Raw genomic sequence first — 288358 nt, 5'->3', positions numbered from 1 at the left:
TACTCAGCTGCAGCTCTGGGAAAAATGTTTCTGGCCATGCCAGTAGTATGAAACTTTCATGTAAGCCTTGTTGGGACAGTGTCCTTCAAAAGCAGGGGCTTGGTTGTATCAAAGTAAAGCCAGTCTGCATTTGTTTATAGTGGCATATTCCTTGAGATTTGCTGTCTTATGGCACCTTGCCTTTGCTGCTATTGGACTTCAGAACGGGTGGCAAAGTCTCGTATGCCGCAGAGTAAGCCTGGATTTCTTTCAATTCCTTCTCTCAGAACAGATAAAGAATAAAGCATTCACTTGCAGAACGAGGCTGCTTTTTTTATGAAGCAGGTGAAGGGATTTTGGAAGGAGGAGGGCTGTTGTAGCTCCCCATGTGATGATTTGCATGACTTACATTTTGCAGCTGTCAAAATTACCTCTCAAAAGTCAACATATTTGCAATAACTGTACACACCATTTGCCTCTCACTTCAGCTAAAGGTCACTGCCTCTTGCCACTGTACAATGAAGCTGGGGCAAGGGCAGTGAGGTTTGCAGCTGTGGCCAGGCTTCCCTCCCTCCCTCCCTCCCTCCCTTCCTCCTTTCCTCCCTTCCTCCTTTCCTCCCTTCCTCCCTTCCTTCCTTCCTTCCTTCCTTCCTTCCTTCCTTCCTTCCTTCCTTCCTTCCTTCCTTCCTCCCTCCCTCCCTTCCTTCCTTCCTCCCTCCCTTCCTTGCTTCCTCCCTCCCTTCCTTTTTGTCTTTCTCTCTCTCTCTTTCTTAAAAGGATGCAAAGATTCCTAGGTAGTAAGCCAGTTGCAGCAGTCAAGGCCTTGAGAAAGAAACGCCAACTGTCACTGTGAGTGCAATAAAAACCGAGAACCTTGAAAACCTTGACATTTGCTGGTCATTCTTCCCATTCAGCGGAGGGAAAAGCACTCCCTCTGAGCTGCCTGGGGTTGTGAGAGGCAGTGTGTCAGTCTCAGTGTCCTGTAAGATGAGCAAGATTTAGAGGTTGGAAAGGGACACTGATATATGCATTCTCCTTCTTGTGGGACCTATATCACCATTGCCATTAGTCCAACAGAAGGAGAGGAGAAGGAATGGAAAAAGGAGAGTCAAGAGTTTTCCAGTGTTCTCCAACTCTTTTTTTCCCCCCTAAGCCTGGGATTTTATAAAACTCTAAGTCCAAAACATATTAAGAGCCGGAGCTGCTTACTAAACCTCTAGCTCCACAGGGTTTGCTTATCCCTAGTAATTATCACTTAATATTTGGCCCAGCACAGCTATCTTTCAGTTTTATAAGGATAAATGTATTTGTTTCTCTGCTATCTGAGCTCTTTTTCACCATCAGACTGAAAACTATAGTTTATTATTCCTGGACCAAGGCCTACACACACTATGTGTTACTTCTGTAGTTCCCTCGGTCAGTGGGAAATGTTTTAGTATTATTATCATTAAATATTTTGCCAGACGCTGTGGTTTTCCAGCTTTCACATAGATAGGGAGGGAAGGGATGTGTGGCTGAAGTGTAAGCTTAAGGGATGGGAGACAGGGTTATTTTTTTCCTTATCTGTGCCAAACTGCTTAGAGAGAAAATTCCTCTGGTAACACAAAAGGTTGTAAGACCCTTAACTAGCTACTATCTCCTCATACTCAGATTTCTCAACCCATCAAATTAAATGAAACATTTCATGACCACAGGTGCATTTAGCAGTAAAGTTCAGACTTACATAACCTGTGCAATACTTATTTGCATCATTGTTTTTTTGGTGTTCATAGTACAGCATAGGCTTAGTTCATATTTTTAAAGAAGAAATTAAATGATCCTCATTCTATAGTTCATTATTTCAGTGGGTATAGTACTTTCTCAATCATTGTATTTTTATGTTGTTGCTTTTAGGTATTTAATCTAAAGAGTTAATATGGGAGTATAGATAATGGAGTTCAAATGCATAAGAGACCAATGCCAACTTATTTAGCAATGCTGCAAAGATACAAACTAACAAATCAACTTTAAGTGCACATCTTTCCAGGTTATCTAGTTTAGAGTGGAAATAATAAGCACTAAGTGTTTTAATACCTACAAAACTTTTAATTTATGCAACATTTACGGGTTTATAGAAATATTTTGTATCATAGAATCATAGAATAGTTTGGGTTGGAAGGTATCTTAAAGATCATCTAGTTCCAACCTCCCTGACATGGGCAGGGACGTCCCACTATCACAGCACATTACTCTAGGAGAGAAATGTCAGAGCTGGGTGAAGCACAATATCATGACAAAGTGTATTTGCAGTAGGAAATATACGAATTTCAGACTTCTGAATCCTCTTGTGCCATCATACTGCTCTCCTAATTTGTCATTCCTGGACAAAGACCCTGAAGGTTGCAATACTATTTAGGAGAGTTTCCTTAACCACTGCACAAAAACAGGGCATGCCAGTCATCTCATTTGGGCTGATTGTAGTGTCACCAAATATTCCCCACTGTTCAAAAAGGGAGGCTTACAGTCAGCACCAGTGACATAGGCAAAAGAGCAAGAGGAAACACTGGCAAAGAGCTGATTCCACGGAGAATCAAGGATCCCTAACTCCCATAGCAGTAGTCCTGCCGTGAAAGGTGATGGGTTGAACTTGCACATTTCACTCAGAGGTTCACATCTCAAACTTTCTGTTGGACTCACTTTCAGTGCCCTGACCTCGTCCAGTGTTGCTCAGCTTTGAAAATCAAGCCCCTTTAGGTATGATTGGTGTATATTAATTTCAGAGCTGAACTTGAGGAAATTCCAGTCTACTATATTACTCATCCACCTGCACTTTGGGAGATGTAACGGGACCAGGAAAAAAATAGGGTTTGTAGTTTGGCAGAAAAACTGGATGCAGGTGTATGTGGAAGAGCCATATTGCCAAATGCAATAGAACACTGATCCCTTCCACCTACCCCAGGAGCCGCTTGCTTTTTCCCCAGCAGCTGAGGCCATAAGGACCAGAAACTCATGTGGTGGTGAGCAAGTTAATAGTTCTCTTAATGGCCTACATGCGCTACATGCATCAAATGAAATGGGTATGAAAATGGTTCATTACCTGCGTGAGATCCAAGGTCAGGTTTTTCAAAGGAATTTAGGTATATAAAGTTGCAGATGGACAGCTAGTAATGTATACAAAAGCACTCATGTGCCAGATTCCCATGGATTTGAGTATGAGTTAGACACGTGGAGACAGAGTGTCTTTAGGCATCCAAGTCCTTTGAGAGGTGAAGTATTTTGCATTTACTGCAGTGTCCTGCAGGGTGCATAAGGATTATTACTATAGAGCAGCTTGTGTGCTGTGAATCCAACATACTGGCTTACCCTGCAATTGCTTGTTCATCTTCCCATACCCAGTGGAACAAAATCTGTTGTGTACATCCCACATATCTACCATCCAGGGAACAATGCCTATTTGTGTTCTGGAACCTTCTCTTGAGTTTACTTTTCTTATTACGAAGGGAAAAAGATGGGGAGAATGAGGGAGAAAGAGCAGCATCGGTGTCCAGCACACAGCACATCACCAGCTACACTGCCAACTAACGTGCCAGGATTCCCTCGCTCGCACATGTTATGTTGTTTTGATGTAACTCAATGACAGTTGCATTCAGCTGCTTCTTTCTATGGAAAAAACATCTTCAAAAGAGCAGATGAGCGTGACCCCATTTCTCATTTTGTTTCCTATTACTTTAATTGTATATATATTGAATGTATCATCTATCGTGGAAAATTGCTTTCGTCTCTGTAACATCTGCAGGACACTGCTATGGCAAAGACTAGTACATCTGCTGACGCAGCTTTTGCTCTCCCTATTTGTTATTCCATTTCATATTCATGAATTTCAAACCTGTGCTTCTAAAGTCAGCCTGCTAAACCCACTGATTTCACCGGGAAACGCAGGTGCTCAATGACACAGCAGATCAGCCATTTTTGTTTAGGTGTGTAAGTATATCTTTACTGACTTAGATACTTGGACTCAATATTTTTGCTCTGGGAGCATTAACGTTGCATCTCAAGTGTACACTAAATTCAAATTTGCTTCCTCTCTCTTAGTCTGTTAAAAATTTGTTTCCATGCTTTTATTAATACCATTCAGCAGTTTTTTCTTTCAACTGTATTGTCAACCCACTGCTTGCTCATTGGCGATCCCAAAGTGATCTACAAGCAATGTCCTGTGTACGCACGCATTTATTGCTAGAACACGAATGTAACCTTGATGGTGAGGCCAATATGTATAATTTCTTTGCATGCCATCCTCTATTTATAATCCTTATAAATCAGAAGAGACTCTGGTGTGACAGCACATTATTTTGTGCGACTAATACTGAGGCTAATTTATTCTGTGAGTGGCTCTGTTTAATCCCGTGACTGTCTGTGTGCAGCGCATGCATATCATCCCTGAATGCCTTGGTACACATGTTAACAATGGCAAAAGTTCTTGGTGGAAGAATGTAACTTTTTAACTCAGCTGCTGCAGTTGGCAGAGGCTGTTCCTCCCTTAGTCCACAATTTGTCTTACTTGATCTTGTGACTGCCTGTGGAAATGTCCCAGAATGTTTTTCTTGCATTCTCACCTGCAGGATTTTAAAGACAGGAAACGCATTTCATCAGTATTGAAATACATGTTTTTCTAATTGCTTGCTTTACTTTTTTAAACTGAATTTTTCAAAGCATTTGTTTAAAGATTAAAATATGCTAGCTGGGAAAAAAAGAAGGAAGTAGGAAATTGCAGATTTCCACATGCTGAGTTCTTTTTAATCCTATTTTTAGGGAAGTAAAGACAGTTTGCTTCCCTTCAAATGAGCTGTCAGTTTACTCTTTAAAGTGAGTATGAGTCTTTCGGAGAGCCATAGAGATCCTGGGATATCTGCCAGGGACAAAAACATTCACAACAACGCTGAGTACCTGGTCTTTGCTTCTTGCCTATTTTCTTATGCTCGGGAACACCACCACACTGCAAGAGGTCTGTGTATCTTCTGAAGTAATATCCAAGATTAATATTTGGCAATTAGGCCTGCAAGCCATTTTTACCAACTCCACCAAGTGCAAGCAGTTACTCTTAGGCTCCATTAGTAACAGAACCTGTCCAGTGACAAAGCACTGCAAAATAATGCTTTAGAAACATAGAATAGTTTGCATTGGAAGGGATCTTAAAGATCATCCCATTCTAACCCTCCTGCCATGGGCAGGGACACCTCCCACCAGATCAGGCTGCTCAAGGCCCCACCCAACTTGGCCTTGAGCACCTCCAGGGATGGGGCATCCACAACTTCTCTGGGCAACCTGTTCCAGTGCCTCACCACTTTCATGGTGAAGAAATTCTTCCTAATGTCCAGTTTAAATCTGCCTCTCTCCAGTTGGTACTCTTTGTTTCTAGTCCTATCACTACAAGCCTCTATAAACAGTCCCTCTCCAGCTTTCCTGTAGCCCCTTCAGGTACCTGAAGGTCGCTCTAAGGTCTCCTCGGAGCCTTCTCTTCTTCAAGCTGGACAAGCCCAACTTTCTCAGCCTGTCCTCATATGGGACACACTCCAGCCTTCTGATCATCTTTGTAGCCCTCCTCTAGACCCGTTCCAACAGTTCCGTATCTTCTTATGTTGAGGATTCCAGAACTGGACACAGTACTCCAGATGAGGTCTCACAAGAAAGGAGTAGAGGGGCAGAATCACCTCCCTCGACCTGCTGGCCACGCTTCTTTTGATACAGCCTGGGATACAGTTGGTCTTCTGGGCTGCAAGTGCACATTGCCGGCTCATGTCAAGCTTTTCATCAATCATCATCCCCAAGTCCTTCTCCGCAGGGCAGCGCTCAATCACATCATCCCCCATCCTGTATTGAAATTGGGGGTTGCCCCAACCCAGGTATAGGACTTTGCACTTGGCCTTGTTGAACCTCATGATGTTCTCACAACATCCAGAATTTACGTGTGTGTGTCTGTATATGCTTGTGTACATGTCCTGGGCAAAGCATAGAGAGAGTTTTGGTTTTTTGCTTCTCCAATTCTGCCAATGCAGAAGGGACACCGGCTGTCTGTAAGTGCTTTTGGACCAGTTTATGTTGGTTTAATAACTTGCGATAGTAAAAATTTACATATATATATAAAACACAATGTATATATTCTTATAAAATTAAACATGATCCACTCGGTTTGCTTAAGTCACAGAACTCCCTGAGCAAAACAGACTCAGCAAAACAGGTTAGAGATAGTGAGAACGTTTCCAGAAGCACTGAGCCCTGTCTTGCAGCTCCCATCTGAAAGATGAACTTGCATCCAGCTTCTGAGGCACCATTTCTGACAGTGCATGTCTGTAAATCATAGTATCATCATAGTATCATAGTATATTAAGGATTGGAAGGGACCTTAAAGATCATCTAGTTCCAACCTTCCTGCCATGGGCACAGACATCCCACTAAATCAGGCTGCCCAAGGCCCCATCCAGCCTGGCCTTGAGCACCTCCAGGGATGGGACATCCACAACTTCCCTTGGCAACCTGTTCCAGTGTCTCACCACTCTCATGGTGGAGAAATTCTTCCTAATGTCCAGTCTAAATCTGCCCCTCTCCAGTTTATACCCATTCCCCCGGTCCTATCCCCACAAGCCTTTACAAAGAGCCCCTCTCCAGCTTTACTATAGGCCCGTTTCAGATACTGGAAGGTCACTATTAATCCTTACAGTGTTTTGAATCTCTCCTGTATCGTACCTTGCATCAGATAAATTGAGTTCCTTGAAAAAATGAATGCCTTTAATTTTTTAATTTCTTGGGCAAGTAATAATTATCAGGGAGTCTACTGAGGAATAAATCAAGGTCTGAAAAGGAGTGAAGCTGGATCATAGGTAAAGCCCATAGTTCATCTTTTTTAAAAAAAAATCCAATAGGTAATTTAGTTCAAAAGTCTAAGTGTTCACATGTAACACATTCAGAAGACTCTAAGTCCTTTTCTAAGAGGCCTGCAAGTTCCTGGGACTTTCCATGGGAATTAGGCTTGCTAGATATTTTAAGAACAACAAAAAAAAAACAACCAGAAATTGATGCTTCTAAATCACTTTTGGTGCTTTGCAAATGTTACATTCCAATCAGCTTAGTCCTTATTTTAAGCATGAAAACTTACATTTTAACCTGAAAAAACCTTTTGGGGAGGGGTTAATAGATCTGATAGTCTCTCCTTCACTTGACAGAACTGGCTTTGTTTTCCTTTTTTAAATCACAAACAGAGTAGCCTTACAGTGGCCAGTAACCTACTTCTTGGCAAAATGAATACACAAGTATTGTATTTTCATGGCAAGCCACAAATAAGAGGGAAGAAGTCTACATTAGTGCAAATGTAAACATGGATTTAGTAGTTTAGTGTTTAGTTTACGCATTTAAGTTATTTACACATTTGCACCTCTTTCGTCTGTGCAAGCTAGGAGAATGACAAAATGTGCTGAAAGCTGTGGAAATTGAATTGGAAGAGTCCTTGCAGATTTATTTTTTAAAAATACCACCTCTCTAAGTTTTTCCGTCCCTGGCTCTAACAGATCTGTCAGGTCAATACTCTCTTGAAGTCTGTGAGAGTTTGCCACTGATTTCAATGGAAATAGATTTTAGTTATTCTGCTGTAAATCCCCTGTTAAGAGAATCCTACGGGTCAGTAATGACTCATTCAGAAGCAGAACTTGTGAGCTGTTTGAAAAAGCCCTTTTCTATAGTTAGCACTGCTTAAAATGCATTATTTTAAAAAATCATAGAACCAATTAGCTCAGGAAACACAGCTGAAAAGTTCCTTTTTTTCCCTTAAACCCAGCCTCTTCCTCTCTCTACCTAGCTCCTCCCCATTCAAAAAATGTGAAGGATACAATAATGCCAGTAATTATGTGTTATGTGATTTTTATTGCTTTGCAATTTATTGTAAATGTTTTTGTGGGTGGTACAAAGTGTTTGAACAGGTTTTCAAACTAGTCAGAAATTTATTAAATATTGGTGATTGTTATTACAGGTTGTGGTTTATGATCTAACATCGATTTATATATACAAAATCCAAAAGGCAATGCAGCATAACTCCTTCAGCATTCTTTTTGTGGTAATCCTCCACAATGCACAGCGAGCCTCTCCAAGCTGAAAAGGCTGCACATAAGCTGAAGAACAGTTTAGGACACTCAGGGAGTGTAGTGATAGGAAAAAGGGTGATGGTTTTAAGCTGAAAAAGGGTAGATGTAGATTAGATATTAGGAAGAATTTGTTTACTGTGAGGGTGGTGAGGCACTTGAACACGTTATCCAGAGAAGTCATGGAGAACAGGTTTTCCGGAGTTGTCCCTTCCCACGGCAGGAGGGTTGGACATGGATGATCTTCAGGGTCCCTTCCAACCCAAACCATTCTATGATTCTATGAATCTGTAAAAAATTGAACATTACTGAAGCAGAAACAAAAGCAAAAATATTCTGTATGCCCTGCTGCTTCCACTAACTCAGGTAGGGTTTGTAGATAGATAGCATTTTCACAGTTTTTTGCAAACTTCAGGAAACCTGAACTTTAGATGTTGGATTCTGAAGGTTCTGATAAGCTAAATGTTGAATATCACTTGAAATGCACACGTAGAAATATCTTGTTATGATGTATGTCTGATTAAAAATGTATATGATAGATTTCAAGGAAAGGCGCAGGGCACATCCATGTATAACATCTAGAACATAGGGTTACACAGATTATTTTATGACACACACATTTTAAACTGAGCAATAATAAGAAGAGGACACATGGATGCATTTGCCCTGCAGATGTCCTGCAGATCCCAGGCTCCCTAGCTGAATTTCTCAGAAGTGCTGGTAGACCCTCCATAACCTATCCAATTTCAAATACAGATCATAACATCAACCATACCATGCAAGGATTCCCCATACATCTTCTCTCCCCATTTGTTTTATTTTCCCTATTGGTCACCCAACAGCAACTGTTCCCATCCTAACTGGTTTGAGAATGGATAATAATGAACATCAACTAACCACAGAAAATCTTAAATGTGAACCGGATGTTTTCAGATAAATAAGAAACTTGCTTCTGCCTGGAGGACAAAAAAAAAAAAAAAAAAAGGAAATTCAAATACAATAGTTGTTTATGTATGTAAAGGTCTTCCTGACCCTTCTTTCCCCTCAGCTGGCAGAAACTGTAGATTGCTGATAAATTTATAATTGAACATTCATTCCACCCTATTTCATGATGGAACATCTTGACATCTTGAGGGAAAAGGTCATGGCTGTTTCATGCACTGAGGTGGTTTCACCGTTCCTGCACAAGCCTGGTACAGCTAAGCTTATAGACAGCTAACTTACTGGTCCAGAGACTGGACACTAGTCTGTCTTCAGCTGCCAGAGGTAGTGGTGATTGGGAAATGAGTCACATCTCTGCTTCAACAGAAGCAGAGGGATTACCAAACTAATGAGCTGCAAGTCTGTCTAGGTTTCTCAAATTCTAAGGCCCCAAACTAAAAAAATGCATTGCTTGGGCTTTGGGCCATCTTGATGTACTTGCGTTGCAGCCAGCAGCAAAAGTTTTCTGCTTCATTTCAGCCTTCAAAACCCATGGGATCTTTTTTCTTACATCCTCAAAAGCAATGCAAAAAGATTGGTATTCTTAAGCATAGAAGGAAGTGGTCAAAGTGACCCTCTGGACTGACAGGAAAGGGAAAAAATCCCAGCAAGACATATATTCAAATCCACAGTGCTGAAGAGTAGTCTAAATTTTGGTCTGAGTTTCATTCTGGCCTTGAAAGCAATTCCTGTCTAAACCAAGCAAAGATCCGCAAGGACTTTTTCACTTCAGCCCTTTCCCTCCGCCATGCTGTGCCTGTCAGCATAATCCCAAGCCTTGCCTGCATTAAAACATGACACTGCACACACAGCTCTCCCCTAGGTAGCAGATGAGAGAAATGTCCTGTAGTTTAAGCCAGTTTTGGAAAGCCTTAAAGTGTTATACTGATGGAAAAAAAGAAGTATCATCCTGAATGACAATAGAGGCTTTTATTTATTCATTGCTTGTTGGAGATTTTGGTTGAGAAATTCTGTAAGCTCTAAGTCTTTGGCGCAAGTTTTAACTATCTGCTCAATCCATTAGAACACAAAGCTGTAGCAAAGAGGGACATCATTCCTTCTTTAGGCATTTAACTCCCATTTACATCAATGGAAATTAGATAATTCACACATCTGGTCCTCCGTCTAACTTTTTGAACTGCATGCTTGAGGTACTGATCTCCAGAAACGAAAAGGGCCTATTTTTAATGCTAAGCAGGTCACCTTCAAATGTTAGGTACTGTTACAGTGAATAAAATTTGGCATTCCAACGCAGAGGCAGCTAAAGTCCCTAATTATTCTTAATCCATTTTGTATCTTAATTTCCTTTTCTGTAAATACAAGCAAAAATATCTACAGCTTCTCTAGCTATATTTATATCTTCTGTTTTTGATTGCAGGCTTAGAATACATTGATAAAGATTCCTTTATTAACTTTGAGGGAGGTTTTATTTCCTCCACTATTCCCTAATCCATCCTAAATGTCCCTCTTCATATTTGTTATTTTAATTTATCAAATTTATTAGTAAACATATATATACATGCACATATGCCTATACACATACACATGCCCCCATAATTATTGCTCAGGTGATTACACACAAATGCTGTGCATTTTCCTTGGTATAGTAAAAACACATATTAAATTGCAGTTTTATTAAGTAATATTCATAATGGCTGTTTCAGCATCATTCTCATTATATAATTTAAGAAGCATGTTTAAATTCAACACAGCTTAAAACGCAGACAATTGCTTTTCTCTAAAGAACATATTCTTCTGTAGGTAGGTGAGACATGCTTTTAATTTTTCATCACAAATCATTCTTTCAAGTCTCTTGGTAGTTTCATTGGATTTTTTGTCTGGAATACTTCCAGACAGTTACCTGTTTTCAGCAATTAATATAGTAATTCAGATTATGTCAAAATCAGCATGAAGATCTCTATGCTGATCTTACAAGGGACTATGAGTGCAACCCAGAAAGTACATTTAATCTGTTACACATTCTTTTATCATTTGTAGCTCATGACTGAAACTCTGAATCCAGCAAAATTGAAGTCAGATCTTCCTTTGAGATCTGTAATGCTGGGGATTCACCCTGCCAATTGTTAATCAATGCATTTTGGACATGTTGCTGTATGGCTAGGAAGAGGGATCCTTATCTACAGTGACTTCCTGCTCTGTGACATTACACCCCATGGCAGTGCTCCAGCAGGGAACCTTCTTCTAGAGCGCTAAGTATGTATTTGGGTTGGATAGCATGGCTTTATTTTGTATCTTCCTGGACAGATATCTAGTCATCATCTAAGCAACTTGCTTGGTTGTCTCCACCTCAGAAATATGCTTAGTGGCCTTTCTAGGCAGTAACTGTAAGAAGCCACCATGATGCTAAATTACAACTAACTATGCTGATCATCTTTCCCAGGCCATTTTTTTTTTTTTTACATAGAAATGTAGAGAGAAAAGGGCCAAGAGTTTCTGGTGGGGACACTGCAAAGGACAGCAGCTGAACATGGGTGACTTCTGGATGACAGTGTGTGGAAAACAAGGATGGGCTCATTCCAGCCCTTGCATTTAGAGAAGGGATGACTAAGCCAGGGTTTTTACCTTTTACAGAAGTCTATGATTTTCAATTCATTTTAAGAGTACTATGTCTGTGGTACAGGTGTTCTGCTGCCTAAACTTTTCTCCTTCCTTTACCATCGAGTTCGTCCTGTTGGAGGGGATTAAACTGGAAGTGTGGAAATGCTCCCCTGAAGCCCTAGATGAGTTTCCCAGAAGTTTGTGTGAGTCACGGGCAACACCAGGAGGATCCCTGCAGTTCCATCTCTCTGGAAAGGAGTCAGAGGAGCTCCAGGGACACAAAGAGAGCAAGAAGAGGACATTTGCCTCAGAAATGGCTGAGTTTGAAGTAGGTGGCACCCCATAGATTGAGCCCACTCACAGCAGACTGGTGACCTTACACAATGGGACTGAGCCAGGTTGTGACAGATGGTATCCCTGGATCTGAGACTGGGTCCTGGCTCTTGCTGTTTAGTTAATTAATTGAGAGGAACATACAAATTATCTTGGTAAATTGTGAATACAGTATAAAACCCACTGATTTTGTAGGTAGCTTGAGTCATATGCTGGAGTAAAATGACAAGTATAATCTAAGTTACTGGTAGATTCTAGAGTTTTTCACCTGGACCTTGTCATTTGATTCACAGAAATAATTCTGGAAGGAAACTGCTAAAAGACCTGTGAGATTATGAGGTTTATTCAATAGGCAGGACTGATGAGATAGAGACATTCTTGGTACTGATATATATCTCAGTAGGGTTTATCTCTAGCAAGTCTTCACAGTAAAACTGGCCCAGAGGAGTGTATTTTTCCATAGCAAACACTAAGGAATCACTGAAGGACATATCTTATATCAGGTAGGCTGGAAATATGTTTTCTGAGGCTGCTGCCCAAATTTGTTTACAAAGTTAAGAGAGAAAGAAAAAGAGACAGAAATACCCACCCTCTGCTAACACTGGCAGACATCCTTACACCATTGGGGAAATGGGTGAATTTGGTTTGTTGCTGTGCTTTGGGGTGCAGGCTGCCGTTTGGGGGAGGACTGTGCCTGTTGGATGCAAACCAGTGTTTTGTGGATCCACAGTAGTGTAGGGAACAAGGGACAGCAGGGCAAGCATTGGCCATGAAGCCTTTTCTTGCAGGCACACCCTCCATGCCAGCTGCTCAAGGGGACTCAATTGTCCCAGCTAAACCTCCAGAAGAATGTCCTCCTCTTTGGTGAGTCTCCAGATAATACACACACTTTAAAGCATTTTTCTATTCCAGCAGTGCAACAAAAGGAGCTGCCAGTCTCAGGGTAAGAGTCTCATGCTCTTCAGTCAATTATTTTGAGATGTGGGTGATGCCTCTGTGCCAAGATAGTCCATTTACCTCCACAGTGGCTTTTTCCAGCAGGTTTCCAGGAATGAGAAATACAGCTGGAGAAACTGAATCTTATGCTTCATTGGTGGGGGGAATTCTCTGTACTGCAATATTAGTACTCACTGCCTGTTGTGGTCACCAAGTGCTGTCATCAAGAAGGTTTCAAGGGGCTGGTAAGGAAGTGGGATGTACTGAAGCTCTCATGCTTGAGCAATACAAGTCCAGAAGGGTAATGCAGGGAGTATGTTTATCATGTAAACAGTGAACTGTCTGTAAAAAGGGAAGTTTTATGCAGTGATGGGAATGTGGGAAATGAGAAACCACAAATTAATGATAAACCCTACCAAGGTTAAGTAATTTACTGATTAATTTTAATTTCACTTCATTTGGTCAAAATGGAAAAGGGAGAAGACATAGCATTGCATGATAAACTCTTTGTTGGCACGAGTTTGAGATTATTCATGAAAGAGACTAACCCACATCAGTACCAATACCTTGTGCTGTGGCATTCTACTAGGTATATTGAATGTACCACTTGAGCAACTGTTTTAAACACATTTTTCAGAAGCTTTTTGGAAATCATCTTTTCTGTTTACCTGTAAAGTTCCAGTAGTATTTTCTGGCATTTAATCTTTAGGGGATTTTGGAGAAATAAGTAAGTCACTAAAAATAACACCGTAGTAATATTGAGACTAGAAGAAACCCAACTTTCCAGCCAGATTTCTTGGGACCTTCCAAGTATAGCTACAGAGTTGTGTAGAAAACCAGGAATCTCCCCTTTCTATTCTGCCTCCAACGAGCCATCAAGGTCATGAAGAAAATTACTTCCCTCCAATATCAGGATTTAATCTTGTTGTTCCTTTTTGCGAATGCAATATTTTTGGGGAACTATTTCTCCAATTTGGGGAAAGGCTGAGAATGGTGGCATGGTAGAGAATAGCTTCATTTTAAGGAGCAGAGATGAGGCACAATTCTTAAAGACAGGATTTTTTAGTGAACCTTCTGGAAATGCACAATTTATGCAATTCATGACAAAGTGCCCATCACCAATTATATAGATATCAGAGTAGCAACTTGTAGCGCAGAACAGTGGCATTTGAGATGAGGGAGAGGGTTTTTTACCAGAACTGGGACAAAGGTAGAATCTTATTTTGCAGCTGAGTTCTCCATCATTTGTTAAAACTTTTCGTGGCTGGTAAGTGCTCGGAAGGTTAGCTGTGGCACTGCTAGTGGCAGAGAGATCAAGGCTCAGGTCAGCGTCTCAAAAGCACAAAGGTATATTCTTTGTCCTCTATTGTATCATATCCACACATGTGGGAGCATTTCCCACATTACAGAGCTGGCAGCAGTTTTCACATTTTTAAAAAAATAAAAAGACAGACAAGAAAAACCAAACCTGTCACAAAATTGTCTCCTTACTTTCCAAATGTGAAATTTTCAAATTAAACTGGTGTGTACTGCAACAAAAGCTATGTTAAATGGTGCATTAGTTACAGAATGAAGGTCCATTGTCTCATGAATTATTTATCAAGAAATGGGTGCTTTATACCAAGGAAGAGAAACTAGGAACTTCGCCATTGCAGTTTCCAATCAGAAGCAGAATTGCACTCCTAGTTTGGGCAGATGGCAAGACGCCAGACCGTCACTGTACCAATGTTTTTTTGACACTGTTTTGGCCTTATAAACTAGAAGACTGGGTTTCATTCATGGTTTTTGATTATGACGTGGTTTGTAACATTACAAGTTTCACTCCTGGATTTGCCAAGAGAAACTGCTATTTTTTGCTACATACCCCAAGATATTCATATAAACTATTTCAAATATTAGGGACTAGAATGGCATGAAGTGCTGGGTGTTGCAACTGTATTTGGTACACAATTTCATATAAGCCTCCTTCCATCTGCTTTGCCTGTCATGTTTTCTCTTTTTATTCTCATCTTGGCCCCTTTTTTTCCTGACTATAAGAGTAGATTCTTTAAATAAAAGCTTTCTGGTATGTAATCTATATAATTCCATTAGCATACAATATTGAGCACTGTGGTGCTGAAGCATGACTTGCATGGTCATGGCAGACTTCTGAAAAGATGACTTCGAAAAATTATCTGACAACTTGATGCAATAATGGAAATTTAAACAGAAGAGAAACTTCTGGCTATAGAGGATCTTGATGACCTCCAGGACGAAGGATAATTGGCACAGATTTTTTTAGAAACACCTGCCTTATCCTACCTTGCAGAGAGGTAGGAATGTTTTCGTATGGAGAACAGGAAAACCAGGAAAGTGCAAAAAACACCATCAATCTCAATTCTTCCAGTCTTCTGTAGATGAAGAGAACAACCACCACACTACTATGTAAGAAGTGTAGAGTCGTAACGACAGAGCACAATTTGACACAAGATTTGGCATATCACAGGTCATTTTAGGACCTTCTGAATGCTTGGCTCTCAAGCTGAAAGGGAAGCTAAATCTTCATACATCCAGGCACATTTATTTGCTCTTTTTATTCTAAAGCTGGCTGACCATGAAGAAATTAGTATGTATTTATCTCTCACATAACTGCCACAAATCCATTGCTTTTAGTTTGCAACTGGCTTGTGTTTGACCAGCTCAACACATGGGAAAAAGAAAACTTGTTTGTTGCATCTGTCCTTTTGAATTTAGCTTAGTTGCTTTTGCTTGTTGCAATGTAAGGTAATTTATGCGGTTTTAGTGTAGAAGCAAAGTTGAAAGAGGTAAGAAAACTTGGTGTTTCTTCAGGAATGTTGTTCTTATAGCGTGGTAATGTTGCACTTGCACTTTATGAATAAATTATTAATTCCTTGAAGTTACGATATCTCTGTGATCTGAATGTATGATGTTAATTTATTAACAAGGTAAAGCATGCAAGAAACAGACAATATTCCCCTCCAGATTTCATCACGTGAGAAAAAAAATTGACATTTAGGAGTAGCCATCTAGTCACAAGCAGTATCAGAGGGGAATTTTAAAAATGAAGCGTCTGCATACATTGGAAGCAAAATTTTTTAAACTGTTCAGAACTCTAACAGATGCCTACACTATTGACAACTTCTTTCAATCTCTACTTCCAAATATTTTTAACTTTCCAGGTGATACAGATGCGTGGCTCTATTTCATAGCATCAGAGTTCAGAGTGTTTCATATCTAGCAGTACAGTTCTGACTTTGTGTGTATAAGCCAAGAGAATAATTTCTGGATGTAAATCCAGTTTAGGTCAAGGTCAGGTCTGAGTTCAAATAAGTTTCAGTTCAGATCTGTTTACTGTGAAATCTTGCCAGACTTCTATTGTCCGTTAGGTCATCTCTGTCTTTTAACACAACAGTTCAGTGATGGTGATTAATTCACAGGCACCCCAAAGGAGCCTCTTGATCATGTTTTACCACCTAATTGAAAATAAAGTTGAAAAACTTCTTTTCTTTTCATGATACTGAGAAGAGAAGTGGTATCCTTGGGACTCATAAAAATGTTCCTATCTCTACCATATTTTATAACAATAAAAAATTCTGATGGAGAAAATCCATCTCCATGTTACAGCTCCTCCCTGTTAATGATGCCTGTTGTGCAATGCTGTCATTGTAGTTACTGGGTCTTATTAAAACTAAAAGCTCTGATAATCCCTGTACCTAGACTGAGAAGGAGCTAGATACTTCTTGAGATTTCTGAAAAGAAAATCAGAAGATCTAATGAAACGTTTGGATCTGTGAAAATACATAACCATTTTTTTCATAAGGCAGGTCTTTTGTAGGCCCCTTGATAAATGGCTGACAAGTCAACAATGACATGGCTATAATACTAAAGCCATGCTTCTAGTGATATTTCTAACATCATGTCAAGCATTTTGATATTTCACTTAATACCAAACTAGAAGCAGACTCTGTTTCCATTAAGGTCTGCCTCAGAACTGAAAATTCACAGTGCCTGAATCCAACGAACCCACTCACCTTCAGCATTTTGTGTGTGATTCCCTCACTAGAGAGTACTCATGGGTTTTGATTCAATTATTCTCTTGAGGGTCACCATGCAAAAGTACTCTGAATGTGGCTGTATGGGTGAATGTGTCTTCAATAGTGCCATTCATACAGTAGTTCTCAGCCTGAGTAATCTGTCAGAATAAGGGCCTTTTACTCTAGTTCAAATGTTCTTAAAATCCAGAGTGGGTCTGATTTTACAGGTCTAGTAGAGGTTTCTCACAAAAATGGAGGTATTTTCAAGATATCCAGAACAACCAGCCTCCACTGTATTTCAGTTTCTCTTACAGGTCATTATTGTTTTCATCACTTTATGGTAGTACTGGCCAAAATAAATCTTTTACAACTCCATTTCCTACTCATACTAAAAGAAAAAGGTTGGAGCATTTAATTAGAGCTATTTATATTTTCAAAATGAGGAAGACATTCTGAAAAAGAAATTGTTTTTGCAGCCAATTCAGGGACCTTCTGTCTACAAAATCTGCTCTAGACACTTTCCCACCACAACTTTCTTTCCATTATTAGGAACTTACACCACGTTGTATTTAGCTTGGTATTTTGCCAAAGAAACGTTCTTAAAGTCTCTATAGTACAAAATCTGACAGAAAGCATAACACAAGGAAAAAAAAGGTATTTTTAAGTCCCTACTTTTTTCCATTTTCCCATCAGAAAAATTTTTACAAAAATATTAGTAATATAAATCCATCTCTGTTCCAGCTTTTGCTCCGGTTATTTATACCATTTAAATATGATCCATGTAGAGAAGTCCAAAGTTATTAAATCCATTCAGATAGTCCTTCAGTCAATTCAGGAGCTGAGTGTACCTGGCACAGGCACTGAGTATTTCCTTTTGGTTTCTGAGCTAGAAATAAGCCTTGAAGTAAATGATTTTCTGTTATGATAATGATGATACTACCAGACGTCCTGAGTGGAAAAGGCCAGGGAGGTTCTGATCCTGACTTACGCTCTGATATTGTCTCTTTCTGTTTTACCCTAGGAAAACTCAGCTCAGATGCCATCTGTGGTTTTCAGTAAGAATACTGCTTTTTCCCTTCTTTCCGCATAATTTTCCAGCCAGATTGACTGAACTACAGAAAGGTCAAATGACTTACTTGGAGGGTAAGCCATGAGTCAGTAGCACAGCTAGCATTGAATCAAATCCTTTCCTGTCTTCTAGTCCAAACACTAGACAACACATAGTTGTTTTAATTGACCAGAGAGTTTAATGAGATCAGAATTATCTGTTGTATATGCTAAGAAGAGCCTCTGAACAGTGTTAGTAACCATTAGTATGAGTCTGTGAAAATCAGTCACCTCCTACCAGCAGTTCATTTGATATGTGCAGACAGCAGAACTTGGGTCCCTTTCTTTGCATGCCTTGTGTCCTGTCTGTGCATATTGCTATTTGCACACTTAAGTCGTGCAGCTGTGCTCCCATCTGCACTGGGAGTTGATGCGTATAGTTCTATTTAGGGGCTCAACTACAGCCTTAGTTCTCAATCTTCAGGTCCTGGGACCTGCAACAGGATTTCATCCAGCCTTCCTTTGCAGTCAAGAGGAGGGAAAAGGTCCTATTATTCTGTTCTTTGGTAATATGAGATCACGATTTGGAAAATGTTCAGAAATGCTGGACAAGATAAATTCAACAATCTATTTTGACCTTAGACTCTACTGATGTTTGAATTTAGCTGACCTATATGCATCTACACGAGTTTTGGCAGATAGATGTCTGGAAATTTTGCAGAGAGACAGTGGAAGATACTGTAAAAAACAAAAGATAAGGCTGAAAAGGAGTTTGAGCAGGCATCTAAACTATCCTCCTCTAAAGCTGGATGGGCTTTATCTACATCATTTCTAGCAGGCGACTCAACATCTGTCCTCTGCCTCCCCAGTTAATCTGTGCTATCACTTCACAACTCAAATTATTAGGTTAGACATTAAGGGAGTCTTTATTGCCCTTCCTCATTGAAATGAGAGTGTGTCACTCATGTACGGGATGCAGAGCAGTGAAAAAATAGAGCTCATGCACTATGGAATGGTACATATTACAGACTCAAAAGTATAAAAGTAAATATGCCTTCAGTAAGAATTCTTTTTCTCTTATGGTACCTTTTGCAGTACAAAGAGCCTTTTCCCTCCCTTCTTTTTACTGAATAATGCCTGGTTCTGCCTTTCTCCTAATAAGGCTCTATTTACAAAGATTTTCCAAATGCTATTCTACATAACTGCCTATGTATGTGAAGTAAAGTTAATAGGAAAAAGAAATAGTTTTTAAATGACACCGGAGCTTTAACTTTTCAACTTTTCAAAGCCAGGAAATTAATATTGAATCATCTGACTGAATTTACTGTGCTGTGCTCTGATGTTTTAGCTCATGAGGCACAAAAGATAACCACTGTTCAGAGACCCTGCAGTAACTCAGCAAAATAGGATGAATGGAGGATGGCGTTTCTGCTATAAATCATCAGGTCTATCGTGTATATGTGTAATAGACAGGACCTGAGAAGCAGGGAAATATGGTGCTGCCATGGAATACCAGAAAGAACTTTTTAGCTTGTTTCTTTTACTGATGACCAGTTGGCAGCTCAAAAAAACCCCAACTCTCTAACATAAAGTCAACGTATAAATTAGAAATGGAAAGAGCTACTATTAGATCATCTTTTCCATCCTCCTGTCACTGTGGAATTTTTCCCTACAGTGTGTTCTTGAGTGTTTTGTCCAGTCTTCTCTGAAATAACTTAAGCAACAGGATTTCTGTTGCTTCTCATTGGAATCCTAACCCCCACTGTAGAAGATCTCGTTAATAGGAAATGTTACTCTAAAGCATTAATTTTCCTGCTCTCGGTTTCATCTCGTTAATTCCACTTATACTCCCTGCTCTGGTCCTAATCAATTCCTTTGCCTCTTAAGTGTTTATATCCTCCTAAGACTTATGGGGAATTATCATACCCCAATTAGATATCATTCAGCCAAGATATGTGCAAAGCCCATTCCCTTCATTTTCCTTCAGCCCACATCTAAGCCTTGAATCATTTTTTTCCCCTCTCTGAAGTCTCTTCAGTTTGTCATCGAGTCGCCCTCAATTTAACTTGAAGAGAGGTCTGGTCCCTATGCTGCAGTTGGAGACACAGTGATCAGGTTTCCAGAACACCAGCAATCCCCAACTCACCACAAAGTCAGATGGAGAAGAGTGGCCACGGAGACCACTCAGGAAGAAGAAAATAGAGTGGCGGTTCACAGGGAAAGAGGAACACAAAATGCCAGCAATAGAGCATAACCAGTGACCTTGGGTGGAGAAGAGGTACAAAAAATCCTTGCAGGACTGCTGGGAGTTGTGCTTCCTCACGGTGTTGGGGTATGGCACCAATGGCTTACAGCCTGGGTGGTAGCCCTAAGTAGTGCCAGTAGGGTAGAAATGCCCACAAATCATTCTGCACCCACCCTGTGCCTGTCACACCAGTAAGGACCCTGGTGTCACCACTTTGTCGGCATTGCTAACCATTTCACAGTGTCCCAAGCCATGACCTCATGATATGCAGCAACCTGGGAGACCGTGTATTTCACAAATGGACAAAGCCCACTCTGTGTACAGTTTTTTTCCTTATGGCTGTAAAATTAAGGAGTGGGAGAGAAACCGGGGCTGTATCATAGTCTCCCGGTGGTCCTAGCCCTGCAGACCATCCAAAACATTGCCATTTTACCCCAGAAGGCAAGCAGGCCTGGGGTAGATCCAGAACGGATTACAACATAATCGAGTTCACAGGGAGGGGTATTTTTGAAAGAAGATTACTTTTTTTTTTCTGGCTGGCTGCCAAAAATAAATAAATGCTGTAAGTATAATGTAATGTTTTTAGAGGGCATGGTGATGGAAAGAGAAGGCTCGTTTCCATATCCACATTAGAGAGTGGGAAGGGGTAATTTGGATTTTGCAGCAGTGTGCAAAGAAGTCTGAGAGTATGTAAGGTATAAAGGCTGATATTTCACACTGGAATTTCAAACACAGTATTAATCTGAAGAAAGCAGTGCTTCATTTCTAATCAGAGCAATGTATTATGGGTGTTTGGTCTACATTTCAGCATCAAAAAGCCTCCACCTGAACCTTTTGTGACCTTCAGAGAGTTTTGCATAATTAGCTTGATTAAAGACACAACACAATTTTAGCACCAGGGACCAAAACCCACAAATTACCAAGGATCGCATGTTTTGCAAAATAATACCATTCATGTGATTATTTGTTTTGCTCTAATCATTTTTGAAATATTTCTCCATTGCTTTGACTTGAATAGCTGGCTGTAACAGATAGCCAGTTCCCAAACAGAATGTAAGTAAGTCTCTACTAAAATGTTTCCATTGCATGAGAAACTATTACTGTATTCCTTTAATATCACAGGGCTGAGTTTGATGTTTGTATGCGGTATATGACTGAAAAAGACCTACAGAACAAATACTTCGGAGCTATGTATGGTATAATTTCACTGGGCCTTCTTCAGACTTTGCTTTTCCCATTTTGATTTTGGTGTGTTAATCTCAAATTTTCAGTGTGGCAAATCCAACTAAAACCAGACCCAGAACGTACGATAATACATAGTTGGACTCTCGCATCCAGGGTGCATCAGTTCATCTTACAGAGAGCAGTTTGGGGACAGATTTCATCCAGGAATCTACAAGATAAATGTGGGGACTTGTAACAGAGGGAAATACTGCCCTTCGACAATTCAAGTTAGCAGTTGAGTACACAGCACATCCCCAGAGCATTGCCAGAATGGAGGTACCTGTCCAGTGAGATAAACAAAAGGCACGCCTTTGGCAAGGCAACCCAACTACCTCCTGCGTGCTAAAATGGAGACGGCCTAGTTGTTTTCTCTTCACTCACACAAGAGGTAGTAATTTCCCACTGCCTGAGGGTGGTGGAAAGAAAAATGCTCAGAATGTCCCAAGTGTCCCAGGCCCAGACGGAGTGCTCTTTTATAGGATCCTCATCCTCTGCCAAACTCCATTTTTCCACACTGCTTTGGTACGGAGTGTCTATGGATCCCTGCCCATCTGCTTGCCTTTCCCAACAGGTTTCCTTACACACTCCCTGTCCCTCAAATAATAAGAAAAGAGGTCAGGCAAGTACCGTTGTGTTCACACAACCTGTGTTCATATGCCTATGTAGGTGTGTAATGCCCAGCTTACATCCAGCTCCTCTGTCCAGTTTCCAGTAGCTTCCAGACTGAAGAAAATTCTCAGCTACCTTACAGAGCTTGCAAGATTTTTAAAGTAACCCTGCCCTTGTCCACACTGTACCTGCAGCCCTCACTGTCTGCTGGGCTGCTGCACAGATTTATGCAACCCTCTGCTGTTAGCACACCCTCATTGCTGCAAAAGATCTCAGCTCAAGACCTTCATGTGTTAAAAGAAATTAAGGAAGTTGCAAAATCTGTTGGTACAATAATAACAGTGGGTGTTCTTACAGAAACCAGTATAAACTGGTTGAATGGCACATCTGGGATGGTTTTAAGAAGAAACTTCATTAATACCACAGATGATTGCTATTTAAAGCCACTCATTTTGAGGTTCAGTTTACCCCTAAGGAAAAAGCAGGAGTTAATACAGACAGTGAGCATACGTGCTCCACTGGATGGTATTGATCACTGGCAATTTAGATTTGATTATTTTAAAAGTGCAGAACTTGTTTAGAATAAATATGAGGAAATTCCAGTGGAGAAAAGAGTGCAAGGAAAACAGCAGCCAATCTCTCTCTCCTTAGATCAGAGATTTGACCTGAAGAAATGGTGAGATGATATGGAAAGTAAAGTGAAGGAGAAATAAAAGGTCAGTTATGATATACGGTTTAAGAGGAATCAGCTGCAGTTCATTCTATAAGACTAACAAACAAGCAAACTACTACACCCAAGGAAGATGAGGTTTAAATCAGAGATGAACTGGGCCATGACTGTAGATAGTATAGAGGATATGATGATAGGTACACAATGATAAATGCTGCTTCTTGGATACCATGTATGGCAGTTGAACACCAGTGAAAGAGGATTTTGGGACAAACACATTTGTGTGTTGGTCCATTGCTGTTCAAAGATTCTCATCTCCAGCAGTCCGCTTGCAGGGATGTAAGGTATGATGAGGTTTGAAGACTCTCAGGTTGGAGGAACTTGATAGCAACTCATATTCAGTAAAGTAATGGGATATCAGAGTACCCATCTAAAGGAAATGAAGTGTGAAATAATAGGTGCGATACTGGCACATATATATTTTCTAAGTAGTTAGGTATATCTGTTATTAACCAGCACTAGGAAGTCCACATAGTGACTATTTGTAATAGATCAGAGGAAGAAGACGGAAATCTTTTACTTCAAAGGAGTAAGCTTCACATGGATCTTTAAGAAAGCGAGGAGGGAGTTGGCAATAGAGTGAAGTATCATGTTCGTAGTGTACAGTTTACAAAGAGCTGAGGGCACATGGACTCTGCTAAGGAAACTCAGCTCTGCTCTTTGCCAGGGAGCCTGATCTGAGTATCTGAGCTCAGGAGTAGGTGAGGATGAGTGGTGAATCATACATAATGCGTTGGAACTTTTAAGCAAACCTGTGACAATGTCTGTGTCCTTGTGGGCCAGGGAGGGGGAGACTAAGATCAATGCAGCTTTTGGGATGAACGTATTTTAGGCAGCACTGAGTTCAGCATACGGACTAGTTGTGGCACCATATGGAAGGTGATGGTATTATAGCAATAGATGTAATGGATTTGATTGTGATCTGGCTTGTGCAATTTCTAGGCAGATGCAATTCCTTCAGCTTTAATGGACTTAACCCAGCTTCACATTAAATGAAGTGAAATGAGTTTTGAGTACAATATATCTACATTAAGCAATGAAAGACTTGTGTTTTGTGTGGTACTTTTTTAAATGTCTTTCCCCCCTGCCCCTTTAACTAAAGCGCTAGCATGTTGTGTGGGGAGACATTTTTTATTCTTATTAACAGTTGCCATTCTGTTTGTTGTAAGCTGTGTGTGGGTTCCTGTGCAAGACAAAGGCATGGCAATGCTCTGGCTTGGGAGCTTTGTGCCAGCTCTTCACTGAGGAACTTCACAGCAGTTTTGGACACATTTTTCTTCATTAGGAGTGGAGAGAAGAAAATAGAGTATGTGTGTGCAGCAAAGGCTGCTTAATCTCACCGTACCCTTGGTGTGTAAATCCCGGCTGCTGTAAATGAAATGGGCCAGGGGGAAGCAAAATCACAAGGCATATAAAAAAAAAAAATAAAAGAAAAAAAAGGAGAGAAGTAATTGAGAAGATGGGGAGGTAACAAGCTGAGGAAAGAAAATCACCAAGCAGCAGGCAGGTTGTGATAGGAACTCTGTCCTTAGAAAAGAAGAAAATAGACCAAAACATTTAATAGAATCATAGAATCATAGAATCATAGAATAGTTAGGGTTGGAAGGGACCTTAAAGATCATCTAGTTCCAACCCCTCTGCCATGGGCAGGGACATCCCACTAGATCAGGTTGCCCAAGGCCCCATCCAACCTGGCCTTGAACACCTCCAGGGATGGGGCAGCCACAGCTTCTCTTGGCAACCTGTGCCAGTGTCTCACTACTCTCATGGTGAAGAAATTCTTCCTAATATCTCGTCAAAATCTGCCCCTTTCCTTTATACCCATCTATTTCTTTGCAGATAAAAAAGTGCTAGGGATTCAGAGATGTGATTCCTTTCCTCTGTGTGAGAATTTGCTTCCTGACAATCCATTTCCCACCAGTAATCATCTGCTTTTCCTGAGAACAGGTGGCAGGAGTCAATGAGCAAATGCTCTTCTAGAAGAAGAGCTCCCAGCTTGGTTAAACATGTATATGCAATTTGCCCTCAGCTCCTAATCAGCACTTAGCTTTTCCCATAGCTGCATAAATTGAAATTGAGCAGCAAGTTTCTTGCCCCATGAGCAGCCCTGCATTTGGAAGAACAGGGACGAAAATGGGGGAATGCGACCAGGGTAGGGAAGATGGGAAGCAGCAGAAAAGGTCAGGGCTGAAGAAAACAGCAAGAAACTCATTCCATGGCCCTCCTCCTTTTCTAGCCTCCTGCTTGGCTGTGGCTGGAGCACATCTGATGTGCAGGCAGCACTTGGGGCCCAGGAATTTGTATGGCCTTGACATTCACAGGAATATGCCTTCTACATTTGTTAAGAGATTCTTTTGTCTTGTCAGCATAGGAAATTGCCTGGTTAAGTCCAGGCCTGGAAGGCAGTTGCAGATTAGGGAAATCATCTTTGGAGTTGTCTTTATGGGCCAATGTAAATTTGAAAAGGACAGTATGCTATCGTTTTACTTTTTTTGGCCACAGCTAAATAAAGAAAATATGTTGCGAATATAAGAGGTATCTACTTTCAGCTTTGCAGGCTTAAAAAGACTGATGATCTGGATAATAATCAAAGTTTGGGATTTCATTTTCCTATAGTCTGCTTTGATGAAACATGAAGAAAAATTGCCTTTTAAATACTGTCGCTTGTGTAGAAAGACACCTCAGATTGCTTCAGCTGATTTGCTGCCTTTGCAATTGCTATCTGGCTGTCAAGTAGAAGTTAAAAAAATGCTGGTCTGTGACAGCATGGTGGAGGAGCCGGAAAGGCAGCCTGCAGGGCGACAGCATGTGTTACCTGCCTACCTCCACAACAACTCTCCATGTCACACTAGTGGTACAGAGCATGACTGACTCCACTAGTGTAAGAACAGGGCTTCAGCTGTACAGACAAGAAGTTTTAGGAGAGATGTGACGTGCCCACAAACAACAGAGCAAGATGCACAGTGAGAGCAACTCCTCTGCCACTTTGTCTCTTCCTCTTTGCATGCACATTCATTCCCTTCAAATCCACTGAGTCCAACTCAGGCCAGCCAAAAGAAATGGTTCTGCGTAACTTCTCTGATGTGCATCTGTTGGGCCACATGACTTATCAGAAAAGGCAGAAAAAGAGAAACTCATTTACAGTGCATGAAAAGGGGAAAGTGATTGTTGAACCAATGAAGTCCTTGTGGGGCTTGAGGAACAAATGAGGTGGAATTGCCATGCAACGAGCATCATGTGAGTGCCTTAGCCACACTTGCAGTCATTTTGGTTGCCACAGCAGCTGTGAAATGTCAAAGGCCAGGTCACACCTCTGCAGGGCTGCAAAAAGGAAAATACAGCATTTGTTCTGCTTTTAACTACGGTTGATGTCAATAGAGTCGCTATCAACTCATGAAAGGAAAAGCCTTTCTGTGTTGGTTTTTGAATGTTTTAATCTATTCCATAGTTCTGTCACCAATAACCTGCCTTTGAATGTAGCAACAATCTGCATTACACTTACCCCAGAGCAACCCTTAATTATATTATTTTTTCTAATATGTCAAATGTTGCTGGGAAGCTACTCCTCATTGAGGACTAGCTGTATGGAAGCTTTCAGCTCTTGGAGTTCAGCTGTTTTTAATTACCCACACAGATAAGTGTAGCCATTTATTTTCTTTGAACTGGAAAAGGTTGCTTTTCTACTTTTAACCCCAGAAGACAGCCGAGTAATTGAAATTAAACTCCTCAGTCCAGAAATAACCTTTTTTTCTTTTCACCCTATGAGGACCCAGCCCAGTTTCTCATGAGCCAAGCTTTAACCCATACTTACTTAGTTCAGTTTGATTATATTCAGGTCAGTAGTAACCATAGCTTGGTAATAACCATAGTATCTGAGACTCGTCTAGCAGGGCATTGAGCAACACGGTTTGCATTTGTCTTTTTAGAGAGAGTTCTTCTGCAGCAATGCTTGCATAGAGAATCCTGCTTAATAGGATTCTTCACTGAGTAAGATGCTACTCAAATTGTATAACGGTGACAAGATCTGGTCCAAAACAAACATTTATGACCAATTTTCCGAAAGAGCTCAGCATGTTGCCATTAATGTCACAATGGGAGAGACTGCGTGCTAAGCACTTAGAAAAATCTGGCCCTTGTTTGGATGTGAATGGGGGCTTGAGCTCTTTAGAAAATCTGGCTGCAATTGTGGGTGCTGAGTACTTGGGAAGCAGTGGTGGTCTTGAACCAAGGCTGCCATTACTCCTTGATTTACACCCATGTCAGCCATTGATTTTCAGCAGTTACACCCTTCTGGATGTGGAGCAGCACAGTCAGGCTGCCATCATTTATGAATCAGAGCTCATATAGATATTTTATTTTATTTTATTTTATTTTATTTTATTTTATTTTATTTTATTTTATTTTATTTTATTTTATTTTATTTTATGTTATTTTATTTTAATTTTTTTTTAAGAAAATGTTTTTGAAATATTACCCTGTTGCCTGTATCCAGGCTGCTCCTGACTGCCTGCCAGGTCCTAGATTAAATGCAAGTCATTACGGAATGTTTTCCTCACATGGGAAAGACTGGAGTGGCTTGGTGTTAGTTTTGCCCTCCAACATTAATTCTAATTACCTCAAAATGCAAACATGTTTGAGTTTCCAGCAGATGACATTATTTTCTCTTTGACATCAGACATCAAAGAAAGAAAAATAAACATGGGACAGTGACAGCATTAGGCCTCTAGTCATTTTTCAGAAGGTTTTTCATGTTCTGTTCCAGGCTGGTGGTTCTTTAAGTCTTGTCTCGGATATTAGGGAGGGGAAAGGTTTACAGACTCAGAGACTGATGGAGTCTTTTCCCTTCCAGTTCTCTTTAAATAAGTGGGGGGTAGGAGAAAGGAGAGAAACAGTCTGGTTTAGATCAGGGTTGGAGTCTTGGTTTTTAGAGACGTACACATACTCCAATACTTGGGTTATTTTCTTAAATCTATTTTTAGCTGTTCTTCTAAATATTCATAGATGTTACTGTTGCACTTAAAACTTGCAATAATTCAAAGAGAGCAGAAATATGACAAATGTGGAATATTTTGCCCGTGTCTACAAAATACAAGAGCAGAATCTTAGAATTTTGCAGATGCTTAGTGCTTTTGAGACATCATTGCTCCATCAGATATCACTGCTATAAGGTGGTGTTGCCAGGTATACCCTGTACAGAGCATTGACCTTTCAGATAATCCAAGACCACAGGTTTTGAAAATGGACCAACCAAATGCCATTTCTACCTCCAAGGTCCATGTCTCCTTCTCTTTGTCAGAGTTTGGAATGAGCTAGTTTAGAAACTCAAAGCTTTCATGAAACCATGGTGTTGGCAGTTCCAGTTCAACCTTCATACATCCTGACACAGTGCTAGGACCCTCTCACCTGCACCCAGAGCCCACTTCTTCCCAGTGGGAAGAAGTTTTTGTCCTGCTTCTAGGGTGACTCTGGAGCTTGTGCTCTCTCTTCATCTGAAAAATGGAAAATATATCACTGCTCAGTCTGACAGACACCATGGAGAGCAGTAGAGACTCAATGTTTAGAGATTCTGACCACACTTTGGTGAACAGGTTATAGAAAAGGCTATACAAGAAATCAAATCATGGGAAAATTACAAAAGTCTCTTCCCATGGACTAGGATAGAAAGGTTATTGCAGGACGTAGCTAAGATACACTGTGCTGACAGAGCTGTGCAGGGAAGCTTGGACAACACATCTGTGCTACTTGCTCCTCACTTTGTTGAGCACTAAAACTGACTCACGAGTTTTAAAAAAGGTCAGCTTCTGATGGACACAGCCTACAGGAGCTGGTGCTGTTGCTGCGCAGTGCCCCTGTTCAGCACACTCTTTTCTTCCCCAGATGGAAAAAACAGCATCTTCCACTGCATGGGGTAAGGACTAGTTCTTTATAACACACACACACGCACTGTTCCCATTTAAAAAGTGTAGAAACAGATTCATTTTCAGTTCATAAATAAAACAAATAAATAAATAAAAAAGCACTGCACTCTGCAGTTGTTGCCTGCGATGTGAGCTCTAGCATTTTGAAGTGTTCTCATTGGGATGCCACAAATGTTTTTAATAAACCTGACTGACAAAAGCTCCGGCCAGAGCCTCTGGGCTGCTCAGCCAGCTTCACAACCACCCTCCTAAGTCATTTTCCCTTGCAGCATGTCCAGGGCAGGCAGAAAATCCCCAGGGTCCTGTGGGGGCTGTGAGCTGATGTGGCTGAGGCAGTGGGCATCAGCCAGATCACTGTGGTCTTCCTGAAGAACCTTTATCCTTATGCTGAGGCAGCCGAGGATGGTGGAAGGGTAGTAAGGTGGAAAGAGGCACTTGGAATACTTTTTGCATGTCCCCTCTGTTCTTGCAGTGTACACAGCTGTAGTCTAGAACCTCAGACTGAAATTTTTCAAATACATTTTATTTAGTCACTCTGTTCAACATCTGGAAGCTTCACTGTGACACTTCTTCTGCCAGGAAGAACTGAAGAAGGACCAGGAATCCCTTCACAAAAGGTAGAGGGAAAATACTTGTTTGAGGAACAAGATTTACCTTTCCAAAACCACCTACAGTTAATCTGAGATAGGTCTAGCAGGGGGCATCCTGAAGGGCTCTCTTGAAAAAGAGAGTACTGAAAACTTGCCCTGCAAAAGTTAGTGTTTCCATTTCAGTATTCAGAAATGAATGCACTTAAATTTTGTATGAAAAGTTGAACCAGCCTGAATACTAATATTGGCAAGAGGTCTGCATCTTGGTAGAACACAGCAATCCTCTTCGGGCACAGCATATCATTTAGGGATATGTTTTCAAAATTAGATAACCAAAATATTCATACAAATGGATTTGATTACTTTCTGCCTGTACAAGACCAGGTTTTCGTAAGGGGATGGCCTGAGGAGAAATAGCAGTAGATTACGTGAGTATCCATTTTTGCACACATCAGTACATATTTTGTAAATGAGGTGGTGCCTTCATGCTTTTCCTTTCACTGTTCAGGCAGGCAGATTTTAAAATGTGGCCTGTGGTGTTCCTGTCTCTTTGATGTTTTTGAATGAGATCTAGTTATTTTAACATGACCATTGTATCTACTTCTCTGCTAAGGCCATCCCAAGGTTTCAGAGGAAATCTGGATCAGTTTTTATTTTGTCCAACCTGTTTCACCTATCTCTAATTTACAAGAAAAGGGAGTTGTATCCTCTGGTAAAATGGCATTCACAGCTTCGTGTTTACGATGTGAGAGATCCTCTTGCTTCAGAAATGCAGTCCTTCCTTTCCAGCTAGCAGAGAGTCTGTTATCTACTAGAAACATCAGGCCAATGAAGAGTGGGTGAGTTGCTCTCACTTCTTTTGGATGTTGAGTGATGGCTAGTTGCATGTACACATTCAGAGTCAATCCAGTGCTTCACCCAAGGTCACAAAATGAGACCAATAATACTGGATCAGGATTACCAGTGAAGTCTAAACCAGACATTGCTGGGACTCCACCATGGGAACAAGCCTTACCCAAATCAGTTTGCACTCCAGTTGTCGCTATAAATCGTCTGCACTGTTGAAGGATGTATGACTACTGTTTAAAACACAGGCTTGCTTGTGAGAGGTACTGGACACCTCCAGCCTTTTGCTGAGATGATTGCATGTACAGAGATTGCTCAATCATTCCTCAGGTCAAGTCCACCTAAATTCTACTCCAAACGACTACATAAATGTACAAATCTGTAAAAAAAAAAAATGTATATGTAGCAATGCATCCATTAATATTGTGACTTGGTGGAAGTGAGGTTTTTCTAGTGCAACTCCAGAAGTGCTTAGGACAACAAGATATTCTCTGTGGGAGCCGACTACTTTCCACGTGGAAAATGCATGATGGGGTTTTGGGTAGGACTGGATATATTTTGCTGCTTTGAATTACTGTCTGGATGAGTCAAGTTATTTTTTGACATGTCTGATCTCTGCGGTGCTGGCGAATAGTTATTTCTGCATGGACGGTGCATTAAAGTTCCCATTAACAGTTATGTTCTCTTCAGCTGCAGATATTAATTTTTTTTAAATAAAATAAGTATTTTAAAATTATTTCTCTTTTATCAATGCCTGTTTGGCAGTTTCACTCCTTGAGAAGCATATGTCTGGATAGGAGTCAGACCTACTTTTGGAGGAGATGGCCTATTGCCATACCTCCTTGCTCTTTCTTTAAAATCTGTCTGTAGAACATTTTGTGGAGATTTGTGGTGGTATTTTTTCCTCTCTCTGTTTTGTGCCTTGCGGTGATGCTCTATACCTTCACTGAGAATGTTTAGAAATAAAAATAAAGAATTTGGGAAATGCCCTTATTTCTGTTGCTGGTGTAGGTAGAATGAATACCTGGGAGAAAAATATTGTTTTGTATGAGGTAACAGCTGTTGTTGCTGTAGGTACTGAGTGAGGCTGTGCTGCAGTCATTAATCTTGTACTCCTCCTGTAGCCTTTCACTAATGAGAAATAAAGGCAAGAACATCACTGTTTGGGGTTTAGAAATGGAGACTGTGCCATTCAGGAGGAAAAACACAAATCCACTTCTAGGATTTGGGCATCTTTTCAGATGAAGTTTGGTCTTCTGAGCTAACACCATCTAAATACTAGTATCTCTTGCAAATAGTGTCTAGGTTCTTCAAGTAGTTGCTGTGTTTTGGACAGGAGGTGACTTTCACATACACATTCGTGTTAACTGGGAAGGGGTTTATACAAAATAACCATCCTTTGCTGAACCTACCAGCAACCAGAGCCTGATTATAATTGTATGCCAGATGAGAGCTCCCATCAGAAGCTGGTTTATTATCCTGCCCATTATGACTATGCAGCTAGTACACCAAGGAATGATTGCAATGTAAAAACTAGATAGTTTTAGATATTTACAGACATGAATTTTTATACTTGCTTGAAATTTTAAGATCTACTGGAAAGAAAAGCATACCTTCCAAACCCAAAAATATACTAGAAACATGAACAATATCCTCTGTTCTGCCCTTACTACTGGACTGTTTGGATAGCAGTAACTTGTTCCTCTCTGCCAAAGATTAAGCTGGCAGTATAAGTACAGGGACATTGACAGAAGTTCTTCAGTTCAAGATCAGCTATTTGAGAAATGCCACATAAGAAAGGAAACAGGCAGTCAGGATATTCTAGTGATTTGCCATGTGCTCTGTGGGAGGAAAATAAGTGCCCTGGATGTCTAGCAAGTCTATTGTGTGTACAATGGTGATACACCATGCAAACGGGACAGCTGCTTTAGCTTGAGGTCCTGAGGAGAAACTGGTTAAAGTAGGTTCTGATTCCTAGCCACTGCACCATGTCATATGTCCTGTAACATGCATAGTGCTCCAGTTGTCCTATGTGGCCTCTTGACAGACCCACTTCAAAAGATACCTTTTCTACATGCCTTTCTCACCACATCTGTGAACTCTTGAATGTGATATAAGAAACAGAGACCAACCTAGCAGTCTTCTGTGATGAAGTGACTACATAGCAGATAAGGGAAGAGCTATGGATGTATTCCATCTGGACTTCTGTAAGGCTTTTGACATGCTCCCCCATAACATCCTTCTCTCTAAACTGAAGAGAGATGGATTTGATGTATGGACTATTCAGTGTATAAGGAATTGGCTGGATAGTTGCATGGCTGGTAGTAATGGAGATCAGTGACAAATGAGTGTCCCTCAGGGTCCATATTATGTCCAGTAATATTTAAACTCTTCATCAATGACATAGTGGGATTGAGCGTCCCTTCAACAAATTTGCAGAGGACACCGAGCTGAGTTGTACAGTTGATGTGCCTGATGCATGGAATATCATTCAGAGGGACCTGCTCAAGTTTGAGATGTGGGCCCATTTGAACCATGTGAGGTTCAACACAGCCAAATGTAAAGTCCTGAATCGGACTGGAGGCAACCCTTATTATCAATACAGGAACCGAGAGCAGCCCTGCCAAGAAGGAGTTGAGGGTACTGGTAGACAAAGAGATGGACATGAGCCAGCAACATGCACTCACAGCCCAGAGGGCCAAACATATACCAGGCTGTATAAAAAGAAAAGTGCCCAGCAGACCAAGGGAGATGATTCTGTCCCTCTACTCTGCTCTGGTGAGACCTCACCTGGAGTACTGTGTCCAGCTCTGCAGTTCTCAGAAGAGGAAACACATGGACCTGTTGTAGCAGGTCCAGAGGAAGACCATGAATATGATCATAAGCATGGAACACCTCTCCTATGAGGAAAAGCTGAGACAGTTGGGATTGTTCAGCCTGGAGAAGAGATGGCTCCAGGAAGAGCTTCTACCAGCCTTTCGATACTTAAAGGGGGCTTATAAGAAAGGAGAGGGCAGACTTTACTAGGAACTGTTGCAGTGGGGCAAGGGGTGATAGTTTTAAAAGAAAATAGATTTAGACTAGACATAAAAAAGAATTTTTTTTAATGTGAGGGTGGTGAAACACTGAAAGATGTTGCCTAGGGAGGGTGTAGATGCCCCATCCCCGGAAACATTCAAGTAATTTGCTGTGAGAAGAAGACCTCTCACTGCCCACATCCAAGTGATCAAATCCTCCTGGATAAGATACTTGAGATACTGAAAAGGGATGCATTAGTTGTGCTTTCTCCTGCCTGAAAGGAGCCCCTGCAGGATATGCTACTGTTTGGTAAGCCAAATGCAGTAGTTGTCTAATGTTATCTAGTAGTTGTCTAATGCCATTTGACATCAAATGCTTGTGGAAATCAAGGCCTCCTTTCAGTGTGGCACCAAAGAAGTCCGTTTTTCAGATGCGATGAGCACTGAATAGCCCAGTTGAAACTGAGACCTGTCCATCAAGCTGTTTGTATTTGTTATCAATAAAAATCTTCCTTGGTATGTGTAAGGTTCCTGTTTATATGTAGCTCCAGTCTTCCCTGTAGTGTTTTCAAGGCACACGTATTCCATGTGAATCACAGTTTGAAGTGTATGCATGGAGTGTTTCCAGTGATGTCCATCACCCATAGCTTGAGACAGTATATATCTTTCAATATGTCATTTAGTAAGAAAATAGAAGACAGACAAATTATCCTCTCACTATTACTGAGTTCCATCTTGAGCCATGGTAAGAAACCTTTCTATATGAAAACAGAGGAACTGGGGTTGAGCCTGAGCAGACAGGATGGAAGAGAAAGAAGGACCCATCTCTATTTCTGAGATTATAAAATGGTACCAGTAGGAAGCAAAATGTACTGACTACCTGGTTGTTGGGAAAGGGGCAGCATTTCGTGGCGGAGGCATGTTATAATAAGGAGTTCAGGGAATCCACTGTGATTCAACAGCTGGTTCAATCAAACCAGCTGAAACTGCCTTCAGTACCATCCTGGACCAGATTTTTCAGAAGAATTCAGCAGCTTGGTAGCAAAGTCCTTTTGCGAAACATCTTGCCACTTATTGTCACAATAGAAGCTGCTGGATGCTGACCACTTCAGAGGAGCTGGACCAAATGCGAGATGCCAAGCACTTGAAACTCTGGCATTGAGTTCTGTGGAGAATTTGAACCATTATGTGCTGCTCCACTTCAAAGTGGGTAGCAGTTTGTGACAACCGTACAGCATCACAGCAAATGTCACTTTTTGTGCAAACATTTAACCAACAGAAAGCGGTTCTTTAGAGTGGTAGTAAATTTCACCCAAATTTCAATTTGCGTTTATTTTTTTTTTTTTTTTTTTTTTTTTTTAGAATTTTTACTGAATGGAAAAGAAATACTGGGTTTGGGCCTTTCCGATGAAAATATTTACAAAATTTTTCAGGGTAGCTTGGGGTGCAGGACTGACAGAAGAAAGTAGTGTTTTTTCACCGAGTCTTGTTTACTGTTTTCTGATACAACAAAAAGAGCATTATTAGGACAAGTTTAAAACCAGAAAGAGGGACCCAGCCTATTACTCTGAGATTTTCTGCATAGATTTATCTTTTCATTTTGTGAGAAGAGGAAGAACACACACCTTCTCAAATGAAAGAGGCATACAGTTTAGCACAGACTAAGAGCTGCAGTTCAACTCTGCAATCTGGGTTCAGACCCATCTCCAGCCTTCAGCATAATCTTTCTTTGGATATTCTTTTTTTTTTTAAATCAAAACCAGGAATTATACAGCTGTTGAGATAAGAGTAATTAAGAACAATGCATTTCCTTTTAAAGCTCCTTAAAGGATAACCTCTAATAAGACGAATTGAGCGTCTCATTCAGGCCACACACAAATGATGGCTCATATTTAGTAACAACATTTTTTGGGGCAAAGATAAGCCAATTTTGCTCAAGAACAGAGGGTGGTCTTTAAGCCTTGCATTTGTCAAAGAAACAAGCACTTTTTTATCTATTGTGTATAATCTTCCACAGCTCAAGAGGAATAATGTCGGGGGAGGACAATTCAGGCAATGTATTTATGTTGGAGCACAGGCCTGAGCATTTGAACAGAGAATAAAGTTAAAGAGACAATCAGCTATATTGTGGAAACCTCACTTGCACTCTTAGACTTATGTGTGCTGATGCCGTTGCTTCTGTAGGTACTCAGCCTCGCTAATAAGTGGTGAGTGATCTGTGATATGGGTGTCACGGAGCTCATCTCATGCCTAACATCTCTGATGCTTTTCTTGATGCCCTTTTCTTTCTGTGGAAAAGATTCACTACTGATTTACACCGAGCGTCAGCAACATCATCACAGTGGAAATGATCCTGCAGGATGCTAGTGGATCCCTTTGATCCTCTGAACGTGCTGGGATCTATGCCCCATGGGTTGCTCAGCACTGGATGGTCCTGCTTTTACAGGATGCAGAAAGGCACAGTCAAACAAGGAATTAGGACCCATGTCTGGTACATGGCCCCTCTTGTACTCAACACTCACAGAGAATCACTAACCATTTGCTCTCATGTATACCAGTGTGAATCCAGAGAAGCACAGGGAGGCTGGCCCTTAGTGGCATTTGTGCAGAGCACTGGAGAGCAGAGCACAATCTAGTGCCATTTCTCCACGCTCATGAAACGCCTCATTTGGAAGACTTCATGGAGAAAAACCTTAGTACGGAGAAAAGGCAAGACAGTGCAAAACATGCCAATGACAGGTTCTCCTCCTCCCCTCAAGACACTTCACCTGAAAAATGAGAAGTACCAGCTGGAGTTATAAATTATTCCAGCTCCTAATTGCCAAATGTTTCCCCTCTCCCCTTTGTATCTGTTACAGATGCATCATCTGCATATGAATGTTTCCTGGAACTTAGTTACAGAGATTTGAGCCTGTGAAGTTTTTGGGCCAGACTTACTCAAATGGAACTCCCAGGGAGCAGGAGTTTCTTCTATGTTTAAATCAAGAGGCTTATCAGGGAACATTAAATGAATTTTTTACAGCTAAAAGTCAAAAGATCTGACCAGTCTTCTCCTTGCTATTTGCTGCATAGCTTTCAAATTAAAAAAACCCCAACAATTAAAAAAGGCAAAACAAACTCAAACCTCCTTCCAGTCCCCCTATTTCTCCAGACAGCCAAGTTTGTTCCTGTCACCACCCTTCTAGTTACTGGAAAGACCCCACTTGGCTGGAGAGATCAATGCAGGATTGGTTTACACTAGCCGAGATATTTAGCCTGCTTAAGCAGAGTAAAGGAGAATCTAAGAGTAATAAGAATGATCCATTAGACAATCAAAGAGCATTCAATCTAGCAATGCTCTGCATTTACCCAGCATTTTTCATCAGCAGCAATTAAGCATTCATTGATTACAAGAATTAATTAGGTCTAATCACATGCCTGCAAATGAGGTGTTATGAAAACATGGAAATGAATGCTGGGTTTTAAAATGGATTTTGGTGGTGAATAAGATGACAGACATCTCATGGGTTCTCAGGAGCCCCTCATGCACAAAACTCATGAAGACAAGGTACTCATCATCCCCCAAGACTCAGACCCCACTGAGCCATCCCAGGCAGGGCTGTCAAACATTAAAGCTTCTGATTTTATTTTATTTTTTTTTTCTGTAATATATATTAGCCTGATATAACAAAAAAGAGCTTAACATGGGAGAACAGGCAAGTGATATGGAGGCCTGGCAGCGCTCAGATCACTGGTACAGCCATCTCAGCCTAGGACCACCCACTGAATGGGGAACTGACAGGGTCAGGAGTAACTCAAAGCAGTTGTGGAGTTTGCCAGACTATGTAGTATTACCTGATGTGATTTTGCTGTCATTTTTAATATTAGGGTTGCTCTTTTCTTTTTCCCTTTTTTTCTTTTTAAATTCAATTCAATGTAAATGTAGTCCTAAATGTATTTAATAGATTTTAGCTAAAGGCAAGGTCTCTTGGTTTGTGCCTTAGGCTGAATAGTAGTTTAAAAAAGCTGTTAGCAACTCCATACCTGTCTGTGCTTTGTGTACCTACTGGGGTCATATTTGATGCATACATAGCACAGGTATAAGACACTGTCTAAATACATAAAAGGACTGTTGTCTTCCAAGGCTCGTCCTGGTTTTGACAACCTCAACCTTCTTGTTTTTCACGCTTCTCCATTCCACTCTAATTTCCATTGTTTTATCTCATCCAGCTCTTTCTGCCCCTCCCCTCAGCAGGACACAAAAGAAACAACAGGCAAAGCTTTCATTTTGCAGTGTTGCAAAACTGGGTGGGTTCATAGGAAAATATAAAAAACCAAAAAGGAAATCCAATCCTTTCTCCCAGCACCCATGGCTTGATTCCAGGGCCAAGAGAAGAAAGGACTGCAAGGCTGCGTTCGCAAGGGCTGGCATGGACACCTGGCTGCATGGCATTGGGGCTGCCAAATTGCTCCAAGGGAACAGTATGAGTCATGAGTGAAGCCTGGATCTCCACACAGCACATGCATCCTTAGCTTTATGCACTTGGACAGTGTCATTCACATCCCTACAACAACTATTCCACTAAAAGTTAACCAAGGGTGAGGAGGTGGGGAGACCTGACGTGGTTGCATGAGTAAAACCAGCAGGCATGTAAATCCGACGGCAGCATGATACAGATCGCATTCCCATCCCAGTCTAGCCTGCTCCACCCTTCCTCCATGGATGGGGGCGGAAAGTAGATGGTCAGACAGACACTTGCTTAAAGGTTGTTCCTGGTGTTCAACATGGTTTGCATGATGCAGCAATCCTTTTAGCATGCAGATGGGAAGGTTCGCAGCCATAATGTCACTGGTTCCTGCCTATTCAGAAAAGACCACTTAAAATCATGTTTCTTTGGCCTTGTCTTTTCTCTTGCCAGTGAAAATGAGGGGGAAGGTCAGAGGGCATAGCACCACTGTAAACTAGAACATACAGCAGACTATGTGTCGGAAAGGCAGTCTTTCAATGAGGTGGATAATTATTACAATGGGGTATATTGCAACTAGGATACCAGAAACAGAGCCTTTCAGCAGAGATGGTGTTGCATTAGCTCCAGCACTAAAGTGGTTGCAGTATACAACAGTAATTTAAGAGGGAAGGGAAATCTGGAAACCAAATGGTATGACAAAGGATCCTTTAAAGCCTGTGACCTGTGATGATGTGCAAGTTGCAGAATGCAGTTGCTGGCATCCTTGTAGTACTGCAGGGAGACCCAAGCCAGAATAGGTCTGGATAAACTGCTGTTCTTTTGCTCCTGGGGCTTGTCCCCTCTGGGCTCACTGGAGAGGCAATGAGTGAAGCAGGTCACAGAAGACTTCACTAGTGTTGCTGCTATTACCCAGTGGATGAAGTGTTAGGCAAATGCCTGCTGTTTCTTGGCTTGGTAAGTAGGGTGGCAGCATCTGAGTCTCCAGTTTCCTCTGTCAGTTTGTAATGACCCCACAGGTCTCAGTGGATTTGCCTCCATGTTAAACTGGCACATCAGCCAGACAAATCAGGCCTCAACATCTGTAAAGCTGGATAGTTTCACAAGGATTTAGTTCCCTCTTAAGGATGTACAAATCACATGGGATGACACTGCCTAATTCCCTGCATTTCTACATAGCACAGTACTGTCACTATTCACTGGGAAAGAATTTCATATTTGCATTTTCCCAAATGCGGTAATACTGACATTGCTCATCGCCTCCTAGCACCCAGTAGCAATAACTTTTGTCCCTGTCTCTGGAGAAAAAGGCCCAGATTTTCCACACTGCATTGCACTGTCTGTAAGGGGACTCATCCTGATTCTGTCACCTCTGCAGTGAAGTGGAAACTAAGCACATCTAACTGTATGTACTTAAAAATCAGAAAGAAAAGTAAGCATAGGTTTTTGCTTACTCATAAAGCTGCGGACCAAGATGAAGTTCTGCCTGCAGTGGTCTAGTGGTAGATGTCACCAAGGAAAATAGGCATTGGAGAGCAGACCAACATTGTGCAATGCATGCCTCAGTTCCTGAGTGCACCGCCAGCTCCATAGCTGGAAGCACTACAAAGCCATCTGGGGCCAACTTCTTGTCATGGGTGCAGTACTAATAATGTGGCTTTTCTTTCAAGAGTCACAATAGTGTCTGCATGTGGATCCATGCTGATCCATGCACCAGCTCAGTAGTCTGCACCATTTGCCACCAAGGGTTTTCACGTTGAAGAGACATAATAAGATTTTAGTTTTTCACTTAGAAGGATATATTCAAGGCAGCCTCAGAAAAGAAGATGGCGTGCATAGAAGGGTGATAGATTTTGTTCTTTACTTAGATGACTGTTTAGCTCAAATGCAAGAATACAGTCACATTTTAAATGCCCTAGATTGTCATTCCAAGTGCCAGTAGAGGCCATGGCCCAGCACCAAGCTGATGCTTGTGGTCCTGCTAGGTATTGTAGAAATGCCACATGCCCATGCTAAGGCAGCTGGATCTACATACATGGATTTCACACTGCAAAGGCATTGCCTCAGCCTTGAAGAAACAAGTGGTTTACAAGTGGTCAAATTAGATCATTTTAGGGCAGGTACACCTGTGATTTAAGGACCTGGTCCTGCTCCATTAATTTATGTCAGTGCAAGAAAGAGTCTTAAAGGACAGAATCTGACATTTGTCAATGAAGGGGTGACACTGTGACCCAGAAGAAAGTGTTGTGTCACTAGAGAGTGAACAGGAGCTGCACAGGCATTATCCATTCACCTGCACTCAAGCTTTCCCCAACCCCTAACCGGGCTTCTCACACCTGCAAGGGCAGATCTCAGCACTTAACCTAAAGTTGAACTAAAAGTTTCTTAACAGCACAGAGACCTCAATTTGTCAGTGCAGGCAGCAGAAGTCTAATTTCTTCCTGTTTGGAAACCTGGTGGTGGGGGCATAGTTCCTCATGGAGGCAGAGGTGCATCACGGGGGGGTGATGTGATGCTATCAAACCTGTATAAAGGCTGCACTGCACCTATGGCACAAATTGCTGTACAAACTTGTTTGTATAAGAAATCACATCTCTGGCCCGTGTGTGCCACAGCCTGCTGGGGCTGTGTCTCATTTCACTCAGAAGTAAAAGGCTTTGCTGGCCTGGAGCTGGGTCATTCCCAGCCATGAAGAGCAGTAGAGGAGGGAAAGTTGGCTGTGGTTTTTGCTCTGGGTCCAGCTCCCAGAGGCTGTGCAGATCCTGTACCATTAAACAAAGCTAAGCTCATGAGCTACACTTGTGTTGCTATTGTCTTTGCTGCTGTTTTTGTTGTTAATACCTTGGCTGCTGCTATTATGTCTGGTGTTTTTAGCTTGGGAGCCAAGAAAACGGCATTAACAGAACAGCCTCAAGACAGCAGAGGTTGCCAGGTTGAGAAGCCCTCTGATGCTGGGAAACAAAGTGAGCATCTCTCCCCACTTCAAGTCTGTGACCTGTGTTGGCTTTTGACCATAAAAACACACACAGCCCCGTGGCTGAGTGACAACTGTGGTAAATACAAATGTTAAGAGTGGGTGCTTGAGTCTGATTGCATTGCTTTCATAAACCAAAGCTGCTGAAGGTGAAAGCATAGGTGTTGAACAAACAGACTACTTGAAAATATATAGTTGCTAGAACAGGGGAAAAACAGTTGGAGTATTGGAGATTTTTTTAATTGCTCTCAACTATTTGCAATATCAGTGGTTTCCTGTGACATCAAGCTTCTGAATACTGCCCGATTGCCATAAAATGCGGTCCATCCAATTTTCCATTTCTGGCTACGCCCAAGCCACAGCTCATCTGAAAAGCTGCTTCTGCAGAAGATGTGTACCAGCTGGCAGCTGAATAACTGATAGACGGGGGTGACACAGAAGCAGCTGGTATGGGGAACTCAGCACTGGTATGGATAGATCCATGTGATTTCTTCCAATGAATTTCCAGGAAAATAATGGTAAAGCAGCTAATGAGTCAAAGGGAGGAAGTGAGAGCAGAGGCTAACAAAGAGTGTGTGAAAGAGAGAGCTCTGAGGACTGCTCTGCCTGTGCCAAGAGTTGAGGAGAGTTTCTGTCAGCTGGTTGGGAAAGTCGAGCAGCTGGAGAGTAAACTACTGTCTTGCCTGTGTATCTGTGTGTCTGCAAGCACCACTGCCCTCTTTTGGGTGGAATTAGACCTGTGGGTCTGCTTTCTCCACCAACACAGGCTCCTGAGTGGCCTGGGGACAAGGAAGGGGACCTGTGATGCTGACAGTGATCCTCCTCCAGGGAGAGTTGAACTGTGAGATGCCCATGCAAGGAGGCTCTCCTCAGCAAGGGATTGACAGCACTGTGGCTGTGGCATTACAGATATGGCACATCAGTCTGCAGGCAGACTGAGCCGGCTGTGGCAGGCTCCACAGACAGGCTCCAGCTCTTTGGGTAAGACATGCCACCAAAGTCTTCCGTGCAGTCCTTTTCCCCATCTCCAGTGCTACTCTCTTCTGTCATCTGCTGTGCCAGAGACACAGAAGAGTATCTGAGCAGTTTGGGGCTCCAGCTGCCCCACAGTGGTGCCAAGTTCTGATTAAAACAGTATGTCGGGGACCTTCACCATGGAGGCATCGAAATGCGGGACAAGGCATACCTTGAGACAAGCTGTCCTCCTTTGTCCTATCACTTTTCAGGAGGGGTCCTCTGCAGCTGCAAGGGCTGTTGTGAGCAGAGGCATAGATTCAGGATACAGGTTGACCTACTAGTTTAACGTATTTGGTGGCCTGTGTCCAGCACCATTCAGATTTTGGAGGAACAGTGTAGTGGTGCTATTTATCTCAGACAACACATCCCTTTGAGAGCCTGCTCATGCCCCCAGAAGTATCTGATTACACTTAATTCAGCTTCCACAGCTACAACATTTTATCATGCCCAGTGACAATCTGACAAAATCCTCACGATGACCTTGCCATAAAAGTTGACTTGATGAGTGACACTTTTTATAAGACCAACTGTTTCATTATGAAACTTTTGAGGTTGGAAGAAAAAAATCCCAAACAAATAAGAACATGCCACTATTAATAAGGCGGTCAGTGCATTTTTACGTATCTTCCATGTAGCAATTGTGGCTGCGTGTAAAAGGCAAACATGCCTTGTGATCGTGAGAGAGTGGCTAAAAAGCATGAGTCACACAGCTGAACCTTGTGACTTGGTAAAACTAAGGAGGTCTCCTTAAAGGCAATTTGTGGAAGAACTGGAGAGAAACACAATTTTTCGAGGTCAGCCAAAGGCTAATGAGCACTCTTTCATAGTGTGATTGTATTGCCTGAATTTCTGTATTTCCAAGCCAGCCTAACTACTTTATTGCTGAAGCACTGTAACTGAAGAGGCTGTAATAATACTGACAAGTAATCCTGCCAGAATCCGAGATGGTATTCCACATAATATGAAACATTTTCTCCTTGCCTGGACAAGTACTGAACAAAGAGTTAAACAAATGTGTGGTTCCCCTGAGTACCACTTATCTTTCTTCCCAAAGGGCATGCGTACAGATGCTTTGTAAGTTGGGTTGTCAACAGCTGAGGCTTGCGGCCAGATTCACATGTTCTCCACCTTTCGGTTGTGAGCTGCAGGAGACTTACCTCCAGAGGGACAGTTTTTCATAACTTAATTAGATTGGCGCCATTTGCACAGCTACAGTTTCAGGTTGGCTCAGCTTTACTTCTGCTCCAGCTCTCTAGTTCAGGGGATTACAGTAGCACTGAAATTGGTTCTGAACTAAATGTTTGGCAACTACCTCAGGTCAAGAAGGCAATTCATGTTACTGCTGTTGCTAAATTAGAAATAAATAAATAATCAACGTGCAGCCCTTAATGAGAGACTAAGAATGAAAGACAAATATTTTTGCAGCTCTCCACTTTGTGTGTATGTAGGAATACGTTATATTTTTTCCCATGAATGAACCACTCTAGTCTAGTAAACCACTTTAGTTAAAGGAGAACAAACTCCAGTTGCATCCTCTTAACATGGATTTGCATCACACCTATTAATCAGCTGGGAATCTGGTTGGACTAACCAAAAATCAGCCAAAGATCAAGTGTTCCCAATGGAGTTTTCAGTGGTTTAACTGAACCAGTTTAGAAATGGATCAGAGTAAAATCACTGAGGTTCCTAGCAGGAAGACCAAGCCGTTAGCCTTAACTAGCTAAACGCTCCATACTATGAAACTGCAACTCAAGAAAAAGGACATTTACAAGCAGTGAATGTAGACTGGAGGAAAGACTGGAGGAAAAGAAAGCGTGGTGCCACCTTTCCAAGTGCTGCATGTAAAATGCACGACTCCTGTTTGCAATGTACTGATCTTCGTTACAGAGAGCAATCTACATATATCTGGGCTCACTTTCACTCCCTGTGAGCCACAGAGGTCCACGGTCCACGCCCCGCCCCACACCTGCTGAGGTTTTCATGTTATACCTGTGCAGCTAGTACCTGGAAAGCTGCATGCTTGTGACTTGTTCGCTTTCTTCGGTGATGGATTGCAACCCATCCCTAACAAGCAGTTTTGAAGAAGTCATCTGATAAATGGCTCATTAACAGAAGCCAGATGGAATAAATTAAAAGGCATCTAGCAAACCCTCTGTAAACGAAGAAATATAGGTGTTTGCAGAAAAATGACCACTCCTGGTAAAGCAATAAGAGCAAATAAAAAGAGTGTATTTTCATATCTTTTCTGAAAGCACAGACAAATCCACAGTCCCAATTTTCTCATCTGGATATGAATAAGTGCAATTTGACACTGCTCTGTCCAATTCAAGATTTTTGGTGCAAAAAATCTTCCTGCTACAGTGCTTACAAGACTGGATTTACCTATTTACTGTGGATACTGATTGTTTTATGACTTACCACTTTCTTTGCCATGTGAGCTATTTATGAGCTGGAAGTAAACTGTGGAAGTCAGTTAGTTAGTTATCTGTAATACTGAACAAATATTTTATAAATTGATTCAAGCCTGTGGGGTTTTTGTGACCTGTCTGTGGCAAGTGCTCTATTCAGGGTCTAAATTTCATAGGTCATTTCTGGGTCTGCATAAATGGCCACATGCATCATTCACATCAGTGCCTGAATCCTGACCGTAAAACAGAGCCTGTTGCACCGATATGTCCGTAGAGGGTAGGTAGGACTTCTGTGCTTGCCTGACACACACCTTGTCTCCCTGAAATCCCTTGGTAATCATGGCAAGGAGAGAGAAATGAGCCCCTCCAGACATAATTCAAAGCAGAGCTTAATTTGGATACATTGAATCATCTCTTGCAGGAGTTTTTATCTTACTCCATTGACCAGGAAGAGGCTAGAGAGACTGGCCATGTGACTTGGCAGACTGCAGTTGGTGGTGTGAAATCTCTCCTTGCTGAAGCCAATGAAAACATCAAGAACCAGAGCCATCCACAACCTCTCCAAGTAATTTATTTATCCTCATTCTTAACACTTTGTGCCAGCTCTCTTATTTGATCTGGTCTGAGTTCTTCTCCTCAAACTGTTGTGATGGCTTTCTCTGCTAGACGGAGAAAGATTTAGTAAGGGACCATTTCTGTCCTTCATGCAGAAATCTAGGTGCCTCTGAATCTTCTTTGTGATGACAGGAGTAAACTCCTCTCTGAAAGTCTCTCATTCAGATGCAGTTTTACCATTTATTGTGTGACTTTTTGGCAGGTTTTTAACACTGCTTTGGCAGTCATGGCTTGCAGCCGCAGCCAGCGCCTTTGGGCCAGAGAGCAAGGCTGCAGTGCCCTGCTTCTCCTCCACCCACTCTTCTCTTCCATCAAACCTCCAGCTCCCAGCCCAGGGCAGAGAGTTATTGCTCTGGGTGTTTTCTGCTTACCTACAGCCCAACTGTCTATTACAGGCTGGTGCGCCTGAAGCAGAGCTCTTTGCAGGATGCCTCTTGAGATCCCTTTGGCACAGCTCTCAGGCAAAAGAAGATGCTGCTGGACTTAAAATTTTGCTAATGGACTAGAGGGTAATTTCTCATATGAAAGAAATTCTTTGTCACTCCTTTCCAATACAGAAGTAATAGGTAACTATTTCAGCCTTTTCTGCGTAAACGTTACCAGTTTTGCAATTGTTATCTATAATTTCTTCTGTTCTAAATGTATTTTTTAAACTCTTTGTTTGTCATATGTTCCCCAACGAAGGACTGCTTCCCTCAAAAGCCACATCTTCCCTCGCTGCATTTCTGCAATTCATAATGTCATCAATGTTTTTTACTTTTTCCTCCTTTGTTAGCTATTTATTTAGTAATTTCCAGTTATTGCTGAATTTGGATGAGTTTTTAGCTTTAGCTCCCAATTTGGTTTTGGAATGAGGGTGCTTGACTAACTGTTAATTTCTATTTTATTTTCATTCTATGTGCACATTTTTCATTCAAATTTCTTCTATTTAGATTTTGCATCCTAACTAATTTGGAATGCAGTTTTCACAAATGTTGGAAAACATCTGTGATACAACAGTTACATATATTGATCACTACTTGCAGACCCCTTCTCTTTGCTCATACAGAATAACAGTCCCCATGCAACCAGCCACCTTCAAGTCAAGAATGCATCAGCTGTTATCTGCTTTAATGAGGTCCACAGTAAAGTCAGCTCTTTCTGTGTGAAATTGCTGTGTAAGTATTATCTGTTAGTTTTAGAAATTCTGAACTGTTTCACTACTAGATCAGTGATACCTCAAAAATATTTTTCTCAAACTAAATTCAACAGTATCAACCAACACACTCTCTTTCTTTCCTATGTAAAAGAGAGTTGCTGGAAGAATACAACAGCCTTTGCTTTTCCTTGTTCAACTGATCTAAAGTGCTCCTCGTATTTCCTCTTGAGTTTTCTCTGTGAAAGCAGTCACTGCACCCAGTGGGTCCCTGGAAGGCAGTGGCAGCCAGGACACATCTGCTTTATTGCTTCTGCCATTCCTAATGTGATTACAATATCATAGTGTTGAAGGTTTTCCAGCCAGGATAATGTCCTTTTTTATTTCATTTCCCCTTGCCATTTAACCCAACTCCCAGAATTAACATACAAGTATCTGAAAAAATATAGTTAATTCTTCAAATTTGTTATCAGGTCAGTTTGATTTTTCTTTTGCCATGCTAAATTTGAGATTCTTTTCTACTTGCCTCTAGTAGCTAATTTAAAATCAACCAGAAAATACTACTGGGAAAATCCAAGCCCCTTGGTCTGAGATGCAAGGCATCCCACTTGGCCATCCTGCTCCAACGTGTTCAGCAACGCAAACACCATCGGAATCATACAGGCCAACACAGCCCCACTAAGTTTTCTAGTGTTATGCTCAAAAGCCCAGAAATCTCTATCACTATTGCTTGGGTATATTTCTTCTTCATTCTCAGTTCTAGTATTCCTGCAGACTTCCACTTGCAGAGGATACTTTTGACACAAATAGTTACAAAAAAAGTAAACACTGTGGATGAGCCATTTTTAAGCTTTTCTCCTGTTATTTTTGTCCCTCTTAAAGAGCTTAAACAGCTTTTATATCAGCTGACAACAGCTAAGTGGTTGATTAAAGTGTGGTTTTGAATTAATAACCTTGTACATCAAGCACCTAAGCTGTTGTGAAAGTCCCAGTAAGCACCACCTTTCAACATTTTAATATCCTTAAAAATCCAGCGCTACAGACTCTGAGTTTCAGACTGGGCTTCTTCCCATCATGGTGATGAATATATTGCTGCAATACATATAATTAAACTAAGCCAGCTGTAGAATAAGATTTTGCCTTGCATTTAGTTTTTAACAAATATCTTTAGCCAAATAAGACTATTACAATATTGCATGAACCTATAAGTAAAAAACACATGCATATTTTATTTAAAATAGCATAGCCAAGTATTTTAATGATTTTTAGATCTACTTGTTTCTATCATTATTTGTACTTTACAATCACGGCTGAAATTGTTGCTGAATGTTTCTTTTACAAGTTAGCAGTTCCCTGCAGTTGTTTCCATGCAAATGATGCTCAATGTGAATAGGATAATCAAACTTCAAAACTGTCTAAAAAGGGAAACAAGAAACTGTGTGTTTCTTATGGAGTCCAGTTCTGTGAAAATTTCACCAGCCATCTCTCAAAACTGCATGTTTCTTGTAGGGGCTGCATTTTTTTGTCATTGCTGGGGTTTTGAGTTTCTGGTTTGGGCGCTCAGATTTGTTTGTTATAAAGAACCTAATTTTCTGAAGGCATTAGCCGTCTAACTTTTTAAACTTGGGTTGCTTTAAAGTATTTCAAGTTGAGTCCCATAGAGCTGAAACAATCAATGACCATGAGTTGCTTCATTGTTTGTTTGAAATCAGACCCCCATTAGAAGCATGTGAATATTTTTGTTTTCCATTCTTGTTTGAAACTAAGCCAGATATCAAAATCTGGAAGTCCTTTGCAAGATAGGACTTCTGCTCTTCATGCAGCTCTCTGGTTTCTTCATCGCAAGTCCTCAAGATGAAGTTGTGAAAAGAAGACAAAAGTACAAATACTAGAAAAATTAATTGTACTTTTCATCATTCTTGCGGTGATTTAGCCATCAGCGAGCTATGCCTGTGGATGGTGGATTTGTGGAGATTTACCTTTAGCCTGGCTTTGGCCTCCCTTACCACAGTACCTGGTGATAGCCTGAGCACCTGGGCTCTCAAATGAATCATCTGCACTGGCTTCGGAAGTAAACCTTCTCAGTGAAATAGCAGCAATATCCGGACTGGCCATCGGTTTCTATTCCGTTCAGCCTCAGCTGATATATTTCATATGTTTTTGTAGCTGAAGCTGGGCCAGGACTTCTCTAACTTTGACAGGAGGGCTAAATGAGAGTGGGGAATTTTATGTGCCTCTTCCCACAGCATTCCAGTAACCATACAGGAAGTCATTGATCAATGGGATTTAGGCAACGTGAACAAGAAAGGTACGTGTGTGGCCCAGTGGCCTTTGCAGCATATGCTATGACGACACCATCCTCTGATTCAATAAATGGAAGGATAAGAGACTAGGTGGTAAGCCACACACACCATGTTTATGATGCATTTCTGTAGCTGAGTGAATGTAGTGTGGTCTATTTTTAAAGCCTGTTCTATAAGGCTGTGCGCTTGTTACGAGCGCTATGGTTTAGATGTGGTCATAGCAGAGTGATTTTCCTGGAAAATTGCTTAATGCCATCACAAACAGAGAGTTCCCTGACCTGGTGGCTCATGCTTCACCGGAAAAAGGAATAGGATCTGGCCTTTGGCAGATCACTTGGGTTTGGTTTATTGTCCCGATTTGTACTGCTCCTCCACGCCATAAGCCAGAAGATCTGAAAAGCTTGATTGCCTCAGGTCATGCAGCAGAAGGAGGGTGAAGGAGCTGGTCCGCCTGCACGCTTAAGATGGAGTTGTTAGCACTAATGATTTCGCAGGTAACACTGCCCCAAATGAAGTCAAACTCATTCAAAAGATGTTTACTGACCTCACTGGAACTGCATGGGAAGAGTATTTATCTTGTGGATAGAGGCAGCAGTCATATAAAAAAGATTCAAATAAATGCATGTAATTCATCTGTAATTGCTTTAGGGCTTTAAAATTGGCACGTAGAGTTCCTCTAGGCCTCTATCTGTCAGAAGCAAAGGAAATCTCACTGCAGCAGGTCGCGTGTGTTAGCACAGAAAATGTTAGCTTGATTTTTTGATTTTCGTCTGCCTCAGTTTCCCCTTTTGGCCACGTTATGTGGCTCAGGGTAGGATGCAGCTGGGGTGGGGCGGATAGGGAAGGGGTTGATGTCAGTTCAGCAGCTCTGTCTTTGCATGACTCGGAGCATAAACTAATGAAGTAAATCTGTTTTCTTTCTCCCTCTCTCTTTCTTATCTGTGATTTTCCACATACAGCGGAAATGGAGAGGGGGAGGCCGGGATTTTATCATGCAGCGATGAGACGGGCTGTGGAGAAAAAGATGCTACTCCTTCAGCAGTCCCAAATCTGCTCTCAAATCTCAGAAGAACCGAATATTTCAGCTGAAAGAGTCAGCTATGAAATTGTCCATTCCCCAGACACCAAAATACTTGTCATTATTGTACGGCGTCAACGGTCCATTGGACTGAATGGGGGCAGCCCATGCAGAGCTAGTATTTCAGTCTGTCCACCTGCAGCCCAGTAAATAATGGCAAGGATGGTTTACTGTTACAGGGGGATCAGAATTGCCTGGCTGAATGGTCACAATCCAAGAAAATGTGTTTTAATTTAGCTAAATGAAAAGTAATACATCTGGGAACAAAGAGTTCAGGCAGTACCTACAAGACGGGAGACTCTGCCTTGGAAAACAGGATTACAGGGTCATTGTGGTAACTACCTCTACAATAGCTGCTGGTTCAATGCAACTAAGAGGGCTCAGCTGACTCTGGGAACCTAGAAGCAAATGATGGGACTCAAGGATGGTAGAAGCATTGGTAGAAGCATCCCTGGATGGTGGTCTTACCATGGTGGTTCTCAGTGAGAACATGGAAACACATGGGGAGGACCACTAACATGGTCTGGTGGTTGGAAAAATAAAAGCGTTTTTTGTCACGTAAGGGTTAAAGTGTGCGATGCAGTCAGCTTTTCTAAAGCAAGGCTTGGTGGGTATTTGGGACACTGGACCACAGCACTGCTGTGAGGGAACACTGAAGTTACTGTAATTCAACTGTGACAGGAGACCTTACTTCCTAACACTGGGTAATGCTGACCAGTCAGGAGATGGTAAAAACACCTTAGGAAGGTTACCTTAACAGACGTGCCTGAGTCCACCTTTGGAGAGAAACTCTGCAGCATGACTTTGTAAAGATTTAGCAGGATTGTCATCTCTGAATTCTTATTTCTGCCCCATCCTGTTGTGGAGTTGGAAAGAAAATGAATAGTCTGCATTGCCCTCAATTTGCTTATTGATGCAGCTCTGCACAGAGACAGTGACAATACCCAACCTTCAACTTCAAGGTTTTTGGGCCACAATGGGCCAGAGATTTCTCTTCTAGGGTACAAAACAGGCAGCATGTTGTAGGGTATTGCTGGCCTTTTTTACCTTCTTCTGAAGCATTGGAAATTGAAGGGGAAAACTCTTTGGAGGGTGTGAGCTGGTGCAGTATTTCTCCCTCGCCTTGGGACCTGCGTGTGGTCCTGCCTGTGACTGCCGTTTCTCTGACAACCGATCAGGGGATGCCTGCATTGCCACACAGTGTGGCCTCTGCCAAAATTACTCAGGTACATTGCACAAACCAGTTCCCTGATTTGTTTTCTTCTGGCCTTTACCTGTGGCACACAGCAGCTTCACTTTTGGAAGACTGTGGTGCCTTAGTCTAGCTGAAGTACTTAGGCTCAGTATCAGCACTGCCTGACCAGCCCTTGCAGCACAGATAGACCAGCAATAGATAGACCTCCTATCTATTGGTCATAGCAGGCTCAACTTCTGCCCTGAGAGCTGGGAGGTCAAAACATCACTTTGAGGAAAGCATCTAATCTCAACAAACAATAGGTCCAAAAATGTAATTTTCACTGTGACTAAAAGAGATGAGATCTTAGAGCATGCAGAAGGGGTTTGAGGCCATAGAGGCAATGTTCTTGGGACCGAGTTCTACATTATTGCCATTAACTTTGATCTCTTTGTCTCATTTACTACTTCTGGAAGGCAAGGCAGCAGCTGGCTTTCCCAGCCTTCCTTAATGACTTTCTTTCCCATCAAGGAGCACAGAATGATATTTCATGCTATGGCAGGAATTAAGCTTTTCACATTGCTTGGTCCCACCACAACTGCAGACTGACCTCAGCTACAGGGTTTGCGACTTATATTTGAACTTTTCCAGCTTTGGACCTTGGATTTTGGATCCACACTTTACTTAGAGAAAGGCCAGCTGAAATGAAGAGGTCTGACTCCTGCTCCAGACCTTCCCCAACCGTGGGAGTGCTCCTTTTGCGCGGCTCTGATCTGGGCCCATCTCTAAATGTAGCCATAACGCAATTAAAGAAAAACAACCCAAGAAATAACGGTAACCTTCCATCCAACAGTGGTTGAGTTATTACTGCAGTTACATCACAGCTGAAACAGGTGCAAGGAAATAAGCCTCCCAAAAGTTTCTATTCAGGAGGGAAATGATTGAAGAAAGCAGAGGGAAAGGAGGAAGGCGGGGGTAAGGATAGGAGCCAGGGGACAGAGCGGAAGTTGTTTCTCTTGGGACGTGGCCAACTTAGTAGCTGTTTGAACCCAGGAGATGTCTTGGATGCTCCTTCTGTTACTGTCTTTGTTTTTCCCATTTTCAGGCTGCCTGCTAGGAGAGAGCCTGATAACACCAACATTGTGTTGCCCTTTGAGTGCCCTATTGCCTGGGACCTCCGCAGCCCACTGAACCGCATTTAGACCTGATACAAGCAGATACACATCCTTCCAAGCAGATTTTGTGCAATTTTCAAGGAAACCTTCAAGGACTCATCAACTCAAGCAATTCTCTCTGCCCCAAAACTATGGAGAAGGGAAGCGATTATGAGAAAGCTCATGTTCCTCCAGCAGCTGCAGTCACTTTGGGTGGGATTCATCTGACTAAACATAGATGCCTCCATCTGAGCTAGTCACTCTAGGCTCCTCTTATGGAGGAGAATATGGGGATATATAGGCACAGCTATGAGTCATCCCTTCCCCACGTCAGGGTCTAAAACAGGTCAGGCGAATCTTGCCCATTTCTCTTCTTTGCTTGTAAAAGGAGCTGCAACAAAGAGGCCAAGTGTAGTTCTGTAAAATAAGATGAAGCCCATACTTTATCTGATGTCCAAACCCCAATGATTTGATCTGGGACCAAACGGCCAAGCTGTCTTGAAGGCAGTGCCAGCAAATGCCGAGTAACCACAGTGGACTGGCTAAATGGGCTCAGAAAAAACTTATTTCACTGTGGGACATGAGGCAAAAAGAGCAATGCTGGAGAGGAAATGGCCGAAGAAAAAGTCCTGTAAAAGTCTCTGTGGGATGTCACCCTAGTGCCAAGACTATGTTTGTTTTGAATCAGGTACCTCTGCTTTTCTGTTTGCAGGCTAGAGTTACTGCCTTCCAGACACCACTGCGACTTGCTGTGTGTCCAGTTACTTCTCCACTCCTGGCCTCTTTCTCCTTCCCACCTCTCCTTTCCAGACCTCAATACAGTAAGCCCATCATCCTCACAGGTCATCGAGGTGCTGCCGATTCCGCACCCCCCCCACAGGCCTGGAGCAGAAGATGTTCATTGCTGATGGCAGAACTATGAGCCTAGAGTACTTCCATGTGCTACAGGCATCTTCCAGTGGGACATTGGCTGTCTGTGTCCTGTGCTATAGCTCCTGATGGCTGAGCTCTGCCCATGTCCTCTGCCTATCTGACTGGCCTAGCACTGAGCCGTGTTTTAAAATAGAGCAGCATTTCCCATGCTACGTGTGTGTCAGGGACGTGTGGGGAAAGGAACTGCAGCAGTTGTCAGAAGCAATAATGATATTACTTTATGTTGTTATCTGACGATAAAAGTAACAAAGCAAAAATGCTTTGAGCATGTCATGAGACAGCTCCTCTGTCGAGGGATTACTGCGAAGGACTCTCAAGACCTTACATGCACCCATTACTACAACCCATGAGTAAGAGCATGAAGCATGCACATAAGGTAAATAAATGGTTAGAGGGAGATGCTCTCCCCTCTTTTTTCTTTTCCTTTCTTGCCACTGAGAGGCAAACAAAAGCTCAAATGATGTCGTGGGACAATGCATCTGGCAAGTTTCCTGCCACTGTGTCCCAGTATGTAACAGACCCATTTACTGACACTGTCCTTGCATTCATCAGAGGTGTCACACACAGAAATTACAACCCTGCAGTACAAAACAGGGCACAGAGAAGAGATGAGGCTTTTCAAATCTATTGCAACTGATTCTGCTCAATGCTAACCCAAAGCGAATGCATGGGCCAAGCACCAATCTTCCAACTCCCTGCTGTAGGTTGTTGACTGACAGAGAGGGGCTGGTGCCATAGAGGCCTTTTATTTCCCTCCCAGAAAAATGATGAAGGTAAATTAATTTGCTTAAAAACAGACAAACCTCTGTGTGTGTGTATATGTTTGCACATGTGCATGATGTGCTTCAGAAAGACCTAATGAGTGAAAGTCTTCAGAATCTGATGTGGGAATTTAGGACCTCTCCTAAGCTCAGGTCTTGGGCTCCTCAGCCTCAGCAGCACACTGATGGGCAATTTTGTGCTGAGACTTTTCATAGATCCCTTTTCTCTAGTTGTTAGGTAGAATTGGAGTTCTGATGCCTTTAAACCCACCAAAGGATTCGGTATCAAGTCAGCTCCTTGTTCTGTGTTTGTATATTTCTGGGAAAGCTGGCTGGGAGGTTAGGAGAGGTATGTTCAGTAAGTGACTTCACTTGGAATTACAGGGACAAATACGCTTCTGCTCTTCCACCCCCCTACAAGAATCTCACTGGGACTAATAAAATGGTTAAATGTGCATGATGAGAAAACAGCCTGGTAATTGCATTACCACTAGGGTAGGGTGGCTGCCAGTCACCGATATCAAGGTACAGACCTGGGTGAGTGCCGGTTCTTGTTCCCTCCCTTCAGCCGCAATCTCCCTCTGGAAAATAACATCTTTGGCTCCTCATTCATTAACACCCTGGCTGTGGGATTTGTGTGTTCCAGCCAAACAGCACAAGCTGACCTGGCCTGTATGATTGAAACAAGCTGTCCGAGATAATTGCCTCCCTCAACAGAGGTGCAAGTGCCTGGGTTGGGATCCCCGGGGACTCCTTGTGGCTGTGCCCTGTGGCTGGATTGATACCAACCTATTAACAGAAACAGAGGAAGGGATTAGGAGGGAAGAAACCACAGCTCTTGCCTGACAGTGCCTACCTCTGCTTGGGTGGAAAGCCCTTCCCAGGCTGCTGGCTCACTGTACAACAACAGTACACCCTATTTGTTTTACATCTTTCTTTACATCATCTTTACCAGAGTATGGGGAGGGTTTGCTGCAGAAAGCTGAGAGTCAACCCCATGCAGCTCAGTCCTCTGTGGCACCAGAGGAGTGTGTCTGCCTTGCACCAAGGTGACCAGCCTGTATGAATTTGCTCCAAGGTGCATCTCTTGTCCCCTGCTTTCAGCAGTTTGGCTAAGATGCTTGACACTTTCCTGCAGAGGATGAGGGGCAACAGCTGAAACTGTGGATCTGCTTTCTCCACTGAGAAATATATCCAGACTGTTTCACTCTTTCAGTCTGCCGAAGAAGACAGATGGACCAGACCCCATGCAGCTCTGGGCTTGCAGTGCTCTGAAAGGCAAGCAGGCATGTAGGCACTCTTGCTTTAAGAGTTGATTTCCTAAGTGAACTGTCAACTCCCGGTGGCTAGAAAAATCTGCAAACAATTTCTAGTCACTGAACAAAGCAAATCTTTGTACTGTGCTGTAATAGTTCCTTATTAAATAAAGGCTTCTTTGTTAAGCTATAAGAAATGGTGTGTACTCCACTGGTTTTCACAATGTGCCTCGGTGTGACTTTGTGATGCATATGAAATGGTATTCCATGTCCCGTGAAAAGATGACACAGTGTGTTATTTTAATTTTCGTAGGAAAAGTGCATGGTGAAGCAGACATCATAGCACAGCTCTGATGATTGAACTTTATTGTCGAGGCATTTCATTCATGATTGTACAGGAGGGCCCAGAGACTGGACTTTCTCTCATTTGCAGCAAGGTAAAAGAGGAACAACATCGGCAAAATTACTGGTGAGGAGAGTGAGGGAAAACTTTAGCAGCTCTAATTTCTACAAGTTGTTTTACTTACTGGACTGTCTTTTTGCAGTTCCAGGCTTAAATGAGTCAAAACAGGAATCAAAGGGCGTCAGTGTTTCCCGATCCAGAAAAGCAAATGTGCTTCCAGCTCCCTCCCTTCTTTCTTTTGCTCTGCACCCAGAGATTTCCCAGTAATCTGCCAGTTTTGGTCCTACAGCTGCAGAGCCCTGTTACCCTTCTCAGTGACTGCTTGTGTTGTGCCTTTGTGCTGCTTTGCGGCACACCCACCACGGCAGAGGCATAGCAGCCTTAAGACCTTTATCTGTGTGAGATGGGCTGGGGCAACAACGGAGAACTCATTTCACACATTTCTCTCCCACATGGCCCCAAATGCTTCTTCTGATCCCAACTTTGAGGCACAGGATCCCCCCTTCCCTGCTGGCACACAGGCCCTTAGGCTTCAGCTCTGTTTAATTCAGTGATTTCCTTTGCTTTTCATTCAAACACATTTTATCAGGATGTGATATTTTAACCAAATCTGTCAGGCCATGTCATATGAGCTTGCATCCCCTGCAGTTTTTGTTCATGCGATGTTTTGCGTAGGATTGGCAGTGTAGGAATAGGGCTGTAATTTTTCTGCTCCTTCCTTGCCTGGTCACGCCATCAGGTCCCTGTGAAACCTCCAGCGCTGCTTCTTCCCACTTAGCTGCAAGAAGTGGCAGTCAGAGCTGAAGCAGACATTGTGCAGATGGTGCCTCTGAGCCCTGCTCACTTTTGGCTCTTGGTTGAGCTGTAAGCAGGTCTTTTCCGATAAGTGTCCAGCCTCTTTCAGGCTCCCATCATAAGCGTGATTCATATGCCATCTAATAATAGCAACTCCTGGCCATGCCAGCACAATTACTGACCATGGAAAACTCCACATAGCTTCAGGCTGCCAGCCCATCAGCTTTCCCAAGCAGAGCTGGTCATGGCCAGTGGTTTGCCTTCGAGTGTAGTGCTGCATGGCTGAGCAAGAGGTTGCAAACCACACTGCGGGCGTTGCTGTGAGTGGTGCCAGTCTGCCAGCCGTGAGCTCTCCATCCCAGTGGCAATGCCACCACCAGGCTGGTTTGGAAGCAGGTGAAAAGCAAGGTGCTCCTCCTGCTACTTTACATACAGCAATCACTATTAATTACCTCCTCTGCTGGCTAGCAGCTAGTTCAAGTAACTACACCAAGCCTATCCACCACCCCTGGTTTTTCCAGGACATAACTGTGCTTTTCCTTACTTGCCATCCCCAAATGCTGTTTAGAGCATCTGCAAGAAGCTGCTACATGGCTGCCAAATTCCTCTTGGCAGTAGAGCTGCTGCTGCCTCTGCTACTGCCAAGCAGCAGGAGGTTTGTTGGGGATGCCTCCTTCACTTGTTCAGATGCTCCTAGGGGGAAGAGGTGATGGCAGGGCAAACTTAACACTCATGTCCCCTGGCCAGACTCCTGTAGCACCTTCTCCTGTGGCCCTGTTTGACCACGTGAAAAGGAAAGCAGGAAGTGTCAGTGGAACCTGGAGAGGTCTCACCGCTGGGAACATGTGGCTGGAGCCTTGCTAGGTGGTTGGTCTATGTCTTGGGTGCAGACCACAAGTGAGGATGCGGAGATGCACACCAGTACCCTGCATTACAGCCCCAGTCAGTTAATGAAGGATCTCACTTTGCATGGGCGCAGTGGTCCTGAGCACAGCCTGCTGGGTGGGAGTGGGATGCCCAGGTTGATCAGGAGTAACCGGTCAGCCATCCGGCTCCACAGCTTGGACAGCACTGCACAATGAGCCAAGACTCCCACATCGTGGCAGCACTGATCTGTGGATACAGTCTGGGGACCTCAGTTTCAAAGACAGCTCTTTTCCCCTCTGGTTCCAATACACGAACACCACTGTGGCCCAGGAACATTCAGGGGAGATGGAGACACTGCTAAACCTCTTGGAGGTGAGTGTCAAATATCGGAAGAGGATGAATTAAAATCCAGAAAGCCAATGTGTTATGGAGTTGAGACATGTATGGAAGATGAGATGCAGCAGCACAGTGTGCAGTACCACAGCACAGACAAGGCATCCGCTCCCCTCCGAGGTGGAAGAACAGAGACAAGGCGAACCCTCCTCCCTCCTATCATCAAACCCTGTGCCTGTGAGTGGGGCTGCTCACACCAAACCTCCCACACCTGTGCCCCAGTCAATCCTCGCTACTTTAACTCATAGGGACAGCAGACAGCTATGCTGGCCGAGCTGTGCAGGATGTGTGTGTTCCTCAGTTGGCACTGCTACCATACCCTTGGCTCCCTGGCTGCCCAGTGGGCCTCTGGATTCCCAGCAGTCATGGGGACAAGGCCATGTTGTCACACCACCCGTGAAACGGCTGGGGGATTTTTCAGGGAGTCAGCTGGCTCATTTTTTTTTCACTTTTGCCATTTGTTTGCCCTTCAGGAAGGTTTGCCTTTCATTCTTGCCCTGACCTAAGCTGGGTCAGGGGTTTTCCAGACGCAGGACTGGGATGGCATGGGGCAACTCCCTGCCCTGGATGCGCTCCCTGGGGAAGGACCTGAAAGCCAAGAGCCAAGGTTCAGCTATGCCATCACCAGCTGTGGTGCTCAACTCCTGTGGGTCTCAGACTTGGTTTTTGGAACCCTGTTGTATTGCAACAAGCATGAAATGGTCCCTGGGTGGAGGAGGAAGAGCTGGCCCTTGAGGCCAGATGCCACAGTCCTGAGGACATCAGATATGGCTGCACCCTCAAAGGACAGCCCTGATTTGAAACAGGGCTGGCCCCATTTTTGCAGAGTGCATCTGGTGACTCTGAAATGACTAAATGCTGTCTTTTTACTTTGTTTTTCTTCCTCTAAATCTGATGTTTTTCTTGCAGTGAACCAGCATTTACCAGCAAAAAGACTGACCAAATACTCATGCTCAGCAAACGCGTCACAGTGGCACCAGCAAATCTAAGCAATGCCACTGTCGAGGGCACACTGGAAACAGCATTGGGGTTCTTGAGGCTCTCCATTTCTAAGTCTAGCATATGGCCAGCCAGGCATGGGCTGACTTTCACACGCCCATATGTGTGTCTCTTAAAGTGAAGAAGTTTGCATCAAAAACCAATGGAAACCCTAAAGTTCTCAGGGTGGTATTGATATAAAACTCATCACCTGGTGTAGGAGCAGGGAGAAGAGAGCCTGTGGCTGTAGCCTGTTCTTCTGAAAGAAAATACTTTGTTTGAGGACATGCACAAAGAAAGGAGGATCGAGTTCAGCAGTGCTCATATTTAACTAGATACATCAAAGCCTTTAGTACTTGCTTCGAGACTGTAAATTTTTTTTTGTGACTGTCAGCTTCTCCACAATAAAAAGTCCAAGGAGATTTTGTAACTTCCCAGGCTTTCTGCAAAATGGGGCTTGGCAAAGAGGATTTGCACACAAGCTGCTGAAACTACAGGAGCTACTAAAGGCAGAGTTGAACCTGCAGCGGATGGCCCCAGCCCCCAGCCATGTTTCAAACAGAAGACACAAAGACTGTGATCGCAGGTCCCCGTCAAAGTGGACATCTCACATCTCAAAAAAGGCTCTGGCTTCAGCATCAGCAGAGAAGTTGCTGGGCACAGGAGGATTCCCTATCACATTTTTCTGGCCAGTGCTCCATCCTTCTCTTTCTCTGCTGATGCTTCAGCTAAACTGGAGCCAGGCACTTTCCAGCTGCCAACGCCAGGCAGAGCTTGAGTGAAGAGCCAATTGAAACCCAAGCAGTTTCAGGGCAGAAAGGTAAGTAAGAAATGCTATACTGGTTCAAGACTGCACTCCACAGAGCTAAGAAAGGCATTGCTGCCTCCCTAACTCTGTGGCCAGCCTTTGCACAGCTTCAAGCATTTTCTGTAAATGGGAGAAAACAGCAGCGATCTCCAAGGGACCAGCCAAGGAGAGGAAAAAATAGCATGTGATATTTTTGTTTTTCCCCATGCCACAGCCCAGCTTTGAGAAGTGGAGGAAAGGACGGGGGAGGCATCCAAGGCAGGGAAAGGACCGGACACAAGGCAAGAGTAGGAGCCGTGCCACTGGGCTTACTTACACTGTAGCACGGCCATGCGGTGGGTATGGCTTGGGGACAGCACACTGCAGACTTCAAAGTGACACAAATTCCTGGAGTTTAGCAATAAAAGAAACAAGCATGGAAAGGCATATTCTTATTAATGATGCCTAAAGGAAAGCACTTGCTGGCTAGGTCAGCACTAGGAGCTTGCCTGCTCCAAGGGTGATACGAAGAAGAGAGTGTATCCCTACACTCTCTTCCTAGCAAGGCTCCAGCCACATGTTCCCAGCGGTGAGACCTCTCCAGGTTCCACTGACACTTCCTGCTTTCCTTTTCACATGGTCAAACAGGGCCACAGGAGAAGGTGCTACAGGAGTCTGGCCAGGGGACACGAGTGTTAAGTTTGCCCTGCCATCACCTCTTCCCCCTAGGAGCATCTGAACAAGCGAAGGAGGCATCCCCAACAAACCTCCTGCTGCTTGGCAGTAGCAGAGGCAGCAGCAGCTCTACTGCCAAGAAGAGAGTGGACCGGCCATGCTGCTCTTCCCTATGTGGCTGCAAAGCAGAGATGAACATTTATTGTTGTTGGAAGGGAACCAACCCTGATCCCCATGCTGCAGCACACTTTGCCACGGACTGCGGCCCTGCAAACCTCTGCTGCTGCCCCAGACCCTGGCCTCACTGGGGGCACTGGGACCTCCTCCTTTTGTAGCTGGGCCACTGGGCAGCCATGAATGTGAGGGACACTGTGCAGGGGACGAGGTTTCCAGCTCAAGCAGGCAAGAACCTGACATGCAGACACATCTTTTGGAGAACTTCTGAGGTGTACCTATATGCCACTGAGCTCCACAACTCCAGGGGTTCAGTGCCTGGTGACTGTTTTCACACAACAGATGAGCTGAGTTTTTTAGCACTCTTTTACCTTTATAACTCTCTGGTGAGAGCTCAAGTTCAGCTTCCGGGATGGCGGTGGGAATACCTCTGACCATCATTTTTTTTCACTTTGAAGCTCCAGTCAAAAAGACACAGTCTGGCAATGCCATAGTGTGGGGTCCCACAGCCAAAGTCAAAGGAGTTTACTGGAAACCATGGAGGAGGATGAGGTGATCAGCAATGCTGGAAATGAAACATATCTGCCCTTTCCTGGCAAAAGCCGTCTGGGCAGACAGGGAATTTGCCCAGTGAAAACACTGTTATGACCCTTTGGCCCTGTAGGATGTGCTGTAGGTCTTCAAAGCAAAACTACCTCAAGGCAAAATAGGCAAATTGAGTTTTTCCTATGGTTTCAGAGGGCTGGTTGCTCATGTTATGGAAATGGGAAGTCTTCCAGCAGCAAAGGTGCAGTGGGAACAATGCTTATGAGCACTAAGCACACAGTTTCTGAGGTCATCCCTTTGGAGATGCTGCCTGGAGAGAACAATCTGTTCTCTGCACAGTCCTATAGGTGACTCTGCTTTGGGGTTTTCAGTAAAGGTTGCTATAGGAACTTAAGTACTTCTGTGCCCCCGAGATCTGAGCAGCCCCTGCTCCCACTCCCCCTTGGTAGTATGGGGCTGGCAGTGTCGGCACTCTGAGGACTGTGGAGGATGCTCAGGTACAGCAGGAGTAGGGTCATTCAGCTCAGCTAATTAGTGCTGCTATTTCTGTCTCTGGCCTTTTCTCGATTTGTATCCATCTGGGCCTCTTTTCAGTCCTTACAGAGCTTTCCACCCTCTTGGGTTTTTATTCTTTTTTTTTCCTCTCTTCTCCTCTGTCTTCCAGATTCTTCCCACTGTTTCATATTGCTGTCCAAGTTATTTGTCTCTTCTGTCTTGCACTGGTTGTGGGAACATTAGTGATGTTTTTCTGCAGAGCAGCGTGGCTTATAGACCGCCTTGCAGACCTGACAGCCATCCTAGCTCTGCTGGCAAAGGCTGGAGCAGCTCAGCCAGCCCCTGGGAAACAATCCTGTTTACAGTTCATCACCATCTGATCTACCCACTGCTTCTCACTCCCACATGGGCCCAACTGTGCTGCCACCGTGCTTGGCCGCACTGAGCCGGCTGGGGAGATGCAGTCCAGCTCGCTTGCTCCCTGCTCTCCTGCCACAACCACCCCGCATGTGGCTGCGAAGGGAAGCGTGATTCAGATGGGCCTCCCACCTATGAGTAACAGTGTTGGTCTATCACGTCTCAGCCAGCCGGGGCAGCTCAGAGGGAAGGCAGCTGCTTCCCTGGCAAGGCATGAAATAGATTACTCTGTCCCCAGGACATGGGTGAAACAGCGAACCAAGACTGCAAGATATGTCAGCTATGAGCCTTGCATCAAATGCAGGGGCTGTAACCTATGAGGGGGGCAGACAAGGAGGTACGTGTGCAGGCAGACATGAGGTGCAGGGATTCCCATTAAACATTGTCAGTTCTTCCTTCTTCATTGCCCAAACCCACTCCTTTTTTCCTGGGAAATGCACAGGGCCAGTCTGAAACCAGCAAGGGAAGACAGGCGGAGATGATGGGAACACAAGGGATGGAAACACAAAGCAGTTATGGGCTTCTCAGCGTGGAAAGAGGCCCAGGTTATTAAATAGCAAGCAATTTTAGCATGGGTTATGAATATTTGTTGTTTGTACTCGGAAGTGGTGCCTAGAGGCTCCCATTGTGTTAATCAAGTAACAAAGCTGTGTTCCTAACACAAATAGCTTGTGTTTCAGCCTGCAGAGAACAAATCATGTCCTTCCCATTGTCCCCTCTTTGGAAAAAACAGTATGAAGATTGCAGAGTTGAGCCCACAAAAGTCAAGCAAGTTAAAAATGGCACTGCCATCGCTTACGCCCAGCCAGCTGGGTAACTCCATTTGTACCTTGGGCCCACACCACCTGCTCTTCCTCCGTGGCTCCCCTGCTTCATTCCCAAGCCTAGCAGGTCTGGCCTCAGCACTATAGGTGAATTTTGAGTTGCCCTTGTGTTTAGTGTTCAGTTGTAGTAACTTTGCATCACTTGCTTAGGATAGGAGGGGTCTGTGCGGTGGTGTTTTCGATTATTGGTGCTGTTTATCTCTTTTGTAGTTCTTCAGGCTTTGAAAACTGCAGTTCTCTTGGGTACATGCTCTTCTGAAGTGAAAAACTAATTTAATGAATTCAATTAATTCTTTACACCCTGGACACTAAAGCACAGACTAAAGCTCAGCAGCATCTGCTAATTTTGGATGGTACAAACCATGAATGCCCTGCTATGTTTTTGTTTTCCTGAGGACTTGGCACTATTTTGGATCTTACCAGGTGGAAAGCCAGGTCCTCCTGCCCCCAGCTGCAGCACTGCACTTGCAGCTCTTCATCAGCCTGATCTTAAGACAGGCTGGAGGACCAGAAATATGCCATGCAGTCCCAGCCCTTCAGCTAGCAGTGCTCACTTCTGCAAATGATGTGGTCTTGGTGCCTGACCTCGCGCTGCCTGGCAACATCTTCACCTGCACCCTTGGCAGTAAACAATCACGGTGACAAACAGGGCAAGGGTCCCCATGACATCTCCTGCCCTCTTGATATTCATCCTGAGGTAGATTCAGCTGGTGGAGGAGGTAAAACTGAAATATGAGCGTGGATGGAGTTGGTTAAAGTTAGTGGTGTGATAGCATGAAGCAAGGAGCATGGAAAGAAGCTGGCAGTTCAGGCACGTGGGCTTCCGAACTGAAGCAAATGTGCAACGCTACTGAAAAATTTTGAGCATGATGCTGTGCGTGCATGCATGTCTTTACTGCATTAGCATTTAAGTGATGGGACTGTGACTCATCTCCCACTACCTTCAGGTGGCTGGTAAGGCTCAGAAACACTGCAGACTCAGATGTGTGATCTAAGCCCCTGACGGGAGGTCTGTAGTTAGCATGGATCCTGCTACTAACACATCTTTATCTGAGTCCTGTGTCATCCCTGCTGCCAACCTTCTGGTTCCACTTGATGGTGGAACCTGGGGGAAAGCCACTGTCACCCCCCACCTCTCCTCTCAAAGTGAGCTGATGCTGGACCACTGTCAAGCTCTGAGAGGATTTGGGGTCGCAGCACATGAGATAAGGCATCATGGCCACCTTCAAGTCCACTGTCTCACTCCAGTGACTCCTTTCCCCCTACCAGACCACTCCCAGGACTCTCCTACTGCCTCACTGGCTTCTCAGATGGGCTTGCTACACCTCTCCCTTCTGCCCTTTGTCCTTCCCAAGCCTTAAACTCTACGGTAAACAACAAAAACTTAATAATGGCTGAAGGGTGATCAAAAAAAAACCACAAACCAAAACAGAAAAGAGTTAAGATGAGCGAATAACAATGCAGGGTTACTTCCCTTGGCTGTGGAAATGGCTCACCTGTTTTGGCTGAGTAAGTACTAAGGCAGAAGCTAAGCACTGGCAACTCAACAGAGTGGTCCAGTTCTTGCCAAAGTACGAGCAATGAAAACAGAAGTTCTTGAAATGAGAACAGCTCAGTGACTTTAAAAATAAGTAGCGCTACAACTTCTTCTACACTGTTTGCCACAAGTACCTAGACATCATCCACAATTGCTATACACAACAGGGACACTCATTAAGTTTGTCCAGCCTTGAAGAAGCCAGCATCTAGTTCTTCTGCAGATTATCCAATAACCTGCCAGAGTAGACACCTACAAACTAACCCAGCCAGAGGAGCTTTTCCTCCGCTTTCCTGTGCTTCTTCATGGGTGGCTGAGCATTTGCAAGAGACCCTTGGTAAGCAAGGGATGAAAATACAACATATACAGCCCATAGTCTAGCACAGCTTGGCTTTGATCTATGAAATGCCTGCTCTTCCAGCAGAGGTAATCAGATCTGTCCCTTTTCTTCTTTCTAACAGTTTATATGTGTGACACTGCATTTTCATTTATTTCTCCACCTGGCACCGCTCAACCATTTTTCTTCAGAAAGAAGGTAAACGTTTTGCTTCCTCCATCATTTCTTTAAAGCCTGAAGTGAAGCAACAAGCTGGGAAGCAGAAACAGAAAAGCAAGAGAGCATTAGTGGAAGCGATACGCTGATTGCATTCAGGCTCTTCAGCCACACCAAAAAATAACTCCCTCCCCCCAAGGAAATATTTTAAAAGCTGAAAGCTAAGAACTTAAGTACAAAGGCTTTTGTGTTTTTATTGACATTGTAAGAAACATTTGTTTTCTTTGTTACAAAAGAGCTAAGTGGTTCTGAAAGCAGAAGTACAGTTTATATGTACACAGTGCTACAGACCCTTCAGATCAACCTAAGGCTCGAGAAACATCAGATCATAACTGCAGGTTTATCAAATGAAGACCACTAAGGCCCATTACAGCTGAACACTACTCCTACCGTATGTAAATGTATTTACATATTTTCTTCTTTTTTTAAAAAAAAAGGATTACAAGCTTTATAAAAAAAACCTAAAAATAAAAAAGAAAAAATGAACACAGTTTTATCTTACACATCTGCAGGACTGACAACAGTAACTGTTCCATAGGAGACATTCCACCAATCCAAGGACAATAACACGTGAATACCAGAGGTTTACAAGACGTTTCAGACACTATTAACAGTGGTATGTGCTATTAGCTGAATGGCGAGTACAGCCTCATCAGGAAAATTTGGCAACACATTTTGGTCCCTCTCTTTTACAGGATCAACACAAAATAAGGCACATACATTGCAAGAACATAAACACTGCTGTTCAGAAGGACGAGCCATTGTGCAGCAGGCATGGGCGAGCCGACTGGCCATTACATCAAGAGGTGAGGGAAAAGCAATGACTGGAAGTGACAGAGCCAGTCAGCACCTTAATGCACGTACCGTTTGGGGCCATTCTCCAAAGAGAGAATAACATCATCTGCCATGTGGATATATGGGGCCTTTGTACTTGCCAGGAAAGCCCCTCTGGAAGCTCACTGACTTCTCTGCAAAACCACCTTTCTTACACCCAGGAGTACCTGACGGATGAACTCTCGCTGGCAAATCCTACTTTGTGGAAAGTAAAACCGATGGGAGAAATATGTGTGCACAGGCAGGTGAGCCCAAGGCCAACAGTAATGAATCCAGAAGACACCCACAGAGCCATTAGAAGAAAAGATGAGTCAGACTCAGGCCGCAATGCTTTAAAAGTAGGAAATTCACAATATTTTCTGCATTTTCTAGTACTCTAGGGTGAGCAGTGGGTTTCCAGCTGCTATGGCGATGGCAACTGATGTGCCAGTTACACAAAAGCAAGTTTTGGCTCTCTAACTGGAAGAGCAAGTGTAGCTGGATGCCAGTAAACATGTGAGTGATGTTGGTGGGACTTGCTGCACACTGCCACACATTTAGAGGGAGGTTAACAACTGAAAGCTGGTGTCCAGTCTAACAATGACACGCTCAGAGAGCCCAGTTTATCCTATCATAACAAAACCAAAACTCAAGATAGCTGGGCTATGATGTATTGCTACCCTCGGAGGTACCAAAACAGGCTTTTAGCATAAACCAGGAAAGCATAAGAAGATACTAAAAGCTGAAAAGTGACACATGAATAGACATGTGGCACATACACTTAATGGTGAAAATGATAAACCATTTGTACAAACTCCCCGGGGATGTGGTGGAGTCTCTGTTCTTCAACTTCGTCAAATCAAAACAGAGTATGTGGTTTTGGCCAAGACACATTGTTGGCCCAAGACAGGGGTAAGTGAGTGACAAAGGTTCGTCAAATCCAGGAAGGCAAATTAGCTACTCAAACAGTCCCTTTTAGCCTTAAGGAATATGAATGGCTCCTTCTAAGCTCTGATGGATCACATCTGTTAATAGCTTCCCAGATTCAATTGGACTAGCAAATACAATTATGAACTGGAAAACTGTGTTTAAAAAAATAGTTTTCGTTGGTTTTCTTTTAATGTATTCGCTCTATAACAATAAAAGGCTTCTCTCCCAAGCCACCTACTCCCAAGCTAGTCATAAGTCTCCCTGTTTAAATTGTTTATAAACAAGTTATTGATGGCTTAATAAACAGCGAGTGATTGGTTACCAAGAACCATCTGAAACGTCTCCAGCACAGCCTTTCCTCATGCATATGCTGCTGTTTCTCAGAACGGGTGTGAGCTGTATTGTAGCGCTGCAATGTACAACACAGCTGCTGAAGCATCCCTCCTTCCCTGGTGATCTGCCTGGGCAGAGGCATCCCTCCTCACTGTGGCAGCAGGACAAGGGCAAGGGCTGAGTACAGTCAGCAGGTCTTGACAGGGTGGCCTCTAGGTGACTAGAGTGCAAAAGGGAGCAGGCTTGCCACCCTGCAAGAGCAAACCAGCCATTTGCCATGGTGAGCTGTGCTGGTGTCCCATGCAGCACAGGGACCACAGTGGAAGAACTGTGAGAGTTGGTTGTGGGTAAGGAGCTAGGGGAACCAACAAAAGACAAAGAGCAGCTCAAGGGAATGTGTGTGTGTGAGGCAGAGGAAGGAAGAAACACTTGCTAAAGACATGGAGGAAGATAGGACCTAGATGATGATAAAAGCTGTAGGATACTCACATTTGTCTTGATTTCTGACTTTTCAGCTCATAGTGCAATCACTTGGTACATGCTGTGCTAAGCCCAAATATGGACCCAGCACTGGACTCCCATGATGTTTTCCTACAGATTTACAGCTTCCTCCTCTGATTCTAACAGCTGTTAACAGATCAGTGCTATCCTACAGCTTCACTGAGGCTGCATTCCTACACATTCCTCAAATGCCAGGTCCTGAATCAGCTAGTATTTCACCTTCTTATACAGCCAAAAAGAGTGCTGCAGCCCTCTAGCCTGTAGAAACCACCTTCACTTTCTGGTGCTGCTCCTAATTTTGACTGGGCTAAAGTTTTTCTGTATTTCAAAACTGACCATACTCCCCCATCTCATTGACTTACAGACGTCAAATCCATGACTCTAAGTGCCTGCACCATTTACACCCATAGCAGCATTTTACTATCGGGATTTAACTGAGGAGCCTGTGAGGGCTGGACGAACACAGCTTCTAGGAGTGGGTAAACTTAAACCTTACTGGTCTTGTAATTGGTCTCCATCCCAACCTGTTTGCCCAGTAGCAATGTGTATTCAGGGGTGCAGACATGAAGCCCAACACAGCAAAATAACAAGGTAGAAAAGCTAGTGCTTATGGAACAAATGCCATTCACCTCTACCAGTGAGTAGCTTCACAAACACAGTGCATTAGCTCCAATTTTTGCTGGTATAACTGAGCCTAGGCATTGACCCACTGCTTTGCTACGGAATGAAATGCTCATTGGTGATACCACGGCAGAGAGGTTGGGTTGGTCTTTTTGAGGTTTGATTAGTTACCAGACATACTTGCTGTTGTGCTTATTTCTTGGCCATTTTTGATGGCAGTGTAAATTTTTGAATTTTGTAAAGCCTGGGTACACTGGGAAAAAAACATTTAAGATTATCAGAGCTGTACTTGCTAAAAGGGGTCCAGAAGACAGTTCTTATGGCAAAGGAATTGTTACTGCAAGAACGAACCAGTGGCTCTGCAAATTAAATCTTAACAATTTGCATTTAAAAAAGAAAAGTCCCCAGTATGAAATACTGAAATTTTATTATTTCACTGTATGAAATACTCCATAAGACCCTGATCATCTCTCCACAAATGTGGTATGCAATGAACGGATTATAGGCTACTCAAATCACCAAACATACTCACAATTTTACTATCCAGTCATTTAAAAAAAGAAGGCTGAAAGAGGTAACATTAAATACTGCAAAATATAAGAGTTGGAATAAGAATAGCTTTCTGGTGCTTTCCTTCCTCTGAAATGGATTAAACATGACACAATCCCAGTATCATTAAGAAGGCAGTGACAGCTATCTCTGTGTGTTTACAAAAACCTTAAACATTTGCTAGGGATCAAAGGGCAGATGGTTTTACATTTCTTATTTGTTTAAACCTCCTAATTTCTTGTGCTCCATGACTTTGAAACTACAGCCTAAGGTTCTGTGGAAGTGCATTTGTAAACTGGTTGTCCACCTCAGTGCAATGTATCCACTGCAGCCAGAGAAGATTTAATGACTGTATGCTCACTTCACATTGTGTCCGGTTATTTTGTGCCTATATGTTCAGGGGGGAAAGTTGTAACAGTTTTATAAGGTCTATTTTCTTTTGAGTAACAGAAAATTGCAAAGTCATTTCATCAGAATTTTCTTTAAAAAAACCCAAAACAAAACAAAAACATGCACTTCACACGTTTACATTGGTTTACAATTAAAAAAAAAAAAGAAGAAGAAGAAAAAGGAAGCATACAGACATTCAAAAAGGGAGAGAGGAGAGAGAGGGGGGGAATGGGTGTAGCAATACTGATTCAAAACTGAAATGGAAGACAGTTTCTCCCTAGAACACTTTAGGGTTTTCAGAGTCCTTATTCCATAAAAGGAATATACTTGAAACGCATCCCATTTAGGTGAGATGAGATTGCTAAAATACATACACAACTAAAAAATATGAGTCTTTTTTTTTTTCATCTGTTATCTCCTAAGGTTTTTTTGTTTTGTTTTGTTTTAAATGTCTATTGCATAACAGCAAGAAACTTGCTTTCTTCTGCAAGTGAGGTCAACAAAGAGCTCATGTCCCCAATAGCCATGTTAGTTGTGCTTACGGGCATAGCTGGGAATGTAAGAGACGCTCGGGGAGTGGTGAGGCGTGAGGAATTGCGGGAGAGATTCTGAATGATACTCGGGCTCAGGGCTCCTGAAATTAAGCTGACGTGATCCCCATCATCTATGATAGCATCGAAATCAATCTGCACACCCTCTAGGCTGTTGCTGTCAATGCTGTCAACAGTGCTCGACACTTGGTTAGCCCCCGGGGACAGAAGTTCAGCAGAGTTTGCAGTTGCGGTCCCCTGCAGCAGGCAGTTAGCTTCCGAACCAAAGAAAGAACTTGTTTTCATAGCTTGGTGGCTAAAGCCTGTAGTTTGGTCATATAACTGACCAGAGTAATTCTGCACATTAGAGCAGAACTGCTGTGATTGACCTTGCATTTCCATCTTAATAGTGTTTACCCTGTATGTCTGGTTGCCATCACTTACGTGTCCTTGCTGTTGTGCCAGGTTGTTTCTCAACACATTTTGACGTCTGTTGCCACTATAATTAGAGCAAGGCTGGTAACTTTTGGCCATCACCAAACTTGAAGGCTGGCTACCAATGGTGTGAGACATTGGTGGACAACTCTGTGGCCCTTGATACAGGCTGTTTTGTGAGGTAGGACTAACCTGCCCTAGCATCATTTGACCGGATTGATTGACTTCCTGGTAGTGAACGCTGTCTCCGACTGGCTGGTTTTGCAAATATTCCTGTTCCATCATATTTCTGTTCTGCATCCCATTTGCCACACTGGTGGCTTGATCGCTGGAGGCCATGGGATGGCTGAAATTTTGCTGGTTCCCACTCACTGGCACATTGCTGCTTCTCAGCTTTTGCCCTTGAACTGCCATGCCACAGGTATTGTCCATTGCCCCAGACATCACTGCTTGCCTGCTGATGGTTTCACTGTAAGGCTTACTGGGCTGCAGGCTGAAAGAATTACGGGCTCCGCTGCCAAGAACCATGTTTTGCTGTAAACTGTAGGAACCATTGTTCTCTACTAGATTGTGACAGCCGTTGTGCTGGGCCACATTGCTTCTCTCCAGGTTTTGCTGCTGAGCCATCATACCGTTATAGAGCCCAAAGGCCCGAGTCTGCTGCACTGCTGAGCGCTGACCACATTTCAGTTTTGAAGGAGATAAGTCAGAACTTCCTGAGCTTACTTCATTCCACTGAATGGGCAAGTCACTCTTGTTCGCCTCGGAACCTGCCTGCTGACTGCTTGGTGGAGGGGCTTGGTCAAAGTTGCTGGGGTTGTTATTTCCTAACACTGAGCTGTGATGCATTTTGTTGCTGTCTAGGACATTATTCAACAAGTGGTCATACATGCCCTGGTTCTGGGAATTCAGATACTGAACCACATCATCTGGCAGGAGATCCTCATCATTCAGACTGCCACTCGCTTCCATCGTAGCAGCCTCCAGGGCAATGTTCTCGCTGATGCTGGGAGGACAGGGGGAGCTGAAGCCATGGAAGACGCCACCCTCAGAACGAGTATAATTCTGAAGAATAAGGTTGCGCTTTTCCATGGATGGAGGCAGTGCAGGAGGGTTAAAGGTATTAAGACTGTTGAAACGCTGGACTCTAGGGACAGAGAGGTTGTCAGAGGCCATTCTTACTGGATCACTGGCTCTTCTTGTCCCATTTCCTAGAGCATCATGAGGCAGAATATGCCTCCTGCTGTAACCATTTGCCCCACCATCACTACATCTTCGAGGGGCATTCACTGGGGGCAGTGGAGATACTCCAGACTCCCTGCAGTCACCCAAAAGTGCCATCCTTGTTTTGAGGCTCATCCTCTCCATATTAGGCAGTGGAGTTGGTGGGGGTCCACCAGTAGCTGCTGCATATTTAGCTTTCAGCCTGTATTGCTGGGCTGGAGTGAGGCTGAGAAGACTTGGCAGGTCATCACACTGGCTCGCTTCACTGGAGCGCCGGGAGGCATCTGTTGAGATGGGGTCATAGGAGTCTGCAACACTCACGTTCTGAGGTCTTCCCTCTGCCTGGGAGGCATTGCTGGACCTCCGGCTGGAGAAGCAAGGCGAGATTCCAGAGGACCTGCGGCTGCTCAAGTAGGCTGAACTGATTGTGCTAGTATTGCTGTCCCTCCTGTTCAGCATGTTCAACACAGTGATGTCCGTACTTGAAAGTTCATTTCTGTTTGGCAGAATAGTCATGGATCCTCCTACGCTGCAGCTGCTGTTTGACTGGGTACCTGGAGGTAAAATTCACAGTTAAACAAATGGGCATCACCCAGAAACCTGTGAAGAAAACACCCAGTAAAGAAATAAGGGAAGTATAGAAGAACAGCCTGCATCATCACAGCAAATCAGATGAGTGATCTTTCTTGAAAGAAGGAGAGGTTAAAAACTGTGTTCTTAGGTTAAAAGCTAATTCAAAGACTGAAGAGTAATATTTCAGTGTGAATCCCAGCACAAAATTTATAGGCCATAGCCACAAACTGTCATCAGCTGGTGTAGCGCTCTAGCCTGCAGTGCAGCTATGCTGACTGATGTGCCAGAAGGACACATTCATAACTGAGCTTTTTATAGGCAAAATATAATTAAATAGGCATTTGCATGGAATGACAAAATATACAAATTGGAGGCTATTCAGGGTCATTTCTGAGATTGCTTGAAATATTCTTGAAATAACTCCTAACAACTGCAAAACATCTTTGCTGGTTTCCTTGTTTTGTTTTGGCTTTAAGCAAACACAATATATTTCTTAATTTTACATAGTTTCTTTCCATTTGAACGGGTTTTGGAAAACCTCAGCTGTCATGCCTGGGTGGAGACAAGAAACCTATGGGCATGCTGTGGGCAATGTAGAGGCAGCAGGGACGCACATTTTGGCAATGAGCAGCTCCATGTACAAAGACAACTACAGATCTTCAGAGTTCAATCTTGCCTTGCTCCCATTCATGGTTATCTACCCTTTGTAGCAGTAGCATCTGTACATATGATCATTTAAGTGCGTGGAAAACAGTTTGATTAAAGGGCAGCCCAATGCATTTATTAAAGTGTGTTTTGTTAGGGCCTCCTCAGAAAGACTTCCATAGAATGAACTGGCAGGTATTTACCTTATCTGCCTTGCCTCAAAACAATACAGGATTGTGATGATTTTGGGTCCAAACCTTTATCTGTAGGGAATATTTAAAATGTGATGTATGCCTATCCTCATGCTCCCTGTTGTGTAAAACATGGGACTATCAGACTTCTCTCAGGGTGGGTAGTAGGACTGCTAAGGGATAAAACAGAGAGGTATGAACCATTCTCACAGCTGCTGAGTTTCATAAGCTGCAGTGCTCTTTTGCAGGCTTTTCAAGATTGAACTAGCAAGCAATGAATTTTAAGATAAAAACTGCTACTACTCCTGTTATGAGTATCTCACCATTTCCTACGAGAGGCGGCAAGGTCGGGGCTTTGGAAGGTGGAACGGGGTTCAGTCTTGGAAGCATTCCATTAACTTGTTTCAACCTTTCTAATTTGACTTGCTCCATCCACTTGGTCCCTGTCATATTCCTCCTGGCCTGTAGGCCAAGTGCTGTGGTGGCTGTGGAAATGGTAGAGTCCATGATTGGGGTTTCATCGATGACACTGAGGTCTCCTACACTACCACCACCAGTCAGAGTAAGCTCGATCCCATTGTTGGAATAGTTGCTGATGGGGGACTGTTCGCTGCTGCATGTAGACTGACCACCAGGGCTTGGCTGAGATGTCTGTTGGAGGGAAGTAAGAAACAAAAGAAAGTGAAGCTTAAGCAAACTATGTTAACAAGAGCGTTTACAGCAAATGTGGGTCTAAATGGAGCCAAAGAAAACCAAACGAAAAGTTTAGCATTAAATGACGACAGTGACCATTCATTAAGAGGTTTTCTTGATATTGATTTTAACTGCAGTGAATGCCATTGCAAAACTCTAGATTACAATCCCTTTCAATATATTGCTGATAGCATACATTATGTCTATGCAAGACATTTATTTCAGTTAATCCCATAACTGCTTCTATCATTTCATGTCCTTTTTGAGCCTGTATGTATGGGTACTCTAGGTATGCTCTGTTCCCAACTGAAACTGCAGCTCAATAAACCAAATCAGAATTTGGCCATGTTATGAGGTCTAATTTACACTGCCAGGCTTGCAGCAAGTAAACAGACAAGACTCCAATAACACTGGAATTTGGATTTTTTTAATTAGACTTGTGGCTAAAGAATGTAAGTATTTTCCAAGCTTAAGGCTCATTGTTACAAGCAGTGGTTGGCCTGAAATGTTGGCGTGAAATAAAACAGGGACAAAACATCAGTGCAAAAAATACTGTATCATATTATCAGTGTTCTGTGACTCTAGCAGCACTAGGGTCTAAGTTACACGTCCTCTTATACCTAACTCATACCACCTCTGCCCTGAATCAAGAAGGCAATGATTTACTCAATCAAATTAGAACTTAAGATTTTAAATTTAAGAATTAAATTTAAGTACATTGTACAGGCTGCTAATCCCACCACAATAGCTGCTTCTTTCTTAACAGACAGTGCTGCCTGCTGCCCTACCAGAATTCTTGCTGTAGGGAAACACGGCCTTGATTTATTTTTTAAACTCACGAAGTTCTCATAAAAGAATGGGAAAGTGTCTCTGACAAACTGAAACACTCAGATGGACTGACAGACAAAGCAGACAGTAAGACAGACAGGAGTCTCTGGATGCAATACCTACTGTAGGTCGTATCAGTGTGATCACAAATCAGTGAGGCATGCATTTTCCTCCCAAGAACAGTGTCATGCAAGTGTTTCACTTTGGGGGCTTCTGTTTTAATTTTTCTTCTTCTGCCAGTCTGTGATATTTTGGTATGTTTTACCGACAAATTATAGCTAGAATTCCTGACACAGCAGTGACAGCTCTCACTTAATATCAGTGAATGAAGACACAGACTCATGGCACTTCTGTAGCTTCATATGCCCCTGAGGAGTCCATTAAGATGCAATAACTATTTTATTACTTCTAACTTGAACGGTGATACTTAGAATTTATGAGGCCACACTGAGCAAGTTCATTTCCAAATCCTGGCCATGGCAGATTTGGCAACAAGACTAGAAATAACAGTTATTATACAGAAGAGAGTTTGTGCTTCTGGACAATAGCTCCGTGCCTTATGGGAGAAGAGTAATAACGGTTAAAAGCCCGTTCTTGTAGCCATGTGTCAAGATCACAGTGAGGCAGGTTACAGAATTAAGAACTGTATTATGGGGAACGTATATTTCTAGATGTGCAATGCATGAAAAAAATGGATGTCTTATCTAGAGGGGAAGGTACAAAGACACTTCTGAAGACATTTCACCAACAGAAGCCAGATTTTTCACATGTCAAGTGTTGCAAAATGCTCACAGCACATTACATTTGGGAATGAGTCTAATGAATTCCACATTACTAAATAAAGGAATGATTGGACAATAGACAGAAGGCTAAAATAAAAAGACATAAATAATGTTGCAATAAGGAAAACAGCAGAAAAGTTAAAATGCCCTCACCTTATTACCCACTGTCCTTAGGAAGTTAGAACAAGACATTTAAGAGCATTAGACAGAAAAGACATTGGATTAGTTGAAAAAAAGGTAACGTATATCTTAATTCAGACAAGCAATGAAAAGCAGGAAATACAGAATTGTTTTTAGAAAATATTTTTCCGTGAGAAATATTTAATACGATGTAAACAATCAGCATTACTAACCCTCTTCTGCAAATGTCATTCATGTTAAAACCACCTATGCTCAACATGCCTCAATAACGCTGCAGATGTACCTAGCTGAGCAAGAGGGGAATGGGGTTTACTCCTTTGTAGCCTAAGGCAGTTATCACCAAAGATGGCCGAGGATGTCCTTTAGGCTTCAGAGGGAGTTATCTCTGGGCCCTTAGAAGTTTCTGTACTCAGGATTAATACCTCACCGTTTGAGGCCTTCAGCACAATATAACACTAACTTGTATTTCAATGAGTAATTACTTTGAAGTGCAGCATGATTAACAATATGCACAGAATTTGGAGGGCTCGCATTTGTAGCCCCCAAGGGCTGGGTCCAAATGACCTCTAGACTCAGATGTGGAAGAGGATAGAGTGACTTCCATTGCTGGTTTTAACCCCTGTGGAGAGGACGGATGGCAAGTGAAATGCAGGCTGATGAAATAAGAACATCTTTATTTAAGATAGCATGTAAAACAATGGGATAAGGCCCTGTTGACATCAGTTCAAGGTTATACTGGTTTAATGTAACACATTAAGGTAAACCAGTGAAACGACCTGCAGAGATTCTTAATTCAGTTCAATTTAGTTAAATTGGAATTAGGTTAACTGGGTCAAGTTAAATTAAATATGAGATTAGCATAAGTGGTCACATCACAATAGAGGTCAAATGTTATCAAAAGATTTCCTCCTGCTGTTTAATAAAATAAATTTATACTGCTTCAGTTTGATCCATGACCTGACAACCTCAAGCCCTGAAATCTGATTGTTTCCCCAATTTCTCCAAATATCACCAAAATCAATATCATGTTCTTAGTCTTTTGGACTTGTTTTTTTTTTCACATTCTGGTTTTGAGCCTGCAGTATTCATGTTCTCTTAACTTTCTTCTGTAAACAGCAGTGTTGAAAAAAAACGGCTTTATAAAAATGAAAACTGTGCTTTTCTCATAATATCCTGATTCCAAAAGATGAAACTTTAAGAAAAACAATTTTTGTTAGAGTTGCCAGCAGTGTACTTACTGCATATTGCAGACTATATGTAATCTTTTTATTTGCTATTTCTTAGGCTTTAAAAACATTTTACAATGTAAATGAAAAAGAAAACCTCACCAAACCTAACCTTGTGACCCATAGTTTAAGGACTTGAGCTTTTCATAAAGGAATTATTAACTGGTTGCAAGAAGAGAAAGGACAAAAGGAGTGGCACGGTGTATTGCATACCATTGGTTTTTCTGACTTGACCGCTTTCACTTGGAGGCATTCTTCACGCTTTGAGGTAGTGTTGCTGAGGTCCTTCTGCTCACCAATTGCACCCTGAGTCTGATGGCCTGGTGATCGGGTCTGAGAGTGGCTGCCTGGGTCTCTCGGTGGTGGAGGCCTCGGGTGGATATCTCCCCGCTGCTTCTTGGTGACATGTGCCTCTGGGCCATGTACAGTCTTCACATGTTTCCGGAGAGAACTGGGGTCTGTGTAGCGCTTTGTGCAGCCCGGTATCTTGCAAACATACGGTTTCTGCCAATACAGGAAAAACATTTAAATTAGATTTAATTCCACGTGGGACTCCTGAAAAGTTCCTTGGCACACAGCTGGTGTTACACTTATACGCTTTCACAGTGAATTTGTTATCTAATTTGTGGTTTCTGCAGGGACTGCGCCTAGTCATACCTATCAATTCCCCTTGGTTTCGAAGGTACCCATTAAGACTGCATAGTTTGCAGAGAGCTGAGTTCATGATATGAACTGGCACAGCTTTGACTTATCCTAGCAGAAGAGTCAACAGAGCTATGGCAATTTATGAAGATTTACCCAATTTTCTATCCTGTCCACTGCCCTGAGCAGTTTGATACCGTTTTTAGCATGCCCAGTACCCACCTCAGAGGCAAACAAACCCTTCAAAACACGTTGGGACATTTGTTCAGGCAGGATTATCCGAAGAAGAATTCTTTTTTTCCTGGCTCCTTCAGATCACCAATATAATGCCATTAGTGCTACTTACATAACTAATTACCCTTTTTTTATAAAGCTTGCTTTCTTTGTCTTTGAATTTCTCTAGTTCACTAAGCAATGCACAATAAAGTAAATCTACTGTCACATAATTTGACAAAGACTATGTTCTTGAGGACTGGAAGGAGGAGTTGAACCCTTCCTAAACACAAAGTCTCATACACTCACTTTTATTACTGAATTGTTTCCAAGAAACCACTCTTTTAAAGTCTTATTTATACTAGCCCTCAAGAAAAGAGAGAGATTCTCATGCAGAGTTCCTCAAAGGCGTTCATTGTCTGCTTACACATGGCACTGTGGACCCTTTGACAAATGTAGATTCTTCATGGCTGTCTAAGGCCTGAGCCTGTTTCCACTGACATGAGTGGAAAAAATTCCCATTGACTTGAATTGGAGAAAAAATGCTTATCATGAGCAATTTAAAGTTGATGCTATCTAGTGAGGTAGCTTTTATCACAGCGAGATTGAGTGCACCCTCAGCAAGTTTGTGGATGACACCAAGTGGAGTGGTATAGTTGCCACACCGGAAGGACAGGATGCCATCCAGAGGGACCTGGAGAGACTGGAGAAATGGGGCTGTACAAACCTCATGAAGTTCAACAAGGCCAAGTGTAAGGTCCTACACCTGGGTTGGGGAAATCCCCATTTTCAGTACATGATGGTGGAAGATGTGATTGAGAGCAGCCCTAAGGAGAAGGACTCGGGGGTGCTGGTCGATAAGAAGCTCAACATGAGCCGGCAATGTGCTCTCGCAGCCCAGAAGGCCAACCGTGTCCTGGGCTGCATCAAAAGAAGTGTGGCCAGCAGGTTGAGGGAGGTGATTCTGCCCCTTTATTCCTCTCTTGTGAGACCTCATCTGGAGTACTGTGCCCAGTTCTGGCATCCTCAACGTAAGAAGGATATGGAGCTGTTGCAATGGGTCCAGAGGAGGGCTGCAAAGATGATCGGAGGGCTGAGGACAGGCTGAGAGAGTTGGGCTTGTTCAGCCTGGAGAAGAGAAGGCTCCAAGGAGATCTCATAGCGACCTTCCAGTACCTGAAGGGGGCTACGAGAAAGCTGGAGAGGGGCTGTTGATAAAGGCTTGTGGTGATAGGACAAGGGAGAATGGGTACAAACTGGAGAGGGGCAGATTTAGACTAGACATTAGGAAGAATTTCTTCACCATGAGAGTGGTGAGACACTGGAAGAGGTTGCCAAGGGAAATTGCAGCTGCCCCATCCCTGGAGGTGTTCAAGGCCAGGCTGGATGGGGCGTTGGGCAGCCTGATCTAGTGGGATGTCCCTGCCCATGGCAGGGGGGTTGGAACTAGATGATTTTTAAGGTCCCTTCCAACCCTAAATATTCTATGATTCTAAGATGCTATGGAAGTACGAGTCTCCCTCAGTTGGCTCTCTTCTACATGTGTAAGGCGTATCTGTATCAAGATACATCAGCTGCTTTTAAACCTGTCTATAGACGATGTACTAACAACCAAAATGGCAATAGGAGAAAGTGCTGACCTGGGTCTGGACTTTCCACAGTATTCAAAGCACTCCATCAATATCTATTGCTTAAGAACTTCTTTTTCATTGTGAAATAATGGTGAAGGACATTTTTCATTTGCCCTTGCTGCTTCATGTACAAGAATTGATGAGTAGCAGAAAATTTTTCTTGGTGACTTACTGTTAAGATATGAAATCCTGATCTTAAAACACAGCCAGTACTGGTCATGTCTTAAAGTTTGAGAGGATCTTACTCCTTAACTAGGAAAAAAACAGATTGGTTCAGCGAGTGAATGACAAAAAGCCCAGCCAGCTAATGGCAAGACTTGGTGACTTTCCTTCCACGGTACTGAAAGTTCCCAAAATTGCCGCAGGGCTTTAGTGCAGCTTTCAGTTGGGCTGATGAGAGCACACACTGCAGAGACAGGGTGAACTCAGAGATGCTGTGGGAACCAGAGGACTAGGAGAAGATGAATATTCTCAGGAGAATCTGCCAGGCCTAGTGAATCCCTGCAACAGACCTGACAGAAAGACAGAGAAGGACACAAGCCTTGTGAAAATGGATATAGCTGCTATGGTTTCCACTATGCTATGTCCCACACTTCCAGTTCTTCCAGGTTTAGGCTACAGGTGAAGGAGTATAAGGACAGGTCAAGGAGGAGAGACTGGGCTCCAAGACTGAGATTATGTGATTTCCTGTGTAACTTGAAATGGGGCAGTACAACAGGGACAAGTCATGGAGATGGTGTGATTCCTGAAAGAGGGGGCAGCAGTAACAGGAAACACACTATAATAAAGAGGTGTTACACTGAGAGTTCAGGAGATGGCTGTGACTGCCAGAGCTGATTTGCTTGAGAAAGATCAAATCCCTTCCACTGCATCCTTACTCCACGAGGTCTGAAAAGGATGAAAATAAAGAGTGAAATACCTCAGCGAGGAAGGAGAAGGCATGACTCAAAGGTCACAGGGCAACCCAAATTTTCCAAACCCTGGAGACGCCTCTACAGCTGTCTCCAGCAGCCCAGAAGGACTCTGGAAGCCGTGTCGGGAGCTGAGCCTCGGCAGCCGCCAGGTGTCCCCACCACCCCAGGCAAGGGATGTGCTCCAGGGGCTGGGCAGCCCCTTCAGCTCCAGAAGGAAAAACGAGCCCAGCTTTTCAAGGAAATCGGGATCTGCCCGGGGTTAACGCCTGTGTTTCCATTATATCGCTCCCTCAAACCTCTCCTACACTTAACAAAACAACTTGCAGCCTCTCTAGGTCCATAAGACACAGGAACGACTGTGCTGGTTAAGAGCCATCTAAAACATAGTCCTTATAGGTCGCTGAGGATTTCTGTGCATGTTCTCTGTAATAAATTGTTATGACCACGTTTTAAGTCTGTTTGATGCTGAATTCTTTTTTTGAGGGTGTGCTTACTCACCTCATTGGAATGAGTCCTGTTCTGGTGCTTGGCCCTGTCGGATGCATTGGAGAAAGCTTTGTTGCAGCCTTCATGTTCACACACATATGGTTTTTCTCCAGTGTGAGATCTCAAATGTGTTTTCAAGTTTTCTAGTCTGGAGTAGGCCTTTGTACAACCTTCAAACTGCAGACAAGAAGTAAGTCTGTATTAATTTTAATCTTTGGACTTGCAGGAAATGGTAAAAGCTGACCTATAAACGTTTAGAGACTTTCCAAGCCTTCATAACCTTACTCAATGTAATTTTGTTTTGATGTGTTGGATTTTAATTTTACCCAGGCAAAGTCCATCACAGCTCAAATTAAAATGCTTCCAGCACTATGTAAAACTTCTCTTACAGTATTTGTGTACTTCATCTAAGACAGAAATCCATTGCAAAGTCATTAGGAGGCTGGGGGCCAGCAATAACACCCTGCTCGTAGAGAAAGTGCTTTTAAATAATGAAGCAAACTAAGCCCAGTTTAATAATGCCTTTTGGGCTTCATTGCACTTTAAACTCGAGGAAGTAGGCCAAACTATCCAGTGAATCCCCTCTCCTAAAGCTCTGTAATCTGGGCGAGCTGGATAACAAAGCAGACATGGTAGCCTCTTCTCCAACAAATGTCTGACAGACAAGAGATCAGGAAAGGCAGCATCTGCACCACTCTCTTCCCTGCAAAGCCCCACCTGCTGCACAGCCTGGAACTCATCCCTCTTTACTCACAGTGCATTTGTGTGGCTTTTCCCCTGTGTGTCTCCTCATGTGGACCACCAGCATATACTGGGCTTTGAATGGTTTCTGCTCCCGGGAACAGTCCAGCCATCGGCACACGAACTCTTTCTTCTCACCATGTATATGGTCATTGTTTATATGCTGTTCGGGTAGAAGAGAGATTATAGTTAACAGAAATGTAACATCATCATCAGCCTTTGTAACTTCACACTGGAACAGCACCTGAGGCTCAGGTACTAACCAGGATCCTGCGGTACTAAGAGTAAGAAGCTTGTCTGTGCTCCAAAGCGATCACAAGGTTCAAATTATAGGTCTTATTGGAAGTCCACTAAGGCCCATGAATTTGTTTCTACTGATGTAAGCAGGCTTTGGATCATACGTCAGGGATAGAGGCTGTTAAATGGACCCCGGACAATCTCATGCACAGCACTACTTGCGTGATTCACATTAAGTAATGCTTTCCCAGATCAGGGAAGCCTTACTGAAGTGCCATTCAACACAAACAAGGTTTGCAAAATCAGGCCCTTAAAAATGTGTCCTCCAACCTGAAAAATCAACAGAACTGCTAAACCAAATTTCCACCAAAACTTTTAACTTTTAAAGAACCACATGATCTTTCAGTAAATGTATTGGATTAGTTTACATATTGTGGCAGCAGAAAGTAACCCCTACAAAATACAGTAACAGAAAACTAAGCACAGAAGCATCCATCAAGTTGGCTTCTGCCATTGTCAAGTACGGTTCCTCCTGAGAGTCTCTGGAAGCAACATCTGCTGCAGGCCTGCACATGTCTTGCTGTGGTCTGTGTCATCTGCGTGAGCGTACGTAGAGACAGGCTGAGGCTGTGCACCTCTAACTCTTCCAGAAAAGTAGCTTGTTTCTTTCACTGACACCCAGTTCAGCAGAACATTATAATATGGATTTAATTCTCACTGACTGTGTTTCTGAAATGGGAAGACAAATCATGGCCAGCCTCAAGACTGGTTTGGTTTTTCAAGGTTTAACTGTTTGAATTTTTTGCACAGCTTCAGAAAACAACAAAAGCACCCTAAACCTGAACTTTCAAAGGTTTCTGGAGGCTGGCTTTTCAGCAGGAGCTAATGACATAACCTCCCAGACTCTTGGAGAAACTCTGCCTCTCTCGGAGACTTCCCCATTGCTTTATTTTCTACCACTGCTTACTAGCTGGGCCACTAGATGGCCACATTCCTCAGCGAATGTGATTATTTCCATTAAGGTACTAGACAAAATCCTTCCAGAGTTTATATTTGATCTCAGCACAGGGATGAAATCTGTATCTACTCCCTAAGTAGCTCACAAAAAAAAAAAAAAAAGCCAGCTGTGCAGAAACTCAGTAGTTCATAGTGGAACACAAAGAAGATAATCCTGATCTTTTCTGAAGTCCTGAAAACAATCAGAAAACCAAGTAAATCACTTAAGTTCACAATTATGTGGCACTGCCATGGCAAACAGATGTGCATTGCCTATAAAAGATGTCTGATCTTTTTCTCTTTCTCAGACTTTATTACCATTTCTTAAAAGCCGTGATGGGGCGCAGAGCAGATGTGCTGGACAAGGTACAACACGTAATCTGCAGGACTTTATGTTTCAAGTGCAGATCTCTAGTCTATTCATACTATACACACCTATACCAAAAGTGTGCAGAAGCCTTGTGCTGTGAAATGGCATTGGAAAGGTACAGTGAATTTAATGTGTACTCTTCTTTCCTGAAAGCAAAAGAAGTAATGGGACAAAATGCAACGCATTAAAGTAATTCTTGGCAGAAACTTCCTGTAAACATTACAGGCCATAAGTTATTTGGTTAAACCTACACAGCCAAGAGGGAAATGAAAATCTGAGCGTATGACACAGGCTTTCCACTTAATACAAAAAACTTCAAGGATGGTTCAATCAGTTCACAATAGCACCTCCTTTTACCTCCCACTGAGTGGGCATTCAGACACCATAGACACTTTTCAGATAAATTCTCCACAGGACGCTTTTTCTCTTTGTCCCAGAAAACAAGCTTGCTCCTTACCCTCCAGACCTCCTGCCTTTATTAGTGTGAGCATCGAATAAAACTGGCCTTTCTCATGGGCATAAAACTCCCTTCTCCACTTCCTCTGCAGCCCAGGCTCACTGCAGCAGCTGACAAAGCTTGCCCAGGATGGTGACTTGATCATTTTTCTCTATGTCACTCCACTCGCTCACTTGTCAAGTATCTTGTGATCACCCTTGGAGCACTGCTGTGTCCCTCCATGCTCATCTGTCCTGCTCTCTTAACCTGTCACTCCTTTCCTACTCCCTCTGCTCTTCCTACAATCAAACCCCTCTTTGCACTGTTTTCTCTCATTGCTCTGATGCTCCAAATGGCCTCTGAGAGCTCACCTGCAAAGGTATCTCGTTCCCATGCAGCCCCCCTAAGAATCCTCATGTTCAGGTAAAGCTTGGGAGAAACAAGCCCGTGATGTCATCTGCTAATCTGTGTAATTTCTTTAGACCCCTGATGAGCTCCTCCACTGCTTTTTTGCTGAGGGGTGATATTTTAACAGACCTATAAATGTGCCCAAACACTGGAAGTCTGATCTGGAAGAAGACACTTGCTAGACATGAAATCAACACAAGTAAGAGGCCAACAGCAAAAACAGGTAATGCTTTCAGGTAAGGAGATTCACAGCATTTGTAAACCTGACCACGTAGGGCCAGATTCAAATGCCCTCACTCGCTCAAGTTACGATTTGAAAACTGATCAGTCATCTGCTATGGACACGTAGGCAGAACTACACAAATACGAAACAGGAACTGAATCTATAATGGATTTTTTTATCATTAGGCAGAAAAGATGTGCTACATTTACAACATGTTTAAAGGAAGAGGGAGGTCTCACTGTGCAAACAACGGCAATTAGAGAAGTTCAGAACTTTGTGAACTCCGGCATTCAGGTTCTTTGACTCAGATAATTACCTTTGGATTTTGCACGGTGGTTTTGGCTCCCTGGTCCCTATTATGAGATGGAATGAATAGTTTTGAGCTTGTAAAACAAAGAACAGTCAGGAATAAGAGTATTATGCAAAGCAGCAGCTTTGGTACAGTACAATAAGGATTTATAGGGTTTCAATTTATAATCTGTTTGTAACCTTATTACACCCATGAAATGTCACATTCCAGGGACTAGATCAGAAGGATTTTTTTTTCCTGGTGAAATTGAATTTTGATGCAGTTTAAGGATGTGAAAAAGCTTTTCTTTTAATTTTGTAGGCCCAAACCTGCAAGTTTTACTTACGTTGGTAATCCTTATTACAGTAAATAGGCGCATGAAAGCAAATGATATTACTCCCTAGTGTCAGGGTTACTAACATCAGGCTCTGAAGCACCAGCTCTTTATTACTAAGAATTTCTGGACTGAAAAAAAAGAGCCCCCATGAAAAGCTGGGATTCTACTAGCTATCTCCCATTGCACACAGCTCCAAAAAGCTGCTAAACAGGGGTCATTTGCAGAATACCAGTCACTTTCATGCCACTTCAATGCTCATTACCAAAGCTCAGTCTGTCCTGGCTCATTTTCTTTTCTTTAAAAAATGTTACTATTACCATTTGGCTCCAAAACACCCCAAAAATGAACAGAGTGAGCTGACCTAAATAGTGATTTCAACCTCAGAATGCCCTGGCTTTGAAGGTGGAAGCTCTGAGATGGATTTCAATTCCAGAGCAAAAGGAAAAAAAAAGCCATCAAATTCACTGAAATAAAGGCTGAAGTTGGCCTGCCATCTCTTCTGAAGAAGCTCAAAAACAGACGTAATGGGAAGCACAAACGCTCACATGGTACTTAATTCTACTTAATACATGTTCTTACACAATCAATGCACACTGTATGTGCAACTCTATATTGTAAGAGATGATATGAGCTGACACTGGAGGTAGGAAACGTTCCATTTCCCTCCTCCAGGAGTATGTAAGTGTATCCTAGCTGACTGCTTGGAACCCATTAGCTATTCAACACATAAACAAAATAAAAATGTGCTCTCACAGTAGTGAAACAGCAGGAGGAAAGTCTCTTCATACTGGTGGAATGATTTTGGAACAACACGAGAAAAGAATGATTGTCACCTGCAACTGAGATTGCATCTGAAAGCGAAGTGTTATTTGGCAGATAAAGCAGAAAATGTTGGGAAAATGTCTTCACATATGCTGGAGAAAACCAGGAATAGACCATGCTGTATTTGGTGTCATGTGGTAAGTTAGTGGTACAGCAGAAGGCACATCACTATTGCCAAAAATTGATTTAATTTTAATCTTACAATGGCAGTTATAGACTTTTATCTTCTCACAGTTATTTCCCTGCATTTTAAAAACTAAAAAAGTAGGTGCTAAATAACTCCTCACTAAACCTCACTACTGACATCAAGCAGAAGTAGCATTTAAATCACCTTCTAGCACAAGCGTTCCCCTGGACTATGCTGCCAGAGAAAGCCCCTCAGAGCCACTGCATTTCCTGCATAGGAAACAACAAGTGAATGGCGAGAAGGCATTGCAGTAAGAACATCCCGCAGCTGCATGAGGGAGTTGTGGAGCCCACGGGGCTGCACAGAGGAAAGTGTGTCCAGCAGTAACAGACTGGGTAGCTCTGAGGCTGGTTTGGAAGAGGATTAGCTGTCCCTGACTGATAAATCCTGCAGGGAGTACTCTTATTTAGTGTTTTGCATAGGGTATGGATTTGTCCTTAAGCCCACATGCAGTTAGAGACAGCAGGGGGCTTCCTGGTCACCAAGCCCATCCCTCACTGTGGCATGTCCCACTACACATAATCTGGTCATGGACAGAGCAAGCTTCGTCTTCTAAGTACATTGGTGATCTGTTCCCTCTGCTCCCAGTGGACAACTCTTCTAGGAACTCACTCCTCTGCTTGTTAGCAACTAATTTCTAGCTTCAATTTATTCACAGCCAAATTTATGCTCATCTGTTCTTGTGCCAGCACTATCCTTTAGCTTCAACAGCTCTGCTTCCCTGCACGGTGTTTATTTCTCTCCTTCCCCCACTTCAACTAACTGAGAGACAACACTCTCCTCTCTGCCTTCATTTGCTGGATTAAATGAGCTGGTTCCTTCTGGTGTTCTCTAGGATGACCAAATCCTCAATCTTCCTCTCACCCTGCTTTGGCCTGAGGTGTGGAAGTCCATGTGTCCTGCCTGTCATTTTGTTCCTATTTTTCTCATTGCCTCATCCAGGACTGCATTAGTCCATTCCTCTTTAGTGGTCCTCTTGTTCCTCCTCTTCACCTGGCCTAGTACAACTTCAACTTCAGAATAGTATGAAGTAAACCAGAGCTCACCAGACTCAGTATAACAGAATTCAAACTTGCCTGTCCTAACTTAGTTTTTAAGTACAGATCTCTCCTCCACTTTGTACTTGAGACCACTACCAAACTGTATGAGTAACTCATAACTTGTGAATGCACCCTTCCTAACAAAAAAACCTTGGGAAATTGTATCTACTACTATGGCCCCAGTAAAGGCAGAGACTTCAGACCCAGGAAAGCTAAAGCCCACATACACAGAGGTATTTAGGTCTTTGATACCCACTGAACACAGTCACTTACTCATGAGTGGTGTGCATACTTTTAAGGTTCTTGACCCGCACAGCTTCTTGAGATATCTGAGTGATTGCAAAAGGAGTATCAGCTTTCAGCAAAGTGACAGGGCAGCACTTGAGCAAATACCCATGCTTGCCTGCTCCCCAGGGATGCAATCCACAGCTCATCACTGCTCTGCGCTACCATTTTAGGTAGTCAGGCAACTAAAAGATGACATCAGGAAGGCCCCTCTACCATCTCATTAACATCTTGATAAAGATTAACTCCATGATCCACGGCAAGATGGACAGAAAAAAGTTTTGTAGACAAGTCAGGATAAAAAGGAGGTCCTAGTGAGGTAGGAAATTTCCTGTGATGACAGAAATCCTATTGTGAGGAGTAAAAAACCTGCATCTCCATGGACTGAAATCCCCAGCAGACTTTTCAGACACTTTTCAGTCACGGCAGTCAAGTCTCTCTCTAAACCCTGTGACTAGCTGTTAAAACAATGCATGCATTTTAATTTCCTTTTATCTGCTAGAAAAAAAAGGTATGGATCCTTTCTGTCCTTTCTCTACTAAAGATCATTTGCGGGCACAACTAGGCTGAACAACCACAGGAGACTGTCCACAATGTCTCCTCCCTGCTGCACAAGTCAAGAGAGTGCTTTTGACCTCACGCCCTTAGGGTGGCATAAGTACTTAAGCCATTTTTAGTTCCTGAGATGGAAGAAGTACTTAAGCTGATTTAAACCTGTATGGTAGCATAACTGCTTAAGCTGCTTGCAGTTCCTGAAGCCAAGTTGAAGCCATAGCTATAAGAACTCTGCATTTCTGCATAGGCACAAGTCCAGATAACTATCTCCACTCATGCTTCCTTTCCTTTGGAGGCATTTATTGTTATTCTATTAGAGTTCTTGAGGCTGTCTGGCATAGTTTATGGAAGATTTAAGAAATGCTGTTGCGACAGATCTCTGCTAACGCTTATTAGCAACATGACAATTTACACCATCTGCTGATCTGGCCCAAAGCAGGTCAGCGCCTCAACAGTCTTGACACCTTGGCTGAAATGGAATACCCACAGTTAAGATCAGCTGGATCTTAAAAACACTGCACAGCAATTTCCTCTGTGTATAATGAATGCACTAAATACTCCGTCTGCACACTGCACTCCTCAGCCTGTAATGTTTGATCTTGTCATTCAACCTCAATACTTAACTTTCTAAGTTTTCCACTATTAAGAAATTAAGCCTCCTACTCCCCCTAGATTTGGTCACGATTGTGCACCTCAATGAGGACTAGTGGCATACCACATTTCAGTAATCAGATATTTTGGGGTTACATGTCTGAGAGAGGAGTGTGACTCTTTTAAATAGTACAAAAATATGTACTGCAAATGCTTCAGTCAAAAAGGTGCTTATTTCAGAAAGGAGTGAAGTATGTGGAAAATAGGATATAATAATTTAGGTTATTTTACAAACAATATACTAACTCTGTGTACATGACTTTTAATACTTAGTTGCAAGAAAAAAATTAGACCTCAGTCAGCATTCCAGCTGAATTCATGCTTGAAGCTCATTTATTTCTGTGCTGTTCTGGATTCCCATCTCTGCCCCTTGAGACCTAGCAATAGCAGTCAATGAAGAAAGGGAGGGATCAAAATTAGAAGTCCAAGTCAACTGAAAAATAATGATGATTTACAACTTGAGACAGCCAACGGAACTAGATGGATGGGGATTGCAGGCACAGGATAAGGGCAGCATGGAAACCGATAGCTGGAACAGAGGATGGAAACAGAAAGAAAGAAAGTGGCAGGAGTTGAGGGAGATCACATTGGGTTCTGCCCCTAACAGTTAATCACCTTTTCTTAGCAAGATGTTGCTGTACTTCCAACATCATGGCCTCAATAGCTCATAAACTGCTTATTCACTTGCCTCAGTCTGAAGGGCTTGGGTTAGTCTGGCTGGTTTCCTGGCATCTGGGAGAGCACTCCCATGTGAAGGGCAGACTGAGGGGAACCCCAGAGAGGTTGCAACAAACAGTTGGGATCAACAGCTGGGCTAGTACAGCTGCCACTGGGAGAAGACTGGGTTTACAGACAGATTTAAAAATGTATTAAAGATCTTGGGTCAGTGCAACACATGGAACGAGACTATTCTTGTCTCATGGGGTGTACAAGTTCAGAAGCAAGAAATGCACAAAGACTGAGAGCAGTCAAAGTGATAATAATGAATGAACATTTGCATTTTGTGGAGTTGACTATAAGCCTGAGCAGGAGTCATCTTTTTACCTCAAAGGCTGTTTAAGCAAGCCACAGCGAATCATATGATTTTTTATGTATGGGCTTGAAGAAGTCTGATTCTCTAAATGTAAAACTGTATATGCTAATTGGAAGGGCACTACACAGAAGGGTTGTTATCTCCTCACCTCCCTGTTTCAGCTGAAAATATAGGTCTGATTATTTTTTGTTCATCCCTCTGCACTAACAACAGGAACAAAAGTTCTCAGTCCCCAAGTCAAAAAAAAAAAAAAAAGCAAGCTTTCTTTCTGCTTTTCCTTTTGTTCTCTTGTGATAAATTCTGTAGTTGTCTTCGTTGCCTATCAATAGGTTAAACATATCCAACTTGTGTGTTTAAATGCTAAAGACAGAGAATTCCCCAAGGATACGTCAATTGTTGGCTCTTGTACAAAGAAAATACTGTATTTTGCTCAGAAGAGCTTTCTGTGGCAATTTAAAAACAGTGAGACAGACACAATATCCTGGAGAGAGGAAAACCTGCCTTATTACATTCCTGACCCAAGAGAAAGGATCTGCCCTTAGGACATAAAGAGAATCAGTAGGGGGAAAAAAAGAGAAAAGTTATCTAATACTAAAAATAAAGACAGTGGTTCATAATACAGCATGACCTTCTTTTAATCTCTGATACAGTAGTTATATGGTATGGATATGATATAATACCAACAGGGCAAACACAGCTTGCTCATCAGGCTGATAATCGACTTCCTCAGCCTGTACCTACGTTTCCAGGTTTTGGACAGCTTTTTGGTAGGCTTTGGGATGTTCTCTAGAGGGAATGGAACTTAAGGGATATTGCAGGGATTCTTTCCCAATAAGAACACATCTTGTTCTTGTTTCGTTTAATATACATACATTCACGTATACAGTACAGTTAAGTCTGCTCGCAGGAAAATGCAGTTCCATCAAGGGCAATGTTTTACAGCTCTCCTTTGATTTCCTGTGTAAGAGCATGCAGCTATAAAGGAATGGGTAGAATTTTCATCTTTGTTTCCGAAACCTGAAAATTTAATAAATGAGATTCTGCCAGAACATCAACATAAATGTTGTGGACATCACTTGTTCCACTTTTACAGTGGAAGGAAACATGCTTTGATGTTTTTCAGCTTTGTTTTTTTCTCTCATGTTCCCCACCATAACTCTGTCTAAAAATCAACTGCCATCTCTTTCTAGAAGGTTGCATTCTTGTATTACTAGCTGGGAAGTAAGTTAATAAGTGAAGCTGGTATGTTACAAGAATTCCAGCTTTCATGACTCTTTTTTTTTTTTCCAAAGGTATTGAAATATTTATTCAATACATGCTGCTGTGGCAATTGGGCTTTACCAGTTCCTCCAGCACTGATGCTCTGTTTTGTATTTGCCTTTGTTTAAGCAAGGTATCCCAGCTTCCATATTTTGTGAAGTTCTACCTCTTTCTTCAACCACCTGAATCTGTCACCTGCCCAAGGAGAGGGCTAATTGCATTTATTATTTAAGGCAGCTGCAGCAGAAAAATGAAGGAACTGAAAGTGGAAACCAAGAACCAAATGCTCAAGTCAGCTGTTCTCAAATGGGGATGTTTTAGTTACATCTCTGCCATCCAAGGATATGCCCTGCTCTCCTGAGAAACGCTGAAGCAGGGAATGATGCAACAAGGTGACAATGAGGATGACTAAGTTCCTAGGGCACTGGGATGAAGAAGCCTGTAGGGAAGAAGTGTCCCCGCACTGTTTCTGAAAGAGTACAAGAGGCCAACTGCAAGATAACCATTCCTGGCATTTCTCCCAACCACCTTCTACTACTTGCCTGACATCTGCATTACTTCCCTGCTCTGGCTGTCCTCCCAGTGTCCTCCGCCACAATGTGCTCCTCTGCGCAACTCCTGCTGCTTGTGTTATGCGCTCCACACCACTTCATCAAAGCTGGTAAACTCTCCTCCAAGTTCCATTCACTCTGCATCTTTCTTGGTACAAACCATGTGTGTTTGGAAGCACAATTTTAGTCCTGCACTGAGCATGAACTATGCTAACAGAAAGAAAGCCTTTTACTACAGGGTAACCCTTTCTTTTCTGAAAGGGTAGAACCCTACTACAACTTTCACCTTCACCGAGACTTCAGCTATGCACAGAAATCACTTTAAGAAAAATAATCTTACATATCCATGTTTGGCTTATTTTTACTTTGTGGGTTTTATTCTCTTCATATTTACACCCAAATTACATTACACCTTCTGTGTAAAGGTCACATGAGAAAAAAATAGGGTAATTTGGTGCCTGCAGTGTAAACTAACAAACCCAAGACAGAGTAGCAAGAAGAAAAGCAGAAGGAGAAAGAAGCCAGGCAAAGTGTACACCAGTGATGGAGAAATCAAACTTGGCTCAAAAGGCCAGGACTGGAAGAAGAGACTGAACAAAGGCTGTCTGCTGACCGGTTTGAGACCTGTTGCTCACCAAGTGACGAAGCTGTGATGTTACAATGCAACAGGAACCAAAGGTGGTCTTCTCCCATATCCTATACCCCAGCCCTGCACTGATGACCTTCAGCCTGTGCTGCCTGCTTTCCTTCCATCTTTCTCCATCGCACATGCATTCAAGCTTTCCCCACAGGATTTCTGAGAGCTGGCTACAGGCAGGAACGCTACAGAGTGAGATGCAGGAAGGATTCCTGTCCTCAGGAAAGAGCTCTACTGCATGACATCCTGCCATAAGCTCACAAAAGAGGAGATTCCCATTACAAAGAGCTCCACATTCCCCCCTCAAACTATTCTAAACAGCATTGCACAGACAAGAGGGAGTTTTTCCCTACAGCTGGATTGGGAAGAGGGTAAAGAATGGCCTGAAACCAGTCATCTGCCCTTCACTAGGTCTGAGAATACCAGTGAATGTTGCCTAGAAAATGCACTACCTGATGCATTCTAGGAGTGACTGAATATGGAAAGAGAGAAAAGCTCAACTTCAACATTTTATGCCTCATGATCTTTGCATTTAGGGATAAAAGTTGATTTTATGTGCAACTGCTATGGAATTTCCAGGAAAACCAAGTTAAAACCCATTAAAAGTCCTTCACAGGCACCACCTAATTCAAGAAGTGGCTGACTTGTTTCTTTACAAATCTGAACTTGCATGCAATCTTTAACAAAAACATACATCAAAAATAGGGCTTACCTTATAAAACAACAAAACTTGAAGAACCCAGCACTTAGCACTGCTACAGATGTCAGCATAACACACTTAAAAGCATATATTCTATTTCTGGATTTTTGTCATGGTAAAAAAGATAGACCACAGAGGACTCCTGCCAGCACACTTGAGAGTCATCAGAAAGAGGCATTATAATAAGGTATTTAATCTTATTTGCAGATAGCATAAAGAATGAAAATACTGTCCTGATTTTGTAAGAAGCACACCAGCACACATGATGCAGAAGAACTAAATACTGTGGACATTTTCCCACATTCATGCAGAAGACAAAAATCTCCTTCCTGACACAATAATTCACCCAACTTCAATGGCAATCAGACTTGCTGTACTTATTAAACCTGAAATTAACTATTCTTCCCCCATCTTGTTTGGCTTTGATTAATTCCAGCTATTGCTCCTAGCTGAGATGCACAGATCCTGCTTTCACGAGCCACTCTGCTCACATGGGCTCTTATGGCAGCCTGGAGCCCATTCAACTTGACTGGGTCCAAACACGCTGAGCTCTCCGCAGAAGCAGGGCTTCAGCAGCTCCTATAGTTAGTTATTGAGCTGTGTGTTCAAGCCATGCTCAAAGTAATAATACTTTCCTTTAAAAAAAGGTATGCTCACAAGAAAATAAAATGGGAAGAGATTTCTAATCTTTACATTCCACAACACAGGAGCCAACAAATAAACGCTCAGCAGTAAAGATGTCAAGAGCAGAAAAAAAATGGAAATAAAGAAGTAGCCAGCAAAATATCCTAACAACTGTGGTGCATCAAATGAATATACAAAGCCAGAGCTGTTTTATAAAAATTGTACGGTTTTAATGACAAAAATATGTTAAAATTTACCCTACCTTTCAGTGCATGCATTCAGAAATAGATGGCAAGCAGGTTAGTACCAACAGGCTCTTTGAATTAAAGTGTAATGGTATATTACAGCAGCTTTATATAATTTTATATTAGCAGAAAGAAACCACTGAATTCCACGAGCCAACTTACTCATCTGTGAAAAACTAGGTAGAACAAGGAAAAAGCTAAAAAGTACTGTTTTAAAAAGATTTCGAAGTCTTCTATACTCCCAGATTGTTACAAAGTACTTGATCCCTTCCAAAAAAGTTAAATCATTGCCTTCCTTTACTGAAAATCCTATGCTCCTAATGGGGTGAAATAGCAAGGTAAATGTCAGACAATTAAACGGGATCTGCTCTTCAGGTTTTATTAAACATATGGACAGTAACACTGAGCATACAGACAGGATGTGCTGAACAATATGCACTTCGTTTAGTTCAACCTTGGGCCAGATTTTGTAAAACCATGTGCTTTCTTCTGCTTTTGGTACTTTGTTAATGATTACAGCATAGCTAACTCTGATCCACTTAAAATGAAAGAAAAGTTATTCCTCTGCAGGATCGTCCTCTGCAACTTAATGAGTAAGTCTTCCAATTTTTTTTTAAAGAGAGTTCTATGCTTGCCACATGGATACATCCAAATTGCCCGATGATAAAAACACCAATGCTTTGTCTGCAGAAAAAGATTTTTTTTCAATATAGCAGGATTTTTTTCAATAAATGCACTTAGTGCCTCCTTATACATAATCCACAAAAGCTGCATTTCAGATTAGGAGACAAAACCTGATCCACTTTTTGCAATGAAATGCATAAAAACCCCAAAGAAAGTCAGAAACATAATGACTTAAAAATACAACAACACTTCTAGCAGAAACTACAAAAAAATGATGGCAGGGATAAGCATTATCAAAATCTTTACCAGACAATATATGTTTTAATGTTTGTTTCATCACAGAAGAGGTCCTGATAGAATTAATACGACACTGGTGGGTGACAGAAGCAATGGTGTGTTAGTAATAACATAATGTGTGAACTGGAGATGATATTTCGGGCACACCCTTTGTAACAACTCTAAGAAACATTTCTAACAAGCTTCAGCACGCGCAACGTCTTATTGCTCCTCGGAGACCTCCCTTGGCTTTTTTGCCCTGGACATGCCTTTAGAATTCATCTTTCACACCTGCATTACACTTGGTCATCCCAACCACATCCTAGCAAAGTCAGGGTTAGCAAAGGTCTGTCACATGTTAGAAATTAGTCACCCTTGATGCTCCAGGGAGCAGCAGCAGAGATATTTTCTTTAATCTCTCTCTTTCCACGGGAGGACATTGTCAGTTGTCTCGTGTATACCACAGACAGTCTTGTGTTGTAGCTAGACTACAGACGTGTGTTTGAGCTGTTGGAATGAAAACTGTACAGAATCCCTTAGTAGAACATGAGGGTATCACCTAACACTCAGAACAGAGCGAAGGCCAATTTTTTTCTGCCCTGCATTCCATGTGCTAACTTTAATTGACTTGCAGCTAACTTAACAAGTGCTTTTGGCAACTAAAAATCAATCCCCTAAATAGTCCGGTTTATCTCAAAGAGTCATCTCTTCTCCTGCATGCTATTGTGGCATCATCTGAATGGGACAGACATCTGCTGGCAGTCAGCCCCAGGAGTCTGCAGGAGTAAACCAAAGGGCAGCCCCATATCTCTGTAACTCTCCTTCATCCAAAAACTATCAGAGCTGGAGTCTGGCGCCTACAGAATGCAATATAAAACACACTTTGTTGTTCAGGCTTTTTTACTAACGGTAAGTGTTGGAATCCCCTTGGCAAATAATTTCCTGGATGGTAATCCCTTGGCTCTGATCCATGTAGAGAAAGTGGCTGCACTGGAGGGAGGTGTGCAAGGCATATGCTCCAGCTTTGTGAAATGAAGTAGTCTCTTCATTAAATATCAGTGGCCAAGCCTGAAAACTTAATATTTGCCCTGTCTATTGAAGTAAGCTAAGCTCACTGCTCAACACTCTTCAAGCCACATGTAATGTTGCAAATAGTCAAATACTGAGGAAAGAGTTTTCTTGATCATCTGTGATAATATGGGAAATGGTTTAGGCACAAGAAAGATATGTGAAAACTACCCCAAACATAGTGAGATACAGAAATATGCACCGTATGATAATTAGTACTGATAACAGTTTAAAGCATAAAGCCTGAATTTTACTAACTTAAAGAAAGATTACACTAAAAAAAAAAAAATCACATACTTTTTTTAAGCTCCTATATTCTCAGGCCTCCTACAGAGGGACAAAAATATCCTAATAATTGAGCCTAGTGCTGCTAACTGGCAAAACGGTCTACAATGCACAGTCCAGAGCTACAGGAATGCCTCTCCATGGCCACCAGACCAGGTGGGCTTGATCAGTTTTGACATATATAAGTTTAAGTTTTCTGAGACAAAGGGAGAGAGAGGCTGTGTGGGCGTAATTCCTGCAAGTCACTGAATTCTGGAAAGCAGTTTGACTAAGTTTCCTTTACTTGTAGACAAAGGCCGTCACAGGAAGAATAAAGCTGGTACCATCCTCACATGTGCCGTGAAGAGAACAGTGAGATACTACTTTTTTAATTAACTCATCCGAAAGTGATGCAGTCTTAACTGAAACACTCTAATCCTTGATTCCTCAAAATAGGAAGCACCAAAGCAAAATAAACACAGGAAACCCACTTGTCCTTTGCACTCCAGAAAGCTAAAAATATCCCATACAATCATATCACTTCTTTCTGGATACACTCCCTTTGCATTTCGTCCTGACATAGAGGGCCTAACCATGTGTGTACTTTGAACAAAGATCATAAATAAAACCAGAGCCAAGGGAATAACAGGAGTTAAAAAAAGGACAGTAGTAATTTTAGGTGCAAATACTTCTGGAGTAAGCTCTTGCTCTCACTGAAAACATTCTGAAAAAGGTCCCTGCATTCAAGGGGTGTTGCCCTCATCTGGCAGAGATCCCTGCTGGGGTAGGTGCTACCTAGAGGCAAAGCTATGCTGTGCTTCTCTCTGAAAATTTAGTTCCTACCTGCCGCTGTGCAGCTCTTTCTTTTAGTGCTTTCTTGACACATGTAGGAGAGGATAAAAGCCTAATGGGTGCAATTGTCAGCACAATATAAATTACTGCAAGGAAAAACTTGATGCATGGCTTGGGATCTGAAAGAGGAATGTCCACCATTGTTTGTGATTATGGATCACATCACAATCTAATAGCAATTTTTATTTAATCAATAATTTCCATGCTGAACAGACAGCCCTGTTACAGAGAATCGACAAGCAGGTACTGATAGCGACAAGGCTTGTTATTAATCTTTACCCTGCCAAGATATCAACCAAACTACTGTAAAAAAGCACCACCAAGATGGATTTAGGTGCTTCTTTTTCTTTTTTCTCTCCTTTCTGCTTCTCTTCCTTTCTTTTTCTTTCTCCTTCTTTCTTTTTCTCTCTCTCTTTCTTCCTTTGCCTTTATTTTCCTCTTAGCTACATAGCCCCATTACCCTTTTCCCTTTCCAGGTATGTAATGTTTCATACACTTTATATTCTAAGTTTATTTGAAAAATCTGGGGCTTGAATTACACAAAAAGGCAATTCATATTAAGCAATTTCACAAATCAGTGGGACCTAGCCCAGTGCTCAGTGTTAGCCATTATAGGCTAATAAATCATACTTTCTCTTTGAGATGTCAATCGCCAAAGTGCTTTGTAAAAATGTTGGCATCTGTAATTCAGCGAAGCCTTTTCATCTTGAAATAAGATGCTCCAGACTGATAACAAGAATAATCCTCTCTTGATCAAAAAAAAAATCTGCATTTTACCAATTAAAGCTGCTGCCAGAAGCCAAACGGAGCAGCACTGAGACTCCACTGTAGTTTATCTCTGCTAAACACAAGGAGGGATACAGTTAGAGCTTTGTTTCATTTTCAGCTTGACTACTTTATCTCATGGAGAACTGCAGCATCTCAGCCCTGCGATACACGCAAGAATGGTATATGCAGACCTCATACCTACAGTGCAAGCCACCAGAAGACCCACTCCTGACAAAACCACCACCCATTCATTTTCTAGATTAGGCAGCCGACACCTTGAAGAAAAGTCATGCTTATACAAAAGTTTAAGCACCGGAAAACACTAAATTCATTTCAACATGATAAAAGGCTGATCTGTTTTATTTTTTCCTTTCTATTAAAAGGTTACACAAACAAAAGAGACTGCAAAAAGGAATCCATGCATCCCAGCCCTCTCAAAAACAAATGCAGAAGTTGCACTCATGCCTGTATTTAGCTAGTCTGTCTCTGCCTCTGTCAAGCGTCCAGTTCTGGAATCCTCAACTTAGGACATCGAGCTGTTGGAACGGGTCCAGAGGAGGGCTACAAAGTTGATCGGAGGGCTGGAGCACCTTCCCTACGAGGACAGGCTGAGACAGTTGGGCTTATTCAGCCTGGAGAAGAGAAGGCTCAGAGGAGACCTTATAGTGACACTCCAGTACCTGAAGGGGGCTACGAGAAAGCTGGAGAGGGGCTGTTGATAAAGTCTTGTGGGAATAGGACCAGGGGGAATGGGTATAAACTGGAGAGGGGCAGATTTAGACTTGGACATCAGGAAGAATTTCTTCACCATGAGAGTGGTGAGACTAGAACAGGTTGCCCAGAGAGGTTGTGGATGCCCCATCCCTGGAGGTGTTCAAGCCAGGTTGGATGGGGCCTTGGGCAGCCTGTTCTAGTGGGAGGTGTCGTCCCTGCCCACGGCAGTGGATTTGGAATTAGATGATCCTTAAGGTCCCTTCCAACCCTAACTATACTATGATACCATGATACTATAATAAGTGCATGCTGATCTGCCTCTTCTGTCTGAGAAAAAGCACTTCCACTTGCAATAGCTGGGCCAGCACTCATAGATTTCTATTCTTCCTGGCTGGAATATGGGCAGCTAAGAGGGAGAACATGGCACTTGTGACAAACACATGGAGATAGGCTGCACTGTGGATAAACTCCTGTTCATTGGTTAGGATGGAAAGGTCAAACTGGAGTCAATACACAAGCCCAACCTTGCATGCAGCTTAGAAGCAGCAATAAAAGCGGCAGGGACTTATCTTTTCTCTCTTCTACATGATATACCTACAAGAGTTAGCTGAAAATCCAACTCACTCTGCAGCTTTACTCTTGCCTATTCGTTTGTCATTCAGTCAGTACAGGCTCTTCTGGGACTTGGCTGGGAGTTTCTTATCCTACACTTCTCCCCCAAACTGGAAGTCACCCATGAAACATCATTAACCTGGAAGCATACACTAGCTGAACTCCAGGCATAATAAACCCTTCAGGTAAGTATGCGTATCCACAAATCACCTAAATATTGCTTTGTGATTACACCACAGTTTAGCCGCACCTGGCTAAATCTCAGCAGCTAAACCCTGCAGCTGAGCTTCCAAAATCCCTTCCCCCACCACCCACCCCACAGGGAAAGAGGAGCGGGAAATGAGAGGAAAAAGACTTGCTGGTTGGAAACTAAAACTATAGCTTTAATGAAATGATAATAATAATAATGATAATGAAAATCATTAGAATGTAATAAAATATATACAAATATATGAGATCGTGCCCCCACCCCTCAGTGACTATATGTCACGACAAATGCGGCAGAGCAGACAAGAGGGAGTGAGTCCATGGCTAGGAGGGAGCTGGACTCAGGAACTGAAATCAGAAACTCAAGGATCTGGGATCACGAACAACCAGATATCCTCTCTGGATGTTGGCCATCACAGAAGAGAGACAGACCCTCGTGATCTCTCAGTTTTATACCGAGCATGACGTATATGGGTTGGAATATTCTGTTGGTCAGTTCAGGGTCACCTGCCCTATTCGCCCTTCCTTCCAGGTGCAGCTCCTTTTCCTCCAGCTTGAGGATGGCCTTGGCTAAGTATAACCTTCGACCCTTTTGCATATCAATGCCCTGTGTTATCAGTTTAGAGAAGAACACTGTCTCAAGAACATGCAGTTAGCTTTCAGAAAAATGAAGCTACTTAGAGCAACTGAGTTAGTCACAAATCTGACTCCTATCTAGCTCAAACCACAACAGATTAAAAGGACTGATAGAGGCCAAATCCTGCTCCCTGCCATACACAGCCCTTTCCACTCAAGTACCCACTTGTTCCAATGGCAATTGAAATGTATAAAGTAACTTCTCAGGGCACAGGAAGAACACTGTTCATCCCTACCCACAACAGTGAAAAAGAAGTGCTATTTAAACAACATGCCACATTTTAACAATCTCTTTCAGGGACACCAATTCAAAGACAATGACTTTGGCAACTTGTATGAACCGTAGCTGAAGCAGCAGCAGACTAACAACAAGTTTTCCTAATGCTGTGAAAGAAATGCTAATTACAGAGGAATTAAAATAAAAAAAATGATTACATTTCTCTCTCTAAATCCCCTCTTAATACTTTACAGATTAGGGTGGATTTATTTTTTTGTAAACCTTTCTCTATTAATAAAAGAAATCCCCACTTTAATTTTTTTTTTTTTTTGGCTTTCTCCTCTGTGATTCATCAAAAGCCAGACTCTAGGTAGGGGACCTGTCGATGCGCTTGTGTAGTGGAGTGCTGAAGAGGACCTGAGCCAAAGCACAGCTGGCCTTTGGGTCAAGCCCGGAGTGAGTAAGATCTCTTCACAAGGCAGCAGTGCTGACTTTTAACACTGCTGGAAGGCACAGGGCATCACTTTGGCTGGCGCGCACAAGCTGGCGCGCACAAGGATATGCTGGGAAGGCAAACAAGGGCCATGTCAGACCCCGAGGGCTACTGAGGCTACAGAGTAGTGAAGTCTGTCTGTGATTATTTAACCTTAAAACCCAACACCACTTACACGGTTGCTTTTGGTGGGGGTTAAAGACATGCTTGATTTAAACAAGTCTGTGTTAGATACCCATGCAGAAGCAAAACAAAAACGAACACACACTTAGGGGCACAGATCTGCTCACTAGCTTTCTCATGCCAGTAATGAATTGCTGGCCTATGAACAATGCTACCCTTCTGACACAGTTGAAAACTATGGGCTCAGCAGCCTATAATCCAACACAGTAAGATGATGCTGTAATTATAACTCAGCTTTTAAACACGCATCAAGAAGGAGATTTCAAAATCTAAAAACTTCTGGAAAGATGTTTCTCATAATTATTTGCTATAATCTCTCCTTCTTTCTCTTCCCCCTTGTTTCGTCACATCTATAAAGATCAAATATACGGAGGGGATGCACAAACTGCGAAGAAACCTTTCCATGGCACTTGCCTGCCTCTGAAACAACTCCCTCCCTTCTCCATGTTGTCCCAAGCCCTGGGCTTGTCTGACTTGAAGAATGATTTCTTTTGTCCGCAGTCTCCAAATATGGATTAGGGTCCAGACACCACTGAGTGAAAAATAAAATAAGATGCAATAGAATAAAACCAACAACAAAACCTTCTTTGGTGTTGTACGCAAAACATTCTCGTTTTGTCAGGAAAAAATGATTACTATAATGGATTTCATGTTCTTATCTATTCCCTACTCTTTTCAATTTAAAGGAAACATTTCTGAACCTTTCAGGGCAGTGGCTGTAACTGCCATGCACAATGATCCTGCGAATGGGCTGAAGCTTCTCTATGTTACTGTGCTAGAACCGAATAAAACTACAATGAAAATGTAGTGCTACAATGTGCTGAAAATTGGCCCTGCGAAGAAGAATTAAAATTTAAATAAATCCCTGCGCAAATCTGGAGATGCATGCAAACCAGGATGTGTAATTACACCCCTTTGGGATGGTGAAGGGCCTTGCCTAGGGTAGCTGGGACTTCACCTGCATTATAAGCAGCTGCAAGAACATCTCCAGTGCTCAGAGAGGAGAAATCACTAATGTGCAATGGATAATCTGCATTTTGGGGCAGCTGTGTGTAATCACCTCCTTTCAGGCACAGTTGCCTACCCACACAGGAGCAAAAAGCACCTTTTAAGCTCTGTCAGCTTGACACCAGTTGCTCATAGAGCAGTTTCTCCTCCTGCAAGCAGAGGGCAAAGTGTAGGTCTCATGGTCGTTCATGGCTCTGCCACTGCAGCTGTTACTCTGAGGAGCCCCTCTAGTCTAGATTATTCCCCTGTTTCAGCGGATATTTTTAGAGAGATGAAGCTCTCTCCAGTCCTTACCTACCACTCTCTTACAGGAGAGGAGCAGAGGAAGAAGCAACAGAACAAGAGCAGGAAGGCAGCAGAGGGAGTGAGACTTTAAAAGCCAATTGGGTGTGTCCTGATTTCTAGGTGTCCAGAATGACCCACTCCAAAGAGGTCTGGTCCTTCACGGAGTAGTGTAAACCACCTTCCAAGGTGCACAGCATTGATTATGGCACCCCACGTCACTACAGAGGCTGCAAAACCTTTTCTGTAGGCGCAGAGGGCAAAACCCTAAGAAACTCAACTCAGGGAACTTCACATAATGATTCTTCTGGGTATCCTCAGTGCACCACAATTACCTTGGGAACATATGGGTACCTGAGAAACACAAGAAACTTTCCTTTTGGTTTGGGTAAGACAAAAGAGCCTGGTGGAGCATTACAGCAGCTGCCCAGGGAACATGCCAGACACCAGGGCTTTGTGAAGTAGCAGGAAGACCTCAGCAAATGAAATTCTGAATGTAAGCCATTGCTGTCAGTTCAGGGCTTTTTGATCTCATCTAATCAACTGTAACAACAATGACAAAATTTTATTGCTGTACAATTAAGGAGAAAACACTAACAAAAAATAGCTCTACAGTTCTTCAAGCATGTTTTTGAATTAAAAATAATTATCATCAAGTCTACACAGCAAGGGGGATGAGAAATAGGCAGCAGTGTGTTTTTCTGATTGCCATTGTATTAATATTTAACAATAACTTCAGTCATTTCCTTGAAGGATAATTTTCATAAACAAACTTTTATCTTTAGCATCTAACCCCTTTGCAATATTTTATTCTTGAACTGATTTCTGGAGGAAAAAAAAGACAAACTGCAACAAAAAGCAGATTTATAAAAATATACAATATCTTATTAGCTTCTGGGCAATCAAGTGCATTTATCACATATTTAAAACAAACTCGAGCTCAGCTAAGCCCAATTATAATATCTCGCTGGGCAGAGAAATTAATTAAACAGCTCAATGATAAAGACCCTAGCAGCAAACTGAGGCTTTAAAATAAATAAGATCCTTCTTTTTTTTCCTTTTAAGAAGAAGGGAAAGAAAGAAACCTATAATACACATGTTCAAACAGCAATGTAAGCAATCTTTTCAGGAGCACAATGCACTGTAAATAACACTACCTGGCAGGGAAATGCAGTGGCGGTTCTAATACGCTCTTCAACTTTGTGATTTGCTAATGTGCAGCACACGCATCCCTTTGCATCAACTTCAAATAACCCTGGGATCCCAGTAGTGCAGCTCGGCGACTGAACCAGAACAAGGGCAGAACTTGTCAGGATTTAGGAGCTTTCAGCAAAACCCTTCAATTGCAGCCGGCACCTTATTCCATAGAAGGATATCAATTATAGATAGTGACTTGCTTTAGCAGAGCAGTCGGTACTGTCAGACGCTAGATAGACAACCATGAAGAATCATGAATCTTTCTATTAACTGTAAGGGGGGCAGGGGGGAAGGATGGATAGGTGCTATAAATAAGGCAGAGCATCTGAATGGTTTAATACCTTGCTTTTTGGTGTATGTATCATGAAAATTTAACCACATTGAATTCTAAGTGCCACATATTGCTTGAAAACAAGAGCTCCCACACCAAAATCACTGCGGTGTCAAACCCTTCTGGGTGGGTCAATAATAATTCTTTTATGTAGCTTTGCAGTTATTTATTCATAGCAGCCCAGGTTCTGTTCATAAATCCAGTCAGAAAGCATCGTCTCTCTGGGCCTAAGCACACTTCAACTAGCACCCACATTTTATGCTAATAAAAGCAGGGTTTTGCTACAGAAAACAATACAGAAAAATGGCATCAAATGCTGACTATTGTGTTCAAGATTGCAATTTCTACTCTAAAGCTATATCATGTATTCAGACACAGATTATCTTTGTATTTAACATTTTACAAATGCTATATTACACACCACATTGTAATGCATATATTGCTGGAATCTGATACACCTGCAGTTGATTTTGAAGTAAATTGGGACCCATCATTCCCAAAAAGGTATTAAAGCCATCCTCATGTGACAAAAAGACCAGAATATACACAAATTCTTATTTATCTCTTTAAAACACATGCATATGTGCTTGTGTATACACCCTATACGTGATGGGAGTAATGACACCTATAACATGAACTGTACGCATTGCGTATTGTAGAAAAGCTCCTGAGCTCTGCTCAACCTGGCGTGACCAGAATTCACGCTGAGGTACCTAACAAGACAAACAGCTAGAAACATACTTCTACCTTTTCCCTAAACACTGCAGTTCCTCTAAAATTCCAGTGCTTTGGGGTGCAAGGCCTCGATAACAGTCTGTTCTGTGCCATGGGATATTTTGGATCTGATATCTTACTATTGTGTACGGCTACAAACAGTATCTTTATTCCCCTGAAAAAAACCCTCACAGTCATTAAAAGACTTACTGCTAGAGTATGTAGACCCTGAAAATTTAGCCTTATCAGGACATACAAGAATGCTTTTCAGGACTTCTTTCTGATACTCTTCATTTTAAAAAAATTTTCTTCCCAGCTGAGCTTCCGAAGTCCACGGTTTAGAGCCTTGTACAGATGAAATACTACTCTAAATAATTCCAAGTCAAATATACAAATGCATTTTCCTTTCTAATGAATATGTGCTACATATCATTTACTCAATGAAGTGAGTGATATGGAAGAGATTTCTTGCACTTTGTGAAGGTTTTCATAGCTCACTTGTGAGTTTCAACTTACAGTTCTTACCCATAGTATGAGGAAGCAGGTGTGTATATACAATATGATGTACTATCACATGTGTAGTGCTGTATCACACCCACCCCACTCCTGAACACATGACTGCATCTCCCTGCCCATGCTAATCATCCTTTCTGACTGCCAGGGAATATAGACAAGCCTGCAGATTTTATCTGGATGAGTCTTGCTAGGGCAATTTAAGCCTTTATTGCCTTTATCTATGACAGTTGCCCCTGCCATTATGATTACTACCCCACAGTACAGTCAATAAAATAGGATGGTTATGCATGCTTTTGATGTCCCAGATGGCAGTCCAGCATCTGACTTCAGATCCAACTTCAAACTCGGGTGGAATAATGGGTGCTCTGCTGAGTCTGCCAGCAGGTTGGGAATCACTTGCAGAGCTGCAGCACGTGCAGCCAGGGGAGGCAACATGGCAGAGCTCTGCTGTAAGGTTTGAAGGTTAATATCCTTTATCCTGCAAAGACTTGACCTTGCTGGGAAGCATAGCATAATCCTAGCTACACACTCTACCCATACGCAAGCTAGCTCGAGTCTCTGCAGACAGCACTGAACAGCCCCATCTACAGGGCTATGGAATTCCAGGGTGAGGACCTCATGCCTAGATCAGGGCCATTCCTTCTCTTGTGTTTGAGCAGTGTCTAGTGCCACGGGACTCTGGGCCTCCAGCTGCTACTGCAACGTAAGTATTACTGAGCTAAAGATATACTCACACCACTGAGACGCATACTCTCGGTGCCTAGTTCAAGTGAACACTTGCACGTGCTAAGTCAGGAACTCATAGAGTGCAAAGACAAAGAGGTAAATATAAACTATGGCAATTTGCATTTAATAGGATTTAACTATGAGTATTTGGGTGGGAAGCATACGTAAGTCACATGAGTGGGAGATTTTCAAGGGCTGAACTCAGGGACTTAATGCTTTCTGCTAGAGTTATACACCTAAACTAAACCAGGACTGCACTCCTGTGGAGACCTACTGAGACCCAGATTTCATCTACCTAGTTGATGCAGGTGTACATCAGTGGGCTGTGGCAATCAAGGGCAGACAAAAAGTGGGAGAGAGAGACCACAGAGAAGAGCCAGACTTTCAGAGTTAGGTGTCTAAAGACCTTTGCAATTCTAGACAGAAATAACTCACTCAGGTGTCCACAGCAGGGCTCCGTTGGAGCAGCAAAAAAAAAAATCACAAACCAGGGCCCCATCACTAGGTCAAGCTGACTCTTAGAGCTTGATTTGTGCTACTTCAGTGTGATGGTTGTGATGATGATGATGATGATTTTATTGTCTTCAGGACATCAAAGACTTGCACTTCATAATCTTAAATGACATCATAACATATCCGAATCCTGAGCTCTCGCAGAAAGAACTCCTTGTTTCATAGAAATGTTTTTATCTTCCTTCTTTATGTCTAGAGAAATCTATTTCTGATGTTGCCATCATGCAGGAACATAAGAAATATACTTTTTTTTCAGGAGTCTTGCTATTAACCCTTATAGAACAGTCAGATTCACTACAAAAATCAATCCAAAACCAACAATTGCATTTAAAATTAATTGCATTTCACAGGCTGCAGAAGTGGGCCTGTGCGAACAAGTTCAACAAGGCCAAGTGCAAGGTCCTGTATCTGGGTCAGGTCAATTCCCCATTTCAATGCAGGATGGGGGATGATGTGGTTGAGAGCAGCCCTAAGGAGAAGGACATGGGGGTACTGGTCAATGGGAAGCTCAACGTGAGCCGGCAATGTGCACTCACAGCCCAGAAGGCCAACCATGTCCTGGGCTGCATCAAAAGAAGTGTGGCCAGCAGGTCAAGGGAGGGGATTCTGCCCCTCTATTCCTCTCTTGCGAGACCCCACCTGGAGTATTGTGTGCAGTTTTGGAATCCCCAACATCAGAAGGATATGGAGCTGTTGGAACGAGTCCAAAGGAGGGCTACAAAGATGATCAGAAGGCTGGAGCACCTTACATCCAGGACAGGCTGCGAGAGTTGGGGTTGTTCAGCCTGGAGAAGAGAAGGCTCCAAAGAGACCTTATAGCGAGGCACTGGCACAAGTTGCCCAGGGAAGCTGTGGGTGCCCCATCCCTGGAGGTGTTCAAGGCCAGGTTGGATGGGGCCTTGGGCAGCCTGATCTAGTGGGAGGTGTCCCTGCCCATGGCAGGGGGGTGGAATTGGATGAAATTTAAAGTCTGTTCCAACCCAACCTATTCTACGATTCTATGAAAAAAAAAAAAAAAAAAGTCAATCAAACTATCAGTCTGTCAATTTAATTTACCTGAAACTGAGAAACATTAGCTATTAGCTAACAGGCACAACGGGATTCAATTGAATTTTAAGCCTGAAACTTCAAAAATCACTCTTCCTCCTTCTCATTACCAAGGGCACCTTTATTCTGAATTTCTCTTTTATTTCATATATTTTGCTGTAAATTATTTATCATCATCACTGGCATCATTTCTGAATACTGAGAAAGATTTGCCAGGCATCACAAAGTTTCAGTCTTACAATTACTAGCAGATATAAAGCCTGTGCCGAGCCCCAGATAATGTCAACTGGTCTGTTTGCATGGACTCACTTGCAAGACTAACACTTGGTCTTTTAAATGTGTCCAGCCTTTGCAGCAGCAGTTTATGGGGCATTTGTGCCCCATACCACATTATGACACTGAAAGAGCATCTCTTTAACACTTCATCTTGGCCTACTAAAACGTTAGGGCACTTTTCATGCAAAATGTGTCCAAAAGATTCTTTTTAGCTTGTGATATTATTTTATTTATTATTATTGTTGTTATTACTACTACTAATATCTAATAATAATATGAAGAACTGAAAATATATCTTGATGAACAAGTGCAACACCAAGAGGCTCTCACACTCACCTGGGATTCCTTAACTAAGATCAGCTGTCCAGTTTACCATTTTGCATAATGTTTGTAAATACATGGTGATTTTTTTGCTTTCTTTTTTCTCGGGTGCAAAATACATTTTCAACAAGCTATTTCAGAACTATTGGCCACGTTATGCTATAGAATTTACATAATCTCCAGGAAGGTATTAACCAGTTTTCTACAATAAACACGATTCTGACACATCGATCATTTGCTGAAAATGTTCCTCTCTAATCTTTATTAGGATTTCTTTTTTCCCAGAGTATTTAGATACGTTCTATGATGCTGGTAATTAAGAGAGGTGCCGATAGCTGAGAAGGCTGGAAATGGCAGGGAGGTCTACCATTTCTTTTCTAGCTTACAATACCACAAAATAGAGAAAATCATTTATTTTGGAGAACTGGTAGAGAGGAAGAAAAAACAGGGCAGATATGAATAATATTTGATATAGAATGAGTAAGGCCATACAGTTCACATTTGCTAAAGACTGAAATAACTCAATCTTCACGTATTTTGCCAAATAATCCACTTCAGTTTACACATAATAGTAAATTGATACCAAAAACTCCCTTAGGGAAGGGGAAGAATTCCCCTTGCCCATTTCTACTGTTACACTTCCTTTTGGCAGAAAAAATCAAACTTGGCTAAAGGTTAATAATAATTCATGTCCAGCTTACTATTACTCAATAACTATCAAAGTCTCTAACTCAAAATAGCGTTTGCTGGCTTACAGGATCAGAGCCATTACAATCTCTATTGAAGACTTTATTGAATTTTACACTAAGCTTTAGCTGACTGAACAGGTCAAGCACTGTGGCTCTGAGTTTTCTTTATTCTCAGAAACTCATAAACCCCTCTCCAGTTTGCTGCGCTCTTAGCTAAGAAACTTGACTCAGCACAGGGTCAGAGAACCCGACCCCCATGAAAAAGGTCACCTAGTTTTAAAACCCAGTTCCTGAATACCATTAACTTACATGCACTAGCTGTTCCTGTGTGTCAAACTCCCGGGAACAGCCTTCCCAGTGGCAGTTTGTCTCATAGACCACTTCAGGCTCCTGTTTGCTTTCATCTTTGTCCCCTTCCTCTTTTACCAGGGTCATTCCTTCTGGCTGTTCCTGGAGAGAGGAAAAAGAGAGGGTGAGGAGAGGAGAGACGAAACCAACAAGGGAGAAAAGTGAATTAAAAGAAAGCATTAAAAAGAAGATTTGGGTGGGTGTGTAGGTTATTTTACGCTCAGTTCACTCTGTTACTCAGTTCCACAAAATACAGAAGCCCAAAACAAGCCTGGTAAGCCAGAAGCCATTTGCAGACTATACGTGTAAAATAATTTTTTCCTCCTGAGAACTACTCACTGCAGATAATTTCTAAAAAAAAAAAAAATCCCTTTACATTTCAATACCAAGCAAATTGTAAAGGTTTGGCTTCCCTCTCCCCATATTTAAGCAGCTCTTTGCAGCTATTTGCGCATTTACTCCTTTTTATTCAGTAGTACCGCTAGTGAAAAGACACAATTCAATATTGTTGAATTAATTGTATTTGACTTTTGTACTATGGTTAGACGCAAAAGGTATCACCGGTAATCCAAAGTGTGGTTTCATTCTTAATCCAGCGACAATTTTGCATGCAAAAACCTTTCTAGAGCAGTTTTGGTAATTTGGTAATTTTCAGTCTACTTGTTAGCCTGTTCTTGTCTGTAATGTGTGCATGAAAGGGGTGAGCAGGAGAATAGAGTATTTAATTTAGGGGTTTGACTTTCCACCTTCAGTTCCTCAAGATGCCTCAATCTGTCCAGGCTATTATTTGCTCAGGATAAGGCTCAGATGTGAGAGTAAACATTTGGTTTACATTATGCACTCACACTCCTTCCATTTCAGACCTGCTGAAGCATTTAGATGGACCTCTGCTTTGTTTTCATGGATTCACTCACGAAACCGAGGCCCGGATTCTCATCTTTCCTGAGTCACTGCAAATCAGGAGTCACTGTACTAAAACCAGTGGCATTAACTTTTATAGAAAGTACAGCAAACGAGATTGGAGCCTTAACACTGAGGCTCCAATGCAGTACAATGCTAAGACCTGGTAAAAGTCAATGCGGTGTAAGTACTCTTGCCGAACAGAAAACCCGTCTTTAATAAACACCTGAATATCTCTCATTCACTTTCCATAGCAAACAGAGAGTTTAGCTCTCTCTGACCGAGCAGAGATCTGCATCATCCTCCATCCTCTCTGCCCTCATTCTGCAACACAGCCCTCTAACCCAGCGGCCCCTCACTGGCCACGTTTAACTCCTGCCACCATGAGCTGAGGCCACCCGTGTGTGCACTAGAGGAGAGGGGCTGTATAAGGGCAGAAAGCCTGAAAACACATGCTATAGGCAAAGTGCATTTTCCCTCTGGCAGTGAGATGAAAGGCTTATCACTGCAACCTGACCGCCGTACCTGCACACTTCCTGCTCCTGGGCTGGGGAGGTCCTCATCGGGCTTTATCTTGGAGCGCTTGTTGTGCATGGGATCTCCAGTGCTGCTCACTGCAGATTCGCTTGTGGGTTTATTCTGCTGTAGGCAGAGTTTGTTTTTTTTCCCAAAAAAGACAAAATTAGACTGTGATAAATATGTATCTCCAAACAGAAATACGCAGCATCTGCTCAGCAACTTTATTTGGAGAAGCTACACTGTTAATTATATTGGATATGCAATTACATTGTGCTTCAATTACATAGCATTAACTTGTGGAAGAGCTGCATCACTCAACCTTGTAATGGAGCAGGGAGGGAACAGGAAGGAGGGCATTTGATTTAATTCATTGCTACAAACCAATGCTGGTTTTACCAGGCCAGGGAGGGGTAGGAAGGACTTAATTTTCCACATAATGATGACTTCAGAAAGGCAGTTTTGAAAAATGAAATCACCGTGGACTAGATTGAATCAATATAAGAAAAAGATATATTTTTTCACACTTGGAGGAAAGGTTTTGCACTTAACATCTGCACAGAAGAATTTTGCTCTTTCACTGTGTTTCCTATTATAAGGTGAATAGGAAGTAGAACTGAACACTCCTGTAAAACCCTCAGCCAAAAAATCCTAGTCCTGGATTCTCCTGTCAATAGCAAAACTAATGCTGACATAAACAGACCAGAATCTTGTTTTTTTTCTTCCTGTGTTAGACTGAACTCCATTATCTACACCTGCAAATGGATCTTGTAGGAATCCAGAGATCTTTTAGAGATATCCGAACTTGCATGGACCCCACAAAAAATCAATACGCTTCCTACAGTGCTATGTTCTGCTTCTATATTTGTAAAAGGTAGCCAGAAGATAAACAGCTCCCAGGCTGATAAATAACCTATCCCAGGTCATCTGGAAGCAAACAGCACTAGTTAATAACAGGCAAACCATGAACTGTGATAAACTCCACATTATGGACCTGATTCACTGCTGCACACCTCCAGCCTTTAAGAATACAATTTGGTTTATTGAAATGATTAATTCAAACTCCTTAAGTCCAATTTTGCACAAATCTGAGAAAAAAAAAATCAAACCTCTGCACTGTCTTTGAATTCCTCTGTTGCTCACAAATTGAGTCATGCACTTTGAGTTACACATTTCTATATCTGGAGGGCAGAATCTGACCCTGTGTATATAATAGTCTGTCTGTTTTGGAGGGGAAGCTGCTAATCTTTAAAATTTTACTGGTTTGATGTGGGTTCCCCCCCTTTTCTTGCTCTCCACCTGTATTATGTTCCTGTATACGATCCAGGAGAGACAGTCTGCAATGAGAAGCTGCTGCAGCACGTTGAAATATTGATGAGGACTAAAAAGTGTGCTACCAATCAGGATATGTGCATACACTCCTGTGATTTATAATAAAGGGACTGCAAATGCTATAGCTGCATGAAAACTGTTATCAGAGGATCTCAGTGACAGTGGTGATTAATTGCCATAAAGACAATGTCATTTGTTTCATTTTTTCATAAATTAATAGGGTGCAAAGGTTTCTTTTGTTGGCTCTCACCTGTGTGGACTCAGAAGGTCCAGAGCTGACCTGGACAGGGTTCAGGACACTGGGGATGCCAGGGATAGGTCTCTGGGTAGGAAAAGTTGGAGCAGGATGGATGAGTGGAGGGCTGTGTCCAAAGGCTGAACCTAGAGTTTGCTGACGACTTATAATTTGCTGATGCATTTGCTGGAGGGATACTGGTGTAGGAGGGTATGTGAAACTCAGAGCAGGGCTGAATTTGGGACAAAAAGGAGGAAAGAAGAAGAAGGAAAAAGATGAGGGTCATTACAGTTTAAACATTTAAAATATATTTTAAAAAATATATTTACATGAAGTCAAGTCCCTCCATCTCCCTCATGTCTTTCTTCATGCTCTGAAGGATGGTATATCCTGCTTTTAAATCCAGAGCTGGCCTGGATTTACTAGTGAGTGCAAAAATGATACCATAACAAAACATAACATTTTTTCCTAACATTTACCAGGAAATCACAGATAGTCAACCCAAGTGGAATTCAGAAAAACTGAAATAAAAGGCAAGCAGTTCAATAACAGCTATTTATTGCAATAACAAACTTTATATAAAGAAAAAGAATGGGTGCCTACATGCTTTATAGAACTTTTATTGATAATGCAGTTCTCCTATGTTCGCGTGTATGAAGCAGTTCCTTTAATCTTGGCTCATGCTACGCTCTTTCATATGTCTCTAGATCTTATTACAAGAGGAGAGAAAATCAATTGGTTAAATGTGTTCTGAACACCATGCTTGTCATATCACTCATTTGTTTGCAAAGATGGAAAGCTCAGTTCTTCCAGAATGTCACCTAAAGAATTTCCATCAGTGCCGTTTGGTTACAGAAACTGATGGATTAACCTTTCCCCTCTGAAATTGGTGATCAATGAGTTTCAACGTAGAAATATTCCAATGGGAAAGCATTTCTCCTTCTTCCAGTTAAACAACATTAAATGTCTATTAAAGCCCATTATGCATGTTAATACCTGTCATCACTTCATTACTTCACCGTATTTCCCAGACTACAGTGACTTCAGAGGAAATTATACTGCCACCTAAGGACCTATTTTGTGGGCAGTGCCAAAGGATTCTTTGTGTCACACAAGAAATAAATGGTGTAGAACTAAATCTTCACACACAGGAATATGAGATTCTCCTGTAAATATTTACCAATAACTTACAATAATAGGAAAGGAAAAAAAAGGAACAAAAAATGTATTTATTTAATATTTTTTTCCTTAAAACCAAAAGACCCACACAAATTTAAAACATTAAGTCTTAAAAGAGAGGGGTACAGACATAACACCTTTTAAGAATGAAGCCTTTTTCTAATGTCAAAAGGGTGGTTTTAATCCAAATTTACAGTCTGGAGTTTTAACTGCTGTTGCTGTTAAGTGCATTAACTGAAAATACTGTGATACAAAAAAGCTAAAATAATTTCAACCATTTTAAGTAATAATTCCACAGAAATTCTGTGTTCATTAATCTGACTATACGTTTTGTCTTTTTGACTACATTCCATGAAGAGACAGCTTCAATGTGATTACATTAGTATTATTCCTGGTGAGAACTCTGCATTACAATAGTTTGCCCATTTAGGACAGAATATCATTAAGAATACCCTGGGAGAATTTTACCAGTCTTTGAGGAACTCTCTTTTCATTTTGCATTGTATTCTTTTTAATAAAGGGAGGCAGAAACATAGTGAAAACAGTAATTGTTCACAGCAAGAGTTAGGGAGAAATCAGTAATAATATTCAGTTATTGCAGCTCTATAGTCCCTGCTAGTGTTCCTGTAAGCAACCATGAATGATTACAGCACGACTTAGCTAAGGTAGCCACTATGGATGATTGATAGGACATTAATCAAAAGATGCATATCAGGCTCAGAGTTTGTTCACAAGCTTTCTTCTAATAGCTGATTTCATGTTCACTGAGCTCTATGCCAGTTTGTTCAATTTATTCTTCAGTGTACAAGCCATTCATCAAAGAACACAATGATTTAACACCCCTTTTCCTTTATAGTGAACAAACATTACTACGTGTAACTACTCTGGTCTGTTCATTAAAAAACATACAATCACAATGTCATACATGAGGCTGAAACAATGCGTCCTTACTATATCCCGTCATTTTTTGCTTCCATATATACACTGTGAGTTCATCTCATACACTTCAAACACTAGACGGCACCATCATGAAGATGCTATCAAATTCACCACAATCAACAAATGCAATACAGGAACAATTTGGATGAAGTATTTCATTCCTCTGTGCATAGTTAAAGCCTAGGATATCTTCACCCTTCAACTGAACCAGAAAAAAAAATAACTGGACTGATTTCATTGGCCACTCTAAGCACACAGCATCCTTGGAAATACAGGATTGGGTTTTTAGGTGTTTAAGTATGCACAACAATACCTAGCTTTGCACGTCCAGGTTCAAAACTTTGGTAACATTCTTCAGATCCTACATGGTAAAAAGACATTCAGCCACAAGATATTACTGACTCTAAACCTAAACTCACGGAGGCAAATCTTGCCCACGACTGCTCTGTGACTCTGGTTACATGAGCACCTGCATCTAACATCAGTTTCTCAGTCTATCCAAAAGCAAGAGCACAGGAGAACCCTTCCAAGCAGTTCAGGAGGGGCATGAAGGAACTGCTGTGATCTGAATACATTTTTATCTTAGTAAAGGGCTGTTAATGTGCCCCTCACTAGAGACTCAGGAACTTGTGTGCTGAAGAGGAACCTTTGGTCCCAAGTAGGGAACCGACTGTAGGAACCCCAAGATGTATATGTACACCTTGCACTGTTAAAAGCAAGCTCATTTATATTTACTGGAATTCAGCAATATTCTCCACTCAGTCCCTCCAAAGAAAAGAAAAGACTGCTGTATAGACAATAGGGTATTTTTGGCCAAGCATGCCTCCTTCACATTCTTTACCCCACGTAGAGCAACACAAAAAGTTGCTCCCCAATGGCAAAATACCTTTCTAACTAAATGACAAAAGCAGCTCTACTTTAACAAATATATAAGTTAATTTCACTTCCCTGCAGTGATGCGCCTTACAGGAGTACACTGCAAGTGCTTAAAAGTTAAGCGTTTGCTATCCCCTCCCCATAGAAATAAAAATTATTTCCATCAAAAGGACAGATTTTACCTCACAGAGATGTCCTTTTTATCCACACACGTTTTGACACTATATGAGCCTCCACAAGGAAAATGCTAAGCCAGACATTGACAACTTCTGTTCGCTATGCAAGCAAGCAAGCTTGTAGGGTACAGCAGAGGAGAGACATCGTCTTAGCTAGTGGCTCTTACTGGGAAACAACGACATCAGCAGCAGATGCATTAAGACACAGCTGGACAGATGCGCTAAGGAAAGGTGGCATCCTTATTTCTTTGCTATCTTTCTCTTGCCTTGTGCTCAGCAGAAAAGGTTGAGTCTGAGGTACTAGGATTTTCCTGCAGAGCCTGGCAACCTGCACTGCATTCCCTCTACCTCCAAACTTCAAACATCTCAGACTGAAATGAGAAGGAGATTGTTAGGGAGCAGAGTAATAGCCGTCACAACCAAGGGGAGTACTCAGAAATGGTGACAGCGGTTCAGCCACCAGGGTGATTTCTTAAATAGTTCAGATAGCTGCCTTCAAATAATTCTCTCCAGCTGTTTCTGGAGAGCTCTTCATAAGGCAAGATGACCTGGCTGGGTTTAACATTACTAGCATGCAAGATGCTGTCACAGGGCAGCCTGGACGGTTTTTCTGATGTGAAAAGATCAGAAAGATGTGAAGAGAACAGAAGGCAGCTGGTCTTTCTCTGCCTTTCAGAAATCATTCAGGCATCTTGATAATAAAGCTGATGTTTTGGGCCAAAAAGAAGAAAAAGAAATCAAAGCTCATAGCATTACTGGCATGTAGTACTCTGTTGGGAAGGGGAGACCTCGATTCCTGCCCTCCTTCCCAAAGTTTTTAATGCACTTTGTTCAAGAACTTTTGAATACAGGAAAGAATCCTTGTAGTCCAGAGTCCCCTCAGAGCACATGGGATCCCTCTGCCTTAACTGGTAGCTGTATAGCCTCTTGCTGGCCTGACCAAACTCACATTGCTTTCCAGCCAGCAGCAGCAGGAACGGTGGGCACTGGCACCACTTGGCCTTGCTCAGCCTATCCAGTCATGCCTGCTTAGAAATGCGCACCAAGATGGCACTAGTGTCATTTAGAAACTCTTGAAAACTCATGCCCAGAGGTGGTAAACAAGACTTGAAAGTAATCACTGTGTGACTCCTGAACTACTAAAACCAACAACCAGGTATTTCAAAAGCAATGAGTAGTTTCAGAGGCCTCAATCCGCATCGCATTTCTTGTAAGGTACCTTAAAGGTCTTGTCTGCATTCCAGACAAGGGATGCTCAATACTGTCTGGATACCAGAAAAAGCTAAGATACCTGCCCCAATCCTTCACATTTTCCAAAACACCAGTCACTTCCAAAAAATCTTGGATTCACAGAAGTGCAAGTGGATTATCAATCTTGTTCTCTCAGCTGCCTACTGAGAAACAAAAATCTACGCTACTGGAGGAAATCTGATTTGTATTTCTGTGACAGACTTTTTTTTTAAAAAACAAAGTAGAAAAAGAAAAAGATGAATGCATGTAAGACCTCTAATAAAGTGCATGCAAGTTGTGGTTTGAGTTGAGTTACGGGAGATAAGGGCTAGAAAAAAATGTGTAATACGTCTGCTTAAGCATTCAATAACTCATATACACTGACAGAAAAGCCCTTCAGTGATATCATTTATTTTTCCATACTGTGGGCTTCTGTGTCTGTCAGTCTGTCTGTCTGTCTGTCTCTCTCTCTCTCCTCTCTTCCTCTGTGATGTTTCAAACTCCCTCCACTGGAGGTAAAACAGGGCAGTGAACTACATTGCAATTACATGAGCACATCAAATTTTAAGGAACAGACTTCAAGAAGAAGAAAAACAGACATTATAATCAAAACCAAATTTTATGGCTACTTTGTGGCTGTCCTACCAACAAAGTCATCCAGTTTCTGGTCACAGCTGCGGAATTTACTGCAAAACAGCTGTGAATTCAAGTCAGGAAAAATTCCTTCTTTCCTATACATTACATAGGTTTGTCTAAGGAGGCACGCCAACACAAAAATGCCAAGAAGATACCAACTTTGTGAATTCTGTGAGGGTCGTTTTGTTATATCATGATAGTTTTCCTTTCTTCACAAAAACGGTGAAGATACTTTCTTGTATCACAAAATACATACAGTTCTGTAAGATCTGATGCACCTAAGTCTGGCAAAAGTAACTGAGTGCTTTCCCCTCTCTGGTTCTGCTTTGCAAGGTTTTAGGGAAACTACTTTTCAAGCATGCAAACTAGGAGGCACTCAATGAAAGCCACAGGTGAATAGCTTAAAAGAGATTAAAAAAAGCATTAGTGGACTTCTGGAACAACTGCCACAAGAAGCAGACATAGCCAGCAGGCTCCTGGGGGGCTAGGCAAGTCCAAAGACAACAGGTCCATAGAGAAATACTAAAAGGAACAAGCAAGGGCATATACTTTGGCATTGCTAATCTAATGATTACTGACATTAGGAGAGCACAGTACAGATATCACTATTCTTACTACATAGGAAAGAGTTACATGAAGCCTGTGGACAAGTGAAACTGAGAAACTAAGGTGCAAAAACCCATCAACAAAGGTTGGACGAATATCTGGACTCTGAATTCAGTGCAGGTTTTATCCTTTCCTTATGCCAAACCAGGATTTCACCTTTAGTTTTTAATTTGGATTTTTAAAGTCCTTGCATTGCTTAGGATCATTATTAAGGGGCAAACAAGCACTGTTACTGTTTCACCAATGTACCCAGCTACTCTTCAAGAAATCACCCTAATAACTCTTAAATACTTCTGAAGAGCAAGCGACTTCAGCAAGTCCTTAAGTGTGGGAGGGAGCACTTAAGCGCTGTCCTAAAACCTGGGCCCTAGAGACATTGCAATCTTAACTGAATTAAATCATAGTACAAGTCATAAGTAAGTTAACAGCGATCAAATACTGCCTTTCACATACTCAGATGCTCCTCTTTTTATAACCAGTAATGTAATAAACAGTTTCATTCATTGTATAGTAAACTGACATGTAGGTTCCACTTTCCGAAATGTGGGGCTTAAGTAAGGGTGGCTGAGAGCTGAGGGCATCTGCATAAGCTGACTTCATGAACAGAAGCTTATGTATCTATTTTGATGGAAATATAAACATGCAGCCAGGAACACTGCATAGTCAGACGTGGGAAGCTGTGGACAGTCAACGAGACAAACTTGTAGGCTGACCACTACAGAGATGTAGAAGAAAGTCAATGACTTTTCCTTGAGCAGGACCTGGAAGAGAAGCAGCAGCCAGGAACATCATGTAAGGAAACTGTCTTCTGTTGCTTGAGTTGGTGGAAACAGGAATATGTGTACATTGTTTATAAACAAACAGGACTGAATATAAAGAAGATTCCAACTCTGTCATCTACTTCTCCTCTCAATGGAAACAACCTGAAAGAGTGACTTGGAAAATTGCTTGGGTCACAGGAGTGACAATACACTCATCAACCTTGCAGCCCTGAACAGATTTGTGAAATTCTTACTGCTTCAAGTATCTTATATGCAAAGTGAAAATGAAATGGTGTTACAGGAAGGGAGACTTCAAAAATGCACTTGGAGCATTTTACCCACAATATTTGTAACATTTTTAGCAATACAAAAGAAGAGTTTTTATTTAAATCCTGTTCCTTTCCCCCTACTTTCTAACTGACAACACTGAGCTTTAAGTAGACAATACAGATGAGTAATCAGTTGCTTTTACAGCTTGTCACTTAAGTACAGGGGAAAACACTATCAAACTGTGACTACAAATTCAGACACGTGGCATGATCTTAAAGGCAGGTATGAGACTTGAAACCCTTTGAAATTATTTTTTAATACTGACTAGGTGTCCCAAATATCCCTCTGCATTTGTAATGTTGACACGTTTCATTAAAAATCACTAACTTGGAGACAAGTCATCTGACTGACTTTGTAAAAAGATGTACCTTTATTAAAGTATAGCAGCTATTATACTACTTTTTTTCCTGTTTTCATCAGATAACAGTAATCAGTTTACAATTGTATTTAACTCACGTACACCGTTGCCTCTTTTTTCACTTTTCTATTTCCAGTTTAAAATTAAGAGAGTCTGTGGTTTGCACTTTCTCTTCAGCTTACTGTATTATCTATTCTTTTTCATCTACTAGGCTAGGTGAAATTTTTCTTCATGAATACATTGCCATGTGCTGGAGTAAAAGGAATAGTTTCACTGAGAGCAACAGAGCCACACTTATTAACCTTATGTACTCAGACAGCATTGACAGCTTTGTCCTTCTCACTGGGATATTCCTGTTCAGGAATCCTTAGTATCCTAACCAGACCTTACATTGATATAGAGTACCTTGTGTAATTCATCTCTGCTCCGTCTATGCAAGCTCATGACATCTCTGCCGAACATAACTTTGAATTAAATTCACGGCTAAGTATTTTGGGTTTTCTAAAACTGGTGTCATTAATTACTTGGAAAGTGCTAATTAATACTTGCTTTTAGGGTCTGAAAATGAAGTAATGAAGTGTTAAACCCCAGCACACTTCTCTTGACTCCAGAACTTCCCTGGAATTAATAAATGTGCTGGGTTCAATGACTTGAAACTCTTCAACTAACACTGAAACAGTTTGCAGCCAATTGTTTCAAATTGACTTTTAATTACAAGATCTGTGACATGCACACTTACAGGCATACATACAAAACCACACTTTCATATATGTGTATCTGTACATGTAAACATGCATGCAACATGTGCTTGCATAGTCTATATTCTTTATGTTGTTTGGCTTCTTACATTATACACTTTCTGAAGGCAGAAATCATACCACTCGTGTATTTGTGGTGAAAAAAATCCACCACTTTTCAATGCAAGATGCAGGTGATCTCCAAAACAATCATAGAATCATAGAATAGCTAGGGTTGGAAGAGACCTTAAAGATCATCTAGTTCCAACCCCCCTGCCATGGGCAGGGACATCCCACTAAATCAAGCTGCCCAAGGCCCCATCCAACCTGGCCTTGAAATCCCCCTGAATGTCATCGTCCTGTAATCTATATGAGTTTTCTATAGGAGGCTAGCTGCAGAATTACATTTCAACAGAGCCTGAATTAGATGCAACTTTCTGTAAAGCTGATGAATTTCATTTTTATGCACTTTGTAGCAGTCCTCTGCTATTCACGCTTCTTGAAAGAGAGTATAAAATGAAGCTATTATGGCCTGATAAAGCATTATATTCCCTTCTTTAGATTAACCATACATAGTACAAGACCACAAAGAATAAAGCCCTGTGCTGTGCATATGTGATGCGTCTAGTTATAATAGAAACTGTTCCAGTGGGTTAGACCCGGTCTAAATTTGAGTCAGTCTGAACTGCAACTAAGCCTTCATTTACAACATGCTACACAAAATTAGCTAGGGATCTTTTTATGTAAGCAAAGCTTTCACTCAAAACTAGCTTTGCATCTCACTTGAGCATACCCAATAAGAGTGATTACAGAACAGCAAAACATCTGCAATGCCCACATGATTAATACACTTTTTATCCCACATGTCATATCACAAGGAGCTTGATGCAAAACACTGCTGAATATATTGTGTTCTACATGTTCTTTCTAAGATTAATTTCATTAAGCAGCATTTGATTGTGTCCTTTTGCATAGATTTAATTAAATAAATATATACACTTAAATCTTATAGTCTAAAATAGATAGCAAAGGTAAGTATTAAGCAGTTGGTTTTTAGTAAAAGTTAGATACAAATTCTCAGATGGAGTCTTCTGGGGTTTAGTGCAATTGTCAGCAATCGGGGCATGGAGTTCAACAATGAAACAATGAAATCTGCATACAGGACAAAATTATTTTGAGCAGAATGGCAAAGAGCTAAGAGTTTATCTTTAGAGCCAAGTATGCTAGATGAACAAACAAGACGTATATTGATACTGAAGGGGAGTCTGAACTACTCATAGGTTGGTTCTAAATCACCTGAGCCAATTCATGAGAATCACCTGCTTGTCTCGATGAAGAATTCAATAGAGGAATGAAAATCTGATCAACATGAAGTTATGGCAAAAACATATTAAGACAAATGGAAGGGGAAACACGGAACACAGAAAATCATGGTGCATTTGACTTGCTCGTCATCTTCTAGAATATTATTGCATGTAGTAGAGAGAGACTGTTTCAGACAGTACTGGGAGAAATGACAATGCAAGAACTGCTTTTTACAGCAGACTGAAAACAACCATTTGCCTCAGAAAGAAGATGAATAAGAAAAGACATAATAAGAATATATAAAATATTGAATAAAGAAGGAAGACTGAGAACACGAGGGCCTCCTGTTTTATAACCATGAGACATTCTGTTAAATTCAAAACCTGGATAATTTAAACCTGATAAAAGCATACTCTTTGCTATTTTTATATAGTCCATAATTAGATTGTAGGGCTCTCTGCTGGAGATACTTCCACTTTTCTTTGTGACAACCTCATCATTTCATTTGTATGTCTTAACTCTGTTTTTATTTTTCTCTTTGCTTTTTTCTCCATGTTTGCCAAAAACCAGAGAAATTAATACATGGTTGCTTGTCCCTAGATATAAAGCAGGTCAGAGAGGGGGGCACCAACTAATTGTACATCAAGCCCTATATTATAAGGAGCTTTTGTAAGATGAGGAAATAACTGCGAATCTAATATCTGCTTGCAGAAACACACTCTTGTTGTCCTCACTGATATTCATCCACTGCCACCTAAGATCATGCTACAAATGTGGCTATCCTTTTCTAAGGCTCTTGGCAAAAGTACCCACATCACTATTACCTGATGCTCAGATTCAGATCAGCCCACAGCAAAGTGACAGAAGCCAGAATAGCCAGGATCTGGCTGTAATTAACTATACTACACGAATTGCTCCTTCCTGTTCTGATGACATCAGAGAAGCAGGGGAAAACCTAGGGTTTAAAAAGTATCCTACAAGTTCTGCTGTGCCTTCTGTTTCTTTCAAACCTTGGAGGAGATCCCGAAGGGCTCCTATGTTCACATGAAATTGAATTATGAGATGGCTAAGGTGTACTCAGTTACATCTGCCTAGACCCAAAGAAAGTCTCTTGCAATATAGGTGGAACTACTCCCGATTTAAACACCAGTAGCTGACAGGGAATTTGGTTCATTTTCTGAAAAGTGACTTTGTAAATTTGGTATCACAGTACTGCTAAGGTACTAGAAAAATACAGAGGTTCTGCATATGAGATCATATAGAACAAGAAGTCCCAGCCTCCTGTGTTTATTAAAGACAAGCTAATCTTTTGTAAAGGTTTTGAATCTGCACTCTCAGTATCCTGGGAAGCGATAATGCCCTCTATACTCTCTCTAGGCCATGCTGCCTCTCAAAAAGAAGTGCTACTGAAGTGCAAAGTCTAATAATTGTCACAGGTAGCAGATATAACATTAAGTACATCCTGACAAAAGATTAATAGCAGGGGTGCTGCACTGCAGGACTAAGGCAGGTAACCAAATGAGTAAATGTCAAATGAAGGATTATCCTCATTTGATGCTATTTCATATGCCTCCTTTCTGCATAATCTCTCCCAGCTGAGACCTAAACCAGGTGTTTTCAAATGCACAAAGTAGAAGCTCTACCTGGTGTGCTAAAGGAGATCCACTATTAGCTGTCAGCAGGAGCGACATCTTCTTTTCAAGTATTCAGCCAGTAGTCAGGATACAGCATTACACTGCCAGCTGACAACGACAAAGCGCTCGCCATGACGAGCCCTATCTGGATTTTGCTAAACTATCATTATTTATTATTTGAACTGCAGTAGTATCCATGCCAAGGACCAGAGCCCCTCTGCGCTCAGCTCTGTATGAACACAGCACAGAATGTGGGTCCTTTAATTTGATTTCACCCTCCACATCCCTCACTGCTCATATAGGGGATCCAATGCTGAAAAGCTGCATGAAGCACAGGATGTGATCTTTTGGCCAGAGGATGTATTTCTTTTTCAGTCAATGCAAAGACCAGTGAAGTCCCAAAGACACTTTCTTAACACAAGAAGCACTTTTGCAAAAACAGGTTAAAAGACCATTGAGGTTGCAAAATCAAAAATATGAAAACTATGCCCGCCCATACCCTCATGTGCTAACTCATCGGCTTTTAGTTATGTGATCATGCACCTCTTTACCCCATTGCAGGATTCATAGCTAGTTCAGTGCATAAGATGCACAACAGCCTTCAGTGACATATTCTCCGGTATTTTTCTTCTCCTTGCCCAGAGTATTGCCCGTAGGCCTTCCTTCTATTGTGTTTAAACCACCAGCGAACACATAATTAATGATACCCTCCTGAGCTTCTCTACTGTGCTCATCACTGTACAATCTAAGTGCTTCACAAAACACTAATGCTTTCGGCCTCCCCCTGAGGTGAAGGGGAAGGACTCAATTTGCACGGGAATGTGAATCAAAGAAAATGAAGGTTAAAAGTGCCCCTTTTTTGTGACTGCCCAATTGCAGACATGGAGACCTGATCTCCTGGGTTAGTTAATATGACACAGGACATAGAAGATCCAAAACAGCTCTCAGTAGCTTCAAGCCATGGCTGTAGTCAATTCAGCTCCTCGGCAGGATTTAGAGTGGTAAGCTAGGCCTTCAGAAGAGAAACTGCATGAGCTTGGTGGTCACTTCTGACTAGTTCAGTTTGCCCAGCATCAGGCTGAGATTATGTTGCAAGAGCAGGGTCCACCCTCCAGGCAGCAAACAACCTGGCAGAAGACTCCCTCCTCTTTTACAGTTGCCTGGGTCAGGTGAGGTGGGGTCCTCTGGCTCTGATCCAGGGAAGATCCTGTGCACGGAAGCCTGCAAGGGCCCTTCAAAAAAAATACTGTGCAACTCTGAAATTAAAGATGGTATCAAAGCATAATCACAAGGGGGCAGTACCTTCATTCACCTTAATGACTGGCTTCTGCATGCTTTATTTTGCAGCTTTTTCTCTCTTCTAGTGAAATCCTATCTAGCGCTATATAAAAGCATTTTGTCCCAGCTTACTTTACCTGGACAGTTCCTGATCTGACTCCTGTCTCCCCTGAAGATCCCTTTCTTTTTCAAAGTCAGGAAAGGCTGTTATGTCTGGCCAGACAGCTTAGCCTCCACAGGCTACCCAAAGAGGTACCAGATTAACTAGAGCTGCAGCTGCACGGAAAGGGCCTCCTTCCTCTCTGTGGGCCCTGGACTGGAACATGCTGATTGCTTAGTTTATTTAACACATGCTAATAGAAACCTCTTAAGGGTTTATCCCTTGGCTGAATGGGACAATTTCTCAAGAACAGCACAGATCACTTCTCTACCCACCTAGGCAACATCCCTGGCAAATTGTAGCTTTTCAGTGAAAACATATCAAGATGTATTTAGTTTGTTCAGAAAAGTCTCTTCATCCTTAACTTCATTCTGAGAAATTAATAACTTTGCTTATGCTTTTTGGAAATACTCAGCATTTGGTAGGTATCTGCCAAGAAAAATGCTGCCAAGTATAAACTATATGGGCTAAGTTTAAAAGTGATTGGAAACAAGACCTAAAAGGAGAAAGATTGTGCAATGTTAAATATAGTTAACGCTACCGATGTTGCCTGTAATACAAATCTGTCCTGTCCAGCAATTCCATCTAGCGGCCTGCTGAACTGTACCTTTTTTCTTGCAGCAACTCCTATGAGATTTACCTGCAAGTTTCCAGAAGCTGGGATTTTACACTAAGAAAAGTTTTTTCTACACTTTGATTGTTGTTGCAGATAGGATATTAAATGGGATGAACCTACAGTTTGACATAGTACAGCAGCCCTTGTGCTGAATGCAATATTTACAAGACAGTGAGTCACAATAAGTTTTACTGATAGTCACATTGCTATTTAGTCTTGGAATTTATCAAAGCAATGAAGTGCAGTCTGGGTTTTACACCTTACACCATTGTTTATTTTGGTGTAACTCTTTTATAGACAGGTGCACATGAGAGAAGTTAAAAGGCATAAACAGAAGTGAGTTGCAACGCTGGAAAAAAGTTAGGTCTCTCCCTTCCCCTCCTTTCCACTGGGAAGAACGGAGAGGTATGTTTCTCACTTTTCATGTTGAACAGGTATCTCTTCTCAAAGAGGGGAAAAAAAAAAAAAAAAAGATTAATTCAAAATGGTGTGAAATTTTGGATCATGCATACCTGGAAAGCATGACCAGGAAGTGCTGAAATCTTTGGTCAACCACAGGCTCGGTCACACAAGCCTTGCTTTCTTCAGTGACTTCAGGTCACAAGACTCAGTGTCCTACTCCTTAGCATACTTACTCAGTCTCTACCTATAATTCACTCCAGCTCCACAACTGTCTTTAAAATGATTTGTTTCGCTCCAGCTTTGCAGGGATGGCCCTTAGGTTTGAGTTTCTACTGTGTTAAAAACATGCACCAAGCATTTTTCAGAAGGAAGAGTGAAAGGGGAGAAGACTTACTCCACCGTGGACACTCTGACAACTTTCATGCACTATTTGCTTTACAAAAGTTAGAAGCAATGGAAAAATAGGTTATTAATTGAAGTGCCATCCCATCTTAACGACAGTTGGGTAGTACACTTCCACAAAGTACATGTATTTAACAGATGTGGTCCAAAACTGCTGTTATAAATCATATTCCACATTATGGAGCTTTATAATTGGGACTGTAGTTACATAGACTGCAGAGTTGTATTGCAGAGGTATGATATCATACCTGTGGAATACTATACAGATATTCAGGTACATCAGAGCTATACTGAAAAGAAATGCTTAAAAAAAACCCAACAGCACTTATGCTAACACCAAGTATTTGCAGTGCTGTCACTTTCAAATTTTGGCAAGCTCACGGTTTCTAACATACCAGTTGCATACCCCATTTTCTCTAGAAATGCAAATTCCCATAGCCAGTTTTTGAAGTTAGTGTGTCATTTTTGCTGGAGAGGTATGTTTGAGACTTGCCAAAAACGGGTCTTTTAGATCTCAAGAAATTGCTGTGGGGACATGCTCCTTTGCCTCATTGCAAATTGAAGGTGGAGGCTGCTTTTAAGCCAAGGACAAGCAGCACTCTTTGTTTGAGTGCCATGAATGCAAATCCAATATTTTCTGAGACTTTGAAGAGGCGGGGGAATTTTTTTTTTTAATACCAAAGAACTTTTCTCAGTTAACATATAGCAATGTCACAAATACAAGAATATTCTGCATTTTCGTCTCGATTTTCCTCCCTATTTTCTTCCACACCTTTTTTTTTTTTGACATTCTTGCTTTTGTTCCCTCTCCCTGTACCCTGTTTTCTTCCTTTTCCTGTACAACCTCTGCCCACCTCTTCCTCTGCTATTCTGCTCTTCAGTCTCCAGAACAACTGTTTTCTTGCACACACAACTGAACTGGATGAGGGAAAATCACAGCACTTCTGATGATACTGTACGAGAATAGTACTTCCATGATAAAAAAAAAAAATTCAAAAAGATAATTTAGCCACAGAAAGTCTAATCTTTCAATATAGGAACTAAAATATGAAAAAAACTTGGAGATGAATACCAAGAATTTCTAGCCAAACATTTTCATTGAATGGTAACACGTCTGTGCTTTGTTTTCTGACTGTAACATAGGAGGATTTCACTGTCCCTTATACAGAAGAACCCAAGTGACTAAAGTCACAAACCCATCCCACAGCTGGAAAACAGATTCCTGGGCACACACACACACATGGTTACTGCTGGTCAGATGGAGTATTATCTGCACTGGACAATAATATGCCTGAAAAGTCCTTCATGGTTACCTTTCTAAGCAATAAAAAAAGGATGTAGTACTTTAAATTAAGCTCCAGTGAACATACACTATAGAAACTGCAAAATACACACACTGACAAAACAAAACGGTTACTTAAAGTTGTGAGTATAAATTCACATTTGCATGTGGGTGTATGACACAAAAAATAAGAATATACAATACAGGTAGAAAATGCTATTCTTACCTTATTGCACTTGCAGATAAGTGGCCATAAGAACCACTGGCTGAGGAACTGCTACGAGAATTATTGAGAATTGTGACCAAGGAATTTGGAGATGTCCGTATCATGGTCTGAAGGTCAAAGCTGTGATCAGATAGGGGGGATATGGATAACGTACGCTTTCGGCTTGGTCTAGCTGACAACCTCGGACTCGGAAACCTGGCGCCTGTTATGTAAACACAAATAATTATCCACCAGGGTACTTAATGGCATTTATTTTTTATCAGTGATGGGTAGAGGGAGTCACAAGACATCAACACGCTGTGACAAGCCCACTCTCTCCACTTGTGATCTACTGGCTATGATTGAGAAAAATTAGGAAGAAAAATCTATCTTCCTGTGGCTTACCTCAGGGGAGCTGTGTTTATTAATGTGCAAGCAAAATGATAAATTGCTAAACAAAAGGAAAAGACTTTTATGAGTTATCCCTCTTATTTCTAGTGATTTATGAATCTGATGGCTCCTTAGACATTCACATCATTAATTCAACCACGAGCAATGAGATGGTGGTTCAGATCTGGGCTACCAGGAAACCCAAACCTGAATTGCTTTAATACATACAGTCAAAGGTAAACTTGCAAAATAGAGGGAATGCTCCCTTTGTTGACCGCAATCCTGCCTGGTCGATATGCAAAACTAATGCAAAACTAAAACTCAGGACTGACAACATGCTACAAAGGCCAGCTCTATCAGCAGAAGTCAAACTGACAGCCACAGCATTAAACTGAGAAACAAAATATATTATTTGAATAAGTCCAAGATCTTATGATATTCTCGTGTTGGGGCAATACAGGGGTCTACAGTTGCCAAATTTCTTTAAAACTATAGAATATGCTTTTCAAAGTAGCAAAGAGAAGGCAACTGTACAGATAATATTTCATAAATATACATCACATTTCTAAATTCTCTGTGCTGCTCTGAGAATCTCTACCTCTTCTGGTCTATTTTACCATGTCATGCTAACTCTCTGCAGTCCTGACAGAAGACACATCACTTCAAATTTCTTCTCTTTATGTAATTAATTTTGATCTCAGTTGAGACTGAGAAGGAGAGAATTACCTTCTCCACCATGTACTGAACTACTTCCTTTAACAGTACTGCTGCTTCTACCTTTTTAATCTCTTTAACCTGTACTAAACAACTGAGTCCTAATGATCCTGACAGCTGAGGTCATGCAGGTCTTGAGTTCAATGCCTACTTCACAGCTATTTCTCCCGGAGTGCCTAACATTCTCTGTGACTTGGCAATAATTCACAGTTGTCCACAAATCTTCATTATGGGTCTGCTTTTCCCACTTCTTGGTCATCTTTTGGTGCCCAGAACCTTTCCTCAATACGGTATTTAAGATTAAATACCTAACGTTAAGCAGGGGAAGACCCAACTGGCTCTGATTAGACTCACCTCAAGGACAGACCTGGATTAGTATCTGCAATTATGTTCTCCTTATGCACCTGAGTGTGCTGCCCTTCTTCTTGGGTGCCTCCTCGATTGTGTGATCGAATTCCTGCCTATAGTCCTTCTCCTAATCTGTGCTTAGTTTTGCCTCAGTTAGCCCAATCTGGTGTCAATTCTCTTTGGCATCTGGCTAACAGAGATTTTTTTTTTCCTTTATGCCTAGTCTTTGCTATAGGCCTCAACCAATACTGCTTCAGTCTTTTAATGACTATTCATAATCTTGATTCATCATTTAAAATTTAGGCATAGCTATGTATTTCTTCCTAAAGCTACTACACGTCATTTTATGTAATCTGCTTTATCTCCTTTTTATGAGCTTGCAATCGTACTGTGTCTGCTTGATATTTTATCAGTGCTGTGCTTCACATCTTTCAAAGGCAGATATCTTTTATTTGTGCTAAAATAAAAACCAACAATGATGAGCAACTTAAGAAGCTACAGTGAATCTAATAATGAAATATAAGACATGTGCCATGGTAAAACAATCACAATAGTAATATCAGTAAGTCCAGTTTTGACTCTCTACAACTACAAAGGGATTGCCACTTATTTGGGAAATTCATTACAAGTCTGCTAAACATGGACTAATAGCTATTGATGCTAAATGCGCATAGGTTTGATCAAAAAAGAGGAACAGTTGTTAAGAATACCTGCACCTGAGCATCTCTCCTTTGAAGCCAGACTGGGTAATAAAAGCAGGAGATGATAGTTATGTTTCGCTACTTCTGTGATCCATTTATTTTCCATGCCACAACTGTCCAAGTGAACTTGTCAGTACTCCAGCCCGCATTTCAGAGAACTAAGTAAGGATTACAAACAACTGTTCAAATCTCTTATGATCTTGGAGAGTAGCACGGTTACCCTCAACAGATCACACAGTTACACCACAGCTCTTGTAAGTGGTCTCTCCCTGCTCAGCCTGTCAGCTGCTGCCAGGTCACCCCTGTCATCATTCTGCAGGGGACACAACAGATCTGCAATCCATGATTGAGAAAGACATTCCTTCTAGCTGCAATGGGCAGAACCTCTGCTTCAGCCACACCATGTAGCAGTTTCGGGCTTCCTTTTCCCTTCCAGGCAGTGCCTGTTTCAGGTCCCAACTAGATGTGGGAACTCAAAAGTCCCCTCCATCTACCTGGGATGAGAACAATCTCCTAAGGGCCAACAGTCTCCTGCAAAAAAGGGAATATTTTTCCTTCACAGCAGGAGCTAACAGATGAGACCAGGCAAGAGCTCTACACAATCTGACCACAGGAGAGGGGGGTCCACTTCAAGGGAGGCCACAACTTTCAAAACTGAAAATACAATTAAATGGAATTACTATTTTTTCAGATCTTTGTGGTCTAATTAGGTTTCACATGCCTAAAAAGTATTAAGCATGAACTGACCACTCATTGCACTGCAGGACATTTGCTAAATCATTCATTTAGCATAACATCAGTCTTAGTTAGCATGTTACTATAAAAAGGAATGGGTCACAATTTGTCAGTGCCTCTAAATACTAAACCAAACTTTTCAGCCTTGCCCAGGCATTTATTTCCAACAGAAACACTTCATATTTACTTAGCAATTTGAGATGTTCATCTGCTCACAGTATTCTCCCACTGAAGCATTACATTCCCCACTGAATAATGTTTAAAAGCCAAAGAATGCAGGAGCATTGATTCACTAAAAATCCATTTACTTTTGTACAAGTGCTGAAAAAAAACCCATCAGCTTTGGCAAAGCATGCAAATGGAAGGTGACAGTAAAGATCTGTTTATGAATGTCCCCATTTTGGAGTAGACATTGTGGTAATAAAAAGTCAGTAGATGACAGTAAAGACTTGAGCGTGCCAACAAAAAATCCAGCAGGTGTCAGAAGAAAAGATCTTATTCCTGAGGTGGAGATCAATTCTAAAATAACAGATATCTATCTCCATCATAAATTTCAAAAATTGAATATGCCATCCAGCAAATTTGCCCATGAATTTGATTTCTGAGTTGAAGTTTTTAGCATTGCTTAATCATTTATAAGGCAATCTTCAGATATGTATCATTTATTCGATCCCTTTAAATCAAACTTCATCAAACCCTTTTTATTCCATTCCTTTAAATCAAACTTGTTTGAACCTGTCTCAGGCACTAGTTTCTGTTGAAGGCTGTGAACATGGGAAGTTTGATTTTTATCTTTTATATATATATATTAAAGCTGTCTTTCTTTCTTTCTCTCTCTCTCTCTCTCCTGGTTTCTGTTCACAGATGTGTAAACTTTCGTTTTCACTTCAGGAAAGTTTGTCATAAATTTTGCCTTAGTTTTCGAAATGGTAAATCTGTTACCAGCATGAGAGGAAAAGGAATGGCTTTGCTACTCCATCCTCATTCTCCAGCTGTGCCTGAAAATCAGAATTCAAACCCAGTCCAAAGCTTCTCATCTTGGCTTAACTCTTCAGGCTGGCCATGTACTTTAAGTCAGTTGGGTTGCTAATGGCCAACGTTGTAGGCCAATGATGAATAACTTTGAAAAAGAAAAACATCCCATGCTGGGTAAGCATAGGCAAAAGTTAATCAGAGTGAGGATATTAATACTCTCACAGGGTGAATCTAGAAACCTCAGGGAAAATGTTTGCTATCCACTCAACACCATTTAAAGGCAGAGTAATAAATATTCCCCAAGTGAAAAAAGCAAGTATCAAACCCAAAAGATTGTGATCTTTTTAAATATTTAAGTGCTTTAAAGCCAGCGTTGGCATACAGTATCGTTACAGCCACAACAAGGAATTTTGGTTGTGGTGCTGTCAATACCTTCCACGCCCATTCCCCTCCTCATTATTTTGATGATATACTTAGGCAGCACATCTGAACCTTTGAGACAAAGGAAGAAGACGGCAAGACCCAGTCAGGAATTCTGGCAACCAAAACAGTATAAAACCAGAAATATCTGGTCCAGTTTTCATGCCATACAGGACAAGATGAGAAAAAATTACAATCAAGCATACACAATCACTTAGATCTTATTTTTCCACAATATATTAGACAGTTCATGGAAAGCGAAGTTCAGAACTTCAAGAAATCTACTGCTTTTTAGGCAAAACTTAACCTCCTGATTCATGCTTCTCCCACTTATATTATCCCCATTTTGAAATCAGTTTTCCAGCATCACAGAGCAAAACAAAAGGCTGGAAACTACACAAACTATATGTAACATGCTTTTGTGCCTGCAACATACTGGTCTTGGAACTATTATTTGTATTGCTGGAGAAGGTAGAGATGCCAAATTACTGTGCTAGATGCTGTATAAACACACAATTAGGAGACAGCCTTGTGCTTCACAGAAGAACAACAATGTATTGCTTGCATCTATTTCATTGTTGTGTGGAATAAATGAGCAGCAGCCTTTGAGTGAGTTGAGTCATCTTGCTCTGAATTTGATAGCAGATAATGAGAGAAAGTTTCTCTTTTCTGTTTCCTTTGACAAAACTGGGCAAAGGCGAAAGAGTGCTTTTAAGATCACCATACAAACCCTCAAGAAGAAAGATCCAAACAAATGGCATTGCTTTGCATTGATCATTGTACTTTGCTATTAAATACAAACATGGCCATTGTTTCTGTAATTTTTTAAAAAAAGTCTTAATATCAGCTTTCTGCTAATTGTTTTGTTCTCATTTCTAATCTAAAATTCTGACAAAGAAGAAAGGGGTTTTCTTGAGCATGATGAATGATAGGACATTCAGATTCCTACTTAATGACAATTAATTTACTGTATACCCATGCAAGTTAAGATAGTTTTAATTAGTTTTTACAAAGTAAAAGGGTAACTTCATATTCTATTTAGATAAAAGCAGCTATTGCCTGACTAAACACATTCTCATCAAATATAGAAGGTGAGATGAGTGACCTTACCAGGATTCACTCTTATTTTAATTCTCTATTTACTGTTTAAAAATAACCCATTTGCATAATACTGCTACACTTTTTTTTGTCTTAAACTCTGAAATAGACCCTAATTGAAAAGTTGCTGCTATAATGAATCTCAAATGTGTGATCTTAATTTTTAAAAACAAACACAAAACAAATTAAAGAGCGTATTTCAAATATATCATGGCTATAGCTGGTGACAGCAAATTCCTTATTAGAGATAGTGTTTAGGTACCTTTTATGAATGGGCTGAAGTTATGGGCAAAGGTCTAAACATTCTCCTTTAAGTAAGAAGTGATAACATTCTTGGAATGCAAAAGCTATAATTCTACATAGATTACAGCATACACAATACCTACGAACTCATGGAGGTCCTTTGTGCAAATGCCATTATTTGTATGAGTGCAGCAATGTCTTCTGTTTTTCTTAAGTTTTCTGGCATAAACCTGGTTATCTATCTTCCTATACACTGAACAGACCCTATCAATGAAGCCTGCATCCAAATACATAGTTTCGTACTCTACCTACGTACATTCAGACACCCTTTCCCAACAGGAACCAAAACCATCGAAACTATAACATAGCTCTGCTTGTTGCAGAAGGTGTTGGACCAGATGACCCTAAAAGGTGTCTTCTGATCCAAACTATTTCATGATTCTATGATCCCTTGACTTCAACCAAATCATGTCCACTCATACACGCTGGGGATTTGTCCTTGAAACTGGAACCCAGCAGCAGATTTACACCACCTGAATGATGCATCATAACAGTTTCCACACTGCAAGGTATTATTAATACGCATCAAATACATCAGCAGCACACCTCACCTCTCTCTATTCCTCTAAAAATCCAAATCAGCAAGTATCATACTTTTAAGCTTTCAAGCACTGAAAACTGCACAATAATTTCTAGTATAAGGCTAGTCTACTTGTGTGGGTTTATTACGTTTCTGAAGTGGGCTCAAGATATACTACGTTACTGTAAAATCACTACGCATGCTACTAGTGCAGTAAGATTGTAGTAAAACAGGAACTGAATTAAAAATCCTTCACTACCAAGGTAACAGAAGGAAAACAGTTTCCTTGTCCAGTTCCACAATTATCTGTCTTGCCTGATTCTTGTAAAACTGTTCGTCATCTACTTCACACTCCCAGCATGTGTTCTGCAGGGGTGACTATCTATGTTCCCATGTGTTGCAGAGGTGAACCTCTCAACTCTCATACCCCTTGAGATCAGCAGCTATGGCATGCAGCCAACAGCAGACAAGAAGAAACTGCATGCTAACAAAGATTTTTAAAAGCTGTGGGAAAACAAGGTGATCTAACATTATTGTATTGCTCTGTACTACCAAGCCAGAGTCAACAGTCATCAACCTTTCTTGCCCAGACCTTTTATTTCCCTTGTTGGAAGGAAATTAGTACATCTCAAAAACGATGTAAGCATCTTACAACTAGAGGGGAGTGCTCTGCATAACCCCTTCTGGCTAATCAAAAGCAGCAGTAGTGAGCAGTTTGGAATGGGGTGCTCTCTTTTCTTCCTTCACCAGAAAAACAAAGACAGATTAGAGGTCTGAAAGATGCTAAAGTTGGTAAATGAGGCTCTTAATAACAGGAAAAACTAAGTTAGGATTCTTGAGAATTCAGCAAACTACTTCACCTTAGAAGCAGTCTCAAAGTCTGTCTATGACACAGAACTTGCAAGCATGGCTACCACTCTCTGAAAAAAAGAGGGGAGCATACTCTCCTAACGGAAAAACAGATGCAAAACTTTTATTAACCTTCCCCTCAAAAGAATACTCAACCTAATGATGAAAGTGAGTTATTGATTTTGAATAGAAAAGGGTATTTTCATAAGCACTCCAGCCCTGCTGCAAATAAAATCTGTAACCTGTTTTCAGAAGCAGTCTTTTTCCTCTCCCTATTTACTTTCAAAGTTTACTTTTAAATTTGCTTTAATCCTTGTACATTTGGCCCTCCAGTCTCATGACAAGGCTAATGTGAATCCCACTTCTCTATGTTTGTGAAGGCCTTTAGGGTCAGACAAGGAACAACCCACGTGGCTCCCTTTGGAGGGCTGTCTATATTTCTAGAAAGCGTCACTTACTATCCATGGCATGAAGATATTCCATATGAAGAGCACTGGCTCCAGCAGTGGCCGCTGAAGGAATGATGTCTGCATACGGGCTGCGCTGGCCTGCAAACAGAGCCATCTGATGGTAATATTCAGCTGGACTGACGCCAGCATGTGGAGCTAAAAACACAACATAAAAAGCACCGTTAATGACGTAAGATAAACGAGAAGGAAAGTTTTATCACATTGCTGGTTTCCCTGGCTATTAAACCAGCTTGTTTATTTTTTAATGTAATGCAACATCTGCACTATGCCACCACAGGTCAGTATATTTCAACCAACGATACTCCAAAGACACCATTCAAAAAACAGCAGGGCATAAAATATTAATGAGTTGGGTGATCTCATTTTTTTTATATTTATTATTAAGTGATTCAAAAAGTGACAGACTCACAGCAGTGGAAACTGGTATGATTCATTTAGTGACATAAAAAAGCAGAAAACCTTTCCTGGAGCTTTATTCCCATTTACCTCATCCCTGGCCCAAAGGACTCAGTCTCTAATGTAACAACATGGCTGAACTTCCATAAGCATTCAAGTTTCTGGAGTCTCTGCTCAGGGCACCAGAAGATTTTCACTCGCGGTGTCAGTTTGTATATAAGTTTAGAAATAAACAAGAACAAAGCATGTTTTCAGGCCAAATACCAATTTTCCGTGAGCACCACAGGAGTGGTATTTTTGGAGGACAGACTGAAGTCAATGACTATGGCCATCCCATCCTTCTAAGTTCGTATGTAAGCTTACTTGACATACAAGTACATTTGCAGAGTCAAAACCACGGACTGCATAGGCTCTAAGTCCTGTCAGTAAGCTTATGAGTGATGTAGTCCTCTGATAATGATGTATAGTAGCCTTTCTCTCCTGCAAAAATAATGTGTGAGCTTTCTCCTCACCTGCAGTTTTCAAGCATGCCATCAAGTAATAGGCAACTCTGGACAAACACAAAAATCCATATAATTTAATATCATCTCATCTGAGCAGGCTTCAGATGCTACAGTAAGTAGATGGTAATTTCATGGTCCTGTGTGAGAAATACTCATAAAATAAGCTAGGCTCCATCTCCTTGATTCTCACACTGACTTGCTTTGTGATCTGAGGCAATCAGACTTCCTTCGTCTCTGCTCTCTACTTGTCCCACTTGCAAAATAGTTTAAATTTCCTTATGCTCTGCTCACCAGAAGAGAGTACATAAGTTTGCCTAAACCACTACAAGTTTTAGGTTAATGGGCTAGGCCCCAACATATTATTTTTATATTCTTTCATATAATTTTAAGAGATATTTCTTCGATCTCAGCAACTGAATCTTGAAAGGAAACAAAATTTTCAGCTCAAATTCTTTTAATTACAACCTTAACATGAATATTGTTACATGGTATTACTAAAAAGAATTTATGTTTACAGATGCTAAGTGCAAAACTTAGAAGCAAAGATTCAACATTTACACTCAAAGGAGGTAAACACGGCATTGGAGTTTGGAGAAAAGTTTATTCCGCAACAGTATTTCTGAAGTGTATTTTTAGCAAAGAAAATGGAAGAATGTGCTTTTGATGTTATAATGTTAAAAGTAACCAATTTCACGAAAGGTTCAGAAAAATAAAAGTACATAAAACAGGAATAGGAAGGGCATGAAATATTAGCTGAGATACATTAAAAAGTTGTTGGTATTTTTTCCAAATGACAAATTGATTTCTCAATTAAACACAATCTATTTCAGCCACCACCACTTTCTCTGAAATGGCAAGAAAAACATTCAGACCAAATTTTAAGAGGAGTAACTCACACTGAATCACTGATTTTAAAGTTTTACAGTAGTCGGCAACCACTATATCTTTCCAGACACACTTAAAATATTTCCCGAGCTTTCTGACATAAGCGTCTGGGTTAACTAACAATAACATTGGCTACAAAGTTTAAAAATAACTGCTGCAGAAAACACAGTGAGCACATAATTGCATTACTAAATGTTCCATACTCTGAGAAACGCCCTGGTGCTCTTTAAAGATCATTCCCTACTACCTTCTTCAAACATAAAAAATTAGCCTACTAAATGATGTATTGCATGAAGGGTAAATGAAGGGTATACGTGAAGTCCGCAGTCCTGAATTTTCTCCTGTTTATTCCTGAGCAGCTGCAGATTTGCCCCTGCATTTCTTAGAACAGGAGGCATTTACTACCACATAGTGGGCACTGCCAAGTTTCTTGTGAGCACTCTGCTCTACACACCCCAACAACTCAGTCCGTACCCCTGCCTCAAACCCTCTGTGCTACTCAGAGAAGTCCTTGGCCACCCCTAGCCCAGCGATTCTGCCAGGTAAGGTGAAATAACATGATAGAAGACAGTCTACCATTACTGCTGCTGGAGCAGTCATTAATTAAAGCTGGCAAGACTTGTAGTGAACATGAAACTGTTCTTCGTTATGTTCCAGATTATTTTGGCTCCTGGCCATCCCCAGATCTGTGAGTCGACAGACTGAGCCCAATAGCACACTGACCTAATTATCTAACTGGCCTAAATCTATTAGGGTAGTAAGAGAAATCTTGCTATGACTTTCAGAAGGACAATAACAACTGACAAGTTTTCACAGTTCAAATGCTATACAACTTAAGCCATGCTGTCTATTATGTTATTACTACATTATGTGCATGTACCCCTTTAAATCAAAGGGGGGATTTATTTACATTCTAGTAGTGCCCCAGCCATGACTTGGACTATCTGATCCCAAGAACCTACCCCTGAAAAAACCATTCCATTGTATGTCTGACTAATCATGCAACAAACAGGATTCCAGAGAACAAATGTAACATCATTTCACTAAGCATGCACTAAGCAGGCCTTCACTGCCTGAAATATCTCAAATGCCTCAATCAAGTTACTGTATATTCACAAGGTGCTGCACAACACCTGGGCTCCAGCAACCGATCACAGATGAGCTGTGAACCTAGAGGAAATATCAATTAACATGTATTTGTTTAAATCCCAAAGCAATAAGTGTAAGCTAGTAAATTTAGCTTGTATTTATGAAAGGCTAAGGTTGCGTATACAGACAGCAATCAAAGCTCGGGGATGAGTGTTATGACATGGCATACTCAACCACGTTTTCCACACCCAAGTGCCTCATGCCATCTCAAAGTCTCTAAGTATTCAAGGCACCTACACGAGGCTGGTCAGTGTGAGACAGGCCTTAGAAGAGAAAACTGCTTTTCTGAGGTGACAGTTGGAGTTGCAGCATGGTATTTCACAGACCTGAACTGACACAAAACACTGTGGACCGATGAATCTTGGCATCATCGTAGTTATGAGGGAGCTCTAGACTCAGCTGGTTACATTCAAGTGTCTATATCTGGGTGAACTGAGTAGCTCTATAAGGCTCCGCTGACTCTGCTTCATAGACCTCACTGGATTCTAATGTCAAAACAGCACAGCAGGATCACAGATTTCTACACTGTACAGATCTAAATTTAGGTGCCAGAACCTGGAACCAAATTCTATCCTGAGACATCGTAGAGTTTCAGAGATATTACCACTGGCCAGGTGAATATGGCAAAGCACCTCTAGGAGATCTCTGCCTTTCTGGAGTGTTGACTGGGTGTTGAGTGAGATACCCGAGAGTATCTCAGATAGCTCTATGTGCTTTCATCTATGCAAGTGAATACAGAATTGCATACCTGAGACCAAGAATGTACACAGGTTCTTTTATTGGTTGGGTGGCAGTTTCCTTCTCTCCTTTCTCTTGTGTTTGCAACTGGATCACACCGTAAACATACAAAATTCTGCAGAAATCTGATCTAAAGTGTTCTGCTTATTAGGTTTTTGTGAAATGCCCAAGCAGACATTGCAAGACTTTTACCAATTTATGCCCTTACATTATAACTTTATCATGTTTATCCAACATCAAAAGCTCCAAAGCTCCCCAAGTCAAAACATGTACTTCTGAGCATCCAATTTGTTCCTTTGATTTTTCTTTTTATATATTTTGGCTAAAATAAAAGAGACTAGAAACAGCAAGGATTCATACAACATCCAAAGCGCTGCTAGGAAAGCCCTGTGTGCATGCCATATACCTTGATTGACAATAGGTCATTAAAATTTATTCTCATAAGGATATGTGCACATAACTGATGGATTAACCATAAAGGTATATGTTCTTATAAACGAGGATTAATTAGTTATCCGTTTGGATAGGGTGCACTGCTCATTTTTCAAATTCAGCTAAAGGCAGTTTAACTCTGTTTGGTAAGTTTCTGTGTACACTGGGAAGATCTTTCCTATAGTTAAAATTATAGTTTAATTGTCTTCACTATATATTTGTTTGGGAGTACATTTTAGTTATCTTTAGCAAATACTACAATTTTGAAATATTCAACTACTTAATCTGTTATTAAAAACCCCACTGCTAAAAAGACTGAGCCTTTTTTGTAACTCTATTCATTGCTCACTTCATTTAAATTTGCATCAAAATGAACAAGGAATGCACCAAAGTAATGAAGAGAGTGATTGCAGGAGTTCACTTCAACACAAATAACCTGGAAAGTAATAGTCATGGTCACATTAAGACCTAGAACATCGATATTTCAAGTGTACTCTCCACCATTTAAACTAAAGGGGCTAGTCTTGATTAACAGCTACTCTTCTACACAAGCATAATTTCATTTGACTATATGGCTAGGGTAAAATGAAGTAATTCTAAATAATTTTAAATAATAATTAATTCTAAATAATTTTAGCAAACCTATTGACCAAATGTAGCAAGTCAGTGCATGCTTTATATGATTGAAAAAATACTTTTTTAATTAATGAGCCTTTCACACCTAAAGAACTAATACACTGATCTACACTTACGAATAACCTGGCTCGATTCAGTGCGGATGCAGTGGATTTCTCAGGAGATCAGAATCGCACTCAGGGTCAGCCCCACAAACAGATATTAAAAGACACACAACACCCTTCACACTTCTAGCTTAAATTTTGAATGAAGCAGGCATTTTTTTTTCTTCTTCCTGAAGTTTCAACATTTGTGAGATGTACAAATGAGCTGTGATCGGATGATGAAGTATTGAAACATTTATGACATAATGAATATGTCTGACAAACCTGCTGAAGCTGTGTTGAACAAGGAGGGGGTGGAAATGTTGACAAGATTAATATAACTTAAGTTGCTATGATGACAGAAAACAGGAAGCCTGTCTTAACCCACCGTCTGTTGGGCTGAGTCCACGGGCTGCCGAGATCATGGAGAGGGATGGACTGCTGTGCAGGGACCTGATGTAGTCCATGTAGGGGTTAATGTACGGGTGAGGCGTGCTGAAGGGGGACTCTGATGTTGCAGCAGGATTTCGGTGTGGGGAAATTCTAAGGAACGGAAGCTCTGAGTACGTTGGGCTACTAGATAAGGCAGAAGGCCTAGAAGAAAAGAAAAATAACAACAAACAGCCAGGTTATCTATATGATAAAGTAAAATACTGTAAAGTAATGCATTCATTTCTTGAAGAGTAACAACTGGGTTGCACATGTAATAACTTCCACTAAAGCCAACTGCCTGGAAAGAAAAAGGATAGGAAACAAATTCTTCTCTGTACCCTGTATTAGCAACATTTTTCTGACCAATTTTAAAGTGAGTTTGTGTTTGGTTTAATCTTTACAACCTCCAGTAACATTTCCCCATTGAGGTTATCAGAAAAACACTTTAACTAGTGTAAAATGTGTACCCTGTATATGACATATTAGTTCTTGCTGCAATATAGAAGACATACTGAGATGCTCAGTCATTTACACCTTCAAAACCACATAGCTATTGGAAAGAAGTTTTGAGACCTAAATCGTGCAGACTCCCTTCATTTGCCAGCTTACTGTCCCTGAAATTGCAAGATTATGTGGTTATGTAAGAAGTCACTTCAGAACAACCGAACTTTGTAAGCCATTAAGACAGCTGTTTCCTTTGAAGGAACCCTTGAATGTTTTGGGGTTTCTTTGTTGATGTTACTTCCCATGAAGGATGCAGAAAACTTAGTAGCAAAGGAAGAAAGATCACTGAGTATGTTTGTTTTTAGCATGGCACCAGAGATCGATGCCTTTAACAAGAACACTTTAATTAAGTACCTCATTCTTGCAATGGGAGAGAAGATGTAACGACCCAAGGCTGCAAGCTGAGTTCCAAAGACCAAAGATAAACAACCTGCCATAACCATCATCCCACCCTGTCAAAAGGACAGCATCTGGGCTCTGTGTGGAGACCCTTGTCTCACAGCATCCTGTCTCCAAAGGCATTAGAAAAAGTCCAAATTTCATCATAAGGGGTTGGAGTGCCTGCCCTTGCCAACCTGCTCTTTGGCAAAAGACAATGATTAAGACTGTCATGCATTTGCTGTAGTCCAACTGGCTGACCCGAACTAAATGCCTTTTTGTCCTCGTTTTTCCAATTAATTTAGCATATGTACAACACAGACACAGGCAGGAGCTGAGAAAGCAGTAAGGGCGTCCTGTTCCTTTGATGCTGATGGCTTACAACGAACAATAAAAAAAGAGATGTGTTTTTTCCTTTAACATACACATACCATGATCAACAGAGATAGTTGTCATCACCTTAAAGGCCAAGAGAATGTAATCATACATACGAGTGAATTCAGCCTTGACATAAGCTTGGAAATGCTAGTGAAGGAGTGGGACAAAGATCAAAGTTATGCATTCTTAACACTGTGCTGGCTTCCCTGCCACAAAATCCATGAGGGCTCATAAAATCCGAGGAATAAAGATTTTTCCTGTTGTGCTTTTCTCCCTTCCCTATATTGCTTTTGTGTGTTTCTTGTCCTCCTAAGGCTTTCTGCAAGGTAAGCCTGTTTAGCCTTCTTGTATGAAATTACCTCCTGGCTCCAAAGTTTTTTAGAGAGTTGCATTCATTGTGGGCTAGCAGCAAGAAACAACAGTGCAATCACCATGTTTAGAAAACCCCAAGGCCTGCAACCAGAAGCAGTTTTCCACCACTGCGCAAAACAGCCATCTTCTTTCCTCAGACCACTTTTTCTCTGCATGATTTTGAAGCACCTTTGTTTTATGGTGGAAACACGGCTTTATTCTTGTTGGTAATGTGAAACTTGACCAGTCATGAAGCATTTGCTGTCTCGCAGTTCTCTGTCAGACCAAGTGCAGAAGGCAGGAGCCTTAAAACTCACAATGATGTAGGAAGCAAAAATAACACAGCTGGATATCACATAAAAGAATGAATTTCCCATCCTGGCAGTAAGGAAAATACAGTACTATAGCAAATTTAATACAAGAGTAACAAAGAAACTAAGTTTGGATGTCATTTTACGAGTCCTTTTTTCTATTGTGATCTCAACTGAGAAAGAGAAACCTAGAGAGCAAGCAAGCAGGAATCTTGGCTTTATCTGGTACATATCGAACAGAAAACTCTTTAAAAGCTCTTGCAAGAAAGCTGAAAGTCTGTATCAGCCTCAGTGATTCACTCTCCAGCTGGCCAACAGCCAAACACTGCTGCAGGAGCAAGATTAAGAGCCAGGCTGTCAGCTTCTCCCTCCAGATCCAATGGGAGCCATTCAAGGACACTGGGACTCAACTACTTCTCCTCCTCCTCAGCCTCTTCCTCCCTCTGCTTTTCTAAGCTCCTCAGTTTTCTGAGGATGCTACAGAAAGGACATCATCCTGGGTAACATTAATCGACAGCAGGCATACAAGCTGCATTACTGGAAGCAGAAATAAGGGGTCAACAGATCCACATGAAATTCCCACCTCTGGACCCTAATGTTTACTGATCTCTCTCCAGTATCTGATTTTAACATGCAGCTAACTTCTCTGCTCACTTCCAGCCTGTACTCTTCTCAGTCCTACCTGTTTTCAGACCCTCCTTTCCCCACGAACCCATTTTCCCTCCTGCCTCCATCTGCTCTCAGGTCCCACTGCCTGAGCCCCCTTGATTAATTCCCATAAGTGTCACATATTCTTCCTATCCTTCACCACCATGATAAACCTCAATGTTCACTCCTTCAAAGTCAAAGGGGACTTTTAGAAAGGGTGCAGCCAAATACACTTACTACTAGCTATTGTTTTACAACCTCTTCGTGTACCAGTAAAAACCAACTTTGGTTCCATGTACATAACAAACATTACAGCCCAGGAGTGGATCTGCAGACATTCATTCAGCAACAAACCAAGCAAATCTCCAGATGTGGGTGGCAGCCCCCCCCACCCCCATCTTCATTTCATGTGTACTTTAACCCTGGCCTTGGCAAATTGTGTTCTGCCCTGGGTCTGAGGTTACTTCGTGGGACACAATGAGGCTCCAGCCTGAGAAAGGCAGGATCATTTTCAGTGATACTGCTTCAAACTTTATGCCACACCTGTAAACCATGGAAAAGCAGATCTAGCTCTGTATCCTCTCCTACACACGGGTTATCCTGTTCACCAACATATTCAGTGTTCTAAGGCTTGCTTCAGAAAGAGGAAGAGAAGCAGACGCATGCTCTTGTCTCAATCAGTGCCTTTGTGCCAACTCCCAGAGATCCTGCAAACTCAACTTTAACACAAAGCCTGTAATACTTTCAATACTTATTTGAAGTTGGAGGTCTCCAGGTTTTGGATTAAAACAGATCCTATGGCTATGTTTTATCACTGCAATTTTTATCCTTGCACATAGGCTGTTTTTTTTTTTTTTCTCATTAACTTTAATTACATCTACACCCGTGACATAAAGAGAAGCAGCAGAGAACAGGGCTGGATGTGAAGGAATCTTCTCCTTTCTGTCCAGAGTGCCTTCCTGCTCACCACTAAGCTGCTGAAATATCACGAATGCCACACAGCTTCCACACTTAACACAGGTCTGCCCATTCCCCACCCATCTCCAACCTGCCAACTTCATGTCCAGACTCCAATGCTTTGGAGAGTCTCAGATACTCAGCAGAAGAACGACACACACGTGCCAAGGCACTGAGATCAGCATAAGGGCAAACAGGTGTAGTTTTTCCTATTAGTCATGATGTTTTCTTTTGATGAATGTTGCAAAGGTGTCTGCACAGCCTTAAAAACTTATATGGTCACACTAGTTCAGCAGCTGCAAACAGCATCAGATATATGGCAAATCACAAAACACATGAAGACACTTTTTTTAATGCTTTTTCGGGCCATTCCTGAACCACAGGTGAGCTGTGTGTAAGATTTCAGTTATTACTCATGAAAACAGTGTGCCATTTTGTTTTGTTGCTTACAGCTGAAACAGACACACTCTGTACGTGAAGATTGCAATGACCTTTTCAGCCTATGCAGTCCTTTTTTTTTTTTTAACTGAGGAAGGAAGATTATGGGAATTTGAGAACTGATGTGGCAAGCACAAGTGAGTTACATGTATTTCAAAATTATCTCCGTGCACAGATCATTACCTAGCATTATCTTGAAAGGATCATCATGCATTTTCCATAAGCAGAGAGAACGGGCGTAGGAGGGCTCATACCACATACTTTAGGTTGGGTTTTGTGTCTAGGTATTAACCAGTTTTTCAATTAAGAAGTTCAGATGCTCCAAATGCAAGTGGAAATCCTATCCCTTTCTTTGGTAGCAACAGAGTTGTTAACTCATGCAGGTGAAATACTGATGTCTGACTATGACTGGAAGTAAAAATCCCCAGGTAAAGTAAGCAAGCACAAAGCCTTTCAACTACGTAGTCCTTCAGCCACACTCTCTCAGTGCCATAATGACAGGATTCAGGAGCATCATTTCCAGTCTCCACGCAAGTCCCTGGTGTGGCAGAGTGAAGTGTGACAGGTGCCAGATTAGCTCCAACTACTAGGCTAAGGAGGACACACAGCATTCCCTTGCCTACCTCATTTTTCCCTTCTAGCTTGCATCTTTCCTTATACCTACATTCCTAAACTGACCCTGTGGGTGAAGGCAGAAGGAAGCCACAGGTGGGAACATACAGCTGTGTTGCATGAATTCTGTATGTTCAAGAAACCTAAAATATTTGCAGATTTTGAGCCTTTAACAACAAACAAACTAGATTAACAAAAGTATTAATGGGTTTTTATTTTCCAAGCCAACAGACCTGTCTTTAACTGTTCTATTAGGCAATTTCTGAACAAGAACACCAAAATCCTTTCCCACCCAATTTCCCATTCTCCTTTTTTAATCCCCTTTCACACATTCTTTTATCATTCCTGTGGACCTAGTGAAAAGCCAGACAGAGGATGAGCCCAAGGTGTCATGAAACCATCTTAAATGGATTTACACTAGCATTTGCATTACAGTGGTTAGCCCAGGAGCTAAAGAAGGATGGAAGGGAATAGGAAGAAAAGAGACTCAGTTCAGGGTTTTATGGAGCAGCAAGGGCCAGCTGCTCTGAAAGCAAAGGCAAGACAGGAGCACAGGTAAACCCCAGCATAGGCAATGCACACCATCACACCAGATCTGAGGTGGATGACCAGAGCTAGCTGCTGGTAACATGGTCCATCAGCCATTTGAGATAAGGGAAAGTGACAAATTAGGTCTAGGGAAACAGTCAAATTCAGAAACAGACATAGTCCAGGAGATCAGCTACACCATACCTCTGTGAAGTCCATCGAGGAGACCAGGTGCCTACAGTGCAGGTCCTAAGCCTGATAGGGAAGGACTAAAGGCCTCAGGCTGAGCTTAAAAAGAGTTCCTGGGTGTACAGGGTGTGGATGGGGGTTCGAGGTGAGGCTGTTCAAGACAACTAAGGTTTATTAGTGGCCTCAGGGCTCTCACGCTGGGTTTCTTTGCTTTGGAGGCCTACAACTGCTCTAAGACATGCTAGAGTATCAATCCAGAGTACCTCGTATCTGGTTTTGCACCTCTTCCAACTGTGAAAAACACAGGAATTTTGGGCATCCTGTGACCTCCATGCTTCTATAGCAACAATTTTCTGAAAGCAGACTTCAAGCCACCCTGGACAGCTACAAAGATCTGTATCATAGGAAAACCTGGATGAAAATTTTGAGGTTTGGTGTTAGAGAAGTGATCTGTCATAAATGGTTTCCAAATTGGTTTAAGCTGTGCTTGGGCAAAAACCTCTTCTAAGCACAACCTATCTTAAAAAAAATAAAAACTAAATAAATCATGTTCCTGATTTTAAAGGAAACTATAACTCTAGGACTGGAAATTTTAATGCCAAGTTTTGTCCTGATAAATTTTTAAATGACTCTTTTATGAATCTGTTGAAAAATACATTTATATTGAAAACAGCAAGTGATCCTTAACTATAACATTGTAAATATGACACTGAGCTGAGGTTACAGATGGAACAATAATCTATCTCACAGAACAAAGCTTGTCAACGAAGTGGGATGAAATATTGTAACATAACCTAATTTATTATTGCCTTTTCATCCATCTTGTTATATTATGAAAGTGTCAAAGTTCAAACCTCGATATTTAATCATTTAACAGTACGTTATTCAATGCTGGAGCAAGCGTTGATGGCATAACTCTCCTGCCAATGACATCCATGCTGTTTCTCTGATACTTGTTCAGTTCACCCCTGCCTGGAGAATCAGAAAATGCTAAACTTATTAAACTGCTATGATCCTTTTCTTTTTTCTTATTTTTTTTCTGGAATAATCTTCTGATGACTGCCCCAAAAATATTGACACTTTTATTTTTAGTAGAACCTGCAAGATGAACAAACAATAAGGACTTCCTTATTAATAAGTGATACCTATTTTAAAGCACATGGCTCAATTCCCTTGGCAATACCTCCCATGTTAAATAAGTATTGTTTGTTTAATGCCATAGTTCCTTGTACAGACTGACCCTTCAGCACTAGAAGTCAAGAACTGGCTAGTAAAAAGCTTTTATATTAAGAAAGCTGAGCTCTAACAAAGTAAGGCTTGAACCTGAAAATACAAGTTAGAACAATTCCAACAGCTGTGATTAGCCTAAACAATCAAGTTACTCCTCACTGCTACAAGAATATACAGAGCTGGAGGTGTCTGATAAATCAGGTTCAGGTAGGTAACTATATGCCTAAAGGACAGGGAAAAATTAAGAGTCAAATAATCATATTGCTTCTCAAAAATTTTAATTGATGTTGTAAAGGTTCAACCCTATATAAACCGCAGTCAATGGGAAACTCTCCCATTTAACTGTTAAATTCCTTAAGCGACCATGGACATGATCTTCATAAGAATAAAGAGCTGACCCAATTCTGCACCCCCAGGAGTCACCAATAAGGTTTCCACTGACTTCCAAGCAACGGAGAGTGAGGCCAGCACTGAGTAACTTTAAAATGCAATTTCATGGTCCCTTTTCTCTTTGACCTGCTAACTGAATTTGTAAACAATCAAACGCATAAATACACACTATGGCAGATCAATAATATAATCTTTCAATACTTAACTTTTTTTTTCAGAAATTGTGTCTTAAAATATGCACTCCATTCCCCTAAAATCATTTGCTGCCTCAAATCTGCTCTACTTCATTCTTGGACTTACGAAAACTAAGCAAATTATTTAGACTATTTAAAGAATTAGAGTTAATTGAATACACAGAAAAGTCAGAGCACACCTCATGTAAAAGACCTCAAGTGCTACAAAAAACGTAAGCACTATTGACTGTTTTTTATCAGTGGTGAAAATGAAACAGGGAAAACAAGAACATGAATAGGTGCTAATGTGAGAAAGAACCTTGATTTCCTATATTCCTTTACATGTTCCAAAACCTAGTCTTTATTTTGCTCACTTTTCCTCCAGGATTCACACTGAAACTGTAGTCAGTAGTGGGACGTGAGCCACAGAACCATAGTTGGCAGCAAAATTCCATTCAGCGTATACATATGTACAAATAAATCATTAATGGGTCAGCACCCATTACACATACGAGGAGCTAGATCAGGATTTAAAGTACACAGTCTCTGGTTTGGTTTCTATCACTTATCTGCTGTGTCACCTTGGACAAGTTTGTTGGCTTCTTGATCCACTGATTCCCCATCTGCAAAACTGCAGTAAAGCAGTCAGAAAGCATTTGGTATCTATAGTGGAAAGGTCAGACCAAGAGATACTGTGTTATTAATATTTTCTCATTGAGGCAAGGACAAACCTTACAGAATGCGTGCACTTCTGGAATGTAAATTCCTAAAATATACAAATAACCTTACTCTAGGTTAGAACAAAATGTTAGTCCTCGTAAAGTTCAAAGGTATCGTGACGGGGGAAAAAAAAAAAAGACACAAGTGAGTGGACAAGAAATATTCATGGTGCTGAAAATCATGGAGAACAGTTAGTCAATGACCCACAGCAAAAGAATATTACTCTGGTTTTCCCCTTTCCTTCTTTGGGAAGGGTTAACATCATGTAGTTACAGTTAAAAATTGGCTACATTAATCAGGGAACTAATTCCTCAGTCAGTGACTGTATTCCTATTTTTCAACTGACGAACTGACTGAATGCAGATCCAGCTTTTTCTCATACACCCTCTGTGTAATAAATAACCCAACCATTATTTTGTGGATTTACTCAAGAATTGTTTACACTGTAAAAAACAATGCATATTCATTCCATTATTTAACATTTTGTTTACATAAGGTCAGCAGTGACACAAGTGACTTTCAGCCCACAGTAACCCCTGTAAAAATTAGAGAGAGCAACTGCTCCTTCAAATGCCACTGAACAAACTTATATTCATTTCATTACACAAGCCTTGACTTGGTGTCCTTATATGTGTTCCTTAGATGTGTAAGCAGACAGAGTTCTGACTGGGTTTTTCTTTTCCTTCCTTCTCCTGCAAAATGCAAATGGACCCATGTACTGTTTCCCAGTATCTCTCCAAGTCATGCCCAGGCTTCTTGTTCTCCTCCTCACATAACAGTAACCTCCCCACAACACCCTCTCTCTCCTTTTCCTCTTCCTTCCATCCTGACATCAACTGCTGTCACTGCTTCCCGGTACTCCTCTGAAACACTGTAAACTTGGCCTTTGCATATAGAACATCCCAGCTTTTCTCTCCTTCCTACAAATCCATCTCAGGACTGCTGCAAGGAAATCGTGACTAAGGGATGATTACATGGGTTTACTTGGTAATGTCTTTGTTTGTACAAAGGGTGCAAACATACAAAAACATGACCAACTATAACTACTCCCTCCAAATGCCACTTGCCTTTTAGGCTTCTAGCGGATATCCTCTTGTAAATTTTGTGGCAGCTTTGTAAGCTTTTACTGTCCCCAACTATCCAGCCAGTCCCCTCTCCCAGTAATCACTACCCTCCATCCAGCAGAGGCAGCACGTCTCAGCCTCTAACCACTTCAGTGAGCCAGAGCAAAGTTGCCAGACTGTAAATGGGGCAAAGGCACACTGTCTGACCCTGCTGAGAGACAAGGGGTAATCTTCAGAGCGAGGAAAACAGCTGGGGCTGATAACTCCAAGGCTGTCAGAGTCGACTCACCAGAGTTCATCTGCCAAAGCAGTCCAGCCTGGAGCTCTTCCTGGCAGAGCTCCTTGTATTTGCACAACACCCAGCAGAGCTCCAAACCTGCATGGAGCTGTTGAACACTGCAGCAATGCAAACAGTAAATAAAAGTAATGCTAACAAGATACACTCTGATTTCCATCACTTGCTTCTGCTAGAGCCTTACCGAGGCATTGCCTTACCTTGCAGAGTTGACACTGACTTCTATGAACTGTATGTAGGGTAAGACCCTATACCTGCGCAGCTCAGCCCAGACTCAGTGCTGGTAAATTTTTCCTCCTCCGTCTTCAGTCAGTTCTAAGTCTATTGACTTATAGTCACTAATACATTGAGGATAATGTATCAATGTTGCATTTGATGCAGAATGCATCATCATGAAACTAAACCAGATGCATAAGACAAGCAAATGTTATTCAAATAACCCTTGGAAAAGTGTTGCTACAGATTAGAGGAGAGACTGCTAGAGACTTCCACGCACCATTCCCTCTTCATACTATGCTATAGCACAAAGAGGAACAGTAAAATCTATAAGGTCTACAGCCTACTCATTATCTGTTGTTATTAATAACAGATCGGACAGTGAAATTACCAACTGCATTCCTACAGCAAACTTCCCTGCTCTGCAATTCTCCTTTGATGCTCTAGAGGTGGTCTCATTTGCTATTCAAATTTTAGCCCCCTCTCGATAACAGGCAGGGCCTGCCATCTCTTGAAGTGTTTAACCACAGTGGCACCATTATATGAATATGTGGGTATGTATAAATCCTGACGGCATTAATCTACCCCTTTCTTCCTTCCCTTTCCCCTTCTCCTCCTCCCGCAAAAGAGCAGGTCAAAGGAGCGTCAGAAGCTTTCTCACACTTAATGCTGTTAAGTCAGCTAATTGAATAAACATTTGTTTAACATTTGCTCCTATTTCACTAATGCACTGTGAGAATGAGAAGAATTTTATTCCCCTTCTCCCCCATCCTCCCCCTTCCTCAGGAGTGCCACTAGCTGTTATCGCAGTGACTAATGTGCTGTATGTGGCCATTATAGTCTTCAACTCTGAAATTACACCCAGGATGAACGATAGGCTCTGCCTGTATGCTGATTGGAGTTGGATGATGATTGATTAGAAGAAAGTCAGACTACGTAGCCATGCAAAAAGAATTGCACTAAGCCACAAGCTTATACACTAAAGAACATTTCACCAGTGGCTTCAGAGCTATTAGATGTTTTCATACGAACAACATTTTCCACATCCAGGTTTGCGCATTTTATCTTTATTCTTTCAAATCCTGAAATTGCTTGGATAAGAGGGTTTTATATATATATTTATACACGTTTCTAAGAGTAGCCTGAACTTTTAGGGGAAATTGAAGAGGCTTTGTGTCAAGTACAGCTAAATCCAGCCTTTCTATATCAAACCCCTGCTAGAAAATTACTGTGCAGATGATAAGGCTGAAAGATATAATAAAAAGTGACTCTACTCAATTTACACTGCAATATTGGTATGACTGAATATTTTTCATTCAGTTGACTGATAAAATCACTAAACTGTATTGCAGATAAATAAAGGAGGCTTCTGTCAAGAATAAACACCATTAATCATGAAGTCTCACCCTCTGAGTGGCTGTGCTATGCAACTGCACAAATGCACCATCACAAGTGGCATGTGACCCAGTGCCTCTTTTCTTCCCTCCGCTCCCTGGTGATGCTGTCTTCTTAGGCAACTTTTTTTTTTTTACTGATTTTACATGTGGAAGCCCTGTAATGTTTTTTCCATTTGAGCTTATGTGCATTTGAAACTGAAATCTAAATTTCAGTGATGATACATTCAGCCAAAAATTGATTCCACTAGATAAAGTGAACCGATGCAGATTGTGGCTGCATTGCTGTAAATCCAGTGTAACAGCGAGAAGTCAGTATTTGAACTGGTGAGGATGAGATCTTTGCAATTCTAAAGCCGAAAAAAAACAGGAAATTTTTTTCAGCTCCCCCAGCCTTCTTCGTCTTTTCACCCAAACCCACATTTTCTTACCAATTTTGTTTCTTAGATTCGCTACCACCAATTAGGTGCTAAGTTTCTTTTTGAACATACAATTACGACATTTTTCAGCATCGCAAGTCTACCTGAGCAGAATCAATGGGTCTCCTTTCAAAAAGCAACTTATAGGCTAGATTAGAGGTGCGCTGAAAGAAACTGTTCTCCAGCAAAAGCACGGTCTTAAAAAAAGAAAACCAGACAAATTAGGTAACCTTTTTGTAACCTGTTTTAGAGCAAGTGATGATTCAATAGTGGCCATGTTATTAAGCTGGAACGAAGCAGCGCCCTACACACTAATGAGGTTAAAAAACGTAGTTAGGTCTTTATGTTAAAGGCACTTAGCAAGCAGTTTGCTTGGCAAAGACCAACTGTGTGTTGGAGCACAGGACTAATCACACAGGCAGGAATCAAATCGACTGGAAGAATTAGGAGACTTGCGGCCCCGAGGAATGTAATTCATGCAGAAAAGCAGTTGTCAGAGTGAGGCCAGGGAACTGTGTGGGAAGAAAGCAAAATAAACAGCTCAACAAAGAAAACAAAGATGCTCAAATAGTGGCTTTTCTAATGCTTGAGTACACTGAAATTTCAGTGGGTGCATATGACAAAAACCTCATCAAAGACGACCTCTATACAAGCAATACACCGGTGAATGATGCACTGGTTCAAAAACACTTGGAAAACGCCTGAAGGCCTTCAAAAAATAACCTTGAAGTCATTATGCACAACAGAAAAAGATCACATACATACATGTATGCATGACTGGGAGAAGAAGAAAAACATCCAAATGGTACAAAGCTAAAAGAGTTGAAATGGTTTCTACAATTACTCCTCGATTCTCCCTCTGCTGTTCACAGATGAGAAAAGGATGCAACCTACATGCAAAGAGCACTCCTGCTTAAGTGCCCCAGTACTCAGGGTGGAAAACCAGCATTACTAATTGGACCCACTCCCTCAGCATCAGGACCAGATTGCTGCATCCACCAGGGGGATTACCTGACCAGAAAGAAGAGCTTGAGGCTGAGACACCTCAACAAAACTCATGTGGTATTCACACAAAGTTCGTTTTTTTGTGTGATGGGTACAACCAGTGACAGTAAAATCAAACCTTGAAATCAACTGACATATGAAATTCACAAACACTGTTCTCTCAGAAAACAGTATTTTCAAAGAATGGGTTTTTACTCCTACAATTTAATGGTTTTAAATTTTTAGAGAAGGAGGCTTTTAGCACTTTTAGTAATTAAGTACCTCTCTCCTCATTTCACTCATTCACTGATGACTTTTCTAAGCCCTCCCGACCTTGCACTGGAGAATACCATATTCACTGTTGTTTCAGCAATTTTCAGCTTCTCTTCTTCCCTTTACTCCTTCCTCCCACTAAAGCAGGCGTTTCTTCTCCTGGCAAAATAACTAAAAAGCCTCTCCTATTACCTCAAATGAACATTCTCCTCAGTCTGTTATGTGATGCCAAGAAACACTCTTTTTCCAAATTCAAAACTAAAGCAAAACAAACCCCTCAGCTCTCATTTCCAGTGCCTATTGTAAGTCATGTCCACAATATTACAAAAATGCTACTTGGGGGAAGAGAAAAAGCTTTTCTTCAATTCTATTTTTATGTGCTAAAGTAAGATCTTACCTGTTTAAAATAAAAGCAAATTGGCAATAGCAAAAACCAAATTCAGTGACTTAATATCTCTCCTATCGCACTTGCTACATATCTTTGGTTGTGGAGGGAACATTTGACTAAATTCTGACTTTAAAGGACTACAACCCTGACAGAAACAATGATGTGAAGTTTCAGCATTAATCATTTCTGTTGAGGCATTGCTGGATTTGTTTCACATCTCTGTACTAACATTAGCAGACAACCCAAAACTGATATTCTCAAGGATTTGTAACCATTACTGAACAGAGAAAGTACCAGCTAGAATTTCTCACCTAACACTACTAGTTGCAACATGAAAAAACACCAAAACAGATGTACAGAAATTTCTGTACAAAAATGTATGTATATACATTTCTACTTAAAATACACAGATTTTTTTTTTAAATGCTTCCACCCACCTCCCCAAACAAATCCACGATTTGAGGGAGAAAAGCCATTTGAAGAGTGCACCTCAGTGACAGTACCAGATGTGCTGTACACTTGTGCCCTCTACCCAGGGCTGCGAGTCAAGGAGTGGCCTTATGAAAACACAAAGGCTTCTGAGCTTCTCCCGTCCTCCAAGCACCACTGCAAATAGTAGGTGAGACATGGATCAGCACCAACATCCATGAGAGCAGTAGGATTCACAGGTATATGACACACAACTTAGATAAAAGGTGAATGCTGATAAGTTAGGAAGAGGGGAAGACAGGTAGTCTACTCATAGTCATATCTCATGATTCTTCTACCAGTATTGAAGGTCCAGGTGCAAGAGCTGGCTGGGGTGCAACCAAATCAGAGTGCGAAAACAGTGAGTTCCCATGTTGGGCTAAGAAGTTCTACTCAGCCAGGTCAGCTTCTTTATTTGATCCTGCAGGCACTGAAAGCCATTGTGGTGCTATGAAATACTACATCAAGCCAGTTTCCACAAATGGTGAATATATAACAGCTAGAACACAAGAGATAAAGGCTTTGCACTGCAGTTCTTGCTCTATTTGTGTGCAAAACAGGAGTTTCAAAAGCATTTCTTGTGCAAAGCTGTAGCCTTAAGCAACCTCACGAACAAGAAATGGGTGAGGACACCACTTCTAACGTGATTGTAAGGGGGAACAGGCCAAAAACAAGTGCTATGTGTAAAGCAAAATAATGTTTTGGCTGCGCATTTTTAGAGAAGCAGTAAATTCTGTTTTGAAATCTTTGAGGTAAATGCCCTATTTATATTCTGGGAATATTATTAGTTCACTAAATATAGTCAGTAGCTAGGTGTGCAGAAGAAAACCGCAAAGAGAACAGACTCGCCAGCTTGGAATACACCTGCACCAGCTGGATGACCTACACGTTTGCTCCCTTAGCACCTCTGCAATTCAATCTAATCACAGAAGTAGAAACACAGTTCCCAGAAAAGGTGTCAGGATTGAAGCCTGATATCTGAAGAACAAGTATGGCAAACCAGGACAGAGGCAGCTATGCAAGCTTTCTTGGTACTGTCTCGATGATGTACACTGATAGTGATCTTCCAGGGCGAAGGAGAGAAAACCTGATTGCCCCTGGTCATTCAGCTTCTGCCCTCCCTGCCAAATCTGTCTACAATTCTGTTAAATGGGGCTATTTGCGTTGGTGGCCTCTATAAACCGGACTAGACTATCAATCTTTTCCTCCGCAGGCCAGTGGAAAAAGGTATGATAAATCTAGGCTGAATTTCAAGAGGAGATACAGGACTGAAAGATGTGTATCTTTAAAGAGATAGCCACTTAAATCTGATATGTTTAAAAATACTCCCTCATAAGAAATACTCCCCAATTTTCTGTTGATCCTTAACACCAATAGTCAGAGCACCTCATAAATAATGCTTTCAAGAAGGAGACAGGTCAGTTCATTCCTACAGAAGCTTTGTATTCCTGGCTCATGAGCTTCAGGATGTTTTGCTTGTGTGTCTAACCCCTGTGGCATCTCCAGAAAATTATCAACCGCCCTGTGAAGCTGACTATAAATGCAGCCACAATCTATTGTATGTTGAGATCTACACATTCAGTGCTGGAAGGGACTACTCAATAAATTCTTGCCTGGTCTTTATTGGCAACTTCATAGGGCCCAGCTTCAATGAAAAGATGCTTCTTAAATAAGGTCCAAAGTCTTTCCTCAGTCACGTAAAACATCCTAAGAGCAAAAATCAAAGGGCATAACATTTTTCTTTAAATCGCTTCCTCTATTAATCGATAACATCAGTAACAAATGTTGGCCCAGCCTACCCTGAGGCACACAGATAAAACACCCATTGAGCACATTCCTTTGGGTGGAATTAGGGTCTTGTCTTTCTTTTTCCTAGCATCATATAATAGAGAATATGCAAGGCACACCTAGTTCATCTCCTGCAACTCAGAGACACAGCTGACACCAGCTCGAGAGCTTGCTTTTTGTTACAAATATGCAAACAAATACAGACATATACATACATATATATAAAAACACTGAGTTGGGTAAGGGGTGACAAAAAAGGCAGCAAGGTGTAACTTAACTTCTGATTTTGCTTCCTTTGGGAAAAAAAGTCTGGACTAAATTCAATCCATACTCCAAGATTACAAGGACATGATGTCTTTGTTGGGGGAGGAGAGAGTCTAAGTCAGGGAAAGATTGTGTGAGAGTATGATGAAGATGCTCTGTACTCCTACACTGCAGATGTACTCATTGCTCACGTTTCTTCCAGTTTATACCTACTCTCACTTTAGGGACTTCTAATTCACAACACAGAAATCTCACCAGTACACTTCAAAAAAAAAGAAAGCAAAAGAAGAGAAAGAAAGAAGGCTAAGACTGTAACATTTCAGTTCTCTTTGAAGCAAGATTTAACATGAGTGGAAGAATTGTACTGAAAAAAAAAGGAGTCTGTCACAGTCCAGTACCTCACAGGCCACTGCAACAAGTTTGACAGCAGCCTCTATAGAGTTGGCTTGCTTCTGGTTCACTGCACGTGAATACCACAGTCAATATCTGCTCACTCGACTAATACTGCTGACTACAGCACAAAGAACACAGGAATTTTGTCCAAGAAACCACAGGCTCACAGCCTCTGAATGTGCACTATATTTAGAGCTTTCATTCTTTGCAGCTGATAACAGAATAAGATAATAGAAATCTCAAGCAGCAGGACTCTAGCACTGCAGCTATATTGTGTATTTTCGGTTAAATGTTAAATTAAGGTAATGATCCATGTGTTTGCAAATTTTTTGCCCACAAATGCTTTTCCATCTTGAAAATGTGTTTTCTAATTTTCCATCTTTCTCAGACTCTGTGTAGTTCCTTCCGTTAGTTTAAACTACAGACATCTAGAATGACTCTGTCCACGATAAATGCAAGCAAAAGTATTCACCCTGTTCTATAAAGAGTATGCATGCACATAAATACGCACACTTGTATACATATCTGCCCAAAGGAGTGCCCCAACATCTTCAAGGTTATGCCTATTTATTCCTCAGTCTACAGAAAAATGTTATATACAACACAGTGTCCTGAGGCATGACTTTGCTGGCCATTCATTTTGCTTCCATCATCTCTTAATTCATGCTGGTTTGAAAGCCTGCCTTAGGGAACCACTTCTCACTGGCAGCTGAGAATTCATCTAAGCACCGTTAACTGCCCAGATGGGGTAAATCAGCTGACTGGTGGGGCTGTCCAGTGCCAACCTTACTGCTAATAAACCAAGGAGCTCTTTCCCTGTAACGACATCACCCATACGAACTTCTTTAAGAATCCCTTTCACTGGATGGGGCCCCACCAAACGAACCTGTGCCACTGCCTCTCAGAGGGGCTCAGGCAACTCATTCCCTTGACACCAGCACAGGAGCATTCCTGAGGACTATCGAGGGCTTTTGCCCCCTTCCTCTTCCCTCCAGGTTGCCCTGAGAAGTTGTTCTGCAAGCTGTGGCTGCTACCGAGCGACTGTATCGTGAGAGGTGGTCAGCCAACGGCCAGTCGGTGGAAGCATGCCTTTCTCATTAAGGCTAGGGGCTCCTGCCTCTTAAGGTCTTTTCTCAACATAAAAAAAAAATGAACAAAAGATCTGGGGGGAAGTTTCTACCAAAGAATTTTCAACAAAACAAGCCACTATATTTTACAAGCTTTTTCTTCTACATTAAAAAAAATCTCACCAAAATTTTCCTCTTTCTTCAACTGCTGTAACTTCCCCAGATATCCTATGATCAAGCTGGCTGTACCAGAAGAACAAAGAAGCTCTGTTAATGCAATATTTATCTGCTGCTATTGTTTCTCCTTTATAAATCTGTAGTTCCTTGGCATTACAATTAGCTACTCCAGAGAAAATTATTATGTCACAAAGTATTATCCGCCACAGAAACAGATGAATGATGTGAACGAAATGTAATCTGGTGCGCTTAGAGGCAATTCTGTTGACTTTCATGTAAATGTGCTTGCTAAAAAAGAGGAAGATTTTTAGCACTGAATCCTTATGTGATCTAGAGTTTATTTGCTCTTTTTTCGACACTGTTTTTTTCTTAGTAGGAAGTGGGGAAATCTGTAAGAAATACAGAACAGTTAAATTCAGTGTGCAGAAACTTCAGACTGCAGCTTACCTAAGCAAATCAACATAACTGAACTTATGTAAAACAGCTACATTCAAAAATAGTTACCTATTTTTACCCGCATTTTTACCCACTGTTTTTTTTTACTTTTAAGTGTCTCTCACAATCAAAACAGAATCACATATCCTTTTTTTTTCTGCAATTCAATATATGCCACCACTACTTTGCTTTCCAAACTTTTCCTAGTTTCAGATGTTTTAAAAAAGTCTCTTTCTGAAGCCACTCTGCAAGCTTGTTTGCAAAGGAGCATTTATGATCTGCAAGTCTTAAGGTAAATATTACTAAACAAGTACCAATAGCTAAACAAACCACTGATTCACTGTTTTAAATGATGCAACACTGTATACTGAGTGAGAGATTGCAGTTCAGGTCTAGACTCAGGCTTCTTCCTCACTTTGCAAAAGGCTGAAAGAAAACTTGCTGCTGAAGCTTGCGTGCAGTCCTCTGGCCCGGCTATTTTACTTCTGTGAATTACCATCGCCGCACTGCTCTGTTGCTAATAAAAGAGGCATACATGTTGCTTGCAAAGCCTGCAACACGCATATCTATGGCATATAACAAACTCTGAATAACCTTAACGAGTCACCAGACCACGCTGCTTCCTTCTCAGAGACTTGCCATAAAAACCCTCCAGGCTATCAGCAGCTGCTTATTCTTGATGCTTCACTTCACTTCCAGGGACAGGTTTCTTGGGGTGCTTCCCATTTAATACAAGATTTCTCACTGCTCACAAAAAATACCTTCATGGATGATTTTTTAAAGCTGTAACTACAGTCATCTTTTCATGTCCCAAGTGCTTCCCAGTCTTTCTTCTTTGATGGCTCCTGGCTAAACCATAAAACCTGTTCCAAGTCTTAAAGTAATTAAAGCCAATTCAACTAGTGATGTTTTTCACACTGGGTGGGGCTCTCCCTTCCCACTGTGAAAGGATCAATGAATGCTGACAAGCTGAGTGACTCCTTGCCAAGTCTCCAATGCAGAGGTACACTGAGGTAAAGCAGCAAGTAAAAGATTTAAATGGTTTATGCATTAAGATTTTTAAAATAAATAAGAGTATTGAAATGAAAGCTCAAAGAAAAAATGAAAATGTCAGTGATGGGGCTGGGAAAATCTAAACATCCTATCAAATGTATGGGAGCAGTTTCTCTCATAATCAAGGATATTTTGCAAAGCCAATGCTTTAATCTTCTCGCATTTGGACATCCTCTACGGTACTACGTGGTCCAAAATCAGAGGCTGATGAAAGCTGAGCATCTGGGCCTGACTTTCCTTTCCTTTTCACCATTGTGTAACTGATGTCTGTATAAATTAGCTATATATCTAAGAATCAGACTCTTTTCATCAACTTGAAGCCAACTGCAAGCAAAACACATGCTTCGCTTTAGTACCAGTGCATTCACACAGTTCAAGATGTCTGTTCAAGGCATTTAAGTTTTGTACATGCACAATTATCTGCATGTGCATCATTTCAGGATGTAAGACTGCCAAGCTCACATGCCGCCAGCCTCAGTCAGCAGTTAATCTTCACTTGGGTTTACCTGCTCATGCTCCCTTACTCACAGCCCAGGACTAACGTAACACGGGATGGCAACAGAAAGAGAAATGAAGACTAAATGGATGAATGCTTGGAACATGCATGGTGTATCTTGTACTACATTCAGCTTGAAACTCTGACTTTCTACTGGCCTCCTACGACACGTCCATTAACCGCTCTGAGGCGTACACAGGCCACCATCCTAGAGACATTCCTGATACTGCTGTCTGGCAGTCGTCCCCTTGCCCGCCTTTGCAGTAAGGTGCTTCCATCACAGCCATGTTAACAGCGCCTGGAAATATCAGGTTAGGTCACCTTCCAAGGCTGTCCAACCCAACTTGAAATGAGGTAGATTGGGAGCAACCTATTAACGCAACTTGGTAAAGGGGAATGAATGAATAACCAAGAATGGTAGCTTCCTCAATTGCTGCGGTTAAATCTGTCTTTCGAAGTTTGCCTCTGCCACAGAAGCTTTTTTAATAAAAATTAATAAGTAAAAAGTCTCATCCTGACAAAGATTTTAAAAGCTGCGGCACTATAAAGTTATTTACACTTTCACTGTCATAAAAATATTCAAGGCACCATTATTCTTCCTCTGCTTACTGCAAACGACTCTCATTAAAACAAAACCAATGTCAACTAAGGCATTAGGCAACTGGAAAAGTTAACTGATAGTAAATGTATGATTTGGCTCTTGCTGAGTAAAAATACTAGCATGCTCAAAATATTAATTTATTCAAATAAATACTCTCATTAGCAGCATGATTTTGAATCACTGCTCACCGACCAGAGGCAGCTTCACACTCTACTGGATAGCCTAGAAAATGTCATGGACCAAAACATCGTTTAGCTTCACTTTCTTCTTTGGTACCTTGCTTTAGAAATCAATTTTGAAACTTAAGAAATAGCTAGACAAAAACAACAACAACAAAAAAAAACAAATTAAGAAGTGGGATTACTAAAGCTGTGCTACATTTGGTATGTTTTAATCATAAGATGTTTAACAAGTAACTTAATTCTGTTAAGTCAATGAAAAGTAGAAAAACCGAACAGTTCAGTTTTAGGTTTACTGGAAAATTTTTTTAAACTAAATTCATGCCTTGAATTTGTAAAAAAAAAAAAAAAAAAAAAAAGGAAACCGGGAAACCACAAGCTCCAGCTCCAATTACATTGCTCACATCCTGCCCCTAAAGAACCACTTAAGTTTCATACATCTTCCAGAAGTATAAACTGAAGGTGTACTGTAGAAATTCCAGGATAACTAAACAATCCTAACAAACAGGTTTTGGTAACACAAAGTGACACATTTCAGTACATATTCATAAGGGTTGGGGGTTATTATCGGGCTGTAATTGCAGTTGTTCTAACACCTAATAAGCCATGGCTAGAAAAACAAAGGCAGGTTAATTTGTGATTTCCTCTACTCATTCAGAGGCAAATTAAGTGTCAAGCAGCTAATACAGAACATATTTCATTTTATGAGATTTTAATTTAATTCTGCACCATATCGTTGATGCCTTAATGTAGGGTGGTTTATCTAAGAGGAAGAGCAATTTATAAACCTCTTTCAATTGAAATCTTTAATGATAGGATACGATAGCATAATTACAGCAATGCCTGCTAGTCCTACTATACATAAGTATCTGTCAGCAATTCCATCATAAACATAAACGGTTTTTTTAGGGGTTTATAATTCAAGTTATAAAATTTGGCTTCAGGCTGAAATTTGGGACACCACAGGTCTGCCCATCAGCAATTAAACCACAAAAAGTATACATATAAATACATATATCTCTTCAGACCTGTAAGTAAGAGCCCTGTAACACCTTAAAAATGCTTCCTTTATTTATTTATTTCACTTGGTCATTGTTCAAAATTTTGCACACACATTATAGATTTCATGTGGACAAGGCCCTGTCCACACTTTTTTTGCACTTATACCTAAAGCAATTCCACTAAAGCTTGACAGGTTCTGGAACACATTTCTAGGGGCTTTGATAACTGGAATGATGCCAATATGTTTCCCTTTTTTCATTTATTCACATGCACACATTTGAGACTATTATGAATCTAGGGAAAAAACACTCATACAATGAAGTTATTGATGAAGCTGTGGGTAAACATTAGTATCCTGACTGGTGTTCTTGCCATTTTATCTCAGAATTCTCAAATAACTTCTCAGAGTCAGTTCTTCTTTCTTTTTTTTTTTTTTTTGGTAAAATAATTCTTAGGACTGCAGTTTAAGTAATGCCTCCGAAAAATCCTAGATCTAACCCTCCTAACTGATACTCACATTAGGCTTTGTAAAACTGCAGAAAAAATGCTGGGTGTCTACTGCATACATGCATTAAACTGGATTCCTGAAAACTGCAAAAAAGTGACAAACCTTAGCATTTACAGAGAAGCTATTGCAATCCACCAGATTTTTTTTCCAAGCTCCTTAATTGCATATTTACGTTTAATTACACCTGCAACAACAGCTACAGAGGTCCGCTACAGCTCACCATTCCAACAGTAACACAAACCAAATGAGAGGAAAAATTGACAAGAAGTTAATGGAAAAATAAACAGCCAGCTTCACGGAAATTTTGAGTTTAAAGCTTGGGCTGATATCAGAGTGTATTTCTAAAGCAGCTGCCTGCAGTCATATCACATCATGCTAAGATCTACTTGTCTCTAACAAGCCTCTGCAGGGACCAGCTGAATCACGGCTGCACCACAGGGTACAGCAGGGATGCGCAGCACCTTTCTGTAGAAGGGGCATCAATTTCAGCATCAGAGAGGACTGCCGCTGAACACCAAACGAGGCACGAAGCAGGCACTCTTAAGATCTTTAGGGGCTCTTACAGAAATACTGGCATTTCCAGCAGTGTAGGCTCCTAGTCATGATCTCCCACTGTCACCTGAAGAAGGGAAAACTGCCCTACCCGCCCAAAATCCCTGGACACAGGCACAAGGTGTCACACTGTGGGCTAGGTTCATGGGACTCTGGCTCAGCACTGCAAGCTGGAGAGGACTCAGCACAGCAAGCAGAGCCAGGAAGGAAGAATCTCACACAGCAGAAGCCTTCACTAAAGTTCATGGATGGTACCCATGTTCTGGATGACGGTCTTCTGCGGATGCAGGTTAAAACACTTTCTGTGCCTCTCTACCTCATCTGCCATGCACCAAAGACAAAGGAAAATTCACCATTAACCTCAAAAGGAGCAAGTTCCCCCCAAAAAATGTCCAGTCAGAGTGTTCACTGCACTGCAAAATCTAGGATGACCATGCAACCACTGTCTGAGCCTGCCACCTTCAGCTTGCAATGTTTTTTAGCAGCAAGTTCAAGCATGTATTTGAGTACATTTTATGATGTGGTTGACTGTGGTGTAAATACCAATGCATCGGAGGAACTCTGAGGAATAAATCACAAGTTTCTGTACTCTCTCCTTCTATAAATACCCACTTTTCCTCTAATGCCCAAGAAGACTACAACACAGATTTATTACTTACCTCCAGGCAAATCTGCTCTGAAATTACAACTCAGTAATAGACGACTGACCCAAAAAACTGTTAGTAGAATAGTGTGTGTGTGTGTACTTCAGCATGTAGTTAGGATTGTTAATATCAATTAATTCTGCTCACAGAGGAGGACTTGTTTTAAAACAACTTCATTTTTCTTCTGCATATATGTAATTACAAGGCTGTAACTAATAGCCATAGCAAAGCAATCTGCCATCTAAACAACTAGCATTATTCTTCAAAGTATTACTTGTCCTTTTCTTCTTGTATTTTCTCAGTATGAGAGGTGATTAGTAGATATGATTAAATATATATATCAAGCCTCTTAGCAAAATACCAAGCCCTGCTTTTCAGCTGCATTTTTAACAGCATATAGCAGTTGTCTGGACACAACAACTGTTTTATTCTGCAATGCTGATATCTGTCTCCCCATATAGAATAAGATAATAGTTACGTCTCCAGGATTTCACCACTACTACCCTTTTCTAATGCACTTTATCACTGGTATTCATTTCTTTTATCTTTCTGTAAACCATGTGCTCTATCACATTTGCCATTTTGTTTGGGTGACATTCCCATCAATCAACCGATTGCCTGTGAGTGCACACAACAGGGACTATGAAAATTTACCAAAAATTTCATTACAGCAGTTACTGGAAAAAAAAACAAACCCCAAACCTTTGGCATGAGAGGAAATTTTAGCTATGAAGAATCCCAAGCCTAATGCAGACAAAATATGTTTTGTCTGGCTGTATTTCACAGGGTTCAGCACTTTTTAATTTAGTATTGATAGAATGACAGCACACAGAATAAATGTCAGCAAAACATATAGGTAACACTTGCTGGCCCCCTATTATAACGGGAATTCCTAAGGTACCAGCCTGGGTTTTGCTTCACAAATACATAACCTCAACACCTTCCAAAAGTAAACCCTGCTCTCTGTCAAGACTGGCAAAGCACTCCAGGTTCATGGCTTTAAGTCCTGCAGACGTTCATATACTTGCCTGTTCTCCCAAACAGCAGAAACAAGAGGAAATACTGAATACTCACACATGCAGAGGAGGAATGGGAGATGGTTCATAATGGTAGCGTCCCTCATGATGTCTCGCATCAATTGGTACAGGAGGGTGGAATGCTGGAAAGAGGTGAGGCGGATCTGAAAAACAAGCAAGGTTCCTGGATCTGAGTATCTTCAAAGACTCTTTAAAAACAACATTCAAAAAACAGAACAGATATTGAAAAGCATGTGTCAACAGCATTGTGACTTGTGGGTCGCCTTCTCCTTCCCTGTTGCAGTCAGTCAGGTCTGTCTGAGAGGAGAGTTTGGCCCACAGTGTTTGCATGAATATGTATTTAGCAATTTTAATATTCTCTTTTTATAGCCTAAATGGAAAGGAACGTAAAAAAGTCTTTAATAAGTAATTATGTGCCCATATGTGAAGTGTCAGATCAAAAGGACCATCAAGCCTTTCATAAACATTCCTGATTTATTTATTTTTTATTAAAACAAGAAAAAAGAAATCACTCCAGGATGAAAAGCCTAAGCAGACAATACAATACAATGAAAAAGTACACACAATCTACAGTGGAAAGTAAAACTGAAGCAACATGCTTAGAAAATACTATCTGGGTAAATAAGGCAACAGCATTAAAAGAGAAATGCAACTGGGAAAGGCCATACTAGAGATGCTTAACCGCATCACAACGACGGGCGATAGCTGCATATAGAGAAATATGCCTGGGAACAGAGGAACTCATTTCATACCCCACTACTAAAAGGGAAGGTTATTTTCTGTGTCCCCGCTGCTGGAGACCCAGGGACTCGTGGCTGCAGCAAGCCCCCCTGACCATTACCTCCAAGGCTTTGACACAACAGAGGGCTTCGCAGCTGCCAGGGTTCCTCTTCCCCACTGTTTCCGGAGAGCCTCAGTGATGATGCTGACAAAAGGGGGAATGCACCCCCACCGCCCCAAAGGCTCTGCTCTGAGTGTCCAAGCACAAACCCTCCCTGCTGCTCCCCACTGCTCCTGCAGCAGGATTGTCTCCCAGCTTTGGAGGCCACAATGCACACAGACCACAGCTCTCCGCACCAGCACACTGGTGTGATTTGTGTGCCTAAACAAGGTTATTGACGACCGTGCCACTCACTGCAGCCTCCCAAATACTCAAAATTCAAATGAGATGCTGAGCATCTCCAGCAGTATGAAAAAAAAAAACTGGTCCTGCTCAATTATTACCCAGTTACCACTTTGGGTGAAGTCATGTATCTATCTGACACAAGAAGCTGAGAAGTACAGATACCAGGTCATGTCATGAATTTACTAAAATGCTTTGAGAAAGCAAAAAACTTTAATTATCCACAAGCAGTAAAACTAAGCCTATTTTGGTTTTGCCTGCTGACTCTTGAAGGTATGTCTCTGTATTTCCGGCCTTTCCTATTCAGCAAAATGTTATCCTCCTCTTAGATTGTGTTATCTGTGAAAGCAGTTCCCTCACACCAACTAGAGATGGTTAATAAAAAAGAAAATTCTTTTTCCCCTTGATGTTGGTCAACAGTTGGGTTGGTTTATTATTATGTTTTGAAGTGGGAGAAAGAACTAGAAGAACAAACCTCATAGCCCTGAGGGAGTAAATGGAGGGGACAAAGGGGAAATCGCATAAATTCTGAGGAAATATTCCCAGTATTTCAGGAAAATTAGGAAACATCTAACACGGCCTGTTCAGTTTCATGACTTGATTTCGTGGAACATCACCAGCATGTGATCAGCCACAGCATATTTCTTCCATTTACTGACTCAGGGCTTAGGCACCATAAATGAAAAATAATTGCGGCTTACAATTGGGAGCTGGGAGCTCAAGTTCACAATAGGTTTAATTCCAGTTCTGCTGCACCAACTGGGCCTTGGCATGCAATCTGTTACAAGCTTCACTTCCCATGCCAAGCACTCCTGAGCTTCAACAAGAGTAAAGGTGGGTCACAAAAGAGCTGGCACCCCTGCTGACATACTGTCCAAGTGAAGGATGCTGGCTGCCACCTCCTGAAACACATTCCTCACCAGCTGCTAAGGTGGAGAAGGGGAAAACGGGTATGAGAAGCGTGTTTTAGTGCATCTCCCTGCCTGTCCTGGTATTTGCCTACAGCACTGTAAGACAAAGCGAAGAGGCTTTAAAACAGATGTCTAGCATTTACCATAAAAATGCCACCATTTTTTTAGCAAAGAAGAAAGTGACTCTCACCCTCACAGGCAAGTCCTGCTCTGCTCTAGATGACTCCAAAGAGTGACGCTGAGAAGCGCAGGTGACACCACAGAGGTTTTGCTACCATTACTCATATCAGATAGGATGGGCTCCACCTGGCCAAGGCAAGCAATCCCACTCAGGATGCCAAGCCTCCTCATTGTCCCACCCTCATTCAGCCTGAGCACCTACCCATTAAAAGCACTCCCAATATTTATGCTGCAGAACACCATTTATCCCTCCTGGATACTATCATCTATATTGACCTATCTGGGAAATTGAAAATTAGTATTAAACAACCCAAAGTATTCCCCTTTGTGGGGCCTATACAGTGCAGAGCACCAACAAGTCATACTTAACACATGGGATATAAATCTTGAAGAACACCTTTTTGAGTCCTCTCACATTAAGCTCCTTTGTATATCCTGGTTGCATCTTGTTTGCAGTTTCCATCTGGGAAACAGCCGTACTCCATCACGGCACAGGGAGCTGTCTCCATCAGCCCTGTGCCGACTGGAGCAGAGCTGCATATCAAAACCCAACATAATTATCCATCTCACAGTTTATTATTTACACATGAGCAATACAGCTGGTGAACATCATAACTCAAGTGTATGTGTAATAAGTTACCACACTGCAGCCATCTCCTCTTGCAAGCCTTAAGAAAAACCACATGATGGCTTTTCCAAAGTCAGGCTAAAACTGCTGAAGCAGAATAAAGTGCCACTAAACCTGGCTACCTCCTATTTATCATATAATTTCCTGACTGATGGTTCCACAAACCAGCTGCTAAGTACTGTGTACTCTACTGTCAGCAGACTAACATGCTAAATGGGAGACAGGGAGAATAATGTGCAGAACTAGTGGAGTCAATTTTACAGACGGAATTCAAATTCTGCTGTGTTTGGGTCAGCCCTCAGCACAGAGGCAGGCAGTAAATTGTATGTGCTTGAGGGTCCGAAACCACTCCACTTTGAAAAGCACTGAATATTTATTTGGAAAGACCCTTAGATCAAACAGAGACCTGCCAAAGCACCCATTGTCCAGGGCTTCGCTTGGAATTCACTTGAAACTCCATAAAAATGTAATTGGTTGACATGTATTTGTATGGAAATACACAGCAAGAAGTTTGCAAAGCAGTAACTTGGGCTGTAGCCAGTTTCACATTGCTTTTTCATATCCCACTCAGTAACTATTTCATTAAAGGCACCATCAGAATACTACAGGTACATTTTGCAGCTATTATGCTTTACCTGAGTAAAGAACAACTGAGTCTACTCACAAGCTACAACTGAATCTGGACATAGCAAACTCCTGGCAGTTGGTAAGAGATGTTCTTCCTATCTAGAAAAACAAGCAGCAACTTAGTATAAAATACAGGATACCTGCTCAGACTATAATGACGTTTTCATGTTTCTCATTTAAAGTATGAGGAACAAAACTCTCTAGCAAAATGGAACTCCACTCACTAAACCAAACTGACAAAATCTAACTTCCTGTTCCCCCAGGGAAAAGATTTATTACCGTTTGCAACTTCTAACAAAACCTGGCTGAGATGCAAACTACCACAACTCATGCCAGGCAGCTTTCTTATAGACATCCAAAAGCAACCATTAATTCCTGGACCAATACTTCAATTACATCCTTGCAGAGACTCCCTGACCTAAGTGTACAGTACAGGAGTTGAAACAGACAGATGTTGTCTGTGTATTTGGAACCTTCAGCTCCAATTCAGCAGAAGTATCTGACCCTATGCTTAAATTTCACTATTTTCAATAACTTGTAAGGACATGCCAAGGCACTGGAAATACACTTAAACACATTCCTCACACATTGCTGAATTTGGTAACTATTACCTTCTGAATTCTCTGCTGCCTACTATTATAAGCTTCCTTCAGATGGTCTCCTGTCTCCTGCATAGCTAACAGGGTCTCCCTAAAACAAAATGGGAGATACCGATGCCTGAAATGCTACAAACTCATCAAATTTAGCACGGTGTGACTTTCTGGAAAATATGTCAATTTATGCTGACTTTTTGTTGTGTAAAACGTGCCTTTTTATTTCTTCTTCAAGAATCTTTATAGCCTTCTTAAAGAAAGTGAATAGGATCATCTTTCTCAAATTACAATCACTTCCATACAGGAAAAAAGAAGAGACCTATGCTTGTTCTCAGAAAGACAGCAACCTAGGGCTCTGCGGCAGCATCAAGGGAAAGAAACTGGGTGAAATGACAGGCACGACCCTTGCTGCCAAACAGCACATCTGCACTGTAGTCTGATGAGATGTAGCAGGCAGCAGCAACTCACTGCAAGGCTTGATGGAAAAGTAGAAGATGCCAGCTGGCTTAAAGATGCTGTACAACACCTTGAAACAATGGCAAAGAGATGAGACTGCCCCAAAGCTCACTGAAGTTAAGGATGACTTTTCTATAGACCCTCTGCTCTCTCAAATACGACTTACTCGGTTAGGAGATCACTACATTTGTAAAGTTTGGCTGTGGTGGTAAAGCTAGTAAAACACCCTGCGCTCAGCTAGCTGACTTGCTCAAGCACTTTGTGAGTCCTGCCAAATCACTGAGGAAGACGGCTGCTGAAATGACAGGCTGCCTTTTTCAGCACATCAAGAAAATATTTGCTACTGTAGAAAATACCTGCAGCAGCTTGAACATGCTCAGTGTGGCCCCGATGCCTGCACCTGTGGCTTGAGATCAGGGCCAAGCAAACAGGAGTCGAGCCCCACACAGGAAGCCTTCATTATGTTTTAGCAGATTTGTCCTCAGGACAATCAGCTCACCAAATTAAATGTCAGAACTGAGAGAGGTGCAAAAGTCTGTCTCAGATATAACCTTATTTGAGATGAAAACTCCTTCCCACTTACAATCATCATGAATTTGGTGGTACCAAGCTTTCACACCAGAGGTAAGAGAAACAATATCAGGCAAAATACAGCCTCTCTGCTAATGTATTTTCAATATGCAGAATAGTTTTGAAGAGGTTGCCAGCAAATTTCTACACTTCCTTTGGTTCATAAGCTGATCACCAGATGGGAATTTCCTAATATTCAGGTTTGCAGAGTCCCTAAGGGCACCACTGTTTCTTATGTACATTTGCTTCAACTGATCTGAACATAACAGTATTGCCTGGTTTTATGGCAAGAATTACGTTCCTTTTTGCCAAGAAAAGATCTTATTTTGGATTTCTGTTTAATTACAGCTTGCATTAGTGCTCAATAAGAGCACATGTTGTCTTTGGGGGGCTTTTTAGTTTTCTTTCAAAAAGGGGTGAATTATGTGCTCTACGTATGCTCATACAGAGGCTTTAATCAGGAAGAAAAATGACTGAACCATAGCCACAGGTTAATGCGTGCACTTAACTTCATGCACTTTGAAGAGTCTCCCTACGGTGACTGGGGTTGCCGTTTCGGCGTGGCTGGTTGCCATCTGAAACACTGCTTATTTGCAGGCTCATCCACAGATGTGCTACAGCCAGTTATCTCAGGAGGCTTTTGTGTGTGTCTGTGCCTGCACATGCACTTCCAATGTGGCAACCACCGTGTTGACATGGACATGACTACTCACTATCTGACTTCACAGAGAAGGAGATTTTAAATAGGAGAAGCAGCAGCCATTGTAAAACTGAAGACAAGAAAAAAAAAAAAAGAAAATTGATAAAGCCAAGAAATGGACAGAAGGAAAGAGAGAAAAAGAATTTTTAATTGGTAAATCCTCTTCATTTCATTAATATGAAATGTTGATTGTGATATCATACAATAGATTTAACATTTTCAGAGAAAAAACAATTCTCAATCAGATTGCATCCCTTTCATGTGATTGTATATATTAATGATAATCAGACTTCCACTCCCTACCTCCTGCTTGAGCTTGTACAACCTATATGCTGAACTTAAAAAATAAACCCCAGGAGTTGCAGGCCAAACCTGACAAACAGCTCCAGCTCTGTGCCTCTTGTTATGGCTGAAAAAAATATCTTCTACTTTTGCAAAACCAAAAATTAAGACTTTGGGGTATCTTAGCTCTCAGCCACCCATTTTACCATTTAGTAGTTAGTAAACTTAAACGCCTTGTGGGAAAAAGTTTTCCTGTTTGTAGTAGTTCCACAACAACCATCATGCCAAACACATGAAGGAGGAGCAGCTATCGGTGTGCTAGGGTGACTGGAAATGATTTCATCATCTGGCACTGAGAGGTCTTTAATAGGCCAAATTTGCTGCAGGTATTGGCTAAATAACTGCTGGATTGATTTCAGTTTGAATGCTCTATTATTCCTCCTAGTCACTGCAACTCTGCTGTCTGAGGAGCAGGACTGCCTTCTGGAATACTAACTAAACTTCCTCAAGTCCATTCAACTGATTCCAGTGCTCCCTGCTGTTTGCCCATCCAAAAAAAAAAGAAAAAAAAAAAAAAACAGTAAGAGACAGACTTGCAGGGTAATAAATATATCGCATGCACACAACACCTTGCACTGAAGTCTCGAATTCTTTAAGAATGTAACTTGTGATTAATCACAGCCCAATGTCCTAGAAATTACTATCTCCACTGGGATGGGCTCACTGCTAAGCAAAGGAAAGACTCTGTGCAGACCCTGATCATGCAGTTGTGGACTTGCCTGGTGAGCGGGATGGGCACAGCACTGCCACCCCATAGCCCACCCCAAGATACACATTTTCAGAGAAATAAGGCCAAGATACTCCACCACCGCAGTCTGTCCAAGACAAAAAAACCAAATTGGTGGAAATGCACCAGGAATATCCCACATCAGTAGTTTCTACCACCCAAGCAATACTGGCTGCTTCATCCTGTAAGGAACCTTAGAAAACCCTGATGAACACAAGCAACAGTTACATATAGCCAGCATCCGTACTGGGCTATGCTATCAGGAGAAGACGATGATGAAGAGATAACTTAACCTCATTACCATGTTTATTCGGAGGAAAAATTATTTCATCTAATGCAGCTGGCTCTTGGTATGGCACAGCTCATCTTTTCATAACCTCTGGATCCCACACAGCATATCTTAACAAACTTAATAATGTGGTCTCCACAAGAAAATGACAAATAGTCCTCTGCCAGGGAACTGACAAAAGAAATCCCTCCCTCCACTACTTCCAATGGACTCCACAGGGAAAAAAATAATTCAGCTTTTGCCTTGCAACACAATTGGTGTTTTGCTGTTGTTGCCCCTAAGGTGATTCCCACTTTTGATTAAGCACGTGTATGAAGGATCGTATCCTCAGTGGTTCCTCCTCTACAAGCAGCAAGTAACTGGATGCATAGCCACAGTACATACACAAATAACTTGTACTTACATACACATGCATACCTATCCAGTGGTTGAAGATGAGCTACAAAGTGGAAATTAAGGAAATGAAAAGATTACACAAGAAATAAGTCTTGATCCACACTGGAGAGAACTAAAGGAGAAATCTCACAGCAAAACTCTCAACTCCAAACTACTACTAAGCAGGGGTTTAACATGGGTATCCTGACCAGTGTGAATAAGTAGCTGCCATACAACAGCTCCATTATTCCCTACAGCTCAAGGAAAGAATTTGAACACCCTGCTATTAGCTGCACCCATTAACTCACCAATAACAAACACCTCTAAGGTGCAAAGGTAAATGTGGCTAAGGAGGGGTAACAGAAAGCTAGAAAGTAGAAAATAATCTAGAAATAACCTTCTGATTTGATGTGGGGGCAAATAAAGACAAGTCAGGTAATTCAACAAGCTTTGGTGACATTCTTAGGAATTTATAAAGCAGCAGTGCCAGTCATTCTGCAAACATTTATTTGTTTGAAAGATACTTTGGAGACTTAATTGCTCTCTGTGTACCAGAATCAAGTTTAAAAGCCTTCTAACAGGCCAAACTTTGAACAGTTGGGTATCAGTATTGCATGATGAAAATCCCTGTAACAAAACAGATCCCCAGCAGCTGAAGGTCTGGACCACAGGGTGAAAGACTTGGAAATAGGTTATACTTAGTAGCTTTGATGAGCAATTTAGGGCATGATAGGAATTAGAGAAGGAAAAGAATAATTAGATCAATTATGTCTATTTTTAGATATTAAACCAGTTCAGATTCTATGGGATGCACAATCAAATGAACACTCGGAGAGATCTTTTTCCTTGCTGTTCAACCTTTTTTTTTTTTTTTTAATTTCATCCAAATATTCCTAATTATTTAGCCTCTCTCTGTACCATCCTTAGCAATTACTCTCCTTCTGTGATGTTTATACTCTTCTAGCTCTTGCAGTTATCACACGTACTGTCAGGCCACTCAATAATATACATTTATTGCATCCTTTAATCTCTGTGTCCATATTCTAAATTAATCACAGCCACTTGTTTTTACTCCCTGGGTTTCTTCCAGCCTGGGAAAGATATGCAGTTCTCACCTCTGCACTCCTGGGCATTGGGTTCTCATATAGCATGACACAACACTGTTTAGGAGCAGGCAGCCTTATAAATTTATAATACAAATACCCTATTTCTGCAAATTTCTCATTCTAACAGGGGTATGTGTTTCTTACACGCGGTCTCAAGTACCATTCATTCTACCACTCTGAGACAGTGCCTTCATCAATGGCAGTGACCCACTCTACCAGTTCTAAGGTATTGCTAGTGAAATGGGCACTGCTCAAGTCAAGTAAAGGACACACAAACTGGTTCTTGGTTATAACTTTTTGACATCTTTAAACACAATTTTAAGCTATTTTCTTCCTCCTTGTTCCCTCATCCTCCTTCAGCTTCTTGGAGAGCTTCTTCCCTATATTTAATTTTTATTCTGGGTACTTTCTGTTTCAGATCATTACTGAAGATGGAAAGTATGGAGAGTTTCCTTAATTTGCCATATTGACATTTATGCTAAGTGCTCATTCAGCCTATTTTTGAGAATGTCATATTGTCGATATTCCAGTCAATCTGAGTTAGTTTTTTCAAGCCAAGCTTTGAGGAAAATATTTTTAATGTAAAGAGCCATAGCCAAGTTATTCCACTTCCCTGTGCCTCACTGTTAACATGGAAACATCCTTTCTGAGACACTCTGACCCTCTTCAGTGAAAAGTCCCCATAAAGAGCTAGAATAACAGTATTTTATCTGCTACACACTATTTCTTTAATTTCTTAGAAAGAGTAGTTCAATTGCCTAAAACTGCTCGCTCTTTATGAACCTCTCTTGGTTTCTGCTCATTATCTCTCTCTAAGTTTATTTTTCTTTACCACTTCTTTGTTGCATATTGTTTAGGCAGAGGGTGTGAGTATCAGCTTTAGATGTAACCACACTTTTTGCTGGGGTTTTAGGATTATTGTTAGGATCCCTTTCACTTCCTCTTCCCCACCAAAGAGCTTTTCTTTCTACAGTGTATGGGAAGTTCCTCACAAAGTCGTATCAAGACTTCATTCCCTTTCTGCAGACACAGTAGCAGGATCTGGCCTACATTTCTCTTTCTTTGGGAACTAAGTGCTGCTTACCAACAGCGCCCGAGTCTTTACATCACCCATTTACACCTAGCATCACCACTGAGAAAAGGGATGAAGGGCAGGTAAGCCTGAGTGCCCCTGTTGAAAAACGCAAATAAAAAAATCAGAGTTAATGGTCATACCCTACAAGGCCATCCCTGAGATAGCAGTGTGATATGTCAAAAGCAGACACTGCATCTAGTCCCATCAGAGCTGCAAAGCAGCAGCACACTGACTGCAGAACCAGCTCCAGCATCTCCAAAGGTTTCCTCCCCGCATTGCATCCTACACGCACACACCTCACTGCTAGCACTCGAGTGCCATGTCCTGCATGGGTAGGTCCAGCCTCATTATGGAAGAAAAACATTTGCATTGATAAGAAAAAAGGAAAAATGGAAAAACAGAGGTGTCAACAGGCAGAAGCATGCACATGTACTAGCAGGCAAAGCAGCCCACGCCATTAGCAAAGATTTTTTCTGCATACAAACAGCACAGAAGCAAACTCTCCAGTGCAGTTTCCATCTGTATATCATCTGTCTGAAGCACTTGCCACCATAGGGCCTCGGATTCTGACTGAGCTTTTTTTGGTATTACTGTAGATAATTACAACAGCATCACTTTCTCCAGCTTCCAGTCCAGGCAGACCAGAGAAAATTACATTACCTGCCTATGCACAGCCATATCCTTCAGGTTGGTCATTAAGGAATAAGATGGGAGAAAATGCAGAATAAGGTGTAGCACAACCCTACAGAGACCAAGAGGAGACCATTACTTTTTATTCCTCTCTTTACATTCTAGAAGAGAAGCCTAAGGTGCTCCCAGAAGACAACAGGAGTCAGAAAAGGGGAAAAATGGCCAAATGAGGATGAGGCACACAGACCACCATTCCCTGCCACGTGGCTAACTGCCACAGGAGGTTTTGGTCACCAACAGTTTAAATGGTCTCAAGGGGAAAGTCACAGAAGAGAAATGCGGTAAGGGTCCAAATATGTAGAAACCACTTACAGACCAGGAAATTTCTGGACTGCAAATTCTGGGAAGTTGAAAGAGTGCCTGAGGTCAAAACAAGAGGAGAATCACCTGCTGTGTTCTTACATTAAGTCCTGGGCATCTGCCTTTGGTGACTGCTTGGAAAAAAACCCTAGGCTACATCCGACTATATTAAAAGATACCAGTATTGCCCCTCACGCTCTGTGCACTCCTGGCATGTTCCCCAAGGCAAGGCTGCAAACTCCTTCCCCTGACCCTCAGCCAGCATCTCACCAAAAGCAGTGTCTGAGCTATGAGACTTCAGCTCATACATCTCAAAAGCACGAGCATGAAAACTTCCCGAGCCCAGAAAAGAACGTCTTTCAGCTGTATGTTTGCACAAGACGATGCACAAAAGCGGGCTTCGGTCTACAAGCTAAACTCAAGCACATGGTGGTGATAAAAATAACTTAAGATGTCTGTCTTAAGATGCCTGCCCACCAAGATGCAATCCTCTCTTCTGCTTTTCTGTGTGGAGTTCAGACACAATCTGGCTATATGAAAATGGGGACTTTGTGGGGGACTTCATTTACTGTCCAGCAGAAGAAAAAGGGACAACTCTCCTCAGTCCCACCCCCTGGCAATCTTGGAGCTTTTCCAATGCATTAAGCATCAATTTCCCGCCAGTGAAGTGTCTGATGCTCTACTAAATGCAGTGGCACTCAGAGAGGTATAGTAAACCTCCATATGGAAAAGCCATTTGACACAAAGGTTGGAGGTCAAAAGTTTAAATGTTTGTGACAGAGATGACAGCAGTCTTTTTCTGGTCAATAACATCAAAGGATCTGCCAGCTCTTAATGCTACTATTGTCGCTTGTTGGGATCCTATTGAAATTCTAGCATATTTATTGCACTCCAGGAGCATAAGGACTTTTTGTTTGTTTTAATCTTTATGCTGAACCCAAGGAGTCTGAAGTGTTGTGACTCCCCTTGCTCCTGATGAGAATGCATGGGGAAACAATGTCAGAGGATGCGGCATTGTAGTCTCCACCAACTTGGCGCTTTTTTCCCCATCAAAAAAAATAAATGATGGATGGAAACATATGGTCTCTATTGGACAGGGCTGGAAATCTCTGCTCCTGAACTCCCCACATAACTGTTTTTAATTGTTTTGTGCTATAGCAGGGAGCGAAAAGCACTCTCCACCATCAAGATCTCTGTTTTGCCAGTCATTGTTGAGAAATGTTGTGCCGCAACCGACTAATGGTCCCACTAGGCACAACTGTGGCAGAGCCGGGAACAGCAGTAAGGTTCTCCAAGACGAACTGTAATGCCATAACCACAAAGAGTACCACTTCTCCCAGCCCTCCCTTGCTCTCTGAACTTTTGCTTGCGGTTAGGCAGAAACTTATTACCGGAGCTTTGCAGTGCATGTTCCAAGCATTGTATCAGCCATCGATAGCTCGTGCCTTGCCAGGAGCAGGATCCAAGTTCATTTGTTACTACCTTCCTCAGATTCCTGTTCCCCTCTCCACAATGAGGATTAACAGTTTAAGTTATGTTGCTGACCTCCATCTGACTAGGCAGAAACAGATGTCTGCGCACTAGGGCACGATCTTATTTCAAAGTGGGGACTCTGGGTTACTAATGACGTTATAAAGGCAATAGCATATGTTGGCTCTCAACAGTCCATTGTCTAATTGGGATGGTTTTAATCAAATATGAATGTACCCAAGTTTTCGCAGCTAATGAATAAATCCCCTTTTTAAATAACAACAGTAATTTTGAGCTCTTCATCCAGGCGGCATCCCAAGGAATGCCTACATGAGCAGCAGTCATCACCTAAGACCTGTAAGAAGCTGCAGCAACATCCGCCGCAGCCTGGTTCCTTACTTAAACAGCTCCAAACTGCCCTTCCCAGAGGTAAGCTGCAGCCAAATTGTTTTCCTTCACTTCACAAACCAGATACGCATGGCTTATTTGAACAGCCCGAAAGTTTACTTTAGTCTCTGTTTAAATACCTTCTACCACATATTTCAAACAAACAGTTCACTTCATTAGAAAGGCAAACAGCGTAGCCGCAGAATACGAGCACTTGAGGAGAACCACATCGGACAGAGGAATCCTCTGCCCCTGTGCAAACACTGCCTGCTCTGCAGCTCCAGGCAGCATCCGCCTGCAACGCCACTTCAAAAGCCCTTCCACAAATACTTCACATCTCTGTTTGTAAGTAAATGATAACCCTGAAGAGATTATCTGCAGGGCTGAGAGCCCCGATGGCTATCGCTATTGCTGCACAGGCAAAGAAAGAAAATCCAAAACGTTCACTGCCAGCCTCTGAGTGAGTTATGGAACTATAATGAACTCGGTGGCAGTTCAGTAACATCAGCTAAACCTGTTAAACTGGAAAAGCAGTGTTGCTTTGGTAGCCTGCTTTGGCATATTTAGCTCCACAAAGGGAAGCAAGTTTTACCTCTAGCAATGGAAAGGTTACTGCACTTCCATCATTATTTAACTGAGTCCTTAAATTGGCACAGAGCAGAGTTGTACAAAAGAGTGAGAAAGCTGCACAGCCAACAAATCACCAGATAAAGCACTAAGCTATTTCTTTCTGGACAAAACACATACAGCGATTCGTCAAATGTCTCAGGAGCACATGACATACTCTCAAGTCCTAGAAATGAGTATGAAAGGAGAAGGAAGAAAAAAGACAACTGGACCCAGAGAGGAAAAGCAATGGAAGGCAGTTAGTGCTGAGGCTCCTGTCCCCTGCCTTCCTTTCTGCATGCCCATGCGGCTCCTGGAGACATTTACTGCTGAGCAGGTGATACACCCTTAAGAGAGCAAAGCAGCTCAGAAACAGTCTGCTGTCACTCCCTGCTGTTCTTACTGCTTTGTGCCAACTGAAAAGTTTTTATCAAAATATTAGCTTTGCATTTTTGAGGGAAAGAGCACAAAGCAGCTTACTACAAATAAGGGCATTCTCACGATGTCCATCAGAACTGTTTTCATCAGAGCAATCATAGCAATCTCTTGGCATCAGTCATAAAGCACAGACCCGTGGTATGCCCAGAACATTAGCATAACCTTAAAAATTAGATTAACAACTATTCATGTGCTCTTAAATACATTCTCAGGCAAAAAGAAACAACTGAAATCTAAAAATCCTTCAGAAAGATTGTAAGCAGGGATTGACTGCACTTGGCTGTAGGGCAAGTGTGCTGAAGTTATTCTAATTATCATATGAAGAGGAGAGGAAAAGGTGACATTTTTATAAGGAGGAATCAAGTATTGTCACATATGCACATGAAAGTTAGGACACCTCAGCAGCTATAACTTTAACTTTGCAGTGATTCAAAACATAATTTTTGGTTATTTTCATTCTTTGGGTGAAACTAAGGCCCACAAAGTCAATGACTGCTTTATCATTAATTTCAATGGAGTCAGTGTAGCCAGCTCTCGGGATTTTACTATGAATCTTATTTTTCTTTTCAGTATTTTTTATTTCCTAAAGCTCCAGTCTTTTCAGTCATGTCACTACGGAAGAAACTCAGCTTTCACTTAAAAAAAAAAACAACCAAAACACCCACACATATGTTTCCAGCTGTTATGGTTGCTGAGAAAAGCTGGACAAATGAGAAACTCAAGATTTTATAACCTGTGAGCAACTAAAAAGTTCCAACAAAACTACAGATGAGCAGGTATGTAGGTACAGAATATTTCAGTAGGTATGTAAGTGTTTTGGATGCTTACACACACAAAGTTATGATTTTGAACACCTACATACTCAGTGGTGGCAGGACACTACATCTGTGTTACTGCAGGTCACACATCAATGATTTTTTTATTTGACTACATAGATGATTCCAGTACAAATGGTAATTTTTGTCATCTCTATTATAGGCAGTTGAGGATTCTTCTGCATCCTCCTTTATGATAATAATCTGGGTTTACGAAGATTGTTTACTAGAAAGATGTGAGGTAGAAAGATCTTTCCTGACCATTTTAGTGGAAAGGCTGAATTTAAAGTGGAAGAAAACCCCTTTAAGTTTCAGCATGGACTAGAGAAAACAACAGCCTTATCCAGCTCTTTCAGGGGCCATGATAATACAAGCAATAAATTTACTATTATTATTACAACTGATAACACAGGCTGAGCTAATGGAACTAAAATATCTTTTAAACCAGTTCTTGGAGAGCTGATAATATTAACCTTTAGGTGCCAGGAGTTGGGGATTTCCCAGCGTACCAGGCTGGTTGACTTACTGATACTAAAAATAGGAATCTAAACCCTGCTGCTCTTGTGGGTTATGTACAAACAATACATTTTTTTTTTCAAGCAACTCTGATCCATTCAGAAGCGTAAAGAAAAAAAAAAAATCCATTTCTTTCAAGATGTTTCTGGCCTGAGGCTTTTCTAATACAAAAAAGGGGAAAACAATTTATTTTTTTATTATGCCATTCCCCAATCTTCAACTTGAAACAGACCACTTCTGTAGAATTTTTTTACAACATTCCAGTGAGTCCTCTGTTGCAGTTCTTTGTTTCCTAGCACATTCAGTTACTAGCTGAAATTTGCCTGGCCATTCTCCTCAAAGCATCTGTTGTAGGAATAATTGTAAGTTGTACAAGACTTAACAACATTGTCTATTCCTTTGTTGCAAGTATTTATTTCATATATTATCAATAGCAAAATAAGAAAAATCTTCATGTACAAGTCTCAATTCTACCTTCTATTTGACCACCCTAATCAATGAGGAGATGCACCAGCCCACCCTGGTGTTTAAAAAACACCTCCCAAATTTAGTTTCTTGGAGTGATCTCACTCAGCTTTTGCAAGAAGCAATACCTACCCAAACAGCACATGGTATGGTTGGGTTGGTGGTCTGAGGTGCCAGAATTAATCTAAGCTCCATCTCAGGCACTAGCCAACAGATTACAGCTTTCTGTCCAAATCCAGTACATCCTCTTGCCACAAACATACAAGATCCTTGGAAGAATCAGTTCAGAGATGAGGAAGTCGTGCATCCTCTGACCCACAAATGCAGAGAAGAGTCCTAGGAACACAGTGTCATTTTGTTTTTCTCTGCAAGTGTTATTTCTGCTCTTTTCTCTACTTGAGCAGTCTGCAGTTATTTTCACTTCACCTACCCCTACTGCAGCAAACACCTCAAAAAAGCTAAACAGAACAACTAATGTAAGCATCTTATGATTGTACTTTAAAGAGTGAAATACATAACAAACATTCACTGAAGAAATCCAGGTCTCTGTTTCAGCTCCACAAGAGATCACCATGGCTTGTCTTTTCCAAGTGTTTAACTTGGGGTGACAAGTCTTTGGAAAAAATGACCTCTCACTTGATGCCCAAGCCCAGGGTCATCCTCGAGAGACTCTCAATCATGCCTGAGTTCAGCCGCCTTCTTGATAGAGGAATATGAACAAGTGGCACCAACAATAGCCTGTGCTCCTAGATTCCTCTTGGTGACATATTCTCATTAGTCAAAACGAGATGGCAACACTTCACTGATGTTTACAATAACGGTGGCACAAGCTGCCTTTCAGTGTAGACAAAGAGCAAACAAGAGGGGCTTGTCCATTTCTCATGCGCAAACACAATCAAGGCTATAAAGCAGCAACACGTATATCTAGCGTTTTCTTCAGCTTACCAAAATAGATCTCCAGAACTTGCTGAACAGTCCCAAATAGTTAAAGCAGGTGAGAGCTGAAAAGTATTAGTCTATCATGGGTAGAACTTGTGGGGGACTCAATGACAAGAGGCAATCACCAATAACAAACCTTAAACTGGGACTCGGTGAACAATCCAATGATGAGGTACAGTAGTAACTGAGACCAACAGAATATGTTTCAAAAGGACTAGCAAATACCACCATCTCCTGCAAACAGAAGGCAGGTCTGTTCTGACAGAAATCTAAGATCCTACTTCCTAAAGCTCTCAGTCTATAAGCTCCATTCCAGGCAGACACGGCATGTAAATCCTCCTCCAGACAAGAGGTATATGCCTTTCCTCCCCTCTCACCAGTAAGATTTTGGGACTGTCAAAGTGAGGGAGCAACAACCAGAACTCAACAGAACTGAGAGTCAACACTTTGTGCACCAGGCAGGCCCTCACGGTTGACTCAGGGAGGGCTGAGCCATCATGCCAGGCACATGTGAAGACTTCTTTGCCAGGTGGGAAAGCAGTTTTCAAGAGGAAAAGTTCCCTTTGGCTATCTTTGCTTCTGGCATTTATTCATATTTGTATCTGATTACAGATCTGGCGCAGAATTTGCTGTTTGAAAGAAAATTCAAGGGAGAGCCTCCTTTTCAGACACAGGCTTAGAGAGAAAACAAGAGCTTCGTGCTCTCTCCTCTTCCCCTCCTGAGTTTCACAAAACAGAGTAGGGGGCGGGGAGGGGGGGCACAAGCTTTCAGTAAGTAATCCCCAATTAAGTTCATTCTTAACTGAAGCACTTGGCTCATGCGTGAATGATGTTTCTCCTGTGCATGTGAGCTCAGCAGAGAGAAATCCCTGGCTAGGAGCTGTGTGCCTTGAGCAGAGGGAAACTCCTTGTTCCCTGGTGCTGAGCTAGTGGTCAAGAAGTGTGACGACCACACCAAAATGTGAGCTATGTTAAGGAAAAGTGCATAACGTCTGATTTGTATACATGATGAGATTGAAATGAATCTGTTTGAGAATCCAGTTCACTCACCTCACTTACATAAACCCAGCAAACCATGCAACAGACTGAACGCAAAGATTTTTTGGGAGCCTGATGGAAGCCTGGCAGAAGAAGGAATTTAACCAACTCAAAGCAGCCTTAAGGAAAGTATTTCTACGAGGACCAGGGACATTTGGTACCCGTATGGAGCAGCCCACTGCTGCTTTGCTTGGAAGCAGGAGATATGCCTGGCACACACAGATATCGGAGAACAGCAAAGCTTTCCTGAGGACTGGGAGCTGTGCCTCCCATGCATGAGCCACACGAAGACCTGGTACACTCCCAGAGCCCTGAAATGACAAGGACAGCTAAGCTGTCTCAGGGACTACCCTCTGCAGCCACAGAAAGAGGCCACAGCCTCTCTCCTCTGCCCTGGCAACCCTCCTCTCCTGTGCCCTCACCACAGCTCCCCGACATTGCTTGTACAGCTAGTACAGTGGAGTGCCATGAGAAGTCTGGAGCCGCTGATCCCAATGAGTGAAGCCATGCCTGCACTGTTATCTGGGTTAATCAGGTTTACAAGGTCCCAGCAAGAGCAGAGCTGTGGTAATATAAATCCTGGCATCACCACTACAGTCCTGGCCTGTTTATTCAGGTAGAGAGCCCACAGGCAGAGTAGCCTGAACAGTTCTCACCGTGTTCAGTGTCGGCGTCTGAGCTGGTGGGATGCTGGTGGGCATAAGCATGAGCACCAGCCTCACCTCTGACTGCAATGGACTTGAAGGGTCCACGCTAACCCCCAGGCCTAGAGGTATGTAAGCAGGAACAAGTTCAGCTGCAGCTGGCAGGATGCTAAACTAATGCTTTAATTATGCCCTCAGGGCAGCAGTGAGCAGAGCCAGCACCTCAAGCAGGGGATGGCTGTACTAGGCACTCTTTGACATATATGGACACATTCACCCTCCTATAGAGGCTCATACCTTAAGAGCCCTTAGCAGTCTGAAGGCTGAAGCAGGCCAGGGAGTTTCCAGCCCATCATTTAAAATAAAGAGGTGTCTTCTGGGAAAAGCTTTTCCTGCCAGTGTTCTCTATTTAATATCCCAGTGCCTCTTCATATGGTGTTAACACCACCATGGAAAAGAGGATAAAAAAAAAAGAAAAAAAAACCCACCAAAACGGACTTTGGACATGATCCAAAACCCACATTCCCAAAGTGGCTGAGAATCACTATGGGGACAATTCAGTACACACTGTTTTTCATTTGAAAGCTTCAGACTGAAACCCTAAGGCACTGGCATGTTGAACTGCATGTTTAAATCCTGCCACACTGCTCCAGCCACAGCATCTGGAGTGGTTGCAGCAGCCACTGCCGCCATAACAGGTATTACTTTTGCTGCCAAACCAGCTGGGGAAGAGGAATTGGCAAAGAGCTGGTGCACGGATGTCTGCAAAGGCTTTTGAACTTTTTCTTTTCCCCCTCGCTTGCTGGCAGTAGCCTATGCTGGTATAGATGCTTTGAAATAACAGACAAGAACACAGAAAAAGTTGAAGGAGAATCAGGAAATAAAGTAACAGCTAAAAAGAAAAAAAAATCCCCAACAAAGCAGGGTCTGGCATAAATACAGGTTTTATGAAGCACAGGGAGGAGGGTCTGTGTGGATAATGAGCAATACTAGGGGACCTCTGTAAGAAGGCCTCACAGAGCTCATTTGTTGCTGAAATAGGTACAATTCTGCCAGGCAGCAACCACAAAGAGGAGTAAGAAAGGAGGAGGGAAATAGAGACAAGAACTTGGCTCAAGGATGAAGAGAGAGAGGGAAACTGGCCCCCTGCCAGGATTTTTGTGAATGGGTGGGTGTGCAGTATCCATTTCCTCCCAGTTCCAGGGCGGGAAAACAACAAGAGAGTAGGGAAATGCTTCAAGTGATATGCTATTTGGTCATGCTTCAAAAATGTGCAACTACTGTCACATAATTTGATATTTTCCTAGTATTATGGGTATTTTCTAGCAGCCTAACTTCTTTCTTAACAGAGGTATTTTTCATTGTATACTGAATGTATTCGACTTCTACACACTGTCTATTCATAAAAAAATGCAAGCCCTTTAAGTGAAAACTTCTGAATTTATGAGTATAAAAGACTTTAATGTACCTTAGCTGTCTTAAATTCTCATGCTGATTTCTGCCATGCTAACATTTTCTTCTTCTTCCAGCATAAAGGGATAGCGAGGAGTCTGAGGAAATTTCACAGGTGTTGCAAAAATTACAGTTTCTTCTAAATATGTTTGAAGCATAAATATTGTACTGTATTGCTAGCAAGATGAAGAAGGAAAGAAGAACATTTGATGATGAAAACAATGAACTAAACACATGAAAATAATTAGAGCTCCAATACAGCGAGGTTTGGGGTGTCGCTGTTTTTTCCCTAGCTGTATCGTCAAGACTTGTCTTTGTCTTTCATTGTTTGGATCTAGTTTCTCAATACAAATGTTTCTCAATTATAAAGCATGTGAATTGTGTGGTGGAGATATTCTAAACTGAAATAATCATGTAACATTGAACAGATTACAGCAATTTGAAAGTTAGCTGCGAAACAAAGCAAGCAAAACTGTTGTGAACACATCACAGAACTTAAAGGCAGGATCGAATCTAAGAGAAAGTAGTATACAATAATTAGAGCCAAGACTGAAAGAGAAGGCCTAAAATCAGGCTCCTCAGGAGAGATTAAAGCACAGCAGTGACAGACTCCCTAAAGTTATAGTTCTCTGAAGTCTACTTGGCCAAAAAGGAAGAGGGGAGGGGAGGGCTGTCTGACATCAAGAGAGGTAAATTTTCACCTCCAATTATATATTATATTCAAATATATTTATTAATACAACACCATTATTGATAGTTAATTTTCCAAATTTTCTAATATAGTGTTTAAAAGCATGCTGTATCTAGAGCTCAGTAAGGTCTATAAATCTTCCAATAAGAGACTGAATAAGAGAAAGGCATTTATGCAGTGTGAACACCAAAAATGAAATACAACTTAGCCCCGCACCCCCAAAATAAAGGAGTTTTAGGTTTCCACCTAACCGTCAGGGAAGTTACAGGACTGCCCTGTGGGGACCTCAGGAACTGTTTGTTTAGTTTGTGTGCAAACAGCTTCATAAAAGACCTAAATGAACAGCCCTCAGTAATCACAAGTAAAGGGGGACTTCTGCTCACCAGTGACAACCCCCAGAGTAAGCCAACATATTTGAGACTTTTTCTGTACCAGAAAGAACGAGCAGGGACCAGTCAAAGCAGAAACTCCATCTGCAACCCCTCCCCGGCTCAGCTCCGCTGCAGAACTTAAGTAAGACCTCAAGGCCTGCCTGTAAAAAGAGGAGCCTGCAGCACTGCAAACTAGTGCGTGCCTGGAAAGTGTTTTTAAGATGTAAAGAAGAGGCTGTCACTTAATAGAACGTAAGTATTAAATAATGATAACCATTTAACATTCCAGCAGAGCCTTTTGAGTCAACAACTTGTCACCTTGGGCTTGGCTGACAGAAGCGTAGAACAGCCATGCAGAGTAAACAAAGTTCTCTTTGCATCTCTTCAATCTCTTTTTCAGGGTTTGAATCTCTTACAAACAATATATTTTTCTTCCAATATCTTACTTTCAGAACAGGTTGTGTATTTTGGTGCTGCCCTGGCACCTTGCATGAATACAATTTTTATTCAAGTACAGACACAGAAAGGAAAAACAAAGAAATTCTCTTTGGCAAGGTTATTAAAAAAGAAATATATATTCAATCCCTGATGGATGCTGATGATTCTTACACATCGTTTTGGGGGGAGGAGGGAAGTGTTTGGGTTTGGGTATAATCTATATATTTATTATCATTACTACAGATGGATCTGGTAAGCTGGGTACACTTAACTAAGTTATGCCATACATATTGTCCACCGTTCACCAGTAAAGAGTCTTATTTTCAGTTCAGCACAAGTTCATTCAACCATCAGGATGTGATCCTCCATGTTGAACAGATGTATCATGGTAACATCAATTAGTCTGAAAGGTGACATCAGTTAGCCTGAGAAGACTCCAAGCTTCTGAAGTTAAATGGATTATTTATTGAAACAAACACGTATAAAGTAGCTGGCACTACAAGTACAACCATCATGTTAGATACGTCCCTACAGCTTGATATCTCAGTGTGTCCACCAAGCTCCTCCTTACCAAACCAAAACCTCCGCTCCCATCTTCAAGTTCAGTGATGGTTCAACAGCTTTAATTAATTAATTAATTAATTAATTCCTATTTCTGTATCTTTTCCAGAACATTTGTTGACTCACTGGGACTGGCATGCAATATGCCTTTTACCACATTCCTATTGCACAGTCTTCCCTCCTCTTTGTCTGTGTTAATACTTTTATTTAATGTTAATACTCTGTCATCATCTTCCCTGCTTTGGGAAAATTTACACTATTTGTGTGTGTTGCTGAGAGATGTAATTTCTTCTCATATTCCTACAACAGGAAGGTCAATTGCAGAACCTTCTGCTTAGCTCTCTTTCTCCTTTGCATCAAGATGTGGCACAGCCTTTTGCAACGCTGATTTCCTCTTTGCCTGTTCATTATTTTGAACGTACAGCTTCTTCATATGAATTTTGTCTTGCTACTGCTTATGTCAGGCCATTTGCTTTCCTACTGTCTTTGTTGCTTACTTGTCTGCTGGACATGGACAAACATCTAGTGACATCAATAAGTCCTTGGGATCCTCAATGTAGAGAATTTTCACACCTGCTTCTTCAGTCTGTCCGGGGTTTCTCCCAACACTGTAGCACTGCAATCCTTGCTGGAAGCAAAGGCCAGATCCTCCAAACTAACCCATGGATTAGTGATTCTCTCTGCTCTCCAGAGTTTATTTGGCAGGCATCAGCCTATTCTGTCTTTGCTGCCAGGTGTTGTTTTTTTCCCCCAAATACCCTTCCTAACAATTCTTGTTGTTTCAAAGGCATCCTGGAGAATATGCATTGTGTTCAAATTCCCAACTGCAAACAAATTTTACCTGAATTCTGCACAATGACAATGGCTTATTTATTAAGAATTGACTGGCGGGCATGCTACAGGCACTGAGACATATTGTTATGACTGAAGTTCACTATAGCTGGTCAAAAGAACTAGGTTTGTTTCATAGTTGACAGTTGCATGAAGAAATGCAAGTACATTACTATAGTAATGTAAAGATTAATGAAACTTAAACTGCTAAGAGATACCACTTGTTAGAAAAGCTTCGTAAGCGGAAAAGCTTTAAATTTCTTACTCTTTTGAGACAGATGAGTGAAACATGCAGGTTTGGAGGGCTTGTGGAATATTTAATTTGAGATCAGATTACAGCAGGGATCAGAAACTCCAAAACCACCCTGTGATTAATACTTACAAAAAACAGTGAGAATTTGCCATCATGTCTACAGACTAGACCAGGCCAGATTTGAATTAAAGTTCTACAGAGAAAACAAAACAATAACAAAGTATCAAGGGTAACAAGCCTCAGATCTGTTGGGGCGAGCAGAAGCAATCTTCCAAGAAGGAGCTTGCAAAATGCCAGCAGCATAAGAGGCAGCAGGAACCATGGCTGTATGTACAGTGGAAGTAAACAGTCATAAGAAGTGTCCATCCTTTGGACAGAAACAACAAGTTTTTTAAAAATTGTGGTAAAAGCTACTGAAAAAGGACTAAAAAGAGTATGTGTCCAAAATACTGTAGAATTGTGACAAGATGGCCATGTGGAGTGCTGACACATTTTCATTCATATGATGGGTATTCTGTTTCTTTAGTGCTGTGTACATCCACTTTTACATGTGTCTTAGACTAGGCACTTGAATGAGTGAGAAGACTGACAGCTAATTTGACCTGTCCATGTATTTAGTGCTCAGTCTCAGATGTTTTTTCTATGGTTACTTCCCCTGTTTCTATCCAGTCTGTAACACAACTCAATTAGACAACATGGTGTAATTGGTAGGAACCCCAAGCATGCTGCAAATCCCAGTTCATATCAGCGTGGTTCTACTATGTTTTCTGGGGGTTTTCTTGATTACTTAAGAATTTCTACACACAGAGTGGTATTTAATGAATTGCTATTAAAACAAATTCTTCCCTCTGACTTCATGGGCACCTGATCCCACTTCCAAAACTATAGATCTAGAGAGCTCATCAAAATAGACCCAGAAGACACAGTGTGGTTAATCCATATAGATTATATATTGAAAGCCAACAACTCCCCTATTGATGACTTGCAGGCCAACACCAGCTTCTGTGGAAGATTGCAGTGGGTTATCAACCCATATGTTGAATCGGGCCATATTTTTTGAGGGGATGACATTTATATTAAAACATATTTTCTTTCTGTTGTAACTAGAATCTTTTCTGTATCAATATACTAATACTTAATGATCTCTTCATCATTAGAAAAACAACAGAATTCATGAAAGATCTACATTTACATATATTAATAGATTTAAAAATAAATATATACATGTATATCTAGGAAAAAAAGAAAGATGAGTAAAAAGGCAGGAATGACTTCTGGGTTATTTTTAGTCGACATAATAGCTTAATTCAGTGCAAGAAAACCTACCAACTAGTGAATGACTACAAAATCACTTACTCAGTGAAGGTGAAAGATCTGTACTGAACACATTCCAATAATAATTTTCTATGCAGATATGATTGCTACCATGGTATTTTTATGTTGAAGTTGAAAGACATTAGATTTATTAGATTTAACTATGAGAACATAAGAAAAAAAAAAATCTTGCTTGAAAATATGCAAATCCAGAGCTTTTCAATGCTTTTACTTATTAGTGGTGCCTATGCAATTAAGCAGAGCAGTTAAACTTTAAGTTTACCCTGTGCCTAACTGTTCTCTTTAGCAGAAACCTTAAGGCTGTATAAATTAAGTGACCAAAGGTGCAGCATGGCAAGTCTCATCTTCCCCACTTCACCCAAAACTGAGTAACAGTCATCTTATTTCCTGCTGACAACGTATGATTGTAAGCAAGTCATTCATCAGCCCAGCCTTAGTGGTGCTTCTGTGATAAATAGTATGTACTTTTCCACGAGGTCAACAGAAACAGTTAATTTATACAAAACCTTTATATTTCTAAGCTTATTTTGGCACCTGGTTTTCATGTCAGCATTACACGTGTATCAATAGGGATGCAAAAGACTAAGACAGAATCATCCAGACGACAGGCAACTGTACATGTTACAGCATCTGTGAACATCAAGCAACTAATGTACCGGTTTCAAGAAGAAAGCTTCCTACTGACAACAAGTCACTCATGCTAATTGAAGTCCCACACTTGGTAACGGTAAATGACAAACATCTCACGATCTTACATGAGAAAGCTTTCCTTTGATACATCTGCAGGCTTGTCATGCTTTTTTGACTTATTGTAAAATAAAGAGACGGGACAGGAGGCTTTTGAGACTCCAAAAACATGAAGAAAAATAATGGAACTCATTACTGAGCACAGTTTTGACTTGTTTGAGGTCTGCTTTTGCTAGTGAATGGAACAAATGATGTTACGGGACGAAAGCTGCCAAGTTTCATTAGAGTACTTCTGTGAAAGTGTATGATCTCAGAGGCTATACATGTTAATTTACAGTAGAGTTTAGATTAAAGTGATGAATGTGTATCTAGTGTACATTTAAACGCAATTTTAAAAGAAAACCAAGCTCAGGCCTTCCTGTTCAACATGCCACTGCAGATTCTCCAGTGTAAAAGCAGAGTACCTCAAGCAGGTTTTACAGTCTGTATTGCCAGAACGACACTGTATTTAATTAAATGTCCACAATAAGTATAAAGTTCATTTCCTAACCCTGGGTTTAGCTATTAGAATACAAGGAGTTTGAACAGTGTTTCGTATCTTCTTGATGGGTAAAAGCTGTCAGAAGGTGCTGTCAAATGACAAGATGAATTTCCTGTTAAATTCTGTTGCGTCTTTTTTCTCTTAGGCTCAAAATGCCAGTTACGATTTCACTGTTTCCCTTCACAGTGAGCAGCCCTAGCACTCATCCTTCCTGAAACCGTTCCAGTATTTTTCTGCTCTTCTTGCACACAAGGTCATACACTGACCCAGGTGTATGAAGTAAAAAAGATGCATGGGTGCAAGCCATTTACATAGAAGTGTGGCAAGTCAGTCCTTCAGTGAGGATGTATTTATATGTTTCTGCTTATCTCCACATTTATAACACACCCCCAAACCACAGCTGAACTTACACAGCTAGAACTCCAATTCTGTCATTGATGTAATAAAGTGCAGGAGGAGGCTTCCTGCTTCCGCCGCACAAATTTCCTTTGAAAGGGAATAGGGGTATCAGCCCAGCTGGGCCACGAAGACTAAAACACCACATGGAGTCTTGAAGTCAAAACCTCGCTGACGGTTAACTTACTGTCAGTGAGAGCAATGGACAGGCGAAGTTCTGGGGGAGAACACCAAGCGTGCCACAGATGCAGCTCAAGCCTTGCAGGAGCAGCTCTCCCGCCTGCACTGACACCCTTGGTCTGAGCGCCAGCTGGTCCAGACAGCAGCTGGCTGTGCCCTACTCACGCTGTGCTGGTTTAGAAAGCAGCAGAACTTTATGGTGAGGAGTTGCATGCATTTTGAGGAAAGTTCATTTCTTTATTTTTTTTTTTAAATCAAGTCTGTTTAAACTGAAGTGGAACATCGTGCTTGTGGAAACAGGACCTACCAGCATCTGCTAACAGCTGTGCTGATACAAGCACAGCTCCTCTTCAATGCGTGACATAGGAAACTGGGGAATGGATTTGGCTTTCTGTTACAGGACTGCAGGTCTACGGGCTTCAGCTCTGGTATCTGGACATAGTAGACTGAGAGCCAGAGATGCAGGCTGACACCAGGCTAAGGAACAGGAACACTGCTTCACACAAAGAACAATCTGGAAATCTCTACCATTCTCCATAAACTGCAGTAATGTATTTGCGCATTTAGGGGAAAGCAAGACTTGGAACTGTCTAATTAGCTGAATGATAAAGTAAAACAGGAGTAAGCTAATGTATAGAAAATAGGTACATATTTTCAGGTGTTGGGGGAGATTTTGGAAGGTAAGAGTATGCGTTGTAGATAAGCAGTAAGGCATCAGAAGGATACTCGAGTGGTGTTTTCTTTTACAATGAAGCCCTTAAGTTAGCAACAAAGACCAGTAAAATAAGAAATTGTGTTTACTGGATCCCTAGACTTGCCATCTAATACAGCTATTCATCAAAATACTGCATGCTTTTTGCATGACACATGTGTCTTGTTCAATCAATGGAAAGCTGCTAAAAATCTCCTAAATATCCTATTCTAAACAATGCTTAGCAGCTACAACCAGAGCCTGATTTTGATTTATTGAATAATTTGACCGGAGAACACCTTAAGTCACAACAACATTAAGCGCAATAACTTTTCATTCCTTTGCTGAACACCATATGAAATTAAACAAAATAACAAGTGACAGCACCAAGTTATCCTGAATCTATTCCAGATGGATTAAGTTCACCATACATATTAAATGGAGATTTTAGCTTGGGTTTGACATTATATTTCACTGACTCCCAAAACCAAATCAAAAATAACCCAGGATGTGTTATCGATTCCATCTTCAATCTAAACATTTCTGATACTAATTATGGAGCAAAGGAAAAATGTTGAAGACATTTCAACTTTAACAGCCCTGCCATTCTGATTAAAAAATATCAGCTTTACATCTGCAAGAAATTTATAAAGTGGACTCTTTACAAATTGTTATGGAGCAATTTGTGCACAGTTAGTTCTTTGTTTAATCGAGAAATCTGCCCAAACCCTGATTGTGTGCTTATTTCCCTGAGGCTGAGAGTGAAGGTTATTTCATTATGCCTTTTGGGAGCAGCAATCTATCTAATACGTTTCTGAATTATTCCAGACTGAGCCGAAGCTGAACATGAGAACAAAGCCCTGCTTCCACAGCAGAAAGACCAGCCTAACTCCCAGCTGGGAAGATTTAGGCAGAGATTTATAAGTACAAACACTGAAGAAATTTGCAAGTAATTGCATGTATTTGGTCTCTGTTGTGGTATGCCGTAAACTAATATTTATTAAAACATATCAGCACAGTACCACTCATTACCTCCTTTACAGTCTCTTCCTGCAAGGTTGTAATGAAGGTTTGTTTGGGTTTTGGTTTCTTTTTTTCCCTTTATTCTTTCAAAGCAAGAGTACTAACAAAAGAGGGAAAAAAAATCAGGATCATTGATTGCTGCCTCCTGTTATGGACACTATAATGTACACAACTCCCATGCCTGTAATTAAATATAATATTGTAATTGCTGACAATGACCAAACAGGAAATACAGTACACGCACCTGCTCTATTTATCAAGAAAACAAATCTCCTGGAGAGAATGCATCTTCACTAACAACCATCTTTGGAAAGTAACTGTGAGATACTCAACCTTACTATTACCTGCATTCAGTCTTTCTTGTTACATACAGAAATGCCCATGTATTTCATTAGTGCCTACACACTCTGCAGGTACATATTTTGCAACAGCAGTCAGTTTAATTACTGCTCTGTTTTGATGTGTTGGTTTAGACAGCACTGGTAAAGTTTTAGTGAGCTGTAGCACTAGTTACTTTAGAGATTACTTCATTTAGTGCCACATTCCCGCACACTGAAGCTCAAGACATTTAATTGTCATGGTGAGACTCTCATTTCACTGCAACACAGGTAAGTTTTTTGGAAGAGCAGGATCTTCTTTCACAGTATTTACTTCTCCAAAAGCTCAAGCATGAGCTGAACTTAAGTCATCGCCTTGGAAGCCACTTGATTCCCAAAGGTTTCCTAACAAAGGGGACGTGTGGAGAAGTCATAGTAATATCTGATTATAGACAATACCAGGGATACTCAGATTTATGACAATCCAAACCTGCCTATTCAAAGTACAGTTTGTTTCAAAAGTTTGTTTAATGTTGCTAGGTGACAGAAGTGATTTAAAAGCAAAGAAGGGAGTGGCTGGGGACATAAATTTGATCTTTATCAGGTAAGGGACCATGCATTGCCCACGCACCTGACCCTACAACATTGCAGCCTATCAAACTGTTTTGCTTTAAGGGGGCACATTCCCCATTTCACAAGTTTATGTGAAAGCAAATATTCCTTGTTAGCACTTACAATGTGCAAAAGAGATTTTCCTGTACAATCTTGTGCAAAGAATTCGAAAGGAAATATTCACAACACAGATTATTGGTAAAAAATTAATGCATAGCTAGTGACTTGTACTTGGGATTTTAAAGAACATATCATTAATAAGTAATCAGTATGCCATACCAGTTTCATTACTCTTTGTGCAACATTTTTGTGCTGTTCTTGGTATTTGGACATTACAGCTACAGAAGCAACACCTGGGATTTTTCGAACCAGTAGTCAGAATCTACCCTGCCTGCTTCTACTCCAAAATGAAAATTTCCACTGGTAATTACTTGGGGTTGAGTTAATGTTATTTAAAGTTGGTAAGAATAACATGCTTATTTACTGTGGGGGTAAAGTGAGATTTATGACAGGCTTAACTATTAATTTTCATGTTTGTAAGTGCTGGGATTGTATAAACTATGAGACAGGTTAACTCCACTGTTGTCACTTAGCAACTGTAACCGGCTATTAAAATGAGTGTATCTTTTGGGAATTTCCCCATGAGGTCCCTGCACTACCTTCTCCATCCAAGTTCCTGTTTCTCCTTCTCCAGATGTACCCAAAGTTTCAGCCTTGTTGCATGAAAGTACTTCATTAGGGACAACAATTAAGCAGATGCTCAAATTCAATACACTTTTTGTAATAATCTGCAGCAATTCATGGCATACAAGGACATGAGTAAATGCTGAAATATGACAAACTTAAGACTATGTGCCATTTTGGGTTTTTAAAAAAAAAAAACAACAAACCAGTCTTTCAGTAAGTAAGAAAAAAAAATGCGACCATCATGTAAAAATTTAGGTGTAAGTAGAGCTGGCCAGGCTCATAATTGCTCCTCTGAGACCTGCTGTATTCACTGCACACCTGACAGCACCTGCACATTAATTATGAAGCAAAATTAACCACATGCATTGCAGTACAACCTATTTTCACCTTGGTTACTGGCAAAATACACACAAAGAGGAGATCCAGATTCAAAACTAGAAGTTAAGATGAAGACTTTCAGAAAACAGAACTCTTAAGCTTTAAGAGTGGGATCTTCCAAAATATGTACCTTACAAGGAATTCAGAGTATAAATCTCATTAATCTAAGACCTAATTAAGAGAAAACACTCCTCATTTTCAAATTAGCAAGCATCCAAAAGCTTCCAAAAAAACCCCTTCTCAATGCTCAGCACTTCTGAAAATCCAGACACTCATTTTACATTGCTGCATCAAGCTGTAGTTCAAATCTGCACGGTTCTTGAAGCAAAGTTTACAGCTTAAGCAATAATTAACTATCAAATTCATGACCCATTCTTAGTTCTTAAGCAGCTTCATTTGAAAAAAAAAAAGTGGTCAATAAAAACACTTTGAAAGAGCGTCTATAAAATGAAGGCTTAAAAAAATTACCCAAATTGAAAACCAGGCTAGAAACAGAGATTTGAATCCACATTGAAAGTCTCTCTAGTTAGTTAATTAGTAAGGCATGGGCTTAGCACATTAGACAAAGATTTTGATTTGTGGCCTTGCCACAAACTTCCTTGGACATCTTTAAGAAATCTCACCCTCTTAGTTGCTACAAGTGGGAAACGGGTCTGTGCATACTGCGTTCAGAAAAAATACCACTTCATACAGAACATCTGACATGGGGCCTCTCTTAATCAACCCCTGGAGTTTTGTTTCATTTTTTGAAAAAATAACACAGGTCAATGATGAAAACATTCTCCACTACTAGCTGCTCTATATTGACTTTATTTATGAGGATTCACATTTAACAACTCCTTTAGTATCTTAGAAAAATGCTTTCTCGTGCAGATGGAAAGATTTAGTTTCCTTTCCCCCCCAAATATTACACCTTGTAAAAAATAGGGTAAGTTACCAAGAAACAACAAAACAGACAATAGACCAAAATATCAAAAAGGAATCACATCTTATTGAGCTATTAGGAGTACTTCATCCATGTTCTTGTTTTTAGAAGATTATAAGATCTAAATCTGAACATGCCTGGAGGACTTCAGCTGGTTTTGCGGGGAGGGCTTTCATTCCTAACTCAAGTTTGCATGCTTTCCAAGATGAGACCCTCATCTTTTCTGAATGAGCTTTGTCTACCTGCAGAGCCAAAGCCAGACCCCACTCTTTCATACTGTACCACCCAAACCAAGGAAAAACCATTTGTCACCTTACATCCAAGACCTGTATGTTCTTCCAAATCCGCAGCCAGTCTCAGATAGATAAAACACCAATTGAGTGAACGAACCCTGTCAGAGCTGCTTGAATGATTATTTTTTCCACCCTGCCACTTGGTATTCAAGTCCTCACTATATCTTATAGGCTATGCTTATACTGCCTTTCCCAAAACAGAAAAGCTTTGCAGCACATGCAAGCTCAGGACAGGATCTAACAGGACAGAGCGCACAGAAAGACCCTAAGTTTTGAAGAGTTTCTCCCGTTACCACATGGATGGACGATCGACAAGCCAATCCCATTCGGCTGTAGCTTTGGGAGGCAAGGGCCAAGAAGAAAGTAAACAGGGAGGAAAGGAAAATGGATGGTCCTGTAGCTATTCAAGCATGGATGAAGCTAAGTCTGGAAGGTAACAGAGTGCACAAAAGATTCCACAAAAAATAGTAAGAAAAGTTTGGATTACCTTGACGGAAAGAAAAAAACCAAAGAAACAGCTGTGCACAAGCAGACAATAAAAGACTCTTAAGGAAGAGAATTTGGAAACTCATCCAGCTTTTTTTTTTTCCTAATCAATCTCTTTGTTAATATGACTTGAATCCACACTGCTCAACACAACTGTTGGCAACTAAAATTCCTTGGCACAATTTAACAGATAGCATTGCATTTAACAGAGGTTTTGAGCATACAGTTTGCAGGGCTAGCTCCTAAAATTGCCATGTACACTCCTAAAATATATTTATATGTGCTAACAACAGCATTCAGCAGCTGTATGGCATGCACATGTATGTAAACACTTAAAAGAAAAACAGACTTCTGTTGTATTGGAGTTTTTTTCATTTTCAGATAGGTAAGTATTTTCTAAATGTAAATAAAGACAACCTGGTGTGACTGTCAGACTTAATTTGAACAACTCCATTCCATGGTTGTTAGCCTGAGATCAGTTTTGATTACAGTTTTGTTCCTTCTGAAGAAAAAAAATAAATTCTACTCCTAATAATACAAAATACAGAGATGTAAACTTAATGAGAGGTATAAAGACTCAAAGCTGCAAAGTGATTTCTAACATATATAATACAATTTATATACACACGCATATATAATCATATACAGAGAGAGAGGTTTGGGTAACACCTACTGTGGTGGATTTATATAAGGACTTAGAAGACCCTATTTTTAGCTGATTGTAACTTTCTCAAAACTTATTTTTCAGGAGTTATGTTTTCCATGCTTCCTCTCCTATTGAACAAAATCAAGTACCATATTTTTGGTTTATGTCACAGCGGGAAAACAACCCAACAGGTTTTCATCTTCGTATATTGTTTTCCTCTCACAATTAAACAATGGCTGAACTTTACTGGTTGAACACTCAGGACGGCTGACCTCCGCTGATTAATAGGTACTTTTGTTATTTAGAAAACACTAGTACTAGTATTAGTAAATGTTACCGTGATATAAACAGTACAAGAGCTGGTCCCTTTCCTTCCCTGTCCCCAAGAGACATTATTTCTCAGAGCCTAGCAAAGACAAGCCCAGGAGCCAGCCCCAGGGCCCAGAAAGCAGCTCTATACATTTCTTGCCTGGCTGCAGACTGCACAGCTGAATCCTTGGACTGCAGCATCACAAGCCCACCAGCCCTCTGAAATCAGCACACCTCCCTGCTTTGTCCCATCCAGCCCCGTTGTGTTTAGGATGAAAAATGAAAGGAGCCAGGGCTGTTTACAGAATAGGTCACAACTTGGCTCCATGTAGCAGAGCACATTTTTCCACCTGAAACACACTTAGCAACCACGTGCTGTATTGTGAACTGTCGTTAAACGGCCGTGTTGACTTTCTGTTTGAAAAGATGCCTCATAATGGCACCTTATATTGAAATTACACAAACAGCCACTAAACTGAATTTAATACTCAGCACTGGAAATTTTAAGGCATTTGTCATAAGTAGAAAAAAAATCTCACATTCCCTGTATTTTATGAAGTCAGAAATGTAACAGCATCGTTCAGAATAGTTCTAGGGAAGTCTAAATTGATGACAACTAGCTCTAACATAAAATTAGAAAAGGGGACATGGATTGAATGTCACATTATTCAAAGTATTTGTATCTTAGAGACAGAAAGTATAGATTATTCTATTTATATACATATTTGATATATGCATCAAGACTATGGCTAAAGCATTTGATTGCATGTGTATATATAAATCAGACAGGTGCGTCTGTTTGTATAAAGTTAGGCTGCCAAGAATTTGCCTGTTTTTCTTCAGAAGACAGGTCTTCTTGAAGGGATCCACAGCACTTCACACTATGACATGTTTTATTACTTTTATTTTAGTTAATCTTTTTTTTCCTTAGTTTCTGTTTCTCTCATCTTCCCACCCTCTCAGAATTAGCTATTAGGGAAAAAATTCATATGGGCAGAATTTAACAATCTTCACAAATGCAGTAAAAATTAAATATGTGCATTACTCTTAAATTATGTGCATTTTGGAAATGTAAGAGCGTATGAAAGTCCCAGGCACATTTATGGAAAGAATGGCACTGCAGAGTTTTATACAGACATCATTAGCTATAGGGCTCCCTATAATAATTTTATAGACAAAAAACCTAATCTGCTGTACATGCATCATGAGCACTTTTCAACACAACACATAACTTTGAAACAGTACACTTGAAAACCAACCCAGAAGCCTTGTGAAGGCACTCATTTGCTTGTTTTTAATTTATAAAGTAAAATCACCACATAACTAATGAACAGGTACTCTGTAGGCAACAACGCGCAACTCATTATTTTACCCCAAAAGGATTCAACTTGCTCTTGCAGAGTAGAAATATGTCAAGTTTAAAATAAAACACACTATCACCTTTCATGATAATTTGAATCAGGGCCATCAAGCTACTTCATGTATGTTCTGAAGAGCTAAACTTAAGGACTTCTACTGCGAGACAGGGATGAGTCCTTTAAGGTATTTATTATCCTCAGAGTTTACTTTTACATGTCAGGGTCACTGATACTGTTTTCCCTTATTCAACATGAACCTTTGCCTTACTTTTACTTCAACCGCTATCTTAAAGCTGTAATATCAGAATGACTTTGTAACACTTTGTTCAATTATGGAAGTAATGAATGACACTGAAGAAAAGAAAATCCAGTTGAGAGTAACGTTCCTTTCTTTGGAATCAAAGCTGCATGGCTTTTTTCCATCTCCAAGATGTAGATCTACAATAGTTACACAGAAACAGTACCAATAACAGAATATATCAGAGCACTGGAAGGTATTTGCATCCCATTGCATCACTAAACCCAGATACGATTCCCGTGTGCGTCATTACTGCGCTCTACTTGCTGCTATTTCACTGACAGCAGGCTTTGACCCTTGGATAAAACAGGAAATGTTTTTCATAAACAAACCCTTAGAAGTGGTGATGCATCTTTTTAATAAATTAATGCTGATAATTTACAACATTCCCACACCCTGAACCCTCTTCCCTGAGCCGAATGGTCTGACTGCAAAATCCACTAGTGCAGGCACAGGAATAAACCAGCATTGGGATGACTTTCTGATTCTGAAGCCAAACATCATCACTCCCCTCCTTCAAAAGTGAGAAAGGGGGGGGGGGGGGTGCAAGAGAAGAAAAGAAACAGAAAGGCTGCCAAAACCAGCAGGCTGTGTAGAGTAACCGGAAGCGTGCAATTTACTGCTAATGGTTCAGTGTCTGCAAAGGACTGCTCAAGCTGTGCTCAACAAAAACCTAGTAATAGCCAAAGAGGAGAGCAAAAAAAGATGAGATGTTTAGTTTTACTTTCTGTCAAATACTGTTAAATATGAGCCACTTAAAAAAAATAGAACGAAAGAATGCAATAATGCTTTGTACAGGTGGTATCGAGGTCCCTGGCTGGGCCTTCAGACAAAACCATTCCCATGTAAACCTTAAAGAGGATTAATCCTCAAGGACCACTGTAATGAGACCTTAAAAGGCTGAACAACAGCAGCCTATCACGGAGGGAAGCAGTAGCCTGCTCCCAGAAGTCTTCTCTAGCAGAGTCACATCAAAGCAAACTGGGACCAGATAGCAGGATTCTGCAAGAATCCCTTATCTCGGCGCTAGCGGATGCTTCTCCTCTGATTGTCTTGAACTGCCACCTGTCCCAGGCATCTTTGAAGGCAACACTAAGCCTGTGATGGATCTGACCTCCTTGAGCTGAGATTCTTTTATGTCTTTCTTCATTTTCTGCTCTGTTACATTCTTTCCCTGCAACGCACACTACATGAAACAAAGGGAGTTCTCACTCCTTGACTTACTGTCCCCAGCTATTTGAAAGCAAAAAAAACAATGTTAAGGATTATACTCCACCCGCAATATGGAGCTGTTCTCAGGAGACAAGCCTCTTATTTTTGAGAGTTATAACTAGATGGCTTTTACACGAAGGGACTTTACAATGAGGTTCAATGTTGCTGGGAGCCAAGATATGAAAGCTGCATATCAGAGATAGCTTAAAAAAACAAAAAGGTTCATAATACAGAAGTATATGAAAAAATCACATTACAAAAATAAGCAGGAAAATAACCAAGGAAGCAACAAGCCACAGAGAAAATGCCAAATTAATGTAGTATATGCATGCTTCACATATTGCACACAAATATTCTATAGTATCAGTGTCCAGCATACTGTAACAGTGCCGAATTCATCCTAGATTAAAACAAAAAGTTGGCCAGCTTGAATAAAATAGCAGTTTTTCTACCTGAGACTCATGCGTACACTGACATGAAGTATAGACCCAGATCATACACAGGGATATGGCTTCACCATGAATGTCACACTTCAGGGTTTCAGTTTGTAAACAACCATACACTGGCAACCATGCTCCCACCATCCTGGTGACACATATTTCCAGTAGGTATCAGCCTAAATTGCAGAAAGCAGAAGATGGGTTCAGGGGCTTGTCATCAGATATTATCCTGATAGCTGCAAGCTACGATCCTAAATGGGCTGATCTGAGGAAGAATGCTCCTATAGCTCCCAACTCTGGTCTCCCACTCTTACACTCACTCATTTCTGGACCAGTTTTTAAGTCCTTTTCTTCTAATTGCATGGCACTGTCAGAAGAATAAGAAGCAAAGTATAGCTAGGCTGAAGAGGATGTTGCCTGCTAACAGCACCTCTCGGTTCCCTGCACTGGCTAATAAAGGAGTGTCATTAGTTGCAATCAGGTAGGGCTCATGAAACTCTTACACAGCAGGATGGAAGCGAGAATGCACCTTCTGCTTTTGAAGCTTAATGGGAAATCACAGCTAGGAGAATTCAACCAACCATGTAAATGGTAAGATTCTGCATCAAACATCTGAGATGGACACTTGATCTCTTATTGTTACATAGAGATGAGCAAAGACTGGCACAAACAGCAGATATATAGGGTCTGAATGCTAATTAAAAAAAAAGCCTTACATGGAAAACACTGAGCGGTCCATAGCATTTTCTGGAGCCAAGACCTATTGGCATGTGTTGCCAAAATGATCTGGCCTAGAGGAGTGCTCAGAAGGAACTTGAAGTTGAAGATTACTTCTTCCCATCCATATGACAATCCCCACAAGAAGGTATTGTGCTTCAGGACCACAGAGCAGTGTAAGGCTGGTACCAGGCTCCCGTAAGAAAATATGGAAGTCACTTCTCAACAACCGGCAGAGCATACCATTTCAGATGGCAGTCTTCCTCAAAGAGCTGTGTCAATATCTCGCGTAGCCTTAACAAGCAGTATCTGTGCCTACACCATTTCATAAAGGCAGCGCAGAGGCTTCCATTAAGATACAGCATGTCATCCCTGCGCTTTGCCAGCCTTCAAGCACAGCCTCAGCAGTAACTGGCCCAGAATTCTTCTGGTCCAGCAGCACCCTGTATGCCCAGGAAAGCCTCATGTGTCAGCACAACATAGGCAATGCTCCCACAGGCTGTCTACTGAAAAATCCCAGAAGAGGGAGGCTGATCAGGATGCAGAGGGGCAGCACGCTTTAACCTTCCTGTACAGACCACCTTTTCAGAGCGGTATGTACACAAAACTAACACCTATGGGAGGAACCATTACAGCAGCCAATATTCTCAACCTGCTTTTCTGGTTTATAGTGCACAGAGGGCAGAAGGCACTACTAAACATAGGATATGTGTTAATCTGTGATGTACAGGATAACTAACTACAGTCTCAGAAGACATATGTAACAGAACCCAAAAACATTTTCACAGGCCAGCATTTCAGGTTTCATTCAGGTTTTGTAATTTTTTCCATGGGAGCAGAGAACGCCAGATCAGGCCTTTATTTGTAAGGGGTTTCTTCCAGTTGGTTTTATGTGCTTATAAGCTTGTTTAAATTTTCTGTACTCAAGTCGACAAATCAAGAAAAACTGAAAACCCTTAAGAGTGGAAATAAGCATAGACTGTGGTCACTGCCAGTCTCAGACAAACATCCCAAGCACTGGGCAGCTCAATGATTATCCGGAGATATACGACTACTGATCTTCTTCTCCCTTCTAGTTAAAAGAAGGAAAAAATTCCACTCCTATCATAGCAGTAATTAATGTTTTCAATGTCTGGCGCCAATTTTATTGTTAAAAGCATTGTAGATCAGTGGTGTTGATGCCAACTCAAATATCGTCCAGCATGAAACATGGCTTTGGTGCCAACAGCTTCCTATCACCGTACCATGCTGGTCCATCTCAGTAAAGTGAGCAACCACTGTTTATACATAACACAGGCCTTGATCCAACAAACCTTATTCACCCAAGCAACCCAATTTCATTTCAACAATGACATTTACGGAAGTCAAAGCCAAAGCTGGAGGCTTTCAACAGTTGTATCTGTAGGCAGGTTGATGAAAAAACATACAAATCAAATGCAGTACCGTTTTACACTAAGGAGTGTGACATGCTGGAATGAAATTTATTTCAACACATTCTACCTCATTAGTTATTTGCTTCAACACTTGGTATGGTGTTACGCTCAGCTGTTACCATAATCAGCCATTCATTTGAAAGTATGTCATATGCCATTACTTTTGGCTTGTTACCATAAGCTACTTCCACAGGGGACTGTGGATAGAGCAATAACAATGTTCAACTCTTCATTTGCAAAATGGTAACATGGATCCTTGGGAATTATGATTTTAAATTACAACTAGCGTTAGGAGCAGGTAAGATGAAAGGGTAGAATATAAGGCAACTGAGGATTATTACAAAGTTCATTGAAGCCAGCAGCTGTTGATTCATTGAATTCATTGGATTCTGGATCAGCGCCGTTTGGCTGTTTGGGAAAAATTATGGCTCAGAGCAGCACTGAAATGTGAAAGGGAAACCAGGATGAACACTGGGGAACCCTGTCTGATACCTTGTTCAGTATGAAGCAGAAAATAAGAGTAATTTAGATTAGAAAGTGATGCTGTGATCTGGGGAGCTATCTGTGCTGAACTCCAAAACCAGCAAGACAAATTCTGAAAGACAATACAAAACATTCTTTTGTTCTTTTTTTTATAAAGTCATTACTCTTATTCTTCAAAGGAACTATGAGGATGATGTACATACATGTACATACAAACACTCCCATGCACGTCCTGCTGCTGTTTACCAACAACCACCACACACGCCAATGACTACATGGAAATACAGCAGCTGCAGTCTTTAAAAAACAGCTACCAATATGGTGATATGTAGTACAGTACTGGCTCCCCACATCAGTGGTTGCTGCCTTGGCTGGAAGTTACACCACAAAGGAGAAAAAGTGGCCAGTATAACTGACTGAAGGAAGAAGCGTTCCTGACATATCTCCAAACTCAGATATGACCCACGGAGCAGTTGTAAGTAATTTGAGCAGTGTTTTAATAAGAAGTTAGAGAGTACTGTGTAAATGACCCAAGAGTCAGGCTAAGAGGAAGCTAATTGTGTTGCTAGGTGTGAATAAAAGGAAGCAGAGGATATGGCTAAGAGGCTTTCCTCCTAAGTACAGAGTTCAATCAATAGGAATAAAGCTGTATCTGCTAGTGATCCTTAAAATGATTCTGCAACAAAAACATCTACACTGTCTTAAAAGCAAAAGCCTGTTCAGCCCTGGGCTCCAACAGGTACACAAGCTGGTGCTGAGACACCTCCATGGAACAATCCTGAAACTGCACCTAGTCATGAGCAACCACACTGCCTCTCTTCAAAACCTCCCCTGACAAGTCCATGCCATGGGGAGAGCAGGTCCATGGTGCCCCCATGCTTCCATCACCCACAGTGCCCAGCCTGACGCATCCACTGGGACACAACACCCTCCTTCAGTGCCTACAAACCGGAGCTTCCCTCTGGCCCCAACGGCAGCAGCAAGGAAGGATAGTACACAGCCAGATGTCAGTGACAAGTACCCAGGACACAACAAAATTAACACTAAGGGAACTGTGAAAGAGAAGCACCCTGTAGGCATTAGCTACTCTGCCACAGATTCCTTCACAAGAGCTGGATGATGACAGTGGAGACGGGGATAAAAAAAGAACTGAACTTGAATGTTGATTTTCTACATGTGGATACACTGACTTAAACACCTGTTTACAACACTGACAAGGATTCAGTTGCCGAAAACCAGACACATAGTGCCATCTTAGACCCCTAAGGTATCTGAGACATCCATACAGAGTTAACAGATGTGACACAGGATGTACGGAAGATGAGTCTTTCCAGGGTGGCAGACACAGACCAGCTAAGAACCTTCCAGTCATGAAAATGGCACTTGCTTAGGCAACTGAATTCCCTCTATCGCATGAATCAGATGGAAGTCCACCAATGCAAGAGAATCATCTCCCTCGCAGTGCAAAGCACTACACAGTGGTTAAGCACATGGCTTGCACTCACCAGCTCAGGAGAATCTGCTTCAGTTCTTGACTAAAATCATCATCACTGAACCAGCAACATAGTTCACATGTTCCCCATGCTTTGCCACAAAGACTCTAGCTGTTGTAGCCACAAAACTCCTTACAGATGCAGGTAACACATCAGACACCAAAAGCTGTATGAGGTCATAGTTCTAGTTAACCTTTTTAATGCTCTAACCAGCCAAGTCAAAGAGGATGTTTTTCAAACCATGTCCCTGTGGCCAAGAAATCCTTGCAGGGCAAAGCACTCATAAAGAACCTCAGGCATTATGAGACACTTCAAAAATTTGCAACAAATGATGCTTATCTTTCTTTGCCCATCAGTTCCCTACATACCTGTCATACTTAGCTAACCTCTCGCACTCTGCAGTCTCGACAACAGCATAAAGATTCTGCAATAACTAATAAAAAGAGAAAACTAGTGAACTTGCCTGTTGAAATAGCACTAATGAGTGCAACAGTTAAGTGCCAGGCTGTGGGGTTTTTTTTTTTTGATGGGGGGATTGGTGGTTGGTCTTTCTTCAGAGAACATGGCAATGGGAAGTGCAATATCCCCTCCATGCTAGTGGACCTCTAGGAGGGAAGAGGAAACGTTATCAAAACTTTTTGACTCAGATTGTTATGGCTTCTAAAATTTCTCTCCCCACACTTTCCAGCTGTTGATGCTATAGAAGTTATCCTGTAGGGACACAAGACCCATCCAAACTCTCTACAGATCTTGCCACAAGGCTCTTAAAGACAGACATGTCCACGTATCAAGGGACATAGTAACTTCGAAGAAGCATTTCATTCTATTCTGATTTAGTAATAGCTGATGTGCCTTGAGGCTAAAGAGGTGGATTACATTATTTCTTGGCTTTTTTTTCCAGGGTTCTTAACTATGACTCTATGGCTCTGAGCAATGTATTCTTTCTCCTTCCATGACGGCATTATACAGCAAAAAAATACTGTAAAGCATCTAAAAAAATCCTTGCTGACAAATCAGTTCTGTGAAAGAGGTGGTTTTGCATTCATCCTCTGTCTTTATCTTCCCTATTCCTTAAAAACTAAACAAAACAAAATAAAACAACCCACACACACACACACAACTTTTATGCGCTTGAACAACCCCAGAAAGAGATTAATAGGACCCATCTGCTTCTCAGAAGGCTCCATACCTCGTATTGCCTGTCAGGTAAATTCTCTCAGGTGTTATAGAGGGGTTTGGGTGTTGGGTTTTTTTTAAATGTAATCCTCCAGATATTTTAAAAATTTTCAAGTCCAACAGAATGACAGGGCCATAAGAGATCTGCAGTCTGTTTCATGATGAGGAGTGAGAAGAGAAAGGAAGAACATTATTATATGCCACTTCCAGCTGTAAATCTATGAAAATGGCTGTTACTTCTAAATAAGAGCATCACACAGCGGAAGCAGCTCCAGGGCTCTCTGCTTATTCAATGGAAGGGCTTCAGCAAAATGGTCAGAAGTCCTTGTAATGAGCAGAACTTCCCAAACACAACCCAGGAGGTTTGGGAGGCATCTTGGAGAAGGTATTTCCATTTATAAGCTGCATTTATAAGGTCTGCAGCACCTTCCTACATTTTAAACTTAAGTTGCTTCTGACTCTAAGTTTCATTTTGACAATAGTAACTTTTTTTGTTGGAGGCTATTATATTTCATATTGTTATCCTCAAACTGTTTCTGCAAACACGTTAATTTTCTTAAAGACCAACATTTCAATTGTTCAGCTGACACCAGTAATCTGACATTCTCTTTCATACTTGAGGCTTTTTTTCCCAGTGAGTTTTATCAAAAGCTTTAGATTTTACTTTTTTCAGCTACCCCTTCTTGACAACATTTGGAAATCACCCCATAAATCACTGTCAGCGGAGAGTTTTTGTTACTAAAGCACTTAAGTCCCTCCCCTGCAAAATGCTGTGGAAAGAGTGGAAGAAGTAGGACCCAGATTTTCAGAGGTATTTAAGAGGCCAAACTCACTTTGAAATTGAAGAACCCCTAAATGTCTTTAAAGACCCTGGCCCTAAATCTCTACAAGGATTCCTCACTGACACTCTCCTAATGCGCTCCAACAAGGCTGTGGGGAAACTCTCTACAAAAAGCTGTCCCAGGCTCCTGCCACCCACTGATACAGAGAGGCTAGAGGTGAGCTTAGAAAAGTGCCCGCTTTGGGACAATCCTAAAGTGTCTCGGTTATCCCTCTGGAATTCCAAAATGTGCCAGGGAGACGATGAGAGAGGCCACTGGCTCCCTCCTCTACAAAGCAGATGGGGATTCCTCCCCATAAACTCATCTGCTGGTGGCACTTGGACTGCTCTCACTGTCAAACGCCCCGCACTCAGCTGGCCAGTGTGGTTCAAGCCACGTTACCATGAAAAGTCATTGCTTTCTAATGACTACATTTTAAAGCAATGTCTCCAGTTACCAATTTGCATTTGTAGAAACAGAATCTAATTCCCTCTTTCTTTTTTTTTCTTCTTTTTCCTTGTCTATGGGGAGATGAATGAAGGGGAATTCTTGTCAATAGAAATTAAAATGCAGTAAATGAACAAGTGCACCTAGTGAACCAGCACTGTATTTTCCTTGCCGTGGTCTTTTCTTCATGTTGGAAATTGATTTTGAGATGACACTAACAGTGGGTAATCTAACCTGGGGCAGTTATGTGGGGCCTGATCCTTACAAAGGACAAGTCCAGGCACAGTCAGTGGGAACTGAGGGCAATCAATACCTTTGGATGGTTAATCCAATGAAATGTGCAATAAGCAGTTCCCACTTCCCCAGACAGATACAGAAGCTTCAAAAACCAGCAGAATAAATCCCTGGTAAGGAAGGGAAAAGAAAAAAAAAATGAAAAAAAAACCCCAAAACCCAGTGAGTTCCTGCTTTCAGTTACATTCAGTACAACCTCTTTGAGATGAAGGGGTGTGCTAGAAAAAGAATCCTGCCAGGGCCATTCCTGTACATACGAATTCTTAGATCAGAGCCAACTGAACTGTCATTGCTTTTTACTTTAGATAATTCTTCAGGCTTTACTAATTAGGAACTAACAATTCTTTCAGATGAGCTGTGAAACCCAGGGAAGAATACCAGCAGTGTGTTTTAAATCAAAGTGTTTACATCAGGAATGATTCATTTTTTCCATGAGGAATGGCTTGTGAGACAGGCAGTCTTAGCACTGTCATAAATCTTCGTGGGAATTAAAACTGGGGAAGAGAATAACAAAGGGAAGTTGCTATCCCCACCTCCCCTGCCTCAGCCCCACCTCTAGAGACAGAATTTACATTAACAAGGGGCTCCAACTACCACTGCAATCTGTTAGAGAAACAGGGGGGTTTAAATCTATTTAAGAAACATTGTGATTACGCTCAGTAACCCTGCTCTCCTTAATGAAGAAAAGGTGCAACACGTGAAAGGAAACTCCAGCATTTTTATCATCTGCCTTAATACTTTCAAAAAGAAAAAAAGTTTTGAAAAAGTTAAAAAAAAAAAAAAGAAAAATCTGAGCAGTGTTTAAAAGGTGCTCAAGATATTCATAACAAAAAAAAAAAACTCAGAAAACAAGAATTTATGGTTCAGGCCTATATGTTTTCCCCTTTATGTCTTGGAGGACGGAGGGCTGTGAGCTGAGCATGAGGCCACTCTCTCATTCTCAGTTGCTAAATGGCTAAGGGGCTCTGTGGCAGCGCTGAAGGGCCACCAGCTCTATAGCATGTTTCATCCCATCTGTTTGAAAAGCTGGTCCACTTGAAACACACCTATTATTCCTACCCACAGTCTCCACGAGACTAGACTCCCCCTCAGTGAGATATTTATTCCACATATATGGTAACTATTATTTCCAACATTTACAACATCAGTCATTTTAATTAGGAAGAAAATTATAACAAAAATCCTACAATGCACATACACAGAGACATGCATATTTACATGTAGAAATGCAAAGCATTCAAGTTGTTTCTCATAACTGCAACTCCTGGAGGGTACACGCGTTCCACACACAATTGACTTAAACGCTCATTCTCTTTTCTTGCCACAAAAATATACAGATGTTCTTCTTTAAAAAATTTATTTTCCCTTTTCCTGTGTTACAGGAAGCCTGCCCGCACTTTTAAATACAAAGTAGGTATAAATAGAAGCACAAATTAGGCATCTTGAAAAGTCTGTATTTTCCAGCCAAAGGGAAACTAAGGAATTATTGTGACTGCTTACATACCCGACTATGCTGAATTAAAACGGTATTTTCTATCCATATGCAAAACTGGCAAGAAACTAAGGAAGGGAATGAGAGTTTTGTTGGTTCTTCACCTGTTGCTACAGCGAGATTGGGGTATTCTTACATTATTCAGTCTTCTTCATATGGACCACTATAAGTGTCAGCCTGAATACAGCCACCACTTTGATGAAAGCATGTCTTACATATATAAATGATATAACTACTATGAAAATTTCAGTAAGTCTTCCTGCTTTCCTGTAAATCTAACTAGACATTTGTCTCTTCAGTTGTCCTTCTGCATCACATCTATTAAAGGTAAATAAAAGCATGATGGCTCTTTATATGACATTAATAGCTTGAGGGATTTTATAAATCAGTGAGTACAAATGTACAGCTCGCTTACAGCAGCGGTGAAGCAGGTCTGCCCATCTGATGTTTTCTGACTTAGACTTCTGCTTTAAGATCATGTTGCTCATTTAAAATTAACTCACCTCCTGTTTCTCTACTGATACATGCTGAATAACTTCTGTTCTCTCAACTTCTGACATCAGTGTTTTTCTTGTAGCCCACACATCCTAACTAGCGAGCATTATTGTCCACAATACAGACATAGTAGCTTCATCTAATGTTGAGAACTCTTGTCAAAAGGCAAATTCAATAAAATAAAACAAAATAAACTAAATGCAAACCACTCAGACCCATTCAGACAAGCCTCCCATTTTCTTCAATCTGAATTTTCAGTAGTATCAATAAAATTTTGAACAAGATTTAAAGGATGGTAATCGTCACCACTAAATTCAGCATAAGGTTTGTTGTTTGTTTGGGGAGTTTTGTCACACATTTCATCTCTCCCCAGTTGTACTGCCTACAAACAAAGGAGTTATTTTGCTTCCCCAGTAATACTTTTTTTAAGTGAGATTCAGGGGTTACATTAAGAAACAGTAAGCTACAAATGATGACTCCAATTTGCAAGCTAATATTTCTATAAGCTGCTGCTCGTGAGCGGTCTGTGCTCTGCACATGCACGTCTCTCTGGCAGACGTGTCTGCCGCTGGTGTGCTGCAACACATCCTCCTCGGCAGAAAGATGAGTAACTCCCCCAGAGGGTTTGAGCAGGGCTCTGTGAGAGAGGAGGAGGGTGTACAGAAACTGCCTGCCTACACTCTAAGAGAGCTCAAAAGATTAGCTGCAAACTTTTCTCTTAAATACTGATCTAAACTATAAAGAAAACAAGTGTTCGTTTTCTCATAATACCTCCATCCTTATTAACAATCAGGCAGGGTTTTATTTTTTTTTAAAAAGGAGGTTGGTGAGACTTAAGGTTGTGTGAGACACACTTTGATCTGCACCCTGATGAGCGAACATTCTCCTTTGCTGCTAGCCCAACTAATGAAGGGATAAAATTAGCTTTTATCCCTGGCACTTTCTTTAGCAAAAAAACATGCACTAATCAGCTGTCCTCGCTAATCAGTCGTCTGGCTAATGACCTTTTGCCTTAAAACACTAAAATTTCTGAATGATGTGGCAAAAAAAAAAAAAACAACCAACCCAATGCAGACTGGCCCCTTTTTGTGGGTCTTAAGCCTATCATCTGGAACTGGAGACGGGAAGGTTAAATGGCAAATCTGTATCCTGACTGGGTGATAAATCTATAATCAAAAGGCACAAGCCTTGACACCTCAAGATGTACTTCATTACTACACAACTAAATGATTTTTATTCTCTTTCTTTTTTTGTAAACTAGAAGCAGATGAAAAAAAATTGCTTAACTCCCTCATATTTTGCCTGTGGAGAAATCCATTCCACATCTGTGTTCAAGTGTCAGTTAATTTCTTACTCTTTTATTAATGCCTGAGCAAGAATTCAGAAGTTGAAACCATTTGCCTTTTTCCGCCCCCCCTACAACTTCATGGAATTGTAGCTGGGGAAGAGAATTGCAAAACCACTCCACCAGACCATATATCCAAACACACGCGTGAATCCCTAAAGAACCTCTGAAACCAAACAAAAACCCCAAAACCACAGAATAAACCTTCCGATTCCTCCTCCTCCCCAGTTCTCACTGTACAAGGCACAGTCCTTCCTCCTCTCAATACTGTACTTTAACATTGTTTTAAAAGAGGGATTTTAAAAGAGGGATTTTAAGGCCAGTTTCGTTTTCATTCTGGGCTTTCTTTAATGAGGCTTTTTTTCTTCATGTATTAAGGAGGTGGAGCAAATGCAACCCTGGATGGCTGAGGAGGATTAGCAACAGATGAGATGTCCTGTGGAAGTTGCTTTGCAGAGGCCTCTGATAATTTCAAGCTGCAATGCAAATGCCCCCCGGTTTTTAACGTCAGAAAAAGAGATTGTATTGCCTCAACACCCGACACCCCCACCAGACAAAGCATTTCTCCCTGGGGATGATTCAAGGCGACAAAAAAAAAATTGCACCGAATCTGACAGCCTTGACAGCCTTCCAACTTTGCATCCCAAAATGAACTGCAGTCAACACTTACGGTAATGAGGGTCCATGTAACCGTTTCGGGGGTCCATGGTAAAGAGTGTCCCGCGGTAAGGTACAGAAGGTTCGGGAAGGTGCGATATAGATCCATGGATCTCCTTCTTGATTAATGAGGCTCTTTCTTCACTCGACGTGGAAGGCTCTTCACTGATCTTGCCGAGGCCTTGCCCACCCTGCGGCTGCATTGTGATCGCGTTCCTTCTCTCTCTGCGATAGGTCTGCCCAGGACTTTCATCCTCTGCAAAAAAATGAGGGAGTAGAAAGAGAGAAGGGAAGGAGAAAGAGAGACACGCACTTTTAGCCCGTTTACAGCATATGCAATAAAGAAAAGTTCTCACCCCCACTCACACCCTCCTCCTTGCTACCCGCTCCTCATGGTGTAAGTTTGTGACAGTAGGTGCACGTGTGGCTATGAGAGATGGTCTGGGGAAGCCTGCCCGTTCCGAGCAGGCAGCTGCTGAGCGGTAGATCATCGTCACCCATGCACCGATGCTCTACTGGCGGGGCTATCAATCCTGCAAGAACAGACACAGGCTTGCTGTTTCCTTGCCTCTGGGACAAGGAGGTCGGGAGTTTGGGCCGCTTGATGGGGAGGCAGAAAGTGATTTGTCACAAAGAGGAGAAGATGAGCCCCGCTGGCTGGGCCTAAATCAAACCTAGCCACCCACCGCTGCCTTGCAGCCCGACTCCAGTCCTCGGAGGTTTGCCTGTGGGAGAGGCTGGAGCCTTGCAGAAAGGCAATCAGCAGTAAGGCAAAAAAATAAAAGGGGCAAAATCGCTCAAGATGCTGCACCAGCTGCATGCAGGTGCAAGCAAGGCCACCCCCTCTAACAATGTCACCACATGGATGTGTGTGGATGGTGATAGAGCACACTTGTCCTCTGCCTTTCTCCCATATCCACTGACAAACCCACAAATTCTTAATGAAAAAGGTGGAAAGAAAGATGTGGGGGCTGGTGGTGGGGGATTGACACAATTAGAAAGGTCAGACCCCAGCCCTAGACTGGAGTAAGCCTCTAGGTCTGTGGTTCCCTTTGTGAGGGGAAAAGGGTCTACCAATGACAGCCCCACCAACCTCCCTTTCAGGCAGCCCCAGCACCAGGTACTGAACGAACTCTCTGCTCCCATGTGAATTTGAACCCCTGGGGACTATGTGCACCCTGCAAAAAACAGAGAAAATTGTTCTGTTCCTCAAAAGCCAGATGCATTTTCCTGGGTACATTTCATACATGCCATGCGGCAGAATGGTTTTTTTTAGCTATACACAAGTCTCTGCTGTAAATGCTCTCTTTCAGTTGCAGTATTGCTGTAGAATACAGACATTTCTCTAAACAAGCATGATTGCTGGCTGTAATCCTTGGCCCATGTTCATGTTCCAGGTACAGCCTTGGTTAATCAACCACGCTGCACATGTGGGCGTACACCAATACATCTTGAAGAGTACTGATAAATACCCTTAGCTTCAAAAGTTGCTCAGAAGTTCTAAAAGTACACGAGAAACCTCAGATTATTAAACACCAGGCACAGAAAAGTTAACTAGAAAGGAAATTAAAACACCCCTAGGAAATAAAACTAAGGTACGCTTACTCTATAACCCACATGCAAGGAAGAATCATTCACAACAGTGCCTAGACTGCACTTCAGTTGCCAGAGATTTGAGGTCAGGGCTAAATTTTCATTTTTACCTTGCCCTGGTATACTCGTTCACACAGTGAAAGCACCAGCCAGCAATTCACCAGGAGACTACTTTCATCACGTCTGACACCAGCATAACTCAACCTATTTGCCTTCATATGAATTCAATTAGAAACAGGCTCCATACGTACAGATACGTGGTGTTGCATTTTGGCCATTCCATACATAAACTAGCTAAAACCGTTGCTTTGAATGCAGTGCTCCAGGCTTCTCCCTGCCCCCTCTTCTCACAAGCAGCACCAACAAGAAAATCCAGCAGCACAGCCTATTGAGTGCTTAATTATTTTTCTATCTCTGAGTATTACAGCAACTGGGGTCTGCTGACTTATCAGCATCTTCCAGGGACTGAATTCCTTTTACAGCCAGCTGTAATTCTCCATACAGAGCATTTCCAGGGTTGAGTCTGAGAAGAAAGAGTTAATGGAAATGGACAACAACACTGCAGAGTTTAAACCCTTTGCCCTTTTCTACTTTTTATTAATATGCACAGGCACTGGTCCCTGCTCTGGATTAGCAAGGTTTAAGGTTTCAACTTTTTACACTGAAGCTGGTTTTATTTAGAGAACTGCAACAGGGACTCTAAAACTTTAAAACTTATATGAGGTTTTCAGAAAGCTGCTCGTATAACTAAAAAAAATTAAAAATAAATCACCCTGAAGTCATATTTTCCATCACGTTTCTCTCTAGTCGGAGTCTTTTATGTTAAATTTCAACCTAGAGTGAACTTTCACTGATGAGATGTAAACTCTTGTAAAAATAGGGGATTACACTCCATTTGAAATCCTGACAGACCCTTAAGCAGAGTAAGCTAACCTGTGCTACCACAGTATAGAAATAAGAAGCTGGAGTGATTTGTGGGGCTCTATAATCAATCCGAGGATCAGATAGGATTTCAGTTCTTTTACTCTTCCATATAAAGATAATATTTGTTAAAACTGCCATCCTGGGATACAACAAGAAGTTGACGTCTGTCTGCAGGCTCCACTTTTATTCCTCCCTTCTCAAAACATGCATGTGTCATGAATCAAGGTACTAGTGACTACTAGGGAACAAGCTGATTTTCCAAACTGCTGAATGAAATTCAAAACCTACTTTCAATGGCTTTGAACTAAAGGAAACTAAAGGAAAAATATGCTTTGCTTTAATAAGCTTACGTTTTTTGGTTCCTCGAGAAGAAAAAAAAAGAAAACAAAAAAATCAGTATTTTTCCTTGTGCATCAACCATCTGTCTCACCATTATGAAATCACTGCCACATGTTGTTAGAAGTCAAGCATTTCTGTACATTGTCTGCCATGTAAAAATTCCCCCAGAAGTTTTTCGGGTTTTTTTTTAAGTAAACATGATGGCATTTTTGCAATAACAAGGCATATCTCACAGCCAAACATCTTGCTAAGTGTTAACTTCAGGCTCCACACCACTGAGCTTCTTCGGGTAAGGGGCAGATGAGCAACTTGACAGCACCCGCGCTCCAGGACACGAACAGGCAAGTGGTTTGCAGGAGTTCCCTGAGCACTGAGCAGGAAACTCCACTTGCAGTAACGCTACCGACTCTCACAACAGCAGGCGAGCCACTCCAGCGAGCCAAAAGGCGAAAGCTGTCTAATCTTGTTCTGTTTCAGCTGAATTGTTCAATAAAGTTCTAAGAGTAAGTGCAGGCAAGCTGTGCCAGGCCAAATTATTGACAGAAACATACTGTCCACCATGGCAACAAGTGGGACACTATAGCAAAAATGTAAGCAAACAGCCTGCTCCTCCTGCAGCATCTGCCAAAGGGGTTTACAGCCAAACACATGACAACTGTTACTGCTCTGCTCACGTTTTAGAAGTGGCCAGCTTTAGGGTCAAAAGAAACAACCAATTTACTAAAATCTTGCAGAGAGACAAATGCCAAAGTTAAGGGGCCTGATCCTCCCTCATCTCCACGTGCTTCCCACTGGTGGGACTCCACTGACTCTAGCATAGGTCATCCCACCCACCTTTTGTGGGTGTAGGAGAAAGGGGTTAAATAAGAAAAGAAAAAAGAATAAAAAGTAATCAGGCCCCAAGAGCAATCTGCATAAGCTTCTCTTTCTTCATGTATAGCCTACTCTGTCTTAACAAGCCAGCAGCCAGAGACACATGTTACAAGTTCGCAGCCTGGAATGATCACATTAATCCAAGGTTCTCCCATCGACTGAGAAATAACCAATTTAGTTCTGTTATTCTCATCAGAAGAAGTTTTTATTAGAAGTGCTGAGCACCAAGGAACACCTCGTTTAATCAACAAGCTTTTCCAAAAAACTGACACTGGACAGCATGCCTGAATAAAAGCATTTTTAATTGCTCAGCTGATTTACTCAGAAAATTGAAAATTAAGACTCCAAACCCAGTGAAAAAATCCATTAAACTTTCTTTCCCTGTTGAACTTTTTTGCTTTTTCATTGTAGACCAAGACAAAGTAGTTCTTTACTTTAAACCTCTTAAAGTCAGCAAACAAAAATGAAGTTGAAATCTACTGACACACCGCACTAAAAATCAGTCTCAACACACTTCAGAGAGACTCATGCTTAAACGAGACAGCATCAGCTCAGTTAAATCTGTTTATGTATTAAGTTTCATCGCCGCATTTCTGCATGCAACTTGCGGAGAGCACTACTGTCTCATGAGCGATCTGCTGACACACTTCAGCTGGGTAAGAGAAGAGACAAGGTACTTACAACTCAGTCCAAGAGACCCTGGCTGACGCTCCTTCCAAGCTCTTCTCTTGACCAAAATTCTCTGGCTACCGGGACGTGGGCATTCCTCCCTCCCTTTCCCCCCCTTCTCCCTGTCTCCCTCCCTCTCTCTCAGAGGCAGTGCTTCTCCCATTAGAGGAATTAGAAGTAGTTGGTGCCATGCTAAATTTAACAAGCTCATTAGTATTCTTCCTGTGTGCTTCCTAGTGAACTCTCCCTATTCAAGCAGCTCTCTCTAGCTGAGGGGTCAGGCGGCTAATCATTAAATCAAACTAATGTCACCCTATCACAATCGGCCTAAGAGAAGGAGGGTTTATTATTTCAGTTTATGCTAAATAAACGGTTTTACAAATGGTCTCCAAGCAAGGTCAACAGCAGCTTCAATTACAAGACAAACTTAACAAGAGTTGCTATAAACCAAGTGCTCCATATTGACCTAAGCACAAGCTCGGCTCCGCATATTGCCACTAGCAGGATTGTACAGGAATGCATATTGTAAAATAAAGGAAAGGGTAATCTTTTCTTTGCCAGAATTTGTGACTGCACAGAGACTGCTCATTCACCTCTCCCCAACCAGCTTGCTGCTCAGCTCAATTCACCCCACACAAAGGCTGAAGACCAGACCTCAATGGACCGAGTGAAACATGTTCAAAACTAGGCTCTCTATTGTGACTGAATTTCTTAACATCTTTTCAAAAAGCGGAGAATGCCTTGAGGCTAAAGGAAGAAACAGGCTAATGGTGAATTGGGAATACTGAGCAAATTTCAGAGCCCTTTCCTCCTAGCTTTTGAGGTTGAAAGCAAGCTCTTTCCTTTCAAGTTTCAAAGTCCTTTTTCCTCCCGCAGTGTCACAGAAGGATTTGAAAAGAAGGTAATTGTGCTCACAGTCCCCCTGATCAGAGCTTACGTCCTATTTCTGGTATTTCGGAATACTTCTTGCAATAATGGTGCATATAGCTCAATCCCTTAACCGTCCTGCACTCTGCAATTGCTCATTAAATGAACAATTGCTGGTATAAAATGCCTTTTATGTTCAAGGTCTGGATATAAGATAAGCATTCTAGTACTCTAAATTTGGTTTACTAAGGAAACTCTCCATCATTAAATTACAAAACTGAAGTCAGAATATCAGTCTTTCCCAGAAAAGTAGCATTTTCGGTTGCTGTGAGCCAGAAGGAAGTGGTGGGGAGGGTGCAAAAAAGATTGACGACTTAAGATTCTTAATGGAATAGATAACTAAGTAAGAAAGCCATTTCCCTCATGTTTAAGAAGGTCTAAGTTTTTGAGACTTGATATTTTCTTCCTTGAAATGATGCAGTAAAGCAGTTTCCACAGATACATTAGGACACAAGTATCTGTGCCTTCTTGCATACACACCCTGATTGCTGCTCTCTGGTCACCTTATGAGCAAAGCTGGAGGAAACACATCCCTAGGACTGTGCCATCCTTTAAAAACAGTGCATATTGTAACTGATGTTTTGTTTTGGATGGGTACACAAGTTTAAATTGGGTGCTCTTGGTTCCAAGTGTGTTACTTTCCTGCATTTGGAGCAACTGCACATGAAGTACATGCTCTGGAAATACTAACACAGATACGAAGTACAATGCTCATAATCGGTTTTAAAAATAGACTCAATAAGAGAGGCTACAAAATCTGTTAGATAACAAGTACAGTACTCTATTTGCAATGCTTAAGCATACCTTATACAAGACTTTTGTGCTTATAAATGGCATACATTATCTGCACTCACCACTGAAAATGTATAGATTTATAGTCCCATTTGTAATGGACTTTCAGCTTAGTTATTTTCCCATTACCACATGTATAGTATTTTCCAGGAACTGATTTGAGACCTTTGGAACATGAATACACAGCTCTTTACCCTGGTTTTGGCGTTTTTTTTTTGTTTATTTTGATTAATAGAATCATAGAATCACTAGGTTGGAAGGGACCTACTGGGTCATTGAGTCCAACCATTCCTAACACTCCCTAAACCATGCCCCTCAGCACCTCATCCACCCGTCCCTTAAACACCTCTAGGGAAGGTGACTCAACCACCTCCCTGGGCAGCCTGTTCCAGTGACCAATGACCCTTTCTGTGAATTTGTTTTTTCCGATGTCCAGAAAAATCTTGAGAAATCGTGTACTTACTCTTGTTCGTCATCTTTAACTTCCAGTGGCAGAAAAAGGATTTATTGATGAGGCAGGAAGGGGACCCAATCCTGATAATACATACATAATACTACACCCCTCCATAGTCTTCCACAAATGAGACACGTTCATTTTCACTGCACCTACAGCACAACTCAGCTAAGTCCCTGTTTTGAAAGTACAGAGGAAGCCAGAACCCGGTGCATCAAGACAGTTTCTAGGACTTTCAAAACAGAGCCTAATCCTGTGCTCCTCCGGGTCAATGACAGACCTCACACCAACCTGGAGGAGACAAGACTAGGCCTGTACATGCTCCAACACTAAGTCAGTGATGCCCTGCTATCAGCAGAACATGGCTTACAGCCTTTTCCAGCTGTGCATGTAATCCTTCCCCAAGAGTGCTGGGGAATCTGCTAATGGTACAGAGCAGCATAAAATTCAGGTAAACTTTTTCAGACACTTAGATCAGAGAGAGCCTTGTTAGTGCAATATCTTTACCTCAATTTCTTGATTATCTGTATGAATTTACATTGTTTGGTGCCTCCCCAGCTGCTCCCAACTAATACCAAATGGCTGAAGTTAAACAGATTTATATGAAATCACTTAAAATAAAACCACCTTTAAAATTTCATATAAGCAAACACCTACCAGATTTAACTGGGAGTCTGTATCTGCAAACCCCAGCATCAGACCTACAGGGAGATACTAAAAATCTCATTTAAGCTAAAACAAGTTCTACCTTGAGAACATAAGAAAACACACAAAGCCACAGGGTGCTGTGAAAATGTCCTGGTCAGTCCTGGCACTCTCACTCTCAGAAGGCAGTCAAGGAGGGCAAGAGGCAGGGCTGGGCTGCCTTGCACCTGATCCAACATGTCACTGATCATGCAGGACATGGGGAAAAAAAGGAGGAACATTTGGGTATATGTCTGAAGTTACTGACCTGACACTCGAGCCATCCCACTTGCCTTCAATGACTTTGGATCAAGTCGCCGAAGTTGCTTGCTGCGAACCAGGTTCCTGCACTACCCTGCCGGCCAAGCTTGATTAGCTGAACAACCAACCAGGCAAGAAGTGGAGCCTGAGCCCCAGCAATGCCCAGCCCCGGCCTGCGGGGCTGAAAGTCTCAGAGAAGCTGATGGAGGCACTAATTCTCAGCAACTCGCAGGGTGAGACTCCAAAGAAGTGAGAGCCTCACTGCTGAACAAGCCCTCACCCAGACCGTTTCCACACAGGCTTTAAAATAACAAAAACAAACAATTTAAATCAAAACAGCTGAAAATCATTTTCTCCCTTCCCAAGTTCAGGGCTACGTGTTTCTCCCATGGCAGACAGTGGATTATTGCAGTGATACTTAACACCACTCATGAGCGCAGCCCCCGGCACTCTGGTTTAGGTGTTAGTGACGACATTGACTGCTGCAGGAGAAACACTAAACCCTGCACCCAGGTATCGAGCAGGTGGTGGCTTTTAAGTTTACCTTCCTGGGGCCTACAAGGTCCAAATCCTGCTTGCTTTACTCATAATGTAATCAGGGGATCCAATGAAACTACTCATGCAAAGCAGAGCAAGAGGGACTGATGTTCAGCATCAGAAATGCTCCAACCATTGACTGTGAACGGTCTGTGCCTGGAAAATGTATCGGAGATGTTTGTCAGTATGTGGAAATGCTGTACCATTAACTTGATGAGGAAAGGACTCTTAGTAGTAAGAGTGATTTGTAGTTCCTTTGGACAAAAAAAAAAATAGAAAGGCTTAATGCATAAGTAGAACACATTTGAAGGTAGAACTAATTGCAAAATTAACATCTAGTGTGTGATTTCTCCTTGTAAGCTAGAAGACAGGCAAAAACATCTCCCTTTCTTAGTATAGTAAATTTTATATTTTGATTTTGCCTCTTCAGGATTGGGAAACTCACATGAGAAGAAAAAAATCTCTTGTAAAAACAATCTTACTTTTTCATTTCCCCTTTTAAAAAGTGTTCCCATCTTACAAAATTCAGCAAAGACTGCAAGTTATCATGTGACAGCCTCAGCAAGATAGAACATTGGGTCCAAGCCTGCCGATCAGGGCTAAAACTCAAGCTCTGCACTTTCAGAATATCTCCAGGATTATTGCTCTTCTCCAACATCTAGGGAGACTCAAATATAATTTGGAGAAAGACAACTATGGGCATCAGGATCTGACTACTGGCAACCATTTCTCAGAAGGGAAAAGCTCCTCAGCTTCTTGCAAGACACTCAAAGGGATCCTGATCTGAAAACATTATGAAGTTCCTTCCATTAGCCACTTATTAGACTGTTAGTTACTGCTTACTTTGAGCAGGCTAATTAGTTACATCAAAGGCGCTACAATAAATTCCCAGGAGGGTTTTAGGGGGGAAAATGTATTTCTCAACCATCTAATAGAGCATTTATGCCTCTCTGAGGGTAACTGCCTCATTTCACTCAGACACTGGGGGACATATTCTGTGGTGCTGTCACTTTTCACCAAGCCAGAAGCAACACCAGGCCTTAAAGCTGTTTTACAACTCTGTTTGTAGCCTGATATAAAGTTGATTACCCATCCTTAGAAGCCATAGAAGAGTGAGAGGAGTTATACGCCCTTTGGTGCACCATCTCCCTTTGTAACATTACAGGCCAGACACGTTGGCCTTGACAGAATAAAAAAAGTTACTTTAATTAGTATTGCATACAAATAGAGTTGATATTCCTTCCATTTTTCCTTCATGGGTTCAAACTGCTAAATGCAATCATTAGCCAATCGTTAAGTAGTTTGCAACAAAGCAGAGCCATGGCAACCCTTCAGTTTAGATGGCAGATATAACCTAATTCATTGTGAAATTTATTTATTGCTGCATCCTTTTACACAGTTGCATTAAGACTCAGTGTTTCCATTATATTGCTGAACTTCTGGCCTCTGAAGCATAGCAGCTGTTTAAAAATATGTCACGGGTTACTTTGCCCTGATTTACAATGGCTGCAATCTCAGTTGTGAACAACAATTTCATCAAAGTCTAAGGGCAAAATTTGAATGCCATCAATTTTTTTTTAGTGTGTAGATGTATCGTATATGTATTTCTATATGCAAGTATGTATAAACATATGTGGTCACATGTACTCACAAATTCCACCTTAGATTCCCTAAAATCCAACCAATTGGATATAAGGCTCTGTGTGATACACAGATGTCTGCATATACGTGTCCACACAGGCATGCTGGATACCTGAACACAGAAATGAGACTTTTTACATTCCTCATCAGAAGTTTAAATAATTCAGGAGAAAAATGCTGCAAAAGAAATGCAAGACTTAGAGAGAAGGATGTTTTCAATCAAAGAAAAAACTTCCTAGAAAATTCTTGAGTCCTGTACACGAAATGATTTGATGCTTGGAATCATCTTGTGGAAATTAGTGTATTAGTTAAAAACTGGAGACCTTCTAATCTATGGATATTGCCAAATATTCCTTTTACCAGCTCTGCTTTTCCCCCAAGAATTTGGTATTCTGAGAACCCCAAACCTGATGTGTTTAACTAAGTTAAGTGTTCAAATGCACTGTCTTCCTTGCCTGGAGACAGCTCCCTAAAAAAGAAAAGTCTCTCCTTAGGTCTTAAAAAGTATTTGACCTTCTGAAAGACTAGCCTGGTTTTCCACCCCTCTGCTCACTGTCTTCTTAGTTTCCTCTGCTGAGGACTATGCACAGGCTCTGGCAGAGATGCACACTGCCACACTACCTCACATAGTTAGCATCTTCACATACCAATCATTCAAATACTGCTGCTACACAAGCAAGCATCAGACTGGATCCAAGGACATGTGCTCACCTAGGGAAGGAATACTCTTGAAAGCTTTGGAGAGAAGGCTTGTGATACAGAGTTGAAGAATTAAGATAACTGACCACAGCTTATTAGCCTCTGGGGTCCCCTTCCCCGGATGATGGGTTCCTCCTTGCCAATGCCTCTCTCCTCTCTTCTTCACACCCACTGCTTCTGGCCAGGCTTCCCAGCCTCTATTGGGGTCTACCAGTCCTGCCTGCTATATTTGAGAAGGGGCAAGAAAGCCTGAGACACACCAGCTTTTTCCAGCTTTTCAACATGACCTCAGAGCAGGTGGAACTGCATGCCAAGCAGATCAATTAATGGATAAAAAGCAAGTTAGCAATTAATGTTTTCTGTTGAGTTCTAGGGATGGGCAAAACTGGTTTTGAGACTTCATTTTTTTCACTTCTGCATTTGTCTTTCTAACCTCAACGCTCTGTAACAGATTCGAGAATAAACTGGAATATCACCACAAGCTTTTAACAATCCAACCACATGCAGGTACTTAAGTGCCTGTCTTAAGCAATATTATATATATCCATTTATCATTAAGCAATGGACACCTGAGATCAGAAAGACAGCCAAGTTAGTAAAACACTCATGTTCAGAAAGAAAATGTGAGAACAATTTTATTAAAACAGCGCCCTCTCTTCCTACTACACTAGCCATGGTAGTTAAAAAAGAGCATTCTTAACTTGTTAATCATGTTTTGATGGTTTCATCCATGCACAATCTGGCAAAAGGAGATTTCAATGTTTCCTTATTATTTTTTCCTTATAATTTTTGGCTACCTAGATTTCCAGGCAACATTAATTTCATAGAAAATAAACTAAGTTTTATCCCCCCAAAAAAGTTAAATGTGTGATTTGTATAGGAAGGATTGTGGAGAAGGAAAAGGGAATCACCTGAAAAGTTCACTTGGCTATATACAAACAAGCAAACTAAAAAAAATAAATAAATCTGTGCATACTGCCCAGGAGTATAATCACTTCTGTGTGCTGAGAAAGAATGCAAAACTGTAGCCAATAAAGAGGGATCCATTCCAATCCAGAAAGTATTCCAACAACAGAAAAGAATTACTAAATTTTACTGAAAGGGGCCTATTTTTAAAAAACAAAGTAGGAATGCCTGTTAAATGTACCTCTACGCATTCTAACTATTTCTAAGCATGCAATAGACTTTTTCCCCGTTACGGCAGAATCCAAACTAAAAATTATTTTCCTCCATTTCAGTTAATAAGATTTGTGTGATAAAAAGGTGCAGCACTGTTGCATTGAACAAAAGTGAGGCAAAAGGAAGCAAAATGAATGTCAGAAAGGGTGTTTCCTCTTAAAAACAACAACAAAGAAAAAAAAAGGAAAAGACTAGATATTTTTTAAAGGAAAATGTAACCTTCACAAGCATTGCATACACAACTCTCATGAGGGACTGAACCTCCAAGTTATTGCAAAAGTAAAATAGTGAAGGGAGAATTCATAGGAACTCTGGACATGAAGATCTTTCTGCTCCTCAGATCTCACCATGGTCCTCCATAAGTCATTTCATTTCTCACAACTTTGTCTTCTTCACTCACCAAGTGGGTAAAATACTGAAACCTGATTTCATAAGAGAAAAAGCATTTTTGCATAGCAAATAAGTACAGTAACGATGGAAGGATTCAAGGTCCATTTGATTTATACACAGAAACATCCAGTTAGATCAGATGGCAGAATATGTTCAAGTCAGCCCAAAGCTGTCCTACAAATCACACTGTATAGTAAATGCTCTAATTCTGCAAAACACAGCATGTCTCCCACTTCTGTTACGTAAAACAATTGTCCACAACTTGCACAACTTGTCCACAAATACTTAACTATTGGCTAATAACTATTTACCACGTTCCCTCCACAGGAAAACAAAGGAAAATAAATGAAGAAAAAAAGTAATATCAGAAGTAAACAAACAAAATCAACCTTTAAAGTGTGCTCTGAATTAATTATGTCTAACCTATCCAATCCTCCTGCTACTATATGATCAGCAGAAAAATCTCATCCCAAGCATACTCCTTTCCCCTCTTCATATCTAAACTACCTGAATGTTCTGAATGATGCTTTTAATAATAACATTTCTGAAAAACCTGAATAGCAGCAGTGGTCTTCATTTACCAATGTCCTCTATGGACTGCTAAATATTTGAAGAAGCTTTTTTCCACGCAGTGGTCCATCTTGCTGGCACCAACAAGAATTCATTTTTTTCCTTTATAGAGAAATCACGGTCTTTTGGAATTCCAATACAGATCTCTCTCTTGCATCATATTGGCAATTTTTTCAAAATAAGAATAATACTTTTATGCTAATATCATTGTTTGGACCAGTGTTAGCACAACTCCTGTAAAAGTGAAAAACGGCAGAAGATAACCTGTAGCCTAAACACTTTAAGGTACTTCTACAGTTATCCGTGACAATATTGTCAACTGTGCCACAACTACTTGTTGTATTAACAAAACCTCCTTGAAGAGGATATAATATTTTAACACATTCGTCCTATAAAATTCAATTAGCCTTTTATAGATGCACCAGAACTCTAACATCAAAGCTGTAAAGAAGAAATTCCCATTAGAAAATGCTAGGATTTCATGGCAAAAAGACTGACAGTCCACAGCCTTCTCACAGCAGAATACATATTGGGCTTGCTTGTTGCAACTCCTTTTTAAAGACTAGAAAAATTCTTTTCCAGAGCAGTAAGGTTACCAGTCAGCTCCACTGAACTACGTACTTCCCTCTCTTTTGGGTCTTATCTTCAAAAATCACGGAAACAAAGATGTAAACTTGGACATTAAAGAGTGTTAACATCAAAGTACGTGCACTACTTTTGATATTAACCAAAGCCTTGAACCAGCAATCTAACTGGCACAAATCAGGGGTGTCTATATAATTTCAGAAAGAGCTGAACTGAGCTCTCTGCCATGGCCTGCATTTACTCACCAACTTTTCAAAGCGCACTATCGCTGTATGTTTTTACTACTAGCTGCCAATCAAGCAAGCAGCAGGAATCCAAATTCACTTCTTGGCACCTTCACAATTCATCTGTCCACATTCTTGAACACATGAAGCCTTCTATTTGTTTCCTTTCCTTAAATACACTTTCAAAATTTTAATGGCTCAATCCAGAGCAATTCCCTAATGTAGGGGCAAATCATAGTCTGTATCATATCACTGCCTTTTGGTTTACATAAAAATTACTGTATACCATCTCAGAGATTTTATTTAGAGATGTTAGGACTTTTTTTCAGCTTTGTCCCACCACAAACCTCCACGAGACACCAGCATAACTACAAAACCCTTTCAAGGTTCCTGATATAGTTTGTGATGCGAAGTCAAAAGAAGGTGAAACTTGCCATTTTCCAAAGAATTAAAATGAAATCAAGTTATGAAAGATATTCTGAGAGGAAGCCTGTCAAAGCCTCAAGTTAACTGGAAAAAAGAATATACTAATGCATAAAGGAATTATGTAAGCAGATGACAACAATACACATCTATCAGATATATCCACTCTTACATCTGAATCTGAATATCCCAACAGAACATCAAATTCTGTCATAGAAAAGAATATTTATTCTCTCCTAACCTTCACCATTTCCCATGAAAACCTTGGGTTTTGTCAGCATTCACACACACTCCTTCTTGCTCTTGAAGATGGTTCCAAAGCCCTCTCATAACTTGTATTTATCTGGGCCTGAATTTAAAGGCATGACCTTACAAAAAGCTAGGCAACACACTCAAGCAAATGCGAGTCCTGCAGAAAAGGCAGTACAAAACATGCAGGGAGACAGCTGGGCAACACTTTGGTTTTTAACTTACCCTTACACTGTAACTTACCAGCTTAGTTCATATTGAACATATTCCTCAAACACTGAGGAAAGGAATGCAAAGGAATACTTTCATATACCCAGTGGGCTTGTGAACCACTCAGAAAACTAAAAGAAGACATGAAGGTAGAGACTGACTATACATCTCTTTTGCCAGGCTGACCATAATATCTGTCACTAACCGGAAATTAGGAAAACTATACATGGTCTTAATGAAGGCTAGCACTTAAAAGTGTGGTCCAGGAGTGATCATAGTTACCTTCATAGAACAGGAGTAGCTTTGTAGAAATGTCAGACTTGCACATCAGAAGCTGGATTTACTGGCAAAAAGGCTTCCTCCTCAACTGCCCCACAAGACAAAACCACTACTCACTTCAGTGAAGTTTCAAGCAAGAAAAAATAGCGGGATAAGGCCAAAAGGAAAATGGAAACAAATTACACCTTAAACCAATAAAATAGCTATGGCCCAGCAAGTTCTCTCATTACTGAGAAGGAATCAGTAATTAAAATTTTAATGGAATGCAAGCAGGTTTCTAAATCATTAGGAAACAGAACACAGAGTGTCAACAATATTCCAGTACTTAAAGGGGGACTACAGGAAAGATGGGGAGAGGCTCTTTAGCAGGGAGTGCAAGGATAGCACAAGGGGTTACAGTTTTAAGATGAAAGAGAGAGATTTAGATTAGCTATCAGGAAGAGATTTTTTACTTCAAGGGTAGTGAGGCACTGGAACAGGTTGCCGAGAGATGGCATGGATGTCCCATCCCTGGAGGTGTTCAAGGTCAGGTTGCATGAGGCTTTGAGCAACCTCATCCAGTAGAAGGTGTCCCTGCCCATGGTACGGGGATTAGAACTGGATTATCTTTAGGGTCCCTTCCAATGCAAACCATTCTATGATGATTCTGATTGTATGAATATGGCTGAATATAAGGTTAGAGGAAAAAACAACGACAACTGTTTAATCCACTAGGACTTTTTCCTGCAGCAACTCATCTGAGCATTCCAGTCAGGGAAGTCCATTACATGATGGCAACTACCTACTCTGTAGCAGTAAGTCCCCTTTCCCACACTGCAATATTTTACTTTTAAGTACTTGAGAGTAGGTATGCATTTTTGCCACAAGTGTAAACCAAAACCATCATATAGTGGTTTTGAAGCATTACACACTTATGGACACAGAGCTATTAGAACATAAAAAATACAAGAAGAAAAATTATAATTTGCATGCAACACCAAGCCTGCAAAAGAAAGACTTGGCAAAATTAAGGCTGCCTGTGCACCATTTGTTATAACTTCACATGTGTAACTACCATCTGCTTCAAAATGTATACAAAGCAACGTGCCATTTTTCTTCTGCAGGACCCCAGCTTCATCCAGTGTATGGGGTGGACAGCATGTGTTTAATGAGCAGCTTGTCACTACCTGGTTCTTCTCTCAGAGTTCACTGTGTGGCCCCTCCACCGCACGTGCTGTGCTTCATTGAAGCCCAGCTCTCCAGATAGAATTATTAATTTCCTCCTGGGCTTTCTCTGGCGCTCATCACAATAATATCTGAGTGCTTCATGAATATTAACAAAATATATTTTACAACAGTTCTGTGAGCTGAAGAGATGGTATTATCCACTACCTAGAGAGACTACTCATTTAATGCCCTTAGTTGTTGGTGCCCAGTCTAAAGAGCCTAAAAACTTGGGTTCTCAGCATATTTAGCACAAGATCTACTTTATACAGTGTATGTTTTTATGTTTTCAAGAGTTATCTACTACTGCACTTGTTAGCATGCACAAGTGCTTGCCTTTTGGAAAATCAGCTGCAAGTCACATACCAAGGAAACAAGAAACACACCATATTGCTGGTGTTCACTTGCACCAGGCGATCAGAGCTTTAGGTGTGCTGTAAGTAATGACACCACAGAAGTTCCTAACTATCTGCACTTTTGCAGTTAATGTGTTTTAAAAGGTGGGAGTTACTACTGAAAGTTTCCTCCCTTCTGGGGCATTGATATATAGTGTCTCTCCTGAGCAGATATATTATCTAAAAGGTGATTTCAATCTTTCTCTATTTTCAGATAAATACGCTACCTTCTACTTTGTTATGTATTTTAGTGAAAATATAGGAATTTATACCACTTAGACCATCACCTCTCTGTCAATGCAGCAAAAGTTGGCCAAGGGGGTGACAGGGTGACACGCTTAAAGGGAGGAGAAAGAGAAGAGAGGGAAAAATACTACAGTCACATGCCCTGTTTCTTCAGGCTACCACACTAGGAAGGCATGAATACACGTGATCATATAATTAAAGACTGCATTATGATGCACAGGCACAGAGAATCCCATGTTGGGATTCCTGATTTTGTGATATAATAATATTCATTGAATTTAATTACTTCCATGCAGCTTCATACAGTATAAAAAAAGCAATAAAGAAAAAAGCAGAATAGAAAACTGAGTATGGCAGCCATAAGAAGCAGGTGATTTGGATTCAAGACACTGATCTCATTCAAAACCTCAAGCAAAACACCTTGTAAGCTTAGTAAGTTACCATCCCCCAAGACATACACGGCAGAAAATTATGGACAGCTTGTCAAGGGTCACAGAAGTTGCTGATAACAACAAATTTTGCATGTTGAATTCCACCCCAGGCTTTGAAGATGAAGGTTGCACTAGTGAGGATGAATTTTCTCCTTCTTCCACTAAATTGTATTACAGGTGTTCCAACTTTCACCTTGTTGTTTTTAAAAAGCTGCATCTGCCTACAACAATCTCCTTCTCCCAGTCCTATTTGCTATAGCAGCCCCACTCTCCACCAACCTGTCATCTCAGATCCATTCTCTTCAGCCAATATATATTAGGTGTGAAAACTAAGCTGTTCGTTCTATTCCTCATGGGAAGAATCTCCGGGCTAGAATATTCCCATCTTCTCTCTTAATCTGTCTTTTTCTTAATCTTCAGTCTTGCATGCTAGTCAGCATGCCTCATTCTTGATGATTCCCCATATCTCCCACCAGGTTGCCCATCCAATGCCAATTCACTGAGCATGGGGTCCTTTCTTTACCTTCTTCAGATGGGATATTTTCTCTCATGTCCCGAGAACTCCCACTCCCCAACCCACATTCAATTAAAGAGAAACTTTCCCCCATCATTCTCAGTATTGAGCCCTGAACTAGCATAGGAAAAGAGAGATGGGGTGTCTTTCACATGATATTCAGGACAGTGGAGATCCTGAAGGATCATCTTCAGTTTCCTCTCGCTTTACATTGTTAGCATTGCCTTTTCTTTGATGCAGCTGGCTCATAATAGTGACAGATAAAAACCACAGACCTAAGGTCCACTTGCACGCTTTGCAGGAGGAAGGAAGATAACACCTAAGGAGTAATTATCCCTGCAACTTTCATAGTAGCAGTTAAGTCTATGGAAGCTGATTGATGCCGTTTCATACAATCAGAACAATAAAGTAAGACACAACCCACATAACCCTAATGTAATCCAGTTGTCTACCTACACTCCTTCTATCATTAGCAGACACCTCCAAATGGTGATTCAGCTTATCTCAAAGTGGAAGGACTCATCCTTTGGACGTACATCACTATAGATCACCTTGATAATTAACGTCAGTTAGATGTCTAAATTCCAGAAAGATAAAGGTAGGTAAGGTGAATTCACAACTTTTTGAAATATGGGGAATGCAAAGTGTTTTCTCATAGTTTTCTGTAGAAGGTACTGTTTTGTCATCTAGTAATAATAATAATGTGCACCCCATCTTCAATTCACTAGTGTAACTGTTTGGTCTGATTTAATCTTTCAATAACATAAGCAGCTGAACTGAAGCTAAAAAAATTCATTCTCTCTTTTCATTTCAGCAACTAAGTACTGCAGAGAAATTCAACGAGCAGTGAATAATTATCACTTTCAAATCACTCATCTAATCTTTACTGGGAAAACTTAAGCCCCAGTGATACATGTGGTTGCTTGGGACAGACCAGACCACCTTCTCACTGGCTAGAATAAAAAAGCCAGACCAAGCAGTACCAAAACTGGAACAGCAATACTTGAACATGAACTCTGAAATTGAACAATATCCCTCCTACAAGCAAATAATATCCTTTTTCATCTTTATTGCTTATTTTAATAAAATATACAGTCTACCATGTTGTAATAAGGGGCTCTCAGCTATGATAACAAAGGTAACATAACACAAAGAAAAGATAATCAACAGGTAAGATAACCAAATCAATACAGCCATATTTTCCTGAAGTCTTAAGAGTACACCTAACACTTTCAGACTTATAACCAGAAAGACTATGGTAGGCATTTTATAAGACTGGTATATGTGTTCATTCCCAGAAACATACTCTGGGCTGGACATCTCACTTTAGAGACAGTGCTCTATGGACATGTTGGTGCCTGAGATGCAGAAGTACTGAATGCTTACAAGACCATTTACATCAATGAATCATTCACAAACTTTTGAGGTTTCCTCAAATTGGACATCTTAAAGTCTAGGCCTAAACTGCTATGAACTGCAGCATTACAAGGCAATTGCACTGAATTGCAGAACCCTGCATGACCTGGTGAACAACTGGTATTAGTCTGTGTTTGCACAGAAGACTGGAGATGCAAAAGACCAAGACCTCCATGAGTTTCGTGCAGCCAGTAAATTTTCAGACTATTTCTCCATCTGTCTGCCTGTATCTCTTCAGAATATAAACTTTCCACAGCAGATAACTGTGTATTATCGGATATATATGCACAACTGAGCAAAGTGATGCCTTTCAGAATGGGTCCTTTGAGGGCACCACAAAAATGTTTTTCAGGCTGCACAATCTGAGTCTCTTGGAGGTCTACTTGAGAGCCTATATTTAGGCATTGGTTACCCAATATGCATACAGTTAACTTTACAGAAAACAGGACACTGCCCATTAAGTGTAAACATAGTGAATTCTCAATCCTGGTTGAGTCTCACAAAGTGCAAGAAATTTTCCCTTTGTTGTCTTGTTTTACTGGTACCACTTATGTTTTGCCAAAGGAATCTCTTGAATGCAACACTCAGAATATTCATCCTTATCTTCTGATTTTCATTTTAATGTGCCTTCCCTCACTGCTACAGAGGTAGTTTGCCTGGACAGCAAAAGGTGGTAAATGTTTAGGTATTTCTGTTAACTCTGATAATGACTGGGGTTAGAGGCTGTGTGGTACCACTGATGTCCTGATCACAGGGAGAAGGAAAAGCATGTGTACTCTATCTTGCTAAGAACACCTTTTTTTTAAATTCAGGATCCAGTGAAGATTGATGAGCTGTACAGTACAATTAATTGTCACTGTTCCCAGATGAGTTATTAAAGCTGTGGAGTAATTAAATCACATCCTGTCTTTCTTCTTACACAGTTAGGACAATCTCCATGTTAGAGAAACATGGGTAGAAATAAGAAGCAGGAAAAAAACCTCTAGATTTCTTTACTTGTGGAGTTTGACTTAAGATGGCTTTGGAACAGCCCACTGCTGGGAGTCAAAATCGCTGAAGAACTGTTCTGAGTGAGTAAGTGTGGGTGTTTGTAAATAAGGCTAAGGGTAACCTTAGTAATTCATGAAAAATTCACAAGCATTTGTGCCTCGCTGGTATACATTTAGATTCCATCTTTTGAATTGTAACTTGCATTGCCAAAATGTTCCATTTCAAACTCAGGGGAGGCTGTATTTACCATTGAGGGATAATAAGTTTTAAAACACTGTTACCATCTCTTAACAGCTAACAAATCTGGAGAGAAAATCAACCACAGAACAAAATTGGGACAAGGGAATTGTTAACAAAAAAAATACTTCTCCCTTCAGCTCTACAAAGAGATCACAGAACAGTTCTTTACTCAAACCAGATTTTAGATGCTTCCTTCCGTGCACAGTACATATGGCTTGCATCTATTTTTTCTTTAAAACAGAGTTACATTTCTTCCTGTTAGTAAACATATCAAGGCTTCTATGAGAACTAACAACAACAAAACTTTTCCTGCTTTTAATATAAATTGAACATGGGTATTTTAAATAGGAAAACATTTCTCTGACCATATGCATAAATAGAATGGCTTCATAAGAGCTAACTAAAAGGTAAAAATACAAACTTTACATAAACTTGGGAAAATCTGTTCATTTTTATATAACCAGCATTTGTGAAACTCAGTGTCTAGCACAAAAGTACTTTGACAAAGACTGAATTTAACTTGACAAGAATACCTGCATTACCTTTTCCCCTCCAAGCTTGCTTTCCCACTTTTCTCCTTACTCCACTTTTTTCTTTTATTCACCACCCTTTTCTTACTTACCTTTTTTCCTTATCAAAAAGTCACTGCTGAGTAAAATATAAAATGCTAACATGAGAGCAAATAATTCCTTCCCACTGCCCTCTTGCCCCTTCCTCTGCCATCCTGAAGGCAATGCAGTCACTCATAAAGAAATGTTGGTAGTGATTTCAAGCAAAGCTAACAAATGAAATATTACAGGTTTTCATGCTTCGTGCTTCCAAAACAGCATGGCACTGTCCACCTGCTCCAACAACTGGCTCTGAAAGATTTAATTTCCTTCCCAGCCTCCTCAGTTTGGTTATAATACAACAGTGAATCTGACCACATGTTTAAGCAGCTATGCAAAAGTCCAGGTTACTGGTAATGCTATTCGTCCATTTTGCACACAGAGAGGTGAAAAAAGAGCAAGAAATCTGCATAGAAAATATGTAAAAATTGATTCAGCAGTTACATCTTGCTAATACTAAGAATAAATCCAGCTGGCAGAAACCCAATAGTGAATGCGAGCATAACAGAGATGTAGAGAGATAACAGGATCTGAGGGCAGCTTATGCAAATATAGGCAAAAAAGTGCTCTCCACTCTATGAAAACTGCACACTGGGGGTGGGGTGACACACAGCAAAGAGGAATCCCTAGCTAGGCACATGGAATAACTGGCTCTTTATGCCGCACTGGCCCTTACAGGTAGCACAAGACAAGAAGGTGCTGGGGAAGACAAGTCTATAAAGGAGCTGATGTTGAAATACTCAACAAGTAAACTCCCAAAACTATGCACACAAGAGAAAAATATGGCACAGTGATGGCATCCAGTATTATCTTGATGACAACTGCATACAGTGCAATGAGCTTGGAAACGGCCTAAACAACAACTACATGCCAGTAATTTTGAACAAAAAGGTCTGATGTATCCACCCAACTCTGACAGACTAGTTATTTGATACTAATTGGGCTCTGCTAACAGCATGGCAAGAAGAGGCTTTACTGGGGGCTACAGACAGCAGTCATTTATCTAATCTTAACATAGACTTTCGTTATCTTAGCTTGGCATCAATATTCTACTGTCCTCTGAAAGCCTCCCACTCTGGTATTTCCACCGTTGCTACTACACTGATCTCAACGGCTTTCTCTGAGGCATCCAATTTTCCCAGTAAAAGGCACGTACTAAATAATGACAAGCCTGAAGCTCTCTCATTAACAATCTTTTTCATCTGTTCATCCATCCATCCAAAATAAGAGCATGCAGCACATTGTTCCAACCTTTGCCCACACCTCCCACTTCCCATGGCCAAGCTGCCCAGACATCGCTGCACACAAAAACATCACACAGTATCCTTGTTTTCATGGGTACCATACATTTCTCGACAGAACAACAAACTACAAACAAAGTTTCTTCCCTCTCAGAACTGATAGGAATAAGCAAGATCACTGTCTCTTACCAGGCTTGCATACAACTATGTACCACAGACGTTATCATCATTGATAATCATCATTACTTCCAGCCTGTAAGTCAGATGTCTTGTCCATATAAGAAGTATCCTTCTTTCAAAACAGATGACCACCCGTGTATCTGTGATGATAACAAAAGCAATTCAGCTGTGTCCACACACCATTTGGAAGGTCCCTGGCTCAAACCTTTGTGATTTTCTTGAACTCATCTCTGAAATATCTGGCCAGCTACCCTTCAGGTCTCCAGCAGAAGGCAGAGTGCAAGCAGATCAGTGACAACAGGCACTGGAATGTCTCATTGGAAGAAGCTGGGTGAGAGAAGAACTACCTAAACTAGACACTGGATGGTTACAACAGGCCATCAAAATAAAGGCACAACCATCCAGTAACAGAAAACAGATCTATGCAGTTCCTAGGCTGCTGGCCTTCATTAGCTCTCAGGATCTAAACCACATCATTGCTTATAAGCTCTTCTTAGAAGTCATAACTTAGATGGCAAGAGAGGAGGGAGGCAGAGTTCAAGAGAGGACTTCTTTAAACCCCTGACAGCTATCTCTCATTAGCAGAGATGAACATTTCCCATAATCAAAAAGACAAAACTTGAGGCTAAAGGAAGAGCAAGTTTGGTGTCATGTATCCATAAGGACATCACTTTGAAGTGTTGCTTCTTTGAAGTATGAGTAGTAACTGAAAAAATGTGAAATTCTTGTGAATGAAATTGAGCAACAAGAAAAAAAGCCAAAATTCTCCTAGCATTCCTGAAGTATGCCAGTAAGCAAGAAACCAAAGCTAGGCTAGAATAAGTATACTCCCACTCATGGTACTGTAGAACCTGGACCAACACGAGAATGAGACTTAGAGAGGAAGAGTTTTAACTTGTACTACCCTATAAGAGCCTCCTTTTTACTCCCCATTCTTTCTCCTTTATGTCCTTTCACTTCCCAGCAGATAAAGAAGGAAAGCAAAAGAGCAAACTAGAGAATATGATTTTAGTCTGTCAAGTCAGCTGCCAGGATCAGTTTTCCAGGACAACAAATCACCTGATTATGAATACAGACGCATATTTACATAGCATTAAAGCTCACTTTAATAATGAGGGATGAAGATCTACCCTTTCTACAGCTAAATCTCAGCACTGAGCGTCCCTCACGAACAGCACTACATTCTGTAAGACCTCTAGATTTTTCCAGTAAGACAGCGACAGTCAGCCTTTGACAGGGACCCCTTTGAAGGACATTAGCAGCATCAGCCAGTCCTCAGAGCCCAGTTTGGAGTAGCACATATCAAGGCAGAGAGGTTATGCTCTCAGTGGCAGAGCTGGAATCACACCCCAGCAGCTGCGGTTTGTCAGAGGTCCACTCAAAACACTCAGCATTACTCTCGAATTATTAGAGCCCATGTGATCAAAAAAATCTTCCTCTCTGTTGTGACATTAAAAATTGCTATTGAACCAAGTCACGCACCTTTTGGCAAACTAAAAAGGAAAAGAAACCTTGGCTCAAATGCAATACTTTAAAGATCAGTGTTAACTCTATCCGACCTTGTGTGTTTCTGACACATACTAACTCAATATACTGGGTCAATATTAGTTCAACACAGTCTACACTTATGCCAACTGCTCTTGCATCAATTTTTATCAAGTCAGATGGAGTTGTTGCATCCAAAATCCAAATGTTTTGCTTTATACCTTTCCTGTACAAACTGTTAAAGGCTTTGCACTGTTAAGCATCTGGCAAAAGTTGATTATGCATCATTAAATCTCTTCTTGCACAGGAGCATAAGTGGGTTCAGGGCAGCTATTAACATATGCCAAGGTAAAACAGCATCATCCAGTGAGAGCTCTATTGGAAAGAACATCTTAAACACTGAAAAACAAAAAGAAATCACATATCTTTATCTGTTCAATATTGTACCTCTTCAATTAACATCTGTGATGTTATTCTTCTACTTACAGAACTTTCCCGCCTTCTTGGGTGAAGACAAAATTTGCAGCCTGATCCTTTAAGTTTTCAGCAAGTCTTGTGCTTGATACCGTAAGAACCATCTAGGTGACAGCCAAAGATTGTATATTTGATTTATACAGGCCAAAAAGTTGCCTCAGAGTATTAAAAAAATGCAAAAATGCTCACATCCCCAGAAATTATACATGTCAAAGAAAAATACAGCAGGGTGCCTCAAACTTATGAGGCTGTTCTGAACTTAGTCATTAGATTGGCTTAGGATCTAACATTCTTAATTTTTACATAAAATATCATGACAGCAACTACAAAAATTACCTGTCCAGGAAGAATAACTACATGCATCTTCTAGCTGTGCCTAATGCATTCTAGCAGCTTCAAGCAAGCAAGGAGCCATCGTTATGTGAGTATTCAGCAGAGCAGCAGCCAGGACACAGCTGGTCAGCAGTACAGCACCAATTTTTCCTGGAAATAATATGGTATGGACTAACAAAATATTCATGGACTTGTCCATTTAAATACAGATGATTAGTCACACTCAAGTGGCCACATACACACAGGTACCACTTTCTCCACACCATTAAAGGTTCATACAGGACAGTAACTAATCCCACAACTTTTAGAGGCTTCAGCATGGAGAAATCACTAACTTCTGTATTACAAAGTTATGGGTACAGAGAGGCAGCATGTGCAATGCAAACTATAAATATGATTCTGTCTATGCAAGTTAATGAAATGTTATGAAATATTAAGTTAAAGGATTTCAATGGATTCCACAGAAGTCACGTCGTCAGCTCCCTTGCCTCCCAATGGCATACTAACAAGCACAAATGGCCAAATATCAAATCCTCACTAGTGACTCAAAGTGTTCCAAACATGTTGTTACTCCCTTTGTAGCACAGAAAACCAAAAGCTGTTGTTCTTCCCCACACTCACCTCATCCAGGCTGCAGAAGGTAGCTGTGGGAAGAACTTGAAATTTAAAAAGACAGGGAACCAGTTTCTTCTTTATTCCTTGAGTTTATGATCAATGTTAACAAGCTGAAAGAGGAATAACTACTCTGAAACTACTCCAAACACTACAGCATGACCTCTCCAAAAATACTCCAGTTTCAACTTGGAGAAAATGTCTCCACGGTTTGTATGTCAGACAAGGGCTGACCTTTTACTGTGAACTTCTATCATTCCTAGAAATGTGGGAACATAGAAATCACAGAGGACTCTCTCTTGCAGATTTATACCACAGAATAAAACATATTTAGACTCATGTACATTTTAGTTAATTATATTGTGTCCATAGTCATGTTCAAGGAATCTGCTGGTAACAGTTTGTGAACCATGACACATTTGTTCTGTATAATTTCTGTTTATAAACCACACACGCGCCATCATTGCTACTGGTCCTACACAGAGGGCACTCAGCACCACCAGCCCTGTGCAGCAGCGTACAGTTCAGTCATTCTGGCTTTCACATAGCTCTTTGCTGTGTCTCCCACCACTGCTATACCTGCAGACTATGCCTGCCATCAATTAGAATTCCACCGATCATATTTCTATCTGAGATCTTCAGAGCTAACAGCTTCCTGGCTGATTTTGTCCAAATCAGCCTCCAGGATGGCAGCAAAATGAGAGAGAAAAGCTGCTCTGCACCTAGATGTTGCCTTTAAGGAAATGCTTATTATACTTGGGGAATATTTCTGCTAGCTTTTCCCAACTCTTATGGGCAGGACGCTTTTAGGAAAGTAATTAACAATTTCCTTGTCAACTTCATCTGGAAAATAGCAACTGATTAGCACATCAAAATAAGTGATGGCGAAAACAGAGCAGCAGGCAGAGTGTGGGTGAGGGCAATGGCAATTATAAAATACCCCTTCACTGTGCCTTTAAACACATTCTGCACATGTGCAAACTTTGTAGCATCTTTACACACACCAGAGTGCAGCCCCTTCACAGTCATGACAGCCATACCTCAGACCTGCCGACCACAAGACTAATCAAAGTCAAACAAGCCTTGGAAGAACTTCATTTATGAAATCCACTCATCTTAGTACCAACATTTGGCCTTGAAGGTAAACAGTTTTATTCAGGCACACACAATCAATAAATGAACATAAGATACCAACACACACTGTTTCTTTACTGCAGACCTTGCAGCAAGAAAATCTACATCACATTCATTTCTAAACCAAGTTTGAAGATGCACAATGCCTACAGCTTGCAAACATCACCATCATGCGTCCATGAAGAACTGCAGTACTAGTTATCTGCAACCATTTATGTGATGTGATTCACAGATTTTTCTGTGTTTTGTGTACGTTGGCATATCTTGAGGGCATGCTCAGTCTAGTGTGGTGCCTGTTTTTCATTAAATAGGAAGACTTCTTAAAAAAATATAGCTTTTCATCAGAGCCCCGAGGCGTCCATTCATCACCTTATCTTGTCCCAACCAATTTTTGAACAGAGACATATAATAAAAGAGTTCTCATTTTGCCAACTGCGTAAAGGATCTACGCATGGTAAATGAACAGAAGGAAAATCTGATATACATACTTCCACTTTTTCTTTTCTTTTTTTTTTTAATTTACTAGCAATGATGTTGCCCATTTGATTATCTCCATCCTGCACAGTGACTGGAGTCAATTCATTAATTCAGTGCCAAAGATTCTCAGTGAAAAAACTAAAATATCATTATATAGGTAGTAAAGAAATGTAATCTTTGACAGATCTCTAACCCACCAGAAGAAAACTGGAATTTCCATTTCCACAAATAAAACAGATCTGAACAACAGCTCTAGAAAGCTCTAGGAACACAGAAGGTAGTAAATTCTGCTCCAGTTACACCAAGTAGTGAATAAAGCATCAGTCAGACACAGGTACTGCTGAAACCAAGTAAGTTTGTGCTGCAAAGCAGCAACCCAAGATAAGCAACCAGGCTGACAGATGTAAGTAAAATCATGCAGGACAATTCCATAAGAAAAAGAATAGTAGGGAAGGCTGTAGTGAAAACAGGAAAGAATGAAAAGCAGACAGTGGCCTCAGAAGTACAGGGCAGTCTTAAATGGGGTAAACTGAAGAAAGGGAAAGGGAAATGATAATGAATGGAAAAGTCACAATGAGCACATAAGAAAACATTAAAATAATTTAAGAACCTGACAAAGGAAAATACTTAGCTAAGATAGCAGATGGTGGAGAAAAAGGTGATTTGAGAAAACTGAGGAAGGAAGGAAGGAAGGAAGGAAGGAAGGAAGGAAGGAAGGAAGGAAGGAAGGAAGGAAGGAAGGAAGGAAGGAAGGAAAGAAAACTGAAGAGAAGGTAAAGGCAGGAGAAGAAATAGAAAAGGTCAGTCATGCCATAGCATACACAAACAGAAATTGTTAGCAAGAAGAATCAGAAGTACCAGAACTGAAGTGCAGTGTAAAAAAGAAACCTAAGGAACTACACAAGAAAAATGTGGGAAAAGCAGTACATTATCTTCAGCACCACATGCACACTATGCCTCTTGGTAAGTCAGGGTTCCAAATTCTGGCAAATTCAGCAACTTCTCATGTTGTTTTTCCCTTCTTTCCCACTTACGTAGCCTTATCTTCTCTCCCTGCAGCAGGACATTGTCCTGCACTAGTAACAGCTCCTGTCATCCTCTGCCGGGCAACTCCACTGGGAACTCAGCCATCAAAAAGCCAACACAAGTTGATTTATGCTGTTTTTTTAAATCTTGCTGTACTTCCATGTTTGCCACTACACACTACACCACTCATCACTTGTAGACTTAGGATAATGAGAACCTTAGTGACTCTCAAATAATTGCAAACTGAGGTTTCCTGTCATGAGAGTCATTGGTTGAGGCCCGTCTGAAGATTGCCATAAAAAAAATATCTGTGGGAGAAGTTATTTTTGTTTCAGGTTTGTTTGGCTTCCTTCAGGAAAAAAAAAAAAATCTATGAGCCACTTCTTATGCATGAGGTTACTTCAGCAGAATGTCTGTGTTTCAGCTCAAGCTGTGATCTCACCATCTCCTCCAACTTAAAAACACTCATACAGACTATTTTTGTAACTCTCACCATCCTAACCAAAACACGTGACATCACTCTTTCTATAGGTGTAAAAATGCTGTCGCTCTTTTCCACACACAGTATTGAGTTACTTAATTAATGAGACAGAAAGAAACTCTGTGAGTTTTAGAAGTAGGAAAAGTAGGACTAGGAGATGGGGTTCAACATGTTGAACCAAAAATATGTCGGTTTGCCAATAAATTGTCTCCTCGCAGGTCTCTCTCAAATGTCTCTGCTTAGCTGGGGATTATCTGTTTTTTTCTGTCTAACCTCAGTTCTGTTATTCTATTCTCTTTTCTATTTTGCTTGTGATTCACCACAGATGTTCTCTTTCCCCAAAAAATGCTCACATGTTCATCTTTCTTTCTTTCTTTCTTTTTCCTTGTAAGCTTATGTCTGTCTTCCTCCACCCATTTGCTCTCTTTCTCCTAGATATTTCACTTATCACTTACTTTTAGCTCTTGTTCAGCTGTTTTACCTTCTATCTATCACCATCTTCAAAACATTTCCCCCTTCCTTTTTCCATCCAGCCATCATTTCCCTTATCCTATAGGCAAGTCTTGTTTTGTCATCTGCCACCTCCCACCACTCTCCATTTCATCTTCCAACCTCTCACAGCCCAGAACTCCCAGTCCAGGACTGAGCCATACCTCTAACAGGGACTGCAAACCACAGGCAGAGGAAGATGAACCAAATTAGGTAGTGAATACAGCCCCAACTCAAATCCCCCAGGTCAGAATCACACTGGTGCCACCACCAGCTGGTGGGAGTCCACTTCCTCTTCTGAAATAGGAAAGTGGCTGCCCGGCTGCCAAAGGTACCCAAGCTTGGGAGCCCTTGCTACCTTTGCTGTTTTAGAAGAGCAAGGATCTACCATCCGCACCAGTCTTACCACATGGTAGGTCCCTTCTCATTTCTCCTACCTTGCCCTAGCAGAAGAAACATCTACAGCGTTAGCCCTGCTCTGAGCAAGGCCAGTTTGATCTATGCTGCAGCCTCTGCCTACACCACCAGCTGTAATACCTGCTGCTTGTTACCAGAGACAACACACCATGGAGGCAAAAGGCCTGGGAGGGGAGAGCAGCAGGAGCTCAAAGCAGTTTTTCATGGGGATGAAGCCTATGCACCACCTTGGGCTTCTCACTCTTCCACTTCCAGGAGAAAAGCGGGGTGGAGCAAGAGCCTAAAGAGATCTTCACTCCTGTAGGTAGCTAGTGGAAACAGCTGCAAATTGTTTTATTGTCCCAACTCCCTCCTCCTTTTCAAAGGGTGGGTAAGGAATGGTTTAAAAAGATCTCAGATTTTTTCTGGTGAAGTGAAGCAATGTGATACCTGGCTTCAGAGTGAAAGCAAAGTCCTCTGGGAAGCGGAACAAGGTGCCATCTTAAACTTATATGCCAAACAACTCTCTGTATGTCAAACTCTTCCTGAACAAAAGAAGTTTAGATGTGGAAGCCATTAGATAGATAATCCTGCCTTTAAAGATGACAGTAAAGTGTCCTGAAAGAATAAAGACCCCAGTCACATAGCAAGTTGGTCAGCTTCAGAGTGCAACTGGTTTGGTCCCCAGCTCTTGCTCCCTACAAAATAGGGCTGCATCATTAAAGCCATAAGAGACAGTTTAATATTTAACAGTGAATTTATAAGAAGTAGCTAGCATACAAGTTCTTTTTATTGCCCAGAAGCAGTTAAGGGACAGCATTTATATGCTCTGTAAAGCTGTGCTCACTGACTGAAAGAATGGGCAGAGCTGATTATAGCCAGAGCAAAACACAATTACTTTTAAAAAAATTAAGTATTCCACCTCGTGCTCAAATAGTCCCGAGGAAGGTCTCAGAAAGCACTTCCAAAGAGCACACCATGCAAAGTGCTATGAGATAAACACTGAAAACTTGTTTCCACTCTTACTTGAAACCACTGTAAATCAAGAGGAGGCATTCAGTGAAGTAACACCAAGATAAAACTGACCCAAGCATGTGGAGGAGCACAGACCTGGGAAAGGAGTTTCCTGCTTTGCCTGTGCTGGCTTACAATCAATGAGTGTCATTATGTTCTTGCTGCTGACTTTTGACTTCAGCCACTCTTATCTCATGAAGCTTCATGAACAAAAATTACTCTCTGTATAATAAAGCCTTCCTAGGGCATGCTATCACTTACTTGGATGCTAAGCTAATCTTTGCTAGACTGCTAATGCCAGCAGCTCCCTACTGTCATCCAAGCTGACCCTTACTGTGTTATAGCACAATGTCTCACACCATACCTTGATATAACAGCATTGCTTCCTTAATTTCGACTCTCACAGGTAACTGCTTACTGTTTTGTTTTCAAGTCTGGAGACAGGCTCCTTGTTATAAAACTAAGAAAGTGTCCTTAAAATGCTTTGTCACTGACAAACGGAGTTGTAGCTGCACTGTTATAAACCAGACAGAAGTTGTTCAGTCTGTGCTTCCCAGTAAAGTTGTCAGTGAAATGGAGCAAGAAACTCCTCATAGAGGCAGAGCACAGATTCTTTCAAAATCTCAGGATTCATCAAGAAAAACAAAATGCAAAGCCTACACAGCAACAGGCTATTCAGCCTGTTCACTCATAAAAAAAAAAAAGAGCGGTTTGGGGGGACAAATAGTCCACATATAGAACAGCCAGGGATTTGGTTTTCCTGGTGCTCTGGCGATTCCTGCAGAACTGAAAGAGAATGGCAGAAAAACAGAAAATATTTATACTAGTTTCCTGCTAAACACAAAACTGAAACACCTAGTCTTATTTTGATTTTAACTTGCCAATGTAATACGGTGATACCTTGAGATCAACTGGCTGGCACAGTTTTCCAAAATGGAATATTTTAATACCACCATTCCCACAGGAGATGCTCTTGAATGTTTTTGGGTGTGTTACATACAGAGTATAATGTTGCAATCTACCTTTTGATTTCAAACATTCCACTTTGTTTGCATTTGCAGTGTACCACAGCAAATAATCTGGGACAGTTGGAAAGAGAGTATCACATTTGGGACAAGGGTCTAACAGATCAAGTTTGAGAATGTGTCAAAGTGTTCATTATCAAGTTCCCTTGGGTTTTGGTGGGTTTTTTTCCCTGTGTTAGAAAGAAGACAAAAATAAACACGAGTATTTCCAGTGCAGTGGTCATTGCCAAGTTTGAGGAGAAGGATCATCAGGCTGTGTGCACTGACATAGCTCTATTTGCGCCGCAGAAAACTCTCACTGATTTCTGTGGAAACAAAGTTTAGACAACATGAAGTATAATCCCACATTTAAATGCCTGCCAATGCATGAATAGTGAACAATCTTCTTGCTTCTCTCATCCTCACTGTCCAAATCTGTGCTCTGGTCTTCACTGAAAGTGGACCCTACAGCCCTAATCCAACATTGCCATTCTATGACAAACTGACTCCTGACCTTTTTATTACCATGTTCCTTTAAAAAATTAAAATGATACACAGAAGGCACAGCTTAAGTAAAGCCTTACATCAAGATCATTCCTGTATTGTGAAGTCTAAGGTTCTACAGAAATCTCAGTTTAAGTCTGTGTTACAATATCCTTATCGTGATGGCTTTTATCAAGCCATACAAAATCAAAGTAGTCAAAAAAATAATACAGATGAAGAAATAAACAAGAAAAATCTGACAAAAATTAGCAATCATACTTTAAATGAAATATGGCTTCTGTGAGACAAGCATTACTCTTGGACAAAATTCTAACCAATTACACCAGAGAAAATCAAGCTAGGGTCATTATGATGGGACATTAGTAATAACTAAATTTACTTTACATGCTTCTTTATTCACAAGATACGAAAGAGTGATTTAGTAAGTAACTAAATGAATTATTTAAGTCCTCAACCCATGAACAGTCTATGCACACACTTCGATTTACACATTTCAATAACCCAATTCTTCTTAGCAGGTGCATGTGCTTCAGGACATACCTTGAATGTTATATCATTACAAACTAGACCCCAAGTAATCTATGTGTCTGTACAATGTAACTGTACCTACTGGCTGAGAATTATTGTAATAAATGGAAATAGAAGCCTAGATCTCCAATAACATCAAAAACTTACTGAGTGAAGAAACTTACCTAGAGACAGCTAAAATTCTTGTTTTCCAGTTAGAAACACAAATGGGGAACAGGACCGATCCTGGACATTAACTATCCAAGTATTGCATCTCTCTGCTAGGATTCTGCTAGAAATGTAACCAAGTTAGGTTGCCAGTAATGGAAAGCACAGATCAGCTCTTCAAATATTAACTAAAACATTTCCTTAAAACTCTAATGGGGGGGAAAGAAAGGAAGAGAGAGCCTGTATATGTGTGTGTGTAAGGAATGTGGGTTCAATATACAACAGTGCTAAATATTTTATCTTCTAACCAAGTTGCTACAAAAGAGTCTTGATTAACATTTCATTGCAATAGATGCGCCACTATACCAAAGGCCTTAAAAATCTACATTTAAATGGAATAAAAAAAAAAAAAGTGTTATACAAAAGCATCCTCTAGGCATTCCCTTTTAAAAGCAGTAGGTTAAAGGTTTGATTTATATAGACTTTAAAGAGGTTACACATTGCCTTTGTCACATCACAGTTTAACTGTGTAGTTTCACCTCAGCTTCACATTTATGAACTGGATGAAGACAATACCATTTCTGAAGTGCAAATCCAGATTTTTTATTTTTCTATCTGTTAAAAATTCTCTTTGGTACATATAAATGCTAACATCTAGCCTTTGAGGTGTTCATCTTTTCCTTTTTTTACCTATTTCCCTGGAAAATGAACATATGCTACAGGTTTTAATTTTATTTTACAGTAAACAGCACATGAAAATGCTTGCTGGAATATTTATTAGATTCATCTGTTACCCTTTTGTTACATGACACGCAAAGAAGAAGAAATATACTCACAGCTATGCAAAAGAGCATAGTTGGTGCACCATGACTGCAATATGGATTGGTTGATCTTTACTGGACCCTATGCTGCAAATGAAAAAACCTTAGGCTTTACTCACATTTCAGTGTTACATGTCTGAACAAGCCATGGTGTTTGAATTATCTAAGCTCTCTGCTGTGCATCACCTATAGACTAATAATTCTCGCTCCGTGCAAAATCCAGCTATGCTAAATGCAAGCACTAAAAGATAAAACTCAACACTTTCTAATCAGTTGTTTCATAGCGAAACACAGCACAGAAGGGGCTCATGCAGCAGCCAGCCTCCATGGGGTGCCAAAGCATTCAAACTGGGGGCCTGTCTTCTCATCTAACCCCCAGTGTTTACACAAGGAACTGGTGAGAGATACTAAGCAAAGACATCAAGCCACAGGAGAGCAGCCAACACTTAATAAATGCAAAACACATCACAACCTAAATATGTTAGCCTAAATGTTGAATGACTCCTAATTATTTATAATCAGCAGTCATTAAGAATCATGCTTTTCCCCATGGATTCCTTCAGTGGAGAGGAGGCAAGCGTGAAAAATGGGTTAGCATCCTTTCTGTGGGCCAATTGCTCCTGTTCTCATAGGGACTCAGCCAAAGCCCATTAGGACGGTACTGACCTCAATACACTGTGGATCAGGCCCTAAATTCCACAGAAGTCTCTGACTTCCAAGGAGGTCATGCTCCACCTGGCTTTACAGACAGCGGGAGAAGATATGGGCAGCCTTGTGCTACAGCCTCTTTCCCAGACGACTTTTAAGCTTCCCATGAAACTCAGTCAGAGGTTAAATAATGTAAAACCCCCAGCTTATGTCCCACAGACTTGCAAAGTGGTGGCTGCATTCTGCAGAAGGCAAGAGAAGGAGGAGTAAATGCACTTGTGCATGAACTCAAATGCGTGCCCTACATTGATATGCCACTGCAGCATACAGTTGCGCCTGCAGATTGCCTCCTCCCAAGAACCTGTCTGCTTAAATGCTGCACAGATGGGTCCCCCAGCAAGGTAACGGCGAACTGATACAAAAATAAGAGAGCATTTAAAGCATTCTTCTGCATTCAGACAAAACTGCATTGCAACTATCTTTCACACTCTACCTCATGTTAGATCTTTGTGATCTTCAGTGAAGCCCACTGCTTTTCTGCTGAGAGGCAGTCTTGCCCAGACCGAATGTAGTCTATATGTAAAGACTATTAATTTAAACAGCTCCAGAAGCCATCAACCAAAATCTCTCTCCCCACTATCCTTCCCCAACAAAATAAAACTTCCAGCCATAAGTTCGGTGACACCTACTAGTATACAACTTCCTTGACGGTGCTGAAGCTCCTGAAGGGAAACACTTAGCAAGCCATTTGTGAAAATTAGAAAGCCACTGTGCAATGTTTTCTAAATAGATAGTCTGGAAGGTTGTACAGAGTTGCTGAAAATACCTTTTTTATTCCCAGCTACTTACCAGAAACTCATAAAAACAATACTTCCAAATCTCTGGGAATCTGCAGCATACGATGTTTGATGACATAGCAAATAACTCTTCCATTGGTGCAGCAGTAGCAGCTCTCAGACACAACTCTGGCATTTACTCCCTGAGAAGTAAATATTGACTTAACAGCAACTCCCAGAGCATATGCAAAAGCCATATGAAGATCGCTTCCACCAGTGCAGACTCGCACATTTGGAATGACACCTGCCACTTTATTCTAGCTCGCTCAACCCTGTAAATTATGAGAGAGAAATCTCCTCTTTCATCTGCCTTGAAAAGAAGCCAAGAGATTTTCCCCTTATTTCATCCAACCTATCACTCTATTTTTCAATGGGCATTTTACACACAACATCCCAGTCCCGCCAACAGACGTACATATAACTGATTCCAGAAGCAGCCTGTGTAAGTAACACCCATCAGTATCAAAAGACAATTTTATATTATGTGGATCTGGGATTTTTAGGTCAGGCCCTTATCTTCAAGCAATCACCGCTTCAAGTTAATTTTACAGTAAAAGGCTGGATTAGTGATAGTTTGGAGAGCACAACACAATGACATTTCCTCCACCCAGCTCAGTGAGCTTCAGGCGAGGAACAAAAGGGATTTCTCAAGGAAGAGGAATGGACTCTATCAGTTAGAGAGACAGCATGGAATTAAGATAATATAACTGATTGCTACGCAACCCCACAAGGTGACCTGTGTCACCTCAGCTCAGTGACCACTGTCATTACCCAACCCACTTCCCAGCCTCCTCTTCACACCACCCTCTACAGATCCACTCCGCTGTAGGTCTCGCTTATTCTGTCAGGAGAGGATCTCTTTGCTCTGCATAGGAGAACCTTCATGCCAAGTGTCTCTATGGATCATAAATATCCTAATAAGTTTATTCTTTACTCTGAAATATGCCATCAGGGGTGCTGTCCTTGTCACTCCAAACCTCACAGGAGTCCTCAGAGCATTCCAGCCCTCAACAAGCACTATAAAATGCAAATAACTAACAACATCATAGTACCCAGTTGCAAGGGTTTATTGCCAAGCGGACAATTCTCAACATAAAATTAGACCCGTAGGTAATGAAGCTTGATTGCTACCTATTGGTACAGACTTTTGAGAATGTGACTTCATGTTCTGCATTAAGTAACCCAAGAAGAAGGATGCAGCAGTAAATTGGAGCATGCATAGGTGCACCCAATATGTGCTTCTTTGCATGTTCCAGTGAGGAAGCTGAATGTGCATTTGTAAGAGAAACGGTCTGTCTCCATAGACAGATGTTTCCCAGTGCTACCACCATGACAAAGACAAGAAGGTCCAATCTGCAGTGCTTACAGAATCACAGCCATCTCCTCTGCTCCAAGACTGAATTTACAGTACTGAGAAACTCTCAGGCATTTCCTTCTGACATGAACAGCTATCTAACAGAGTTAAGGACAAGACCTCAAATCCCATCTTAACTGTAGCACAGCCAAGAGCTGAGCATACATCTGTGGAGATAAAATGTCAGCATATAAACAAGCTGTGAGGGCTTGTTCCTTGAAACGCAGCAAGAAGGCGCTCTAATAAGGGAGTCACTTACACCTCCTTAATTATGCTGCCTCCACATCAAGTTTAACTATCATTTAGTAGATTCCAAAAACAAGGCAATCGCAAAACAGTTTATAACTCAACCATAACCGTTTATTGTCAGTAGTGCACATCGCATGTCATTTTCAGATGACAGCAAAGCAGAGAGGGGTAGCACCCTGATTTGGCAAAGGTCCCTAATGACTGTCTCTTGTTAGCGCCAGAAAGGAGAGAGAGACAGCCATCATCATCATCACCAACACCACCACTTCTGGCATCCCAGAGCTAAAGGGAACACAGGGATACTCATCTTGATACAACATGTTACAAAACAATATTCCCCAGAGGATACGGGCAAGCTTATATAAGCAGCAGTGAAACCGGGCAACTTTCCAGCAAATTTATCCAACTGCCTGCAGTTTTCCATTTCAAGGTAGCTGAAACACTGAGCATTGAATAAAGTCATTTGATTCACATCCCATGCATTTTAATAAAGAGTGGGAAAGAACAGACACCTATTAGTGTTTGCTAATTTTTATTTCCTAAAACACTGAAATGTAAAACATCTTTCTCCTTTCCCCTGCCTTCATGGTCCCTTTCAGTTTTAAGTCACTCGCAGGCATCTCTAGCACTGAAAGAAGAAAAAATACATGTTTATGAACAGAAGCCTTCTGAGTGGTTTTAAAACACAAAAATGTACCAGATGCCAAGTTTAAAAAAAGAAAAGTAAAATAAAATGCTTAACAAAAGCACTGTAAACTCGTGGTGGAATCTCCTTTTCCCTTTCCAGCTCCTTCCATCTCTCCCTTTCAATTCCATTCCTTAAAATAAACCAGGATCCCTGGGATCCCGTGGTAGCAGTCACATGAGCCAATTTCACACTCTTTGCTGACCTCTTAAGAGAAAGTTCAGACTGGACAGACCTATCTAGGAGGAGCGAACAGATGAAGGAGCAAAGTTACCATGTGGTTTGCAACATCTGCACATTTTTGTTTTTATGTTGCATTTCTCACATTGAAACTGCTTCTGCCTAATCTCCGTAATAAGCAAAAGAAAAGCCTACAACCTGAAGGGACAGAACGCTTGGAAACAGATTTTCAATTAGATCATTTCATCTCTCTTTTTGTCTTGTGTTTACTTTAGTTCATCCACCTAACTTCAAGGACTCTTTACATTTTGAAGAAGAATTAACTGTTGCAATGTTCTGAATGCTTTCCCTTTCAATTACAGCTTGATATCCTGTGATATACACACGTCTGCCCTCTGCAACTTCTCCAGCAGAACCAAGGAAAAGCAATTTTACTGCTCTCTTTATTGCTAAAACAAAATACAGGCCCAACAAAATAAAAGATTTTCCTAAGATTCCTCTAAATTTCTAATTGTTTAGGTATATTCCACTTCAAAATAAGTTTAATCCTGAAAGACAGAGGGCTCTAACAAATGAGACTGCCAAGGATTTGGTTTCCACAGCAGACTAGATTCCTGGAAATCCAGAAGCATCTGTACAAGGCAATACTGCCTATAGCCAGACCACATCTAAGACCTGCAGATACGAGGAATGCCTGTCACATCCCTGCTGAGCACATGCTCAAGGCAACCCCGCTCACACAGATGCCTGGTGGGGAAGTCTGACTTATTTGGGACTGCAAAAAGCCAGCAGTAAATTCGGTGCCCCATGTCCTGTTCTGTCTTTGCGTGGGACTGAGATTCTGCCTTCCCTTCCCAAAGAGCCTACACATCTTGAAGGGTAAACAAGCAGTATAAGTCCAACACAGTACACTTGGCTAAATGTAAACATAAAAGCAGTAGCCTAAATTATGTTCAATGACATTGAAACAAAAAACTTCTGATACCCTTCCTTTGTGTCTACCATTATGTCCGAAGGTAAAATTTTACCCATAATTATGGAGTCTGAAATAAGAAGTTTTTCCAAGATTCCCCTAATATGAAACTTGATGTTAAGTTATTCTGTATAAATTACTCTGCGCCTATATGATAAGCTCTTAAACCTCTGCAATGAACAGCAATTACTTCTGTCTTACAAAATGAAAGTATTGATTTTTTACGTAGTCTCAGTCCAACTATGACAATCAAAAAATTCACCTGAAAACTGTTTACATGAGGACACCACAGAGGAGCACAGAGGTCCTTCCTTCCCTCCTTCCTTCCTCCCTCCCTCCCTCCCTTCCTTCCTCCCTTCCTCCCTTCTTTCCTCCCTTCCTTCCTCCCTCCCTCCCTTCCTTCCTCCCTTCCTCCCTTCTTTCCTCCCTTCCTTCCTCCCTCCCTCCCTTCCTTCCTCCCTTCCTCCCTCTCTCCCTCCCTCCTTTCCTTCCTTCCTTTCCTTCCTTCCGTCCTCCCTCCTTTCCTTCCTTCCTTCCTTCCTTCCTTCCTTCCTTCCTTCCTTCCTTCCTCCCTTACTCCCTCCCTTCCTCCCTTCCTTCTCTACCTTCCTTCTCTACCTTCCTTCTCTACCTTCCTTTTCCTTTAGGTCTTGACTTTCTTCCTTTCTTTCACTCTTTCTCCCTCCATCTCTTGTAAATACGTGGTGGAATTTGATATCTTTTCTCAAGGTCCTTATTCACTGATAGATATAATTATATTTTTTTAAGAGTAGGCTTATTTTTAGCATTTCGTTTGAGCCTTGAAGATAAATGTAGCAATAAATCAATAAATCACAGTTCCTTGAAATATTTTTATTACTTGAGATGTTTTGGTATCTTTCATACTGAAGTTATTTCTCATAGAAAAAAAAAAATAATTTTGTGGTGCCAAAGGAAATGTATGCAAGGCTTTAAGTCTGATTTCAGTTAGATGGCTGAAGAAAATGTTCTTTGGGAATTTAAATAGCAATACCAACCTACCTCCCCCTCTCCTCTGAACAATCAAAAGAAAGTGTTCAAAGCTGAGACAAGGACTTACAAATTGTTCTGCTCTTATATATGCAATATTAACTTCCATCATGCCAGCAAACAAAATGGTGTCTTCAAACAGGTATTTTAAGCACAGGGAGACCGTCAGAAGAGGATGCTGATGCACATTAAATTTAACATACTAAACAAAACCTACCATAACCATTTTTCCTTGACCGATACTCAGAAGACATGGTGCTGACTTAGACTGGGATGAATGTTGGTAATGAAGTTGGGAGAAATCCCTTGATTCCGATATATGCATTTTTGGCAAAGGCAAAAGATGTACCCGTCCTGGTGTTTGAAAGATGCCAATGTCCATTCACTCAAATTCTTCAGTCAAAAGTCTCTCAAGGTAAGAAATAATTCATCACACAGACATTAAGAAAAGAAGGTGTAAAATAACGCCAGGCAACAGCTTAGAAGTCTGCTTAGAGAAGTCTCTAAGCAAAATTGTGCTCATTCCAGTTTTGCTTTCCAGTGAGAGGTATGATCTGTTATGAAGGCACTGAAAACTCCTGTGAAAACAGAAGAGTTTTACAGTACTTTGTGACTCAATATTGAAATATCAATCAAAATAAAAGGATGTCCATGCTGCTCCTGTGGAAGTCAATGGCAGCTGTGCCACTGGCTTCATGACTGAAGCTAAGTTTCTATCTTATGAAACTCTGAAACCTGAAGCAGTTCAAACTACGAGGAGTCACAGAACTGAGTCACAATTGATTTTTTTCGATTTTTTTCTGATCATACAGAAGAGCTTTCAAATAGAAAATGTGCAAAAGAAAGCACATTTCCAGGATTAGGTCCTTAGATAGTTTTCTGAGATGTTATCTCAAGTTTCAGAGATAAAGGTTATAATTTGGTGATCAAGGGTCTCGGTAGCCCAGACATCTCACCAGAGGGAAATAACTGAAAGACAATGGCTTGTGCAAGACAACTGCAAAAGCAACACATAAGATTAAATATTTAAAGCCTGGACTAGTTAAAGTTGATAAAAATCCTTTCAGTATTTCAGTGAGTTGTGGACTGGGGCTTTAAATTAAATAAAACTCAGTTTCACTACTGAAGAACAATTTGAAATTATGACTATGACCACACCTTACCATGGGGTTAATTTTATCTCATCCCTGTGGATCCTGCAAGTCGTACTCCCTGTTCTGAGCCCTAATCCTGGGAAGGGATGGATGTCCCCAACCAGCAGGGAGTGGGCAGTTCTGCCTCCATGGGGCGGCCCCAAAAAGACCAAGGCATAAGGGAAGCACAGGCTCATTGCATGGGGACACAGGCTCTGATGAGCGAAAGCACTAGGCTGGACTCCAAGCCACATGAAACAGCGAGGTAGGGAAGCCAAGCCTCCTCTCTCCCATTGGGCAGCCACCAAACCCGCTGAGGTCTTCTCCTGGCTGTGAGAATCTGTGGCTTCCCAGGTACTTCCAATGGGAAAATCCATGGAGTTGAGAGGGCAATGTATGCCTTGCCGTCAGCACTGTAATCAGCCAAGGTTTAAGGGCTTAATTATTGCAGGTGCTGAGCACTCCAGGGAGACTCGAACAACTCGCGGGGTCCAGCCTCCACCCTCCTCCTCTCTAGCAGACATACAAATTTGAAAATAAAAGCAGGTAGACAGTTTACAAGGAGCATTTTATCTGAGTTAAAGTTGGAGCAGGCTGTAAACTCCCACGGGACACCTAGGTTTACACACTTCAGATGAAACTGTAAACTGAATATTAAGCATACACTTTTATCAAATCATATTTCTGCCAGAGAAGGCTGAGGACTGCCTGTTTATTTTTTTTAATCTGATTCGCTATGTTTACAAAAGGTAGGAAAGCTAGTTATATCAGCCACTCCATCTTTTTAGTTCTATTTGAATTACTTTGATTTTGTTTTTCTAACACCGCTAAGGAAACTATATAATGCAAAAAGAAAAATCTATAATCTGTGAAAATGCACTCTGAAATCCATCAACTAAGTTGTATCCGTAATTGCTTCCCTAGCTTATCAAAAAAAAAGAAAAAGGCTCATTTGCATTATCTGTTATCTTTAGATATCCATCCTGGTCTATAAACAGAGTTATCAATCCCGTTCAGAGGCCAGTCCACAAATTGAAGTTTTCTATAGAGGGAATTAGCTATAAACAAGCCTGAGGCAATTTTCTTTGACAGCCAATGGTAAACCATAGGAAGTAACTTTAATAGTGATTTACAGTTCTTCTCTGGTTTCCATCCAACTTTTCCTTCTTGTGCTTCTGTTCCATCCAAAAAGGAATTTTTCAGATGTTCTAATTTCCCATTCAAGATGCAATCAATCCCAACTCTAGGTGTGTCTAATCCAATTTTTACGGTATGTTCATGGGCCAGCACCAGAGAAAAAGAACTCTCTTTTTATTTTCTTTCAATTGCCTCTGCTGCAATCACAAGACTTGTCATCTCCTGGTGTGAAATGCACAACAGTAGAAGAGCGAGCGAGAGAGAGAAAAATGAACCAACCTACCAAAAGAAAGGGGAAAAGGGATACACAAAAATAACATTAACATTTTCAAATTATCCTACATAGAGAAAGCTTCCATTTACCAGAATAATTAATTAACTCAAGATTTTTAAAGACTGCGCTGAGTTTTTAAGTTCCTCATTTAAATCACAATATGCTGCAAGAAGTGGGATATTTAGGACTGGACTCCAGCTTCACACCAGCCATTTTCCTCATCTATACTGCAGTGAAGACAGATTCAGTCCTGTACCGCTTGCTCACACACACCGCCTTTATATACTCCAGTAAACCTCAATGCCTGACCTGTCACACCACCGAGAGCTGGAAGACTGCTCCTCTCTTATGAACAAAATATCTTTTCTCTTAGCCACTTAACATACATTCTGGCTAACTCTGAACTTCCCAGAGACATACATTTAAAATACATATTTTTCAATCTCTAACTAAAAAATATCTCTAAGTGACTGACCCACAGAGTGGATCTTAACATGCAACACGGGCACAGCAAAGAAAGAACAAGCAGGGGCTTGGTTCCTCTCCAGGTAAACTACAGCAAACGAGGATAAAGCAGCCAAAAACCCACTGACAACAGAAATCGACGTGGATTTACATCTCTGAAAGCAGCTGCAGAAGAACAGAGGAGAATTATGCCCAATGGTTCAGTAATTAATAAATATCCCCTATATGAAAGCAGACCAATAAAAATAGTTTCCTTTTAGATTAAAGAGAAATACATTTTTAACTCAGACCATGAAGCCCGCACACTCTCCTATTCCTTTTCTTTAAACATATGCGTCTATATAGGGGGCATATACATATAAATGTGCGTGGTTTATTTTTCCCCTGATTGAAAGCTACCCTAATGGGTACGCACTAATGGATGTGAAGAGATAAGGAAAAAGGCGGACATGCAAAATGCTCCAGAACTTCTGTTCCTAATCAATCACCAGAGATCAGTGACATCATTCAAGCCTTTGATCAGAGCTCCCCTTTCAAGCTTAAAAAGGGGGATAGATTGACCCACACCAGCGGAGGGACTGAAGAAACACCTTGGATACAATTCACAGTGAAATATGAGAAGTCACCGGCATCCCTCTTCAGAAAAACTATCCCTTCCCACCTTCCTCAAGGAATACAGCGCACATTCCAGAGCAACCAAGCACAAACAACAGATTTATCTCTTTTCCCAATAATTAGAAAACAGCTAGGGAAACAACACATCACAAAATCCTTTCAGGTTTTATTTTCGAAGCTTGCACACAGATTTTTTCTGAGTAGGTAATTTATTACGTTTGCTTGCATTTTAAAATCTTCTCAAAACCATCAGTACCAAAAAAAAAAAAGAAAAAAAGGAACTTATTTTTTTTTTAACAGAACAACTAAACCAACTAAACAACTAACAACTAAAAGCTGATGACAGTTTTTAAAGAAGAAATCATTTTCAGAACCAGCATCATGGCAAGCATTTGCTACACTCAGCACCAGCCTTTGTCCACATCAGGGCATTCAGAGAGTTCGGATCACTAATCCCACTTCAGCTAAAATTGAGCTCCTTTGTTTCTCAGTTCATCTGAGTTTCCATGGCACTTACTAGGACTTAAATGTTATTTACTTAGTGTGATTTGTTAAAAAAAAAACAAAACAAAACAAAAAAAAACCCCAGTAACTAAGTCTTAATGTGAGCATCAGCTTTGCTTTTTTTTTTCTTTTCCTTTTTACTTTCAGTAAACTCAGGACACAGTCAGCATTTTACAGTCTCAGAGACGACTTCTGTCTAAAAATCTTTGAGAAAAACAAAGTTGAAAATAGAACTGAAAATGTTCACTTCATTGTTTTGGCTTGGATTTCCCCCATCTGTATTTTTAAAAAATCTAATTGAGCTTCCTGAACAGCAGCAAAAATGTAGTTTATTATCTCCCTCATCAGGTGATCAATGATTTCATTAATAAGACAGATAACAAAACTGTCATATCATCGACACAGTTATGAAAGATGATCCTAGCTTCTTGCTCCATTTTCCAAGGTCTGGGATTCTCTGTGGCAGCTCTGAGTCCATTCAATATTTTCCACAGACAGAGAAAAGTGAAAATCCATTTTGAAACCAATTTCAATTAGGATCCAGAAGCTGTTATCACAGGTGTCGCAGAATGGGCCCGTAAGTGGAAATGTCGCCTATCCATTCTGAAATGAAACCTTATCAGGGGCTACGAAGATGGCTGAGGACAGCCTATCTGTAAATTACTTTTCGTCCTGTGTTAACTCAACCCTAGTTCTGTCATATGGAATTCTTTCCAGCCCCTCGTAATAATCTAATGACTAACTAGGCGCTGCACCAAAACGGCTTTTATTCTGCATGGGCTTCCCCCATCGAAGGGGGCTGCAAATGCAAATAACTGGAGGCGGCCAGGCAACCCAGCATATTTAGTAATATCATTTATAGCTCTCATAGTTTATTACGGAGAAGAAACGGGCTTGCATTCTGAAGCCTGTCTCCACCCATTGCATTCCTGGTGATTTTTCAATTGCAAACTCCAAGACCCAGTTATTTCATTAATTCAGCACCCAAGTAGTGAGGCTTTTCTCTCACATCTTTCAGTCTCCTTTTAGCAAATTATCCCATGACGGAGGATTTATTCAGTCAAAGACCTCGGACTTTGAGAGGCAACAAAAGAATCAAGAGACTTTCTGGTCCACCTGCCTGGCGAATGATGAGGCAGGGTAAAGCCTCCCCTAGAGAAACCAATCAAACCATTGTGTGGCACAGTCAGACCTTTTCAACTGTCAAGCCAGGAGAGCAGGAAAAGAGATGAAAGAACTCAGGATGAAGCTACCATTTACAGAACCATGTGGGAATGGTCTCCAAAGATTTAATAATTGGGATGGAACTCAACTTTCTGAAAACTAAAAGAAAGAAAGAAAAAAAAAAAGAGGAAAAGAAAAGAGAAAAGAGAGAAAGAAGGAAAGAAAAGGGAGAGACCACGAGGAGGGAAAACCACTACCGGTCAGGCCCAGAAGGAACTTTTCTACAAAATCCTCTGTTGTTATGTATGAACTCCTATGCTGGAAAAGAAGAGAAAAGCAAGCACCCATGGGGGATGGAGAGAGAGCGCAGTTTTGTAATATTAACTTAAATTTCAGCAATTTATCATCTCATCTTAGGAAGAACTCCACCAATACAAATCTGAAAAATCCCCTTAGTCTGGGATATCTGGGTGCACTTTCAAGCTATTGCATTTTGTGGGACGTAAGTTTTTGCATTTCCACTTGGTTGCACATGGAACTTGCATGAAAAGCCATATGAAATGAATAGAAACTAGCTTATTTTAAGCGGTTGGCATGTGCAAAGAATGTGCACACACAGCTCCCGTGTAGCAAGACTCCAGCTGATTGCAGGCACAAGATTAGGAACTGCTTTTTGATAATCTGACCTAGAAAGCCTTACAAGCCAAGTTTTAAAATCATCTGAACAAAACCCCGTATTTCCTGTGTACTTTTCTTTTCCAAAGTGCTTCTGCATACCTGAAATATACATTCATCAGTAGGTCCAGATGACATTTACAAGTAAATCAACATTTTTCTGAATCGTCAGCCTTACAAACAAAAACAGACCCTGCAAATTAAATTGTGACCACTTGCAGTATACATCAAAGGCAAAGGCTTTTAACGGGAAATAAGACAGTAGCACAGCAATAAAATCTACCTCATTCCTTCTTACTTGGGATGGCAAAAGAATGCAGCTCCCTCCCCTCCCACCTTCACCCCAAATAATGAGATACAGCTTGGAAAGAATACAGAAGATGCAGTTTCGATGCAGTTTCAATACAATATCTTCTTTACATAATGACACACCATAACCTAAGCACACTTCTCCCACTTATTGCCATATGTATTTAGTACCAATTTCTATGTAAGCAGAAGCTGAGGCTTTCTATCTTTGGAAAATGAAGAGAAAAAGAAAGAAAAAAAATAGGGCTGGGAGGAGCAAATAGAAAAGTACAGAGCGGGGGTATAATCAAATGCAACACTGAAGTCTGATTATTTCCTTTTAACTGGAGACAGATATGAAATAGAATACATCTAGAAGAGAAAAGACGAATGCCATTTGAAAACCTTAAGTAATTTAATTACTTCAACTGCCTTAATTTACACAGCTCAGATTGTAAAGCCAAATAGTGCGCCTGCCAGAGGGGATGCCTGGTTTTAAGTCAATTAGAAGGATTTTAAAAAATTCTTTTTATTTACTTTCAGAGGAAGATCTACTCCACACAGCTCCTTCACTTGCAGGTTCCTAAGTCTGGTCTATTTTTCAGAACTCGGGATGCAAGAGTTTGCTGCCTTAATTTTTACAATGTTCTTGCAATCCTCCCCAGCTCCCTTGCACCCATGTGCTTGCTGATACCCGTTTCCAGCAGCTGGGAAGGAAGGTGCGATCACTTGTAGTAGGATTACAGCTGCCATACAGCCTCCCCACTTTGGTGGCACGGGCTGGCGCAGCAGTGCAAAGTCATTAGGAGGTCCTTTCTCTTTTAAGGTATCTTCCCCAGAGACTAGCACTTAACGACAATGAACAAACCCTTCTCTGGAAGGCTAACAATATCACTGAAGCTTCAGCTGCCAGCAGCCCTTTTCCTACTAAAAATCAAACCTCTTGGTTGCTTCCCTCTCCCCAGTACTGTGAGCTGTAATGCCTGAATTTTTTGACATCTGATTGATACTGGACTCCTGCACGAGCTACAGAGCAGGGCTCTGCCACACTGCAGAGACACGTTTTGAACCTTTTTATTATTATCACTTCTTATGTTATTTCAAAATCCCAGGTACAATCGTAATACGGTTGTTTAGGTGTTTTGGGGTTGGGTTGTTGGATGGTTGGGGGTTTTTTTCAGGAAAAAAAGAAAACTCCCCAGTGTATAATTTCCTAAATTTAACCTCCACGTTGTCCAGGTGGCAAGCTTCTGCTGCTAACTAATGTTTCCTCCCGATTCCACCTCGTGTTATCCAGCAGGATGTTAAGTCATTACTTACTGATTACAGCGATTGCAGGGATAAGCCACTCAATCATCTCTTTCTGGAACTTGCAAAGGGATACAGAAGGATTGACATTTAATATCCCTTATGCTATTAACCACTGCAGAGAGGGGAGAGAAGGAGGGGAAAAAAAGGAGGGAAATCTCGGCAGAATTAATGAAGCGATAGTGTATTGCACTTGCAGATCACTGGGCTTACAGCAGGGTAGGGGTAGGGCTGCTCACTGAGGAACAACATTAGAAAATAGTATCAGGCAGAATGAGTTATTACAGTCCACAAGAAACCCTAACTTGATGACTGAAATTTTATTAGTAAGCATAAAAGACCACGGGTGCATTACTCCAAATGAACATGTACTTAATCAGCTACTCACATTAGATTACAGTATGCCAAGATATGCAGTCCCTACTTAATTACAACCTCCAATATTTTGCTTCCAATACTCCCAAGCATCAGGAAAGCTCTTCTTCCCCAAAGACAGATACCTTCCTTCAGTTTATTCTCTTACAACATGGCCACAATTATTAGAACACAAGGGTGCATAAAATCTTACAAGTTCAGGTCTTTGCCCTTACTTTTCTGCAATACCACATGTGACCTTTCTACCCTTACTTTTCATGCTGCTGTACGACACCATTATAGATGGGAATTACTTGTAATATTTGTCTTGCTGAAAAACAAAGCCCTCTGAAAAACCTATACAGTGAAGATCATCACTTCCAATACGTAATAGTACAGGACGTCATTTCCTCTTTGGCTGGAAAAAGAGAAGTGAAGAGAACCCTTCCACCCCCTCTGGCATCTCCTGATCACTTTGAAGAATCAGATCTCATATAATCAATTCGGGACTCAATTTGCAGGCTGCTAAAATAGTACAGGCAATGTTTCTTGATACCTAACAACCTCTTCTGAATCCCGACCTCTCAACAACACGACCCTGAGCACACCAGTCCAATGAGGGGGCCAAGAATGACTATTATGATTAACACCTATTTTATGGTGAGCTTGAAAGCAAGCAGCAGGACAAGTAACCAACCGAAAGTTTAAACAGGAAATGTGATTCTTATGGGGTTGTAGACTGCTGAATACTTCCCTCATTCAACCCTGATGAAGCTGGCTCTTCTTCTGAAAGAACCACAGTGGGCGCATGAACTTCCTTTCATTTATTCATCTATCAAGCTTGGTTTTAAGTTACATAATCATTAAGATAATATTTTCTGCTTTCTATCACTTTAAAGTATGTTCTCAATAACTATCTGATTCTGATAAAGGTAGTCAAGTCCACAACCTACATACGTTTATAATTAGCTTTTTTTTCGAGGCAGAGTAATAGGTTAATAAGAAATATCACATTACACTGGAACAAGCTCATGGGTCAAAAACTAGACAAAACACATCAAACTGAAAATAAGTGCTTGCCTGTCAGACACTGAAGGAGTCCCTACACAATAACTGCTTTGTTTTAATGCAACATTAAAAACATCAGTTTATAGACAAAATGTGCAAAACACGAAAGCTTTTTAGTCACTGACAAAATTCACAAGCCAAACACTAAATAAATCAGGGTTGAACACAGTATTATGATCTCCTAATGTTCTCCAAGCAATGCTGCAAAGTGCAGCTCTGCTATATAAAAGTATAAATTCAGCCCTCTGAGAAATTCCCTGTACTTTTTAGAAAATAAAGTGAAAAATTAATTATATCCATGCTACAGATTAAGGGGAAAAAATAAGTTCCATATAGCTGAGGAGTTTGTTAGGTCAACATGGGGTTTTTTTGGCCAACGTCTCTTAGGAAGTACTCTAACAATAAATCTGATTTACCTACAAAGCAGAGCACAGAGTTAAATCTACCAGACTGGTAATGCATTAAAGTGACTTCCTAATTGTAAGCACGCAAATACTCACATTAGGGCTAACAGTGCTATTCCTGTGCCTTTAACTCAGAAGGTGTTTGCTTGAATACTTCCTGGACTGGAGCTCAAGACTTTTAACTGCAATGCTGGGACTTGGGAGGGCTGGTGATGCCCCATGCTGGGCTGCAAAAAGGTGCTACACCCGCACAGGCAGCGCCGCTGTGCAGGCAGGAGCGAGCAGAGCCTTCTGCGCCAGCACTGCGGTGCTCAGCCCAACTTATCGACTTGGCATGCTGCTGATCTCAGAGACAGGCTAAGAAGCTCGGTGGCTGAGCAAGCACAGTGCTTGCCTGGGCAGCCCTGGTGCTCACTGGCAGAGCACCATGGAAGAGAACAAGCTGCTGTGTTGGCATTGATCACACTTCAGCAAGGCGGGTCACCGTTCAGAATCCTGCAATGTTTACAGCGTTCACCTGAAGATTAATTTTTAATCCTGATGTCACTTGAAATTACAGGAGGTACCGTATTATCCAAAGGAGGTCTACCAAGGCAGGTTTCATGACCTGCAATACCAGGCAAAGGCTTTCTCAGAGGAACACCAAACTAATTTTAATGAGTTTGTCAACAGATACCTTTCTTCAGAAAGCCACTCCTTGCACAACTTGATAGAATCCTGTGTGTTCATGCAGCAGCTTTCAGGATGGTGACCTAAATCCATGTACTAACACGGTTGGAAATGGGTTCTTACTACTTTTGTCTGCAGAAAAGTGGCAGGGGGGTGTGTGTGACAAGACAAAGCACTGACAACACGGCACTGCTGTAACATGGCAGTGCAGGACACTGGCCAATGTAATACAAACAACACGGTCACGACGTAACTGTTATTTATTCATTGTTGTTATTACTTTGCCAAAGCAAATCAGTATGAGGCTATCAAATCACTCAATACACAAAAGTACGTTTACTTTATACTCTAGCAGAAACTTTATTCATAGAGCCTTTTGTGAACTGACATCTCTGTTAGCAGTTTTCTTCAGCAGTTTCCCTCCCCTTGGATATTAGCCTAGCAGTAAATATAGCAGTCAAATAATAAGAAGCAAAAGGAAAACTTTGCATAGAAATGTGTACTAGTGAACTGCATGCAGTTTGGTTGAGATACAAGAAATTAATCACGAAAATGAAAAAAGTCAAAAGCTCACAAAAATTAATTCAAACAAAGTAAAAGTGGCCCCAAATTACAAAGTCCCACTAAGGATCAAAGTGCACCAAAGATTTTTGTTAGTTATTACAAATTACGGTTTTTTTAATATACTTTTTTGATCACATGTATTTTAAAACAACTTTTAACTTGCTCCAGCACTGAGACCTTCCCCACGCGTTTCAGTCTGGAGCACATTTTAATGGCTTAGTTATAAGTACCTGAAATTAGGGGTTTATAATGGAAATGCTGGCAGGCCCTTATCTAACACAGTGCAAGCACCTCAGCAATACCGTCAGAACTGGTAGTTAGATGAGTGAAGCAGACATCTTTCTTTGTATTAAGTAATGACAGGAACTCGGCAGAAGTGGTTAAAATGTAAACTATGGCCAGTGCTTGCCTTGAGCCTGGTATCTTCCAAGGGGCACCCACAGGTCTGGGCCTCATAACTTGCATTGCACAGTTTGAGTTAAAACACGAACTGCCCTTACAGGTCACCTTTCCCACTTTCTCTTCCGTTCACCTAGGGTTACACCGGATTCTTCAATAAACAGTTTGCACATCATATGATTTAGAAGTTTTCCATGCTCAATATTCATTTTAACATAGATTCTGCTACCAAGTGTGTCACCCACTTTTGGGAGCTGTTGAAATAATGGCATTTTCTTCGTTTTTTCATGATTGTAAGCATTGCATAAACCTAAAACTAACAGCTTTCAATCTATTTATCATCCAACTTTTGAATCCTTCAGAAAACAGCAGAGCTACTGATAAATTACTGGTTTCTACATCACACTTCAGACTGTTGTCACTCAAGTACATGTTACCCTGCAAACTTTGCTAACTAATGTGTTGTCCAGAGGTAGAGAAGCACTGATATTAGACATCTTAGGAGGTTACGTTGCCAGGATAGGCAGATATTGGTCTGCAATGACAGCAGTCTTCTGACAAAATCAGCAAGGATCATTTTGTCTTTTTGTTATTTTTAAGGGTACCTTACCTTGTTTAACAAAGCATTCAAATGCAAATCACAACCATTTAACATCACCACAGCCCTCCACAAAAAAAGAGGCACTGAATCAACAAAAGCTGCATGTTTTGTAGGAGTGGTGTCTTATATCAACTGATGATGTTCCTGTTGTAATACTCATTCCAGCATTAAAGAACAAAAGATGCAAATAAGATGCAAGCTTCAGCTTTCATGCAAATTGGTCCTTGTAACCCAAATTCATTAGCATGACAATCATATCTGCAAGAAGCAAAACTTTAAACTTTAAAGCATTGCAACAGTAAAACTCATGTTTAAGTTCCTAAAGTTTTGGTATTGGCATTTGTTTTGGTACATGCTCCACGAAGTCTCTACACTATGAGGACATTTTTCATATCCAGGAAGGAATAGATGTTTTTATCCCTTTGAGGCCCACCCCTGTATCTCTGGAAAGTCGTTTGCTTGCTTATACATGAAGGCAGATTAGAAACCCAAACGCTGAGGGTTCCTGGTGACTTCCCTAAATACAAAGACCAACCCCTACCTAATGAAAACAAAGGTAACTAACTGTCATTAACTTGACCAAATGCAGCCTCAGGCCCCAGGATGTGTACTGCATTAGCATCTCAATCCATTAATGGGAGACAATTCCAATGAGAGAAATTCTAGTCATCCACTAAACTCAGCTCTTGGGAGTTTGATGCCCCCGACATACAGTTGTACATCACCTAGATGAAGCAGGTCGTTAAGAACCAGTATCACCGTTAAAGCTGGTAAATTGAGTAGAGAGAGAAAATTATTTGACCACAGGGTAAATCAGTGATAGAATCAGGCAAAAACATCTTGAAGGCTTTATTTTTAGCCCTCTAAATCAAAATGTTTAACGATAGCATTAAAGTTAGCAAGCAGTCAGAGGCATGTGCCAATACGGAGCTTGAGTGCAAACCCTGTCACATCAAAAAACACACATATGCGTTTGAGTGTGCATCTGTTTGGAAAGTTGGGCCAATGCAGAAAATCCTATTATCGAAAAAAAAATCACAATGGGAAGCTCTTCAGCTAATGTGAACCACTGCAATTCTATTGACAGCAATGGATCTGTGCTGCCTTACACCAGCTGAGGATCTGACTTCACATGCCTCAGAAAACTGATGCAACTTTTTCCATAGCTGCTCAAGAGTTTCCATACTCTCGCGGGGATCAACTCCAACTAGAAGGTCAGTAGGTGCTGAGTTTGCTTTGAATCTTCAGTCCAGCCACACAGAAGGATACTGGGACATGTGCTATCTAATTTTTACTGACCCACAGAGATTCTCCTATCGTATGGCTTTAGGATTATGGTATTTTTTTGCTTAAGTCTAGTTGGAGAGAGAAGTTTCTTTGAGAAAGCAGAAACTTTTCTTCAAGACATCAAAGCGAGAACCTGACCTGGACCAAAAGCCCAAAATGAGCCCAAAATGACAGGAAGCAGAAAAGGTGACGAGAAAATGTTTTGCCAGGAATACAGCAGGAAAGATATCTTCCATTTTTAGCCATTATTAGACTGATTTGCAAAACCCAACAGTTAATCTACAGCTATCCAAAATCTACAGGTCCAAACTCCTCCCACACCTTTACAAGCAATTTTCTTTCTTAGTGCAAAGGGAGTTTTGCATTAGTAGGGACTACTAATCAACCCTCTGACACTGAACAATGAAAGGGCCAGAGCTGGGATTAAATGCTCTCTGGAGAGGCAGAGAATATGTAAAATTGTCAAGTGAGGTAATCTCTGGGGAGAATTAAGCAAACTACTCTAGTTTTGCAAATATACAAGCTGTACATTCACAACTTTGAAATGAATTCATGGGAGGATACATTCTTAGCTTGATGTTTTGTCCCCAGCTATTAACGAAGTTTGTGGAGGTGGGAGGAGCCCTTTGTGAGGAGCAAGTTTATTTGTAAAAGAAGAGAAGAAAAAAAAATACTCTTTGCCATTAATTTCAACAGAGCTACTTCTTTCTCTTTTGTAATAACTAATTAGCTAACTAGTGTAAGAGATTTCCATGGCCAAATGCAAAGCACCCGCAAGGCCTGCCAGGCTAATCAAGACAATTTCCAAAACATCAAAAACAGGAACTTCCTATAATAAATAACTTAGCACATTTACATCTCAAATTAGAACATCTGGAAGAAAAGGACTATGTCTGATGCCAAAACAGGCCTTATTGTACCCTACCACTTTCCACCACCACCATCCCCCCCTTGTTCGTTTTCTTTAGCCTTTCCTTAGAAAAAACACTGATCCAGGTGCAAATGCTCAATTCACAAGGAATGCAGTGAACATAAAATTACTGTAGGTTTGGCTGCTAGTAAATCCCTGCTGTTACTCACCATTGGAAGTTGTGCTGGAGGCAACAGCCTTCTCACTGACATCTGTTCGACTGGAGCATTTCACGATGGAATTCTCCACTTTTTTCTTCTCCGTCGTGGTAGAGCTATGGGACTGCGCCTCCATGATGACTTCTCATTACTTCAGCTCTCCTTATACTAATACCTGAAGGAAACAAGAGAGTCATAAACTTTAAATACTATGCAAAAGCTTAGCCCAAAATATCACACACTTCTCACCTGAAGAAGAGCCTGCAGCACAACTGAATTACCAGTCCACAGGCCATTTCTGGATGTCCAGCAAATCATGTTTGCATGCATGAATTCCTGAGGAATTTAGGGAAACACTAACACCAAAAAAGTGTGTGTTTACCTTTAAGGACAATCAGTACCACGAACCACTATGCTGCTTGATGGGTAGTCCATTTTTTTCAAGCCCACAGGGTTTTAATGTACCCCAGAGAAAAAAAGATAGCCATTTTCTCTTATGTCCAAAGCACTTTGGAATAACGGAAAAGAAATCAAGACAGACCTTCATGCTGACTACAGAAGCCAAATATTTAAATTTCAACCTTCACACTATCCGAACACACTGCAGCAAGAATCATCCTATCTATCTCTACGCCTTGTCCTACTCATGTAAACACATCTCACTTTGTTTGTTCAGAAATCTAACTCAAACAAAAGTGCATTGGAGTAATATCCTGAAAGACAAATAGAAAGGCAAATATTATTGCTAGTGGCAGATAATGAGATCACTTTCTTTTGCATGAAAACACTCAAAATGGAAAACTGTGCAGAGGTGTATGTCTGGTTATTCTGCCTTTCCTGGGTGTTTTCAGTGTCATCTCCAGTGATACATTCACTTTATACCACACAGATCACTTCTCCTTATTCTCAAAGTTTCACCATTCCTGACACAAACCCAAGAAACCCACAAGCTTTTGAAAGGGTAACACTGCTTGTGCAGCAGTGTATCTACTCCAGGCCCCAAGACTACTGGGATTTTGGGTTGTGAAGAACAGAAGCCCTTCTGAGTGCTGGTCTGCAGCTTAACTTGATGCATGCCTGTCTGTCCAAGTAAGCTTTACGCTAATCAATATTCAGCACACTTTATGCTTAGAACTGAAACACTTCGGTACTGCAGTAGCTTGAACACAACTCTACGCAACAACAACAAAAAATAATAATAAAGAGAGTGTTTTCAGCCTGGAGCACCACTGCAGTCATTAGGTAAAGGGGTCTGAAACGGAAGGAAGTCGCACCATTCTAGAACAATATTTAAACAAAATAAAAAAACAAAGGCTTCAAAACAAGCCACAGAGTAAACTATAATGAAGTGTAATTACATTAGCAACCTGTTTCCCCAATTCTGACAGTCAAAAAACAGAACAAAAAAAAACCCCACAAACCCGAAAAAGGCTACAAAGCCAATTCATCACAAACACAGCTGTCTAGTAAACCTTCCCCTTCCCACCTCCCTGGTAGGAGTTCTTTTTAATAGCACAGTAAAACACTCCAAAGCCTCATTGTTATACAGTAGGGATCAAAGAAGAGCCCAATCACTAAATGAATCGTTATTTAGCTCGGCAGCACAGCCAGAGAATGGGACTAGGTATCACAGACTCTCTGCCACTGACCTACTGGTCTGACTTTCAGCAAGGTATTTTTCTTCCCTTGAGTTTCTTTCTCGCTAAAAACAGGAACAACAAAGCTCTGACTGCCATGCTGCCATGGCAGAGTACTTCTAAGAGTACTTTCAAGATCTACCTGCGAAAGTGCTATAAATATTACTGTGATCTCTGAAATGACTTCCTGCCATAACACAAAGGGGCATGTCAAGTGTCTTCAAATGAGAAGCTTGAGAGATCTAATAATACTCAACTTGCAACAGCCCTCACTTGTACCCAGCAATGCACAAATATCCTTGAGGATAAGTATTGTACAAGCTTTGCAAACGCACCTTTCCAAATGTCTCATCTGCTTTCTCCTCATTTGCTTGTGCACACCTCATGTAAGAGCATCCAGAGCTTATATATCAGGCTTTTCAGTCCCTTGTGTTGGCAGCTGGCACTACTGCCAAGCTTTCACCCCACACCAGGCAGAACATGCTTGTTTTCTCTGGACAGACCCAGCCACACAAATACCAAAATCTGCCTCTGCCCAGCCTCCAACTACTGCATGAGCAAGTCCTTCAATGTATCCTCCTTTGTGTTATTTAATATTCTTTAAAAAGAGTAATTTTTTCTGATATCTCTGAAGGAATTTAAAAGCCAACATTTTCAGTTGTGGTTATTTTTCTTCTCCTTTGCCTTTTAAGGACCAAGTCTGCTATTTAAGAGGCACCTTCATTTATATCAAAGAGTTTGACTATGTGAGATGTTGGAGGGAGAAGCTACAGAATATTTCCCCCATTTCCTTATGTCCTCAGTTCACAAGCCTGTTTCTTTCGGCTAAAAGTCATGAAAGGAAACAATTATGCCTCCTACTCAACTAGAAAGGAAGAAGCCACATGCCTTGCCCCCACTGCAGAAGGCCAGCAGAGTGGCATGAAACATTCGGGCAAAGGTCACAAAAATGATGACAGGTATCTACAGCAGTTCCACTGCCTCCTGCCACACAGATGTCTGTGTGGATATAAGCAATAGGAGCCCCTGAGATATAAGGAGTCCCTAAGTGTCCACCTCCTTCCCTTCTCCACCATGGCACAACAGTGTCCCCATTACAATCTGATCCTATCACTTCTCAGAAAAGGAAGAAGACAAAGGTACTGTAAGGAGTCTACACAGCTTTAACCTCCTAAAAAAAGTATCTTTAGCTCATCTGCAATTCAAGAGCAACATGTGGTTGCTCAGATTGTTATCCCTCCATTCTCTTGGCCATTTTTTTTCTTTCCCCAACAGCCTACAAATGACATTTTTCTGGTACTTTGGGGTTGTTCGGGGAAGACTAGGTGACCTAAGTCTATATTTTCCACCACTCTGTATGACTTTCCTGTTTTCACACTACCCAGTGCGGACAATGGTACAGAACAGAGGCCCAAAGTAGCAGTTTAAAGTGAATTTTCAGTCAGAAGATTGCAGAATTGATCATGAACAAATATAAACATCTGCTCTTGGTACTTTCTCTGGTTTGTCTGCTTATTCTGGCATGTCAGCACAGAAAAGAGAACACCACAACAGTAAACTTTCTTACTCAGCACTACACTCTCCGCCACGAGCTCATGGCCCTGGCACTGCCGGCATTTCCTCCCGTGCCTTCCTTCCTCTGCTCCCAACCCACACATGTGTGGCAAGGGTGTCTGCAAGAATTCCAGCAGCTCCAGTTACACTCCATTGCCGTATCAACTACATGGTGGGATGCATGGCTAGAAGAGTAAGAAAAGTCAGGAGAGGTAGCAGGACTAATAATTAAAGGTATGTGTTTTGGTATGTTTTGCCAAGTATGCCTGACAGAGAAGCATCAACTGGAAATCAATATGGTGCCCCAAAACTTTTTTTTTTTTCCCATGAAGACCAACTTAAGCCCAAATTGAAAACACAAACCAGACACACGCATCTTCTAGAATCATTCTCCTTCATTTTGGCTGTGATTTTTATTTTCTCTCAGAGACTGTACTAAAATATGAGAACTGCAGCCTGTCAAAAAAAAATAAAAATGTGGAGGACAATGTGAAGATTTCTTTCCACAGGCTGCTAATCCCTATCAAAAAGCATTCTGAAAATCAGCCAGCCTGACGTCATCTTCACATTAAAATACGAAGTGATTCATATTACAGCATACACGGCCCTCATCAGTCTGTGGGTCAGTGACTTCCCTGTTCCTGCCCCCAGGCCCGAGGTAATACATATCTATTCTGCAGCAAGGAGATCTGCTTTCAAAAAAACAGAAAGCTGGTTTCTGTTGGCTATCCAGCATCACCATGTGCATATGAATGGCAAGAAAATGCTATAACAGTATATGGGCAAAAGCCTGAACTTTCATAGGTAAATAGAGGGATAAACATTCCTTCCTGAAAGCAAACATTCATGCCTTTTTCCCATTCAACCATGCTTGAACCTTTTGTAATTTCCCTAAAGCCTGAACCCACTGCACAATTAATTCCAGATCCCCATTTTAAACCTAATCCCTCTCAAAACAGCAACCTGCCTGCAGGTGTGTCTCTTCTTTTTAAATCATAAATGCAAACTATCCCAACTGCATGTTAAATTGGAGGAATTTTAGGAGCAAGCTAATGGAATGAAGGAGTTAATAGAGGAAAACTGTTGCTTTTAAAAGGAGTGTCAACAAATGGCAGTATGTTGGAAAAGTATTTCGAACAAAAAAATTCTTTCAAGCAATTTGAAATGATATCATTTCCGGTCCTTATGAATGCTGGTCATAAACTGTGCCTCACAGTAGTAAAAATAATCATATTAATATACTGGAGAGAAAAAAAATCTTTTTGTTCATTTACTCACAGTGCCAACTAACCAAAACCAGTGGAGCAGTCCTCTGCCTGGAAGAGCAGGAAGCGTGACCCTTTCTGAATACACACTTGGATTTTCCAAGAAATCTTCAGCTCTGTGTTCCTTTTCCTCTCTGAACTACTTTTTAAATCATTGCATTTATGTCAGATAAGTTAAAGACCAGATCATGCGAATTTTTATTCATAGGAAGAGGCTTACTGACTTCAACAAGACTACTTGCTTCAGTGTAAGTGCCCAGGCAGGAATCAGCACTTAGAATTCTCAGTTTGCATGTTAGACTGGTTTGTATTTGTTGCGAACTTAAAGCTTCCTGCGTCTTTATTTTTTATATTTTTTTGAGAGGGTTATCTTTTAACTTGTTGGCTTTAAAAAAAAATCCTTTCTCTGTTTTATTTGACGCTGCTGTAGTTGTATTCAATTCATTATCAAGTGGTTTGCATCCACTGAGAAGAGCTGTCTGAAATAGCAGTGTCACAGCATTCATCATCATTACATCAGCAGCAGGGAAGTTCATACTGATTGCTATCAGCAACCAGAGTGCCCCAATCAGCCTGCAAGCAAACATAGCATGTTTAATTTTTCAGAAATGACTCTGGGTAGTTAGGGTGTTCATAGGTACTACTTTGATCCACACTACTGGAAGCAGTCTTTGGGGATAAAATACATCTTGAACAGCACAACTGTATAAAAGTGAAAAACACAAGGGGAGGCATGAAGAACAATCAGGAAATTACAGTCTCTCTCAACCAGAAAGGACCCTTTATCAATTTTATCAAAACTGGTTACACTGTTACTTGGGATTATTCAAGGATGAAAAAAAAAAATCTGTCTTGTTCAGATACATTCAAATGCAAAATTTACATGAGACAATCTTATGCTGTTATGCGTGAGCTATTTCACACTGATTTATACAGGCTTGATTCAGGTACATTTAACTTCCAAAACCCACCTAGATTTCAGCATTGCTTTCCATCAAACCTGCTGGCAAAACTGCACTGACAAAGTTACCCCTGATGGTACTTGCTGAAAAATACACAAGTGCTAAGGCATTTTAAGAAATATCTTCCAGTTGTAGCATTAACCTCTTGGTACACACACCATTTTCATAATATCTATAGGAACTAATCTAAATTCTACACATTTTATTAAAATAGTTTTACCTTGTCTTAGCTTTTTGCAAGCTAAACTAAAATTCTACAACGCCCGTTAACTACTCCTGGTCAAAATTTGTTCAGATTGTTCCCTGTTGTCACATGCAGTCACAGTAAGACTAACACTGATCTAAATAGCACAAACGATAGTCTTATATCCACTATATATAAGACTCCAACAAGCCATTAATAAGATGGGGAATAAGGGTATTTTATACTTCACAATACTTCTCTCTGTTTCAATTAAATGCATTATGTATAGATGCACAAGTTGCTAACTGCATACTTCTCCTAAATCTGTCCTGAAATGAAAAGTAAAATTTGAAAGGAAGAAAGAAAAAAAAAGAAAAAAATCGAACAAAAAAATAAAACTCCCCAACAGAATCAGATAAGTGAATTCATAGCTTGAAATAAAAAAAAAACCCACAAGTTATAGGGCACCACATGTATTAATACAATCTTTCCAAATTCATTACTATCTGCTGTCTTTTCTTGTGTTACATTCCTTTGATTTCTTCCCCTCATAAAGACTGAAAAACAACTAGACCTAAAGCCTGGTTAATGATGATCTGATCTGTTCCTGATAGGTTAAATAGCTTGTGGCAACAAGAATGCAGGATCACAAACACAAAGGCAATCAGTTAGGCAACCAGTGCTATTAGCATCCTAGTGATTAAGATCCTAAGTGCGAAACTATTCTAAGGCACACACTGAACTACCGATCAAGTGTAATAATTGCTCGGCTCCAGAGGAATTATGTTTGCTTACACTTATCGGCTACAGATAAACTAGATTACTAAAAGTTCTGAAAATATTTAAAACACAAACATACAGCAGGATCAATAAGTGGCACTTTCTCCTGAAGCAGCACCTGAGTTGCTTTTTATACACATCACCCACTCACTCTTACAAGTAGATTATCTCTACTTTTTGTTACAAGATTCAGAAAGCTTTTAAGTATAACCCCAATTAAATGTTTTTACTATTACTTCAACAGATTAAACTCTGTATCTAAATAAAACAGCTTTCTGCCAGGGAAGGAGCGATTCATAGATTCTTACCCAGCAAAAAGAATTTAATAGATAAAAACATTGAAGGATTTGGGTCAAACTGTTCATATCCAACCAGTCCATCTCTCATACAAGTTGCTAACTGGGGACAAGACAAAGCTGAAGGAAACAGAGACAGAAACTACATCTTAGCCATCTTAGTGGCTTTAAATTTCAGATCTGATGTGTTCTTGCGGGTAAAAATTCATAATACATTCATTATCAAAGATTCTTTAGAGTAAATAACTAAACTTTAAAGTGAAGAGAAAAAAAAACAACAAAAAAAGCCAACCCCACCACCATAAACAAACAAACAAACCAGGTCATTAACTCTGCACCTAAGCAGTTGCTATTTTAATCACATGGTCTAGAGTTTCTTTATTCCTTATTCACACTGTCTTACAAAACTATCTAAATACAGACAACGGAAAGAACAGAGGTTATTTCTTAAATAACAGAAAGCACCACATATTTTTCAAGTTTCCAAACCTGTAAATATATTTCTGGGGTGGGGGTTAGGGGGGTGGTGTGTGTTTTAAAAATGGTAATGCACTTACCCTTAAGACATCAGAAATCCTGCCAATTAAACTGGTCAATATAGCTAGGAAACTCAGAGTGGGCTGTGTTACTGCTTGTTTTGCAGTCCTACATGTCCTTGTGCTTCAAACTCTGCAGCAGGAAAAACTCTAATAATTATGTCAAAGTAAGATTAGCTGTAAAAGAATTAGCACAGGGCTGGGGCGAAGGGGGGGCGGAAATCTCCTGTGGACTTCACTGTTTGCAGCAATAGGTTAAAATGAGCGGTGACACTTCAGACTTCCCTACCAAGTCTACACTCAGTTTTTGCCCCATCTCTCTTCAGGAATTCAGCAGCACTAAATCCAAAACAAATGTAAATAACAGTACAGTGACTTCCTTCTGTAAAACATTTGTGTTGTGAAACCTGAATTAGAGCATTCATATGCTCCAGACTTCAAAGGTCAGGAATACACGGAGAGGACAGCCAGCAAGACTTGCTGTGTTGATAACATACCCTATGACTTCCTCTGCTGATACTGTTATTAGCACAAGGAACACTTGTGGTGAAGATATAGGACACTTCCTTCTTTCTCTTCCTACCATTTTGTCAGCAAACAGCTTAGTAAAGCCAAGTACAAACATCTGTAATGGGTGTGCTTTGCACCATGATTTATTTAGTCCATCAAATAAGAAGTCACTACAGCCACCACAGAAAAATGCAGAAATATTCTAATACAGAGCACCAGAGCTAAACGTGAATTCCGATGGCATGACCACTTTCGTCACACTTTTTGCCTTATCTCATCAATCTCAACAGATGAAAGTTTCCTTAGCATCAGACCTAGATCTATATATCAATGTCAATCTACGCAGGAACTGAGCTCAGGGAAGAACATTTTTAATATACATCTATCGCAAAGACGTGCCTTCTGTTTCCAACCCATGATATGCAAATGAAAGCAGAAAAGACTGTATTCCATATTTTACAATTAGCATTTTAAAACAAGATTAAAGGAATCAAGTAGAATGTTTTTAGAAGTGACATGTTTTGATCACCAGTCCCATTCCTGGAAGCCTGTTTATCACCTCACCGTACTCTCAGGATGCCTTCTTAAAAGATGCCTTCATCCAGAGTTTCACATTCTAACCCAACACAGATGTTTTAACATGTAAAAGAGTAAGAAAAGCTCCATATAGCCAGGAAGAACTTCAAGTGTGACAAGTACTATATAAAACTTTATCTTCAGCTTTTACAGTTTACTTTAGGTTTTACACCTGTCTCATAGTAGCAGTAAAACTGCATCATGATTCCTTCACGTTTTTGTAACTTCACAACACACAACTCTGAACTGCTGCAGTATAAATTACTTTGCCATCCACTATCCCAGTTCAAACAGCGCAATCATAGAATTACACAGCTGTCTTATTTTCCCAGAAAAAACGTCCATAGTGAATTGAAGAGCCAAGCAAAACCGCACCAAACCACATGTCCTGTTAGTTAAGAATTGGTAGTGCTAGGATTTCATTTTAATATACGCGGTTCAGAACAGCAGACATTGTACTGAAGTGACACTAACTTGATCTGTGTTCCTGACTATTCAGTTTCAGGTATTCATACATCGTATCTAATGAAGGCTTCATTCTCTCAGCAGCTGGATGAAGTATTCTTTACACGCAGTTGATTTTCTCAACACTACCAGATTTGTATGTAAAGAAAATAGAGTATCATATGAAACAGAAAACTTAGTTGGGGGAGGTTCAACTCCAAGCCACTAAAAGGTTATTTGGGTACTTTAGCCCTGACCTAAATATCAGATATCCAAAAAATACAACAGTATTTTGAGCATCATTTAAAAAAAGGAAAAAAAAAAAAAAAAAGGATTACTTGTCTTGGTAATTGGTGCAAAAAATGTTAGAGTGGAAACTTCAGGTAAGAAAATTATTCAATCAGATCTCTTGGTAGTGGATTCTGATATTATCAGTTCTGACACCCAGCAACTACTCTGAGACAAAATGCATTCTATCCCAATTAGTTCCCTCCTTGTTGTAATCTAAATAATCTCACAGGCATTTTTAAGATCAATGTATTGTCTTGTTTTCTTCTTAAAAAGAGATAGAAACCAGCTCTTCAGATCAGCAGCCAATTTAATACACCTTCAAGGTAATGCAGGTACAATTTATATGTACAGCAGAGACCACAACAAAACCACAGCGTGATGCCAGCACAGTCTTTAAGAAAGTTTCCCCCTAAATCTCTGCAGAAAGCAGCCTTAAAAGAAAGCAGGGATTAGAGTGAGCTGGAAGGTAGGGAGGGGACTTACCTCAAACCCAGCCAAGCGGAAATCAGAGCGGTAAGGCTACAAGTCGACAGAGTACACTTTTAGACCCATAATGGTGTGAAGAAGTGCTGGGCAGCATTGCCTGAAGGCAGCACTAATACACTGATGACTAATGACTGGGCCATGCAGACAATGAATTTGGGGGTTGAAAACTAACAGAAACCGTGCAGTACCTTGACAAATGGGCTTTCAAAATTTCATTCATTGAATAACCTTTAAGCACAAAATTGGCTCAAGTTCTCTAGGGGATAACGTGACACATGTTGTCGGACAATAAGTATTTTCCTTTTTAATTAAATCTATTACACCAAATACATAAACATGATTGCAGTGAATAAAACATAAGAGTTAACTATTTCGCAGCGAGAAAAGACGACCAGACCCAGAATTTGAGGTGCAATTCCAATTCGTTCAGAAGGGTCAACAAATCCCAGGGTTAACTACCTGATTCACTGAAATTCACCCTTGGCAGAATACATTTTCCTTCTTTGACACTGAAAGGAGAAGGAGAACTTCAAAGGTATGTTTAATGAGCTGCTACAAATACAATTGGTTAAAAGAGGCTCAGAAATTATGTACTAAAAGCTGCATTGTGCTTAGAATTACAACCGAAAAAGTCTCGTTTTAAAGAGCCCGGTCAAAGTCAAGCCCCCATAAAACAAATCAAGCCCTGTGTAAACTTTGTAACCTTGTGTACTGACAAACACATAAAAACAACAGAATCCCTCTTTAATGGGACTTTTTTTTTTCTTTCCCCCCAGTACAACTCTACATCCAATTTGAAAATGGCGATTTTGGCTATTTTTACAGACAGAATTAAATATCTAAAGTGTCTCTAAATTAACAAGTACCACTTGCCACAGACAGCATCGCCTTTAGCAGCTCCTAAAAACTTCAGAAAAGGATCTTAAAACAGGAAGCCTAGTGAGCTCATAAAACTGTTGTTGGAGCCAGGAACACATAGCATATTTAATCTGCAAACTGTGAGAGTCTACAATGATTTCAGCAAGATCTGAGGCATGCCCTCAAGGTTTGCTGGGATCTGGGATTAGGGAGTTGATAAGAACCCTCTACTGCCCATGGACATGTTTTTCTTCTGCAGTTAAACACAAATGCATAGAGACGTTTGACTGCTGCTTGGCGTTACTGCTCAAGTTATATAAAAGCTTTGCAGCTCCTTTTGCTGTCAATATATCAAAGTTTAAAAAAAATCATCAAAGTGTGAAATTTCATTTAAAGTCTTTGCCAGTCTACAGCTCTATTTCACAGACCTATCAAATAAAAGTAAAGATGAAAAATGCACTGAAAGAACTTGAAAAGTTAGCAGCAGCACCCATGCCCTATTTTTGTTTATTCTGTCTCATTTTATTTGATTTTGAAGTATAACAAATCAATTCCCTTATAAAAATGACAAAGTCTAAAGGGAGGACGTCTATAAAACCTATGGTTAAAAGACAACTTGAAATCATTATTACAGCTGAACCTTTTGTTGAATGAAAAGCTTCCTCTGTAGCCATTTTAGCATTTTAATTGCCTCACTGCAAGTTGGCAGAAAATTTCTTGAATCTTCCAAAACAATCAGAGTGACTACAGAATATGAGTGCCAGAAAAACTAAAGCCTTCTTCAAAGTATTCTTTAGCTAGGGATTTACAACAATTGCATAAAGAAGAAAAGTCTGACTTTTAAGATAATCTACTATAGTCTAAAAGCATTAACATTCCATTACTAAGGTTTTCCTGAGGATTTCATGACTCATTGATTCACTTTTCCTTCAAGTCTGCTTTTTCTTGGTACACTACTGTCTCCATATAGTGCATGCAACACTGATCATTAAATTGCTTCCTTCCATAACTCCAAATAAATCCTGCTTTAATAACCATAAGATTCCTTATTTATCAGGCAAAGATGACCAACTTTTCACTAACACTCTGCAACACAAAAATATGCCATTCCTTCGCTTAATGCACAGGGTGAAATTCAAACATGCTACAGAGTGCAGGTAATGGAATAGCTGTCCCAGAAAGGAGGCAGGAAGTGTAACTGAAACTTTTATGGGTCAGTATCAAATGCACACATTTATCTTGTTAAAAAAATTAAGTAAGCTGCAAGATGAACAAATTATAATGATATCTCAAAGCTTTAGTATTTTGCTTTCTCCAGCACTGACTCCGAAGTAAACAGAAATTATTTGTAACCATTACTGCTTTAATTTCTTAGATAGAAAATCGTTTTGTGTTTGAAAATGCACAATGTATCTTTTGCAACTTTAGGTTACTTATAGCATAAACACTGTCTGGGCCACTGCACGCCTTCTCAAGCCAAAAACATTATTCCACTCAAGCAGGCAAATGCAGGTGATGTCTTTGTTTTGTAGTACTTCTGCAGAAATGCTTTGGAAAGGGGCATGTCCTGCTGAAAACCATGTGCAATTATTGGAATGCAAAAGTGCATTCATTTAGGCACCTTAAGCCATAGTTTTACTTCCACTGGTGCTTAAAAGAATATATATTCACCGAGGGATTCCTGTTCTTACTCATTCTTCTTACTCATTCAAAATCACATAATCCTGCTTTTAAAGAAATAATCCTCCCCTTTAAAACAGCCTTCTCTCATAGTTACTATTATTTATGTTTTCAGAATTGGGCTATACACCAAACTGAAAGTATTTAGTACTAGCAAGTTAAACCCAAACCTTCATTATATAAACAAACTCTCAGGAGGCTGCCTACAGTTTACATTGCTAAACTCATTCACCATTCCTTTTCATATATATTTCCTCAACTGTGCTGCGGACATGGCAGTTTTTACGTTTTAAGGTTACTTTACTTTTAAAACACTGCATTCGTCTTTCTTCAAAATAATCGTGACATATGTAATTAAGAAACTGTCAGATCGTTATTAATTTTTAATAAAGGACCTAAATGAAATAATTATAGGAATCAATCAGTGAGGCACCTTTCCAAATTACAATGCAATAGCACAAATATTCAAACTACTTAAGGCCAGTTCTGGCAGATTTCAATCCCTAATCTCGCTGAACACCACATCAAAAACAATTTTGCAACACGGAGAAACTTGGTGATTTCTCACTATTCCACTGACTTAAGTGGTTTTGAAACACATCCCCGCGTCACACACAGAAAGAGGGGCAGCCATGCCCTCTTAAAAAATGTTTGTTGATTTAAATCAGCCAAGTATCTCCGGGCCTCTGAAAAATTTCGCTTCCAAGTTTGGTTTGTTGGGTTTTTTCCCCCCCGCAGCACGCACAAAAGAAATGAAGTCTGCACGCTGAAGCTTCAAAAACCACGTTTATTGAGCCTTGAAAATGAGGCGGGAAGCCTCAGAGAGGAGGATTTTTGCTGCGTGTTGCTACATAATATTCCTTTAGAGGAACGGCCTGGACAACGTGACACTGTGTATCAAACGGACAGCCACCCCTACCTTGGACTAAAAGGCTCTTTGAGATCCGTACAGTCCATCATTTCAAACTATAGTGGCAGCTGGAAAATGTGGAACAGCTGGCAAGGAGCTGGGAGAAAATGTTTTACATAAATATATCTACATACAAACTGGAGGAAGGCCACGGACTCCGCACCCACGGGACCGCATCAAAGCTGCGCACCAGAGGGGTTAAAAAGAAAATTGGGGGGGAGGAATGGGGGGGAGAATGGGTGGGGGCGGAATTTCCCTTTACCTTTTGACGTGGTGCGAGGGTTTGGACACCGGGCGGCAGAGCCAGAGGCGCAGGAGTTGTGCTAATGGCACAAGATACTCACTTTCAGGGATAAGGAGACTCTCGGGGTCTCGGACCCTGCCCGGCTGCGCGGTGCGCGCTCGGGGCGGCGCAGAGGGGCTCCCCCCGGCGCCGCACACGCCTCCCAAACAAAAAGGCGATCGCACCCCCAAATTCCCTCACATCCCCCCGCGACTCCTACACGCGGCCGGGACGCAACTTTTCCTTCTGGAAGCCGCCGGCGGGGAAAACAACGTCGTGTGTCGTCCCCCCCCGCCCCTTTCCCCCCGCCAGATGTGACAGCGCCTTCTCCTCCGCACAAGTTTGCGGCCGGCAAAGCGAGTTTGTGGGAAAGGAGAAAGGGGCGGCGTATGGCGGAGAGGGGGTAAAAAAGGCAGCTGCCGCTGGCTGATGGGCAGCTCCGCCGCGGGACGTGTCCCGGAGGAGCGAAGGATGCTCCCTCCTCTCACCCCTGCGCGGAGCGGGGGATGCTCCCTCCTCTCCCCGCTCCTCCCCAGCGTCGCCCTCGGAGGGGTTAGACGCCTCCCAAGTTAGGGAAGAGGGGGAAAAAGGGGGCCAGGAGCGGGGAAAAGAACGCTGGGAGAAAAGTGGCCCGTGGAAACAAAGAACTTCTCGGCCAAGTGGGTCCGTACGTACCTGCGGCTGCTGCCGAGCCCCCGCGCTGCCCATGGGCGAGAGCGGCCGGGGCCGCCGCGGCTCCTTCGCCCCCCGCCGGGCATGTCCCGGGACGGGGCACACGGCACAGGGACGGGGGTTGGGGGGATGGGGTGGGGGGGTGGTTTATCCCTGCCCGCCTCCCGCGGGGAGCAGCCCGCGCCTCTGGCTCCGTCTGCGTGTGTGTATGTGTGTGTGTGTGCGTGTGTGTGCGGATCCGACATCAGTTTCAGTGATCTTGTAATCTGATCCCTTCTGACTCACTCGCACTGACTGACATTTCTGATTTGGTTCAACAAAAAGAGCGAGAGGGGGAGGAGGAAAAAAAAAAAAGAAAAAGAAAGAAAGAAAGAAAGAAAGAAAGAAAGAAAGAAAGAAAGAAAGAAAGAAAGAAAGAAAGAAAGAAAGAAAGAAAGAAAGAAAGAAAAAGAGAGGAAAGAGAGAAAGGAAGACAGGAAGAAAGAGAAAGAGAGAGAAAGAGAGAGAGAAAGAGAGAGAAAGAGAAAGAAAGAAAGAAAGAAAGAAAGAAAGAAAGAAAGAAAGAAAGAAAGAAAGAAAGAGAGGAAAGAGAGAAAGGAAGACAGGAAGAAAGAGAAAGAGAGGAAAGAGAGAAAGGAAGACAGGAAGAAAGAGAAAGAGAGAGAGAGAAAGAGAGAGAGAAAGAGAGAGAAAGAGAAAGAGAAAGAAAGAAAGAGAGAGAGAGAAAAAGAGAGAGAAGGAAAGAGAGAAAGCAAAGAAGGAAGGAAGGAAAGAAGGAAAGAAAGAAAGAAGGAAAGAAAGAAGGAAAGAAGGAAAGAAGGAAAGAAGGAAAGAAAGAAGGAAAGAAAGAAAGAAGGAAGGAAAGAAAGGAAGAAAGAAAGAAAGAAAGAAAGAAAGAAAGAAAGAAAGAAAGAAAGAAAGAAAGAAAGAAAGAAAGAAAGAAAGAAAGAAAGAAAGAAAGAAAGAAAGAAAAGAAAAGGAAGAAAGAAAGAAAAGAAAAAAGAAAAAAGCGAGAAAGAACGACTCCCCGACTCCGCCGCCCGGCAGCCCCCGCTTTCGGAAGGGCAGCGGGGACCCCTCCGTCCCGGCCCCCCAGCCCCGCCGCCCCGCATTGTTTTGGCTTCGGCGCAGGCACCGAAGAAGGGGAATGAAAACACCGCGCCGAGATACTCACGTGTCGGAAAAGTTGTCCCTTTCGCTTTCCTGCCTCTCGCCCGCTCCTCTCTCCCCGCCGCCGCCTCCCAAGTTTTACAGATGTTGCAGGGCTGCTCCCGCCGCCGCCCCCTCTCCCCGGCGCTGCCCTCTGGATCAGAGCAGGGGAAAGGCTCTTTAGGGATAACTCTTCATTCAAACGCCCTCCGCTAAACTTTCCCCCCTCCCTCCCTTTCCCCGCCGGCGGCGGAGGGGCTCCGCTCCGCTCGCCCCGCGTCCCTGGGGATGCTCCCGGCTGCGCCCCGGGGTGCGGGTCGGGCCGCGGCCTGGCGGGCTGCGACGCTCGCTCTCGGCATGACACCCCGCTCCCCCCTTCCCTCCTCCTCCTCCTCCTCCTCCTCCTCCGCCATCCCCCCGGCCCGGCCCGAAGGCGGCGACACCCCGCCCACAGCCCGCAGGCGGCGCGGGGCGGCGGGTCCCCTGCCTCCCTCTTCTCCTCCTGCATCCCTCGGCGCAGCGGCATCTGCAGACCCCGAAACCCTTCCTCTCGGGGCTTTTTGGAGGGAAAACGTGCGGTTACGGTGTGAGCCGCGGCTTCTGGGTTCTCGTTTGCTGAACTTGATCGACGGACTTCAAGGAAAGTTTCGCTCAAGCCGTGTGGCACTGAAAAACAGCGCTTTCGGGGGGGAAAAATGCGAGCACTTGGGCAAGGGGGAGAGTGACAGTGATGCCTCGCCGGGTCCTCCTGTCCCTGCCCTCTTGCCAGCCTCCCCAGAGCCTCCAGACTTCGCTTCGCCCAGCAAAACAAGAGCTCCTCGCTGCCTCCGTCCCTGCTTCCCATGCCTGTCCTCCCGCCTGCCGGCACACCAGCACCCTGCTGTGCCTCGCTAGCCTTCATCTCATCCTACAAAACAGGGCTCCTCGCTGTCTACATCCCTGCTTCCCATCTCTGTCCTCCCACCTGCCAGCTGCCCCAGCACCCTGCTGCACCCTGCCAGCCTTCATTTCATCCTGCAAACCAGGGCTCCTCACTGCCTCCATCCTTGCCCCTCATCTTTGTCCTCCTGCCTTCCAGCCTCCCCAACACTTCTAGCCTTCACCTCGCTCTGCAAAACAGGGCTCCTCTCTGCCCCCATCCTTGCCCCTCGTCCCTGTCCTCCCCCACGCCAGCTTTCCCAGCGCTCTGCTGAGCTCCTCAGGCCTTCCCCTCACCCTGCAAGGCTCCTCGCTGCCTATATCCTTGTCCCACATCTCAGTCCTACCGATGGGCCCTGTGTGAGCAGATCTCCCACAGAAATACACCCTGGGGTTCAGAAACTGCAGGAACTAGGGTGCTAAAACTTACTTGTTCCAATATGTCCATCCTTTGGGAAATGATACATCCTGACAAGACACCTGGCCTTTTTCTAGTCTGCAGATTTCTCCCCTGATAATAAAAAAAGTCTGAGAAACCATAGCTGAAGGTTATCACAAGCATTTTCCACCAAGTCAAAGTTGAGACTGGCTCTTGGGAAAAATGTATATATTTAAATTGTTGCCATCACAGTGTCAAATAGCTTATACGCACCTTTGTTCATAACGTGTCTCACGACAGAGCCAAGTCAAGATTTGTTGCTGACACAGGTGATTTAGCAAGGTACCTTAAGCTCAGGCTACCCTAAACATTTAAGGAGTCCCACAAAAATTAACGGTTCTTGAAGAAAGGCATGTTTGCTGACAGAAATGAAAGACTAACCTTTGATTCTGTGCGTTTTCTAAAGCTTCCCTTAGTCTTGCCATTGAAAACGCTCATTTTATTACAAAACAAGGGTTTGGGGCACCCTGATGCATGAGGATTTTTAGAAACAAAACGATGGCAATCTTTTCTGACCAAAAGGCCACTTCAAACCAAATTTCCTTAGACTCATTTGTTGTTGGTTTTTCACCTGGAAACCTTTCCTGGCTGCAAAGAGGTAGCTTTGGACAGGTGCCTGTAATTTATGGATGTCCAGGCATGGTCAGACAAATTGCCTGGCGAACCCAGGGACACCCATTTGTGTGCACATTGTACAGAGCCAGCCTGGTACAACTGGTGCGACCCTGACTCGCAGGACAGACGCAGTAGTGAGATACTTTCGTGGTGAGTGAGAGGTGAACATCATCCAGCTCGCTGTGCACGCCAGAGCCAGCAGATCCCCAATGCCTGACTCCCGTGCATTGCAGGGAGGTGAAAGCAACCACTGGGACCCGATGAAAGGATGGCAATCTGGGAGCCTGGTGCCACAGAGCGAATTCACTGCGTACCAATGCGCAAATGTGCCCCTGCTCAGAATGAGCAGCCCTTGGTTGCCCAACCGATACTGCTGACAGGCGCAGCGCTATGTGGGGAGGAGGCATCCGCAACGGCAGGATGTGAATACAGATACTAGGAGCTGATATTCTTCCGCCTTTTTTCATCTTACAGGACTTCACTTTCCAGTCCCATTTTTCTGGGAAAATGTTGGCTGTTTCACAATATTATAATAGTGATATGATACTGCAAATGTTTTTGTTTATGTGTGTGTTTATGTGGTGGCCGTATACAGAATGTTTAGCCAAACCTCTGGTCCCTTTAGAAACCTATTTAAAGCTATACGATTCCTTCAGCCACTAGTTCCTTTCTCTCTTTTTCTGCTTATTTTCTACTCCTTTGCATTTTTGCAATCAATTTTTTTTTCCTTTTTACATATTGAAAACCTTTAAAAGTAATAGGGAAAATTAACCAACATACAAAGTGTGACTTTATAAAAGAAACAAATTAATGTGGAAAAAATCCTGTTTGTCTAACCATTTATAATTCTGTATTCGTGATCTTAAGATATTAATTTTAACAATAGGTAGAAAAGATATTCAAATAGGGACGTGATTTTAAGTTGATGGTAGAATCCTTCAAATCAGTATTCTCCTTGGACTTCTGAAAAATGAAAGTCCTGTTTCTCTAGAGTTTGGACATTTTGTCATGTCTTAAAATATATTCTATCTTTCTTTTTTTATATATTTTATTCTGATTCTTACCAGCTCTGTTCAAGGCATACATTTCTGATTTAAACATTTCACTACCCTCAACTCTTACCAAAATTAAGGCAGTCAAGAAATTTTTAAGTCTAAGGAGAAGATAGAATGGTTTGAGCTCTGCTTATGAACGAAAAAAGATTCCTGACACATTTTTGAGCAGTGAAAGATTTGAGAGAAGGGAAACAGAAACAACAACTCAGATTTCTGCCTGTGCCTGTCTGAGTGGTCAGGCCAAGCAGAAAATAAAAAACAGTGGAGAGTGGGTGACATTTGCCATTGGAAACATACTGTAAATGTTTCAACACCTTGACAATGAAGTGCATAACAGAAGCTTAGAACGTCCAAGACCCTTCAGCTAAACAAAAGGGAAATGGGCAGCTCCGTTTAGGGTGGTGCCTTTTTTAGCATCTTTCACGTGCTTCATGCTTCAGAGGAATCATACTTGAGAAATAGAACAGCAAGACAAATCCACATATTAAGAAAATGTAATGATTTTTCCACGTGTCGGATTGCCCCTCCAAGAAAAACTGACCTCTGAGATCTGTCTATGATGTTTCCCTACAAAAAGGAATTAGCTTTTGCAGAAGACCTATTGGTCAGTGCCAAAATCCATCTTTCTGACAGAAGATTCTACAACCAGAGGACATTGCTGCCAAAAGTCACATCATGCTCAGTAGTCCTGCATTTCTTCAGCCTACCTTGTGTCCCCAGTTCTTCTCAGTCTATGCCTTGAAAGCTAGAAGCCTCCAGGTCATATGCTTATATTCCCTCTTCGTTGTACCCGTTGTTCCAGGAAGCACAATCAGAAGGAGCACACACTCTGCTGACATAAGCTGCAATGCAAAAGACCTGATACTCAGTCACACCAAAAGCCAGTCTTCTTGCCACTCCCAGCTGGACCACCCTCCACTTCCTTTCCAATTCCAGTGGTTACTTGGCTTCTAGAGACTGCTCTCTCTAGCTTTCCTGGTACCTCCTATCCTTTGGTCTTCCCACCCCTTCACGGACACCCAGTTTGGAGAATGAGCATCATCAGCCCCCATTTCCCCCTCAACAGACAGACATTCACATGGCTGTTACTGGTTATTCGGTATAAAGCTATAAAGACAGTAATGGTTTTGCCAATAGGAAAATATGTTATTGAAATAAATATTATGAAACGGGCACATCTGCTGTGCTTTCCCAGGGGCAACCTCAGGGAGCATGGGTGCAGCACTAGAATACGGAGTCTGGTTCTGATTTCTGGTCATTTATCCAATATCCCTCATGAGAGAACTTGGCCAGTGCATCTTGCTCCCACCCTTGCGACCCTCTTGTTGCTGTCTAGTACAGCAGAAATGTCAATAAATAGCTGGTGGCAGAAGAAGAGGGGTATGAGGTGGTACCATCTCAAAATCCTCAGAGGCTGCTGAAGCAGCAGCTAGGGGTACAGGCAAAGGTGCATGGCCCAAGGTGGGATGCACGACGGGGGTGTGGAGGTGACCAGATTTGGGAGGGATATAATGATCAGCCAAAACACCTTCACTGCATTACTAACAGGGAATTGATGTAGGGAAGGCAAATGGGTAGATTGGGCCTGAATAAGAAAAGAACTAATTAGTTGGAATCTATAAGTTTTGAAATAAATCTTAATTTCTATCAATTACTCTTTCAGAATTTCTTTTGCAGACATGTTTTAGTTTTCAGCTTCACAGAGAATTTTTGGTTTGCTTTAGATTCGTTCATTATTTGGATTTTTGATTGTTATTAGTACCATTTAAGAAAATGGAAAATTGTATGAAAATATCCAGATTTTTCAAAATAACAACCCCCATTCAAGAGTCTGAATTTTCTAAAGATGCTGACCATAGTCCTTCACAGATTTTGACATTCAACACTCTTTCTAGTGGCCCTCAGCAAGGAACCTCTCTTCCTACTTTTTCCAAAAGCATTGGGGATAGTGCTAGAAGAAGGACTGATCCCTAGTGGTCAGGATTATCTTTCTGCTGTAGCAGATCATCTCTTATCCACCATCTTCATTCTCTGAATGTCAAATATAGCTAATCTAGCTAGCTATTTATGCCATATTCATCATTAGATTTTTGCTGTACCACAGAATCAAATGGGTCGAGGCCCAGTGATTTTCTTTTTTTTATCCCCTCCCATCTTAAATATGTAAGGGTTTAAAAAATATATTTTTTAAACTCTGCTGTGATTGCTGAAGGAAAACCAAGGCAAAAATGTAAGGCTTTACACTTGGACAAAAAGAGCATTCATTTCAGGAATTTCGGTACTTTTGGGCTGGCTACGTAGAAAGCCTGAGCTCTCCAGCTCTTAAGTATAAACTTTTGTTCAAGATACTTTTACACTCTCTGACTTCAGATGTATGGTTCCATTAAAACACTTTATTATTATGTACATCATTTTCATAAGAAAAATGTTTTCTTTTTTTGTGTGTGATATTTTAGTATACGATCATAAACATATAAAATAAAAAAGCAGAGTGAATTTCCTTTGTTTGCTATTTAAAAGCACTCCATACATGTTAATTATCAGTCAGGAAGCATACAGAGAAAAGCACATTCTCTCTAACAGACTACATCCAATAAAGACCAAAATCATAACATTCCATGCAGAACAAGCATAAATAATCTGTTTATCTCCTCTTTGCCATGCTATAATAAGAAATTAAATTGCTAACGGTGCTGATATTTAGGTTGCTATAATTAGACAGATCATCATTAACATCCCATTTAAATGATCTGGGATACTTTCAACCTCTCTCTAGGGAATTGTCTCAGCTTCTCTCCTGGCTGAGCCATCGGACTACATGTGAAAGGATTTAACAATATTTTGCAGGATGTAGTTAAAAGTCCTGCTACAGGAGATGGAGTTTACGTAGACTCCTCTGGCAGAATTTAAACCAGTTCCTTGAATTAAATAATCTTTATCAGAAAAAGGTCAGTTTTTCCCTAGCACATCCAATCCTACTTTAACGTTGCTGAGCATAGTTGTGTCAGTCTTGGGTGGGAAGTATCACATACATAAAGGATCCATCAAAATGTCTTTTTTTTTTCCCCAGTTGTTGATGCAGTGAATTGGAAATATTATTTCAGAGGTGAAACATGGCATTCAGACACTCCCCAAGGAAATGATTAGGTTTTTCCCTAACATTTTAAAGTTAAAGCATTCCTAAATACCATGGAAACTTGTAGTCTTCAGGCTTTTTGTCAGCCTCTTAAATAATTATTTCAATATCTGGTGGATGCCCGTTGTCGTAGTTCAAATGCACGTGCTAGGGATTTGCTTGCTTTTTAAATGGCAGGAGGAAAAACAGGTAAATCACATCTGAATGATTTCATCTTGGCCTTACATATCTACAATGAGATTGCTTAGTGAGCATTTACAAATATCTTTTTCATTAAAATTTAATGCCCTACTACTACAATACTAGCAAAACATCCCTAGTTAAAGCTGTCCCAAGTAAAGTAGGACAATTATCCTACTTTACAAGATGCACTGGCCAAAATCAGGTAGCGTTTCATGGGTATTAAGGAGCCCCTAAGAACTACTAGCTTATCCTCCCTGGCCACCTGGGTGCAAACTCCAATCTAGTCGCGAATCCAGCCAGTTTACTGGCCTTAATCTGTCCTTGGTGGACATTTGTCCTTACAGAAAGACAGAGTGCAACATTATTTGATGATATCTAGACAGTAGACATCTGGGATTAGTGAATCTAAAGCATGAATTTGTCAGCCACCGAGACTTCATGTGATATATATCTCAGTCTTTCAGTCTCACATCTATCTGTCTATGGCAGTTGCTGGCTTAGTCCTGTAGTGAATGGAACACTGAGCTCTGCACTCACAAAATGGGTCAAATAAAATGCTTATACCGCACCAGATGATACTTTGAAGGGACTGTTGGTGACTTCGTTGCCACTTCTACCCTTGGCATCATGCCCCATATCAGACTACAGTTCAGAAATACACTAAGTCTAGTTTTATAGCTTCTAGTACAGGACGACTTCAATATAAAGCTATTCTGCTGGTAGAAAGTCAGGAGGACATCAAAAAATGCTAATGATCTTGATCAGTTAGGACTTGTACCAGGTGAGAGATATTTATATTTCTCTAGAGCTAGCATAAAACCTCCACGAGCTCTCTATCTGGTTATTTCGGCAGAACAGTGGGCAGATACTTATGACAGATCACGTTATTGCTGGTGTGTGACCCAGCACTATGCACAACTCTCGTTAATGACAGAGGACAATGGTCCCATGTACACATATGCATACATGCACATACACAAAAATACTTTGATAGCCTTTAATTTTCCCTGTAGTTATTTTTCACTTGTCTGTCATTTATGTCAGACTATTTCAGTCCTCCCTTTTCCTCTTCTGTAATGAAGAACATTGTCAAGAGCCTGGGAGGAACTGATTAGCAGGAGATTTGTGCTAGTTCACAAGGGAGTAAACTGAATTACACCTCTCTTTTCCGAGAACTGGAGATTTGGCTAACACCTTATTGGGAGACAAGAAGAAATCTGCAGTGTTGTTCGAAGGGAAGCAAAGACCGATACTTCAGAAGCAAAACCACACACACTGATGTGCTCTGTTCTTTTTACCAGAGCTTAATAGTACACCTTTGCCTAAGTACCTTTAGCAAAACAAGCTAGACAAACATGGGGTCCCAGGGTCACAACTCATCCTGCAACTCCCTTTTGGTGAAATCTTCATAGTTGGTTCTTTGGTACTTTATACATTTCTCAGCCGCAAAACTGGGAAAGATAAAATACAGTAAAATTGAGCTCACTCCATCCAGATTTGAGGACCTGTACAGAAATAGTAGGCAGATAGTTCTCAAAACTATACCTACTTAGTTAAATGAAGAGGAAGTTTGGAGAGGAGCCCTGTGGTGCAAAACCAGCCATCCCAGGACTGGTCTGGCTGTAATCCCCACCGCTACCAGTCTGAAGTGAAACACAATGCCAGGTGGTAGCTAACAGTAACCAAACTTTCTGGCTGTTTTCAATGTCCCTCAGCAAGCTGGGGCATCCAGGGACCTGCAGGTCTTAAGTGAAAGCAGATGTTACATTTTGACTCGGCAATTATTTTTACTGTTCGTGTCAAATGCAAATCTTGCCTCCCAGTTCAGTATCAAGGCTCCCAGGTTTCACTGAAGTCAGTGGAACTTTTGCCATAGGCGTGGGCATAAGGGACATGATTTCAACAGTAAATTCTGTTGAATTTACTGGAGTTACTCCCACACTTACAATAAATGGTTATCTTTTTTAAATTTGCAGGATTTCATCCTACTGAAACTATTTGGAAAATAAGGAGTAGCAGAACATTTTTCCTATGAAATTATCATACTTTCTCAGCATTTCTCAAATTTGTCAACAGCTGGCAGGAATATCTAAAAAATTACTTTACAAATTGGAAAAGCTGCATATTATTTTGCTTGAACCTAAAAGTTTTAAGTCCTGCAGTGCTCAAGCAAACAAAAAGTCCGTGAAATTTCACTTGAATAAACACTGCAGGCTGGTGCTAACTTGTTTTTGGTACTGACACAGCCCAGCAATTGGCCAACCAAGAAAATACCAGACAAGGAAAACAATGTGAAAGGTGCTATAATATATAGTCCCGCCTTTCGAGCCAGCGAGACAAAACCAAACACAAGTTTTGAAAGAAATCACAAGAGTTTTTAGGCAGGAAGTATCACTTCACGATCATACATTTAGCCAGCACAGTAAGACGAATGCTTCATCAAAGGCACTAGAACATTTTACAATGGAGACGAACCATGGTTTTATGATTATCGTCATCAGTTCAAGTAACCAGCACAAACAGCTACAGAGAAAAAGCAAGCCTGCAGAATATCTCAAAGTGAAAAAATAAGATATTAAAAATAAGATAAACAAACTAGAAAAAATCCCAAGCCACAAAGAATCATTCTAGGTATTCATTTTACATGCGTTTAGAGTGAAGCACAATCCAAAGCAAGAATGCCAAGTGCCATAAATGTGCGTATATCCTATGTTCATTGTAAGCTTTCAACTTTTCCTTTTCCAAAAACATAGGCCATGGTGCAGATGAATGAGTCCTTTCTCTTTTTCCTTGATTTATTCTTTTACCCTCTCATATTCTTCTGTCCTTATCATTTTTTTTGTTTAATTCGTTGAAGTATTAAACTCGATATGGAAATCAGACTCTTCCTACCTTGCAAAACATTAGTTAATAGGAGCACAAATGAGATCTAAACCACTTTCATGTTTATATCACTTTCTGAATATGTTGTGTGAATGATGTGCATGGTACTACAAAATAGAGACACCAAAGTGTTCGAAAGCAATGGATTTCTCTTTCATACATCATGAGATGAGCTTTAAAAGGAGATAAAAATACCACTGAAATACTACTGAAATCTCAGTTCCTTCTGGTTATTCAGTTACCGAAGAGTATACTATAGAGACTGAAACTGGACTAGACTTGCAAGTTTTGCTTTGCTTTGCTTTGGACAAAAGTTTTGTCCAAGGCAGGGAAAACACAGTTAAAGCAGAACAGTAGATGATGCTGGCATGATTCTGGGATCTATAGTTTGAAGACAGAGAAATAAGTACTCAGAAAACATCACATGATATAGCAGGATACCTAAGCTAAGAACTGGAAATCTGAGAACACTGCACAAGGAAACTTGTGCAGTGGAAACAAAGGAAACAAGGCTGACAGGAGTCAAGGGAAGGTAGTTTTTATTTTCCCAAGTAGATAAAACAGTGGAAATTCATAAGCAGAAGATAGTAACATGATCAAAAGATGACATAGAACTCTACTCATCCTTCACCCTGTAGAATCATACTCTGGCCCAAATTTAAGTAAGATCAGCTAACGGATGGGAAACAGGAAACTAAAGAAATAAGATAGAAATGATGGTGGTGAGCAGATAAGAGCTTTATGGAGAACTTGCAGCCATGATACCATCTCCTTTACCCAAACATATGTAACAGCATCTGGTCAGTGCACTCCACAAGAGCTGCTTCTTCACTCATACTTGTGAGCTGACGTCACCATGTCAACTCCATTTTAATGGTCCAAAAGCTCATCCTCCACTTTGAACCTCTCATCTGGACATCCTTGACAGTTGTTACACTACGATTCACTCCTCCTAAAACAGGTGACTAAGACAGGGTACATGAATCAGTCTTTGGAAATCCAGGGCTGATTAATCTTGCTGACTGCAAGGAAGTCATGGGAGGAGGTTAGGCACAGGCATCCGGATGCCCCAGCCCTGCCTGGTGAGACAAATCCCACCTGGGCTATGACCTTCCAGCTCACTGAGCAGTGCTTTCTTCCATCTGTGGTTCCTTCCTGGCAGCCAGTGACCTCGTCTCCGACTTCTGCATTTGCCCTCTTCACCTTTGCCTGATAAAAGTGCCCCCCCATACAATACTCCTACTATAATAACGTAAAAAGAACTGTGCTGATGAAGCCTCCTCAACAGCACAGACTACTGCAAGAAAATCAAGACTGTCCTTTGTCTTCTATACTGGCTTCTCAATGAATCACAAAGAATATGAGATTCCTCATCTTACTGTAGCTAAAAAAAAACCATGCCTAATGCTTTAAGGTGATAACCACAATAATAACATCATTCCTCAGACACTCTGGAGCCTACCAGAGTGAACCTTGTTTGTATAGGAAACTGGGGTAAGGCACCACTGAGAAACAATCTTTATTGTCTTCTGTTCCAACCACAAAGCTATGAGCTTCTACCTGCCATCTCCATAGAAGGAGGAGAAGCACAAGCAAATAAAAACAGAAAACTTCCTTCTGTCAAGGTAGACCTCTAAAGTTTATACGCAATAAGACAACAAACAGAGTTTACTCAGCTCTGTGGAGCTTGGAAAAGATATGACTTACAAGCAATGTGGAAGAGGAATCATTCTGGGGTAGAGTAGAGGAAAGCTTAATTTATAGTTATGCCCCCCCAAATCCCATTTAGTGGTCTAAAACATGATTAATTCATTCTACTCTGTTGGGTTGTGTAAGAGGATGTGCTGAGCCCTAAGATAAGAGCAGTCTAATATCACTCACTATATCAAAGCATTAAAAGCTCCTTCTTGCAGAGCCTAGTCTACTCAAGGAGGTTACAGACAGCTTGCAATCTACCTTTGGTGTTCAATCATAGATGAAATTGTATCACTCCTAATATCTATTCATAAAGAACAGAAGCAATGGCCAGAGAACACTCACTTTATTAAAAAAAATTCTTGGATCATACATAAATTCTTTTGGTATTGATATTCTTTATATACCACACAAAGAGCAGCATATCTTTATGGTCTAACCCAGGCAATTTCCATGGAACAGGGAGAAAATGTGTTGGCTTCAGAGCCACAGATGCATTATACATTCATACATAACATTCTGGTAAGCTTTTTATAAGCCTAGGTATCAAACTGTGATTGATCGGTGTGCTTTGCTCCTTCTGCCGGGGCTAAGGTCAGTGAGCTATATTCTTCAGTTCTTGTCCAGTTGCCTCTCAGAGCTTTTTACTGCCTGAGTCTGGGAGATGTCAGTGAGAAAAGTGCCTTCAGCAGGAAAAGCTGAATAAAAACTTCAAAAACTGGTCCTGTACTTGGTCTACTATCTTTTGAAAAATCTGTTGAGACTTGTGGTAACACAATGAGGCTGTAGCTTCTCTAACCCTGAGTTTTGAACAGCACAGATCAAAACACAGAGCCAAATCAGCAGCAACTCTTTCTGAGCCCCAGATAGGAAAAAAACCCAAGTCAACAAAAAAACAAGCAGGAAACTATTCTACAGAAAAGGATAAGGATGCTTTGGCTCTTCCAAAGCGTATAAAGAGGTGAACTTTGCAAAGTGGCCTGCAAACACCAAATGTGAGCACCTTGGGGCTGGAAGATGCTCAGGGACTTACTGACATGCCTTACTTCCCAGGACTCAACCGTAGGCTCCCTTTCCTTCAGAGAGGGGATTTCAGCAGGATTGCTACTCCTGATCCTGAGCAGCCACTTGCAGAGGACAAAGGTGGTCCTAGCAGGTAGGCCAGCCACAGGACATGATGGGGCTTTACAAATCAAAGCCAACACCGTGCTGTGTGCTCAGACCAAGGCAGCCCAGCTGCGACCATTTTGAGCTGGCGTTCAAATATGCCTGAGACAGAGCCTTGGCGGGGATGAGTGAGGCAGTAATGAGCCTGTAGGTGATAAAGGCACGAATCACAGGAATGAGGTCTGCTTTGGAGAAAAGGCAACCAGAGAGAAATGTGAATAAAAATGCCCTTCTCAATTACTCTTGGATTCCAGCTATCCAGCAAGAAATGGAAAGCTAAACAGAACTGGGAACATGAGTAATAAGTGGCAGGCACACACCCATCCAAAGGGGCAGATATTATCCCTACCATAAGTTCTGATTGTTTTCCCCACGTTATTAAGAGCAACATGTTCTTATCTGGATGGCACCACAGCCAGCTGGCCTTCCTCCATGCCCCAACCTTGCATGCCAGGAGAGACAATCAACCCTTCTAACCAAATCAGTGAAGACAAAAACAGAGCTGTGTTTCATCTGCAAAACCAGGAACACAGCAGCCTATGAGTCCTCACTACCTACCCCATCTACACATAAAACAATCCTCTCCTTAAAGTGCATCTGATATTTCCAAAAGTGAAGGAGAAACCTTCGTGTGTTTAACGTCAGACAGATAAAGGACCTGAAGGTCTTGCCCACAGAAAAGTTTTTGGTGAGCTGAAGCGCACACATGTGGAATGTTCTGCCTTCAGTGTGTTCCTTTGCACTTATCCCCAGGTCAGTTGTGAAGCTGCTTCTTCTCAGACTTCATTCCATGGGCTCAGAAACCCCTCATTTCTTCAGGGAGTAATGCCTGAACATGTTTTAATTTGTACAACAGACTCACAGTGATTTTCATAATCCTGGATAAAATATATTAAACAGCAATATTTTCCTGAAAAAGTATGTAGAATTATGGTATTCGTATAACAAAATCTCAATCTTTGTTACTTCTAGAGTTATTTCTTTAGTGAACAACTGAGACCAGACTACCACTCTGCTAGACACAATGCTCATGAGGCTGAAGCTTATATCATTTAGTCTGTTTCAATGCCAATTCACTTTGCCTCACCTTTCA

At 41.3% G+C, this 288358-nt stretch overlaps 1 protein-coding gene across 4 annotated transcripts; it reads right to left on the bottom strand.

Moving 5' to 3' along the window:
* Positions 1-64038: 64038 nt before the first annotated feature.
* On the bottom strand, positions 64039-275441 carry GLI3 (GLI family zinc finger 3). Of its 4 annotated transcripts, none has more exons than XM_054059828.1 (15): positions 275200-275441; positions 260114-260276; positions 207314-207556; positions 161064-161169; positions 137479-137684; positions 132257-132403; positions 124767-124968; positions 109649-109865; positions 108076-108189; positions 106612-106752; positions 79896-80045; positions 79154-79318; positions 75469-75759; positions 71909-72236; positions 64039-70730 (listed from the first exon to the last, which is right to left on the bottom strand). In XM_054059828.1, exons 2-15 carry the CDS (start codon positions 260235-260237, stop codon positions 68440-68442), a joined length of 4725 nt encoding a protein of 1574 aa, XP_053915803.1. In that variant the 5' UTR covers positions 260238-260276; positions 275200-275441; the 3' UTR covers positions 64039-68439. The 4 variants fall into 4 exon arrangements, with proteins under 4 accessions (XP_053915803.1, XP_053915800.1, XP_053915801.1 ...); XM_054059825.1 differs by having other exon boundaries at positions 108076-108192; positions 275200-275440; XM_054059826.1 differs by lacking the exon at positions 275200-275441 and adding an exon at positions 274029-274315 and having other exon boundaries at positions 108076-108192.
* Between the last annotated feature and the right edge of the window lie 12917 nt (positions 275442-288358).

Source organism: Cuculus canorus, chromosome 2, assembly GCF_017976375.1.
Source record: "Cuculus canorus isolate bCucCan1 chromosome 2, bCucCan1.pri, whole genome shotgun sequence".
NCBI lineage: Eukaryota > Metazoa > Chordata > Aves > Cuculiformes > Cuculidae > Cuculus > Cuculus canorus.
The sequence above is the reverse complement of the archived record's forward strand: the minus strand, read 5'-3'. Positions and strand labels throughout refer to the sequence as shown.

What these genes read in the sequence shown, in the direction of transcription:
- GLI3 (XM_054059825.1), bottom strand. Translation starts at nt 260,237, where the DNA reads ATGGAGGCGCAGTCCCATAGCTCTACCACGACGGAGAAGAAAAAAGTG. An exon ending in GACCTTCTGAGTCCACACAG is followed by an intron (nt 108,193 to 109,648) that starts GTGAGAGCCAAC and finishes CTCTGCCTACAG; the next exon opens with CAGAATAAACCCACAAGCGA. An exon ending in GCCGCCTCTCGTAGGAAATG is followed by an intron (nt 70,731 to 71,908) that starts GTGAGATACTCA and finishes TTTTACCTCCAG; the next exon opens with GTACCCAGTCAAACAGCAGC.